General features: G+C 39.8%; 2 protein-coding genes across 5 annotated transcripts; both read right to left on the reverse strand.

Annotated features, from left to right (window-relative positions):
- Positions 1-1,756: 1,756 nt before the first annotated feature.
- On the reverse strand, positions 1,757-40,349 carry TMEM181 (transmembrane protein 181). The gene is made up of 17 exons (XM_065631145.1): positions 40,219-40,349; positions 26,587-26,690; positions 21,842-21,897; positions 20,479-20,569; positions 19,724-19,842; positions 18,608-18,727; positions 16,613-16,693; positions 15,496-15,595; positions 12,286-12,416; positions 11,608-11,699; positions 10,714-10,771; positions 9,953-10,055; positions 9,804-9,855; positions 9,048-9,130; positions 7,837-7,926; positions 6,355-6,421; positions 1,757-5,527 (listed from the first exon to the last, which is right to left on the reverse strand). The coding sequence occupies exons 1-17, from the start codon at positions 40,347-40,349 to the stop codon at positions 5,449-5,451; spliced, it is 1,557 nt and encodes a 518-aa protein (XP_065487217.1). The 3' UTR covers positions 1,757-5,448.
- Positions 40,350-55,512: 15,163 nt separating this feature from the next.
- On the reverse strand, positions 55,513-214,871 carry TULP4 (TUB like protein 4). Of its 4 annotated transcripts, XR_010605915.1 has the most exons (16): positions 214,798-214,871; positions 182,631-184,923; positions 114,637-114,765; positions 114,162-114,323; positions 95,629-95,809; positions 93,077-93,211; positions 89,030-89,196; positions 79,298-79,522; positions 76,978-77,212; positions 76,338-76,482; positions 74,925-75,069; positions 73,641-73,734; positions 71,855-71,998; positions 65,259-67,852; positions 61,487-63,626; positions 55,513-58,556 (listed from the first exon to the last, which is right to left on the reverse strand). XR_010605915.1 is itself a non-coding variant. In XM_065630907.1 (15 exons), exons 2-15 carry the CDS (start codon positions 182,880-182,882, stop codon positions 61,591-61,593), a joined length of 4,674 nt encoding a protein of 1,557 aa, XP_065486979.1. In that variant the 5' UTR covers positions 182,883-184,923; positions 214,798-214,871; the 3' UTR covers positions 59,864-61,590. The 4 variants fall into 4 exon arrangements, 3 of the variants coding, with proteins under 3 accessions (XP_065486979.1, XP_065486977.1, XP_065486978.1); XM_065630907.1 differs by lacking the exon at positions 55,513-58,556 and having other exon boundaries at positions 59,864-61,656; XM_065630905.1 differs by lacking the exon at positions 55,513-58,556 and having other exon boundaries at positions 59,864-63,626.
- Between the last annotated feature and the right edge of the window lie 1,161 nt (positions 214,872-216,032).

Below are 216,032 nucleotides of genomic sequence, written 5' to 3' on the forward strand. Positions count from 1 at the left end.
TCTGAATTGCTAAGGAAACTTTTACTCTGGATGGCTGGATGCTTTATCTTCTTTACATCAGCATGCCAGAATGATGCTGGTAGTGTAGTACCTACTCAGCTAATTATTTACATGTAAAAGAAATAGTTTCCTGCACTTCGAGTATTTACTTTTAGAAACATTTAGCTTCTTGCTCAAGCCATTCAAACATTCCTTGTCCTTTGTTCATATTAATGCTTGCACATCCCTTGGCGGTTTTTTTTGCTGTCTGTTGATTCATGCATGTGCTGAACTGCAGAAAGAATGTTTGAGCCGCTTGTCAGTGTTAAAGCTGTAAGGGAGGAGAAGACCCTGTTGCATTAAAATAGAAGTTGTGCTGCAGAAAGGTGGATATACTTTTATGGATTGTTTTTCATGTTGAGCAATAACCAATGCTTCTGATGTAACAGTTTCAGAAAGGGGTTTAGGAGTTGCAAGGTTTTGGGGGGGTTGTTTTTCTGGGTGTTGGTCTTCCCTCCCCTGAATTAATGTAGGGCTTTTCTGTAAAATGCTATAACCATTGCATATTACAGTGTTGATGTTGTGCAGTTATGAGTTTTACATTTTAATTCTCTTCAAACACCTTAGTTTTAATCACCTTTTTCAAATACTGCTGGCCAGCTCAGTGCCAAATAAAGCATTAGGGTGACAGGGTTTCAGAGTCCTTGTTCTAGGTAATTAGCTGGCTGTGGAAAAAAAATAGCATAAGCGATGGGCTGGAGTATTCAGGAAGGTAATTATGAAATCAGCCTCTGTTTCCTGTCTGTAGCTTACAGCCACAGCTCTTCATATGACCACAGCTATAGAGAGCAGGGGCATGTCAGCCCTGATCCAGATGGGAGGGGTGAGGCTCATCATTCACAGTAACTGCAACAAATGAGTATGACCTATCTTCCACCGTTAACTATTTTAATTGTAACCTAAGGAAATGGCTTGAGAATTAACAGCTGCTGGTCAATGAGCACTGCCATCTCCAATATTAAAGCAGGAGGAAGTTGTGCATCCATTTGTGCAGAGATGTTTACAGCTGCTTTATTCAGCACACGAGATCGGTCTCGAGTTTATACAAGGAATGGCATCACCCTAAGTAGAGGGTGACATGCTGGTGACTTTTGGAAGATACAGCACTATAAGGTGACAAATGACATCAGCATCTCCACCATCCATAAACCAATTTTTTCATTACTGGCCACTGGGTTGAAGGTGGGGCAGCCCTTCCTGGGGGTGCTGAGAGGCTGCATCATTGCAGGGTAAGTAGGAAAACTTGCAGCCCTGCCGACAGAGGCATCTGACAGCAGCTACCATGAAGCATGCATGTTTGGCAGAAAGGTAGCAAGCACTAACATTCACCAGAGGAGTTTTACTGCCAGTATAACCACAGCAGCCTTGGCAAAGCCACTGTTAAACCATTTGAGAATGCCAGTTCCCCTTTGTAAATTGGCTAGCGTATTTCTTAGGAAGATTAGAAACCTGTCCTTCTACCTTCAAGCTCAGGCAGGGTAATAAAAAACAAAACATCATTCCCCGGTTAATCTGTGCTGACACAGTCTCTTGGATCCCATCCTTATGCAATTAACCAAGTTTGAATATGGATAAGAAAATCCATGTAAACTGAAAATATGTGTAAGTTATGAAAATAGTACAGTTAGTCATTCACTAGAAGGAAAATAAAACCAAGAAACAATATAAAGGTATAAAACTTTATTATGAACATATTTAACAATGATTATGCACATGAAGTCTTCCAAGAAACTCAATACCCAATTTTGGTTGAAGTAAAATATTTTTTCCTTCATATTCCATATTCGCATGAAGTTTTCCAACATAAATGGATAATTTGCTGTCATTAACACAACTTCTAGACACATAGAATATTTAACATGTCCTCATGCACACTTTCTCAAAGCAGCATTTAATTACAGCTTCTCATTAAACAGAGCATTTATCTTACACATTTTTATACCATTTTGGTACACAATTTTTCCGTATTTTCACTTTACATATTTACAAGCTTCTAAAAAAATTTTACAGTAATGCACAGTTTATTACTGGCATAAGCAAAAGGAAATGGAGGCAAAATTAGGTGACTATGGAGACAAAGTTGTCTTTTGGCTCAGATCCTCACATTTTGCCCAGTATTAGTGCCCTGGGTCTGTTGCACTAGCTGGTCCTTACTGGTGTTAAGCCTTATGCTTCCTTTTCTTTGCCAGTCCTAGGAAAGCTTCCAACCAATTCCAACACCAACTGTATTTTTAAAGGACATACTCCAGAAAATGGTTGCCATGAATTGCTCACACTCAATGACTATTGATTTCTTGAAAGTCCCTCTTGATCATTGTGTGCATGGAAGTCTTGCAGTTATTTAATAGGCGGTGTCTCCTGAGCAGGGACACTGCGCTGTGGGGCTTTTTTGCATACTCGTCTCATTTTATACAGTTCCACTAGTGATGGAAATACTTAATTACTTCAGCAGTAATGAAAAGAAAGCCAGGCTAGTTTCTTATCCAGATCTCTTCTGTTTCACCCTTAGGTTACAATACCATACACTCAGAGGTGAATTTATGCCACCTACTCCCGAGCTGTTTACAATCCATATTGTAATATTCCTCAAATACTGTCTCTGTTTGCCAGTTGTGGAAATAGGAGGAGCAAAACTGAGATTTCTTGCTAGCAAAACTATTTCCTCATCTGCTTGACTGCTTCTGCCTTTTTACTGTATATTGAATTTGATGCGACAATGCTTCAACCAAGCTACCATTATACTCTAGCACTTCTGAAATACAAAGCTTTTTTGCATGGCAAACATTGCATAAATACAATCTCTAAAAATTAACACGGAAACTATTTTTGCACTATTTTCATAGTGAGATGCTTAAAGTTTAAGTACACATTTCCCATTCTCAGCTTTTCTGTTTCCACTAGGAATGTAGTGATGTTGAAAATTAAATGCAAACAAAATGGCAAGCGAAATGGGCTGAGAACAGCTTAGAAGAAAATCTTCATCTTAAAGTTAGATTAAAAATATTTTCATTAGTTAACAAAATCCCAAAGCATGACACTGTATTTCAGGGTTAACTGTAACAATCAGTTCAGACTGTGATAAGAAACATTAGTATACTTTGCACATTGGTCAAATCAAACATTTTATCTCTTCAGAACAATTTAGAACAGAATTAAAGAATATCAGAGCCAAAAAGGTCTGAATATTTAAGGATCATGTAAATACCAATTTCTGAATACTTAATTCCTGTGCCCACTGTTACTCCAATAAAAGTCAAAAGGATTTGGGGTATGCAAAGGATGCCTAGTTGGCTCCCAAGTCTGACTCTGCAATTTCAAACAGCTGTAAGCCTCAGAAGAGTCATCTGGGGAATAGCAAAAATGAGAATGAGCTCTTCTCTTTTAGGATACAAAGATCATCTCCCGTACTTGTTAAAAACAAAAACCAAAACAAAAAACAAACAACTGTGAAAGGGAGTGCTGAAGGTACAACTTACTACAGTTATCTGAGGGGAAAAACAAAAACACCCACAGATCACTAACTTGAAATGCTTCTTTAGTGTTTTCCTATATGTTCTTCTAAACTGACACCAATTAATTAAGAAAAGGAAAAAACCTTTGCCTCCTCCCCAGCAGTTTCCTTGCTGTAACTGTATCATAGTGCTTTGGCTTCTAACAAATAAATGATCCCTGGTACCGAAAGTTTTAAATTTCAAATACTTTCAAAAAGTTTCAAAGCTCTACATAATTTTATAAAGTTTTCTCTCACACACACAGTATCTTACCACACTTGTCTTTAGCAGAGCACTGATTTAATCTGAACTGCTCTATGACAGCAAGGATGCAACCACATGAAGCAGTTCCTTTGGTCCTCTCTGAGCAAACTGCTACCCTGTGAAGTCTCCCTTTCGTGCTCTTGAACAGTTACCAGGAGGTTATTGTAAAGGGAATGGTCTAGAACAGTTTTTGCATCAAAGCAGAACAAATCTTTTTCCCCAATACAATTCAGTAAGTCTAATAGGACTTCATTGCACTCTTCTGCTTAAAGTATTTCAAAGATGAGCATGATTCCCTAGCATATGCCAGCACCATTTCCTGTCTAACATATTAACAGTGCTTTTGAGAGTCTCCTACAGCAGCAGGGCAGAAAAATTTTACAAGAGTAAATCACAGTTAGGAATCCATGGGGAAAAAAAAAAAGATACTTGCAGGCAGGTCAAGTACCTGAAAACAAAAGTAGTTGGAAACAAACAGTATCCACTTAAATAAAGAACTGAACAATGTTGTACCAGGGATACTGAATTCCCATATAACTTTGTTCCAGCACAGACTGGAATACAGATAATCACAAAATGCGCTAGTAAAAGTTTCAATCAGTACACGTGGTGAGTGTTGTATGACAAAGGAGTTGAACTACACACAGGACATGCTCAAAAACTAACTCTCATGGCACGTTCAATACATCAGCAACCACGACTGTTCCTAGGGTGTAGATCAACTATCTATTAATACAACTTAAGGAAAAATTCTGAAGTAGAAAAAGCCCCCAAAAATGAAAAGTTTGGAAATTTGAAATTGTAATTCTCTATGAAACTTTCATACTGTATTCCCTGTAAGTGTAACAATCTCCTCCAGCATACAAAAAACCCAGAAAGAAGAGTACTAGCTTCCTTCTGATATTTCTTGCTGCCTAAATATTTCCATTTGAAAGGGCTGTTTAAAAAAAAAAAAAAAGCAAAACACACTTCTATTCTGGCAGTAAAGCATGTTATGAAACATATTCGACAAATAATTTTGCAACACTGAGGCTATTTTGGCTTACTAGAATTTGACTATTTGCACATATCTCTCACAAATCTGGTAAGCTCGTTTAAATGAATTATAAAAATTGTCTTAATTCTATATCACTTCTTCAAAGGAAGACCGGACAGCTGTGAAAAGCGTAAACCACTTCATTTCCCGTCTCCAGCTCAAAAGACCAAGGTAGAAAATTGAAAGAGAAATGAGGCACTTCATACAGCAGTGGGCAACATACAAAAAAGCTAACACAAATGCAACAGATGAATGACAGTATGCTGTACATAATTCTCAAAAACAAACAAAAAAGCAGCAAGGAAGCAATTTTAAAATCAGCACATAATCAGTGACACTTCTAAATTGAAATAGACCTAAAGATTTTAGTCCACAGACAGCCCGCTATCAGGAATTTTATAAGACGTAAAAATTTGGGTTTCTTAAGTTTTCACCACACCCTTTTCAAGCATTCCTTTTTTTTCAGTTTTAACTTTGTAAACAGAAACAGGATGTCCTTCCTGGGGGTCGGTGTTCAGGTGACAGCAGACTGTAAGGACGCCAAGGAAGTTATCCATCTAGGAAAACTTCAAAATTGGTTTAATTCCAGTGGAACAAGTCTGTCTACATAAAAAGCAATCAATCACTGTCTGATTCCTCTTTATACTTGGCTCTAATAGCTTGGCCGTTCTGAAGTGGCATTTCTTCATAGTCACTCCTGTGAAACAGATACTTGTTAAAACTTCTGATAGGATGTCCAAAATAAACAGGAAACTTCTAAACTAAACTGAGGCATCAAATTGTTATTTGGGTGAGAAATTGGTATGTGTTTGCCTTCCTTGTTGGAGATACAAGCAATATATATGACACCTCTCCAGGGGGCATAATAAAAGTTATTCCACTAACTACAAGCCACTTTTCTCAAGGATTGGCACAGAAGCAAGCTGGTACTACCACTACACATCTACCAAAACAAAGGCAAGCCATCTCAGACAATGCATATAGCGTGTCTAGCGCAAACTTGCTCAGGTTACTGCGGTATTAACTCCATCCTCACTATTCCAGCTGCTTCAGTGTCTTCAGTAAGAAGTGAAACTATCAAGGGCAGATACTGAGTTTGTTTATTCTTATTTCAGCAAGTGATGGACACTTAAAAAGAGTCATTCTCGTTCTCTGAAGCATTTACATATGAACTGCCTCTTTACCAACTCCACCTGACTCCTGCAATCCTACCCGGTTTAACAGGAAGTCGTTCCCTTTCACAGCTCTTGCTGCCTGCACTCCATGACCTACCAGCATCCTGATACTTTCTTACCTGTTTGTATCAGTGCCATGGCAATCCCTTTTAGAAACCAAAGAAAGGAAAAACAAAAACATGCATTCTTATTGCATTTCTGCTTCAGAATAAGGCTATGTTTCTGTTCTTTAGGCAGAATACTTTCACTAACAACTTACAAATCCTTCACTTATTTAATGACTATGGAAAAGAACATTACAAAAATAACACACAGAAAGTAACTCTCCATAGGTGTTTTATAATCTTACCCATAAATCACATCATCATCTGAATCATTCAGCATAGAAAAAGCAGGATTGTCTTTCAGCTGTGATTCTGGAAAATACAAACAATGGCTAATTTAGTGCATTAAATATAGAAATGTGGTTGTACTTCCAACCCAACACTGTAGCAACGGACTCAACAACTTCCAAGGCAGCTACAACTACAATTCAACAAAACTATATCCAAACAGGAACTCTCTCCTTTAAATTCCTTACCCTTCAGCCACATCATGGTATTTATTCTTAAAAGTTAAGGAGATGACATAACTATCTCATCGTATTTTTAGATAGATATTCTCCATGTTGTATAAGTGAATTTCCTCCCTTATGCAGTTTCCCATGTCATATTATTTCAACCTGCACATATGGGTAATTAGGTTCTTAATCATTATTCAAAAGTACAGGCTTCTTTAATGTCTTGGTTATTTCTAAGCTACAAACATAGTAGACCGAAGTTGTAATCCTTTGTATGCAAGTCAATGATTAGCCAGTTATTTTTCAATCCTGTAATGCATGAAGGACAGACTTGTACCTTTATGGTGAGATGAAAGGAAACAAATACTTTCCGTTGGCTATTTATGACAATTCCCTCTACCTTGTTTTAAGGCCTTCATTTCTTCTGTATTCTCTGCTGCTTAGCTGCAGTTCATAATTATATGCAAGTAAAATATGATCCAGCAATTTGCCATAAACATTTTTTTCCTGGCAGTCTCTTAATTTCTGCCTTCTATAAACTAATACTTCTTGCAGCACAACAGCAAGTTTCTAACTTTATCCTCACACAGCCATTTCTCTTGTCTTTCTTAATGGAAAAATACCATTCTTCTGTAACAGTTCCATCCATCTCAACTCTAAAAAGTTTACAGAAAGGACTAGCTCCACTACTTAGTGCCTTCCCCCTGAATACTTCTCAGCATGCAAGATGTGATTGGACAGGGTGCTACACAATGTCATGTAGGCTCCCTTTCCCATGAAAGGCTGGACCAGATGATCTTTGCAGGCTCCTGTGCAGCCCTCTCCCCATGGCAAGTTCCCCGAAGTTCCTCCCATGTTAGAGATCAGCTTCACTCCCACTTTTTCAATAGCATGTTACCTATTTCAGAGTCCAGTTTACCAGCATGCCAATGTTAACCTTTGTTAGAACAAAGTACAAATGAAGTATTGTTGCTCCTTAAGGATTGCCTGTGAGTCAGTGCAAAACTTAGTGCATTATATGCAGATATCGTATTGATGACAAGCTTAATCTAAGTGCATAAGAATTCAAGTCTAGCTAATCACTTGTATGCATTTTATCTGTTCCTTCATATTTCAATACTAATTTGCTCAGGAGCAGTGCAGCTTCTGCTTATGTTAACTCAAAGCAAACTAAAACAGTAACAAGAAAAACAAAATATAAAGATATTACGCAGTATGTGTTAATATGCCAGGTCTTGTCATCCAGTTTGCCAGACAACTGCTTACACTTACCATATAGTGCATTCTTTGAAGGGGAATACACGAAGGCTAATGTGTAGAGATAAAAGTTCAATAAACCATAAAATGATAAGAATTCTGCTGGTATTAAGTGTCAAGGATATTGCTCAATATAGCTCCATATATATTAACTTTGGAAACAAGACCTAAACCATACATAAGCAGTTTCAATGGAAAGGATGTTTACCTCACTAAAGTTTGAGATCATAAATTGCTAAACCAAACTGTGTGTTTTAAATTCAATGACAACTAATGTACTCAAGTTATTTCAAGGTAAAGCTCCCACTGAAGACAAAGCTTTAACACAAGTAACATTTGCTGAGATGAGGTCTACTCTTGAGTGGTGGAGTGCACGGTAAATTGAATAGTTCTGCCTTCAATGGCAAAAGAAAGCCAAGTAAGTGGTGGGTGTTCAGGTGGGTTTTTTATATTGTTGTTGTTTTACTTATAAAAAAATTTCTTCCTTGGCACGGTGATTGAGAAGGAAAGAGAAAGGACTATCTGTAGATAGAACTCTGAACGTGGCTTCTTGCCATCACTTTGCAAAAATACTAAAGGTTTTACACACAGTTTTCTACTAACTCCCAACACATATTTAAGTTTATCAGTAATCCGAGCAGTTGCAGTCACACAGGCACTTTCAGAAATTAAAATGAACTAGGATCTCATGGTTCAGGTCCAGAAATACAGTTTGTAATCCTGTTGCCAATAGACATCAGAAATAGTCTCTCTCAAATCACTGAAATTCTCTGCTATGACTTCTTCCATGTGTAGACTTGGACCAATACAGAAAGAAACACGTTTTCAGTCACTTCTAAACTATTCATTTCTCAATGATTTTGGTACACTCCATGCCAACTGATAGGTATACAGCGAACTGAATTCATGCAGCAAATACAGCCAAATTTGTCAAAATAACTTGTTAAAATTACTTGAATGCACACATATCTAGGCCTTCATTCCTTCTGAAGAGCATCGGATGAAGTTGTGATTTATGTGATGTAAACAAATTAGACTGAAACTGTCTCAGCTCACAAAGAGCCATTACAAAATGCTGACATGGAGCTTCAATCAAAATGGACTGAAGTTCAAAAGCCCACCTATAAGTCAAATGTCTCAGTCTTTAGGTACATGATTTTCAAATACCTTCTGCACAAAAACAGATTAACATTCCTAACTTGAGCTGTATCACCACACAAGGATATAATTCTGATAATGAGTTGACAGCTCAGCAACGAAGTTGTCCTGTAGAACTTGTGCTCCAAAGCGTAGGTAGAGAATAACAATGCTGTGGAGGAGAAAAAAAAAAAAAAAGATAAACCTTATAGGTATACTGGCTCTTTAAACCACAAAATTGAAATGGTAGCTTGATACTAGAGTGTATGAGAAAATAATTGTTAACATGCTCACCATTTATTTCAAGACACATTTGCTTTCATAGTTCTAAATTAAGAATAATTCTTTTGCGACTAAAAGTCAGCAGTCAGCTCAGTAAAGCAGAAATAAAACCCCATCATGGTCTGTTTCCCTCAGATTTCATCCACTACAGACAATCCAAGAGTCAACAGTAATTTGGAATAACTGCTTGGAGCAGGGGAGACAGATATTAACAATAATCTAAGAAACTAATTCTAGACTTCTGCTTTGACTAAGTGAAGCTTACAAAGCACCAAAAGAGGTGAACGGTGCACTGTAGGCCACTCAGCAGTACAGAAAAGATCTCTGCTAAGTGAAACTCTAAGTCTTGCAGTGTATTACTCTGGTAACAGAAATAATATAAAGTTAGCTCTAAAAGCCTCCAGAAGGGTTAAAAATTAAGAAATGCTTGCCATAACAATATATCAAAAGACATTCCTCAGTTTCATTGACAATTTTACTATTATAAAGAAAATGTATTCAAAGCCCTGAAAAAAAACTTATAAAAGTTACAGTACTGAGAAATGTACTTTGAAAAGCCTTACCTAATGACAAGCACTACAAAGGTTAATGCAGTCAAGAATTTTAACCTGAGATCTGAAAAAAATTGAGAAAAGTTGTTATTAGCGAATTTGCACCTACATCTAGGAGAAGCAAGCCTCTTTGGGGAAGAATCAAAAGAAATATTCCTTACCAACGTAAGGCATGTTACGAAGTTCCGAGCATGCCCTCACTATCAGGAACAAAAGGTAGAGAATATATGTGGTTGCCACCACAAGGAAGAAGATTTTCATTCCCTGTAAGAAGAGTGTAAGTTTTTATTATTTAACAAGATCTGGTCTATTTCTTCTTCCCTCAATAGAAATCATCATTTCCCAAAGCACAACATAGAATGGTCAATTTATTAAAGGAAAATAGGCTTATGAAAGGAAGTACAAAACAAGGATGGCTATACATCATGGTAGATTTTGGGGGAATGTAGAGAATGGACGTTTACCAGAAGTAATCATTTTGTTTACTGAGTTCACAGGGAAACGAATATCAATTATTTTCTAAAAACACAGCTCCTTAGAACAATACAAGGACCCCTACAAATCAGATCTTCCTTTACTAGAAGAGAGGATTTGGCAGGAGTAAAGATGTACAAAACTAACTTCATAAGAGGCTTAAAAAACTTACTTTCAATCCCAACAGTCATGAGCCCATGATTAAACTTGTGGTGTTGTCTCTAGATTTGCAAGATAATTTACTTTTCTCATTGGGATGAAGCTCGGTATGGCCTGTGCGTGATCTAAAGCAAAACTAAAAGTACCCCAGTCGGAGCAAGACCCTCTGACCAGCTTTCAATATTTTCTAAATTGTTTTATAGATTTTTAATAGAAGAACAAATGCCACTTACTTTTATTGCTTAACTCCACCTGACAGTTTAATAGCAAGAAAACATTTCTGACTTACCTGGAAATTACCTGTATCAACCCTGTATTGATATGTAGGATCATGCACTTCATTAACACTAGAAAAGATTCAAAATGAAAAAATGGCACTTACACCATTACACAAGGCAAGGTCAAAAAGCCGTAGTGACTGAGAAACCCACTAACAAAGAAAAGGTTTAAAGTTACTGTACAGAGTTTATAGCTACAGGTTTTGGCTCTATAACTTGGTGCAATGCCATTGATTCCAATAGAATCATGACAGTTTACAGTACATAACATCATCCTTCTTCCCAAACTCAGCTTTGAGGGAATTTGGAGGATTTCAGTGGTAAGCATGTCTGATCTCCCCACTTATTTTTTAGAAAACATATAATCTTGTAAATTTCCTTCAGGATTTAGTGTTTAACTTTTATCCTTAGTGATAAGAATGATGCTTAAGAAATAACTGCAGTATAAGCCCTTCCCTCATAGCAATTCTGCTGATAGGGCGTTAGCACGAGCATTTCCTGCAACTGCGCTGCCTTCAGCAATGTACAACACCATGGAGAAGGTTAGAAGGTATCTTCCTTCTGAGAAATAAAATCACAGGCAAACACTCGAGACTAAAATGGTTTAGAAGCTACAAATGTACCAGAACTGAGAGTTTTCTGGGTGGGGAAGCGTGCCACAACAGATTGACAAAGTAGTGATTTCTAGATCTCAATCCAATTTATAAAATTATGTATTACTAGATCATCCATGGGGAATTCTGTTTTCAAATCAGTCACAATTTGCAAAACAGAAAGATGTAAGCATTTGAACTCCATTCCTATACCATAATCAGAGCATTAAGAAACAGATACCACTAATTACAATCTTCTCATTCTTGAACACTCTCGGCTTGTTATTTTGCACTAAATTTTAAATTACTTACGTTTGCCAAATTCCCAGTGTAACTGAGGCCAGCCACAATAGTCCAACAATAAAGAATTTGGGCAGATAGAAAGTTAAGCACTTCCTTTCCCCCTGTTGAGAAAACAATAGAGTGGTGAAGGAGTGAACCCACATTTGAGATTTCATTCATTCTTGACAGAATAAAATAACTATCATCTTTGTTTCATTCAGCATGAACTAGATTAAGAGACTTGCTGTCTGCATTTTTAACCTGCCCAAGTCATTACAGAAGACATAAAATTGTATCATAATTTGTGTTAATTAGATGCAGTAAATTTGGAGCATCCTGTTTATAATGTCCCACATATTTCACTGACACTGCGAATACAGAATACTGCTCTAGAATTCATATTTATCTTATGCAGTGGTTTAAAAAACTATCAACCACCATATACAACAACAAAACCCTGCATAATTCTGAACAATGTCTTGCAATAGTTTAGAGTGGACTGTCCCATCTATCTCATTTAGGCAGGGTAGCCTCAAGACAATCTACTTCACAAACTGTTTTTACACCAAAGCTTCAGTGTCACATTGCACTTTAAAAATAAAATAAATGTGTCTTTTAAAAAACTCTGGTTTCATTTTTGTCACCTTTTGAGGGAACTGAAAAAACAAGTACTGTCTTCTCAGTTAGTAGATAATGCTGCACCCTTACCTGTACTCTTATACCATGGTAGACGCAAAGCCAGAACAACAACAGTGCACACAGAAACAGTGACTGGAATAGATCATCCAGCATTCCAGGAAACCAGCTGTTCACCAGAAAAGAAAGGGGGAAAAACGGATCTGTAACAAAATAAGGAAAAAAAAAAAAATTAAACAGAGTGGAAAAGCAGAGTCTTTTCCATCAGTCTTTTTCATAAAAAAGTAAAGCAGAATGTGTCTTCAGAGGAACAAAGAACCATAGATTTTTCAAATTACACCAGTAAATGAAATTGAAGTTTGCTTTATCTTAAAGTTATTGACAAAGAAAAGGGTGCCTCTAGCAGCAATCCCTCGTGCTGTACAAATAATTTGAAATGGTTGCCAACATTTCTAGAAGATTTCAGGTTTTATTAGACTTTCTACTAAACCACTGGTTTTGGTGATGACCTAAAAAAATTATCATAGGCTGACTGAAAGGCAAATATTATTTTGGTACTGCTAGAGAGTGCTAGAATTTGATGTCGTTTACCAGACTAAACGTAGTGTCCATTTTTAACTAAAGCACGAGTATCTGAAAAATGAAGAAGTAAGACTTAGCAGACAAACACAGAAATTGCATTTACATGTCACTATATGAAAGGTTCAGTATGGGGTTGCAGACACCTCTTCCAATCAGAGCCTTAAACAAATGGAGTTGACATTCATGTGACTGAAAAGAATTAAATCCACCTACTTATTATACCCTTGAATTTGATACACTTGAAAAGGGTTGTGGGGTTTTTTGTTTGGCTCACAGGATCACAGAATATTAGGGATTGGAAGGGACCTCGAAAGATCATCTAGTCCAATCCCCCTGCCAGAGCAGGAACACCTGGATGAGGTTACACAGGAAGGCGTCCATGTGGGTTTTGAATGTCTCCAGAGAAGGAGACTCCACAACCTCCCTGGGCAGCCTGTTCCAGTGCTCTGGCACCCTCACTGTGAAGAAGTTTCTTCTCATATTTAAGTGGGACCTCCTGTGTTCCAGTTTGTACCCATTGCCCCTTGTCCTATCATTGGTTGTCACCGAGAAGAGCCTGGCTCCATCCTCATGACACTCACTCTTTACATATTTATAAACATTAATGAGGTCATGCCTCAGTCTCCTCTCCTCCAAGCTAAAGAGACCCAGCTCCCTCAGCCTTTCCTCATAAGGGAGATGCTCCACTCCCTTCATCATCTTTGTTGCCCTGCGCTGGACTCTCTCCAGCAGTTCCCTGTCCTTCTTGAACTGAGGGGCCCAGAACTGGACACAATATTCCAGATGAGGTCTCACCAGGGCAGAGTAGAGGGGAAGGAGAACCTCTCTCGACCTACTAACCACCCCCCTTCTAATACACCCCAGGATGCCATTGGCCACAAGGGCACAGTGCTGGCTCATGGTCATCCTGCTGTCCACCAAGACCCCCAAGTCCCTTTCCCCTACACTGCTCTCTAACAGGTCGTTCCCCAACTTATACTGGAACCTGGGGTTGCTCCTGCCCAGATGCAAGACTGCACTTTCCCTTGTTATATTTCATTAAATTTTTCCCTGCCCAACTCTCCAGCCTGTCCAGGTCTCTCTGGATGGCAGCACAGCCTTCTGGTGTGTCAGCCACTCCTCCCAGTTTGGTGTCATCAGCAAGCTTGCTGACAGTACACTCTAGTCCCTCATCCAAGTCACTGATGAATATATTGAATAGTACTGGTCCCAGAACTGACCCCTGAGGCACTCCTCTAATTACAGGCCTGCAACTAGACTCTGCTCCATTGACCACAACTGTCTGGCTTCTTTCCTTCAGCCAGTTCACAGTCCACCTCACTACCCGATCATCCAGACCACAGTTCCTCAGTTTAGCAGCAAGGATGCTGTGGGAGGCTGTGTCAAATGCTTTACTGAAATCAAGATAGACCACATCCACTGCTTTGCCATCATCTATCCACCTGGTTCTGTCCTCATAAAAAGCTATGAGGTTGGTTAAGCACGACTTCCCCTTGGTGAAGCCATGTTGACTGCCCCTAATGACCTTCTTATCCTTGATATGCCTTGAGATGGTGCCAAGGATAAGTTGTTCCATCACCTTTCCAGGGATGGAGGTGAGACTGACCGGTCTATAGTGACCTGGGTCCTCCTTCCTGCCCTTTTTGAAGACTGCAGTGACATTTGCTTTGGTCCAGTCCTCAGGTATCTCTCCCATTTCCCACGACTTAGCAGAGATGATAGAGAGTGGTCCAGCAATGACTTCAGCCAACTCCCTCAGCACCCACGGGTGCATCCCATCTGGACCCATGGATTTATGGACGTCCAGATTGCTTAATTGCTCCCTAACCCAGTCCTCATCAGCTGAGGCAAACTCCTCCATTGTCCTGCCTTCCTCCGGGGTCTCATGGGTACGAGGCTCCTCAGGACAGCCTCTTGCAGAGTAGACAGAGACAAAGGCAGCATTCAGTAACTCTGCCTTCTCTGTATCTTCTGTCACCAGGGCACCCACCCCATTCATCAGTGGGCCTACATTGCCTCTAGTGTTAGTTTTATTTGCCATGTATTTGAAGAAGCTCTTTCTGTTGTCCTCGACCCCTCTCGCCAGGTTTAATTTTAAAGAGGCCTTAGCTTTCTTAGTTGCCTCTCTACATCCTCAGACAACAGCCTTATATTCTTCCCAAGTGGCCAGCCCCTCCTTCCATGATCTGTAAACTCTTCTCTTCCACTTGAGCTTGCTCACCAGTTCCCTATTTAACCAAGCAGGTCTCCTGGCTCCCTTCCTTGACTTCCTACATGTTGGGATGCTCTGATCTTGAGCTTGGTAGAAGCAGTCCCTGAGTGCCAACCAACTATCCTGGGGCCCTTTACCTTCAAGTGCCCTTGCTCACAGGATTTCCCCTAGCAATTGCTTGAGAAGGCCAAAGTTGGCCCTACTGAAGTCCAGGGTTGTGATTCTGCTTGGTATTCTGTTCCTGCCACATGAGATCCTGAACTCCACCATCTCATGGTCTCTGCAACCAAGGCAGCCCTCATCCTTTACCGGTTGATTGGGGGATTTTTGGTTGGTTGTTGGTTTTTGTTTTGTTTTTAATTAGTTTTCTGAAGCCCTATAAACAGCTGCTTATATGTTCAAGGCCAAATTCCATTCCGCCTTCTCTCTCTCTCTTTTTAATTTTTTTTTTTTAAGGATCTTTTCTAAAAATTCCAGGATACAATTACCATTGTAAAGTAGCAGGAGAGGAAGGAGGATGGACATCCATTTCTGTTCAATACCCCAGTCTCTCATGGAGAATTTCCGCAGGGAATGTGCAAACAGACACTATAAAACAACAACAGTTTATAAGGAAGGAATACAGCCTTGATGGTTTTACCAGAGCAAAGAGGTAACACAGCACATTGCAAATGCTACTTCATGAGGTCTTTGCCACTGAGAACATTGTACAACAGAAGCCACATTTCCTAGCTTCTACTTCTGCTTCAAGTTTGCTGGTTTACCCCTATGCAAATTACTTAATCTCTCAAGCAAACTGAGAAGGAAAGCAGCTAGTATTGCACAAATCAACAATGTATGAAAAAAACGTTGCCTAATTACCGGTGACACACTGTCAACAACTTCCATTTAAACACACTTTTTAAAAAAACAGATTCCATATCACAATCACAGTTATCTGCTGAGTGTCATCATCTTTGTGATAAAAATGCTATGCAAGTGTTTAGTGCTTTAGTGTCCTTACTCTGAAAATTCTGCATTTTAGATTTTATGTTGGGTTTTTTCCAAACATTTTTTTCCCAAACATTTTTTTTTCCCAGGGGCCAAATGGGATTGGAAGGCAGAGAAAAATCTAAATCATAGCATAATTTAGCTTGTAAGGGACCCTCTGGAGGTCATCTGGCCTATCCTCACACTCAAGGAAGCGACCACTTTAAAGTTAGGTCAAGATCAGATTCAACTGAGTTTTGCTCATTTTCAGAGATGTTAAGCCCAGCTTTGGGCATCCTATTCCAATGTCTGAGCCTACCTGCACTGCAAAAAAAAAAATTTTCCAGCATCTAATCACAATTTCCTTTGTTTAAGCAAAATTCTTTCTGTTCAATTCAAAATTGGAGTTTAGAAAAACAAGTTTTCCCATTTATCCTATTTTCTGAATGTTCCTTCAATATCACTTGTAAAAACATAAAAGCAGCAACTACGTAAGTATTTTAGAAACATTTTTACACCTATTCCGTGATATGTCAGCTCTACTGCCTGTGCTTAAGTTACTAAACACAGCAGTACAGAGCAGTGTTATCAGCTGCCTATGTAATATACTCCAGTAAAACCGAAACAAAATCTTACCGTGACCATAAAAGTAAGAACTACGAAGACAAATCGGAACCATATTTCCACTTGTGAAAAAGTTGGATTGTAGGTTTTCCACTACAACAAAACAGAAGAAAAACAGCCCAATGAGCAATGTTTTGACAGGGTACATATGAGATCAATAACTAGTAGTTTTTGCAGACACTGGAAAGTTCTCTGGCTTTTCAAAATTTAAAGGTATAACTGAATTCCAACATGTCACCATGGAAAGACAAAGATAAATTCATACCCATGGGACTATCTGATGAAAAGGTAACCCAAGCAGCCTAATATCCTTGCTTCTCTTTTACCCTGCCACTTTGTAACATACTCAGTGTGTTCTCATACATTATAGCACTCCGCAGGACAAAAAAGATGTTCTTCATTGTTTTCAATTGAATGTCAATTATTGAGTCAATTCAGTATGTTCTTCTTTATTACCAAGGTCAGATGTATAAATTGATTATGAAGAGGTCGATAAGGTCTGGTTATGCTTCCTGTAATATGTTTGTTTTCTTAAAGTTTATTCTCTTGTTTCAGAAGTGGAAGAAAGAAAATCAAGTAAGGGAAGGATAAATGACCTAACCAGAAATATAGAACTTTTTTCATAGGTTAAGGAGGAAAAGCTCCCTCTTCTCCTCTAATTATTAGAAGGGCACAAATATTAATTATAACATGTCAGTTTGCATGAACTCTGCTCTGTTGACAATTTGTCTCATACTAGGTAAGCTTCTCTTTTGAAGCCACTTCTGAAACATAAACTCCCTGGTAGAACACGGAGCTTTACCTTTCAATGTTTTAAATCTGTCAACCTCTGTCTTGTCTTTTTAAACCATAAACATAGAATGAAAATTATATCTAAAGAAACCCATTATACAACAGGCAATCTATGATTTCAACTGAGGCCACCATAAACCACTGTAATAATGAAATAAATTGGCAATCTTAGTCGCTGTGGGAAAGCAGGGCTTTGGGTTTGGGTTTTGTGTGCCTTGGGTTAAGTGTGCCTTAAAGGAAGCCTGCAAAGCAAGATAATAAATGGTACAGCTATAAATGCTCCAACACTTTGTCCTTTTTGAAATCTGGAACTAAGCAAAGGGTTTGTGAGTTTGGGTTTTTTTCCCCCTTAGAGCTTATTTTTAGTGATGTGCTTTATGCACTAGAATATTACAAATATTAATATTCAGGAAATGCATTTAGTATGTAAAAACCACTTGCTTTACACTAAGATTTTTGCTTGCTACTTGCTCTGACATACTGAATGTTGCATATAGGTAGAATACACCATAGTAACCTATATTATAAATTGGGTTTAGCTCCGTATGCTCCAAATGCAGACGTTTCTAAATTTCCTTCTGGAGCCAATCAGCACACACTGATGATGTAACTGTTTTATAAGCAATCTTTAGCACTATGAACTGAGCTAGTTGTTTCACTAGGGATTATTTTAGTGAATTATTTTATTAGCCTGCTTATTTTAGCTGAAAAAGCTTTTTTCTCTTCTGCATAAGCACAGTAAAATAAAAAAAATAAAATAAAAATCTTCATTTTTCTTTCTAGTCCATGCTTTTTGTAAAGCCTGGAGAAATCTTGCTAATTCAGATACACTTCCTGGAAAGTCTGAAAAAGATATCATGCTTTAGACAGGCAACATGTCTACAAGCAAATGCAGAAAACTGGATGTTCTAGTCTAGCTTGCATACTGTTAAAAATATCTGCCGGGAATTAGACTAAATTTATCTCTTCCAGAAAACAGCATTAGTAGTTCTGAAGGAAAAATCTTGACTTATGAGTTTAAAAAAATGGTCTAGACCCTTAACAACAGCAAATGCTATAATAATTCTGACATTAGTAGTGACAGAAAAATTAATTGTGCTGCATCTTTATGTTTATCTTCAAAAATGGGACAACTTTTTTTATTTCTGCTAAAGGAGACTTCTACAGCATTAGCAATTAGAGATTTCTTTTGCTAGTATAAAATCTTATACTTACTGTGAAAGTAATATTGTGGATGTTGTACGTTAACTTATTTAGATCTTCAAAGCTAACAAATATGTTGTACTGAGTGTAGTTCAGGTACCCAAGGTGAGCAACAATGATTTCGCTGCATTTCTGTGAACACATACAGTGAAAAACAGTATGTAAATCCTTCAATTTATCGCAGAACATGCACTGTTAGTATAGGTTGGAGAATTCGTTTCTAAATGACCAGATATTGATAATATTTATTACAGGCCTTACCAATCTGACTGAACTGATAAACAAGGCTAGCTTTTCACTTAACCTGCTGAAAACAACTGCTTGCAGCACCAGGAAGGATCTGAATAACTCTGTCAGTCAAGCTCTAGGTCATCCGATTGTGAGATGGGACTATTTTGTACTAACTCATCTGTAAAAGTTAACAGGAAGAAAGAGAAAACCCAAGCATATTACTCTTGGCTGTGTGTAATTAAATCTAATGGAACACTGTTCATTAATTTCTGCAGATTTCATATATTTCTGTATATATAAAAAGAAAACGCTATATGCTTATCGCAAAAAACTTCGGCTATGCCCTTCCTTCGGGGCTTACATCCGAGGAAGCTGTTTTGGATGTCTCTAAGCCTAAAAATTTCAGTTAAAATTATACTAGAAACTCAAACCTTAAACATTTCTTCACAGGTGACAAGAAATTTGGCTTTTTCAGAACACAGATGCCAGCTGATTTCAACCAGACTCTCTGCTAGGTGTTGGAGGAGAATTTTTCTCTCCTCTAGAGCACTATATACAGCCTTCTACTACAATATTCCATTCTTCAGTACTGCTAAATCTGTTTAGGTGACTAAGCAGGACACACTGCTTTGCTGGCAAAGACCTCTAACAAGAAAGAGGGATCTTTAAGGAGTAATAGGCACAAGTCATAGAAGTAAGCAGAAAAAAATGGATAGGTAGGTATCTTGCTCAGCATTACTAGCTGGCTTGCAATTATAAATAAGACTATGCTCCAGAGTCTTTCCTGAGACGTGCTTAACAGATATATGCTTCTCATTTGCAATGTAATGTAACATGCACACAAACAGATTGAAAGAAAATGTACTGCGTCAGAGTTTCATTTAAGTAAGCACATACTTGTGCACAACTGAGTAATCTTGTCCGATTGTGAACTTGATTATTAACATATGGTGTGCTTCCATCCTTTACCACTCCAAGTACTTTGACTGTCATAGTAACATTCTTTTTGAGAGATACTGTAATTAAAAAAGAAAACATTAAGCTATTGCTACATGCAAAAATGAAATGTCAAATAGAGTTTCAAATACAGTTTAAAACACATATGATATCCAATAATTACCCAAAGTTTTTCAGTTATACTTTACTGGAGTAGAGGTCTAGTACATGAACAAAAAAACCCAAAAAACAAAAAACACCAAGGCAAAACAAACAAACCACAACCACTTTTTATTTATATACCTTGGCAGTAAGTCACAAATGCCCTGTACTGAATCTTAGCAAATCAACAATTACTAATACAGTATTTCTTACATATTTACAGGGAAGTTTTCTTGAAAAATTAGTATCATTACAATCTACACATATAATTCCCCCCTTCCCCAAATGAAGGGAGACAAAGATTCTCTAAATACTAATACTTTCACAGAAATAACACACAACTTATCCCATATACCTGTTGCTTTCAGTTCTCAAGATTAGTGCTGTCCATGTCTTTACTGGGGGGAGGGTATGGAGAGAGAGAAACTGTTTCAGAGAAAAAACCCACCAAACAGAGCCAGAAAGCCACAGGATCGTGTATGTGACAGATGAAATTAAAGACACAATATATAGGTTGCTACAGCAGTTTCCTGAGAATTAGGTAAGATTCTTACCATCCTGTTGATCCAACTCAACTACGCAGGTCAGCCACAGCTGTTGATTGTAAGTAGACAGTGGTGGCGAACTCAAATTAAAAGGCTTCAGCTGTAAAAAACCCCACAAGGTTAGCTGCTATTCTGTTACATGATATATCAGTAGCTACAATGATAAAAGGCATGTTAGTTATATTTGTGACAATATTTTGGGGAGTAGATTTAACATGTGCTGCTCTGTGAACAGTATGATAAGCAGCTCAAATATAAGTCTTCCAGGGAAGTAGCTTAAAGAGCACACGTATTTTGCACAGCACTGAAGTAAGGAAGGATATGACTACTTAGAGCACATAAAAGCAGCAGCAATAAAACAAAAAAGGTTCCAATATGAAAAACAAAATCCTGAGACCTAGCCTGAAAATAAAGTAATTTCTAGCACTTTACATCAAAAGTCAGTTTTGTGACTCCTTATCTGCTACACAGTTTTAAACCTGTTCAACTACAATTATGAAAACAACTATTTTTCCACTAGGTTTTCTAAAAATCCCACATTCACTACAAAAGCATGGAAGATATCATTAACAGATAAAACCTACATGCAGGAAATACTTTAGTTATTTGATATAAAAATAAGCTTTACATAATACAGTACCAATCCAAACATATATAGGTGACTAACAGACCAAAAAAAGAAACATTTCAATGTATCTAAAGAAAATTTACTTAAAAAATCAAAACAAACCAACAAAATCCTTTTACCGCTTTTGCAAAAATTACTTTAGATATTAGCTTGACAGTGAAGAGCTAGACAGAAATAAAAATACAAGAACTGAGAACCAAAATATGAAAACTTTCAAGAAAATGAATGTGAAGGTTCATGTTAGGAAGCCAGATCCCATGGCTTGGTCACATGGCAGTGAACAATTACTATGAAAAGAAATATTCCTTCCCAGCTGATAGAAAGGAAGATCACAAGAGGGATATCATTAATTGCCACTGAGATCATTGGTTTTCAGTTTGTGTTCTCAATTTTTATTTCTGGGTCCCCTATAAGAATCTCCAACATGAACTCACCAGGAAATCCTATCAACACTCTAGTGTTACTTTATCAGAAATTACTGTGCAGAAACACACAGAATTCCCTGCCTTACCTGCTCACAAAAGTAGGAGGCTAGAAATTGCTGCTGAGCAACTCATGAAATAACACAGTGGTAGTTCAATATCGCACGTTCAATTTCAAAATGGAAAGCACCATGTGGCCAAGATGTTTTCCAGTAGAAATCTAAATACTTTAACTCATTCGGGGGAAGCAGGGGAATGCTTTAACATTACCTATATCAAATAGAGCCATTCATGTAATCCAGCTATATTAATTAACTCTTACCTTTAGGCTGTTATTTATGTCAGTTCTTGCTACAGAAGTTTCAATTACATTAGGACCTACACAATATACCAGAAGGAAGAAAGAAAACAATATCGAAGTATGTGTATTAGTGATAAGTAACAACATAAATACAGGATTTCAAAAAACTGTACAAAATACTTCCCTGTAAAGCAGGTAAATACTATCCCACTTTTCGGATGTTTAAGCTGAAGGATAAATCACTTAGATATTTCAATAAAATTAATAAACTTGGCCTGAAGCCAAGTTGTTCCTTTAAGCCTCTCTGCCATAGTATTTCTAGGCATGATTAAATAGGAAGTAAATTATAAATCAAGAACTCCGTGTCAGAAGTCCTGCATGTGTACTCTAAACTAGTACAACGAACCACACAGTATTTTTCCCAAGCTAAGCTGTACACTGCAGCCACGAAAGTACTCAGCTACAGAAAAAGTTAGCTAAGCACCAGTGGCACTGTTGTTACAGCAACTTGAAACTCAGCAAGGGCTGCAAAAACCACTTGAAAAAACCAGCATATTTAATTGCACTGTAAAGTTTCTATAGCCAAAGTGCTACTATTACCTGATTTACACGGCATCCATAATACCTGCTCTCAAGGCTCAGATATCAGAGCAAATACAAAAGTTGTATTTGAGTGCATGATGCTAATACTTTTTTATGTACATGTAGTGTACCTGCTTGTACAGTCATAATAACAGTACTTTCTGGCTAGTGCTGGAATTTCAGCACAGTGTTCTATTCAAACCAAGATATCCACATGTTTGTTTAGGAACAGTTCTCAGTCTACTCAGATTGGGCCCCTCCTTTTCTGCAGAAATCTGGGGTTATAATATATTGTGTATATCATCACATAAATAAACATAATTACATAAAAGTTCTATAAACAATTTCTCCTAAAACAGACAATCAATTTAATCAATGGAGTTTCATGTCCGATTGTAGTAGGAAATGTTCAGCTTGCTACCAGACTTTTCAGGCAACCATTCCTCCAATCATTCTGGATACAGACACACACACTTAACATGTACTGATCAATGGCATCCATCCACTCACACCCTACCTCTAGTTCTGTATGCAATAAATGGGAAGCAATAAAATCATAATTTCTGTTAAAAGAGACCTCCAGAGGCCATCTAGTCTACCCTCTTGTTTAATTCAGGTTGCTCAGGGCTGTGTCAATTCAAGTCTTGAACACTTCCAAGGACAGAGACTCCCACAACCTCCCTGGGCAGCCTGTTCAGGTATTTAACCACTCTTATGATAAGAAAACAAATCCTAATATCTAACTGGAATTTCTTGTGTTCCAGCTTGTGCCTGTTGCCTCTGACCCCATCACCATGCACCTCTGAGAAGAGTCTAGCCCCATCTTCTGCGTATCCCCAGATAAAGTAGTTGTAGACAGCAGTAAGTTTCCCCTTGGCCGCCTTAGGTATGCAAGAGCACGTGATACTGGGGAAAAGAGGAATGCATGCATGTATGTACATACACAAAAGTATGGACTCATGCATGCATATGTACATACACAGAGGGACTAAACCATAAAAATGAAAGGGAAAAGCAGGAAAAGGTTTATATCCATACACTGGGGTGTGAACAAACACAGAGGTGATGTACAGCAGGTATGGACATAGGACATATACGTGGGTATTTGGGTCACTCTAGAGGCTTCCCAGTCACAGTAAGATTTTTCTGTCCAAATGGTCTCTCCTTTTACATATTCGGTCTAACAAATTGAGGTAATTTATTAATCCTCAAAACATGCTGTTTCAGTATTCAAAAATTTATGCAAGAAAAGCAGTTTTTTCACAGACCATGGACTTCAAAGTTACTACAGAGAAACAATGGAAAAGAAGGAAGTTTATAAAGGAGCAATATGGGATCATTCTGTGCAAGAAGCACTTTACATTAGCTGTCATGACAGATCTAAACATGCAGCATTGCTTGGGTTTCTGTAATCACTCTAATTACAATATTAACCATCTCACAGACCTTAAGTGTAAAAATGAAGAATTTCACGCATCACACTGAAAGCTTCATATTAGAATTACAGTTCAACTTCACTAACGGCCACCCACTATAAAGTCAGTTCTGCATTGTTGAACATATAAAGAAGGCAGATTTTTGGAAGGCATTTTCATTTTGAAAAGCATAATTCAATTTCAGTAAGAGCTCACAGTTGGTAAGTCATCATATTTCAGTAATTAAGTCTTAACAAAAACAATAGAATGAGACCCTTTGAAAAGTTGTGAAGTTGTGTTTGTTTTGGTTTTGGTTTGTTTTTTACTAGAAGATACGAACCAATATAGATGCAGAGAGATCAGAGTCCCAGTTTTTAAAAACCGCAACCAAAAAAATGAGGTTCTACTGCTATAACTACTACTCCTCCAGCAGGCAGTATATTAAAGCTTTTTAAAGCAACTGACCAAAACAAAGCTGTGTTCATATTATTTTTAAATGGTGATTAAATTACATTGTTATTGTTTTTCTTCTAGTCTTGCTCAGTTAACAGAATCATATCTGAGAGCAAAGAACCACCCTGAGGTGGTGAACAAGAAAACTGCACAGGTACAGAAATGAGCTCTGCATCTTGTATTTCCCTTGCCCTTGTCTCACCCCAAAGACAACATAGACCCATTGGGAAAAGGGAAAGAAAGTGAGTGTAACTTGGGAAAAAAAAAGTCTGCATCTGTCTTGAGTTACAAGAACTGAAGAGAGCAAAAGCCACCTCAGATAAAACTGCCTTGTTTTCTCTGATGAGAAGCAAGACTTCTTCTAGGCTTGCCAAACTGCACATAGAGATGTTGAGTATGGGCAATGGCATATTCAAGTAGCACAGAAAATATGGATGTATCTTTTACTTTTTATTTACTTAGTGGGTTTGGTGAGTTTTGCTCAGGCTGCACCCTCTAATGAGTGAGTACCCTGTTGTTAGTGCCCCTCCCTCTATTCACAGGAAGCAAGGAGCTGTCAACAAAAGCCATGAAAAACATCACAGTGAGTGTTCAGTGAGTCTCCTCCCAAGGTAAACAAGCATTCTTTTACAAATAATTAAGTTATAATAATGAATTATGTTCAGGGTTTGTCAACAAAACTATCCAGCAAACCAATCTTACAAGGACAAGAATTCCACAGCTGTACCAGTTCTGAAGGGCATCACAGGCAAGTCCTGAGACCCCAGCAGGGTACAGAGGACCAAGTGTTTCTTACCAGCAGCCAAGTCTCCTGGGCCCAAGGCAACCACATCATCAGACCACTTTGCATGCAGACACAATACAAAACACAAACACAGCTCTCTCTCAGATTCAGCTACTGATTAAGAATGAAATGCTCAGTTTTCTCTTCCAGGAACACTGCTTTTTGCCTAGTCTTATGTAAAACGACTTTCTTGAACTTCCTGCAACTGGGCAGTATAAATACAGAACTACAGATAAAGTTCACTTTTTAAGCCGAATAGCCAAATGACACTAAATTACGTAATACCATGGTAAGTGTATTTACGTGGTATTTTAGTGGCCAAATAATGCCCTTCAGCACCCTTAGGCAAGTCACAGGAATAACAGTGGTTAACCTTTGTGAACTGAAAGTCTGTTTGGACGTTAGGCTGCTGTAATAAATCAAACAGCAGGAAAGAAGGTTTTGTTTCACAGACAGATCATATTATTTAATGCTATTATGAAGAATCTACTGCCTACAGGGCACAGATGGGCACAAAAAGCCCAAACAGCTGCCTTCAATTAATCCCCTCTTCTTTCCAAGGCAGGCAGGAGTGAATAAGTCTCAGGCCTGAGCAGCCTGTCTTGTTCTAAAGGAAGTGAAGGACAGGGCAGAGGTAGAGACAGCCCTACAGACAGGTCAGGAGGTGTGAGAGAGTGGCACAGGAGAACATGCTGAGTGACATGGAAATAAGCACTAAAGTGGGGAGAAGTGGTAACATCCATAAATAATTCTTACATGAGAGGCAGGTTGCTTATTAAGTAAAAGTCCCTCTCTCTCCCTGTCTGTCACTTCTGTGTTGACAAAGCTATCCTGACAACAGAGTATTAGCTTATTAACACTGCAGTGATAGCACACTGACTTCTTTTACAATTACGTTTTTAGACCTGGAAAAGTTCTCTGTCATGAAAAAGAGAGGTCCCACACTTTCCATCTGCCTCACGCCACTCTGCATCTTTGTCACCCAGGCTTCTACAAATCTCTCTGATCTCCAGGATAAGTATCAAGGCAATAAGTGCTTAGCCTCCCAGATCACGTCATGGCTCCCACAAAGGTCTTTGAAACCGGAAACCTAAGCTCATATATGTTCGACAACAGAAATTCATATTTTTACATTACTAAAATATTTTATATATCTGTGACACTTATCATGCAAGAAGGCTTTACAAACAGTTACCAACTTCCTCACAGGAAATCACGTATTAGCACCACCATTTTACAGACTCAAATACAAAGAAAATTAATGTGCCAGTCTGCTGAAAAATGACGTTACAATGAAACTGATTTTGGTTTGGTTTACTGACTCTTCCCTGCAGAGCAGCTGCAAATACCAAATCTGTCTATGTAGTACTCCTATGAAAAAATGAGATGGAACAAACATTCCCCCTCCCTGTCAAAAGTAATGCTTGCTCAGACATCTCAGGGGCAGTAAGCTCATTAGCACCTAAATACATCTGTAAATTCCAACACATTTAGACAAAGCATAGAAAAACTTTTAAAGACAGCATCCTTACCTGCTATTCCTATGAAGACTGTCAGACCAAAACAAACAAAGAACACTACAAAGACCAGGACAAAATGCCGTTTGGACAGTGTATATAATCGCATCGGTGCCAGCCTGCAGGAAGCAAAAGAGAGCACAGAATCAGCTGTCAGTCATATTTCTAAAGGAGAGAAATAAACAGATCCCATTCATTCCTCCACAAAGATAAAATTAAATCAAACTCATGGTAACGTGTAACACTAAGGAAAAAAAAACTAATGCTGCTTTATAGAGCAAGGATAACTAATAGGAATTACTAGACATATGCATGTGCACGCACACCCACACCCCAAAACTGAATTTTGCCCATTCTTTTTATGCTAGGATTTTCTATTGTCCTAAGACTTGAGTGAGAGAAAGCATTTCTTAACTCAGAGGGAGAAAAAGTTAATTTTTTTAGTTCATAAGCTAATAATTTAAACCTCTGAGATACCATGTCTGCTGCAATAACAGCTTAACCTAAAAGGACTGACGTCACTAACAACTCAGTTACCTGCACAGGATCTCAATAAGTGTTCTACCCTCTATATATATATTTCACCCCTGCAGGATCACCCCTAACAAGCAGCAAGGCAGAATTCCAGATCTGCTAGATGTGCATGCTCAGGCTCTGCATTCTTGTCTGAGCTCCACCAAAGCTTGGGAGAAACCTGAACTTAAGTTTATTATTAGCCACTTAAATACAAATACACATAAAAGCAATGACATCTCTTCCACAACTGGTTGGTAGTTATAATCAGATTAAAGACAAAATAGAGAGGAAAAAAGTACTGAAAGGACTAATAGCATTCTCTTGGAAACAGGTGATTTCCAGTTCTGTTAGCTTAAGGGAAATATGACCAAAGAATTAACCCTGCATAACATATCCCTCCTCTACCTTCCTTCTTCTTAAATGCATAGTTCAGAAAAGAACAAATCCACTGTTTCAGAATACATCCAACATTTATTTCTGAGTTATGCCAGAACTGAGCCACCATATAGTTGATTTTCTACGGCTATACCATTAGGCATGATCACAGAAAGCTGCACTGTTTATACAGGAAAGCTGTAGGACTGTGGGGACAGAGGGAGGTTTGTTTTCTGATAAAATTGTAGGAGCACCATAATGGAAAGAAATGAAAGCATAAGACTTCGATGACAGTGTTCCCTTTCAGCTTGAAATAAAACTCCTACATTCTCTCCAAATGAGACACTACAAAAATAATTACATTATTTCTTTACTGTTAAGTTTTAAAGATCCAAATGTTAATTTAACTCACAAAGGTTGTAGGGAGAGGGAGAAAAACCCAAGAAGTAATGAGAATTCCAAACAAGTAACTGTAAATGCTACAAGTTTGCACAAACTGGCTCTACAGGACTCCAGGGACAAGCACCTGCAAACACAGTGTAACTTCCCTTGCTACATGCCATATCCTGAGCAAAAACCCCACACCAGTCTAGAATAGCTGATTGTACAGGCAAAAATAAAATGTACACAAAATTATCATGGTCATAAATAGCAACAGATCAGATCTCAGCCACAGAGATCATCTTAAAGAAGCATAAGTCTCACAGACAAGTAAGATTTTAAGTTGACTTTGAAAAATGCCGATTAATATAAACATTTCAAACTAGGACACGTCTGTAGAACTTTTGCAGGGATATAACTACAGTATTTTCCCTAAGTCAGTGCCTTAACACCTCAGCCTTCATGCACTTAAATCACTTGAAAGCTACTACATCTGTACTAGTACTAAAATAACTAAGGTGCATTTTCCTTACTGTTCCAAGGGCTCCTTCAGTTCCACAGATGACCTGGTATTCCTTCTCTGCCTAAGAACACCATGCATAGGATATTATCTTGAGATACCAAAATACTAACCTTAACAAGATAATTCTTGATATGTAAAAATGGTACATAAAATGTTGATATGCCTAAATTATCTATAAGGGTTCAAGTGGATACCAAATTCTTCATGGAAGAGCATCCACTAAGGATGACTCAATACATAGAAACCAGATCTGGATGGGAAAGTCCATGGATCAAGAATAGCTGGAGACTGGAAGAGTATTGGATATACATAGAAAAGTATCACATATGCTCGTGCTGTTCTTAAGAGCTTACACCTGGGCATCCACCTTACAGCTACTGTCTGATGCAGGATACTTCTGACTTGCCATGCGTATTCTTGGTTCTTTTGATAAGCTTCCTGTTTTCCAAGTTTTCATAGACATTATAAAGTGCATCATGTGAACATGAAAAGCAGCTTCGTCTCCACAGTCCTTACAGAAAAGTCACTGGAATTCACCCAGCCAACACTGACAGCATTACAGCTATTGGCAATTATCACCTTGGTTTACTCACACACCAGAGCAAATACGCTCTTGGCAAGCTTTCGAAGAAACACGTTCCAGATATTGGTTCATTCTTTATTCCAACTCCTCTCCAGGTGGTACAACACCTAGTAGTCAAAATGGGTAGGTATACACCTACCTAAGAACAGTCATGCTGCATTTAACAAAGAGAGGAGCCCCGAGAGAGGAGGGACACACCATGTGTTTTCCCTTCTTTCATACTGGTGCTCCTGAAGTCACATTTAAGCCACTTACTGGATGTGCTACTTCACAGGTCAATGAGGCAACTTCCACATTTTTTGTAAGAGCAAATATAAGAACTCAGGCAAATCTTAACTACATTTATCCTGACAGCAAACAATTTATAGCATTACTATCGGATGATGTATTCTTCATTGCTCCTCGCCGCAATAACAGAATTTCCTTGTGTGGTTTAAGTGTCGAATTTCAACCTATTACCAACTGACTTACAAAGCAGATAAAATGGTCTTCCCATCTGTTCATTGTTTAACATCTGCCTTTTGGAAAGAGATTATATAAAATTTATGAATATACATAACTGCAAGTTGATGATCTCCCACTAGCAGCTTCTTTCTTACATCTGAAAGGTCTCATAAAGAATGAAATGTTTGAAAGGCATTTACGGGAAAAGCAAAAAAGGTTCCTCACTCTGGAAGCACTTATTCAAACGAGTAAAGAGCTGTGCCTTGCTTTACCAATGGAAGATGCTTTAACCAGCCCAGCCATGGCAGTCAGAAGCCAAAGACCAGCCATCCAAGCATCTGCAGATTTCTCAGGCAGCTTTTACCACCTGTACTGTGTTTTATCCTCAGAGAGAAACTAAATATTTCATAATTAAATTGGATATGTCTGAAACTAACTGCAAAGGAGCAGAAAGCACTGAGATACAGAGAAATATTATACTTAGACACCTCAAATAGTAGTAAAAACTAAACTGCACTAATGTAATCTGTACTAGAGTGAACTATGGAAATACACAGCTGTAACAACTGCAGTCTTTCACTAGCCATTCATATGTGGGATGTAAAGGTAGGTTAAACTTGCTCTTTGAGTAAAATTGTGGCTCAAATGGTTAAGCAAAATATTCCTCAGGCTATTCCTCATCTTCAAATTACTTCTCATGCCTGCACAACAGAGTCTTTACTAGAGGTAAAGACTATCATGAAAAACAGAGCCTTTCATACAACAGTCTTCACTTAAGACCCTCACTTTACAGATGGGAAGGCTGTGACAAAAGCAAGACTAAGCAGTAGGTAGCACAGAGCTGATATTAAAATCAGAAATAACTCACTTTTATGCACAGCAGTTTCCCCGGCATACTAGCTTCAACATTTCTGCCTCCAACTATTCTACTTCAGGCTCACTCCCAAATAAAACCATCGAAATCACTTTGATTTAAATGATTATATATGCTACCTACATTCATAGTACTGGGTCTATCTGTACATACTGCGCTTTCTCACAGTTTGAAGACATTATTTGTTTCGGTGTCCCTCAGGAGACCTTGAATTCCTTCTTGCAGTTGTACTCCACCATGGTTAATAACTAATGAGGCAGCACATGACTACATAACAAGATGCATACAACTAATATTAACAGTACTACCTAGCACTGTTACATGACAACTGACAGTTTACTGTGACTCTGCTAAACAGCTCACATGCACTGGGTGGGTTTGGGCTTTTTTTTAGTGTCTTGTTGGTTGTGTTCACTGAAGTCTGAATTATGAGTCATGACTGTGGTTGTGTCCATGCAGAGACATATCCAGGAAAACAAGTTTTTCTTTTTCCTTAACAGACAAGATCTGAGAGTAGAGACACAGGGAAGTTTATTCAACACGTAAGAGAAAAAAATCACAGCGTTCCTCTAAAGAAATGGGTAGTTACTGTCAGGTTTCTGACTGGCGAACTGTAGCCTCAGAGACACTAACTCAGCCCTCGCTGATCTTATTTCCTTAATGAGAATTAACGCGTATAAGCTGAATTAAAAGATGCAGGGCTTAACCGTGGAAAAGCTCCGATCACCGCGCCCGGCCAGGGAAGGCACTTGTCCTCCCCGCCCTGGACCCGGCCCCGGCCACACAAGCCCGTCCCGCTCCCAGCAGCCTCGGGGTGTTGCGCGGCCCCCCGAGAGCTAGCGGCCGGCGCCGGCGGCCGGGGCGGCGGCAGCTGCCGGTTCCTCCCCGCGGGCACGGCCCCCGCCGGCCGTTTAACGGTCGCTCCCGCCGCCGGTGCCCGAGCCCGAGGGCAGAGCCGCGAGCCGCCACCACCGCCACCCGACACGCGCAAGGGTCCCCGCCATCGACCGAGCCCCGACCACCCCGCTCCTCCCCCGCCCACCACTCACGGCTCCATCCCGGCGCCGCATGCGCACTGCAGGCACCTCCCGCCCCCGCCCCCGCCCTCCCCCCGCAGCCGCCGCCGCCGCCGCCGCCGTGGCACAACCGCCAGCGGGGCCTCCCGGCGGCTTCCGCGTGCGTCACCCGGCCGCCACGCGACTCCGCAGACGTCACGGCAGCCCCCGCTGCTCCTCCGCCGCGGGGCCGAAGGGCGACGCTGCTGGCAGGGGGCGGCGGCGCTACGGCGAGCCGGAGAGGACACGGGCCTGCGCTCTGCGGCGCCGTGCCCAGAGGGGCGGCTGGCGGCCCCGGCTTTGAGCAGTGCCGGCGGTCGAGGCCTGGCCCGCAGCCCGAGCGGCAAACCGCCGTCTCCTGCGCGGTACCGCGAGCTGCAGCCGCCGCTCTTTCACAGCGAGAGCCGCCGGGACGGGCAAGGGGCGCAGGCACGGGCCGCGGGAGGGGAGGCTCCGCGGGAAGGCGGCTCAGATCGGGCGGTGAGCTTCGGCGCTTTGAAGCGGCACCTTCGCTTTGGTGAGCAGGCGTACGCCTTGTCCTCTTCCGCTGGGCACTGGGGCGCCAAAATACATCATTCTGTCGGGGCGACAGCAGTGTTTCCCACGGTCCCGGCGTCCTTTTTCGGCTTGTATTGTAGTGGTAGCAACCACGCTCATCAGAGAGAAATGTAACCGTATAAGCAGAGAATACGTAAGACAGAGAAGTGGTTCTGAACACATTACAGGTGTAAGAACTGACGTGGCTTATCCATGCTGAAGGTATGCATGTTTACTGCCCCTTAGAGACGGCCTTCCGGTCTGCAAATCTGATTTTTTCCGGCCTGATCAAATGGCAGTGGCTTTATCAATGGAATGAAAATGCCATTGCTGCAGCCATGTGCATGTAGCTTTGTGGTGTTCAAGAGATGCAATTAATGCGTCATCTTTACAGATGATTTAGTCAGCTCACGAGCGCTGGAAATTAAATCCTAGGAGTAAGCTACTGCTTTAAACACACTACATAATAAAAATCTCCAGATCAGACCACCTAACTCTGTTTTATTCTTGCACAAATGTTGAGATAAAGTGGGAGTTTTTCTGCCTTCCTATTACATATCCTGCAACTGGGCAACAAAGATTGTCAGCAAACACATTGGGTAGAGATTATGAGAATTAGGCAAGCTTAGGGGTTTTGACAAGTTATTTTTTGTATTCATTTTTGATGGCTCTAATATTTGTTTATAAAAAGCCAGCACAGCAGTTACTTAAGCATCTGGAGATACTTGGTGTCTAGTCTAGGATGAAATTCAGAGTCAGTTCCCAGCTTTGGTGTTTGTCATATAGATATAGGAGAGCCATCACAGGATGACCCCAGAAATATTTAGATAGATCAGTCAGCATATAATTTAAAAATTATCTCTTCAGCAATCAAATACTTCCATTAAAAGCTTACTTAGATGGTAAGATGGTTTTATTGCAGTGACTTTTCAAAGGTACTTATCATTAATAATATTATTCATTTCATTCAGTTGCCCTAGGGGGTAATTCATGTCATTACTGGTGACCTGTGTAACTCCACTAAATCCAAAGGAAACATGCCAGGAATTAGTTCAGTCAATAATACTGGTATTTATCCCATCAGTTAGATCTGTGATTTACAGCACTGCTGATCATTTAGTAATCTCATAAAGAGGCTGTCTTGAGAAATGCGTAGTACCAAATGATGAAGGAAAGGTATTTATAAATTTTAAATCAAGAAGAATCACTACTGTAGGGCAGAAGATAAAGTTTTGAGTGATCAGGACAACCTGACAAACTGTATCTGCTCAGAACAGGATAGCACTGCTGAGCCACAGCTGGAAGTCATTCGGTCACAGGTGACTATCACATACAGTGTGTAGCTTTCACCACACTTCAGGCTTCTCCAACAAGTTCTCCCTGGCCAGAAAATGACAAAATGGGCCTTACAGCATCTGTGACCATTTCCAGTGTTCTGGGAAATGCAGTTGCAGAGTTACGATTGCTGCTGTTTATGTGCGCACATCTGAGCAACTGCTCCAATTCCTCTGGCACTCTAATGTCTCACAACATGGTTGAATTTATTCTCCTCATACTCCACCAAAACAAAAATACATTCTTCTCGTTGAACAGGTAGGAAACTGAAGCACAGAGAGACTGAGCCTTGCCAAAAGTCACTTGGCAACCAGTGTGGGTGGCAGAGCTTGAAATCCAGCTCATTTATAGCTATGGGACCACATTTCTCTTTGCCATCTACCAACTTTCAAAAGGTTGTGAATACATTGTAAACACATAGGTTGCACCCTCTAAGTCTTGTGAAAATAATAGCATTGAGTCTACAAACATCTGGAGAAGAGGCACTGTGAAACCCCTCTCCATCCACAAACACAGTCACAGTCTCACTCTGCTCCTCACAACAACTCTCCTCCTCAGTGCCTTGTCTGACCTGCTCAGGGGTGAAATAGTGCAGGAAGCTGCTGTCTGCCTCATCTATTGTAGAAACTGGACAGTGTATGGTGAATGAGGCTGGCAAGGAGAGGCAGGCTGATCTATGAAAAAACAGGCTGCATACTAGCTCAGCCGGGATTCTACTTACAAGGAACTCCTTAACACTAACACTATAGTTTTATGACCAGTTTATATTCATATCTACAGCATTAGTGACAAAAGAAGAAACCCAGCCCCTCTGTAGCGCTTTGATTTTCTGCCAGCACAAATGTTAGTTCAGTTGAGTGGTGAACAAGATAATGGCAATAGTCTGATTTAAAAGTCACTCAGAAAAAAAAAAAAAAAAAAGGTGTTCAGCTGGATCAGTTGCTCAAGTCACTGTGCAGCTACATGAATATTTGTTGGCAGAGGAGGAAGAGAACAGAAACGTTTAACTAGGGAAAGGAGAGGTAGGTGGCTTCTTCTAGCTGCACAGCATGCTTATGGCAGCTTAAAGCAATCACAAAGCTACAGTGTTAGTCTCCTCCTCCTGCTGCTGTTTCAAGCCTTCTAGCCCTGGCTGTGTAGGCTGTCATTCAGGTTTTTCCCCCAGTTGTCAGGACCCAGCAGTGAGCCCTGGAACAAGAAAAGAGAGGTAGCTGTGGTTTGAAGAGGCCATTGAAGGTCCTGCTTGGATCTAGGCTGGAAGCAGGATGAACCTTCAGGGAATTTGACTGCAATTCTCCAGCAAGGTCCTGCTGACCCCTTGGCTTCTCACAGACTTGCACTTTGAGCACTTGGGAAAGATTTTAAGAAGGTGGGAAGAAGTGTACGATTATCACAACAGCCCCCTCTGGCAAACTTCAAGTTTCTTCTCTGAAGCACACAGGCAATAGAGTTTCTCTAAGAAAAAATAAACAGCTTCTCTTCATTGCTGAGTCAAATAATGTGTTATTCTCCGGTCTTTTTGCCAAAGCAGTAGAAGCACTGTGAATGGACTTTTCCCACATGTTTTGAAGACTAGTTATGTTTTAAGGAACTCGAAACACAATAGGAGATATTGATAAATTAAGAATACCTCTTCTGTTACCTGTATAAGCAACATCAAGCATTAATTAAAGCTGTAAGTTAAATAATATGTTTCATGATATCCTGTGTATAGTCTTTTCTTTTTGAGGTACAAAATGTCGTATTATTGCATGATAGGAGTTTAAAACGTATCCCTTGTTTAAAGCAGGTTGGATTATAGGTCAATTATCTTAATCTCTGGGTATTATTACTAAATTCAGTGTCAACACATGCTTCCCTGTATAAGCTGATTGCTCAGCGGGATATGTTCATTAACCTAGAAATTGATTTTTCAAGAATACCTAGTTGTTACTTATAGTTCTGCAGGTCTGATGTCAGATCACAATTTGGCCACCCTCCTGCCCTCTACTCTCTATTAATCAGGTAGGCACTTTAATTGCTTGCTTTCCTATCAAAATGTTTTCAGCATGCTGAACTCTTTGATGTGAGCTAGGCGATAGACTTATGAAACCTCCACTGAAATAACTGTCATCTGATTGTGAGGCCTGGTGTCTTCTGGTAAGCTTTGTGTATCACACTGACAACATGTTGAAGAGAGAAAAATTCAGGTGTTTTATTAACATTGGTACTAAGACCTTTTAGTACCAATAGTTTACTTTAAATTGCCTAGTGCACTGGAGGGAGCCGTCAGCTGCCAGCCCCCCATCAGCTCTCCCTGCCCTGCCATCCCAGCCAGGAGCTGTGCTGGGGAGGAGGGAACATATTGGAGTGGGAGGGATAGACACCAGAGAACAAATTGTTCATTCAAGTGGCTTGTTTGGAGCAGTTTTTTCAGGGATATAGATTAGAATAATAATCCAGGCTGGAGGACTGTGCAGAGAAGAACCTGATGACATTTAACAATGGCAAGTGTAGGGTCCTGCATCTGGGGAGGTGTAACCCCAGGCACCAGTACAGGTTAGGGGTTGACCTGCTGGAAAGCAGCGATGCAGAGAGGGACCTTCGAGTCCTGGTGGACAACAGGTTGACTATGAGCCAGCAATGTGCCCTTGTGGCCAAGAAGGCCAACAGCATCCTGGGGTGCATTAAGAAAAGTGTGACCAGCAGGTCGAAAGAGGTTCTCCTCCCCCTCTACTCTGTCCTGGTGAGGCCGCATCTGGAGTACTGCATCCAGTTCTGGGCTCCTCAGTTTAAGAAAGATGTGGAGCTACTGGAGGGAGTCCAGCAGTGGGCTACAAAGATGATTAGGGGTCTGGAGCATCTTTCTTGAGAGACTGAGAGAGCTGGGTCTGTTCAGCCTGGAGAAGAGAAGGCTGAGAGGGGATCTCATCAATGCTTATGAATATCTCAAGAGTGGGTTTCAAAAGGATGGGACCAGACTCCTTTCAGTGGAGGATGAGGGACAACAGGCACGGACTGAAGCGTAGAAGGTTCCATCTAAACATGAGGGGAAACTTCTTTACTTTGAGGGTGCCAGAGCACTGGAACAGGCTGCCCAGAGAGGTTGTGGGGTCTCCTCTGAAGACATTCAAAACCTGCCTGGATGCATTCCTGTGCAATCTGCTCTGGGTGAACTTGCTTTAGCAGGTGGGTTGGACTAGATAATCTCCAGAGGTCCCTGCCAACCCCAGCCATTCTGTGATTCTGTAAAGTTGTTGTGATAATACAATGGCTGATACAGTTTGTGGCAGTCTCCAGGACTGATGGGAGAGCGTAACACTTTTCTCTTCTGCCTTCCCTGAGCTTACCTACTGCACTAAGAATCTTGAGGTGTACCACGGAGTGATCTTAGGTGTACTAAGTCCAGACCAACTTTGTATTGGTGTTACCAATGAGGTTATTTAATATCGTGCTCATTGGTCTGTAAATATAAGTCTCTTTTGCAAGCACACCATAAAGTGCCATGTCTGCCTAAGGAGACCGCTAGCCTTGACAGATAGAGTTAATCGATGTGCTGAGCCATGTCTCTCCCTGCCCTCACCATCTTCTCCCAGATGATGGGGTAAAGTAGCACTTGCTTATGGGAAATGCACCAGGAGGAACAATTTAGAGACTATTCGAGGCTGTTAGGCAGAAACAAACTTACTAACATGGACACCCTTTCATTTCTACAGTGTGGATGAGTGCCCTGGGGCTCTGTGGAGTGAGGATGGTGTAGCTTGAGATGGCTGAGAAGCCTGCCACCCTTAGTTGCCACCCCTAGCCAAAGAGCAGGCTGCTCACAGACAGCTGAACCACAGGTTCAAGAGCACTGTGATTTAAAGGAAACCATCACCAAAAGATGTCACTAAACTGGGACAGCCTCAGAGTGGAAATGACTCAGCCATCCATGCAGCAAGAGCACATCAGCCATCTCTGAGCTACGTCATCCCCTCGCACTGCATTCTCTGTCACTGAGAATGAGCACATACCGGCACAGCATACCATAAGCATCCCTGAGTCAAGACAAGCTATTCCCCTGCCAGTCACAAAGAGACTTGGTGTTTTTCCATTTCTGTATCAGTTCTGCTCCAAAGCTTTCCAGTTTTGAGTTTACCTGTTGGCACTCCAAGAAAGATGTCCTTATAGAAATCAGGAGTGACACTGCAGCAGCCTTTTTTTTTCCTAGCAAATATTGATTACTTGCAAACTCATCCACCCTCTCCCTACCACTTAACGGACCAGACTGCACCATTTCTGAAGAGGTGATGGAAACCACCAGCTGATGGCCAAATGGCTTTGCTCCACCAGCAGGAGGGGAGAGTTAAGGCTGGCAGTGGTTGACGGCTGCACATTTGTGAACACAGTGTGATAAAGGAAAAAAACATGCCTTTTTTGGTTTACTATTGCTTAATTTTGTTAGTCTGGTACATTACTTGCATTTAGTAACCAGATTATTTTAGAGAATCTCCCTGAAGACACACCATGCTGCATTTCCTTGGTATCAAATTTCCAAAATTCCTTCTGCCATCACAGCAGTATCTCTATTACATCCCTGAGTGTGCTCATTTATAACCTGACCAAATGTACTGAATAAAATAGAGAAAGAAGAGGATGAAATACATAATTCTCCTTCCCATAACTAAGAGTTGGTAGTAAAAAGAATGCATGATAGCATCAAGAAATGATGACTAGACACTCTGCTCCTTGCCAGGAATCTGAAAAGCAGGTGCCATTACTACATCCGTCAGTGACACTAAAGGGAAACACCAGAATAGCAGATATGAAGGGACAGTAACAGTAAACTTATTCTATGCTAGGTCACTTAGGTTAAGATCTTGGGAAGGGAGAGAAGTACTAGCATGATTTCTAAGTCACGAAACCTTATTTCCTTGCCAAGAGCCTAATATTACTCCATTTCATTCCAGACAGGCTGCGGCTAACACCTCTTGGGGATACTCTCACTGAAGAAAGGGCACTCTAGCACTCACTCAAGCTCATTTGATTTAGTGAAGTAGCATCTTTTCAATACAGAAAGTCTCTCCATACACACTTTTAGTCATAAAAATGAGATAATGACAATTTACCATGGAGAGCTTAAGTTTCTTCTGGAAAAAAAAAGCTGAACAAATGCCTCTCCCAGAATCTCTTATTTGTTAATCCAAAGCTTATCTCTCCACTCTTTTGCCGTTTTAGTGCCAATATTCATAATCGTGCTGCCAGTGCACACAGGTACACTTCCATCGCCCCTTTTCACCTCCTATGGCTTCTCACACAATGCTCAGGTACAAGGAGCCACTGTTTAATGAGCAGGATGGTGGTTATGTTAAACTCTGCCAAGCTGTCAGGCAGTGTTTCCAAACTCCGTGCCTCTGTAGTCTTTGCTACAGTGAACAATGAGACAAATTCAGTCTAATGGACCACATGCCCCATCATTGGGGAAGACAGACCCAGGGTAATGAAGTAAAATGACCTAAGCAGGAAAATTGGGGCACTGCAGAAACCAACAGAAGTACATATGCTCAGATTCATAGTAAAATAAAGCTGGAAGAGACCTCACAAGATACCTAATCCTTCTGTCTCAGGAGAGTATCTGGCAGGTCTGTGTCTTTCTTGGCATACGTTTGTCAAAAGTTTTTAAAGACCTCCAATGATGGAGATGCTACAGTCTCCCTAGATAATCCTTTCTATAGTGTTTTACCATCCTTCCCACTCAAATATCTTTTTCTTAATGTCTAGTGTGAACTTTTCTTGCTCAAATTAATATTATTCAGTAATCTCTTGTCCAAGATGAACATGAAGTTTATCTTTACAGAAACTCCTATTCCTCCACCTTGGCTGTTTCTTCTTCTGGGTGAACAGCCCCAAATTTTTCTCACAGTTGTATTCTAGGCCTTTGATTGTCTATCCCTTTGTCCTTAGGCTCTCTTCCACTGGCAGACCTTGAAGTGTGGTGCCCAGAACACAACATAGCTCCAGCTAAGGTCTGGAGTGGTGACTAAGGTACATAGTTTTCTCACATCTTGTGAACTGTGCTCCTGTTTTACACCCCGAATTACATTTGTGTTTTTCATATGACACGTATAAAACATAATGACATGTATAAAACATTTGCCTTTATACAATGACATGTATAAAATGTCATTGTTGAAATAGGTTATTTTATAAAGCATTCTAATTTCCATACCCTTTATTTACAGAAACGTTACATAACTGTTCATTCCCCAACCTGTATTTGTGTGGCTGCATATTATTTTCTGTGTAGTTTCTGGCATTTGTTCTCCTGATTTTCATTCTACTTTTCAGACCCTTTCTTCAACAATAATTTTTAAAAAACCCCTTTAATTTATAACCCAGTCCTCCAACACCTTTAGAGTCCTTCCTAGCCTTGTGTAATCTCAAAACATTAACACTCTCCAGCCATCACTGGTCACTCATGGAAACAGAAATCAAGGCCAGACACAGAAGAAACACGGGTGTAGTCTGTTCAGTATATCTGTCCATTTTGACCTCAGCCATTGCCACCCTCTCTGGTTTCCTAGCCAGTTTTGTAACTATTCCAGGATTGTTTCACGGCTGCCACAGCCCACGTTCCCCTGGCTTGCTATGCCAGTGGAAAAGGCACAGCACAGAGGAATGCAAGCAGAATCGCTTTTATCGCCTGTATAAGAATATTACTACGTGAGGCAGGAACAAGGTGCTGGACCTCCTGCCCAGGGGCGCTGCCAGAGCTCGTCTCCCCGGGCAGAGCCGCGGCGGGGCCTCCGCCGCCCGGGACTGCGGGGCCCAGGCGCCCACGGCGCCGCCCGCCTGCGGACAGGCCCGAGGCTGGGGCGGCCGCTCCCCAGTGCACGGCCGGGGGTCGCCGCATGCAGCCCGGCCCCAGGCTTCCTTGTGCCGATCCCCGCCCAACCTCCCCGCTGCGGAGCCCCGGCCGAGCGCCGCGGAGGCCACCCCGCAGGAAGCCGGGCGGAGCCGCGGCGGGCGGGCAGGGCCCCCGGTAGAGCCGCGCCCGCGCCCGTACCGGTAGTAACGGTCATCCTTGTAGGGGGTGAGGTCCTCCTTGATCTCCCGGTACGTCTCCCGCACCCGCCTGCAGAAGCGCTTGACCTCGCCGCACAGCGGGCTCCCGAAGGCGGCGAAATCCGCCTCCATGCCGCCCCGCGCCGCCTCAGGCCCCGCGCTCCGCCATGGCGCCCGCCAGAGCCCGCCCGGCGCTGCGGGGCCGCGGGGCGGGGGCGGCGCAGGAGCCGCAGCGGCGGCAGCGGCGGCGGCGGCGGCGGCGGCGGCGGCGGCGGCGGCAGGGGCGGGCCCTCGGCGCGCGGCCCGCGCTCGCGGGGGCGGCGGGAGCCGCTTCAGCACCACGGAGAGGGGCGGCCGGTGCCGCGGGCCGGGGGAGCTCGCAGCCCCCGCCGCGGGAAAGGGTGCGAGGGCGGGTTTGGGCTGCGGGAGGGCCGGGGGCTCTGGCTGCGGCGCCGGGCGCCTCCCGCCCCCACGGCAGCCGGTGCCGGGCAGCCGGGTCTCCCCGGCCCAGGCTCCCGCCCGGCAGGGCGCTGCCTTCTCCTCTCCCACTCGCAGCTCCCCACGGAAGTAAGCAAAGACCTCGGGTTACCGCTGCTTAAAACACCTGATTTTTAAAAACAAAACTGTTTTGTTCTTAAAAACATACCAGCTCTACTTAAAAATAATGTCCTGATTTTTATTGTCGCATTTACCCAACCTAATTGAGACCACTTTGCACCACCAAAGAAAGCCTAATGATGCATAAAAGAAATCCTATGCTAAGTCCACTTTTCACGGTCATAATGCCATAAATGGTCCAACATTAAAAATGAAGCTGTTTTTCAGAGTGGCTTCTACTGAGCTCCAGTCAATTTGCAGAATGCCATGTTAGCTTCATTTGTATTAAACTTTTCTTCATAAACAATTTCCAATTAACTCTGTTTTAAATTATTCCATCAATTCATACTTAATAATTTCCATGAATTAATGGCAGTTATGGTATCCATATTAAATACGAGAATAGATTACTATTGATATGTCATAATTGTTTCTAGAGAGTATAAATACAGAGGTCTGCTATACTGCCCCTCCCATGTAAACATCTTCCCCATTCACATTCAGGAACTTGGGCTGGGTTATTTCCCATTCTTGCCCTTAGTCTGTATTTTATCACAAGACTAGAACATGCACTTTTACTTAAAAGCCCACATTGAGATCTCACCAATATGTGGCGACAAGAGGTTATTCCGGGTGGTGCAGTGGGAGAGGGACAACGTGTCTCCCTCAGCAGGTGGGAGAGAGAGAGAGGAAGGGTCCCCTTCAACTGGGAATTTCTATTTCCTAACTCTGAATATTTCTAAGCCTGAGAAGACGTAGTAACAGGATAAAAGGCACATGTACATTTAGGCTGGAGACCAGAAGGTTCCTGACAATCACAGGACTTTTGCTCTGGAGCAGCCTCCAAAGAGCAGCAAACAGCCCGGCCAGCACTAGGGCAGAGCTTGACCAGCCTCTGAACAGCCACTTTGAAATCTCAGGACAGGCTCAGCAGGTCTCTTGTGCTTCTGTGACTGTCTGTATGTTATAACTTGCCAGCACTCTGCTCGTTACGGTACATGCGGCTGATGTAGTCACATAGGATTTTCCTGGAAGTGTTTATTTCAGCATAAGTGTTTCATTTGTGATTAAGGTTCAGCCATGTTTTCCCTCAAAGCAAGAATTAAAATTCATTGTTATGTGTGATGAATGTGCTGCCTCCAGCTCTCAGGCTCAGAGGTAGGAATTATCAATGGCATCTTTAAATATTTATGAAAAGGAGGAAATAAAACATTTAAGGCTTTAGCTGAATAAGAACAGATTCTCTGCTGGTACTTAAGCAATTAGTGTAGCAAAAGTAATAAGAAACCGGCTCATAGATTAAAAACTGATTACTATTTAACTACTTACAACTAAGTGACCTCTATTGCATTTATTTCTCAAAACAAACAAACAAAACCCAAAACACGCTCTCCCCCAAAAAACAAAGCCAGGTTTACTTGAGGGCTCAAAGCAGCACCAGTCCAGAGATGCAATCTAGTTTCCTCCCTGTTGTGCTGATCATTATCCAGACAGGCTTCAGACTGTGCCTGTCCCCTATACCTCAAATCACATCTGCTGTGGAAGACTGACTGTCAGGCCTGCAGGTTACTCACAAGAGAAGGTGTTAGCACTGACTATATCTTAACCCACCAACTTCTGCTATTAAAAAAAATCCAAACCAAACCAAACCAACAACAACAAAAAACCACACACAGACACAGAAAACCACCACCACAACAAGGAAACCACAACACAAACAGACGGTGTTTCAACTAACAACTACCAGACTTTACAGGATTAAAATTACTAGGTTCATGAACAGTCAAGTTTGTGTGAAGACAACAAGCTAATTACATATTCCCCTTGTGGTCTGTATTAAACGTTCAAAGACTCTAAGAGGGTCAAGAATTCATCCTGAGTCTCCAAAACACTTCATCATGTCAACAGAACACGCAATACATGGAGTTGTATGCATGCACCAGTGTGCAAATCAAATGTTTTCTGTGCGTACCCACCCCGGCCTGGGAAATGCCCGGACACTGATAGCACATGGAGCTGCAGGGCCTTGTGCAGCCCAGCAAACACCCACGGGCTCAGCACAGTGGGGGCTGTGAAGCTCAGCCACCTCAAACTGACTTTGAGAAAATAACACTGTGGTTCTGACTCTGGCCTGCTGCTTTTTTTAAAAAGTGCAGCCCTTGCTACACAGTAGCAATTCCTAGGTAACACTTTTAAGGAAAAAACATTAGCTTCCATCCAGAGGTTTTCTTCAAAGAAATTTCAAGTTCTCTATTTTTTTCTTGTTTCTTTTTTTTTTTTTTTATTGAATGAGAAAAATATTAAAACAGACTTAGAATATTAAACAGGCACTTCTCTTAAAACTGCCAATCTATTTTCTTTTATCACAACCTTTTTTTATCAAAACCATTTCAATCAGCTGTTCACTTACCCTGAGCTCTGCAGACACTAACAGGTCATGGCTACTACCTCTATCAGTTGTCTGTCTTTCCTGTCTGGCGCAGTCACGGCACAGATAAGGCTGGCACTGAAAAGCGTTCGGAAGGAAGCATGACTTCAGTCAAAGCAAAGGGAGGTCAAGGTTTCACAGACAGCTTTGCAAATAAGGTGCAAAAGTAACAAACAAATCACCTCCACTGAGGTACAACTTGTCCCATTCATTTCAGGGCACCCTAACTCATCAGTCCAATCACAGCACCTTCTATGTCAGCCTTGCTCTGCTGCTTTTCACAGCACATAATAAAAGAGAGACAGCATCAAATGGCATCTAAGAATACACCAGTCTGAAGTAATACTGAGAGTCCTATAGATCTCAGAATTTAAGCATCTGGAACTCGATTAATCCCTCGAGCGTTTCCGGACTTCACAAGGGAGAGAAAAGCCCCAAGATTCTAAGACTAAGAAGTGATCACACTCAACATCTGTTCAATGCATGCATCATATCACACCACATGGACAGAGTTTATTTTGAGGGTGGATCTTAACAGAAGTTCCCCACATAATTTTTCTTCCCAATTCTCCCCCTGTGTATAGTTAGCCTTTTACAGCATCAGCCACATGTACTAAAATGTGATAATAGCTAAATACAAAGCTTGGCAATCTGCGTAAAAGCACCAGAATTATTACTCTGAGCTCTTTCAGAAGCAATAGCAGCTGGTGCTGAGAAGTTAAGGGAATGAATGCTGCCAGTTCAAGTGCCTCCTTGGTTTTTTCTTCTCTTTTCTTTCTTTTTTCTTTTTTTTGTGTGTCTTTTTGCTTATCTGTTTGTTTTTTGTTTTCAGCAAAGGAGCAAAACCCACAAACAAGCAGAAGCCCAGCTGCTTAGCAAATAACCTTCTCCTTCAAAATTGTTTTGATTTGGAGGAAGGCAGCAGTGCCAGCTGCTGGCTAAAAAGATCTGCTGACTTTTTCCTTCCGAGTGGAGCTAAGGACTGGCACATCAGATGGCACAGAAAAAAGCATACGTACATACTGGCTCTCCCAAGATGAGAGAATTTTTGCTGCTGTTATACAGCTGCAAATCAGCCCCTAAGTCGTGACACATACAGGAGTTGTCACTGAGCACCCCCCAAATCGCAGGAGTAGAAACTGTGCTGAGCCCCACAGAAACTGTAGGACTTTGGTCCACCCTGCCATCTTCTTCACTGCTGCCTTGATTCTGGAAAAGAATAACCCATGCCTCACCCCAGGCCATTATGGCTTGACTGTCTCCTCCTGTCAGAAAATGACTTTGTCACAGCTAACCAGTTTTGTGAGGACAACTGTTGCTGTGCAGCCCTTGCAGTACGTGCAGAGGTTCGCGACAGCCAGCTGGGGACAGAAAGGTCAGGGGAGCCCAGCAGGAGCACGGCGCAGGCCATGAAGCAAGCCTTCTTGTTTATTTGAAGAGATGGCACAGAGACATCAGCTGGGACAGCCCCTGACAGATCATCCATAACAAATCATCTCCGAGCTGACAGAGGCTTTGGAGCCACAGCTGCTCTTGTTATCACTGGGAGGAATAAAGCTCTACACAGCTGGCTGCAGCTGGCAGTCCCGACCCTCACAGCTGCAGCAAGAAAGACTCATCACTCTCTTCATCTTTGGAGATGAATGTTCCCTGAATCTATCCTGCTTTGAAGAGATGTGAAGATAAGCAAATAAGAGTTATACTATCTTTTGATCAAAATATAAGAAGAATCTCTTGCAAGGTGATTTAAAGGAAGAAAAAAAGAAGCAGCTCTAATCACACCTGATTCACACTCTTGTGCATCACAGCATGGCTGGGTTGCTGTTTTCTCTACTGTCACACAGAAAGCAATGAGAAAACTGAAATGGCATAACTGGGATCCTGACTAGGTTGCCTACCCTATATATAAATTAACATTTTAGTATGGTGTTCCAGTGAGATTACTGGCTTTCAGATGTCAGCTATACTTGGAATAATAATTACCAGCGGTATGTATTAGCTTAAATATCCCACTTGTATTAAAAGGCATACTTGTAGGAGAAATAAAATCTCAACAACTCGTGATGTCTAGACAACAACTAGAGAAGACTTAAGAGTAACTGCATACTTTTAATTGCTGCTTACCTTTTGTATTTTGATCAATGAAACAGATCACCATCTCTACTTTTCAGTTCTCACACAGCATATTGCTGCAAGTGTACTTTAGAGAAAATTTTAAACCCAACCTTGTGGTGGGTTGGCCCTGGGTCTCTGCAAGTCCTCCTCACACTCTTCCCCTGTTCCACCGTGGGGTCCCTCTCACAGGACACAGTTTTGTTGTATCTATTTCAAGCAAAACACCTCTCTTTTGATTTTAAGATGCCTATTACCTTTCCTTTGAAAATCAGGTCTCTTTTGACAGATAATATTTCAAGAATATTTAGAATTGACTTATAATCATGCAAATTATATCACCTCAGACTAAAAATATGTGGTGGGTTGACCCTGGATGGGCAGCCAAACTCTCATCCGAGCACTTGCTCACTCCTCCACCCTGCTCTGCATCCAGCTGGACAGGGAAAAAAATAAGAACAGGAGCAAACAAGCTCGTGGATAAAGAGAGTTACTGTTGGGGGCAGACCAGACTTGGGGAATTTAACTGAGTTTATTGTCAATTGACATAAATGAGTACTGATTTGGATACTGGGAAACAAAAGCAAAAAACCCCAAACATTTACACACTGAAGGCAACCACCTTTTCTCCACCTTTCCCAGGCTCATCTTCGTCCAAGCACCTCTCCTTCCCAAAACCTCAGCCCAATTTATCACTGCAAGTTACACCCAGTCCCTTCAGTGAGGCAATGGCTGGTGGGGGGGTGCAATTGGGACACCAAGGTTTCTCTCTGCTGCTCCCTCCTTCTCACTCTTTTCCTGCACTCTGGTGTGGGTCCTCCACAGGCTGCTGTCTGTTTTGGGGTGTACCTTCTCCAGCAGGGACTTATCCATAGGCCTCAGTCCCTCCAAGGGGCTGTACATGCTGCAGGGTGTGTGTGCAGGCAGGTGTGTGTCCTCCATGGGATATGGTCCCTTGGTGGTGATGGGGTACCTGCCTCAACATGGAGCACCTCCTCCTCCTCTCACCTTGCTGTTCCCCAGCTGTTTCTCACTCTTTTTGTTCCCTCATCCTGTTTCTGCCCTTTCTTAAATATGTTTCCACAGAGGTGCCACCAGCTTTGCTGATGGGCTCAGCTGTGTCCTGTGCTGGTCCATTTTTGAGCTGGCTGAAACCATCTGTGTCTGACATGGGGCAGCCTTGGCCTCTTCCCACAGAGGCCACCCCTGCAGCCCCCCACTGCCAGAACTTGGGCACCTGCGCTCCACGCAGTATGTCAATTATTCAGATAGAAGACTTAATAATACTTCTCCATTATTTATAATGCTTCTGTTTCTGAACTGTTTTCTGTACATCTCAAGGGAAGCAATTAAAACTGACACAGAAATAGTGAAAAGCATCAGACATTTTGGAAAACTTCTCCTCTTGTTTTAGAAGCAGCTTATAGCCTACATACACAATCACACACAACGCTAAGGACCTTTAGGTATTGCTAGATCTAACTAGAAACACACAGCATCACCAGGGTCTTATTCTGTGCTTGGGAATCTCCTTTCTCCAGCCAGTCATTTCTGATCTGAACCACAAAGCTGAATACCCAGTTATAAATAGCACATTACATTTTTTTCCAAGTAGTAGAAAAACAGATAATATAGCATTTAACTAGAGCAGCCTTGATTGGAACACTTCACAGGATAGAGAATCCACAAATTCTTTGAGTTCGTTCCTGTGTTAATAATTCTGATCATTAAATGTGCTTTGCTTCTCTTTGTACTTGGCTTCAGCCCCCAGTCATTAGTGCTTGTTGTGCCTTTCCCTGCTAAATTAAGGTGCCTTTTGATATCAGTATTTTAGTTCGGTTAAGTTTTTTAAGACAGTGAAAATTATTTAATTATGTTCTTCTCTGAAATAAGCTAAATAGACAAATCTTTTGCTGGGAGGCATTTTCTGCAGTTTCAAACTTCACAGTTTGTCAATGCTCTCCCTTCTTTTAAGACAATTTAAAAACCTGGACAGCAGAAGCAGAGCCAGTATTTTATCAGGCGAAATCACTCCTCTCCTTCCACTGCCCTACTTACCAATCTGAGGATTCTATTCCTTCTTTTTGCAAGATCTCTGGAGATGCTCTGACCTGTGCCTCCAAATCAGACCTGCAGCTTTCAGAGCTAGATTTACTGATTCTGGAACTATGTCCACATTCCTCGCTCCTAAATGCATAACTTCAAATTTGTCTATATTAAACCCCACATTTTGCCTACAATGTTTTGCTGCCCTGCCTTTAGTGCTATTTGCCATTCTGGCAGTTTTGTGCCATGTCCAGATTTGATCAAACAGTTGTGTATTTGCTTTTGAGTCCTGCTTACTCTCAGATACAGTATCTGTCTCTGCAAAATCCTGTCAGAAACTCTCCACTCAGCAATGAGTCCACATCGCAGGCTACTTTGTGAGATCTAGCAGTTCACTTGTAATCTATTTAAAGCACACCTCATTCACACTAGTTATTGCTAATTTCTTTATTGGAACCCCAGGCAGTATTTCATCAAATGCCCTGTGAATGAAATTTTATCTACAAATTGAGGTAATAACCTCAAATAATGGTGTCAAAGGACACAGCAGGATAAGTTCTTTTTTTCCTCTATAATAATGTATCACCTAAAATTACTTTCTTATGGTTTACACCTTCATATTCCAGTTTTTAACTGGCTCTTATTTCATTGTTTTTATTATTTTGCTTGCTGCTGGGGTCAACATGGCTGGCCTACTACCTATATCCCTTTTTCAAATATTGTTAGCTAAGCATTTTCTCAGGCTTCTGAAATTTCTCAGACTATATAAAAATTCATTACAAATGCACACCAGTTGGCTGGAATTCTCTTCAGCCTGCTCTGTGCCATTCTTGATGACAAACTAGCCAAGTCTCAATCTTTTGAAAAAAGAGTGAAACAGGACAAACTGACACAGGTCAATCCTAGTTACTACTGCAAATCATTAACTATACAGTCTGAGGAATGGGTTTGGCAGGACATTTAATTTTGTACTTAATTTCAAACACAAGTGCAAACCCATCTATTTTAGCAGAAAAGGAAGGAAGGTGTTAAGCGTGCTCAAGTCTAGTAATATGTTCTCCAACAGTAATATGTGATACCACCTTGCATTGCTTGGGGTGACAAAGTACAGCTACTAGACTTCCATATGTTTTCTTCAAGTTAGCTCATATACCTTGTAGGTCACGTACTTTACAGAGAGATATTTTCTTATAGAGCTAGAATTGCAGAGCTGGCTCTGAAGCTTGGCATCTCTTGACACGCTACTCAATGCCTTCATGTACCTTTTGCCTCCTTGTGTGAGAAAGGAATTTCTTTAGAAGCATTTTATTTGGGGGCAATACAGTAAGTTTCAAACTACAGTAGGATTCCATACAGTTATTGCTGTCCATAAGAAAGAGCTGATAATTATTAAAATTACAGATCTTGGGATCAGTCACAGTTTAAACTAAGTCCACCTCCTGGGTACTGCTCATTGCATCTGTACTATGAGCAACTGGAGTAAACACAGCTTGCTTTTTCACGTGTCTGCATTGCTCTCAAGACTCAAATTTTTCAATGATTCAAGCTGTGTCTTCTGGCTGCCTATGGGTGTACTGGCTGATCCCTCAGGGAATTACAATGAATATGCCTCCTGCTAGTTTGCTCATATCCACTGCTTTGCAGTCCCAGGTGATTTCTGTTGCAGCGAGGATCTGTGTTCCACATTTACTTAATTTTTGTGACATACCATAAGGCACTGCTACAGTGTGCAGTTCCCTGATCTCCTCTGGCTTTCCAAAGATTCTGTTTGGTCCCTACAGCTGCTGGCTGTTCATTCATCACCTGCTCCGCAGGGAAGGCGTCCTCTCGGTGAATTCACACAGGCATGACGAAAGAGGGCGAGCTGTCCCGTGTTCCTATTCCTACCGCAGATGCACCTCAGGAATTGGTGTTTGCTTTGTGGATGCTTCCTCTTCATTCTTGATGTGCTGTTACGAAAAGCCCCTACCACCCCACCACACCGTTACCATCACCAATAGATCGGGTTCCTCTGAGGCTTTCTGGTATGTTGTGCGTATCACGCGTGAGAAGCCAGAGAGTTGTACTGAAGTTGGTTTTATTTTTATTTTCTTTTCAATTGGCTTGATGATCACATCAAGGGAAATAAAGAACAGGACAATGAAAGGGAAGCTATTAGAATGCAACACATGCTGAAACAATGGCTTATTCAACCACCCTGAGTCAAGCACAGATAACCAGTTACAGGGCTTCTCTATGTCACTGCTTTAGAAAAGTCATTGTCAGGAAACACCTGGGAGGAAAATCCGGTTAATTTGGTGAGCTTGCTGTGTGTAAAGCTCCTGGGAGTAGCATTCAGCTCACAGAACAAATGAACCCGTGTCAGAAAATCCACCTACTGGTGCCACTTGAAGTAGCAAATTTTAATACTGCTTTTTGAAAGCATCAGTTCTGCCAGATGTTGTTCAGATCCTACAGCCTTTGGTAGCTTCCAAGTGATGATTAAGCATTTAAAAGTGATGCCTTGCCTGTCAGTGATGTATTTTTGCACCACAACATTTAAGCTTTGCATATTTATCAGTCAAAAATATTAATTATTAATACAATATGCATGATACACATTCATAGTTTAAAAGCACCTTAAACAGACAGCATATTTTCTCTTAACGTGTCAGTATACTATAAAACACTCATAAGATTCTATTTTAAATAAGCTGATTCACCTCCAAGTCTTACAAATCTTCAGTGAAGTGATCTTACCCAGTATTTCTTTTCATCTTTAATCTTCTGGTAGGTAGAGAGTTGCAGATTGCAGTTCTTTGTTTAAGCCAAAGACATTACTGATTTGGACATGCGCATTGACAGAGGAGGACACACTCAATAATAAACACGAAAAGCAGCTGTGGTGGTGATGATCCAAACATCCACTTTGTGTCCATGATCTTCTGTGTACCAGTTGTTCAGCCACAGCTTGCAGGACTGAGTAGGAGAGATTTGCGCTGCAGCAACTGCCTCTGAATTCCAGCAGGATTGCACACAGTGCAAAATGACACAGCTTGTGCCCAAAGACAGCTGGGATCTACTTCATTAATTTTGGAAGAAAGGCAAATCAAATAAACTTACTGACACCAAGTACTGCCCTTCACAGGATTTAGTGTCACCTGTGTTTCAAAGAAATCTGACGAAATCGCCAGTGCTTGAAGCTACACCAGCATGAGTTTTCTATCTCCCAACTCCCCCTCACCTACAAAAGCACTACCAGCGTTACATCCCAAAAAAGACACAGTGGTGTCTAACCTCAGCCTCAGGGGAGCATCTGACTTCACGAATGCCTGTGAATCATGTCCAGGCTTGTGTTCCAATCAGCTGATATTCTGGGCAAGATATAAAATTTCTGCATCCAAGAAAAGCCCTGAGCAAGGCTAAACTCAAGAACAGTTATGTTTTCAGGGGTAATTGTGGCTGATTTATATCCATCAGACTGCATGCAAAAAAAGTCCATCAGCTTTTCGTAAAAGAATTTAGGAAGTCTGAGGTTTTTTTAAGTCACCGGTTAGCTCAGGGACTCATTTATGTCATGGAGAATTCATCACATAAACTTACTCTCTTCTGCCACAAATTCAATGAGGCTTGAGCTGCTGATTAGATTAAAAACCTTTCTCCATTGCTACATAGTTGTGTTCTTGAAATGAATACATACTTTGGACCCTTTATTGACCCTCTCTGCACTTTTTTTGTTACCTTTTGGAAACATCAAACATCACATAAAATTTGCAGCTTCTGTATCATTTGGTAGTGCTAATGACCTGGTGAAGACAATGCCTAGTTAACACTGTTTATTCTTTGGATTAAATTCATTCTGTAGTAACAGACAATGGTGATGTCAGTAGGAGTCACACTGGTAACCCATCCAATGTTGCCCATGCCCAGAGAATACACAGCAACTCCTTTGGCTCTCTGTGTTGCATAACAATTTCTATTTTTCCTGACAAATTCCTCCAACAACCCTTCCTGAGCACTTTCCAGCCCCATTCTTTCTGTTGCTACTTGAAAACATTTGAAATTTCTACTTGGACATCTAGTCATAATGTTTCTATGAAGGTGAATCACTTAAAAAAAAATTCCTCCTGATATCATTATGTGCGTCTTCCCTAACTTTACATACTTCTATAGGTTATCAACCTCAGAGAGGAAATGGGCCAAGCAGTTAACGAACTGACAGCATCTGCCTCATTAGCACTGACTGCATTTATCTTGTGCTCTCAAACTTTTCAAACAAAGCTTCACCACCCACTCAATGTTTTAAAGTAATAGGTACTTACAGGTTTTCATGAGTTATCTTGAAATTAATCAGTTAAATCATGGCTGTCAGTTGTTTCATATGATTACTAACTCATTCATGTAATTACCATCTAACTTGACTATTTTGAGAGTAAATTTCACATCCTGTTCCTTGAATCTCTTCAGCTGATTACCTCTCAGTTACCTGCTACACTAAGATTCTTCCAAAAGAACAGAGAGATTCAGTTTAAAGACACTTGACATCACCAGTTGTCTGTAAAACTCTACTCAAAACCATTCTAAACATCTGTTCTTTTGATTAAATTGTTTTCAACTTTGTCTCTTGCACTGAGTAATCTACATGCAACAACTTTGGGAACATGATAAACACCACTTTATCTTCATGAATTCCATGTTTTGTTCTTTCCAACTTGGCCTCCAGCTCAGGACAGTTGCACTTCTGGGATCTTTTCTTCATTGGCTTGATCGTAATTTCACAGATGCAAACAATCTTGCTATGAGATTATTCACTGTTGTTATCTTTAGATAAATAAATATATTTTCCTAATGGATGCATATGGCTCTTAGTATGCAACACTTTCTACTACAGAATATTTAATTTTAGATCATAATTCTCGCCATCTTCTAAAATGTTAGTTTGATTCTCTTCATATTTAATATTCACACAGTAACAATTTCTGCAAAAAAAAGTTTCTGCAGCTGCCATTTTTTTAGTGATATGGTGATGATGGCACAGATGATAATCATTGTAGATTTTGCATTGATACATCTGAACATAAGTGATTTGCACTAAATGCATCAGCTCATGAGTTTTGTCCGGACTTTTCCTGAAGTAAGGTACATTCTGTCTCACAGACTGCTGATCCATCCCAAAAAGCTTCACTGACTTTGCAGAAGCCTCTCCTTTCTCAACTGCTACTGCCTTGCTCTTTGGACAGCTTTTTCATCATGAAGATACTGCAGTACTTCTGGTGGTACTCAGTGTGTCGCATTTTACTCTCACTCAAGTTTTCCGTGATCTCCAGAAGTCAAATCTAATTGTGGATTCTGGCAGCTCTCCGAAGGATGCTGTCTCAGTTTATGGCCTGAGGGGCCACACTTCATCAGCATCTGGAACTTCTAAAATTCATAAAAGTACTTCCAGTGTGAATTATACATATGCCACGGTTTTTGGAAAGATGTCCACTCTTCTTTTTCACACTCACTGATATATTCTGTTGATCAGACACACTTCAAATCTGCTAAAATCTGTGTATTTTATAAACTGCAGATAAAATTTCTAGTATAATGTAAACAGAAATACTAGCAGTGGATTTATGAACGGAATTGGAATCTTGGGTTTAGTAACTATATGGACAGGTCAAAAAATACTCTCTAAGACATACAAATAAAGCCTGTCAAAATGAACATTTGCCACTTCAGATTCTACTAGCTAACACACCAGCTCAAAGATAAAAATCTTAAGGTGTGTTTCTCTCATTAGAAAGTACCATAAAACGAGATTAAAAAGTTACTTAGAAGTCACATCACAGCTACATGACTTCTGAAGATGAGACTCTGCATTTGGCTGCCTCTGCATGAGGCAATTAGAAAGCTCTGTGATGTTTAAATCATCTTTACTATCTCGCCTTCACTATAACTGCCTCATATAGACTCTCCTCTAAAATAAACACCCTTTCAGATTACAACAAGTTAAAAAAGACCTAAATGGCTTTGAAAGGAAAAGGAAGAAATTAATCTTACAAAAAATGTGCAACAAAGGGAACAAAGATACTCTTTAAGAGAGAGAACTATCACCGCAGAGTGCAGTGAGAAGGGAGGAGAACAAAGAAATGTTACTAACTGCAGCTCAAATCTAACTTTCTTCCTTATCCATGGGGAAGTGAGGAATGGAAGTAATAGTGAAACAGTTCGAAAGGCTGAAAATACCAGGAGATGCAACAAAGCAAAACATTCCCCCAGATGAATAGGTTTCCCTTTAATCAAACAAACAAACAAAAATTTGAAATGTGTCTGTTCTAAACAGAACAGAAAATGAGAATGTGCAATACACAGCTATAATGGATGAGGAGCGAGATGAAAGGGACAGGTCTGAGAGGAATCTCAATCGGTATGAAGTGCTCAATTTTTTTTTTCCTAAGCTTGTACAACGCCTTCACAACTAGGTAATTAGTTAGCTCCTGAGTGTATCTCATTAAGATTGTATATTGAAAGCTGGACCGCTGTTGAAAAAATTAGCAATAAGACTGTTATTTTACTATTGATAATGATTTGGTAGTTATGCCAATAAAAAATGCAATTTGCCATTGACCAGAGAACATCAACAACAATAACCTATCTTGGTGAAAAAGTTTGTGATCTAGCTAGCTGTTATTAAATCATATATACAAGCTCAAGTATATGTATAGCTGCTGTATTCTCAGTTTCTCTTTAAAAAGCCCCTGCTTAAACATTGTTCCCTCACTGTCTGCACATGTCTTTCTGACTACTACACCAGGCAGCATTAATAGAGGGCACTGAGCACAAATAGCCCTTGTAATAATCTAAATCATAAAAACATGATAGCGCTATTATCAACAACCATAATCATATATAAAAAAGAACAAGTAAATGCTATTAATGTCTCTAAGAGGCGAGAAAATGACCACAGGAATATTTCTAGAATATTTTCCCAAAGGGTCATGTTTTTATTTCTTTACTGCAGCCCGTTAATTGATTTTGCACCCACTGCCATTCCAGGCAGGCATGTCTCTGCAGTCATTTCTCCCACACAAGCCACCCCCCCAGACCTGTTTGCTTCCTTTCAAGCCTCCTCTCTCCCAAGAGTGCATTACAGGTCCAGTGTTCTCATTTATTCACATTTCTGTACCAATATGTTCCTTGAAGAACCACGTCCTTCTGCTTGATTCCCTGCCTCAGTATTATTTCGCTTTCTTTCCATTTCATACTTCCTAGTTTTTCTGCAGGAAGAGACAATCAACATACAATCCCCAATGCACCTTTCCACACAACTCCTGTTTTGGTGGCTCTCTAGCAATCCCTTTAAGGTCTCTCTTCTCCAGGGTGAGGGGTCTCAGCCTTCACTGTCATTCCTCATGTAAAGTTGATCTGTGCCTTCTCTTGCCCCTTTGTGCATCTTCTCTAGATCTCTACCTTTTCTGAGACAAGGGGACCAGCACTGCACAGTATTGAAGTGTGGTGAATTGCAATTTTATACAGATCTCTGTATTTTCTGCTTTGCTGTCAGTTCTTTTCCTAATCATTACCAATACTTTATTTTCCTTTTTTGACTGCTGGTGAGCAACAACTTGATGTTTTCAGAGAGTTAGCTATCAAACTCTCAAGAGGTCTCTCCTGAGTAGTAGAGATTACTACAGAGACCATGACTGCAAACGTGCAGTGAGAATTGGGTTTTTTTCCCCATGTGTATCACTTTATATTTGCCTACACTGAGTTTCACCTGCCATTTTATTGCCAAGTTTCACAAAGACTTTCTTAGATTCTTGACAATCGGCCACTGCCTTTACTATTTTCAATAACTTCACATCATCAGTAAATTTTGTAGCTAAATGTTCAGATTATTTTCAATGCCGCCCATGAACATGGTGAACAGGTGAGGATCCAGGACAGACCTCTGCAAAAATCCACTGGTAACCTGGGTCTGTTATGAGGATCCACACCAGGATTCTCTCATTTGTGTCACAGGTGGGACGTTTATTATGCAAGATAAGCTACTTTACTACCTTTTTTATTTCCTCAGCCCCAAGAATGCTTATTTTAGTTAAAAACCAGAGAATGAACACTGGCCATCACAGCATTTTATTCTGTTATTAAAGATGACAGGACAGAGGAATCCCTCATGGTAAAGTTTCCAGTATATCAATGACAAAATGAGAATTACCACAAACCCCAAAGGTAATTTCCTTTAAAAAGAAAGCAAGCAGAGGAGAAATAGCACAAGGATCGGCTGACACCCAGGCAAATTTGAACATTATTACCACAAAATCTTTGCCATCCATCCACCCATATGAATGGCACAAAGTATGAAGGGCTGGTACACGCATCAGGTTCAGTGGAACTTGCGGATACAGCTATTGAAAAGAGAAAACGTAATGGCATCTGGCTATTTATTTTTCAGGTCGTTCCAGCACGGATTTGTCATCTGCTTTAAAGTATTAAAGGTGCTTGACAAGATGCAGAATGTAACAAAAACAAGTCAGGAATTTTCTAGTCTGCAAAAGTTTATTAAGCAACAGCTGGACAACTCTTACAACTCCAAATCATCAAGGAAAAATAGGGCAATCAGTCCATCTCTCAGTCATGTAGACAGTAAAGAATTCGGACAAACCACATTTTTTTAGGGAAACCAACAATGCTTTCTAGGCACCTCCTGCAAAACCTATTACACAAGATACATAAAAGGAGAGGCAGATCAGGGTAGTTTTTACGTACAATGGAAGCCAGGTATACCATGGCATACTGAGGAGGAAAAAAACCAAAACAAACTTGAGATTCAAAAAAATGTATTTAAAAAATAGTAAAGGTACGTAAAAGTTCACAAATTGTGTACCAAATTTTCAAAAACCTTAAGAAAAACATGCTGGGCTTGCTAGCTTAAGAACGCATGCACCTGCATGACTATATGCTCATTAAATAAGAAAAAAAAAGAGAAAAAAAGAAAAAATCCCAAATCATGTTCAAAGTTATAGTACCAAAATAATGCATTTATAAACAAATGTAACTCCCCTTCTTTTTCAGGAAACACTACAGTGCCTTTTCAATCAAATGCATCCCCATGCTAATCCACAACACCATATATTTTATCTACAATAAACAACGAGATCTTGAAGAGACATACCCTTCCCCCAACGCACAACACACAAAAAGAAAAAGCAGCAGTGAATGCAGAAATAGTGAAAAGAAAGGAAACCAAAGACAAAACATGTATCAAACAAACAAACAAAAAGGGAAAATTAGGAAAGTTCTGAACAAATAGCTTGAAACAACATAGGTAGAATTACAAGCTGAGCATTATTCCAAAATACTTGAAACTCAGATGTCTGCACACAGTTCAAAAATGTTTCTCTTTTATTATTACTTTAATCTTAATCCATATCTACTTGACCATCTACTTGACCTGTAAGATAAACATTTCACAAATAGACATTTGTCAGGATTCAGAATTGCTGAATTAGATAATATTTTTAGATTTTTAAAAATGTAAATTGGAGGGCAACAATTAAGAATAAACTGACAGGCTTTAACATCATACCATCTAATTTTTTCATTGAATGCTGTGGATAGGTAAGTATCTGGTGTTTTCATTATTTAAGTCCCACAAAATCACATTGTTTTGATCCTGCAGCCAGCTCTGGTTCAGCAAACCTGTGCACTTGCATAGTGCTGCACAACGATCAATTTGCCTTGAAGCACAAATTTCTCATTGCAGATCCATTTGCAAAATCAAAAGGTGATGGGTGAAGTTGTAAATTTTCTCAGCAAGAATTGCTTCACTGAATCCTATTTCATTCTTTTATTTGGTTAATTGCTTTTGCCTTAAAAATCTAATTTTCTAGATGCAAAGAAATGATCTCCTGATATCAGGCAACACACAAAGCTGAGTCTTTTAATCTTAAAACTTCCCTGCAGGATTTTTTTAGATGAAAATTAAATAAATACAAAGATAAAATTATTCACATAGCCCATTGCTCACAAGCAGTAAGTAATCTTCCTTGGAGAATGGTGTGTGTAAATTCCCATTCTGCAAAGAGGACCTGTGGTGCCTACCTGCAGACTACTCCTGAGGGTAGCAGGACTCTGAATTGGTATTTGCTGATGGAGGACTGTGCTTGCCTTGAAAGTGAAAGGACTTGAAAATGAAAAAATTTATCTACCAGCATTTTTCCATTTTTGTCAGCGGTATGCTGACACTTGCTCTCTTATACTGGGAAAGCGATTATGCTGATCTCTAAATAACATAAGCAGCTTGATCTCCTGTGATGGAATCCTAGAAATGGGAATAAAAGGCAAAAATCTGAACAACTACTCCATGGCCAGGATTTTACTTCTAACATTCTTCCAGGGGACTATACAGAACTGTCAGTATAGTTGCTGGCTAATGCTCTATCATTTTATTGTGGATATATGGGTCATATAAGTCATTGTTACTGTATAAACACACAGAAATGGGAAAGTACATTTTGGGTTGGATTCTACTCTCTTGTGTACCTTGCTGAAACCATGTAGTGAGGCTAGAAGTTGGCCCTCTGTCAGTACAGCATGTATGTGACTCATCTGTAGTAATCTCCAAGATGGATTTACTGGTCTGGAGTGGTTTGGGCTCTGCAGAAATGCACGATTTCCAAACAGTTGCTCTGGGAAACACGTTCTTGAAAGCTAGTGAAAACTTACTCTGTCTTCTCTCCCCTTTCTCTCAATCAAAGCAGTTTTTGCACATGTTGCTCTCTTCGTAGGAGGATTTAAACTGTTTCTGACAGATAACAGGGCACCAAGATAACTTAGGATCACACACATCAGGCTGCAAAAAGCAAATGCACAGAAATTGTCTGAGGCGACAATCAGGCAAGCTCCCAAATCTGTCTGGAATTTCTGAGAGAACACTAAAAAGACCCATCAAGGAAAGTCTTGGCCTACAGAAAGTCTTGGCTCAAGGCTTCAGCGAAGTCAGATATCTTTGTCTGACACCAGTACACCTTCATGCATCTTCATAAAAACAATGGAACAAAACTGGAGAGAGAAACGTGAAATTGTTTTACCTGTGGTTGCACCACAGAAGGTTTCTCTAACTGAGATGAATCTGTGTGCATATTCACTGATATTCAGGCAGCCCATGCATGTTACTGCTACCTCTGGAACTGAGGGCAGAATTATTAACATGATACATCCTTTTTTTCCTCTTTCTCCCTCTCCTTCTCATAGTTTCTTAGAGTGTTGCAGAAATACGATATTGCAGAAACACGATATTCTCACTGTCTCAAGCTAAAATTTGCCACTCCATGCATGCTGCACTTCATACCAGATGTGAAATATCAATCTTTAGACTCTGTTAGCAGCAGCTATATTTTGAGGATATCAGCCATATTTTTTCAAAAGAATCAGGTTCTCTTGCTGCATCCCTTCGCAACTCCAGTGGTGCAGATTCTGACTTCAACTGGCCACCACAGCCACCAGCTGGCATCGGGGCTTTCTCTGCCCAAAGCTGCTGCAGCCAACCCCACGGCAGCTTCACGCTGCTCTTGGAGCAGACCTAGGAGGACGAGGGGTGGAACATCTGCTCCATCAGGTCTCCAGTGGAGCATCTTGAAGAGGCCAAGCTGCTGCAGGCAGCATCAGGGCTCAGCTCCACCAGCCCTGTGCAGCACTAGCTCATGTATCAGGAGCAGGACAGCTGTGCTGGAGTCAGCTGAGACCAGCTGAAGGAGGAGCGTTATTAGTCTGAGAAGGGTAAAATGCATCCGCTGCTACACTATTTCTCATGCCTCCGCGAGCTTATTCCAAGTGACTTTGCTTGTATCTCTGCACAGCACTGAAATATGCCATTGCCAAACCCTACTAAGCTATGCAATAAACTTCTTACAAACTGAGCCTCCTACTCACGTAACCCACCTTATTTTATATCTCAGGAAAAAGCACTGTACTAAGAAGACGGAAAACAAAACGAGCCTTGTATTTTTAAAAGCACTCCCAACTGAAATATATAGTTAGAAACACAGGAGAAAAACAGTGGAGAAGGACAGATTTCTGCAGGTCCCAAAGAAGTAATCTACACTCTTTGTAGTCTACACAGTCCTCCAGAGAAAACTCACTGTGTTCAGCTGCCAAAAACATATTTTTGCCTGCCTGCATTATGAAATTTTGCATACTATCCAGCAAAACCAGGCCTTCCTATATGCATTTTTAACTTCTTGCAGCAAAACATACTGCTAGCAAATAACTACTTACAAAGAAGCTCTTTAAATATAAATAAGAAAGTGTGTATAACTCAGTGATCCATAGTAATAAAATAATACCTAAATCACTTATTACATTACACAAGATAAATAATTTGTCTTTCGGACATTAACAGGAAATCTGCATTAAATTATTTTAAAAAACAAAACAAAACTCTCAAAACTCCCCCCCCCCCAAAAAAAAAAAAAAAAAGAAAAAAACCCAAACCAAAACAAACCCCAAACAAACAAAAAACCCCAAAATACCAAAACCCCAAAAAACCCCATAAAACCCCTAGACTGTCACAATTATTGCACAACAAAAAAAAGCTTTGGAAAAACCATACTTAACTCCTGGAAAGTACTGGATGTATAAAAGAACTAGATACTTTGGAACACTTTGCTACATTCTTCCTAGAAGAACTTAGTTACCTAGATACAACCTGGGTTTTCCTAAAGAAATATAAAATGTAACATCTGTCTTTTGTCTGAATGCAATACTGATCTTCAGGATTTAAGAGATTATTTTGGGGGGCTTTTAGTTTTCTTTCCTGTATTGTATCTCAATGAAAAATTTAAAAAAATCCAACCTGTCTCTTTCACTTGTCCTTTGTATAATTTAGGATCCAGTTGCACACACAAATATTTACATAATTCCGATTCCTTTTACTAAAATTCTAAATATTTGAGAGTATTTTCTCTCTCTAATACTGGGTATTCTCTGCACCATTAAAATCCTTGTTTAAAGAGGCTGTGAAATTATTTTCAAAAAGATAAAATATTACCTTGCCCTGTAGCATTTTCTAACAAGTAAATAGAAAGGATGTTGGAAATTGCATTTATTTTCCTAATTTATGATAATTATTCCTTGTGCTTTGCTGGGGCAGAAACCAGGTCTCTTCTATGCCATATCTCTTCGTAAATGCCATCAGGACGCAATCATGACCTGGGCCAGTGAAACCAAATCGCTAACTCTGATACTTAGTGTATCGGGTTTCATTTCTTGATTCTTCACTACCATAAAACTGCTGATAATTGAAAAAATTTGGCAATGAACCAAGTGAAGCGGAATACTGTTCCCTAGGAGGTTAAAGAAACTGCATGCAGAAGTCCTTCTATTTACATTAGATTTTGTTCAGAAAAAAAACATTCATGTTGTTTCCACGTAATAAGAATTCTGGCTTAAAACTACAGGTGATGTTCCTCCCAGCAGAAGACTTCTAACATGAGTGGCCCTTCCCTCAGCAAGAGAGCCAGCAAGCCATGGTACGCTGATTCTCTTATGGTGTTCAGTGTGTGCCTGTTATACCCTAATCAGGGTACGACCCCTTAGCACAGACCTTAGGGCAGGTGAGGCCTCTCATCAGACAACTTTCCTCCTCGTGTGTTGGATTCAGTAGACTGAGAATTCCATCTACTGTTTGTACAGAGTATAACTTAATATAGACAAAGGGCTTAATAGTGCTTCCTCCACAAAAACCCAAAGGAAACACTGCCATTGATTTTAAAGGGACCAGAACCAAACCCATTTCGGTTCCTCTGTTCCGCACACATTATACATACAGGCACTCAAACTGTTGAATAAATCATGCACATGAAAAAGAATACAAATGGGCCCAGACAACTGAAGGAAGGTCAACAAAATTAATTAGTTAAAGCAAAAAACAATCTGCTAGATGCCAAGGGGAATGTTGTGCCTGACCACTCCCACACACAGGAAGAAGCTGCTGAGCTTTGGGATAATGCAGGCATGGTACCATCTCCTTTCCCCCTCCTTCCTTCCTGCCTCTGCTTCCTCTCTCCGAGGAAACCACCTCGCAGGTGGTTTTTCCTGGACTCACCCTGTGGGACATTACCTGTGGATGACCTGCCTTGCCATCTCCCTTGGCGGCTGTGAAACTCCTGACTGGCATCACTCCTTCTGTGCTGTACAGGTCTACAAGCCTCCACAGAGCAGAAGTTACAGGCTCACTGAACGCTGGTATCTTCTACTATAGCAGGGTCTTGTCTTATGCGGTATGCTCCTCTAGAAAGAATCAAATGCAACGCACATCTGTCCTACCATCAGGATTTAAGAAAAGCAAAGAGAAAATCACGCCCTTTCATCTTAAGTTATACCAGGTTTTTCAAGTAAGAAGTTCAACTGTGGATTAAGGACAAAGACAAAACAGCCATTGACACCTCAACCAATGTATCTGCTTCAGTGTGCCTTTCACTTCAAAAGAGTAATTTCTGAAGGAAATCTGCAGTTACATTTTGCGATCTAATGTCCAAATAATTATGAGTAGTTTTGTGTATTACTGGGGAAACTACTTCCATATCAAAACATACTCTGTAGCAAAATCCAGGCAAGGGGTAAAGAGAGAAAGCAAATAAATATGTGCACAACACATGGACAACATAGAAACTCTTCTGTGCAAGCAGCCCTTCTGAAATGCTCAACAGGCCTCCATGGCCACCAGAAAGAACTGCAGAGAGACATGCTACTGTTATTAAGCCTTCCTCTGTTACACTCCATGTAAACTTTGGCTTCCCACTCTTATCTGGAGCATTATATTCTCAAACCACAATCACAAAGGCTACTCAAGTAGCAAGGTGATAAAAGGGAAGATTCTGTCCAATTTTTCCTTCCTCTTTCAACTCATTTGTTCTCCAGAGAGCCATGATGTTGTTTCCTGTAACGAAATTGCTTTCCTGATTAAATAGCTTCCTGTAATGACTTGCTATACTTCTGTTTCCTTCCTAATTCAAGCACTGCTACACTGCTGTAGAACTTGATTCCTACTGATTGCTAAGAAGACTGAATACACTGGGCCTTCTCATTCCCTTGAAAGACTTTGTTCATAAAGTGTAAACACATTTAAATGAGAAGCATGTACAGGCGTGGCCTCAGAGGTCCATCTGGTCACACTGTACCTCTCCCAACTATGGGCCAAATCGGAGAATACTGTTGATCAATATGAGCAAAGAAGCAACGCTTGTGATTAGTTCCTCCCCTATTTTCTGGCACCCACTGAAAGATGTTTATCCCCAATAATAAAAGAAGCAATGCTCATAATTATTTCTTCCTCTATTTTCTGTCACCTACTGAAAGATGTTTATCCCCAATAACAGCACACAAAACAAGCAGACATCAACTTCTTTGATACAGTGAGCTTTTAAAACACCCATCAGTAACAACTATTTCTCTTCTGAATAATACACCATTGTTTATAAATAAAACATTGACCTATGTAAGCCTCCTTGGAACTTGTGGTGCTCAGTTATTATCAGAGATCAGAGAAGAAACACGTGTCTTCAAGTATTATAGCTTCTTTTGTTTTTCTTTTTTTTGCTGCTATCACTGATGCAGTAGATGTAGTAGAGTAGTAGTAATAGTAGTACAAACTGGACCAGAAAAAAAAGTTATGTTTCCTGGTTTAAAAAGAACGGCATGATATAAGGCAGTCTATCAAAAAGAGCAGTCTTCTTTAATCCTGCTATGAACTTACATCAGCTACTGTAGCAAACACGGCAGAACCACCACAAGCCAAAAGCCACACTTCTCCACATAACACTGAATGGCTCTCAACCCTTCGCTCTTTCTGAGACCCAGCACAACGCTTAAAAAGGAAAAAAAAAACCAAAACCAAACGAAAAACAAAAAAACAACACCCAAAACCAACCAAACGAACAAACAAAACAGAAAACAGCCCCCCACCCTCCACCCCGTGACTGATCAGAGTTAATGCCCTTCTGTTGGGCATCAAAAGACTTTTCCAGTTTTACTGTCTTCTTCGCTCCCAGGCACCTCTGCACACCTAACGCAGGCTGCCCTGACATTTTCCGGTTTGGACTTTATGAGAAGGTCAACATTTTCCTCTCTCCAGTCCCTCCTTATCATTTGAGGCGTTGAGTCACATTAGCCAGAGCAACGGCAAAGGCTTGCACTGCAGAAAATGGATATTGAAAGTCCAAAATGTAAGCATTGCCATCAATCCTTCCAAACTGCATCACCTGGGAAGCAGGAGAGGAGGAGAAGGGGATGAAAAAGAGAATAAGGTAAAAAAAGTGAATGACGGAAAAGGAACCAGAGAAGAATAAAAGCAAAATGTTTTTGCTCTTTGTACGAACATCTCACCCCCTGAGCTGATATGAAGAGGGCTACTCACAGGATGCCACAGAAGAGTAAAAGCATTGTGCTACTGTCTATAGAGAGTATTTGACAGCAATATTTGACTCTATAGAGTAAACTGAGCTTTAAAACATGCTAGGCTGTACACAGCATTGCTGTAAGTAGATTGTCATCAATTACTTCAGCAGATGTGGGTCACACCGGCATCATGCTTCCTGCAGGAAAATACAGTTCTCTCCCTTGGAGAGATCATCAGCCCATTAGGAAAAAACAGTTTGTTTTCAAAGAAAGCTTTCAGGGAAGGAGAATGACCAATCTCCTGACTCTAGCACTTCATAGCCAGTGAGCTATATGCTCCTGTCAGTTCTGTTTGCCTTTGCATAAATTTCTCTTGCACATAATTACACCGAGAATGATTAGCAAAGGGGCAGTGAGAGCTGTTTGAAATGTAAAGCAAGGCTAGTCAGGTTGTTCAGTGTTGTCCACAGGGAATTATCTGAAGTCAGCTTTATCCAAGCCAGGTTTTATCTCCCCACCAACAAAACCAGGGGCACATATCCACAAGCATTTAACTGAAGAAGAAAGGAATATAAATGGCTTTGATCACTGCCTTTTGAATGAGCTGTTACAGACAAACAAAACCAGGAGACTACCACTGGTCACGCATGTTGGATATTTGAGACTTCTACTCCGAAGTTAAATCAGGGAGAGCTGAGAGCCTTGATGTCTTTAACAAATCAAAAGTGACTTACAGAGATGGGACAGCTGGACAAGGAGATAAATATGTGTCTCCTCTGAGTCCAGTGTCCTGCTGATTGGTACCATTTAATAGCCTGGGTTTGGTGTAGAAACATCCCACTCAGGCCAAGGTGAGAGAGCCTAAAATTGAATGTTGCAGTTTTTTGAACTATCCACAGACCCCTATACCCATGGGTCGTTCAGAAACAGCTCACGAGCGCTGTGTTGTGGGGAGGGTCAGTGCCTCCCTCCTCTAGCAATAAGAACCAGCCCCAGTGGCCTGTTAACCCACAAGGGGAAATGCTGGCATGGAGGGAACACAACTGCCTGCCCATCATCTCTGCCTGAGCTATCTACTGCCTGGCTGACCTTTGTGAGCATCACAGCAAGGGAGCAGTGTTCATTCAGCTGGCTGCCATCCACAACCACCGACAGCAAATGCAGCTACCCTTGGGGAGATCTGTTGTGTTTATTACAAAACTCACCTACCTTCAGCAGTGAGAGCCAGTGAGACTAAAGGAGACCCTTATTCCCACGTCCAGTTGGAGTAAAGCCAAACATATTTTGTAAATTTACTTTACAACTGAACCTCACCCTGCATTCTGAATCTATACCTTTGACAGCCGTTTTTTACCAAACACGTAGCAAACCTTTTTTCTCATGGAGCATCTAATACAAGCTGGAAGCACTCGGCCGCATGAGAGGCAGAGCTCATTACTGGCACAGCTTTCCCAGCCCGTCCCCCACCCCAGCCCATGTGTGCCACCCTCTCCTACCTGTCGTCCTTCCAGCTCAATCTGGAAGTTTTTTGCTGACTCCTGGGTCACCCGTCCTCCAAAGTCCAGCTGGTAGACTTGCGTTGCCTCATTCCACAGTGGCTGTTTGTTGGCCATCACATACACAAAGCCCTGGCTCCCCAGCCTCCCATCCTCTTTCTCGCTGGCCTTCCGGCACTTGAATTCGTCCAGCTCGCTGGCTGTCCTCAAACTCCTTTTGGTTTTCCAACCCTTTTTGCTGCCCTGGCTCTGGTTCATCAGTTCATCCCCGCTGATAAAAAGCTCTGGCTCGCTCTCCGAACTGTCCTGAAACTCATTTGTCTTGTTTAGCTTCTTGGACTTCAGTTGGTCTTTCTGGCTCTTGACTTTCTTCTTTTCCCGCCCCAGCCGAGGGCTGGATATTAGCGAATTGAAGTCAGTTAGCGTCCTTGCCTCCTTTTTGACCTTGCCCTCGGTGATCGCCTGCACGTTTCCTTCCTCAGCTCGACTGTCCAGGCGCTTCCGGCTCTTCTTGCTGAATTTGTCCGTCCTTTGAGGAACAGGGCTTTCCGTCAAGGAGAGCACCTCCTGGAAGGTGTCCGCTGTCTCCACCATTACCTCTGTGCCCACGTGGCCCTGCAGCTCTGCCGGTGGGGGAGACATCACTGGCTTTTCCACCACGAGGAGTGGCTTGGAGGGCAATGTGCCCTGGGGGTTCTGTACAGGTGGGCAGGTGCTATAGGAGCTCCACGGGTGCAAGGCGATCGGTGGCAGCTGTAAACTAGAGCAGGTGCTACTTCCCGGGTACATGGGTGGCAAGGGGCAATAGGAGAGGTTGGACGGATAACCTGGCTGAAGCACAACTGTGGGCTCCTGCTGTGCAAACTGTGTGGGGGGCAGAGCTTCTTTGGGGGAACAAGGGGGCTGCATTCCCTGAAGGGGAGGGGCACTGTAGCTTCCTGGGTAAGGTACTCCAACCCCATAACTTGCCTGGAAAGTGCCAGTTGGACTTGTTGGAGACTTGGGGGAAACAAATGGTACTCGAGACATATCCAGATGTTGAGCTTGGCCGATGATGAGAGGAGTAGGTTTTAGAGGGTTTGGCACTGAGCTCTGAGATGTCCTTTCCTGAGGAACCCATATCTCTTCACTCACTATAGGGTCCCACTGGTAAGGCGGTGGCCGTTTTACACCGAGGGCAGCTTCCGCCAAGGACACAGGTATGTGCCGTATGGATTTCTCCACCGGGCAGTGCTGAGAAAGGGCCTCATCCTCCGTGAAGGCAGAGTTGATATAATCTGCTCGGTCACGGGAATTGTCAGGCGGGCTCAGCAAGCTGTAGGAGGACTGGGAGACCAGAGGTGAAGTACTGACAGAGTGAGCGATGACGGAGCTGTGCTGGGAGCCACCCCCGGTGCTCAGATCAGGTCTCATGCCACCAATACCGGAAGTGCTGCTACTAGCGTTGGCACCAGTGATGTTGCCCACACCACCAGTGCTTGTGTTGCTGCTGCTGCCACTGCCACTGCTGCTGCATTGGCTGCAGGTGTACAAGGCAGTAGGTACTCTCTGCTGGTACTGCGCCGTCACAACATTATTCTTGGCTTTTGGGGGAAGTTGCAAGGTGGCTCTCTGACCATCCACCAGCTGAGCCATTTTCAGGGCAGCCTCTCTGCTGTTCCTCCGCAGAGTTGCATGAATGATGCTGCTGTCCAGCCTCTGCGCAATGCTCCTGCCCTGGGACAGCTGGCTGGCGATGTCAGGGTAAGGTGGTGGGTCCCCAGTTGGGATGGAGTAACGGGGGACCGTGAGCCGGTTCAAGGTGGCACTGGTGCAGGGCTGCTGCATCTTCTTCTCAGCGGCAGTGATGCGCAAGGTGGCAGAGCTGCCGGGGCCCGGCAGGGTGTAGGTGCTCTGGGCGCAGAGCATCCTGGTGCGTGGCCGGCACACCTCCTCCACATTCCCACTGCTGTCGAATGTTGTTATCCGCTCGTACCCCAGGGGTGTCTGGTAGTGCCCCGCTGGGAAGAGGGAGAAGTCCCCCTTTTTCAGGCAGAGATCAAGGGGTGGCTGTGGAGGGCCAGGCGGGGGCGGTGGGGCGGTGGTCGGGGCGGCGGGGATGGTGCCGGGGTAGGGCGGCGGGGGGTTCATCTTGTTCAGCTGCAGCTCTTGAGCGGCCCCGAAGACGACGGTGTCCCCTTCCGCCAGCTGTGGCCCTGGCCGCGGGGCCTTGGCCTTGGGTGGGGGCTCATGCTCGCGGTTGCCGTGGTCCCGCAGGTCGGCCAAGGCAATGGCGGGGGGCACGGGGGGCGGTGGTGGGGCCAGGGCTGGGGGCATGGGAGCAGCACGGCCCAGCTCCCCGCCAGCCAGCGCCCCCACCCCAGGGCCAGGGAAGCGGCCTGGTGCCCCCGGGAAGGGCCCCGCCCCCTCAGCCCCTGATTCTGCTGGCGGATTGGCCAGCACATCCAGCTGCACGTTCTGATTGGCCAGCAGTGACTGGACCAGGCCGATGCTCTGGGTGGGCGACATGGCCTGGGCCGAGCTGTGGATAGGCGCGATGGGGATGTTGACAGTGCACGGCGGGCTGCTGGCGGGGGCCCCGGGGGCGCCGGGCACTGCAATGGAGAACACAACGTGTTACCTGCCACCCCAGCTGTCCCTGCCCCAGAGGCCCCTTGCACGCGATGGCGAGGCCTGTGCTGTGGGGCTGCCCCAGTCCCGGGCCTGGAGGCGCGAGGGGCCGCAAGCCTTTGCTGGCGGCAGCAGTTGGGCAAGCAGCTGGGTAGCAGGCACTGAAATAGGGAATTTTCCTGAACCGGTATTTCACATATTTGTGGGTTTTCTTCAGCACTTGCAGAAAACATGCAGCTTGCTAAAAAACTTTACCTTTGACTTTTTAAACTACTATCTTCCCATACTTGCTTAAGCACTCTACTGCATTTGGATGGACTGCTATCGGGTCCCCAAATCAACGGATCAGACCTTAGTTTGAACAAGTAAGCCAGCCTATCTCCACTGATCCCCATTGCACAACTTTAAAGTAACTTCTTGGGGATCAATGCTTCAGAGGTCAAGTTCAGAGCTCATTTTCAGTCTACACGATGATTTCCATGGACTTTCACAATCTGAATTACCACTCACTCATCACCCAATTTTAACTACTTCTACTCAAATCAATGGAAGTTTTGCTGAATCAGGACTCACTAGTTTTCAGGGAGGATTTTTTTTTTTTATATAGTAAACACATCAACAAACAATAGAAAGGATAATCCACTCAGAAACTCATAGCTGCCCCTGGTCCTAGCCCCCTCTTCTCAACTCCTAGTCCTAGGACCAGAAATGTGGCTTCCTGACTTCTTTTAATGCTGTTGTTACCTTGTGGTGAGGCACAAAAAAAAGTCCCCACTGGCCCAAGGTGACTCTCTCTGGAGGCAGTCAGGTGTCACTGTGCCATGCTGGACAGAGCTTCAGATCAAATGATGCTCCTCAAGCATGCCCTGATCTGACAGCAGTTACGAGTTTTGACTTGGGCGTTAGTTGCCATTAAAAAAAAAAAAAAAGGGGGAGGAAAAGAGAAAGTGGAAGACCTGCACTGAAGGCACTGTATAATATCTAGCATAATGTCCCTAGACTCAATGAGCTTAGGAAAACTGGAGAATACAGACAGCAGTTGGGAAAAGGGAAGAAAACGTAAATATTGTTATCTCTTGAGTATAGTAGGTGACAAAGCAAACAGTAATGCAAAAAAGAAGATGAAACAAAGAGAGAAAGGAACTTGAATGGAATTAAATACAGATGATACTTTTACATAAAGTTATTGAAAGAAGATTTGTAAGGAAAGATGTGAAGAAATAGATGGGAAGCCAAAATATTCAAGAAGTGGGTACTCTAGTCAGGACAACTTCAACATCAACATTTGGACAGGTTGTGACCAGAAATGTGAAAAGAAACAAATGTATATAGGAAAAGTTTCCCATGTGGTGGTGGTCAACAAGGGACATGAGGCAAGAAACAATTCTGATGATTTTAAGCAGAAATACAGAGCTTGCTCTGTTGCTTGCAATTCCTTTTGCAAAACGTGGCGAGGGTGTTGCCAACAGGAGCTACCGCTGAAAAGCTGGAGCATGGCAGGGAAATGAGGACACTGGAAACACGTATAGGCACAGAAGTCAAGATAAGAAGGAACAAAATATAATAATGAGGGGAAACAGTAGATACTATATTAAAACTCCTAAGAATATTGTGGATTCTTCATTAGTTTTCCTGTATAAAACCCACGGAAAATGATGACCAAGTAGCATCAGCAGGCTTATGGGAGAAAAAGGGACTAGAGTAATATCCAGGATCCTAGCGTTGTATCCAAGATCATTTAAGTGTGCCAAATTCTGTGGAGAGCTCTGATTTGCAAGATCAGATCAGGCAAGAGTTCCATTATTCAGGACTCCTCCAGCTGCTGCCCAGTTCCTAATTAATTTCTAATTAAAATTCTAGTCATCTACATATGCCCAATAATTATATTTTCAATAGCATTAGGCTGTTATCAGCAACAGTAACGAACATCATAGGTGTATAGACAGGTCTGTGGCTATGTTGGCAAAATTTTTTGGTAGTTCTGCTCATTCCTTTAGAAGACCAACAGCTAAACTTAACTGATCCTAAGGCAGCACGGTTCTGTGCTTGGCTGGCCAGGCTTTCAGCCTGCTGCCTGCAGGGCAGCAATTTATCCACCAGAACTTGAGGTTTAATTTTTAGCTCGGCTTGAGCAACACAGAACGTTGCTGTCATGGGTATTACGTGCCTTATCAAACAAAAACTCATTCATTGCAGTGTTGCTTAATATCCCAAAGTGTTTAGATCCATTTTTTTTTTAATTTCTCCAATGGTTTTTAATTGATTTGTTTGCATAATTTGCAAGTTAAATCAATTCACTGTCCATTTGCCTTGTCAAATCTTTACTGACTACAATAAAAAGCACTTTTCCCAAGAGTACCTCACTATGAACATTCCACTGCCCAAGATCAGCTTTCTACTACATTTTATTTTAAGCTATCATGTAATAATTATTAACATTGCAATATTTTTCCCATTAGTATATAGCACTTTTTTCCTTTATATGCAGGCTTTAAGAAGGCTATCCCCAAAAATCATCTTGAACATTTAAGTAGCCTCCCTTTGCTAAGTCAGAAGTGAATTATCTGAAGAAACTAGAAAGAAAAAAGTGGAAAAGAAGAGGAAGCCTTTTATGAAGGACAGGGTTGTATGATTCTTTTATGAGTCTTCTCAAGGAGCTGTAACAAAACTCTAACAACTTTCCCTATATTTACGTGGTGTTCGCCAACCTGTAATTCTGAGTACCATTTCAGCTCTTTTAATAATATAAAAGGAATTGATATTGCAGATCTAATCCAATTTTCAGGAAGGGACGTGAATACTTTATGTTAACGGGTTTTTTTTAATTTAATGTTTTTATTACTTTCTGTTTGCTTGGACCTTGTTTCATAAGAGGAAATGCCGAGTGCTTCCTATGCATAATATATATACAATTATCAATGTCTCTATTCTTTTCTTCAGATCCTACAGGAGAATATCATGTAGACATAAACTAGGCAAGCCAAGCCCCAAATCATGAAAGAATGGGCTTCATTTTAAGCACATGAGTATTTCTTCAGAAGTCCAGAGGACTACTCTGATGCTTGGGTCAGACACAATCTTTGCTGCTTTCAGCAGTCAGAACCTTGGTCTGAAATAATGGGAGTATTTCCATTTATTTCAGTAGACTCTAGTACAAGCCTTTAACTGCTTTGCAGTGCTCAAACTCATTCCTCCTTAAAGGGTACTGGCAGGATGCTACTCCTGTAGCACCAAAAACCTGTGATCTGGCAACAGGAATCCCTCACTGATATGAAAATTATGAAAATGTATTAATTTATCTTCTTGTCTATTACTTTTTAATTTTATTGGCGTGATTTTTTTTTTTAATTGGAGGAGGTCCTGAGCACTTCTGGTCCTTTTACCTGCCACATTCACATCACCTGCACCCAAGCCTTCCCTGCACTGCTTGAATCTTCTGCGACCTTACACCTCAGTGAAATGAGAAATTCTTCCTGATCTCCCTTACTTATAGACTACCTTACCATTTTAGCCTCTCTGTAAGACTTGGTATTGATAAAAATCCAGAGGGGCATCTATCACTTCTCAAAGGGTGGCTCAGTTTTACGGGAACTTGCCCTCTAACCCAAGCTCCTATCAGCAGGTTGTGCTTTGCAGCCATCAGGTCACAAGAACAATCCTTTTGGACTTCCAACACATTACAGTTCTGTCCTACAAAGACGCAGAATGCAATGTTTCGGTCTACAGAGAATTCCTAGTGAACTAAATAGAAGATTCATTTTCCAACAAAATCAAAACTTAGCAGCTCTATACAGATTATATTTTCCACATATTTTAGAAAAGAACATCTGTAATACATATTAGCCTTATTCTAATTCAGTTCTACAGGACCCCATCAGACCAAGTGATTTTGATTTGTGTGTTTACCAGAGGAGGCCGGTAACACAAGTGACCTGTCCTCCATCTAGCTTAACCCATAACACGAGAGGCCTCCAGCTCCTCCTTACCTGGTAAATCATCTTCGTCTTCACTGAAAACATTTGGATTAAAGACAGGCAGGTTAATGTAGTCCACTGAAATCTTCCGCACTTCTGGGAGATATATTGTCATCTGCCTGGGCTGAAGATGCAGCAAACTGGTTTTATATATTACTGGAGAAAGAGTATAACAACAAATTAAAAAAAATCTGTTACACAAAGAGCATCTAACGCTAAGAAAGAATCAATTTAGAGCAGACAGAAGGGCTATGGCTATTTTTATTTAATGTATTAATGAACAAATGCATGTATGGGCCATTCTTAGCCAAATCACTATGTAACACTTTGCATAAACAGGATAAAAGAGATTGTTACTTTCAGCTATTTCTCTTCAAATAGAAGCAGCATCTCTGGAATCAAATAATCTGTAGAAATAATGAATTACTTCACCTTGTATTCACATCTATTTTCATGGAAGGAAAACAATTTTTCTATTCTACTTCTGGAACTCTTCACCACAGGATACTACCCACTTATATGAGTTTAGGGGAAGACTGGAAAGCTCTCAGGAAGGAAATCTGTTGAGGGTTACTACACACAAAGAACCCCCTCCTGGCTCAGGAAGTCCCTGGGACCCAAACGGTTGGAGAGTGGGAGAATATTTGAAGGAAGTATCACTATACACTTACTCTGCACTTACGCCCTTCCCTACTTATCTATCACTGATAATGAGAGAATTAGAATGATCTCTGGTCTGACCCTGTAGGGTTATTCTTACACTATATTTGACAATCGTTGCAAATGCAGATGCCATAAATTTGCAAATTAACTGAAAAAGAAGTGGATGGAACAAACCTGAGAGTTTACATAAGACTCCATTAAGTAGAAGGTGCCACTGTCCTTTAGTAGTAGCACTGGTTGTCCCCAGGGTGCCAGTATCCTGAGAGGACAACCTTTGTGCATCAGCTGGGCCAGAGAAGGTCCTCTCCCCAGTAGCTGGGACTCCATCTCCTGTCTGACAGTAGTCAATATAGCCACAAAAGATACCTATTTAACTAACTCTACATCCAATGCATCATTATGTAGTTCTGACCTAACTATATAATCCAACACAATAAAAAAAAAGTTTTCCGAATTGCTCATGAAACTCCAATACTTGGATTCATATTTCAATTCCAAGCTCCGTTCTGCTAGGTGGCACCCTGTTCTTTATTTAGCCCTCTTCCTTTCAACAGGACTATTTGGGGAGAAATGGCATACACAGAAGGTCAGGAGCCAGAACACCTGCAACTTTTAATGAAGACCACCAATTTACTGGTGCTCCAGCAAGAGAACCATATGATAAGGCTACGCACTGACTTGAAGAATCTTGAGTATGATGCTGTAAGAGCTTTCTTAACATTATCTTGGTATAATTAGTAGCTAAATGACTATAAAAATATGAATTTTAAGAATATTTCTATTACAGTAACTTAAACCTTGTGATTTTTATAGTCTTCTTGGAAAAATTTTCTTCATTCATTTGGGTTTTGTTCAAATAAACTGTAAAACTAAAGGTCTGGGCTTGACTGTTAATTAATCTTTTTATTACAGCTGAGACTTTTAACATTTTATTGATCATCTTGTTATTGTATTTATAGATTTTAATCTCTTTCAGTTACAGTGAATTCTGTAAAATCTAATTCCTATTGTCTACAGAAAATAAGTGCTCCATTATAGAAGCCTTTTGATCACTTAAAAAGAATCACATGGCATAAATTTGTTGTTTGTTAGAAAAGAGGTTGACATGCAAAAAATCAATAGGGTTTACTTTTACCTGCACCAAGATTAGTTGGTAGGAAAGCAGCCAAACCCACAATTTTAAATTTCGTTCCCCAGATATTAGATGTGACCTGAGCAAGGTAGTTGTGCTGCAAAGCAAAAACAAGATCATTTTCACCTAATAAAATCTGTATCAAGCTCTAATAAAAATCTGCAGAGCAATCAAACTATTGTGAGTAATAATACAATTCCAGCTTCTCTTGCTTTTATTTTATTGAAATAGCCTAATGTGCCTATGTAGCAACTGTTATACCCAGCCATTAAGAAGTCTCATTTTGATGTCTGAGCACCATCAGAAATGATGTATACAACAACCACATAGGCTGATTAAAGCTGTTGAAGAACTGAACAACATGATGGCTGCTTAGTGAAAATAGGTCTGTTTTCAGACACTTGCTGCTTCTGCATCAGTGCAGCTATTCTCTATTTCAGAAAGTAATACACTCTGCCCTTTGGTTCTATGCTTAAGAATTGCTTTATAGGACAATAAATAAGACAGAAATGAGTTATTCATAATGATAAACATATTTTTCCTGGAGCTTCCAAAGCACCTTCCCAAACCATTGCTTCCATTGTGATCAAATTATGGGTCTGAAAGACCAAGAGATTTTCTCAAAGGCCAAGAGTTATGCTGTCAGCGTCAGGAGCAGGATCTAAGCTTCTGATCTGCCCTATGTACTGCTGCTATGTAACTCACCTAGAATGTTTCACTATAAAGGAAAAAGTGAAACAGCAGAGCAGGAAAGAAAAACAACTGAAACAAAACACAATGCAGGTTGGTATAATAAAATATGTAACCCAGACAGTTCTACAGCTTGCTAGGTTTCACCGACCCACAGGACATGAACACCACAAAGAGCACGAAGTGTTAATTCCTTGCCTTCCTTCCAATTGAGGCTGTTCCACATAATTATGAAATAAAGAACATATGGTCCTCTGAAGCAAGCATTTCCTTGTCTCTGCAGATTCCTAACAAAGCAGAGAACTATGGTGGCATTAGGACAGCTCTGAGAAACTGAATCAGGAACATTTTCACATATGCTTTCAAACAGCCAACAACAGCACCTAGAATAAAACCTCTCACGTGGATTCACACTGACAGTCGTTAGTGGTGCCAGGATTAATATTGAACTGGAAGATGCAATTCTCTAGCTGTTTCATCTAGTAGCTGTAATTACATGAAAAATTTTTATTGGTGATCAACTGGGTCTATATCACAACTTGCTGCCTCTGGAGGGAGATGCATTTGGACTCAGGTCTGGCACAACATGCCCAGTACCTGAGTGATATCTTCTAAAGGAAACTCTCTTCGAGTTAAGCTTGGCGAACCAATAGAAGGTTTCCTTATTGGTAACCTTGGCGATCTTGATATCTCCTGTGCAGCTCGAGACATCTTTGGAGATTTGCGAGCTTCTATATTGATTCTGCACATAAAGCAATAATTAGAATCATCAATGGGTATGTAAAAATGCACAAAATTAACATCTTTGAACATAAAGAGGTAATGAAGATAACTGGTATGCTGCCCTTTAAGTGACTAATGAAGACTGTAAAGTCTATAGGATGGTGAGTTACGGGTCAAACGTAAAGATATATAAGGCCTGACATGCAGTAAATCAGAAAGGATGCCTTCTGATTCATTTAACAAAGCTTACAGCAGTTCTACTGGGTACAATATATCTTCCACTAATTCATAAAAAGGTGTAAGGCTGAGCTATTCAGCTATGCGGATGTTGAGCAAAGCCTCAAGAAATGGAAATATGACACCTCAGCTGGCAGATCTCTACACTGGTACAGCAAACCAAGGTGCCACAAACTTCGTCAGTCCTCTTGCTCTAAGCCAAAAGTTACTCCTACCTCCCATTATACAAAGGGGGTCATGAATAGGAGATCTAGCACCTGAAAAAGCTCACTGGTAGAAAAATAATGAAAAAACATTTCAAAATTAAGCTCTTAGAAACCAGAAAGATACGTTTGTGTTGTTTTGGTTGTGTTTGTTTTTTGTGTTTGGTGTGGGGTTTCTTGTTTTTATTTTCTTTTTTGTGTGTTTGGTTGGTTTGTTTTTTGTTTGTTTTTTGTTTTTCCTAAGCCACCTTAGTTTTAGGCTCAGGAACTGATGGTTCTTTGGTCAAGTACTAGTAAACTAACACTTAGGTATTTCACGTATTGTGTTCCCATATAAAGGGATGCATTTGCTTTGCCTTATACTAGGATGAGCTCATAACATAATGTCTTTGGAAAAGTGTCAGCTGCAGCTAGAAGGCATCAGGGCCTCAATCCCATCCCATCACATGAAGCTGGCAGACAGATGCCCAGTGAGGCTCTGTGCAGGTGGAGGGTTCTGTCTATGCACATAATTAATATAATGAAGACTTACAGGAAAGCAACCAAACTGATAGCTTAGAAGCTTGTTTTGCATATCATTACAGAACCTTGTTAACCCAGTGTTTAAGATGATCTGTTTGTTGAGACTCCCTTGCAATGTCACCACAGCAGCAGTGCTACCTATGCCAGGATTTGTGCCACCTATGCCTGGACTTAAGAATTTGAAAATACCCCGGAGGAAATAAGGCTTTAACTGCACCAGCAACCTTAAACACAGAGGAGGTAAAAACAAAGACTGTCTGAAGGATGAAAAAGAAAAAAAAAAAAACTGGGGAAAAAGAGGAAGAAATACCCAAGAAATAGTTACCGAGGGAGTTTGGGTGATTTGCTGGCTCGACTGATTTTGGGAGATTTCTTTGCTGCCCAGTCATCACTCAGTTCGATATCGCTGGAGTCCGAGCAGTTGCAGCTGTCAATCACAGTGGAAATCAAGCTGTTTCCATAGATTTCATCTATCAAGACAGGTCCCAAAAAATGTAAGTGCTGCTTCAGAAAACTGATATCAGTTAGACTTATCAGTCATCAGAAACATAAATCAAATCCACAAGCAGCAGTTGAGATAAAACTATGCAGAGATAATTTAATGTTCTCCACCCTGCCTAGTACAAACTCCAAATTTCCAATGATTCGGACTCAAGGGAACATAATTCAGAGGGGTGAACAGTATCCAGTCGACTCAAGTTGAGACTAATGAATATTTTCTGCTAATTAGCGATCCATTCCCCACTATTCAAAATACAAAAAGTTCCCTTTTGTGAAACAGAAGACAGCATGGTATAATTTCAGAGGCTTGAGCCTAGGTCACACTGAAGATTTTTCTTCACATCAGAAAAAAAATCAGATGCCACTTTCCATTTTGCATACATATATTTTCTTTAACTCTTGAGGATTTAATATCTAAAGTCTTTCTAAACAGTTTTTTATACAGAGCAACAGTTCGGTTCTACCTGCTTTTCCATCTGTTTTAGGATCCATGATGACAAACTCTGGCCGCAACTTGCTGATACGACGTCCTTTCAGGATAGGCACCAGTCCCCCAAGGTATTCCAGGTACAGAGTATAACATGGACCACCGACCTCTGGGTCATCTTCTGTCCGCTTCATTGTGCAGTGCAGCCGTTCATTACCAGCTGTTGGGTAGCTGACAAAATCTCTCATATTGTTTGGGTCTGGGATAGGAGGCTTAATTAAATGAAGGAAGGAAAGAGAAAGTTTCCTATAGGTTATTGTTATTTTTCTTTTTCTGTGGTGACTTAATCCCAACACAACTAACTGAATTTGAACGCAACTCTAACTTTGCAGGTCAAGATTAGTACAGGCTACTGTGTGAGTTACGCAGGACCCCCACACTAGACAGCATGCTGTATACTATTTATTTCGGTCAAAAGCAATTGTATACAGAAAACTAAAACTAGTTACATCAAAGAGGAAGGTTGGACCTGTGGTTAGAGCACTGAATTAGACAACAAACCTGTGTTCAACTCCCAGCTTTATCACTCTGGAAGAAGCTCATACCTCCTATATCACTTCCAAGGACATGACCCATCTTTGCTCAGGGCCTATTAACGTCTAATGTGGAGAAATATGAGCACAAAGCTCAGGGTGGGTTACTTTGCACTGCTTCCCAGCACACTGTATCATCCATCCATAAAGAGCTCAGTTCTAACTGAGCTGGACTGGACTGCTTTTGTCCAGGACAATATAGCCTGTATGACACAAATACTACTAATGTGTATAAGTCAACACAGTTTCTTTCAAAATGAAAATACAAGAAAAAAAAGTAGCCGAAAAAAGGAACCTCCTTAATCTGGCGAGATGGATACGGGCTGAGGAGTGATCTATAATGTGGTCCTCAAGCTGGAGAGGGAAGGGGAATGTTTGCAGGGAAAAGGGTGTCTTGCAAGGCACTGGCGTGGCAGACAAGATAGGTGGGAGTGTGTGGCTGGGGGAGAGCCAGGGTAAAGTACAAAGCAGTGCTGAGGAGGCTCCAGAAACGCCCATGAAACAGCAGAGGCACAAGGCTTCCAAGACCCCTGCCTCAGCCCCATGACTGCTCCCCACCCCAGCATCCCCTCTAGATGACAGAAGGGTTGTTGGCTATGATGGACCCCTGTACTGCCTCTGCCTCTCTGATCCACATCATGCTTTCCAGCCCTGCTACAGTCAGCTGCTGCCTTCATCTCATCCCAATCCATCCCATCCTTCCCTAAGAGCCAAGTAAGCATCACTGACACTCAAGAGAGCTGCAGGGATGGTTCTGGGACAACATGGAAAGCATGCTAGGGAGAAGTAGGGATGCTAGAAAGAACTGAGAACCACTGGTCTGTTAAATCCTCTGAGTCTTTGGAGATGGAGGAGTTATGGTCACAGCAAGGCATTTATTCTTCGCTGGCAAATGAATTGTTTCACAGTCACACAAATTGCCCTGACTAGCAGTACCCAAATGGAACTGTGCTGAATCATTATTTTATGGATATAATTTGTTCTTGTTTAAGATGGGCCAACTCTACTGATCTTAAATTAGTTATTCTAGCTCTGCATTGTTTTAACAAGGATCTGAAACTGGCTCGAATTAATGCTATAACACGTACACAAAAAACACGCAACACAAAAACATATGTTTGAATGTAGGGAATTTACCAGCTAATGCTCTGGTTTATAGGCTGTGATACAGAGTTTGGAAATCCTAAGATGTAATTGAGGGCAAAACCATGAAATAAAGGGGCTGAGCAGTTGGCTCTGCTTGCGGTTCAGGAAAAGCTATAATATCTGGTTCATTCTCCCACAGCACTGTTGGAGCAGTAAGGTCAGCAGAACTCACTGTCAGCAGAAACATCTGGGCAGCCACAGGTCTTAAGTATCACTTTCCTGGCAATATAAGGACTCATGTAACAAGTAGGGAGGCAACAGTTGAACCACTGTGAATCTCTCCTATAACTGTGACACCGTATTATCATCAGCATGAGCTTCTTCAGAAGTCTTTGTGACTCACCAGCATATTTTACCCTTGGAAAGGCCATTCCCATGGAATAACACAGATCAGCGTGTGTGAGCCCTCTTTGCAGATTGTAATAGGCACCAAATGGATCAGTGGGCTCTTGAAAAAGACAGGAATGACCCTTAATTAAGCTTTTAAAATGATAATTATGATACTCAGAATATCTCATCATTTATTCATTGTCACTTAGGAGCAGCATGGAGAGTGGAAATCAAGCAACCCTTTCCTCTTCCTCACACACACACACACACACATTTACTTTCTTTTACCTTGATTGTTGGTATAAAGGCAGTGGTAAGGTATGAGCAGAGCCGAGGGGGCAGGGTCAGTTTGCTGATGTCCTTGTCGTCCCGCAGACAGCTGGCGATGGTTTGTTGGCACAGCAGCTGCAGGCTGGACACCCTGTGCTCGACTCTGACAACGTACAACGCAGGTCCGGAAGCCATCAGCAGGCGCGAATCCCTGTGACCCCAACAAATGGAGATGATGGGTCGCTGCATGGAGAGGAAAAGGATACAATTTTAAAAGAGCATATACTTTCTCCAAGATACTTGCACAGCAAATGATCACATGAATTCAGCACCGATCATGTTACCCTAAGTCTTCAGAAACTTAAAAGTGTGTTCTGTTGCCCACAAAAAGGGAGAAGAATGTGAACATCTGAAATTATCGATAACAATGGTTGATATTTATACAGTACTTTTTACTCACAAGGCTTAAAGCTCTTCACGCAACCCAGATAGGAAAAGTGACTTTAAAATCACACAGTGTTAAAAAGCAGGATCTTTTGATGCCCTAACCAGATGATTTCTTCAGTCATCTAATCAATCCTCATCCACTAGTAATAGCTCACATTTTACAACTGAAATGTTGAACTATATGCACAGAGACACTCAGTAAACTACTGGACAAAACCCAGTTGGCTTTCTTGTCTTGCACGGGGTCTTCTGCTGCACAGTGTCTCTTCTGAACTATTCCCAGAGGAAGTGAACTGTGAAAGAGCACCAGGAACAAAACGGATTATGACCTTTTGTCTTCTGCTTGTCTACACTCAGAAATATCTAAATTCATGACAGTAAAACCAGAAAGAGTCAGGGGTGACTGGTACTACATGTCAGAACATGGAGCAGAATAACAATAAACAACTCAAAAGCTGCTTTGGACATTATTCCCTGCCGCATGAACATTAAGAGTTCATGTGAGAATACTGAGTTGTGCTTGCAAGGAGCTCTCTAAACTGTCTTCCTAAACCCCATGTTTTTCACACAAAGCACCAGTCTTTTGTGACCTCTTACAGTTGTGACCTCTCACTATTACTTTTGCTCTTCATTAGTCTTAGCTGCATCCACCTGTCATCTCTTGCTTTCTGTGTTACAAAGCACCTGCATTTGCACATGTACACATATTGTATGGAATTTCAATCCCATAGCTGCTATCTCTATACAAATAAACAACACAGAGTAAAGAAAAAAACTACCACTCCATGAGAAATATTTTGCAGCTTCTTTTCATAATCCGTGATACTCAAAAGTTTAAGCAAACGTGTTTCATTTAAATTATGAACTGTGTTTACTGAAAGGTCAGGATCTCTTTGGAATATAAAGATATTTATATAAAGGCTCTTTACAAGATTCACCAAACAAGAATTAACTATACAGAAGAAAAGAGTCAAGGCACCATCAGTAGTAACTTTTACCCAATCCTCTAGTCATATGACACCCAGCTACTTGGGCTAGATCAGCCCAGAGGTTAGCAATCTAGTCTGGGGAAAAACTTCCCCTTCGGTTACAAATTCAAGATGCTTGAAGGTGAGGAACTGGGACAAGATGTTTGTATGTGAATGACATAATGCAAAATGCAGCTGCACAGCACTATATCAATGTCTATCATCAAGACAGAAACAACTTTTTCAGATGAAAGATCTCCCCTGCTAAGTCACCTTATCCTGGATTTAAATTTCAAGGAAAATTCTGGTTTTAAAGTGGGAGGAATGAAGAAGCTTCATTTTCATTACATGTAGGCACACCACACACACACACACACTTCCATGGAGGCACAAATCTTCAGGCTGACTAATAAGCAAATGGGGCAGTGACATCACAGAATCACAGAATGTTGGGGATTGGAAGGGACCTCGAAAGATCATCTAGTCCAATCCCCCTGCCGGAGCAGGAACACCTAGATGAAGTTACACAGGAAGGTGTCCAGGTGGGTTTGGAATGTCTCCAGAGAAGGAGACTCCACAACCTCCCTGGGCAGCCTGTTCCAGTGCTCTGCTACCCTCATGTGAACCTTGTGATTTTCATAGTAATCGCTAAAGGCACTTTGTAGTGGAGAACTTCAAAAGAATTGAGAAATTCTTTGTGTACCATCAATAATTATTACATGGCTTGTAATAACCATAATCTGTGGGACAGAGCCTTAAATTTGATGAGAAGTCACATAATGTATTCCTTACTGACTGGTATTTTCATGATTTGAGAGTATGGCTCAGCCCTCACACTGTCTGGGAGTAATGAGAGAGTTCAAGCTGCTTGTAAAACAAACGCAATTGAAAAGGCACTGGCACAAGCCAGGTACCTGCCACATCTACTATATGACAGCCTGAGAAAGGCACCAGTAGAAGTCATCCTGATTTCCTCAAGGGCTGAAACCCAGCATGGGTAGAACTATCAACCTGAGCCTTATCGTGGGATCCAAACCCCATCCTTCTGTTCACCTTGCACCAACTAAAGCTTACCAATAAATATGGTGAAAGAACAAACAAGTATGTGACTTAGTACACAAATGTTTATTTATTGGATAGAGTTTAATGGCAGAAGAGAAGTCTAACATCCCAGATATCATAATCCAATACAGCACACCCAGATAGCTCTACCATTATGTCTTGTATTGCAGCATTTATAATCCAATATATCATACCCAGACAGGCCTCTGCTCATCCAAATAGAGTCAAAATAAACCTCTTTTCTCCTCAGGTTACTGCTGCATGCAGAAAACAGCAGAGACACAGGTAGCATCAGTCCAAAAACCTTTGCAATCTTAAACATATTCCCCAGGAACAGGTTTTTCATAAGCTTTGAAATGGCGGGTGGGACTTCTGGCAACACAGCACTGTGGAGCTGGGGAAGAGCAGAAAGTCCAAAATGAAAGGGACTGCCTCACTGAGGGATTTCACCACAGTTTCCTGACAGGCAACCATAGTTCAGCTGTCTTTTAAACTTCTGAATGTCTGACTGCCTTATACTCTATGTATTTTTAGGTAAACAATGTGACTGGGTGCATGTTTAAATGCATGCACATGCACACACACTACCTACAAATGTCCTGTTTGTCTATCACAACACTTCCACTCTTCCATTTGTACATTCAGTCTCCCCACATACATCACGGGTTTTAATCTTAATATTTTCAATCTCATCAAAGAGTGCTTGTACCATACTGGTTTGTCTTTGCTTGCTGATTCCCCAGATATGCCTTGCCTTCCTTTTCTATGGAATACTCAGTCCCCTGGTGCTCCTCCAGCCTAATATCCAGCAACACTTCATTTACAGTGAAGGGCTAAGATTTAAGATGAAGTTCAGGCAAAATTAGCCTGTCATTACAGAGTTGGAGAAATAAAAGATCACCCAAATGCCAGATCTGACCTGACCTTTAAATGTACTGCTCCAATAATATTTTTCAATAACTACGCTTCCCACTCTTTTACTTGAAGGACAAGGGTATAAGTCAATTACTGCAGCAAGTCAGTTATGAACTGGCCACAGCCTTCCTTCCAAACTCTGCTGAGAAAAAAATTGAACTGCAATGTCCAATGCAAATTGTCACTCCTCATAAAGCTGCCACTTATTTGCACTGTGATAGCAAGAAAAAAAAAAAAGGAAGAAAAAAAGTTGTTGATACCTATATTGCACTTGTTAGAAAACGGACAAGCAGATTCTAGTACAGAAGAGCTTTGTTTTCCATGTTTGCACACTTGTTTTTTTCTGCCAGGAACAAGGAAATGCAGCTACAAATATAACATCTAATGATAACTTCTAATCTCACTTTGCATATAAAAATCTCATCAGGTTTTGAAAAATCTCAGCACAAACTGTAAATATCTGAATGAATTCCAGGGTTTAAATACAAACATGTAGGAAAAAAAAAATCTTGGAAAAACCCTTGAACTTCTGCACACAGATAGGATTCAGCTCTATGACAATTATATATTAGAAATACTTGGCTAAAGGACAAGAAAACAAGATGTTTTATCAGAAGAAACATTGACTGAAAACACATCTCAAAAAGTGGTCAACAAGGAGCTCTTTTGCCATGTTTTTTAGAGTGGCTGAAAGTCATCTACATCTACTCAAATCTCTACCCCCAGCTGGGATGTTGACTCCCCTTAGAAAAGCACATGGGAACGGATATTGCTGCTCAAGCTCTGTGGTTGCTTCTGTAAGTTACTCATCTGTCTCTCTCACAGGAAAGAACATAACTTATGTATCTTTTATCACGTGTATGAAGTTCAGTCAATGAAAACACTTGTTCAAGCTGATTCTCACTGTCTGCCTTGAGCTCAGAAATCCTGAGCCATGGGGCTGCCTAATGCTTGCACTAATCCCCTGTCTGCTGGCACTGGGAGTCTCACTGGTAATGAAGTAAAAATGGTATTCCAGGGCAGAAAGCCCGGCAACAAGCGAGATTTTTCTTAGGAGAAATAATCCAACTGCAAAATAGTATCTAGTGAATGGTATGCTGTAAGTAAAACTCTGATGTATGTAGTCTACTTGCTCTCACTGCTGATGTGGAGACACACATTCTTCCCTCTTCTTTTCTCAGAGAGAAGCTGGAAGGTGCAACAGCTGCAGTGCCCACTCGGCTCTTGTGAATTCTGTGTGCACATCTCTGCATCGCCATAGCATGAGTGGATGGCTGCTGGAAAGTAATGTACCTTCTTCAATCTCCTGTCTCCCATATTTACAGTGGGAATAATATTAACTAGTAAGAACTGGTGGTGATAAAAGCAAAAAAGACTACAATGTGGTCAGAAATTACCCTGCTGTGGCCTTACATGATTTTTTCACTCAGAAAACTCTTACTTGATTTGTAGATGTTCCTTATATCCTGTTTCTACTTTGCTTAGACAAGTGTTTCCATTTTCCAGTCCTGATCATGACCAATTTCTGCAGCAGTCAGAGAAGATTTTATGGCCTATATGTAAAACATCAAGGTCCTTATTGACATCCCAAAGAATGTTTCACTAGCTAGTTCTAAACTGTTGCTCTTGTTTCACTTTCTGTAAGAAAATTAACCCTTGTTGAAGCTTTATTGTCATCCAATAACAACTAAATAGGATGAATTTCAGGTGATATAAATGAAAGACAATGTTAATTCAGAAGCAACGAACCTGAACACTCTACATGAATAAATGAACACAAAGTAAGCAAGGTCAGCTCAGCTGGGTAACATAAAAGGCAGCCTCTTCTCTCAAAGCCTTTTGATCTGAATTTAACCTAAAATTGCACCCTCCTTCTCAGGTCTTAGTAAAATAGCTTTTACACAACAACCAGGTTTCTGCAAGATTATATAATCTTAAATCTATCCATTCAGATGCTGGGATGTTTCCAGTAGAGAAGCAGCCTGTGAAATGCTGTGAAGGCTACAGTTCACAGCAGCAGGTTTAGAGCAAGTGGGTCTTCTTCTCAAAGCCTCCTGGAAACCTCTCCCATAAAGATTTAACCTTTGGTACACCACTGTGAATTAGGTTTTAAAAATATTACACTGATAAAAATGTGATTGCAGTTTTTCTGCATCTAATCTTTTTGCCTATACAGCTGATTCTGGACCATACAGGGTTCAGTTCACATTTATCCTCCTTCTTCATTGCACTTGAGGTTTAATCTGTTCTTACAGCAGTTACAGAGTGGTATAAAATCATAAGATAATGTAAGTTTACTCTCGGATTATGGATGTATAAAAGAGATCAGCATCAGGGTTTCTAAATTCACGTTCTTGTTCCCCGGTCCCTTCTGGGATATATAGGAAAGAAAATTATAAAAAGTGAAGAACGAACCAAAATATAAGTCACAACTTTAAACCATCAGGATAATTTCACAGGTTTGATAAATCAGCAGTTAGGTAAATTTTGAAGTGATCCTGCAGGAGACTCCTCTGTTCAAAGTTCAGATGAGAAGTTATGAAGCAGCTGTATCCACTCAGAAGAGAGCTTTAAGAAGCATGTATGGTTAGTTGATATAATAAACACCTGTTTGCACATCAGATGAGAAATTCTGAAGTGACAGAACTGGCTCGCAGCATTTCCGGTAAAGAATTTTAGCAAGACTGTAAAACTGTCTCGAATGAGTTGATTATTCTCATCCCTGCTTGATGCCAAGGGAGGGCTATGAAGATTTAACAAATAATGTGAGAAATGAACATTCTTCCAATAAAAAATTATGAGCACCAGGGCAGCCTGCTGTTGCAATCCCATTTTTAAATGTTGAAAAAGCAAGACCATGAAAACCTGCCAGCTAAAAGAACAGGGCATGTTTTTGGTTCATCAGGTTGGTGTTCATGTACGTAAGAACAAGCATAGTAAGAGCTATGTGTTACAGAAATTGATAGTGCATTTTTTATTAGTTATCAGCTGATTGACAGCCTTTAAGATATGCTGTTTATTTATAAAATAAATAAGATATGTTCTCCATTTATAAAACCAAGTCTTTGGAGTCACAGTATAGACCCAGTTTTCATTAATTGCTTCCAATAAGACAAAGATCTGGTGTGACTTCCTGAAGTCCCTTCTGAAATGTTTTCATCATCCTTTCAAGGTTTGAAACAGTTTGATTCTGTGTATTGCCCAACCCTTACACAGCTTTTTCAGCTCTTTCCACTATATGCTGCAAATATATTCTTGCAGCATGTCAGGGTGGTAGGCTGAAGCCCAGAGCAGGCACAAGAGACACTGTTACACTCTGCTAACTCTGCCACTCTGTTTATGAGCATTATTTTTCATGCAAAGCCACTGCATTCATTTGGATACTTCTGAACAAGTTTGATCTCCCTATCTAGGGTTTTTATAGTCAGCAAACTAGGTTTATGAACCATCAAATCCTACTCCAAAGGTGAGAGCTTAAGTGAGTTAATCAAATGAGACAGTGTGCCAAAACCACACTAACGCTGGAGAAGATGGCACATAAAACACCTTGAAGGGATCCATGACAACCGTCATCATCAAGATGAGTAACCTGTAGTACCCAAATCTATTCTGCCTTGGGGTTTGCTAAGACTTTATGTTAGGTAACATTCCAGCCAAGTTGTGTTTTAGACTGAGTTTTGTTATAAATGATAAAATCTTATGTTTCCTGAATATCCCACCAAAGACAGGACAGACAAACAGCAGAAACAAAACCAGCTCAGTATATTTTACTGAGTAAATTTTCAGTGTCTGCTTTATCAAAGAATTGGGACAGAGTACCACATGGAAAATGATTTTTGCACCAGTAATCCACTATTTTCTATGCTTATTGTCGCTTTATTTTTTTACCTTTATATTCAGAAAAATGCTCATTTAGAAAAAAAAGTGCTTTCCCAGTTATGCATTTGCTTGCTTTAGAAGAAACAGTTCTAGCAGAAGAGTTTGAGACGAGGAAATTATTTTCTTTTCTTTTCTTCAATTATTTTCTTCAATAACCAGTGATGAATTTTATAAAATCCCATTACAAGGCTGACAGTCATGGTACAGAAAATGAATTAATTTACTCTGATGAATTTGTCATCAGACAAATTAGCAGGACCACTGACTCACTCTGTCACCTTTGCATATACATTTTTGGAGCAGAGGCATGGAATAACAAAAGTTACTAGCAATTTTTTTGCAACAGCAGTTTTTATCTGATTTCGTTAGTAAACCAAATACTTTGCAATGTTCTCGCATACCTGTTACTTAGCTGGTAATACCGCTAGACCAGCATTCAAATACCTAGAAGCATAAAGTCCACATGAGCAGATACAGGCATCCTTCTGAAAGACCCCTCACTTCCTCCTGTAGCTGAGTAAATATGAATTTAAATGCACTAAATAAGGAGAATAAACACTAACTAATAAGAGAAGAGGAGTGGCTCTGATTTTAGGCAGGTTTATGCACACAGTTTTTTAATAAACATACCGGTTTAAATGTTATTCTTATCCTGGTTTCTCAAAGAAATTAGACTCTATGATTGTGCTATTAAGTGGTGGTTGCCACCTCCTGCCTCCTCCATCCTTCACTTCCAGCCTGGCTTAAAACTTCCCAAGCTGTTGGCTTTTCATCTGAAGTTGACAATGGGGGAAGAAATCTCGATGATATTAAAATGCTGCAGTTTCAGTGAAAATTAGCAGCTGGAAAGAGCAGAGAGGCTCATGTTAGTATTTTCACTATGAGAAATGCTGCAGTATGAGCTTGACAGTTACCTGTTCTGTGTGGCCTGTCATTGCCCTATAAGTACTCATATAATGGCAGAATAATTAACCCTCACGTCAGCCACAACACGTGCTTTCTCCCCGCTGATTAAGTAGAGGAGAAAGGAGAAGAGCTGAAAATATGGAAAGAAGTTGAAGGGATACAGGAAGAACTAGAGGAGATTAAGGTATTTAAATGAAGGAGAATTTGAGGTTACTGGGAACAAAGCAGTAAGAGAAGAGCCTGCACACACGCACACCTTAAGGCAACCTGACCCCATCAGTTTTGATGCTCAAATCACAATTTGATTTCACAGCTTGACCCCAGAGCGCTACACTGGTTTAAGGGCTAATGTGGACATACTGTATTCTGGTACTGAAGCAACAGAATGAGGTTTGCTTTTTACCTGGTCTGGCAATACGCAACACGGGTATAAATATGTCTTCTCCATAATCAATCCAGAGAGGCAAGGGCTATGCTACTTTGCTGAAAGGGCTGTGTTTAAGACAATAAAGCAGTGGGTATTGATAAGTCCTCTAGGTACCTAAATCAGCACTACATATCACTGTATGTATTTAGGTTGGCTTTAGAGACCATTATTTTATACATTACAAAATTAAAGAATTCTATCTAAATTAGAGTGCTAATGTTAATAAGCAGAGGTTAATGCTAAATATAGGCAAACACAAAAGCTTAGCAGCTGGTTTACTATGTCATCCTTTTGTATCCATCCCAGATCAGGGTACTGAAAAAGAAATGATAATAAATGGTATCATCATTAAACATAAAGTAAACATATCTGTAGCATTTTCCTTCACTTTTAGATTTCAAAGCTATTATAAATTGATTAAGTTTCAATAGTACAGTCAGAAATCGGAAGGGAGTCATCTCTGTTCTGCGGAAAATGAAATAAACTGTGGAGTGACATTCCGTTGGGTTCTGAAGTATCAGCAAGACCTATGAGGCATGTTGTGCTACCAAGCAGCACACAGACCATGTGTTGACATTTACTTGTCAAGTAACAGGACTGAGGTTACACTGAAAGTCTGTACAGAAGGTGGGAACAGAAACAAGACTTTTTGATTCATTCTCCTCCATTTGATGCTATAAAAAGTAAAATATTGCACTCAGCTTAACTGATTGTACGTTAGAAAATTACAGCAATAACAAAGAGAGAATAACCTTGTAGTTATGATACTGGACTTTGAATATTTTTGTCTAGCACTTGTCTCTGCTACAACATCAAGCAAGTTACCTAGTTTTTTCTCCTCAGTCACTTATCCATAAAACAACAGAATTTCCTTTTTCTATCTTGGCCATTCCTGGCCCAGTGGTTTTGGGAAACAGATTGTTTCTCCTTATATATTTGCCCAATACCTAGCACAATGGGCCACAGAATCAGATGCACTCTTGGATGTCTACCTTAATGCAAACAGTATTTTTATCTATATCATATTTTAGAGTGTGTTAAGGATGTTTTGCAACCCTTTTCACATTGCAGGTCTACACCAACAAGCTGATGTGGGAAAAGCACGTCAGCAAAGCATTGAGAACTGACTTTAAAAATACCTCCTACCTGCACAGGTGTCTCCAGAGTGTAGATATGTTCCCCACGCACATTGTAGAACTTGACGAGTGCGCTTTTTAACAGGGAACCGTTGCTGAGGTCAAGCAGCTGGCTTTGCTTCTCCATGCCTGCTACTGCAAGTAGGTCTCCCTGTGTGCACCACTGTACCACCACATCTGAAATCACAAAGATGGTTTGCAGTAATCACTGATTCAAATCACTAAGAACAGCATTCCCAGATGCTGCAAAATGACTTGAACAGCTAAATCATGCTCTCAGAAGTTACTTAAGTACTTAGAAACCTAAATCCTTTCATTAAGATAGTAAAAAATATGCTGCATATGCACTTCCAAGCATGACGTTATTTTGTAAATTGCAAAAAATGTGTAAAAACCTTCCTCTGTGGTGAGTCTAGAATGTAATCGGGGGTTGTTCCTAAGTACCTAAGGATAAGAATTTATTAGGGATGTTAAAAATTATGTGGAAGATCCTACACAGATCTCTGGGGTAAAGAAGTGGAATCAAGTTCATAGGCAGATAAATAATCTCACTAAGAGAGCAGCAAAGAATATTTGTCTGGAAAACCCTACAGTGCAAAAAAAGCAGCATATTTAGTGAGGCCTCATGTTCTCACTGGCTGTGAATATAACTTTTAGTATGACTCAAACTAAAGTTATGGTTTAGTATAACATCAAACTAGAACGACTTTCAGATTTTTGTTCATAAATACATATGGCCTCCATGTCATAGGTTTTCTTTTGACACCTGACTTGTGAAAATCTACTCATCTGTCTAGCAGGAGTTTGCCAGAAGCACACAGGGATTGCTTACTCTCTCATATACATGGATATGAATATATATATCAGTTACTTTTCCTACAGGCACCTCATGATGAGGAACGCCCACAGCGAAATTTGAGGATACTAATTTCAAACCCTTCTATCCTCCAGTGACTTGTCACACTGCAACAAGAGCACTAAAACAGTATTTTGTGTTCCTGCTTGTGCTTCAGAGGCAGATTTGCATGTGCAAGGAATACTGAGCTACTCTTTAAATCTTTTTACTCTAAAATCAGAGGTGAAAGGCAGCGATTTTATGCTGAGACAAAGTGGAGGTAAAGACAAAACTTTTGTGCTCTAGGATGCTCAATCTGCCAAGAACCTTTTGAAGACATTTGTGGGCGAGAAGCTGTCTTCAAATGAAGAAGCAGAAGAGAAATGAGAGTTGCCAGGAAGGATCTCAAAATTGTTTCAAGTTGTCAACTTGTCATTTTCAGGGACTTTTATGTGAAATTTAAAATAGTTTTGTATTATTTCAACTTTCTGATATTTCTCACGGGAATTGTCCTTCTGTACCTATCAGAGGCAAGATGCATGTTCCTCAAGATAATTTTTTCACAGCTAGGCATTGTATGCCTCTTTTTCTTCCTCTTAGTCCTCAGGCCTCTAAATAATCTACAGTGGAATTTAATTCATCTTTCTCAGAGAGTATAACAACAGGCGGGTTAGAAATCTACACATGCTGATCAACTCCACTTGTGTTCACTGGCTTAACTACATAATTACCAAAGTGAAAAAACAATCTCCTTTGGATACATGTCTTCGGGTAAAACTTTCAGTCAATCCCCATTCCAAGAGGAATAGGAGCAATTACTGCATCCAGCAGTTTTCTTTCTCTCTCTCAAATCTCCTAGATTTAGGTGCTGCAAAGGCAGCGAAGGGCTGGATGTGGGCTGCAGCATCCCCCTGGGACAGCGTGGCTCTATGCTAACGGCATCTCCAACGACTATCAAACCTTGATGTGAAATAGCTCAACGGATAACTAGGTCTCAGCACAAGCACAGAGATTGAAAACCAGATGGAGGTTTCATCTAGGGTAACGGTCTGCAAGTGAATCAGTGGATCAGTCACCCCACAAAACTACTTGCCAGCCACTACAGGCATGTGTATCAGCGAACTTCGAATAGACTCTGAATGTGCAATAGCTCTGCAGGTAGTTGTTGCAGCTAACTAGTACAACTAGGAGATGTAGTTCAGCAGTCCTGCAGGTAGCAGTGCCCTGAAAATCACTGAGTTAAAAAGCTTAAAAAAGAAAGGATACAACTGAACAGTTCAGGACCTCCACTAGAACTGACAAAACTTCCAGAAGCATTCAAGCTGGATAAAAAGAACTTGTATTTGGATAATGAAATTCTCGTCCAACGGCAAAAGTTTTTCTGTGTCAGTTTAATATAAATATTCCCAGTAAAATGACAGCTATTCAAAGCTAGTAGAATGACAAAAATATATTGTAATTGCTTGAAATAGTTTTATAGCTGCCTGCTTCAAAAACACGTGGAATAGACTACAGCAACCATAAAGACAAGGACATCTGCTGCAGAGACCACAAAGCAATACTTTGAGATTTCAAACAAAACCACATGAATTAAGACTTGCAAACAATATGGAAAACAATCCATTCTCAGAATACGAAGTGGCTGGAGAGGATGAAGATCCTGAGCTGGTGGTTTTGCACATTCTTGCATGTTACAAAAGGCAGTGAAATTACGGTCACTTGAAAAAAATGTTGATAAGAAGATACAGAAAATGTGTACCTCTATATAAAATTATATGTAAAATACTTTCCACTGTACAGTGCTTCAAAACAACAGACAGTGATATCCCAAGCACAATTCTCTGTCTTGCACATACTCCCAATCCAGCAGTATGTTGCACAGTTTTCATCTACTGATGAAAACTATGTAGTCCAGTTTACAATTCATAAAAATATTTCTACTCTAGCTTGCACATTAATATTTTGCTAGAGGAGGGTGATGTAATTAAGAGATCTTTTTTCCATTAGCAAAAGTCAACAGGGAAAGAGAAAGAGAACCAGGACAGACAACCTCAGCAAGACAGAGCCCTGCAAGCCTAAACAGAGAATAAGACGGGGTTCGTTTCTCCTACTGTTTCCAGCTGAAAGCTGGACTAGATGACAACTCAAGACTACTCCCCATTCTATTTACTATAATTCTGTAGAGATGCTGGGCAGACCCTTTGGTGGATATCACAAGAGCTTCTCCAAACTGGCTGCAGTTTCCCAGATTTCAGGCATCCTTTTGGCTGAAGAAGTTTTCTGGATCATAGGGCTGCCTCATGATGCTACATTTTGCCAGCCATGCACTTCTTGTGTTGGCACAGATGGAAGCAGGAGTGGAAAAGAAACCTCAACAGTGATTTTTCTACCTCCTAAGACTACCCTACATAGCGGATCATCCAAAAACTATTGTGCTGGTGTTAGGGCAACTTTTCACACAAAATATCCCACTGTTACAGAACAGCGAAGAGTCTGCTCCAATAGCTTTTTTTTTTCATCCAATATATGACTAATTTACCTGTGGAGATGAAAAAGAATCAATGGAACTTATTTTTAAATACGTGCTTATGTGATGTAGTTAACTAAAACTTCTCTCCAGGCAAAGCACTGTAAATTGTACCGAGAGTGCTGGCAAAGTAAGGGATGTTTTTGATAGGTAAGAAGAGTAAAAATTTCAAGGTGAATTAAAGATTCTACATGGAATACTCATCTTACAAACATTCATCCACATCACTTAGCAAGACATGTAGTAATTAATCAGTGGAATTTTCCTTCTCTCACAATAACTTGCCTCTTGATAATTAATAATTCTAGCAAGTTTCCCAAATCTGTGGGAATCAAAGCAGCATTGTGATTCACACCTGGTTACCAAAACCATGGGAGGAGACCTTGTGAATTAGAAAATGGAAAGGAAGTGTTACATAGCAGGGGCATTCACACAAACCATAAACATACTAGCACATTCAGCTGAAAAACAGCATACAGATCAATTTGTTCTACAAAACTGCCAGAAAAACACGATCTCAAAAATTTAAACACTTTTTCAAACACACGCCAGCAGGTGTCACTGCCAGAAATGGCAATAACGGTGGTCAAATTCTGGGTTAGGAGACAACCACAATAACATAACCCATACACACATCATCAAAAATACAAGAAAAACAGAGCATAGGAAGGGGCTGAAATGGCTTCTTTTTGTACCTTTCAACCCTGAGCGGATGATAGTAGGAGATAAGTCGTCATAATTGTTCATTAAACTGATGTCTCCTGACGTGAAGCTGACAGTAAGTAGTGGCTTGGTGTTCTGCACTGGGACTGGATATGCAGCTGGTCCATCTGCAAAAACAAGGCTCTGGAGTGAGCAAAAAGCAAACAACCACAAGTAATTACACCCACGCTGAAACACACTGTACTGCAGCCTACCGACATCAGGAGTGGTTCCAAGACTCAAACCCTGACTATTTATTTCTGCAATGCTTATGGACAAAAGCAAGGCAGGTTTAGGTAGCTGGTTTGTCTGCTTCCATGAAACCCCAATGTTTTTACTTCATGAATTTTTTACTGCAGTATATCCAGAGTGATTTATACATATACTATTATGTTACACAGTGGTGGTTTTCAATCTTTCTCCACTGTCAACTCCCCAAAGTCTCCACAAATTGAAAACCAATGTTTTGGAAGGCTTCCTTGGGACTCAAGTTGAAAACCAGTGTAATAAAGAATATAATCACATTAAAAGCTATTGGTTAGATACACTTTCTGCTTGGGTAAGTGCTAGGGACTCCTCCTGAAGACACGTAGAGACCTTATAAGAACTTCAAGGGAACACACTGACCTTTCACAAATTACTGTATTCTAAATGTTAAGAGCTAGGCAGCAGCATGAAAAGTTACGTGCCATTTTGCATACCAGGAGTGCACTGGTGCACTCAAAGATACAGATGAGCCCAAACGGAAACATGGCTCTAAAACCATTTCTACAAAATCTCTGCCTCTCTGGGCGTTTTTCAGTATTCACTGAAATTCCCTTGTTCAATTACTTAATGACCAATATCACCATCCGTAGCACCCGCTGTTTAACTCTTCTTGTTTACAAGTTCTGACAGGAGATGCCGCTGGCCCCTGATAAAGTGCCTCTCAAGGCCCAGCCAGCAACCTTACAGTCAACAAAAATGGCACAGCCAGTTCAGAGTGGTATTGCTTCCTGAACTTGTAAAAAAGCTGATCGAAAAGCACTTTGGAGAAAGAAGTCTAGTAATTACCATCTCCGTGTGTATATAATTTGATAAGAAAAACTCGTCAAACTTCCAAGCCTTCCTACACATCTGTGTGAGTCAAAGGTTTGTCACCTTTGAGAGGTTTATGCTGCATCTGCTCTAAAGAAAACATATCATGTTTGGGTAATCATTAAATTAGGCTTGTAGGCTTGTAATGAGTCCACCCACCCCCCCGCCTGACTCAGAAAAAGCCAGCACATTTGGATCATTTAAGTTCTTATCTGTGTACTTTGCAGCTTCACCATCCTCCAACTGGAATCTCAGTATTTTTAAAAAGCAATGAAAAAACACTATTTAATGTTGTTCCTGTCTTGCTTTAGAAACTTGCTAGGAAATTTGAATTTACTCTAAGGCAAGAAATCTCACCCAGTACCAAAAGTGAGGCATGAAAGCCAAAACAAAACTCTCTTTAGAAAGATGCAAACATTTTAATAGATGATCACATTATCTTCTATCATTATTTTTTAAATACATATGCTTATTAAATTGACACATACACACATGATTTTGAAAAAAGCATATTTTTTGACTGAGTCCAAACTAGAGCTAAAACTGCAAGAGTCCTCAGTTCTGTGGTTCAGATCTGAGATGCAGATTCATAATATTTCTAGCTATTATGTATTTAAATTTGTCACTGTACAATCACTGTTATCTTAGTCCTTAATTTAGGCCCCCCTACGTCTTTGCTATTGATTTCCAAAGAGATTAAAACAAAAACATTTCACTCATTGAGTTATATTTATACTTAAGGGGAGAGAAGGATTTCTTCCTGACCCTCAAACTGGCAATGTGCACTGAAACATGGGAATTATTAACTCCAGACAGCTTCAGTCACCCTTCTTCTACCCTGTGTAATTGCAAGAAAAATTTTCATTTCCAATCCTTCTGTGAAATTTATTGAGCTCTTTATGTCAGGACTATCAAGGAATGGGACTACGATGATAAGCATTATCTCTGCTTCATAGGTTTTCTTTAAAACTAAAGATGTAGTACTTTCTGCTATGTCTAGTACTGATGTCTTTTCACACGAATCTATGTAATAACGCATTAACTTCAGTGGCTGCCCTCTGGCTGCCTCCACACATATGGACCACTGCAATTTGTCACATCTGCTTATCAGTGAAACCTGATATGCCCCTATCTAGTGTTTTTCACCCTCACTAAAAACTTTGTGCTTTGTGTTGTTATCTCATTTGTGCAAAAAGAGGCAGAGCAGCACAGATGAGGTGTGACCTGCAGCAAGCCACACAGCGAGGCTGGCCTGGTGGCAGAGCCGGGAATGAACCCACTCCCCCATAGCAGCCCTTTGCTGCATCCCCCACACTATCTGCACAGGAACCCACCATCTTTTAGCTTCTACCAGCTTGAAAACATGGACATCCTACTGCTTCAGTACAGCATGACCACTCCCTGGCGTTTGAGATACCTTCATGAGGGCCTGTGAACCTGCGGCAGAAGGACATGCACACACTACTACCTTGTGGTGGGGAATAGTCGTCAGAGTCCGTGTCACTCTCACTGCTGTCCTCCACCAGGAAGCTGGGGTAGTTCCAGGACATGCTGAGGATCCCATCTGACTCATGAAGGAGCACGTGGGCCAGCATTCGGCCATGGCAGTCCATGACGATAACCTGTCCATCAGCAGTGCCAAACAGTACCTGAAAATAACAGAACAGCCTTCAGTCCCACCAAACCTCAGCCACTGTACCCTCCTTCAAATGCATCTTGTAACTAACCTAGCTACACTGGAAATTAATTGAAAGCAAAGCAGTCAGGGGTGTGAAACGGTGCCACAATAGGACATCACAATCACAGATGTATATAAAGAATGAAGTCAAAGCACCGGGGTCTACGAGGTAAGTTCCTGAAATCTGTGAGCAAGTCACGTTTCACAGTGTGGTGCATTTTATTCCATTTAATATGAGCCATTACACTTTATTTTAACTTGGCCATTACTATCACCAAAGTGAGCTGGCAGAAGGGCTACCACAGATTCTGCAGTACTCTTGGATTATACAGAAACTTCTAGAATTGGTGGCAGAAACCAAGGTATGTATCAGTCATACCAATATCAAAAGGCACAGCTGATAAAAATGAGGTCTTAGCATTTTCAAACAGCTTGTGAGAAATAGAAAGTTGAACAGAGAAGGACAGGTTATTCAGTTGATGAGCTGAGAGAAGGTAGGAGAACGTCTCCCAAAATCAGAGGCAAAAAGCAACATGATCAGTCAACTGGGAGTACATTATTATAGCCCAAGAGGAAGGCAGTGTGTTACACATTCAGGAAGAGATGAAGAGCTTCTACCCACCATTTCAAACACAAAATGGATAACACAATTATTTTTTCTTGCCCCTAAACTACTCTGTAGCCAATGTATGCTGACTGAAGTCAGACTGACGGGAACCTACAATTTTTTTTTTATAAGCATTTTCAGTCTTCAGGCTTTAAGCAAGTTAAGATCCTGTATATGTGATTAATTTTAGAAAAACACCAGGAAATAAGGATTAGTAAATCCATAAAACAATAAATGCATTAGCCAAGGCTGCTGCTTCTATCATGTAATTCTATATGAGGCAAATAATGTTTTAAAGCAAGTTTAAAGGCACTCATAAACTTGAAAACTAGCCAGCATTAATACTGGTGCATGTAAATTTAAGATTCTAATAATTATATGCTAAGATCAAAAATTAATCTAGCCTTATACCTTATCTGTAACAGTGGTCAAGTGTTTGGGGAAGAGTAAGAGATTAGGATGCACTAAACAGGCACCTCCTCTGCATACTCATGTAGCTTCCAGCAAAAAATACTGCCTCTTCTTTGATAATTGATCACAGAATCACAAAATGTTAGGGGTTGGAAGGGACCTCAAAAGATCATCTAGTCCAATCCCCCTGCCGGAGCAGGAACACCTAGATGAGGTTACACAGGAATGTGTCTAGGCGGGTTTTGAATGTCTCCAGAGAAGGAGAATCCACAACCTCCCTGGGCAGCCTGTTCCAGTGTTCTGTCACCCTCACTGAGAAGAAGTTTCTTCTCATATTTAAGTGGAACCTCTTGTGTTCCAGTTTGAACCCAGTACCCCTTGTCTTGCTGTTGGTTGTCACCGAGAAGAGCCTGGCTCCATCCTCGTGACACCCACCCTTTATATATTTATAACCATTAATGAGGTCTCCCCTCAGTCTCCTCTTCTCCAAGCTAAAGAGACCCAGCTCCCTCAGCCTCTCCTCATAAGGGAGATGCTCCACTCCATCATCTTTCACTTGGTAACCTTTATCTCTTAACACTGGAAATAAATACAGAATAATTGTTCCCTATTTACATTCTTAACATTGGTCACAATTTTATAGACTTCTATTACTTAATTCCTTTGTCTTCTCTTTTCCAAGCTGATTAGTTGTGGACTACTTAGGATCTCCCTGTACAGTTGTTGTTCAAAGCATTTGTTGACCTCTGCTGTGAGAGGCCTTCATTTCTGTCTTCCTTCTGAGATGTTGTGCCAGACTTGCAGCATTCAAACTGCATTATATCAGACTTAGACAACAGCACTCACCTAGGAAGCAATTGTCATGGTTGCAGTTTTGACAGTTTCAGAAAGAAAGTGTGGCTTCAAAAGTCTTGGTCAAAAATAAGAAGGACTAAATTATTTTCTGTGATCAAGGTGATGATGGGGAAACACAGAAGGCTGTAAACTAGAACAATAGTTTAACAGAGAAACTCCAATGAAGTCATTAAAATCTTAAGGAAATCCATGGAATTGTTTCACATTATCAGAAGGAATAAAAAACCAGTATCTGGCTGCCTTAACTGTCATCATTACATATTACAAATATTTTTGTGTTAAATGCCTGCTGGGTTAAAACAGCAGCTAAAGTTTGCTACAAGCCTCAGATTACTATTCTTAGATTTAAAAATGCAGAATTGACCTTTGTTCATCTCACAGTCCCATTGTGGCCCTTTATTCTGCTCTTCTACCACTTGTATTATCCCATCTCCTTTCAAACTGTTTATGATTTGAACTGGTTTTACATGCATAATCAGTGCATGGCCACTTTCACTATCTGCTTTCAGAACATAACCACTCTTAGATCTCTACAAAACAAACTTGTTCTACAAAGCCAAAATCTTACTGGTTGTCATTGCTAACTTCTCATGCCACTTTCAGCCTACTCTGTAGATTAGTTTTTTACCAGTCTTTCAGGAATTTTATAACTGCAAAATATCTAGACAGAGGAGGTGAAACTATTGTTTCTGAAAATAGCAGTATAAGAGTTCTGCCTCTTAAAATCCTGTAGAAACACTTTATGGGGCTCATCACCCACAGTTCGGTCTCATCTCAACCTAAAGCTAACTCTTTTGAGTAGCAATGCCCCCAACTCATTTAAAATTGCAAAGTCCTACAGTAATTTCCAATTCAGATCAGAACAGCTGCATGTGAGCATCTTAATTCTTGCACTGGAACCCGAGAGAGCTCTTTAGCAACCCAGAAATATCAAAGGGCACTCTTCATCCCTTTAGCCAGGCGGTAGGTTTCAAGAAGCAGCTTTAAGTTTGGGGGTTATTGTAGCAATACAAGCTTTAAGATGAAAGCATTTATCAGGCTGATAGTCCTGCTGGCTGAATTCCTGCTGAAGCTGTAAAAATGTCTAATGGTGTTATCATCCATAACATTACTCAAGTTATAAATGCCACACTCAAGCCACTTATGTCAGATGAATAGAACTCTCTTGACCTTCAGAAAAAAGGTTGAGCCACAGGGTATGTTGGAAGAAATTAAAAGGCTGTGTTTTAGCTGCCTAAATTCATATTTTTCAGGTATTTGCAGATCTAGGAGGTCTGCAGGGATGCTGGAAAAAGGTAATGAATAAGTTATTTTGGCTTGTTAACCCTTGAATACAGAAGCTAAATGATAACATAGTAATTCAAAAAAACCCCACCAAGTACTTATTTTGAAGTGGTTCTTTGGCCCCTTGTTCTACTCTTCTTTTGTTTCATCTCCTCTCCTTTCATACTGTTCATTAATTCAACTGATTTTACATGCATTGCCACTTGTAGAATTGCATTTGTAGAATTACACATTTTCTGATAATAAAATACCTAAAATCACCCAGTACATTCCAAGTGTGAGTCAGTTACACAACAAAAATACATTATTTCTTTACAAAACATACCAAAGATAATGAATCCTGCACTACCGTGAAGCTGTAGCTGATTAAAGGTCATACAAATGCAGAGCAGTCTCCAACAGTGCCCTGATGCTGTACGCTTTGAAGGGAAAACTCTGATAAACAGCACTGGGATAATTCACACACAGTTTTCTAAGCATACCAAGAACTGAAAGCTGGGTTCAGTCCTGAAATACAAGGGTCTGGGTTCTCCACGAAACCCAAGCTTGGGATGATTCCTACTTAACTTTACAAATCTTAAGACCTGAAAAACACCCTTCTCTGACATCAGCTGACCTCTTAGCCTCTGTGGTAACTTGTGATGAGTTTCACAAGCTAGTTTTGGTAAATAAAAAGGTTTTTCTTCAGCTTTTAAACCAATATCTACGAAATTATCATTCAAGATTGCAATCCCTTTAAACGCCAAAGATTTCAGATAGTCTTCAGTTTTCAGTCTGAAACGTACCAATTCCTGAAAGACAGGTGGTAATCAAAAGATGGAGTATTTTGCTCTGAAGTTATTTTTTCACGAAGAGATGAATACTAGAACAGGCAAGAAGCTAAAAAACTCAGTCCAAGAGGAACAACTTGGACCTGTTTGGTGATTTTGCCATATGTGGGTCTGTTGTGCTGAACTGTCGCTATTCCCGTAAGATCCGTTGTGATGCTGTAATGCATCTGGACCAGGCACAGCATTAGCAGAAAATGGGTTGGCAGCTCTGAGATCAACAGACCTACAACAGAGCAACCACAGAGCTGGTGCACTGGAGGTCCAGCTCAGGAGGCCCACTACTTCGTAAGAGAACTATAATTTACTAACAGTGATGTTATTTTTGCACAAAATATATTTTGTTGCTATTTAATTTGGTTTAATGTATGCAAATTGAACTAACCGACAGTAAGAATGCTCAAACTTTACGTTAATTTGAACATACTAGCCCAGTAGGAAAGGGGGAAATCCTGCAATTTCAGCACTTCTGATTACATGCAGTAGCTGAGAAAAGTCTATAAATGGTAACAAGTTCACTAGGTCAATGAAGCTGTGCTGCCTTATATCCACAGGGAACCTACCCACTGTCCACTCCTACATCTTAGCCTGTCATTCTCAAAGCAGTTTTCCAGAGGTACAGTAATTTTGACTTCTATACTAACTGAGGACAATCCAATCCCAGCAATAATGTATTTGATGACTTGATGTATATATGAAGGGCGAAAGAGAGAATTATTTCCAGTCTCAGGTTTCTGCTGTGCAAATCGAATAGTCAATACTGTTGCAGAAAGATACAGATGAAATAAGATGTTCCATTCCTGACATTTAGTACTAACACTGAAGGTTTCTAATGCTGCTAGTTAAACAAAACTCCTAGGAAGTCTGACCAAGACATTTTTGGACCAGGGGCTGCCATTCTGTTTCAGGGCAACGGCCGAGCATTTGATTGAAGCTCAAGTTGAAGTATTAGAAGCTGGACTTGCTATAGCTACTGGAAGAACTATAAAGGCGCTGGAAGTTACTTCAGGAGAGCGCTTTTAAAGTCAGAGATTCCAGTATTGCGACACTAGGAGGTTGGAAAAGGAACATCTGCTTTACTCATGTTGGTCCAGGATTTTTAAAAGCAGCTTTTTGACTTTTTACAAAGAATGTACATCTGACAACCAAGGGAAGCAAAACAACTCACAGACTCAACTAATTAAAACAGCATTGAAAATGGATCCAGTAAACTCCATCTCGGTATAATCTGATTATTTTAAAACCAAAATTTTCGCAGAAAGACAGAACTTGCTTTGTTGGACTATGCAAGGTGCATTAGCAGTTTGCATTTAAATTCCTTAATACACTGAAATGTTCTGAAAATGTATGTCATCTTTCATGAAAACTCGGGTGGTCTTATCTTCCCTCAGCTGTGGCTAAGTTGCCAGCTTTATGGTAACTCCACTGAGCAATTTCTTGAGTTATATCTCTTCCTTCTCCCACAGGATAGGTGGAAGGTGGAAGGACAAAGTGACCACACTAAGTTTTTCCAGGAAGTGACTGATGACATTAGAAAAAGGCAAAAGGTTGTATGTGGCCTAGAAGTTGCTTACTGGAGCAGTCCAGCAAACTGAGGTCTATTGGACTTGAAATTTTCAAGCCTTCTACAGTCCTAAGTAATGCAAATAACTGTATGCAATCTATAAATCTTGCTGTCTCACAAGAGTTAATATTGTAAAAAACAGTAAGTATTTTAAATAAAAAATAATGTAAAATACATAGTGTGACATTAAGGCAAACCTGCTGTTCCCGTTTTGATAATGCAAATTGACTACTTAGTCTTCCTCTTTGCAGACTGATTCCTGGCCAGTACTTCTCTTCATACTGCTAAGTCATCCAAACACAATAAGTAAAATATGTGGTGGTGTAATTTGCTGGGGTTTCTACACCTGCCAAATAATTCATGCAAAGGATATATCCTATGTCAAAGCAGAAACGCGGGTATTTCTGTCAGGAAATAAAGGGGGCTTGTTTGCATTGGAATTGTTGACTTTTTCAGAACGAAATACACAATTTCAGCTATTTTTTTTTCTAACCATCATTTTTAATGACACATGCATAAACTTCCGAGAGATGTGATCTCTCTCTGGAAGAAATGCCCTACCTGGGTCCTTTCAGATCAGTTTACAGGTGTTTTGTGATTCTGTGTTCAATTTTTTCTTTACCCAGTTGCAAGGTGCAGATGTAAACATTACTTGCATATTTCTTGGATGTGCTTAAAACCTTTTCTAAACGTATTGCAGGAAAATAGTGCTGCCCCTCAAGACTTATAACAGAGATGTGACTATTTCTGCTAGCAGCTAAGTTAGTTCATAGTGAAGATCCTTCATAATCTTTGGATGTACCAGTCGGACAGAGGGACTTGCTGCATTTCTAAGTAACCTGTTCCAGGACCCCTCAGGCTCAGTGAGGAGTCTCTCAACAGTGAAGCAGTAGCCCAGGGCAGAAATCTCACCAGCATCTTGTGACCAAGTAAACCACGAATGATCTCACAAAAACTTATGCTTTTGTATTTTAACATTCTCCGGGGCTGTGTTTCCAAAGCCTGGAGGATTCCTCTTCCACCTACCCACTTTGCAAACCTTGCCCTTTCAGCATTTTCTTTTACTGTTCGCTTTTCTGGTTCCTTTTCTATTTGGGGCACACGTCTTCCTGTATGAATGACACCACTAACAGCTCACCCTGCATACCTCTGCATTTGCAGCTGCCTCATCCAATGCTGTTTCCCTGACATTCCCCTTTTCAAAGTTGCTTTTTCCTTCAGTCTTCTCTCCTCATACCGCTCCAAAGAAAAATGTCAGCACTGTACTTTAGAAATTCTGTTCTACAAAACACTAATAAGGCCATTGCATTTGCATTGTCAGAAAATGCTGAGCGGTTTAAGGAATCTGAATCAGTTCTGTTTGCTCTGATTTAGACTTCTGGACAAACATTAGTATTCATGATAGGAACAGCCTTCACAGTCGCCACCATGATGGCACCATACTAATAGAGACAAATCTATTTTCCTGATCCAAAATTAACTGAACTATAAATGGATTAATACAGGATGTTTCAAAAAGATGAACCAAATTTCAGAGATATAGTGATTTCAAATTGGGTCCATCTTTTTGAAACACCCTGTATACAAAACAACAGATCAAACTTCTGTTTATGCGGGTAGGCTTAGTAACATAGGAAATACTTGGAAAATTATTGCCTTTAAACATTTTTATCCATTAGCCTAACAAAAAAATGCTGGTCTTGCAAAGGCCAAATTACAACCTTTTGCAGTACATTTAGTTGTGGTATTAGCATTTTGTATTCCTTGTGCTCTTCCTGTTTACTGTTTCTCCATCACAAAGCAGGAGACAGTGCAGCAGCCGCCTCTTAGGATACATTAAAAAGTGAAAGTTTGCTTTTTCTCCATGTTGTAATTCTGGCTTTCCTTCTTTTTTACCTCAAAATGCAGAGAGAAAGAGAGAGAACCAGAGAGGGAGACAGCTGCTCTCCTGCTGAATACTTTTTATTTCCATTAAAAATTCAACCACTGTAAAATTATTTCTTGAACTGACACAAAAAGAGACATCACCACAATTCACACACAAGCCTGGGAGAAATCACTAGGTTTTCACTGACTGCCTTTATGCCTGAGAAAACAGATAAGATTTTTTGTTTCCTTTGGACATGAGGAGCTACCAGCCCCACACATGGGTGATACACCAAGAGATCATCTAGCTAACTGCATATATATACAGCAGTGAAATTCTCATTTGAGATCATTAATGTTTTCAAAAGCTGCACTGGTTTAGTTACCTACTTTCAGGCTTGTTTCTTCTCTCTCTTATAAAGTCCATAGGGTCTAGATATCTGTTACAAAGCCCTCAAATGAGAAGACAAAGTAAATACACAAGAGATCTTGGTGAAAAATCCATTTAATGAAAATTGAAATACTAAGACCCAGAGATTCAAACTGCACTGGCTTTATTTCTCTCTAAAATAGTATAACACAGATGAATGACTGTAAGTGAGATACAGGCCTTGCATACAGTTTCAGGAGTCAAAAACGTACATGGTCTCAAACCCAGGATCCCAAGCTATACAGTTACTCTGGACATGTGAGGACAGAAGCAATTGTCCAGCTGAAGATAATGTTATTTGAAAGCATTCTGGCAAATCACAGAAAAATTCATCATTATATGCCCCTGTAATTATACCTGGACTAATTCTGACTTGGTATTTCCAGGCACACACATTTCTATATTCTTTCTTGAGTCTTGAGATATTTTTCAAGAAAGCATTCTATAACAATTAGATTTTTAAGTGAAAAGAATTGCCCTTCTATATAATGTTTACTGAATTAACAACATACTTCAGTTTACCTTAGATTAAAAAAAAAGTTGTGTTTTTTTTTAACTTGTGTCAGATTTCAAACCCCATTCAAAGTAGTATGCAAAATGAACGAAAAGCCAGCAGCTGGAACACCTTCTACAGAACATCTTCTGCAACTTTTAATACAGACAGAACTCTGAGCCTGGATCACTGAGCTCCCACAGCAGAAGTCCTCTGGAACACTCTTTAAGCAGCATAGTTTTCTGTTTTCTCACTAAACTCTGCCAGGAAAGTGCACACATGTCCATGAAAACACATATTCTTCACATATATCCAATTATATATAGCAACAAAATCAACTATTTGGTACTATTAGGTAAGAAAACACAATTAGTTTTACCAACAACCACTCAATCAAACAGAGAAGTCAACGGATACATTTGGCAGCCTCCTGCATTGTTGCCAAGCCAGGTTTTAGTTATTTCCTGAAAGATATGTTGACTGCTGAAGCTAAAATTTCCTTCAGAGCTTTAGAAGTCTGAGAGTTTCTGCTATTTGTTTTTTTTGTTCAGTTGGTTTGTTGTGTTTTGGGGTTTTTTTTTAAATTATTATTATTTTTTAAAAATTTATTTTATTTTTATTTTTAATTAATATAATTGAAAATGGTATTGCTTCACAACAACCAGTGAAAACGCATTATGAAGTAGCTTAGAAGTAAGATCCTTGCTGTTTTGAATTTCATAATACAAAATCAAGAAGCCCCTGGGTTAAGCTATATGCTAATGGAAGCCAGCCCCTCAACTTCTGCATTCTCCTTTTAGGTCTTGGGTGCTGGCAGAGAGGAATAACTCAGCATGGTCAGAAAATATGTAGACTAGGTGAGGTTAAGTATAACTGAGTGAATATGGAGATAGGCTGAGTAATAAACTGTTACCACTGAAGAAAAATGACTATACTTCTAAAAGGAAGGAAAGCAAGGCAGGATTAATCCATTTTCAGCTGATGCAGTCACCGACAATCCCTCAATATCTGAACACTGACAAGAAACTGGCTTCTGGACAAAGAGAGTAGAGAGCTCAAGTTGAATCCATGCAGGATGAAACACTCATGGGAAAGGTTTTGGAGAATAAAGAGACACCGCTCGCACTTGCCATTGGCATACTATCTCTTTTTGTCAAATCAATGGAAAGACTATGCGATATCACTTGCCAAAAATATCAGCTTTCACCTCCAATTTACTATGAAACTTGGCCTTGCTCTCCCAGACAAGACCTAGTGGAGAAATCCACAAATCTCCTCCTCCAGATTCAATCACTTTAATCCTCTTTCCCTGCACCAAGATTTCAGACTATTCACAGGCTTGAAGACATCTGACCCAAGTTCAAGACCTCATTTGGCTCCTGGTCTTCTTAGTAACTTCCAAAATATTGACAGATCTAGTCCCAGTGATAATAAAGTTTAAAGTACAACTCTGGCAGCTACATTTCTTTTGAACTGAAAAGACCACAAAGCTCTGGATGAACCAAAGGGATCCTGGGGCCAAAGTGTTGTCAGCCACATGGCTCTGGCAATGGAGTACCACAGACTGTTTCTGAAAAACCCCTCACAATTTGGAGAGCACCTCCTTTGTAAGAATTACAGTTCCACTCATGTGGCCTCTCCTGACCAACTCAAAATCGGAACGAAGAAATTAAAGCAATTTTCCTACCTTACATATGACTTCTCCTTAGGAAGAGAGCAGCTTCCTGCAGGAGGTGCCCTTTTTTTCCCTGAACTGGCTAAAAAGTAGTGTAAGTACATGCTGCTACTTTGCACATGGCTGCAAATCCTCGTTCTTACTATTTGCCCCTACAGCTGAAGCCTAACACAGCACTTTTCAGAAACACAGTTTTAAATAAGTACTCCTTGTCCCAAGGAACTTAAGACCTCAGGCTATCTGAGCAAATCTTTCTGCACAAGTGTCAGCAAAGTGAGAGGAGAAGCAAATGACTTCTTGCTTCCTGACACTTCCCACACAAAGACCGGCTGTATTTCTGTTTGTGCTCAACTTTACTTTGCTGGCTCAAACACTGATTCTCCAAAAATGTAAAACAGTACTGGGTATAACACTGCTAAGTGGACACATTCACTGAATAGCACAATGAGTCTTCAGCTCTCTCTCCATTTTGGGTTTGTCACTGCCATTGACCTCCTTCCTTTCCTGAGGGTGGGGAAGACATGGTAGAGCGCACAGAGCTTAACAAACCCCCGATTCTGGTTAACTAAAATAAGAATATCGTGTCCTATCTGAGTGTCATGTCAGATCAAGGTAAAGAGTTACAAATACACTGTTGAAGGTCATCTGTACGTCCTAGCACACTGTGTATCCAAGAGGATGCAGAAATCCATTCAGCCATTTGCTTTTTGCAGTATCAAACATCAAATACCCTGTCTGCAAGGATGAGCAAAACACTAAACCAGTTGTATCCTCCTCTCAGACAGAGTCGTTAAGGGAAAAAATTATTTGCAAGACTCATCTGAAATACTGTTGACATGAAACATTGCAGGAGCTACTGAGAGAACATGAGCCACGATGCTGTCAGCACATAAACATCCCCCACGTTACAGCCCTCATGACAAGAACAAATGGCACCATCTCACCAGCTCTCTCAGTGTCTTGCCACTACAGGCTAGATGAAGAGCATCAAGGGAAAGATTAGGCAAGGCACAGACGAAGAGAGTGGGAAGACAAAAGCAAATTGAAACATCACCTTGTTGCTCTCCTCCTTCAATTATGCACTCAATAACTGTGCAGTATTGACTAGGGTTTCTGGCAGGAAAAACCTTGCTTGGAATAAACCCACAGAGAAATGCCATGGCTCCTGAAGATGCAGATGAACCTTAAAGGCTCCAGGGAGAATATCTTTGTTCTCTACCCTCCCCAAAACTCAAGGCAAAGCCCATAAAGTCTTCAGCTGAGTACTGAATCTGTGGTGGAGCTGCTCAATACTAGGGAGAAAAGGAGAGCACAGCTAAAAAAAGGCACAATGCACCAAGCTATTTAACTCTTTTTCTTTCTTCTTTTTGGAAGCTATATTCTCAGCAGAATGATGCATGAAAACCTACTTGAGACAAAAAGGCAAAGAGGAAAAGACAATTCTAAAAAAAAAGGAAAGACAATGCTAATAAAACTATGCATAGACACTGGGAGAAAAAAAAAAGAAATCTATTATTTCAGAAATAGCTGCATAATGCAGCTTTAAAACAACATAATAAAAGGAGATGGGAGAAAGAAAGGCTAACTAGCACTTAAAAGTCACATTACTTTTTCCACACAAAATCTGTCTCACACTATTACGTGGCATCATAAAAATCAAGTCACCGAGCAAAGAACAAAAACAAAGTGATACTGTCTTTGAGCATGTATAAATATATAAAACAAGAATACAAAGTCTCTGCAAAAAACATTTAAACATTTAAAGTATATATAAACCCCCCACATATTTTGCCTATAAAAGGATGCAATAGGATAGTAAACACTCACAGAACTCTTAGCACAAGCAAGCAGAAAACATTAATTTTAATAGCATGTCTGCCACAAAGGTTTGAAACGCTTCTAAAAATAGTCCAAAATATTAAAGACAATTAAGCCGTGGCGCATTTTGTTTACCTGTGTGTTTTATATAACAAGCAGATTTATCCTGAAAGACAACTGAAGTCTCCTTCTCCTGTCCTCTTTTTGCATTTTAGTGGTACTGCTCAATTATGCAGCATGCAATGTTAAAATTCTTATATGTGATTTAACTATTATCTGCAGTCCTTGTGGCTTGAATAAACTGTCTAGCTAATCAATGACACTTTTTCAATGCTATAAAAAGCCTTTAGCCATTTTCCCCAGTAATTTGAGTAATTCATCCACAAATGAAAATAAGTCTTTCAGTTCTTCCTCAAAGACTGTGTCTTACCATGCAATTCTGAGTGGTCCTGGTTAATTTAAACATATATGTAAGTTCATTTGATAGTCTCTACATCCAGAATTGATGGGGGATAGGATGTATTTTTATATGTTAGGACACAAAAATGTAGATATTCCCTGGTATTTTAAAGGCTTCTTTACATGAACCTGCAAAGATCCTTAACAGAGACAAGAAGTATTCTAATAAAGACCAAAATCATGGCTTATACTTTCAAATTTTACAGACTGTAATTTTTTTCATTTTGTCCTTTCTTCCTTCCCTTCATTCATAATAATTAAGGTAAATATTTGCCTTCCCTATTCTGCCCCAGTTGCCTGTTTGTAGCTCCCTTTCATTATTCCATCAACTCATTAGAAGCCTGCCTTCAAGATTTTTTTTCCACACAGCTAGATGTCTGAGCATAAGTGCGACTCTTGCAATAGCAAGGACTGCATGAATCAGACGTGCGCCACAGCACCTAATTAAAACCAAAAAGGTAGGGTGAAAGGAAGCCCAAACTCTTTATTCCAGAGCAGCAGACAAAAGAAGATGTAGTTGAGAAGATGACATCATGGCCCAAACAGATGCTACATTTTCAAACACTTAAAAATTCCTTATTTTTAACACATGCTCTGGAAGTTAGGTAAGGCTACTATCCCTACTTTCAGCTTAGAAGTTGTTCAGAACAACAATTTCCCTGCAAAGGTGGTAGCAACTGCAAATCATAGCCCACAGATGAAAACGGGACGATCCAAAAGCAGACTGTACTGTAATGGATTTATTAGTTAAAACTACTGCCAGGGACTAAAGTCACACCAAAACCAAGGAGCCTGAGAGGCAAGTTCATGAAACGCCTGGTGTCACCAGTAACCATTTGGCAGCGCTTCTTGTTATTAACAATTAGCTCCTACCTCCTGGTGAGAACCCTGCCGTAGCTCCTACGGCATGGCAGCTGCTGGGCACAGCACGGTGCTGGGCCTGCCAGGGGCATGTGAGACACCAAGTGCTGTATTAGCACGGAGATCCCACCCGACTACACTGCTGCACCGAGAAAGTTGCGTGCATCCCCTCCTTCACATAGAGCTCCTTTCTGCATCCCAGGCTCCACCCTGAAGCTCTGCAGGCGGGCAGGGTGCTGCAGGCAGGGTGAAGGAGCTGGAGCCTGCCCATCAGAGAAAAAGATGCTGAAGCGTCTGTGGTTGCCATGGGAGTAGGGATGTCAAGTGCTGGGTACAAGAGTGACTAACAGAGCAGAAACTGCCTTCTTGCACAGCTACTGCAAATGACAAAAAAACCCCAAACAACAACCCAACATACAGACCTCCCGCATCCTGACTTTTGAGACATGGCGCTTTCATCTGCTACTGGTCTCACAGGTTTTCTTTCATCTTGTAAAACTCTGCAGTGCACTAGTATCTGTTCCTAATGCTGTGCTGCTTTTCTCCTCTACAGAGAGCAGAATTTGATATAAGTAGACGCAGAACAGGCTGAAACTCAGGCCTGTTTTTACACATTGTTAATACTAATGCATGTTGTGTTGCAACAGGACCATGAGCCAGCACTGTGCCCTTGTGGCCAAGAAGGCCAATGGTACCTGGGGTGTATTAGAAGGGGGGTGGTTAGTAGGTTGAGAGAGGTTCTCCTTCCCCTCTACTCTGCCCTGGTGAGACCTCATCTGGAATATTGTGTCCAGTTCTGGGCCCCTCAGTTCAAGAAGGACAGGGAACTGCTGGAGAGAGTCCAGCGCAGGGCCACAAAGATGATGAAGGGAGTGGAGCATCTCCCTTATGAGGAAAGGCTGAGGGAGCTGGGTCTCTTTAGCTTGGAGAAGAGGAGACTGAGGGGTGACCTCATCAATGTTTATAAATATATAAAGGGTGGGTGTCACAAGGATGGAGCCAGGCTCTTCTTGGTGACAACCAACGGCAAGACAAGGGGTAATGGGTTCAAGCTGGAACACAAGAGGTTCCACTTAAATTTGAGAAGAAACTTCTTCTCAGTGAGGGTGATGGAACACTGGAACAGGCTGCCCAGGGAGGTTGTGGATCCTCCTTCTCTGGAGACATTCAAAACCCGCCTGGATGCCTTCCTGTGTAACCTCACCTAGGTGTTCCTGCCCTGGCAGGGGGATTGGACTAGATGATCTTTCGAGGTCCCTTCCAACCCCTAACATTCTGTGATTCTGTGATTCTGTGAATAGTTAAGGCTGTACCCCACAGGATGCTAATCAAACTAGCTAACTGCTTGTATATCTATTTTCAAAGCAAGCAGAAGAAAATGCACTGGCCAAGTTCACACATGCCCGTCATCTGTCATGTCCAGGCCAAAGAAAATCCTGGCCAGTCCCTGAACTTCCACAAGTAAAAGCTTGCAACATGAAAAAGCAGGTAAAAGATAGAAACAATCCCAGTGAAGTTCATGGGGTTACACTATATTGCTATAAACAAGAGGTTAATCAGACTCTTCTACAGTTCTCAGTGTGCCTGTCACTGTGAACAGAGATAATAAGCCTCTTTAATTGGTAAAATCTGGGAGAAGGAAAGGATGGCCCAAGGGCAGCAGAAGTTGACAGAAAAATGTCACCAGGGGCTGAGCAAGCACACAGGAAAGGAGATGAAGCACTGGAAGGATCTTTTATATGACTTGTCAGCTCAGGAAAAATCCTCAATTACTTATTGACATGCTTCTATAATTATAAATAAACCCTTTGGCTAGACAAAACTCAAGTTCTTCGCACTTGGGAAGTCATTCAGTCTACTTGGTATGTAAACTCCCGCTTTGCAGACAAGTGTGGTACAACACCACAGAACTGTCACAAGACAGGGTACAGCATTCTCTGATATTTCAAATTTACTTTTCACCCCTACATGATCCCAGGTGAGCCTTCTCGCCAGAAAAATACTCCACATGACCCTGATGAAGTAGACTTAACTGCAGCCTCTTGCATTGCTGAAAGAAAAAAAACAACGACATTTCAAACCAGTGAAAGGAAGGTCACACTCCTGAGTGATCCCATCCATCCGAGTTTAACCCAAGTGTGGCACTCTGCTGGAGATACAGAGGACCCAGTCCTGTAAAGTCTTCCTATTCTGGTTACAGTGTACACGAGCAGGAAGCACCTAAAGCCCTCCACAGGAGCAGGACTACAGAAATGAGAATGAGAAAATTAACTTCTAGTGCTCTACAATAAGCATGCAGAATCACAGTCAAAAGGCCTATCTACTGAATTAGCTAAAGAAGCCCATAGCTCAAAGACCAGACTCAAGACCTGGGCGCGAACCACAGTAAAAATCTGCTGATGACCTCAACAAGATGATCATCTGACAACATACGATGCTGAGAAAGAAAGCTTTGCAGTCAGACCGTATCAACTGTCCTATGACTCACATAGGCCCCCACAGACAAGGATAGCTCAAGAAATCCTGGAAAACTACAGAGCCACAGAAGAATGATACCACTCTCTCCCTAAAAGAAAACACAGAACAGTTGCACCAATATTAATAAAATCAGCCAATAACTTCCTCAGGGCAAAGTATGTACCAAATCAGTTAAAAGAAACAACCATATACTCAGTTTCAGCAGGACTGGCCATCTCTCTAGCTCTCATCCCATGTCTAGGGTCTCAAAAGACTTGAGGAATCATTAACCACAGAATTTCAACCACAGGTGGCATCAGCCACTACCTCAGGTGCTTTCCTTACAAGCCTGTGTCAAAGCACAGCAAGGACACAAACCCAGTGGCCACACAGGCTCTGTCAAGCAAGAAGGTGGTTGGCAATACTGGAGCTCCAACGTTTTCTTGCTTCCAACAGAAAGACAGTGGTAGGAAATAACCCTCCCCTTGCAGGGCTGCCACAGAGCTGTGGCGAGGAGCGACAGAGGTAACGAGGTCACTGGTGTTGAATAGACAGATGGGAAAAAAGATGGAAAATGAGACTTGAAGAGGAGGATGCATGCAGCAGAGGGCTGAAGCAGAAAGACAACTGAAGAGTGAGGTGAACAGACAGGCTATACTGAGCAAATTTTTATCAGGACCATAGAAAACTGATGCTGAACAATACATTCCCCTTGGAAATTTAACTTTCCAAGTTAATTGGGTTAAAGGTCATGGGACCATAGAGTGTAACGTTTTCCAGGAATATTTTCACCAGCAATGCTCATAGTGCCACAGGGGTGACAAAGAGAATAGTATGAAAATACAAATTTAAATTTTGACATTTATCTTTCACTCACTGCATTGACAGATTACATTAGGCAATAGGGAAGATGCTGAAGCTACTCTCGACTAAATAATATTCTGTTCTCATTTGCATAAATATAAATCAGGAGATAAATTAGATGAGATAAGCTAGTAGAGGTATCCATTTCTGTATGTGCTTATTCATGTGTAATATATGCAATGTCCTTCCCCTCAATTTGCTATTTTTAGTTTGAACTGAGCATAGTCGCTTGCCCAGAACATCAGTGAATCATACTTTCTTGTGGCTCCAGAGACAAATACATCTAAATACATGTTAGAACATCGCTTCTTCCCACCAACTCCAGAGAACAGTACAAAGATCCACCATCAATTAACATGCAAATCCCATAGTTTTGAGAACTGTGCGGAGCAACATCAAACCCCTGACTGATTCTGGTCTGTATTTTGGTGAATTTGTCAGCAGCAGAGTCTCATAACTCAAGCAAGTGATTTTCACCTAACTGGAATTGGCCATCATGTTTGAATGTGCTTATCTGGTCACCAAACAAGTGTTTGTTTTCTGAAATAACCAATTATGGAGTATCCAGATTAGAAAGTACAAACATATTGGCTAAATTGAATTAAAGGCAGTCAGTCACCCCAAATTAAACACTCAAGTGATGATATTTCCAAATACAGCAGGAACAACTGAGTATCAGTCAAATGGGATAGCCTTATGTTTAAAACATAAGACCGAGAGTTATTAGATCTTAGTTTTCCCTCCTACCTCTGCTGCTTGTCTTTTCCTCTTGATCTTGAGTAAATTATTTATTACCCCAGATTCAAAAAGAGGCAATTAGACTCCCTGGCTTTAAAGAGCAGTGTTGCAATAATTAATTCATTATTCTTTGCAGAGCACTCTAAAATTATTAGATGCTGCTGCAGAAATGCATATTATTAGTAGTATCATATTCCACTAGCAATTCCCAAAATAACTCTATCTGGTATAGATTTACAGTATTCTCAATTAAAGTCAGTGGTACATTGAGTCTTGAACCTGTACTTTTTCATGGCAGTGTAAAATGAAGGAAGGAAAATAATCCAGTTGTGATCATAACACAGTGTCTATTTGCACTGTTCTACTCTCATCAGTTATTTCAGTACTATATTATAGGTGCATTAACCGTAATGACAGCAAGCATGTGGAAAGAAAGATCATTCCAGTAAGCTCAACAGTGAATGGCAAAGAGCAACTGTAAATTCTACAAATAAAATGTACGGGCTAGTTCAAGCCCTGCTATAAATGGTGATGATACCAATATCATATGCTTCATTAGAAAACCAGCAAAGAATAATTTTTAACTGACTTTTTAAAAGCTCAGCAAGTTTTGGACTCAAGCATTGGAAAAATGGCCTTTTAAATTATGTTGTTTGCATAAGGCTGAGAGTCACTCAGTCAGTTGGATCCATTTGGTCATGTGAAGGCAAACATAACCATATCTGTCACTGGAACTGTTTTTGTAGCAAGTGCAGACTGGACAGGTGTATACAGAAATGAACAGTCAGATGTTTACTAGTCTAGGCTGTGTCTCTGCTCGAATGCATTTTCAAGATAGTTGTATCAACAAATTAGGGGTACAAATTCCTGTCTCAAACAACTAACTTTGAATAAGACTGCGTGTGAATCAGGGTGAAACCTTATGAGAATAGGTAACTTGGTACATTTTCATATTTGCCTAATGAGAATGACAGAACAAATTAAATTCTCATTATCTGTGGGAGCACCAGTTTCGAGGTTCTTACAAAGTGACCATTTTATTTAACAACTTTTTAGAGGTGTATTCTATAGCATATTGAAGCAATGTAATTAATACCTCTAAAAGCCCCATTACCTGTTGGTCATCTGGAGTCCATATGCCACAGGTGATCTGACTCTCCAAGTTTATTTCTGAAGACCAGTGTCTTTGTCCACTGACTGAACCAACCAGCACAAATCCATCTCTGTAGGAGATAAGTGCTTGAGTCCCATCATGGCTCCATGTAAAGTCGCTTACCTTAACATATCAAAGACAAGAAAATAGATATATGGGCCATGTGCGAATTTTTCATTGTTTTAATAAAAGGTAGCACTGCACAGAACTAGACAGGGCTACGATTAGTCTAGTAGCTCTGATGTCACTGCTATTGGATAAAGCAACTGTCCTTGCAAAGTGTCTTTGTGACAATTCTTGCATATTCCTTTCAATAAAGAAATGTTTCATTTTCTACTGTGCTTTTTGGAAGGTATAAAGCACCATTCATTGTCCTCTTCATTTTGCCTCTCGGGGCTTGATCACTCTCGACTGCAGAGAAAACAAGCATACCAACCTGTGCCCCCCGATCGTTCACAAGCTCCACAGACCATCTGCCTTCGTATTGTATCCAAACAAATATTCCTCCATCTGCATCGCAGGTTGCTAATTTCTGGAATGGTTCGTTCCATCTCACCAGCACAACCTTAAAACATTACAAACAAAAACAGCATTACAAAAACTGCATGTTGTGCTAACAACTGTTTAACAAGAACCAGTTAAACAATACTGCAAAATAAACATCACCGCATTTAAATCCCAAAGATGTACAAACCAGCAATTTTCAGCACAGCATCAGGAGCCTCTCAAGAACAGCTGGAATCGTTTTGTCATGGCTGTCAGCAAATGCACAATTTCTCACCGTCAGGGCTTTTTGGAAGGCATCTCATGCTTTCAGTAAAATCCAACTGTACGCTGGAATGCAGGACTTCATTACAGAAGCAGCAAACAGGAGGCCCCGCACAGACCATCCAACACTCCTCACAATGACTTCCCGCATCGTCAGCTCAGACAGTGTCAGACTGTACGTCAAATCATCACCTCTTGCTCACTTCAAATGAAGTTGCGTGCACTGGTATCAGACTGAATTTGAATACTCATATCAATAGGGACATGAAAAAGAATTGGAGTCCCGAATTATTAAAAAATAAAAAATTCATAGAAAAGTTGCTTTGCTACCGATTGCAGAAGGAACACAAAGCAGTTTTAGGGTCTTCTCTCTGTGTTAGAGCTATCTGGGCTTTTCTGAAGAATTTAATCAAGCCTAAACCTACCAAATTGCTCTCCCATTCCTAATTAATATCAGTTTAACAAATGCAATATCTCCTGAGACCTCAGAATAAAACTGAAAAAAGCATGTCATCCTAGTGCTTGAAGCAGAAATTCACAGTAAAACCATTTAGCTTCTGTTGGTGACTTTTTCTTGGAAACTTTTTTTTCCAAATTAGTTTTGTTTCAAAAACATGTAGATATATATGGGTCGCTTACTTTCATACACAAGGAGATTCCCCCCAGTTATTTTACAGAGACACAGCATATGCAAAGAAAACATCTATTAAATAGTCAATGAGTAGAGTGTTATTTTAACTACTTAATGGACATCCAGCTCTAATGATGCTTCTTCATAAATCTAAATAGATAATTAAATATGTAAAAGAGACAGAAGATTTTCTGAAATATATTTTGCTGTTTACAGAGAAGGACTGATCCTCCTAAAGATTCTAGTCCTAAGATGAGCTCTGAGTAGACAGACCCTTCATGCTTCACAACAAAATCAGCAATCATTTTCAGAATTAGGATATAAATATGCATACCTTAAACCTAAACTTGACAACTGAAGAAGGATGATCTTACACTTATTTAGCGAGTGCTAGGCTTATTGACAGAGTGCCAGGGGTCAGAACTTCAGAACCAGTACCGCCAGCCTGAAGTATCAACCCTTGAACGACTAAACAACCACAAGAAAACTGTTTCTTCGTGCATACGTAAAGATCATACAGATATATGACAAACCACTTCTCTGTTGTTAAGCAGCTAAGAAGAATCCCATTGAGATTTTGCAGAAAAACACCTGCTTGTACTTAATTATAACCCTTGCAGCTGCACTCCATGTCGCTAGTCCTGTCTCCAGTCAGGTTGGTTTTATCATGCCACTAGATGGATTACATCACACACTGCCCTTCTTTTTTTTTTAGTTTTTATTGGAAGAGCAGCAAATAAAATATTCCATCATAGTAAAACAAGCAGACATACTTGGTAGAGGGTTTGCTCTGTCCCTTCCATCTAAACAAGAACAGCACAGATTTGTCATAATTTTGTTTTCTCTTTGGTGTATCTCCCATGCACAGAGCCATCGTTTCATCCACCCTGAGGCAAACACAACAACGACCTAACTGTACTTGCCAGTAATGCCTAATAGTATTACAAAAGAAGTGAAGAAAACCCCCAGGATAACACTGAAAAATCTTCCCCTTTAAATGCTGGGAGCTGCTAAGGCTAACGATGACTATTAATAGAGTGGAAGGTACTTATCAGCACCAAAACCCAGACCTTTAATACTTAGACACTGCCCATGTTGGACATTTCATAGATCACAAAGAATAAATTGCCAGGGAAAATTTAGGAACAGAAGATAAAAGTAATTCTTCAAATAACATGTTTTTTAGCTAGAACCAACAAAGGTGCTACTACCAGCCTTAAAATTTCCCTGTTCTGTCTGGCAAAGATTTGAGAGAAGCATATGATTTTATAGATTAGACATACCAGTTGACTTAATGACAGGAATTATGGGCAAAGTGACAACAGCTACCTTGATGTGGTTTGTCTCTTTTCTATTTTAAATAGGAATCTTGTTAAAACTTGAAGATAACTTTCGATTAAAATTCTGTACAACCTGTCTTTCTTTGGATGCGCTAAAACATTCAGGGTATATTTGAATGTAAACAAGATTAACTAGAACATCCCTCCCTCCATCCCAATTAGATACAAATTAGTAACTTCCAAAATAAACTTACTGCTTTATAGTCACAAATGAAAGCGAGACAATGATTAGATATGCCTTCTGATAAAATCCCCATGAGGAAGCCAATTTGTAATTTGAAAATTCAATTTCTTTAAACACAGAGCAAATGTTATCATTTGATGAGGTCATTTTAAAGATGCTTACACCATTTACATTTAACATCTGACTACAGGTGCCAAGTCCACAGCTGCTTCAAGTATTTCTGATTTGATTTTAGACACTTAACATACTGAAACAGAGATAAGGCAACAATGATTGCCCTAAGTATTAAGATGACTTTTGGCTTTACGTTGGCTGAAATGTAAAGCATATGAAAACATGCCCCATTGATAGTGCACTTAAATAACGCATAAGCTTGAATTACCCCTCTGCAAAGAGGAATTTTATTGCTAACCCATAAATGCAAAGATACCATTACTTTCTTTCACTAACAGCTTCAACTCACAGAGGACCCATTTTTACTTCTGCCTTTATGGTTCTCTGCTTCCTCCTTAGCAACTTCACATAGGTACTGAAGGGCTAAACTGTTTTATGTTGTACTGAAAGAGCAAAAATGTTGGTGTGCCTAAGAAAGTTGTCTATGGACCGTTTGTGGTCCACACAGCCTTTGTATATGGCCTCATTATTTTGGTTTGTTTGTTGTTTGTGGCTTTTAAAAATACTATAAAAATTGCAAATTGTGTTTGTTCTGCTCTAGAAAAAAATTGTATTACAGACATGAATCAGCTTCTAAACTGCTATCTCATACAGGAAATTATCTCCCATTAATAAAACTTCGAGGCACTCCTGCCCTAATATATTAAGTACAATGTAAAGGACAATGCTTTCCGTGAAGATCAATGAGGTTTTGAAACAGGGTCTTATGCTTTCTTTGAGTTCCTTTTTATAAAATGCATAGTAGTGAAATATTTGTTTTTAAAGTGCAACATCCAGCATCTTCAATAGCTCTGTTTTAATTCTCAACTTGATTTTCAGGAATTAAATTTAATTAATCCTAAAGGTGCTAGAAACTTTCCCCAAGAATTGACTGCATATTATAATGCTGCAAACAGCAGAATCAGAAAAAAAATTAAAACCTTTAGAAATTATTTTCCTCACAAATTAAGGATATGTGAGGATTTGTTATCCTTAATGTTAAAAAACTTGTTCAAGTATAAAATGAAAAAGGGTAATATTGTTAACTTACACTTGGGAGATGAACCTGTGCATTTACTTCCAGTACTGTGGAGTAATCAAGAATGAAAGAATTGATAACATTTCTCCATTAAAAATGTTGTGCAAACATAAATTATACTTTAGGAACCTCAGTTACTTCCCTGTACTTCTCATCTTCACAGATGCTCTATTTGGGAAAGGCCTTGTCTTATGGCAAAGGAAACATCTGTGTTATTCTAATTGAAAAAACACCAAACAATACTTTTTCTTTTTTTTTTTGAGATCACTTAATTATGCTTTAAAATTTCCATTCTCATTCACTCTAGTGCTTTTTGGTCCACTACTGCAAAGCCTAACCAGTCTCTGGCCCAGAAGGTCACCAAGTTTCTTAGAAAGACATTGCCACGGAAAGACCATCATGCAGCTAGCAATGTTATTTATGAAAATCTTAGACAAGACATTTTGAGTAACTGCAATTTTTGGAGTAGCAAATATGTGATTTATAGTAAAGGTGACCTCTTCCCAACAGAAGCCAGGTTTGGTCATTCGTTATGTGCTATGACACTTCTTTTTTTTTTTTTTCACATTTTTTTAGCCAATAAAAGATTGCTAAAATCCAAAGCATTCTGAGAGATTTTGTTATTTCTAATTTCATTACAGTTTTTGAAGGAGGTGACTGAAAATATTATACCAATCAATCTTTCAAGAGCAGAAGTCCTTAATCTAGAATGTCATACAACAGTCATTACTATAACCTTGTATCTGTAGTTCCTAAAATATGCAGTACACAATTGCTATAGAGGCAAGGGACAAACATCTAGAAAAAAAAATTAGTAAATAACTAAGGCAATTAGTTCCTAGAGTTCCTTAACAAATTTAGATAGATTTAATTACTGATACACTGCACTGAGTCACAGTGAGTCATTTTTTTTTAATCGTTGATCTTCTATCCATTTTACTGGAGAGCAACCATATGCTCTAAAGATAGAGGTCTTCTCCAGCATTCATTTTCACATATGCAATGGAGATGTGCTTGCAGATGGACTATTGCAGCAACAGAGAGTAGAGGATGCTTGATGGCAAACTTCGATTGCAGCACAATTTGCTACACCTTGAGAGCCACATTCTGGCATGAGCATTTCTGAAACTACAAGCAAACCAGGCGTCTTTGCAGGGTGCACAGAATGTGATGCACTATAACTCCTTTGAGCATATACAATACTAAACATTCTATGGAATTGCTGGCCTTTTTTCCCCTCTAAAAAAGGACTCTACTCAAAAGCTTCTTCCAATCCTGTGCTTTTAGGAAAGTACTAAGCTTTTAAAGGAATGTATAAGGGTTGAAACAAAGCATTGGAAAAGGCGACTGTACAATGTACCTCGGATCACTGAGCATCACCCATTTTTTGTACCAAGCAATTCTATTATGCAATCCCCTAATAAGTAGATTGACCTTCACTCATGGTTACAAGTATAGAGAAATATGTGCATATGGTACATATGGTACATGCAACACGCTGGCACACGTTATGGCTTATTAAAGGCAACAAAGATTAAGAGATCCATAAGTATATCTATCAAAGAAAAAAGATGAGTGTGCAGTGGTGAACAGAAATGTAACATAAAAATAAAGTGACCAGAGAAACCAATAACCACCTTTACTCGCTAATTTAGTTCAGTGTCTCCCTACATAATATATATATACGTATAATGTATGTATACATTATATAAATATAATGTGGATGTGTACGTGAACACACATCTCTATTAAATCCTTGAGGAAACTGTGCCAACTTTGTACATTTGTTGACTTGAAGTTCGTTAACTAAAGTGGATTTTTATAACTGAAATGTAATTTGAAAGTGACAACAGATGCCCAGAATAAGCAGCAGGGTTGCAGGTAACAAGTTGCTGCTTCTCACTATACCTATAAGCAATGCTTGGTCCTAAATGGTTCTGCGTATGTTTAGTTCAACAAAATGTAAAGTTTAAGTATTTTTTAAATATTAGTATTTTTAAAAAACAGGCTATTCAAGTTTTGCTCTCATAATTTATCATGCTGCAAACAGATTGTTTTCAATTTTTCTTACTTTCATCTTCACTTATGACCTTCATGTCTTTCCATGACAAAAATCAGCAGACATAGTAAACAGCTAGTTTGCACCTCCTGAGGTGGCACACCCATCTTCCTACCCTACTTGTCTCACATGGCATTCTCTAATGATACACTCCCTGCCTCTCCCACACCTGCGGAGCTGTGACTTTTTGTTTCCAGCGACATTACACCCAGGTGGAAGTGCTTTGTTTGCATATGGAGCTGTCAGCTTCCAAGGTAGGATATCCATCAAGGGTTTATTTTTAAGAAGAAACTACTACTATTAATAACATTCTGCTGCAGCTAAAGCATGACAAATTTGTAATAGTATCTACATTTCTTGGGAAAAACTGCCAACTCACAATAGGGGCTGCATGTTACACAGTGGGTAAATGAACGGCAAATGAGTTCTTGGAGACAGAAAACACCATTAAAATTCTTTGTGTTTCTTTAGTCTAAATAATAAGAAAATGAACTCTCTACCTGGAAGGAGTGGAGTTGCCTCCAGCTATCTCAGGGATGGATGTCCTTTAATAACCCTGACCCCTGGCATGGGAGAAGCTGTGGCCACTGGTGAGATGTGCTGATGGCACCTGCCCACCACCCCTGGGCTTCGGCAGCTGCCCCTGGCAGCACTTTCCACTGCCACTCACACGTTAGTGGTCTGCCCCTTCATCCCAGGACCCTACTTTTTCCTTGAAAAAAGTGTTATCGCTCTGCCAGGAGCTGTTGTCTTGCTTTTTCTGCTCTTTGAAAAGGAGCTTCAATTTCTATATATACTATTTAAACAAATATAACAGCATTGTTGTGAGAGATGACGTAAAAGCTATTAATTATGGGATTTTAAAAATACAAAAAAAGTCCATGCAAGGACCCAATTTCAATAGCCTTTTTTTTTTTCCTTTAAACCGCATATCTGATTTCATGGTGTATAACATTATCAATAAGCTAAGTGTGACATCTGTGTCAGCGGAGGACCTAACCTTGTGAAGGCTGAAACCAGAGATAAGGCTGGACCAGTGATAAGGCGCTGACCTTAACGGACCTGAAAGGTCCGTGTCCAACTCTGTACCTTCTTCTGACCACAGACTTCTCTGTGGCCCTCACATGAAAACCTACCCCAAAGGAACTACATTCCTAACTCAAACACCTCAGGTAAGGTGCTAAAGGTAAGTACAATATAAGGATACATTAGAAGCTCTGTGCCATTTTGTGCAATATGCTTGCTCTCATTTTTTTCCCCTTTCTCTTTGGTGTTTGTAAGGCTCAGAGCACACATGGGGCTGACAAAGACTCAGTTCATCTGCTCAGCTACAGAAAGAAGCAAAAAAGGCCAGGTAGGAGCAGTGCAGTTTACCAGCAATATCTTTCTGAGCAAGCACAGAGGAAGGAACCATTCACCCAGTGCTCACCCACTCTCTGTGGGAGCAGCTCTGCAAGTAACAGTCTGGTGGCTCACTCACTGGGAAGAGTATTGATGCCCCCCAGCAAGTTTTGTCTATTTGCTTTGCAGACGAATGCCACACATGCCTATTTTTAAAATGTATCTTGGGGATGGCATCCAAACCACTACATATACCTATTTTCGAAAGGTATCATACAGTTGGCAGTCAACCCCCAATGGAAGGCAGTCTGACCTTTAGAAACTCTAGGGGATGATTTTGGCAAATAGGCAACTGCAAGAAAATCTTGTTTTGATAGCTCCTTTGAGGAGGGAATGTACTTAGCGTGAGCAAGATGTCTTCTTAAAAATACCTAGACTGTCAACATCTCACTGAATACATTTAGGAGCCTTGATAGTAAACTGACGAGGACTCAGAAAGGCTCTAAAGTTTTACAAATCTCCTTATGTTAAGTCACACGCTTCATTTTAAGAAATACACCCCTAAGTCTATTAACCCCAAGGACTTGCCATGTAACCATTTTATACATTTACAGAACACAAAACATGCCATCTGATCCCCTACCTCAGAGGAAAGCATCCCCAATACCCTCAACAGGTAAGAGGAAGAAGTGTTATCCACTTATGAATGAAGTGGCTCAAGGGGCCAGTCCCAAGGAATTACTATTTTCACTTTGGAATCACCACGTTTAATCATGGCTTCAAAGAACTACACTTGTGGGAGACATTTACCAAAAGAGAAAAAAAAAAAAAAAAAAAAAAAAAAAAAAAAAAAAAAAAAAAAAAATCCAAACCCAGAAATTAGCTGTATCTAAGGCGTATCCAATAAATGTGTTTGAGCAGCTGGGGATCTCTGACAGGTCGCTTGTCAGAACTGGAAGTTGCATGCGAGAAATGGAAATAACACGCGATATGAACCTAACATGGATGACAAGATGTTGGTATACGGCTACCAGTTCTCATTTGAATAAGTTTCTTAACTATTCTTTCACAGGCTACTAAAAAAATAAATGGTTATAATCTGAAGGAAAAGGATCAAGGTATGAAAGAAGTGAGGGCCTGAAGTGATTCGCCCATATGCACGAGGTACCTGTGCACTATGTTTTTGGAAGGGAAAAGGTTGGAGATCTGCTCATCTCCCAAGGATGCTCAAGTCCAAAAAGCTCCTTCATAGAAAAGATACCTGATTCCACAGAAAAATCTTTTTTAGAGCTATGTCATGCTCACTTCAGTGGGGGAAACTCCTTTATAGCATGTACTCTACTACCACTTCTCCTGTTAAGGGTCTTCCTGCCGTTTAGCACTCCTGTGAGATACTTCTGTTTAACTGCCTGTACATACTCTCTAGAAGCACAGAGGCAATAGCAAGTTCACTAAAACCAAATCGAAACTGAATGTTGACAAGGATTAGCAAAAGATAAAATAGTTCTATAATCTCCTTCCTTTATAAGAAGAAAGATCTCACTTGGTTCTTGTTTCCGTACAGATAAAAACACCACAATAAAGAGAGACAACTATTCTAGCTAAAGATTAACAACCATTTTGACTTACAATCAAAATAGAATCATAGAATAGTTTGGATTGGAAGGCACCTTCAAAGGTCATCTAGTCCAACCCTCCTGCCATGAGCAGGGACATCTTCAACTGGATCAGGTTGCTCAGAGCATAATGGTTCTCATCCTTTCTAGCAAATCACTGATGCATACCATTAGGAAAGATCCATTGCTGTTATTAATAAAAATAAGACACACGCAATAATTGCACAGAGCTGGCGGTTCCTTGGGTTTGGGCATCTACACTCAAATATTTTCCCACAAGAAAAAAAGCACCAGATTCAAAATTCTCTAGTATCTAGCCTACATTAAATTAAGAAGTGCATGAGTCTAGTGATCATTTCACTGAGGTCTGACAAAATTACATTACAGATGGTATAAATCAGAACCATTTTACAACCTCCACAGTTACATTCACTTTTAGGCTGTGTAAAAGAAGATCAGTGTAAATGAATCTCAAGCTTTGAAAACAAAAATAACACTCACTGACATCCACCTTTGCATCATCACCACATATGAATTTGGAGACCATGCACACCTTTGTTAGAAGTTCCAAGGAGTGGGGAGAAAAAAAACAACCACAACACTCCCCATAAGACAGATTTAAAACTCTTTCTGTTGTATTTCTCTGGCTAAAAACACAAAAAAATATTGGATGCAGACATACATCCTGTAGCAGAGTCTATGGATTTTATTCTGTCTCTTCTTTTTAAAAATATGTAATCAAGGACAAAATACTGCTTGGAACCATGTATTATATCCAAAATGATGGCTAACCAAATTACAACAAACAAACAAAACCTAGAGGAGACAGGATAACAATAAACATTTATGATAACCATTCCTATTCCAAATGAACTAGCTCTACTCTGCTCTCTCAACAGTAGCTACTTAGGAATTCCTATAATATCTTTCTACCTTGTAAATGCTATCTTTGTGAATACTCCAGGGTAATGAATTGCTGGAAAAAGTCAGTGAAGTGACTATGACAGAGACACTCTCCCTTATACTAGATCTTCCCAGTTTGGTGGTTAAAAATTCCTGATGAACTGTTCATATAATAGTGAAATATAATTTTATAACTTTACATGTATACCTGCATGCAAAAGAACATTATTCAAAGGAAAAAAAAAACCACTTGCACTTCTAGGAAACTTCAAATGAATCTCATTAATAAACATTATTTTCTAGAATTGTGCCAGTTAACACAAAGAAAAGAGGTAATACAAGTTCTTCACCTTCGGGAGTCTATTCTGAGAAGTGTCAGAAAAATAATGGTGTCTCATGACCACATACTGCGGATCTATCTGTATCAAATATACTAAGTCTGTCTATATCAAACATACTGAGACAAAAGCTAATTTTCCACTCATTGGATATTCAAATTCATACAGTCTGGCAATTAAGTAACATTATTCCAGGTTTCTGAACCTCATCATTAGCATTTGTGGTAGATTTTAGCCATTGGCCAGCTTCTGGTTATATCTTGATGATTTTACAGGGTAGACTACAACTTAGCTTGTACCTGCTTAGCTGAAATCACTCTAACACTCCTCCAAACTAGTCTTAAATGAAACCTGACTGCAGCAAAAGCTTCATGCAAGGCCTCTCCATGAATAGTAACTTCACCCTTCAAGAACTGCAGAAAAAACCTTGATTTTTGTCAGCAATGTAAACAGAAAAGACCTTAAAATTCAGAGGGAAGCATCAAAAAGTGTTGTCCAAGCGTGATTATTTTTCTGACAGCTACAGTACTCAACCTGAATTTTTTTTTCAAGCACAAGGAAGTAAAAATAATCCAAACTTCAGTAAAAGCACAGATCAACACTTCAGATTATTAACATTTCCCAGGTGATAAAAGCTGTGCACTAATCCAATTTAAGGTGAGTTATGAGGCAAACTGGAGACAAATGGTATAGCTGGGCATTTCACTGCCAAACTGGGACTCTCTCACTATCCCAAATTCTCAAAGAAATACTCAACTATCATTACCCTGATCATCAAGTCCAGCCGTAAGACCTCTGTGTGAGTTACACGCAATTGTAGAACATTTCTGGCCATCTGAGGAATATCAGTGACCATAAATCAGTCACAGAAACTGAGAAAAGAAAGCATTTGTATGATCTTCATTGGACTGCCTGGGCTGTCTTTGCACAATCCACAGAGACTGTGCATCCCTAATTCTTTTGTGAGAAGGATGGAATTCCACCACATTACCTCGTCAAGGTAGGACACCTACTTTAGCTTCCACTACCAGGCCACCACCTGAACCCCTTGCCTGCCGGCTGCCCCTGAGTGGGTTTGTTTAGACAACGTTCAGGTAGTGGCATTTAAAGCAGCTATTGAGGCAACTGTGTAATTACTGAGACAGACATAGAAAGCAAAGTGGAAAATGAAATAGCATTTATTTCCAAGGCTAACGATGCCAGGGAGAGAGTGGGCTGTAAAACAGGGAATGCAGAAGGGGCAGCACAGCCACTCAGCACCTGCGCCTCTCAGGACAGAAAGGTACAAACAGGAAAATCTAAATTAACCACACAAATGACTAAAAGTCACAATATTTGCATGCAAAACATTCAGTTTGGTGTATTACAGTAAATAAGACAACAGATACTTACCAAGAATTACTTTGTTAATACATATTGCCCCCACGGAGGCTCTGATTCAGGCTTGAGATATACTAGTCCACCTAATTTGCAACTGATATGATACAAACTTCTGACAATGTTAACACGAGCTAAAGTAGTGCCATACTCTAAGAAATGCCAAATAGCTGATTTTGAAAATGCCATCATGCTTTGGCTGGCCTGCAGTTCTGCATAGACTGTATTCAAAACAAACTCCTGCATGCAGTTTTATCTCCATTTCTTATTTCTTCATGAAATAAAATTTTACTGTGACACAGCTGGACAAGTGATCAATAATTTTTCTTGTTTGACTTTTCAGAGAACACAAGGGAGCTATAAGTAAAGAGTTCAATCAGACACTCTGACAGGAGGATCGCAACAGGCAAAGTGGAGAACCTCAGAAAGCACAAATCACTGCTATTCCTTTTTACTGCTATGGCATAAGGAAGCCTCAACCAGAAGAGACCCTGGGTTGTTGGAACTGCACTGTTTATGGACAAGAACAGACCTTGAAGTTTTTAGCCTTGAAGACAAAGCAAAAAGCAGGCTAGGGAAGCCCTGCAGAGAAGGCTAGCTCTAGAGAACTGTAAAATGCCTGTATTTGCTCAATGCACTCAAAAGGGCTGAACTATCAGTTGGGAATGTGGTCCTTGGGCACCCTAATGGGATAAAGGGTCAATGTGAGGCTACCAGATCATTGGCCATAAGTGTGACAGGAAACACACATCTGACTTTCTAGGACAACAGCTGACCCCATCTAATGCAAATATTAACAAAGACATTGACTATTTGTGGTGCAGAAAGCAGTTTTCAAGGAACTGAGCTAAAACCGACATACTTCTCAGAAACTAAAGAGCAACAATATTCAACCTTTAACAACCCAGCCAGTAGATGAACCACAGACTAGAGATGAAAGTTGCTTGATCTACATCCAAGAGCCTGAGCCAGCTAGCTTATAAGCACTGCACGACTGTAAAGTAATTTTTATCGTTTAGACAGTTTATCCTTCAGTTCACCCAAAAAACCAGAAAGAAAAAGCAATAAGAAATATACACATTTCTGTTCTTTTCTCCAGTAAAATCCTTAAGAAAGCTTCACGAGGCAAAATAAGCAGACGTTTTCTATCCCAAGTCACTTGCTTGTTGACGAGCATCTGGAATACAACCGAGACAAAAACCTGGTGAAGGAACAAACTATATTTAGGCAGGCAAGTCTGTCTGTGCACTACTTCTACATTATCCAGATACCCTTTTCTTCCTTCCTGTCATATGAAAGTCTCAATGCAAACGGTTCTCCTTTCAGATTTTCAATAAAATGAGAACTAACCTGGCTAAATACAGCAAAGAAGCAGAGGCAGGTGGCTACCAAATTTCTCCAAAAGTGAAAAATCTCCTAAATCAAAAAGGAAACTTTGTTTCAAAGCAAAAGTATTAGTATTTAAACAACAAACTTGACAATTTCTGTATCTCTGTCAAACACCCTTATAGAGTTAGAGGAGTTACCAATTTGAAAACACCTTTTTCAAACAGCAACCTGGTGCTACCCCACCTAAGAGCCTGCCCCTGTCTGTGCTACCAAGCCTTCTACACCAAGTCATTGCAGCTTTCCTCCCACCACAGAGCCTTCTTCCTACTCTTCAGGCTGGGGCACTCTCTATGTTTAAGTCTTCTGTCCCTCTGTTTTAGATAGTTCCAGAGAAGGACTCTAGAACACATACACAACTAGCAGTGTACATTCATTCCCCCTGCCCTCAATTCAGCATTTTCCTTACAAACCCTGGGATGTTGTGGGTTTTTTGTTGTTTGTTTGTTTTACTATTTATTGATCTGCATAATTTCTGATGCCTTTGAGGGAAAAAACCAAGCCCCACATGTTCATATTAACCAGAAAAATCAGGCAATAATAAAAGATTCTGCAAGAAATTGTGGAGCAAACATCACTAAAGTATTTAAAACTGTAAATATACAACATGGATTTAACATGGGTATTGTTAAATAAATGCTGCCATAATGTAAGAGGTTGCCCACAAGTGCTACTGGCCATGCCTTCTGACTGCCATGATTCTATGATGTTCAATCTCAAAAGCAGAAACCACTGCCACTGGACATCCCTTTATCAAGCAGCAATGGCATTACTTCAGACTGGGCTGAAGAAAATACTTGTCTTCCCTCTATGCACAATTTTGGTTTCTTTTCTTTATGATAATTTAGAGATTTTAAAGTAATGTGGTTTTTTAACATTCTTAAAAGAGTTTAAAAAGCAATAAAAGTAACTGAAGTTTTGAGATATTTAATTAAAGGCAAATAATAATTAAAAAAAGCATACTGGCAAAGTGGAGTCATGCGAAGAGTCAGCAAGTACTGGAATGACATGAAAAACCAAGGAAGGTAAGACATTATTAAATGTCACTGTAAGTAACAGAATGATATTCAGGAAACTGTATTTTAGGTTAAATATCAAGTAAAGCTTCAAGCAATGAAAGAAATGGTTGAACAGTCTTCTAAAAGAACAGGTGGAATGAAGCCAACCTTTGGAAACACTTCACACAAATTTTCACATAGCATTAGACGGTATATCACAGGGACTTACTTTTTTGTGTGTGTTAACTGCCTACATGTGGTTATTGCAGTTCAGTGGTTCTGTTATTAAAACATTATTTTCCTATTCATTAACTGAGGTTTTAGAAAAGGAATTGGTTTTATTAATAAATACATCTATAAATTATTTTCAATTTCTATTTTTTATAGAAGAGTATCAATTAAAACTCACTTGTGTGCTGAAGTGTTGCACATATATGGAATAAAGACATTATTTCAGTACGATACGTATGTGATAAAAAGAAAGATATGGTGCTATTCTATGCATGAGGGTGAAAGGAAATTATCTGTATCTTTATGCTATGATTAAATCACAATTTTTGTGCCTACCTATAGGCTGGTGGTATAGGTGATGGCTGCCTAAATTGTCTATGGGGCCTACAAGAAAGATGGGGGAAGACTTTTTAGCAGGGCTTGTTGTGGTAGGACAAAGGGTAATGGTTTTAAACTGGAAGGTAGATTCAGGCTAGACATGAGGAAGAATTTTTTTACAATGAGGGTGGTGAAACACTGGAAGTTTGCCCAGAGAGGTGGCAGATACCCCATCCCTGGAGACTTTCAAGGCCAGGCTGGACGGAGTTCTGAGCAACCTGGCCTAGTTGAAGATGTTCCTGCCCATTGCAGGGGGTTGGACTAGATGACCTTCGAAAGTCCCTTCTGACCTAAACCATTCTATGATTCCATGATTCTTTTCATGTCTGCCTGCAGATCTGCAATCAGTCATTCCAGTAAGTTTTGTTCTGTGTGCGCTGTTGTTACACTTTGAAATGTTAGTCTGCTCGCATTTTCAGAGTACAACATCTTCCTAGAGAACAACACACATATTGAAACAGTCTGAGAGTCATTCCCTTTTCCAGAAACCTTTAGTAACAAAGTGGTGGCATTACTAGCATGATAATCAAACAGCTTCATTTGGGAATTGTTCATACTACTAAGCATCCATTGATCTTGGTGGTGGGGTAGGGGAGGTTGCTCATCGTATAAGGTGGTTCTGGGTGGACCATTTCATAATACAGAAATCAGAGTGTTTCTCTCTCTCCAAAAAAAAGGGAGATGAAAGGTTAGAGCAACGGATCAAAAGCACAGAGTCAGGAATGGGACCCAAGATCCAACAAAGAGTGATTTTGACCAAGCTGTCCTCTATGCAGTACCAAAAAGTACTCTGTGGAAGACTCAAAGATACTACATGGACCATCAAATACCACAATGTTTGGATGCAAGAGTGAAGGAGCTCCAGTAAGCTGAGTTGTAACCAAGCTCAGCTAGCACAGGGCAGGAGATGAAGCCGGGCTGAGAAGGCTCCAGCTAAGCATCTCCCAACAGGGATCCCACAGCTGCAGCTCTCAGCCACCAGCTTCTTCCACCATCCCTTATCCCAGAGCCTCAGCAGGAAGGTGGGCATGTGGCTCATGGCAGTCATTGCCTCCTCCTGCTCTGTGGTCCGTCTGTGCAGCCCACCAGCCAGAAGTTTTTCAGCAAACCTCAATGTCAGTGCCAACCACATCCTTGCAGTTGTATCCCACTTTGCTACCATTACTATATGGTAATTCCGTCCAAGTATGTTTCTGTAGAAAATACCAACAAAAATGCTTTTGTACCCTAATATGCCTGTGGTATCTGTGATGCCAATGCCCTCCCACTGCTTTGCATGAGCCATAGCAGAGACACTCTGCCTGGCCCACAACCGCGCTCCCAACCCTCCTGGCACCATGTGCATCGCTGAGTCTCAAATCCACTCTCTGAAGAGCAATTTTGCTCTTAACGCACCATTTTGACAGCTTTGTTGAGGGAAATGAGCATAAGCCCTGGACAGTGTCTCTCAGCAGAGAGCAAGAGAGTGCAGAAGAGGTTGCTCCTGAGCAATCCCCGGTGCCCAACCTGACTACTGGTCTCACATGATCTCGACATATTAGATGTATCAGGACTAAAAAAACCATGTGATGAAGACTCAAGCACCATTGAGTCTGTTGTCATGCTGTGAAACCACAATAGCTGAGATACTGTAATGATGAGCCAGTCATCTAGATGTAATAGATTTATTTGCATTTATGATCCAGTTAGTTAACACTATTTTAACAGAAATCATGCTAGCCTTTATTTTTTTCTAAAATTGTTATTATTACTGCAGGCATACACACAATTTATTATCCATTGATTTCCTAAAACTCTTGAGTAGGTTGGGTTTTTTTCCATACCATTTTACTGATTCCACTCAGCAGCTTTGTGTTATGCTTGCCATTTGAAGGCCAAATATCAACAGTTTCCATTAACATTTTGGAATTACTTTATCGTCTGGCAATTAAGCAGAAATTAGTTTTTTTCCTATATAGCTTTCCTTTCTCAAGTGAGTTTGATTTCAAAAGCCCTTTCAGATATCTAACACCTTTAACATATGCAGACAACAGCATTATTGGTTTTTTTTAAAATTATCCTAAAATATGTCACCCAAAATGAGGCACAACTCAGAGAATAAGTGTACACCAGCATTGAGATGAACAAGCTTGTAAGACTGCAAGTACAGTTCCTGAGGTGGTTACTATCAGGTAAAATGGCACGACTACGTGAACTGACTGACTGATGTCTGGCAAGTGTCAAATTCATTTAGGAACAAATATAATTTAATACAGCTGAAATCTTAACAAAAATGATGAACTGCTCATCATCATGTACTCGTGCATATCACATCTGTATCTACTCACACGCATATCCATGCAAGCGATGCATACTGGAACTGCACTAAGGAACTGTACTTTTGTAGGCAAACGAAAAAAGTTTTCCTTAATTTAGGCTTGCCTATTTACTTTAACAGTTTAACTGAAGACATCACATAAAGACAATAGTTGTCTACATCATGCTTTTGAGTCACTGTGAGTGCAATGAACTCCAGAAAACAAGTGTAGAAAGTGTTCTTGCTTTAAGGGCATTTTTAAGAGATGAAGATATTTTACTCATACATGTAATGCACACATGTCCCAAAAAAGCCAATTCAACACCTTCTACCTGAATTTACAATCACATCAGTTCCTGACCTTATTACATTTCTGGAATCCCATATCTGCATGCTTCCATTTAGCCACAGACCTTGGTAATTTTGAGAGCTGTTGGGAACCGCCCCCACCATCCTGCGGCTGCTCTCTTCAGCCAGTGCCTGAAAATGGAACGTACTGCTCCGAATTCAGGCATCGCCCACAGAACGCTCTTTAGGATGCTACTGAGAATCAAAACTAATTTCACACCTTTTAGACAAATTTTACATGAGTTAGACCACCAAAGTCCTACCTAACACTTTAGGTTAGGAAGGAAGAACAACCAGCAAAAGAACTGAAAGATATTCCTAGTAGGTAGAGATTGTCTTAAAATCTCAAGTGTGAGGCTTAATATCTGCTTCAAAATTTGTCAGCATGGATTATAACAGCTGTAAATATTTCTGATAAACATTAAACCAACATTTTAAAATTCTTTTTTGTTAAATTCTTCAGCCTAACAACTAATTGCCATAGTGACTTTCATAAGCTAATCACAGATCTGAACAAGAATTTCCTTTTATCCATCTCAGAATTTGCAACCTTCCGATTCCTTTAAGTATCCATTTATTTTAGTGGAAAAGAAAATAGAAACTACTCCAATCTGCCTTCTCTATTATATTTTACTGGCCTGTAGCACATTTCTTCTCTGACTCACAATTTTCTTCAGCCTCTCTCCACAACTACGATTTCCCCGATCCTTTTCCAGCTTCATCTTGTGTTCCCAGAACTCCCACTAACTCTCAAATCCTATTTTGAGGTGAGACGAGGGCATTCTTGAGGGCTTTTACTTTTGGTAACATTCTCTGTGCTATTCTTTATTACTTTTCCTATTCTTAATGGTATGTTTTAAAAATTACTGGGATTTTTTTCTTTTAGTAGTGTATTTTTCAAGTCGGCTGCACATCAAGAAAGAGCTCACTATTCTCAGGTCCAGGTCTTTCCATGGAGGGGTGTAGGTCTGACAGCCTCATAGCTCTCCACACTCAGGGATCAGACACCACTTAGACACTTCCCAATTCTGCCTTTCAGCAGGGCTAGACGGGCAAGCACATCCCACACCAGTGCTGCTTGATGCCTGTAAGAACAGAAGAGTCCCCACCAGTTCAATGTGGGAATTTATCAATGTACCGCTGTTAGTTAACATGCCTTTTGCTTCTGTCTCCAATACAGGTTTTGAGTCGTGCCAGCAAATTGATTCCCATCTTTCTAGTGCTGTGTTTCTTAATAACCACCTGTGAAGGGCAACAAAACTTTCAAAAGCTTTCATCGGTTGAATTATTTTCCATCTACCAAAACACGTTCCTCCCCTACAGTTCAGTACGACACCATTTTCTTCTGTACAGTATTGAAGGACGCAGTCTATGAATTGTGACCCATCGGTGATTATTATTTCAGCTAATTTATTGACTACCAGCATAAGCTTACTAGGCCGTGCTTTCTAGAGCCTTCTAACACATTTCATTTCACATTCTTATCATGTTATTTCTAATAAAACTGGATATATTTTGTATAACACCTCAGCCACTTCATTCTTGTGCTCTCTCAACAAATCTGGATGCACATTTGCATTGAGGACTGGCACTAATAAATAATTTAACATCTCTGCAATATTCTGTTTTCCTGAATTGCTCCCTTTGTGCATGACAATCCACCAGTTGTCTCACCAACTTCCAGTTTCTGATCCACTGAAAGCACTCTCTCTTCTTTGTTCCTGTTCCTTCAGCTGTGTGTTCCCCTGCCAGCATTTCAGTCTTTTGAGGTCCATTTTTACCTGTTGTAGGATTACCTTATGGCCTTACTTTTCTTTAAGAGTCCTACAGCTGAGCACCTTCTGAAAACAGTGGGTTTTTTCTCTCCAGGCAAGGTGCACATGAAAGACCGTCTGGTTACTGCATCCCAGCTACAGGATCCCAGAGCAGAGGCACTGCCTGGGACCTGCTGTGGATGGGGGAACTGCCAAGCCCCTTCCCTGCTTTTCTCACCTGCAGGATTACAGGGGGAAAATGCTCTTGGTGCATAGGCTTGAGTAAGGATTCACTTCTACCATAACTTTGTTCCTGTTTGTTAGATCTCAAAGCACACCGGAAGCTGACAAAGTAATCTCGTTTACAATTTAACACATGTATTTTTCTGCTGTCATCAAGAGTAGAATCACAAATATGAACAGTTCGAAAGACAAAAAGCTGGAAAGCGCCAATACTTTTAAGTTAAATTCATACAGTTTGGGTCTGAGACGTGACTTTTGAATGCCTGTGAAGAGGAACACTACAGACCTTAACTACGAAATGCAAGACAATTAATGAGATGATCCCCTATGGACCCTTAGTCTCTTACCTTTTCCTACAAGATAAGGATAGTTAATAGCTCCACAACTGAATCACTGTCTCTTACTCTTCACACTGCTCATCACATTTATATAGTGTTTATATGTTCAACACTCCAGAAATGAAATGTGTCCCCTCTGGCCTCTAGCAGCCACAGATGAAGAACAAGTAGGGTATGTTAAAACGTACAACATGTACACACACACACACAAAAGGTGCATGTTGTTTGATCCTTTCATTATCAATAAACATAATATGCCTTTTACGTTCTGTGTTACCTAGGCTGAACAAGCATTTATTAGGCTATTCTGTAACCAGGCTCTAAATAAATGACATTTGACTCGCTTTAACAATCCAGGGCATTGCCTTCCCTTAAAAGTAACCTGACTTGGCAGTTGCACAGTGCAATACTCCCATTTCCTAACAACAAGGTCATGACTCTTCAAGCAATTCTTACCATAGCACTAAACAGAATGAATGTGGTTCAGTTCTAAGTGAAACAAGGCATACTTGCAATATGAATTGAAGCACACTTTCACAAAAAGTTAGGCCTGTTGAACAGTGCCAGTGCGGTGTTTAGGATCTACACAAACACTCCTAGGTTGGTTGAGTCAGATCTGCCAAGCGCCGTGCTATGTAGGAAACTCAGGAATTGCTGCTGTATCAATTTTCTTCAGTGGGCAAAGTTCCCATCTCAGCTGCTTGTTCCTACGCCTGGTTCCCATCTTACCATTCCTTCTTTTTTGCCAACACAATTGTGTGAGTGGATGCACGGTAAATCAGATCACAGAAATAATCTCTGGCGACGATCAAGTGCTGCTGAACTATGGTGCAGGAAAATAAACTTCTTGAATGAGTTTGCATGCCCCTTTGGTACCCCAGCAGCGATGGAGACACACAGGGGAGCACGTTTGTCCGATGGCGATGGCCTCACATGCCCAACACAGCTCAACTCCTACACATGTTTCATCTGACTTGCTAAACTCCAGAGCTGAAGAAAGGCTACAGTTCTGCAGAGCTCCACAACCTGGTTGCTTTCTGGGGTGGCTTTTGGCACACCTCAAGCCCGGCCGAGAGGAAGGCTGTTGCTGATGTACGACCCACAGCATGGAGCACCCAGCACCGTGAAACACAAAACCCAAGATGGTTGCTGGTTTGTTTTTACAGCGCAGTAACCTTGCCAACATCTAAAAACCAGGGTCATCTCTGGTCATTAAAGCCTATTCAAAGCAGCAGGAAGACACTTATGAGTTACAAGAGGATGACCTGCTCTTCTCATCATGAGGCTGACACATGCCTCAAGACTCTGTGCTTTACTTCCTAACTATAACTTGAGGAAATGTTCAGAACATGAGTGACACTGGTGAATTTTGGGGGATTTTAACTCTTCTGTTTTGGATGTGAAATTATTGGCATCTTGCCCTAAACTGGCATCACAGTCAAAAACAGAATTCATGATTGAAAGGTTTCTTTTTCTCTCTTCCACAGCACTCTTTCCATCTCCCACACTCACTATAAATAATGCACAACTCTCACGTGAAGTGAATTAAAAAAGGCTGAAGGACAGAAATAAATACTCCACAAGCAGATCCTAAAAAAAACCCACTTTCTTTTCAGGCAGCTAAGTGTTCCAGGTTAACTTACCCACCCACTCAGCATGTACCCAAATCTAGAGATATGATAATTCATCCACAGTAAAGAGATTTTCTCCCAAATTGGTTTTCTGTGATCTAAATCCACACTGCTCTAAAACTCAAGCTGTGCATACTCTCACTATTCAATGATGCTCTCATTTGAGACTCATCCCTGCTTACCAGCTCAAGCATTTGAAGTCTGCATAATACTTTTGACCATTGCTGCTGAAGCTCAGAGTCAGGAACCCGACTCTCATCATGTGGGATATAAGTAATCCCCATTTTTCACAGGAAGTTATCACTATCCAGCAAAATGAGAACAGAGCTCCAGATATAAGAGTAAAATTGACAAAAAATATTTTAGTCATAAAGAGCTGCTATTCAATGTATAATCACTAAGCTAAGGGGAGAGCAGTGCTATTCCTAAGAAGAGAAAGGAAGATTAAATGGCTTCCATAGATCACAGACTAAGATTACTTCATTAGCCTTCTTTATTTTTTTTTCCTCTTCTTGCTAAAACAAATCCATAGCAGTTAATTATTTTCAACTACACCCTTTATTCCTGAAGCATATACTGTCCATACTTCAGTGTCCACTTTATATCACCATTGCATAATATTATCCACAATTTACAGCACTGTATTTTTTCACTACTCAAGGTATCTCATGACTGATAACGCAGTTACAGACAACGTAGCACTCCTGTGATTGTGCACTGTGTCACTGGAAGCACTTATTCCAGGACAGAAATTCTCAACTTGGGAGTCATGAATAGCATTCAGGAATTACAACCGCCTGCTCTTTTCTCAAAATAGATGAGAGGAGGTGATCCAAAGAAAATGTTTTTGTAATGGTCAGTGCACAAAGAAGACCATTCTATAGTACCGGACTGAACAATCTAGAGTGGCTTAGGGACTATTTTCAACCTGCAGTGCATCGAGGCAAGTATTATGACCACAGATAAATATGACAAAAGCAAGAACATCAACTTGCCAGGGAAATTTTAGACTCCTCAGCATAACTGCTGGCACGTTGTAAGAAATGTGGTTGGCCACAGAGTCAGGCTTATAAGGAAGAACTGCATCATACAGCACATAGACAACATCTCTCTCAAAGTAATGCAACACTACACGGAAATGCAACATAAAATGTGATTTACATAATATATTTCCAACATGCTTTGTGGAACTTTCTTTTCCCTGAAAAAATTCAGCATCTGTACCTTTTAAACCCAGATTCGAGACAAAAGAATGCCAAAATACTTTTATCCAACTGTTGGCAGGTGTTACCTTACAAGGACAGGTTATAGAAGAGGAGCTAGGACAGAAACCACCAAAGAAAGAAGCTGAAAGGAATACTGCAGTCAAGGAAGATGTTAGCCTCTAAAGTTCACAAGCATCTGGCTCTTCAAAACCAGCTGAATTGGGCTTGTTCCTGAAAAGAACATCTAAGTGCTTTAATATGTTCTCATATTGATGGCCAAGCAGAGTTGGGGGGTTTGGTTGAGGACCAAACTTGCAACAGCTGCTGGAAGCGAAGTAGCAGCGCAGATACCGGGCTGCAGAGCCACCCTATAGCCTGCTGGCTTCCAGCTAGGCTCACACTCACAAGCATTAAACCTCAAGAACAAAAACAACAATAAAAAAAGCAGGAAAGAAGGAAATGTCTTAATCTAATGGTGATGGTGGTGTTACAGCAAGAGCTTGAAAGAATTAACTCTGCAGTTTCCTCAGCCAACTTGCACAGACTCCTGGGGATGAGGCAACACACTGATTTCAACTTCAAAAACCAGTAGTAAATGAGACATTTTCTTGATCTCTATACCACATATGATAGCATCTTCTCCTCTAACAATAAGAGATACCAAAGGCTTTCTGACCTGAGTGTGTTCCTCAATTATGATCTTGACAGAATGGCAAGAGGTGGAGATATTAATAACAATTGTACTAAATGTAACACACAAACCACTGAGATGCAATTGCTTCTCAGTGTTAGATACCTACAACATTGAAACAGATTCTCATTTGAATTCATGTCCAAATTCTTAGATACAGATATACGCTGTAAACCAGCATCTAACCCATCTTCAGCACAGCACTGAGGTGCCTCTCTGCTCAAAGAGAGCTGTGAATAGTAAGAAGTGCAAGAATAAACATGAAATTAAAAGCTACCTAGTTCAAATGAAGAATGGCTGTATGAAGTTCTTAAAACATTAATGTAACAATGTGCTAAATGTGCTATTATGCAGTTTTTCCATTCCTAGCCCTGTCTCTCACCCTGCTGTGTTCCTGTGGTGCTGCCTGACCCTGCAGCCCACGAGATCACAGCACAAGCAGAGTTATCACATCAGCTACACAACAAGCACTCAGCGCCAGGCTCCAAGTCACTCAGATTACTTTATAAAGCCAGATTCTTCAAAATGACTTCATATAAACTGAGTGTCATTAGGGAGGCCTGTAGGTGTTTGAAATGATTCTCTACCAATTATGAGTCAGTCCAGCTACAGACACAAATGCATCCAGTGTTGGCTGAGCAGCAGGTCTGGAAAAGAGAGGGAAAGCTGTCCCTGTCACACTGTACCTATCATCCCCAGCAGTTCCTTTATTTCTTCTCAATTTCTGTCTTACCACGGTCACACAATGATACAAAGAGAAAAAAAGAAACAGTTACCAGTCAGATAAAAACTGCCATTAATAACACAACCAGCATCTCTCAGCTCTCGCATGAACTGTGGCATTCAGAGGCCTCAATGGCCTCTACAGAGAGTGATTAGAAATCACTATCCCCAAATTATTGATTGGGAAAATAAAGCACATTAAGGTGAATTAACTAGTCCAAGAACATATAGGCTGTGAGTCACAGACTTGGGGTTAAAACTTGTGCATCTGGAGTCCCAAACCACTAGTATCTCCAACAGGGTGGTGGGTTCCTACATTAACTGTACAGGGAGAATAAGGAACATCTGACGCTGTTGACCACCAACAGAGAGCAAACACTGACGTTTAAATGGCATCAAGTGGATAACGTGGTGGTAACTCTGCTTTGGTCCTTTCAGGTTCTCGTGTTACATGGGGTCAAGAGAACCCGTTTTTATAACCTTGAACGCCTGATCTTCCTACCTTAACGACACTTCTATGTCAATCTCCCATATCTCTGCCATATGAACTCACAGATGGACGTTATGTTAGCAGCCTGCTGTCCCACTCACCCCCACCTCTACACAGTGCTGGGAGACGTTACTGGTGGGCTTTGCAGGTATTTGCTGACAAGACACTCATGAATGCAGGGTTTATCATAGCTATGGCAGGCCATGGTGTTTAGTACTGCTATCTTTTGCCTTTTCACACCGTGGTTAAACTTCTTTAGTCCCTTTTTTAACCACAGCGTCCTTGGTCCCATCCTCTTTCTTACCTACTCCCAGATCCTTGTCCAACCTCGTTCTAATCTGCCTTCTTCCACTTCTCTATATCCTTGTGAAGAACCATCCGTCAACCATTTATTTGATTTTCCCCCTTGCCAGCTCCCACTCTCAGACTCTCTGATGGGCTTTCCATTTCGGACTGCCCTCCAGCTATGCCTTGCCTCATCATTCAATTTCTTGTTCCAGACAAATTCACTTCTCTCCCCTCACCACAGCTCTTTCTCATGAGTGGCTCCTCTGCTCTCCCCACCCACCCATTCCTGCTTTCACTTTGTCCACATCACTTCCATCTTGCCTGTGCTCCTTCTTTTCCCTGTTCCCATCCTGTGAGCTCAGTTTTCTCAACACAGAAGCAGCCCAAGCAGAAACAGTCCAACCTCATCCCTGTAGCATCAGCCACCATTGCACTAAGCCACGCTGTGGGACGGATTCATGTGCAATTGGACCAGCATGAAGAGAGATGGAAAGATACTCAATAAGGAAGAAGTCTTCAAAGATCTAATGACTAAAACTTAAAATGCCTCTCAGATTTCCAGGAGTTATAAATTGTTCAAATAACAGACTTAGAGAATATAGAGATAGAAATCCCTGTTCCGCAATTCAGAGACAAGAGAAGTATTCAAAGAAAAAAACCCTCTCATCCTGAGCTAGATAAACAATTTACAAAAATTTCAGCCTAAGCGGTTCCAGCTGACAAATCTATAGGCACTGTAAAACACAGCCTCCTAACGAGAGGTGTCACACAACCTCAGTAACAGGCAAGGCTTTTACCTAAGAGAGCACCTCACTGCTTTAGCTGAGACACTAAGATACAATTTTCCTCCCAGCAGAATCTACTCTGCTAACCCTACCTGTACTTACTCCAAAGAGCAGCAGAGGACGTGTTTGTTGTGCCCTCTCCTCCCCATGATTCACAGAGTACCTAACAACTTCATGGATGCCTTGCTCCTGAAATACGTCCTCTGCACAGAAAACTCATGATACGGATTTTCCAAGCTAAACACAACTGTACCAAACCAGATCTCTCTGTATTATATTCAGTGAAGTTTCTACAGCAGTACCAGCATCTGGTTTACACACTACTACTGTACAATTGTTTGTCTTTAGACATATTAATTTTAAAACTGTCTAACAGTAAAACCTTCTGAAATTAAAATTATTTAGCTTTGCCTTCCAGATCTTGAGAAGAAGAGATGAAAGAAGAGGCAAAGACCTCTTTCTTTGCTGGCAAAAGTCTCGTGGAGAGGAAGAAACGCTTTTGAAAAATCAGTAAATGATCCCAATGCAGGTTAAGTATTTCATGCAGTTACATCATCTACTGAATCTGACAAGTTCTTTTTCTAGGCTGTGTTCCTGCTGAGCGCTAAGAAATCAGCAGCTTTGAATACTGCTGACATTCTTCCCCAGCAGTTTCTCTCTAGTAAGCAGTCCAAGTAAAAATACCATATACCAAAATAATTCAAGAAAATGTTGTTCTCAAGTAAGAACTCAGTAACTACATGCATGACAAATACGACCTTGTGAGCAGTCATAGCTTTCACTTATGGCCTGTCACACACATTTAAGTATCCAGTCCATTTACTCTACATGCATTATTTTCAGACAAAAGCATTTCAGCTGATTACAACCATTTGAAACAGAGAGAAAGCCTTCAATAAACAGAACTTCTGTGACAACCTACACTAAATCCATAGCATGATCTGTGTGTGCAAAGCCCACTTGGCCAATTATTTCAGATAATTTGAAAACAGTGAAATCACAGATTTTCAGGAAGATGTATGGTTTAATTATAATTTTTATTAGACCAACTGAAATCTCCAATCAGCAAGTGTAGCTTCAGTAACAGAAGTGTATCAGAGACAACTCCTCAACTGGTGAACACTGTCATATTTCTGTTGTAAATCAGCTAAAATACACAAGCTTTACTAAAAAAAAAGTCTTGGATTTGTCCACACATATACAAAGATGTTTGCTTTCACTTCAATTAAACTTTTTTCCAACCATGAATCATCCATTTAAGTAATCAACATCTGAATTACTCTAAGGAACACTTCATTCAATGTAAAATTAAATACAAAAAGAGAGCAAAAAGTAATTAAAGGAGGACATTATCAAGCTGTTGATTCATTCTTTGCCTTTTGCTAGTATAAGTATTAAGTAACTTCCAGCTGGTTGTAGATCAAAAATAAAAGCTATGCCAAATAACATAAAGAGTTCTCAATTTACCAGCTCAGTGCAAGTGAATTCCTTCTAAAAACATTATTTCAGAAGAGTCTTTCTACTACGAAATTATAGGCTGTGTTTTGCTCTCAGAAAGAAAGAAAAACTATGTACACAGACACACCAATGAAGTTTGTAGTGGGGCTTGGGATTTACACCATGTAAATAAAAATGACGCTGGATTCTTCCTTTCTGAAACGAAGCGAATAACCATATGGGTGCTTTTTTTTGATGAGCTATTTACTGAGGCACTGGCAGTCATTTATTCAAGAGTGTGCCTAAAAAATAAACAAACAAATCCAGAAAGCATTCAAATGAGGAGATTTTTTTTCCAGATATCAAAAATACACACTCAGCAATACTGCCCTGTCACTATAGGACAGCCCACAATCCAGTTCACAGAGAGGAAAACTTGCTGACCTGGAGAAGTCCTGCTTGACTTCCAGCATTACCAGTAATCACATAATACCTGCCGAGGGAACAGCAAGAACAGCAGCTGCTTTCCCTCAGTGACATCCACCCCTCACCACTCTTGTTTTAAGCAAAAGAGCAAAGACCCATTCAGCAAAGGTCTTTAACTACAAGGCATGCAGGTATTTTCTTTCAAACTAGCAGCAAATGAGATAAAGATGGGGAGCATATCAAAACACAACCACGTAATGCAGCCATCAAAACATCTAAGAAACATCAGGAGATGGAACTTTACTAAAAGTTGCTACAGATAGTAAATAAGTGTTGAAAATAAATCTGATATTATGAATTCAGCGTTTCAGTCAGAATGGTTACTACAAATACTATTCTATTCTATTTTAAAGACCTGTCCACACTGCAGTTTCACTGAATGGTAGCATCAAAGGCTAATCCTACCCCTGAAGGATTACAGATCTATGCATGACACACTTCAAATCTCCATAGCGTATTTATAGCTCAGGATGGCAATACACTTCGCAGTCTCTTTTTTTTTTTTTTTTTTTTAATTATTATAATGGTTCCTTGCAAAGAAGGAATTATAATTAGCTCTACTTTACAAAAGTTAAGGTAATGGCAAATCAAAAGATTTGTACAAGATTAAAAATAACAATATGAGAATTATTCCATTCAAAGTGCAAAGGGCAAACTTACTGAATTCAATCACATAGCTAAGCAGAGACACATTTTTCAGGTAATGTCTCCTACAAAGCCCAGGGAAACCATGGTGTTCTAACAGTCTTCAGTCCATAAGACAAAACCTGGTATCCTTAATTACAAAAGCTTAGTATATAAAAATGCATCACCCACTGCTCTAGCCGTATGTTAATACAGTCAGAAATGACTCATCATTATATCAGAAAAGCTTTGACATCACAGACTGAGAAGCTAAGCCTACAACTGGGATCATGGCTTCTCATTGCCATTTCATGTGAAACAACAGACTCACATCTGTGACTTTCAGGAAAATAAACAAGGAAAAAATGGTAAACAGTGTCTCTAAAGAAAGAACGAGTTGTGGACAGTCATCCCAAATCCTTTTTCATCCCAAACTGGCCTATAGAAAGTCACATCTAGATTCATTCAAGAGCCAGTAATACATACATTAATCTTGGTTTTGCACCTGAATAAAGCTGCTGAGCTGAAGGCTTACAAGGTCCAGGGCACAAAAAGGCTTTAACCTGAGATTTTTATATCTCCTTACCAGTTTTCCTCTTTGATAAATTAGTATTTTAGTAATAGTTTAATCAAGTACAGAAGATCACCTACCAAAATGGTAGCCTACTACCTTATGGGAATCTAGCCAGAGGGATCCTGGTATTTCCAAAGTGAGACAACTTACTGATCAGCAGGCATCTAAAACTGACCACCGCTTAAGCTACAGTTCAGTAATTCTTACATAAGAGTAGGAATGAGGGAGAAGGAAAAGGAGAATTAACTAAGAATTAAACCTAAGCAAACAGCAAAAAAATGGTTGGGTTGTAACAGCTTTTATTTTCCCTTAACTTTTTTCCACTGCTACAATCTCAGAGCAGAGACTTCCTTGTGAAATGGCACCTCAGCCACAGGGATGTCAACTTCTAGCAACTTGTGAGCTGCTCCACACAGGCTAGAAGGAATATCCTGATTTAACATAACAGGCAGATAGTTGTGTGGGTTTTTTTCTTTTACACAACTCACATTTTTGAGCTGTATTGTATAACATTAATTTTATAAACAAAAACACATTTGCTTTTACCTTAACCTGACTTAGGGAGAATTTCAAGTCAATTTAAAGGAACAGCTGGGAGGGGAGGTAGCAGACAGCATCTCAACATGTTTTCCAGGGGTGTGGTTCACAGCATGAGCTGGTGCAAACCTCCTCAGTGGCAACCATGATTAGGGAAGCCCAATGGTATTCAAAATACTTGGGAAAACACCTGCATTTCCAAAGAGTACAACAGGCAACACATTCTTGTATTAACAATAACAACATATACATTCAGAGGAGGAGTGAGTCATTCCTCCATCCATTACTTACAGACCAAAGAGATTAGTCTGAATTTATGACAAGAGTTCTTGCTCCAGCTATAAAGTACACCCCTCACATTACAAAATAAACTGACAGTAATTTAAAATTCTAGTTTCTACAGCATGTGTATTTTCCTTACCTTTGTTCATCTGCTTAACATCCATGATGCTTCATCTATCAGTGTTTATCTCTCCCAATTCTGTACTCCTGCCTCTCCTCCCTGAATACTGTGTTTCTTGCAATCATCTCAGTCATTTATTCGTTTTTCAGCACCATATCATTAACCAGAAAAGAATTTATTTTTGTTATCTGTGTCCACTTGAAAGCTCCAAAATAACAACCGCAGTCAGAACTGATGAATGGACCAGACGGATGGCAGTCCCTCCACCAGGCTCTGGCCAGGTGACCGACGGGGTGTGAACCACACACTGGGATGCAGACATGGGGTCTCTGCCGAGCACAGCCCAGGAGCCCAACTTCAGAGACATAAAGATCTCCACAATTACCCTCTTACAAACACACTTCCAGGAAGTTTAAAACAAAAATTAAAACTGCAGTCCTTTTGTTTTCACTGAAGTATTTTATTCCATTACTCAGAAGTAATCACCCTTAGGCTCCAGCCCCATGTCTACAAGTTGTCAGTCACTGTACTTTTCTGTGTCTTCTACATACACGACACAGGGTACTGTTCATACTGGCTTTCTGGGTCTGTAAGCAAAGAAGAACAATACACGAGAGAGAACAACAGCTCTTACAGACTAGGAAAGGGATGAACAAAGCGAGCTTACGTCTAGCTAAGGGGCAGGCTTTTCACTCTGCAGTTGGTCTCTTTCAGTTTTTAAATGAAATCCTGAACATGAGATCCTAGAAATGCTGCTTGTAATACCATTGGAAAAGTAAGTAGAGTTTGAGGGCTGAGGACAAGCAGAAGAGCAGTGTTTTGCAGTTGACAGATGTGCTCTACCATTCCCCATTCTTCACTCTCCATTCTCTTTTTTTGTTTCCTTCTTGAAACCAAGGCCATTTCTCCCTTTGGTTGCTAAAGGCTAGGAAGCTTGTGTTCAAACCCAACTTAGCGCAAAACTGTATCAAATTTAAAAGGTAAATCTTGCTGGCATTAAAAGCAAACAAAATCTCTGCATCTCAAATAAGTTTTTTTTCTGTAAGATCAATTGCCCATGGCAAATAATAAAGATCAGTTTGCTACATACTCCTTTCTTCCAACAACTGTTGAAACACTTGGGTCAATGAGAAGCTCAATTCAGCATCCAGATTTTGCAAATTCACACACCTCTAAAAATTTTTTTTCTCAGCATTTGAGAAAGGTGAATTTAAAATAATAACCACTACTTCAACAGTAAAGATGGTGAAGTTCGGTCATTTTCTTTGACAGGCTCATTACAATCAGGTACATGTTGATGGAAGGCGCTCTCCCAAGTTTGGTTGCAAGTCCAAGTCAACTGTTTTTATCAACTAGCCCTTTAAAATTAACATTATCTAAATGGCCAAGTACTAAAAATCAGAAGGAGGTAAAAAGAAACAGGTGGAAAATCAATGGTGACATTGAGAAAATGCATAACGAAATGCATCCAGGGGAAAAGCCTTCTTGCATGGGAAATCAGCTTAAAGGCATACAGGCAGGTGTACAGTGGAAGAGTGACAGACAATAAGCACACAAGATAGAATATAACATTTACAGAGCTGTAAAATTACTCAGTTTGAGAGGTTTTTTATTATTATTAAGCCATGCAGCCATATTACAGACCTAATTGAACTCGAAAGAATTAAATTATAATAGAAGCCAATTAGAAGAACAAACTCTTCAAGCAGAGAATTCAATCAAGTTATTAATACTACAGTTAGAAGAGACAAATTTAGACCCTTCCATCTAAGATAAAAGTACAGTTAATAAGGTAACTAGATGATGACTTTTCACACACTAATTACACAGGTTTGAATTTCGTGCATCGCCTGACTCTATCAAAGAACACTGATGTATCCTCCGCACCTCCTCCAGCTAACGGCCTAGGGGCAATCCTAGGAGTCTTTCTATGGCAAAGCATTGTATATACTCATTAAGTACAATGTACCCACACCAGCATGTGTGTGAACACATCTATACACGTGGGCATTACACAGACATGGACAGGTAAAGTATACTTTCTGTTTAGAGCTTTGTCCAAGAGAAACCACCACCAGCAGGTGTTTGTGCCCCTTCCAGCATATCATATGCTGAAACTGACTGCAGAGTTAGAAACAAGTCTCAGGTTTATCCTCCAAATTCAGTAAGTGCAACAGAATTTCAACTTATTTCTTTTAAAAAGAATTGTCCTTTCATCTCAATAAAAAAAAAATTACATCCAGTCACATGTTTCTGCTCAGGAAGGAACACTGGGAATCCTAAATACTACATGCTGGTTACTCTGGTGCCCCAGTTCTGACATTCACTGCCACATGGGGTGTACCTTTTTTTTTTTTGGTTGAACCTTCCAGGTACAAGTGAATCACCTCTATGTAAACAAGGTGCAATAAATTCTTTCCATTTCAGAGGGAATTTTTCCACACAATATTGAAAAGGTAACCAGCAGCAGAATACAGCACCATTTGTTACCCTTTTTAACCTATTTAGGGGTTCTCAATAAACTGCTCTTTTTAACTGAAGTCCTGACCACGAGGCTGTTTGATTTCATCAGGAATAAATGGAATGCTAAATATAAATCACTTCATCTGTTTTTCTAAAGAGGTCTGCCTGTGGCTGCCCTGGAAGTGGACATAGCGAATGCCATCAGCAAAACAGATGAAAATATCCCACATGACAGCTTGAGAAGCAGGGCTTCGGAGAAATAATTTAAGGATGACAAGATTATTGCACAAGCCTGCTGCAGCCTTATCGCTCTTTCAAAGGCTTTATGTAAAGGGTTTATGGCATGAAAAAAATAGAACCACACACATTATAAATAAATGACACCTCCTCATATGCAAACATTATAAATGCCTACATATCTATGTAGCATTGTAGCAATCAAAATGAAAACGTACCCCTAGTAACTAGTAATAAAATTGACCCAAGCCCATAGGGATACACAGTTGTACCTGGATCCCAAAGGTAGCCCTTTCCACTAACATTAGGAAAATGAATGGGCATGCAATAAGACAGCAGAATTGACAACTGTCCATCTGATTGCCATGACTGAATACTAGGTTTAATATCTATAAGGAATACCAATGGCACCATTACATGAAAATAAACATCACTAATGACTCTAGCTCAGTACTGAACTTAAACCTAATCATAAACTGACTTTGCTGTAGTAAGACTGAAACATGTGCTTAAATGCTTCCATGGAGTCTGGACCACAAAACTTGGTTGTTCATCTCAATTCCTGTCCCATATTCCACATTTTATATCACATACTATGCTATTTGGACTCAGAGAAGTTGTGGAGTCGCAATTCTTGGAGTTGGTCAAAACCCAACTGGACACAGTCCTAGTCTGCTGCAGGTAACATTGCTTTGCGCACAGGAGTTGAACTACACAATCTCCAGACGTGCCTTTAAAATTCAATTGTTCTGTGATTCTGTATAGTTATAGATTTGGGCAAACTCAGGAGAATGAGGCTTTATCCCATTCAAATATTAGTGTTAGAGTGGAGAGGTTTTCTTCAGAAATATAAAGGGACACAAAGAAAACCGCTATGGCCACCCTGCCCCATTACAAGCATATACATAATTACACATTTCATGTTCATGCACACAAATATGAAGTGGTTTGATTTTGGCATGGTTAGCATTATTTGGTAGGGTTTTTTTTCATCGATAAAATATCTCATGCATTTTTATATCAGAACTGCCAAGTCTTCTATACCACTAGAATAGATATACCAATATATGAGCACCAGACACACTTTTTTCAGTGTATGAAACTCTTCATTATTTATTTCAGATAAGCTGCAGTCAAATACAAGCTAGGCAATATTCCAGGCAAAATCCTTCTTTGTTAATGTTTCAGGCAATTTCTACTTTTTATGAAAGTTTGAAAGAGTGCCAATTACACAATTCTCTAATGCAATCAATAAGTAAAGGGAGGACAAGCGGGATTATGTATCTCTAAAAACATTCTTAAACACATCTTTTGCAATGGGGTACTTCAGAATATATATGTGAAAAAAAATAGTGATACTCTGCTCTCTTCTCTCTTACATTACCTTCAAAATTGAGGTCAAGCTCAGGTAAATAGCTTGCTCAGTAAAAGCCTCATTACAGAACAGCCTTTAACACGACTGCGTTACCAAAACCCCTAATGCAGATGCGTCTGTAGAAATATATCATAGTTTTAACCAAATACTTTGTGGCACAAGATGACAAAGCTCACTTCAGACATACACAACATTAAGGTGTTAACGTGACCCAAAGTGCACCATAGCACTTTTCTTTCTCTTTCTTCCAATTCCTGATGTGTAATATCAGGAAGCTAAAGAGGCAGAAGGGCATTTCAGACCTTGTGCTGCTCTTACCACTTCTCCTCTCATCACGTACACGTCAGTCACACAACACCACTGCACCAACTACCTATACCCATCATATGTATTTTTCAGGGGGTGTTGCCAACTCGTGCATTCCAGTGTCACACCTGTAAGTTCAGTGGCTGTGCATGGTCTATGTTAGCAAGATATTCCTGCAGCAATGTCCTAATACAGTGATTCTACATTTAATATTATAAAGCCAAAACATCTAAACCTTAACAGAAATCTCAGAAAACATGGATTTTTCAAACCTCTGCTGCAGGATGAAATTTTTAACAATATTGTTCCTAGTCAGACCCTTAGCTCCCATGCTCTATGATGTACCTTCTGATCTGAAGGACACTGCTGAATCAATCTAACTGTGGGCTACTCCTGAAAGGAACAGTTACTGTCCAACCTCTCCTCCTAGCACGCACATAACCTTTGCTTCAGGGGCTAAGCTGGCAGGAAACCATGAAAAATTAAAAAAAAAAAAAAAATCAATTAAAAAAAAAAAAAGAGAGAGAAAGAAAACAACTGAGGGATGGAGAGTCTGCTTTTTTAGCAGTAACCGGTCACTAGATTGGCATCACTCTACTGTAAACCACATCTTGTCTTATAGTCATGATGTCATCATCACTCTTGCCTATATCTGTTCAATCAGGCTTTGGAATTACATGGCTGTGAACATAAATACTAAAGGATTATAGAATTATGTATCTACCTCTTATTTTAAAATGAGTTTTCCTGAAAGCATTTTCTAACCAATTACTTAATTCTGGATGTATATTTTATTTTGTTATACTTTGACCTCAAGCTTTTTATTTCAACACCCACATACACTAGTGAAGATCCATCACAGGTTAAATTCAGGCAAGAAAATCAGTAGGAGGAGAAGTGCAATAATGATGATAACTATGAGCTAAACTACTATCAGGCTCCTAATAACAGATAATCCATGTCTGAGGTCATTAATAAAATAATTGAAAGATGCCCCAAAGCCTAGAGTATAGAAGACATGACCGCATGTTTACAGTGGTTCTTTCTAACCTCAAATGCCTGTGCACTTCTGGCCAAGAAACAGACAGAGAAAATTTAATACAACCTCAAATTCACAGTTCCTGCCTGGTGACTTCATGACCCTAAAGGGGGAGAAGGGAAGCTGTGTTGGACACAGAACAGTCACAGTCCACCAGTCCACCAATACAACCATTTCCATCTTTGCCATCAGCAAGCCTTAACCACTGGCTGTCACGCTGCTGCCTAGAGAGCGCTGTCAGGGGAATATAAGGTGCCAGCTGAAAGGTACCACTTCTGCTGCCACCCTGCCTGTCAGGCTTTCCAGAAGGGAAAAGGAAAAATAATAATTAAAAAAACCCCTCAACCTTTGGTCACTAAGGCAATGCTAAAACAACTATTGCACTCACCTTTCACTTGGGTGAAACCACTGATTGGTATGTGGAAAATTCTAGCCGTGGACAATCTGGCACCAAGTCTTCATTTTCAAAACATCTAAGCAGCTGCTAACTTACTTGACCAACTCCTCTACTACATTTGGTTTGTACTACACCTAGGCTGATTATTTTTATTATCGATAACATGCTTGTCACATCCATGCCTAGTTAGTTTTCATTCCCCCTTATGATTACTTACTAACAGTACTATTTCTACAATTGCTCTGGAGACATTTTGCAAAATCATCTATGGCCACCACCTGGCAACATTTTCTAAGCTGCACTCAGACAAGCCGAGCCACGCTTTCAGTCACAGTTGATGTCCCAACACTTTTAGCACTTTCTGTTAAAAGCTATCCCTCTTTGCGGTCACAACCACAGAATGGCTGAGGTGGGAAGGGACCTATGGAGATTGTCTAAGTCCAACCTCCTGCTCAGATCAGGGTCAGGTGAAGCAGGGAGTCCAGAGCTATATCCAGTTGGGTTTTGAGTATCTGCAAAGATGGAGACTCCACAGTCTCTCCGGGAAACATCTTCCCGCGTTTGACCACCCAAGCGACAATGGAAACACAAAATTGTGCTGCAGTATCCAGAGGGCTAACTTCATAGTGAGGAGGAACGGTATGCATTGATGGCAGAATTATTAAACAGCAGTAGGTGGATATGTTCATTAAAAATGTTATTCCAACTCTTGATGGACTCCAAATACTCTGCATGCACTGTGTTGCTTTTTGTGTGCCATGCATTTCATCCTGCAAAAAGTACAGCATATTTTAGCTTTATGCCTCTGAAGTCTCACTGAAATAAAAGCTATACATGAAGTGTTTCCAGGAGCTAATTCTCTTCCTGTTTATCTTTGTCTTGTCAGCATCATTCCTAAATAATTTTTCTTTACATACTACAGAAAAGCGTAATACAGAAAAATGGAGAAGTATACCCAGCCTTTTTACCCAAACCATGTTTTTTTTGTCATCCTTACAAACAGTAGATATTAACTAGTTCGTATTTTCAGTTCTAAATTTGGAAGGCTGGAAAGAATATAAATATATTTGTTTTTACCTTTGCTGCTGCTCATCATTATGCTGAGGCATATTGCTATTTGCCAGGAGGTAAAAGGAAAGATGAAATTAAGCGGGAGATAAGTCACACAAATGGAAGATATAACAGACTGTGAAGTGCACTAGCCAGAAAAACCCCCAAAACCAAAAAAAATCCACCAACTATATACATAGCACGCTTTCTTCCTCTGAGACCTTTTTTTGCAGATGACCTTTCTCAATTTTATACTGAGTTCTACAGATCAATAGCCACTTTCAACATAAAGCAATCTGCAAAACATGGGGGCTGTACAGAAAGCATAATTTATAGAGATTGACTTTATAGAGATTGACTATTGAAAGTATTGCATGGGAAATTATAAAAAATTCTACTCATTAAACAGATTTAGAGTGGTTAAAAGCAAAAATGGTTGACTACAACTCTAAGTTAATGTATAATAATGCAAGTATTAGGAAACTGCAACCTCTTAAAAGTGCTCACCTTATCATTTCCCTAATTACATATTCTTAGCATTCTGTGCCATAAGACAAAATAGTACTGTTCAATGCAGCCAGAAAATATTGCAAATAATCTCCCTCTCAAAGTTTCATTTCAGAACATCAGATTCATCTTATAAAAGTTACAGAAGTTCAAAAAGAAATCCCCAGCCTAAAAGAGAGTTACATTTCCCAGCTGTGGAGCATGTGCCTTTGGAACAGCAGGACTGATCGAGCCCATCACCTTCTCCTGGCTGCTCTGCACATGGGCACTGCAGCCATCATGCAGCATGGCACAAAGCATCTGGAGACGCTGCTGGACCACTCAAAGTCAACCTAAAGTCATAAATGGAGCAAATTTTCACTCTTATCCTCTACTACTCAAAACACGTCCTGTGCAACGCAAAGGATCCAAAGAACAAAACTTATGAAATGTCATTCCTCTGTAATCAGATAGCCATAACAAACATGAAGAAGAAAATTTGAGGACAGACTAATAGCTTTAATTCTAACATTAATTCTCAACTTCTTGATTTCATACCCTTGCTTCATTTTCAAATAAGTAGTTTGGTGTTCCTTCATTTTTGTTTCCTCATTTTTTCTTGCTACTGAAAACCACAGACCTGTTCTTCCATGACACAATAGATACTCATGACAGCAGACAAACCACAGCAAATTTAAAAACCCTGAGTCTATCTAATTTTAGGTGTGGACAGAACGCAATGTAAAGACCACACAACCAGGTGCATAGACATACTTGGGTATATTTCAAAATTGCAAACTCCACTGTAGACTGAAAGTGTATGGCACTGGAACTCAGTCGACAGAGCCCACACTTCAGATAACAGCATAAAGCAGTACAGCTCCTACAAGATTCAAATATGCAAAGAATGGTTTGCAGCTTTGGCTGAAATCTTAGCCCCTAAGGCCTAGTACTTTTTTTTTTTTTTTCCCTGTTCCTCCTTTCCCTCAGTTTTCTGCAGAAAAAAATCTGTATCCAAGTCATTAAATAAAAAAATTCTTCCACCAAAATATTTCCATTCATTTGGGTAATGTTTATTCGCAGATAATCACCAATGTTTAGTAGCAAAAATGCAGGCATTTTCCACTTGATTTTCTAGGCACTTAATTTTTCTAGCAAATTAAGGTCTTTATATTATTAAAGTCATATAGGACCATTAGCCTCAGTCATGCTAGATGCAGCACTTCGCTCTCGCAAGGCAGTCCTTGGCTTTTTCAAATACAGAATTTTTATTTTTATTTTATTTTCCTCCCCAGATAATCCCCAAGATGTACATCATGTTTAGCCACACAGCACTAACCTGTGTGTATCTGTCTGGATCAATTCCAAGAATGTTTTTCATCCCTTACTCTTCCATATTAACAGATCTAAAGGATGAAATTCAGGAAAAAAGAGAGTACATTTGCATATAAATGAGCAGTATAATAATCCAGTAGCTTCATTCTCTGTCTCCTCTGGATAACTCAGATGCTATTTTTATTTCTGCAGCAGATTATCTCTGTCTTTCAAATAAGCAAATATGTTGAAGGTCTTCCCAGGTCCTCATCTAACTGATTCTATCTGCTGGACAACTGATATTTTAGTTCAGCTCAAGACTGTGTCTTTAAAAGTAAGAAATTAGGCTGGTAATGAAGTGAGACAAAATCTGAATTCCAAATTTATGAATTGTAAATTATAAGAAAGGGCTAACAATCAGAAACTGAAATGTTAAGTAACATGTTTTGTCTCAGCAGGAGCTAACCATAGTCAGTATTTCAAGATTTGTCTATAACACCACAATTATGGGATGGGGAGAAGAGTATTTATATATATCTATGAGTACAAATTTCAAGTTCTGATCTTTCTGGTGCTGCAGAAATGCCAACTACCATAATTTTATGTTGCAAGGCTTTCAAAGCAAACCAAATATTCAACCATAGTTACATATGAATAATACCGCATATACCAACATCAGCAGGTGCAATATTTGCACAAAATGCAGAACTCAGAGGTAAACCTAGATATAAATTAAGAGAAGGTCACTAAAATGCTGAAAACCTGGCTTAAAATCATTCCCATGTCCCAAGTGATTTCAGTGCAAGACTCTCTCTCAACGCACTGTAAAAGCTCCCTGAAATCTCATGCATCATTTAAAAATTCTGCCTATTTACCTGTTTAAGGATTAATGGCCATGTCATCTTCCCCCACTCTTTCTAAATTAACAGGGACTGACAACTTTTGCTCTGTAGCAGAAAATTCCATTAAGAATCATACCGCAAAGGGACAGCCACATCCCAGTGCACCTGAAGGACCAGTGGTGCAATCTGGCCTCAGGAAGATGAAAGCCCCTCTGTTTCAGAGCAACCACCATCCTCCATAAGGGAAAAAAAAATGCCACATGGAACAGCTTTGCTAATCAACCTATAAGGTTTTCTTTTTATTCTCTGGTTATAAACCAGAGGGAAAAAAATGGAAAGAAAAAACAGTTTGATGGTTTGTAATTAATTGGCCTGGTCTGAACTGGAACGCAATACTATTATTCACAGTCACAACTTTCTGATCACTAAAGAGCATCACAGAAGACTAGTAGTTCACGTATTTTAGCTCTGTGTTTCTGAGCACAAGAAATTTAACATTAACTCCAAAATATTCAGTGTTTGCGAGTTTCTCCCTTTAATGTCAGGCTGTATTGTTCCCAATCTTTACGTTTTTATAAATTCACCTAAATGGATTCTGTACATTCTAACATGAATTCCATCTCAATGAGGGCTTATATTGGGAATACATGGTTGAAAAATTAACTCCCTCATAAATTTCACTTTTGTTCTGGTGAGTTCATATGATAAGTTTCCTGATTAAAGCCTTCAGCAGTTTGCAGGGTCTTTGCAGGTCGCTAAGTAACAACCTCAAGAGCTCTCTTACTTGTCTCAAGGTTTGGGATAATAGGGAATGAAGCTTCTTATTTCTGCCACTACTTACGATAGTGGTCTGAGGCTTCAGCTAAGATGAGGATCCCATGGTGCTATATTTAGTGCAAATATAATACAACCTCAAATTCACAGTTCCTGCCTGGTGACTTCATGACCCTAGAGAGGGAGGACGGAAGTTGTGTTGGACACAGAGGTGTCACGGCTTATGCTACCAGTCTGCCAATGCAATCACCTTCCATGAAAATGAAGAGTCCCAAAAGTTTAAAATCTACAAAACAAAAGGTCCTACAAAACAAAAAGGTCCTAAAAGGGAATTAACATTACTCATATTTTACAAAGGGAAAACAAAACCAGAAAAAGATTAAACGACTAGACAAAACAGTCACAAAAGACTGAACAATTGGAACGGGCACTGGATCACCACCTATTTCTTACTGAAAGACTGTCCTCCTCCTCTCTGAGCTTTTACAGATAAGGCTGAGGAACACCAGAGGTCCAGAAAGCTCATGCTCACCCACTACATGGGGAGAACTTTCTAGGTCGTAAAGGAGCAAGCTGTCAAAGTGATTAAAAAGCCCAAACCTTTTATCCACACAGAAATCTACGTGCAAATTAAAAGAGCAGAAACAATTCACTACAAGGAAATTACTGAGAAAATGTCTCATCACAAAAAGGAAGATTAAGATCAAGAATAAGATCAAGACTGGAGAAAGCAAAGCCTCTCCATTACCTCTAAAAGCCAATCCTGCTCAGCTGAGCTGACACTGAAGATGCAGCTCAGATGAGAGTCTCTAAATCAACAGAAGTTTGATCTGAACCTTATGTTTACCACAGCCATTAAATAACCAACACCTAACATGTCCATTTTTTTTGTTTGCTTTAGAAAAACCTCATCTGCTCAGCCAGCTATTTTCCTGCCACATCTCAGAAACAATGCAAGTGGCCCTAAAACAGCCCTAACAAGAAGTCTGATCTATGCTATGCTTACACAGGCTTAAATTAACAATTTTACTGTCTCCCTTGGCAATTTAGTTTACTGGCTAACTGCTCTTGCATTTTTAATCCATGCACACTTAAAGTTCATTTTTTCAGGCTGCAGCAACATAGCTTCATTACTTCTTTTACCTTGAACAGCCAGAGCAACCAGGACCCCAGCTTCTGTAATACTGCTTTCCACACACAGCCTTCCTTCAGTTGCTTTCCTGCTTCTCTCTAAAGTATGTGATGGTTTTGTGTTTGTCCTTTCCTCTTCAAATACCATTTGGAACTAAACACAGGCTATGTTAAAACCCAACCATTGCCACATAAAACCCTCATGATGAGCTTAGCAGATTAATCTTTACAGTGCACAACTGAAGTGCCCACAAGCTGCCAAGCATGACCCAAAGAGAGGAAGAAGCAATTAATAGCTCATATATACAATAATCTTAATAAGTAAAACTGACAGCAACCTCCAAAAGGGAAGAAATGGCACTAATTACTCTACAGAATTAGTTTTGTGTGGGCTCAATCAGCTCAGCTGACCCTCCCTGGAGCTGCTAAGCACTAGATCTGATGCAGAGGAACTGGTGAGAGCAAAACTGCCTCCTTGCCCCTTAACATCATCTTAGCTTTAATGTCCAAGATGAGCATTAGTAAACAACTTCAGTCATTAAGAGTCAGTTAACGAGCTAACACAAATTATTTAATATTTGCCGTAGGCTAAAAGCATGCACACAGAAAATGACTGTAAATTGGAGTGATGCGCAGCAACTCTTTATCTTCCCTAATCCGCTCCTGTGTCGGAGGCTGTGCAAACGCTCGTCACGTTGCAGCATCTAGCGAACAGAGCCTCAGCCCAGTAACTAGCTCCAGGAAAGAGATCACTGCAAGTATCTTCAAAATGAGGTCAACTGCAGGATTAAAGCCTATTATTGTCTGTTACTGGTGCAATTCTAATCCTTTAACATCTACTCAGATTGATTCTTCATCATTAGCCTGTACTGACTTTTTTAAAATTTCAGTTTCTTTAAATATAATGCAGAGTAGAAAACACAATTGTGTTCTTATTTTTCAGCACCTTCAGTTTGATATGTGAAATGGATGTGGTTCTTTAGAGCTGTAAATCTTTTGACATATATGTCTGTGCTTATGTGCTACAACTCTACTAAACAGCTTTTAAGCCTTCTTAACAAACCCCTTACTGCATGCCAATCAGGGATTTAAACATTAATTTTTAAACAATTTGTCATAATGTGGGTTGCCACCTCTCCTGCCTAGACTTTTTGAGGTCTTTTCACTTTTGACCACCAACTATTATCACAAGTGGTAATTCCAAGCTGGTTTTGGAGGCTCCCACAGTAAATGCAAGCACACCAGGTATTCTGTAGTATGAAAGCAAGGAAATCCCACTATGTGGCTGTGTAATTAAAGACTTTTTCCTGGTGCCTGTGCATAAAGTAGAGAACTCGTGTCACACAGCCAAATTTAATTCAGGAATTTTGTGACATTCGTGCACTCAATATTTCATCTGCCACAATTTTTAAAATATATTGTACCCACTCATTTCAACACTAGAACAGGTGCAACATGCCAAGCAACAGCCTAGTACAATCCCATTTTAGATAAAATGAAAGCATTTCATGAGTGAGAAGATGGCTTACCAGAACAGATGCTTTCAACTTCAATACACCAAACCATTTGGGCATTGGACTCTCCTCTCGGTTAGAATAAAAGGTAACAAGACACAAAAAAGCAGCTCATTCCAGAGCTGGCTCTTCAGCAGTAATAAAATTAGTCACAATTGCCATCTGTCATTAATACGTTGTGTGCAATAAAATATCATATAATAATATAGCAACATTTCTTCTATTACTAGCTCATTTTCCTGAAAGAAACCCCTAAAAGACAACAATTATTACACATAATAATTTTTAAGGATATGCATATTTTCACAAATACATTATTTATTTTGAAGCTAAAACTATGACTGATTCTATTGTAACCAGAAGAGAATTTTCATTGTTTTCAGTGGGCTCAAGATCTGACCCCAAAATTCGTGGTTCACTCTCAAAGCTCCTGGAGAGCTGACAAACTTTGTGTGCTTCTGAGGACAATTCTTGTGCCTTGCTTGGGCGCTGTATGTCAAGAAAGGCAGAAAAAATAACGCAATTCATTTATTCGTGGCAACTGTCACCATACAGACTGTGCAGAAGTGGCCCGTTTGGCACGGCCCAAAAGGAGACATGTGGACAGGTAACCTTATTTACAGAAGTGTTAAGCAGCCTTCAATCCAAGTGGCTTTACAGATACTGCTCCAGTTTTTCTGAGCACAAACTTTGGCTCTCTTTCTCAGAGCCCCCTGCACCAGACTGCAGGATCCGGGTCTGCTTCAGAGCTGCGCTCTCAGCCCGGCACTCAACTCAGTTTTCACTCTTCTGCCTGAATATGAACCAGTGGTGACAGGCTCTGAAGCAAGCCCCATCGCAACGCCAGAGTGAGAAAGAAAAGAGAACCACAACCAATCTGTAAGAGACAGTAACTGCACAGAAATGCTGTCAATTTAACACTCCAAAATTAATAAGTTATTTTACACTATTAGAATGCATTGTAGTACTGTTCCCCTACAGGCAGAATACAAATCAAATTTAAGCAGGATGAGCAAAAACTAAATAGATTTTCACTGAGCTTCTCAGAAATGAGTCTGTTGTTTAGATTTAATTATTTGTTTTCTTCCTTTAGAAAGTGCCCAAAACCCTAAAAATTTCATAGGTGGCAATCTCTGTACCTGTTCCAAGTTCTGAAAAAATAGGCAACGAACAATGTAAACCAACCAATCTTCTTACCCAAGCATATACTTCCAAGAAGAGCCATTATGCAGACAATTGGGGTTTTTTTTTCATAATTCAACCTGAATGCATTATTTTTCCAGGAACGTAGGTTAACCTAAGTGATTTTCATGCTGTATGTTTAAAAGGTATAACTCAGCTGCACTGCACTTGTATTTTCATCTCTCTACAGACCATATACAAGCTGAAAAATAACAGCATGTGTTGAGATGTCATCTCATGTAAAAGACTGATTTGGGGTGCTTTTGATAGCAATCGCATTAAATGCTACTTCAGTTTCCCTTTCCCCAAAGGAAAAGACTGAAATAATTGATTTTGTGGAATTTCTGCGGTCTTTCATTAGAACAATGACAGACACTCAAAAAGATTTCTGACAGTATGAGGCAGACAATACTAGGAGAGGAGTATCTGGTTATCTCAGCACACAGCTCCCAGCAGACTGCCTTCGGGTCCCATTAACTCCTATCAACTAATCTGTCTCAAATAGTCCTCTGCATTTCTCTTGACAGCTACAAGTGAGAGGGTTAGTATTTCAGTAGTACTTCGAAGCAATTTACAGAGTATAAATAATGTTGCCACTGGATATTTACTTAGAGGTAAGAAAAAATATTGCAAGGGCTTCTAAGTTTCATTTTCTTAATGAAACAGAAACTTGCAACATCTGAGACAAAACGAATGTACTTTTTTCAACTTCAAGAGGGGATTTTTATCCAAGTTGTGTGACCAGTTTTCAAGTTACTGAATTCTGCACTGAGCTTGGTATTACAGTTTGTGACATACTGGTGGCCAGACAAGATGATGCACTAGTGCCCTGTTTCCTTGGGCTCTTACAGGTTTGAAGAATTTCATTCTTCTAAGTCACGATGTAGACCCTGACACGAGGATTAAAAAACTTTTCATCATTGTTCGCACTGACACGCAAATACCTGGAAAGAAATACTCGTACCAAATTAAATTTGTTTTGATGTAAATGAAATAATCTGCAAAGAACATCTACATTCTTTCTCTAGGAGATCATATAATTCCATTGACTTCTGTAGCTTTCAATCTTTTATTTTTATTTAAAAATAAGATTGTTCAAGTAATTTCTCTAATGTTTCCAAAAAACAGAGTTGCTGATTTGTTTGTTTCCTACTGGACTCCTCGAAGAGAACGTTTAAAACTAAAGCTCTACAAATAGTGACAGAACTGAACAACACTGGCCATCACAGATCTTTCAAGAAAATTAAAATCAGCTGATGTTAAAATAGCCTATTAACCACCAAATAGCTTGCTCTCCTAACCAGAAGTTATTGCAGCTTCAAGTCATTGACAAAAACCAAAACCCAAACAAAACAAACAACCACCACCACCCACAAAAAAATCCACCAAAAAACGCCAGCACCACCACCACGAAACACCAACCACTTTTGAAACAACTGAGCAGAGGCTTCCAGAGCAATGGAAAACGTGACTACCAAAATACAGCTCAGATGAAAAATGAACTACTTCTCTTCAATGAACTAAAGAAAGTAAAGCATTATAAATAGGCTGTAACAAAACCAGATTCTGTCTAGAAAAAGAAACATCCAGTCCTAGTCATTAGCAGATCTATCTACTCACTGCTGGACATTCCTGGAAGACATCTGTTGAAAAGCAAGGCCATGCCCTGCTCTGGTGGGAACGCTGCTTCTCAGCACCTCACATGGGAGGAGGGACAAAGAGACAGGGGATCTTGCTGAATATTTTCTTTCTCATTATTATGACAGTGAGAGCTTCTGCTTTGATCTCCTTTCTTCCTTTGCTCTGTTCTTCCATCTCATCTCCACCACACTTGAACAGCACTGCACTGCAGGGCAGCCAGAGCCAGCGCCCTGTGTGCTGCCCCATCAAGCCAAAGCATTTAACAACGTGGTGCTTGCTGTCAGACCTCCAAGTGAAATTCCTGCTGTTAGTAGCTTCTGCTAAAGGACATTATTATCATCATCTTTTTTTTTTCTCAAGTAAATATGTTAGATTCCCCAGAAACTTTTATTTTTCCAGTGACTGAAGCACTCTAATCCAAACCGACTAGTTTCACTCCCAGTTAACTTTTAGAATCTTTTCCATTTATGAACCAGTACAGAATCCATAATTAGACGGTTTCACTTTTAAAAACTGTAGGCAGCATCTTTCCCCACAAATGCTAAAATCCAGATAGGCCAACTAAATAGTAAGCAAGTTCTTGCTTAATCCAATGGAAAGCTAAATTTTCTTCCCTTGATTTGTTCAAATATTAAGAACTTCAGCTTCCATAGTACTTTCTTTCAAAGAGACCTACAAGGGTAAAAATCTGGTTTCTTGGACAGCAAAAGCAATCCTATTTTCATAAGATTAAACATTCTTTCTTATGGAAGTATTACTTCAAATGGCTCCACAGAACTCAAATTTATCTTGTTGCATGCAGCAAGGCAGCCCGTCAGCTGAATTGCAGATTGATTTGCACCCATCAGTGACAGGGATATGTGGAAGTAGTATAAGAAGGGAAATCCAGTATCTTGAAAAACAATAATGTCTGTATCAAAGCAAAGATGCAGTCTAAATGTAATTAAGCTTCACCGTCATAGAAGATTCAAGTGTTATATAAATCTCTGATACAGAGAATGAGATACAATATATTTAAATACTGCTGTGTCACACACCAAGGATCTAAGATAGCACTTCATGTTAGGGTTTTTGTTGTTGGGGGGGGGGGAGGTTGCTGATGTTTTGTTTTGTTTGGTTTTTAATTAAGAAAAAGATACCTATCACAATTTGGAAAAAATATTAAAATTTAGATTTAGACTCTAGGAAACAATCTGAAGGCTTGAACACTCTCAGAAAAAAAAAAGTGCATTAGTTTAGGAAATCAGCATCACAAAGAAGTCATTAAGCGATTCTGAGAAAAATGATGAAAAATTCAGCTTTATTCTCAGCTAAACTACCTATCCCAAGCAATACAAGCCCTACAAGATAAAGGGAAATCACAAAGAGACTGGAACTGGAGCACAAATCCATGCAAGCAAACAAATTAAGACTAGCAGTCCAAAGATATAACAACACATCACACTTATGTAGCATTTTTCACATTCAAAACACTGAAAACATCAACTAAAAAGAATTAAAAGATACTATGCCGTCAAAAAAAAAAATTGTCAATCAGCTCAAGCTACATCAATAATTACAAATGCAAGTCATAGGATGAAGTTCAAAGAAATACACATGAAATTTTCTTTGACTGGAAGTTATTTGCCTCCATTTTCAAGCCAAACCTCATGGAAAATTCAGTAAGGTCAGTCAATTAGCTTGTATCTGTCTTGGCTCATACAGCCTATTCTGTCTCTTTGAAAGTAGGATTCTCCTCTACAGTCCTCTCCACAGTGCTTTACCTTGTCTAACTTTGCATGCCTCCAACAATTCTGTCCCTCAGTAAACCTTCAATCAATTTTTTTCATATCCCTTATCAAAAGCAAATACCGTTCTCTCCCTAGCCTGCAGCTCAGACTGAAGGTTTGATTTTAAAATAGTTTTTCTTTCGAAAGTGAGTCATCTTAAATGCCAGTGTTTTACATTTTAGCCATCATCATTTTAGATCAAGCACTGATGCCTATGGATTTACACATGAAGCCCTGTCAAAAAAATCCGATTTGGATGGCAATTAATCTCTCATTAATTTTGCACTTCTACTGTAAGAAAATAATTTATTGGACAAGTCTGTAGATCTCACCCAAGAATACATTAGTAAGCATCCCAGTGAGTCATAAACACCAAATACCTACTCAGTGCTACTAACAAGACTCCATCAAGGTTGTTTCTGAATATTATCCTCCGTAACAAGACAACAATGTTATGCAAAACCTCAATTTTGCAGCTAGAGTAGACAGAGCCCCAAACTCACACTGTCATCTGAAGCTTCCCTTCTGTCCTCTCATAACTGAAACATAACAGTTTTAAACATTTATTTGGTTGAAAAGCTCATTTTAACATCTGAAGGTGAATGTTTCTTTTTACAAATGTCAGCTAAGTTGGCTGAGCTGTTTACATTATGCAAATGAGAATAAACCATTCCTTTTTATAATTAAAAGACTTTTTTTGCAGAATCACAGACTGGCTGAGGTTGGAAGGGACCTCTGGAGGTCATCTGGTTCGACGCCCCACCTAGAACCAGTTGCCCAGGACTGTGCCCAGGCAGCTTTTGACTATTTCCAAGGAAGTGAAATCCACCACCTTTCTGGGCAACACGTCCCAGCGCTCAGTCACCTTCACAGTGAAAAAGTGCTTCCTCACGTTCAGACAAGACCTTCTGCATTTCAGATCATGCCCATTGCCTCTGGTGCTGTCACTGGGCACCACTCATCTCTCATTGAAAAGAAAAAAAATTCAGATTTTACAACACCTAAAGGGACAATGAAAACAAGTGCCTTTTACATTTTAAAGAAAATTTAAGTAACAATTGAGGCTGCAAAGAACCTCATTTATGTTAATCTCTGCATTCCCTTGCTAAATTTCTATTTTTCTGTTTCTCAATACAATTACTCATTTAAAGATTTTAGCCCTTTATCTACTGGGTACCATGGTTTTTTCCATTTTTCACAAATCTGTGTCTTACATGAATTTTATTCCTTTGTACAGTTGCTCTAGTTTGTAGGTGCCTGTGTCCTTCACCTACTCTTTGCATTTTAATATCTTCTCAAGGGAATATGCTCATTAAGCTGCATCATTTCCATATGTTTATTTTACTCCAACAACACAGATATTAGACACTTACTATCTTCCTCACTAAAACTTTAAAAAATGTTCACCATTTTCAAGGTGGACAAATATTACTGAATTAACTGATCTGCTAGCTGAAATCAGAGTAAAGTAGGTTATCATGAAACACTAGTGTGCTGTTCTTACAGCACTGTCTGCAGCATGATCCAAGCCGGGAAGTTGGATACCTCTAATAAGACCCACAAGTCTTCCCCTCAATGCATGAGATCTTTCTGAGAAAGGCAGTCACTAGAAGTAGTTGCCAGAAAACAGGTCAACATTTAGTACATCAGTATTACTCTAGAGCAAGCTTAGCAAAATAATACATACCTATTATGTGGTCAAGACAGACTTATCAAGTACACTGCCTACATAAACACATTTTTAAATGCTTACATTTTAAAACAAGTAAAGATTATCTTATTTCTCATGACAAAAGTCTAAAATAAGGATCACTGATTATATTAAAACTTTAAATACATAAAGGCTGTAGAAGCTAGAAAGAAGAATCTCCCAACACTTCAAACACACTTATTTCCATTAACTTGGTAAGTGAAGAGCTGCTCTGAATTGCCAGCCCTGTAACAAAAAAACTCCATCTTCTAGCTAAAAGGTAAATAACGTCTGTTTAGCTTCAAGGCTTGATAAAATTTAAAAAGATTTCTCCAAACTGTGGTACGGGCTTCCTGTGTGCAGCCTCTGCACCACAAAAATCAGTCAGAGTCAGGTCCCAGGGTGGGCTTATTGTAGAGGAACGAGTGCGACTCAGCCTGCGCCCTGCCTGGTTTTGCGCTCCTCTTCCCTAACTCCCCAACATGGAAAAGCAGCTTCTGTTGCTTTATGAGCTTCCCTGCAGACCCTTCAGAGGATAAGCAAAGGTACAGTGGTGGCAGCAGCTCTCCTGTCTGCTCTGAACCCCCTGTCGCAGTGAGCGGCTCAGGGTGAGTCCAGCTGCCACGGCAGGGCCAGTGCCACCAAGGTGGCTGGTGCCCCACAGAGGACATGAAGGCTCTGCACCTCCATAAGAGAAACACAGCTTGCAGAAACAGGGATTTAGGGCAAGCTTCTCACAAGGCACATGAAGATGCAGTCACAGCCAAGCAAGCCAGCAGCTCTGCGCAGTAATCTTGTCAAACCAAGCTCCCTTTTCTCCCATGAGCAAACAGATCTCATTTTCAGGCCCCAACTGTATGTACAACACTCCAGGTCTGCCAGTGTGATTTTGACAGACTGACTGACACAGCTTTTGAAGCTGTTCAAAGTCTTTTATCCGTATGTGTGCATGTTGAATGCAGTCATTCTTCACACTGAAAAAAAATAAATATGTATCATCATTCATTGCCACTGTTTTGACAGATATGATATGGAACAAAGAAGCAGGAATTGTACTGGGAGTCCACGTCAGGTCCTCTATCCATCACCAGTTCAAATGTCCCCCACTAGGCCTTCTTTCAAAGAAACACATCAGTCCTAACTATAACAAGTGGTAATTGGCATTATTATGTTGGCCACCATTCGCAATGGTAAGGGAGTGAGGGAGACAGGGAGAATAGAAACCAACATTATGTCACTTTATGGGTTTTCATTTCTGGAATGCGTAGTTCTTGTTCCTCTAGACTCAAAATGCATATAAGGCAATTTGAAAACACACAGAGAACAGGAAAAAAAAGATGATTCAAATGTATGGCTAGATTAGATTTTGTATGAGCAACACACTAGCACTATTCAAATCAGGGAAATAAATGACTGTAAAGGGATCTTGTATAGGTCTATTAAATAAGGAGTGGCATAAAGTAATAGCTAACAACTATTACTGCTTTCTCTAACATAGAAAATGAAGGTCAAAGGAAATGAGAAGGATGGATATTCAAACAAACAATGAATATACTTTTTCCACACAACTCATAGGTAAATACTACAATTCACTATACAGGACAGGTCAAAATTTTACACAGATGCAAAAAACATAATAATAATAACAATATATATTTGTACCATTTAAACAAATACCTAAATGGGCCAACTAGAAAAAATAATTATCAATAAGAATGCCATGAAGTGGCAGCTATGCAAAGCAGAAACCAACTGCAGGTTGCCAGAAAGTATAATAAAACAGCAGCATAATGTTTAGCATGTGTTTGTTTTGAAATTTAGAGCTTGGAGCATGGGTGGATCCTACGAAAAAATGCCAAGTCACATGTTAGACTTTTCTCCTGCCCTCAATAATATAACCTGTTCGGGGACAATAATTTGGCATAGATGAAGGTAGCAACACAGATTTCATTTAAATGATCCTGTAACAAGTAGGGTCCATTTGTGGAGAAATGATCTATTAAAAAGATGTTTTAGAGAAGCCCTTGCAGTTGGTCTCTATTTGCCTATAGCATTCTGATGGCTACAAAGGGCTTTTCTTGGGAAAGAAGAAATCACCCAGGCCAGTAAAATCCAAAACCTCAAAAGGATGCATCTTTTTACAACTTCTAGACTTCAACTGGCAAAACATTTCAGCACTTGGATCTTCAGTGCTTAATGGGTAGATATGGGCCCTCACACTATAATTCCAACCAATGAAAGCAAACTTGTATTTTGGAAGAGCAGCTTTCTGACTGGTATCAGCATTGCAGCCTCCTTCCTTGCAGCTGGTCATTCCTGGGCAGGTTGAAATCTCCAGGCAAAACCCAACCAGAGCCTATGGGCTGCATGTCCACGAGGCACCCTGCCTGCTCCAGACCACATCCCGACTCAGGATGCCACATTGCACTGTGACTTCCACCTCTGCATAACAACTCACGTTTTTGTGTAACATTTCAGCACGCGCTTCTTTTCCTGCCCTTTTCTGGCCAGCTTATACTGCAAGACTCGTCTATTTCAACTGAACTATTTTTATCTATTTTGGGTCCACTCCCTTTGCTCTGCTACCCGTGTTTTTCCCATTCCTTTGAGTAGCTGGGAACTAATCCCTTTGTGGGTTGTTTGCAAGAGGTCTGTTGGGCTTGTCCTTGTGCCTGATTATTTATTTATTTATTTTTAATCTTGCCTGGGCAAGAATAGAGTTGCTACAATAAAGCATTTCAGTAGTAAATGCATTAACAGGCCCAGACAAGAGGTAAACATCCAAAGGTGCCATGATCTAATGCCTTTCATCTGAAAGGACCCTGAAGCACTTTATTATATAGCTTTATTTGTAAAAGGGACATCATAAAATAGATTAATATTCTAAAAGACCCAGCATCCTATTTGTACTAGAGTTTGTCATGTACTTTTAACAGCTTTCTGATGTCAGATGATTTGGCATCTTTGTGACTGAGAGATCCTGCCTCAGTCTTTTCTGCTCTGTAGCTTGACTCGGTCTCTTACTGCTGGGACCCTTCACTGATGAAAACCCTGCAAAAGGGGGGAAGCAAAAAAGAGGTTCTGCTACAACACGGCTTCAGGAACAGCCTATCTGCAGCGACAGATCAACTCCAGCCACCTGCAACATAGAACACTACCACTATGGATGTGGCTCTTGCAGCTGCATAAGGCACAACAATTTATCAGTGCTGGTGGTAACAACAAGATGAAGGGCAGCCAAATCTCCTTAGCACAGCCCTGACAAAGCACCTGGGCTCCATATTTGTACCACCTTCAGCAAAGCGTGGTAATGAGCATGTTCTACAGCTGCTGCTCAGGTCACTTCCACCTGAGGGCCAAATACAACTTGCTGGTACACATTACCTATTTATTGCTTCTGGAAAGTACATGACTGCAGTGCTCCACACAAACTCCAGTCACGTGGCAGAGGAGGAGCCAGAGCACACAATTTTCTCTTAACACTTGAATAAGGTATCGGTTCATCTGGGTAGAAAGACTGGACATCACTGGTCTACATACACCGCACTCCTCATCACTACCTGTGAGAAATGCAATATAAAATGGCAGGCTGATTCCTTGGAATGACACCCACTGCTTCAAGTGACAATGACAAGAAGTGACAAGAAATTTCAACACAGCATCCAGAGTTATCAGCTTGCTAATAACCACCCAAAAATGAATACGAATTGGTAAGCAGCCTTCCGTCAAACAATTATGGGAATGTCATGATTAAAGTTGTTCAAAAAATTTTCAGCTGAAAAAATCCTCAAAAGCAAGCCTCTTATTTTCAATGTAGACTACTACTGGCTCACAGAAATGGAAAAATCTGTGTCTTCAATTTTATTTTAAGTATTTTCAAGGTTTCCCCTCCCTACTTATCCCAAGTAGTGAATGAAAAAGACTACTTTCTTTAAGCAGAACTACGAAGATTAACAGGAGTGAGTGAAATGGCTTTTGAAAATTGTATTTTAAGTGAAAAAGTTCAAATACTTTCAATTTGCTAAAAAAAAAAACCCACTACACACCAAAATCAAATAGCAAGTCGTCATTATCACCAGACTAGATTATTATTTTACATAATCTAACATGCTCCACTAAAAACAGTGCCATCCACACAATTTTTTTTTATAATAATAACCTAACTTTTGCTATGGTAACTAAATCTATACTGTAAGAAGTTACCCACAAGTGCAACAGCACAGTATGATGGCATTGTTATTACTAAAGAACACTTGTAAAAATAATTTGGTAAATTAACCATCATCAAATTGGACAGTGAGCCCAAACAAGCACCCTCCAGAACCACCTCGAAGTATAAAGGGCATTTTAAAAGACATTTTACTCCCTTTTTAAAGCCTCCTCTGCAGTTCACACACCTTCTAGATGGCATTTTATGGGTCTCTGCCTCATTCTGGAAATATAAGAGATTTAAATTGCAGTCTTAAGGGTGATTTATTTGACAGCAGCAACTGTTTACTCAATAAATTTACTTCCCATGTGTATTCAACACTCACCTCTGCTAACATTCAAGATAAAAATTAAACACTACAGAGTTAGCATAGTAAAGAAAAAAAGATTACACATTTTGGTTGCTTTCAAACCAAAGAAATATCTTTACTCATAAATACAACAGTTTATTGCATTATACCCACTTAAACCCACTAGATGATAAAGGAGAGCTAACCTACTTTAACCTATAAAACCTTGATTAGTGGTGAGGTTCAAAAGGTCGACCTGATTTTTCAGACTGCAGTGGTTTTGCATTCCTGGTAATGTTACAATAAGTTTGCTGATCAACTGTCTGTATTTCTTGAGCGATTCTGGAGTTAATTGACGATGAGAAAGTTCACTCCATGTACTATCTGATTTTCTTCTAGCTTTCACGCCTACCCAAGGGAGTCACACTGCCATGTTTCAGATCCAATTAAATGCCTGTGATTCTCAGTCTTAATCACTAGAGCACATATCACAGATTTTTTTTTTTTAGAACACTTTCAAAGTCAAGCTCAACAGCACAAGTTAGATCTAACATCTCTAATGTTACCATCAACAACACCAAACTCAATTATTAAAACTTCACATTAATAGGAATCATGTTATACATCCTCTAGGCACAATCCGCATTATTACAATTTTTCTGAAGCTCCAAACAGGTGATTTCTAAGCTGAGAAACAGACTGAATCACAATGAGCTGGATGTGAAACACAACTAAAAACCTTCTTACTCTGCCTACTATACACCTAAACTGTCAAGTTTTGAAGTTAGCTATGCTGTCCATCAGGGAATCCCTCAAGATTAGCTAGACATATATCACAAAAAACACTGCATTGGTGCCCACATGCTGTGGGGCCAAATATTACTCATGATCAAACTCCAAAGATGAGTCATGAAAATTTATTTTAAAATTGGCATGTGACATCAAATCCCCAGAATAATATCAAGACTAGATCACAAAAGCAAATGCTTTGAGATCAATAAATGGTGGCTACCTGTGTAGACTGATAGTATCTGAACATTTAATGAATATCAATTAATTCATCTTCACAGTTCCAAAGACAATAAGATGATTACTACCATTACACAGAAAATGAGAAATACATCCCAGTTACAGTGAAAAGCTCAGTTAAAAAAAACAATCCTCCACAGCACCTCCTGCCTCAACCACAGGACTTCAGTTTTCTTGATGCCATTCACTGCATACTTACTAATTTCCAAAGCAAGTAATACAGAGTTTGTTGGGCATCTTTCCCTCATTCACAGGCACCATCCAGGCACTGAATGGAAGAGAATTCCAAGGAGTAAATTTAAAAAAAAAAAAAAAAGTATGTGTACAGGTAATTGAAAACTGAATCATAATATGTATGCACCAACACATTCAAAGAAATGAACTGACACGGTAAATCAGCCACAGGTAATGCTGACATTTCATAGCTTCTGATAGCTTAATCTTTCTCTCTGATACACAATGGCTGTCTGACAAATTGTTCAAGCTTTACAAAAGAAATAGGAAAAACCTACATGGTGCTCCTGACATCCACCATCAATCCACAAAACGATGAGTAGGACTGATATCTACTATCCACATTTAACTAAGTTGTCAGCTCTGGTTTGGATCACTCACTGCAGAGGATGAAGAAATGTTGACCACATCTGATAGCTGTTTATGAATCAAGGGCAATTCAGGATCTCAGAACCACAGGTTCAACTCCAGGGCCTGGCACAAATCTTGTTAGAGAAGCAGCAGGCAAGGCTGCCTGCCCTTTGCCTTGCCTCCCCTCCCTCCGGCACTCCTACATCTCGCATCCCAACACTGTCAAAACACCTGCCCTGCCCTTCTGGCCACCCTGTTCCCCAGGGCCTGCTCATTCCCACTGCCACCCAAATTCTCAGCTCTTTCCCTGCTCTCATGGACATAGCTACCAGCTAACATGTCATTAATTACATATTAGATCACTACATCAAATTAGTAAAAACTTGAATAAATGCCAGCAAAAATAATGATGGATGCTTATCATTTAAAATGCTCTATTTTTCAGCAGTACAATAATAATATAGGAAACTTTACAACTTCTACAGAGTGGAAATAATGCTAATAATTCAAGTGCTGCTATTATTTGCAACAATAGTTTTAAAATAACATTTTATAGCAAGCTCTTTCTAATACTACTAGTAGTACTAAAAAAACCAAAAACCAAACGTAAGAAGCAAGAGGGTCTTGAGTATTAAAAAGCTTTCAAATTTCTGTACTGGAGATTACAAACATGAAAGATAAACTTAAAAATAACAGCTACTCAAAAGCATCACATTTAAAATCTTTCAAGTCTATGTCTTATTTTCAGATAGGAGATAGACTTGAGACTAAATATCTGTGTGTTTCAGTACAAAAGTGTCATGCTCAGAAACTACCTTGAAAAAATATCTCAGGTAAAGTAATAAAATACCTAGTGCACAGCAATAATTTTCATCTTGGGTACATGTACCAAAAAGGTTTTTCTAGTTGAGTTTCAGCCATTAATACCATCAAGTCTTCACGGCACTAACAATGGGGATCTTGTGGGGCACAAACACTGAAAGCACATGAACAGCCATAGTAAGAGCAGACATAATTTCCATCAAAACAAAATAGCTGAATAGGAACAATATAAGGCCAGAAAGCTTACTCCTTTGCTTAGTATGCGATTCACGCCCATTCACAACAGATTGAAGAATCATTAGGTAACAAATAAAAATATTCAAAGGTCACTATAAAAAAAAAATGCCATGCTCTCATTTAAAATAGTATCATATGTTATGGTATGTCTCATCTATTTGCACATTTATCAAGCGCCATATGAATTTTTAGCTCAGTATAACATGTGTTTTACATTTTTGAAGCTAGCTGAAAGTAAAGCATGAAACATCAGGAGACTGTATGAGGTCCTCAGATCAAATGGTTTCGGTTTCTCATTAGCTTATTCTTCTGTGGAACAGAACCTTTCTATGGCTGCTATTTTTCAACAGCTTTACTTATATATTGTCAGAAAAAATGTATTACAAATCCTTTCATTTTTATATATACATAAAATACAACTTCTTTTATATGATGTTTTCTAGTCATATGAACAAGCTGAAGTCCTTCAAGTCTTACAAACAAGTTTATCGTTACAATCATGCATCAAAGCTGCAGAAAGAGCAACGAGGCATGTATGAAAACATTATACATGTACAGAAACAAAATTACATGTGTTTGCCTCAAATGGTAGTTTAGGCTCATTTCTTTTTAGAGAAGACATCTCTCTCTCTCCCCCATCTCAGCAATAAAGTGGCTCATTTTAGTTGTCAGCAGCAGCTCAGGACCTTCAGGACGGAGAAGCCACTTCCACCTGTAATTACTGACACCCACTGCCAGCTACTAAACACAGCCATCTCCCTGGCCAGTGTGACCACATATCATTCCACTCTGAGGGAACAGAGCAGAGAGGTGGCTGAGGGAGGACAATTTTAACATGTACCCAGTAACCACAGAGACTAGAACCATTACCACAATTAACCCAATGAAACCCCAGCTCCAGGTAGGGCCTTTAACAATACATAAGAACACTGTGCCAAAGCCTAATTTGAATCCATTTAATCAACACAAGGACTTTATGACAGTCGCAAGACATAATAACAAGGTACACTTGATTGCGTAAGTAGTATGTATTAAAATGACAATATTCTAATTTAATTTGCTAACCTCCCTGCTTGATTTATTTCTTCTGGAGAAAGTTCTTAGAGCAGGACAAATTTTATCCTTAACAACTATTCTCGAAACACTGCTTCAAAAGACTTATGAATTCCTCCTAACAAGAACAAAATATACATATGTATAGTCAAATCCATATTTCTCAATAAACAAGTGTTGGTTTACATTTTTATAACTTGCATAAGCATTGCTAATAGTCAAGAGAGCTTATGATACGCAGACTTCTCTCTCAAGTGGAGTGCAGGGTCTGTGTTCCCTAATTAGTAAAAGGACTACTAAATCTGAAGAAACCATTGAGGGTGTTATTCTGGAAACCATAAGAATGCTGGAAATGCAATGAAATTTAAATGAAACATGTAGATGACTGATGGCATTCCATGGGAAAACAGCAATTCCTACTCTAACATCTGTGATCAATGGGGTATCTCATGGGCAAAAGTAGAATTGCGAAGATGACATAAGTAATAAAACATTTATCTTATGTACTGATAAACACAACTTATGCTAACAGCTCACTTTGTACAGTAAAGCAATCTGTGCCTGTAACTGTAATATCAACTGTTCTTCCATTTCACTTTACTCAGTATTGGTCCCACTTAGGTCATGAAATACATGCTTAACTCAAGATATTACCAGAACAAGAAGTGACACGTACTCTCAAACTGCAGCCTTTCTTAACCACTTAGTCCTCTATGTACTTTTAAGACACCTTATTTCAAGGAACCACAATTTTGAGCATCTATTCCCTAAAATAAATATAACTCCTTCCACAGCAGCACCATTTATCTATTAACCAAGCATTTAACATGATCACTTCTGTGCAGCAGCAGAAAGCACAGCTTCATCATATGCTCCCAGAACACTTCTGGATTGAGGAGCAAGACACTTGTATATTAGCAGGCTCAAGAAATACTTCACAGGACCAAATCAGAATTAAGGAAAGAGAAAGAATTGGGAATAGGATCCCTTTTCCTTATGATAATCCTAACATAAAGGTCTGCTTATAACCCTTGCACACGAAGCTCTCTAGTATGCAATCAACACTCCCTTTTACCAACAGCAGAGCATCAGAAAGCTGTCTCATATGCTCAAAACAGCCTTCTGGGATATCTTCATGTGTGCAACCTTTAAATATAAGGTCATTCCTCAAGAAAGGTCCTCATTAGGGTAGCTAGAAATTACAAATATCTCTCTGTTTTTAGTATTTTGTAACTGAATAATCAGGCCTATGAGTCTCCTTCCTACCTTAGTTTTTTTTTCCACGGATGTAATCCTCTGTTGTGTCTCTACCTGAAGAATGACCTTGATTCATTCCTGTTGATGCAATCAGATTTTCTGTTAAACTCAACTTCCTCTAGCTCTTTTCAGGTCAAAGACTTGAGAGCTGTCTCTTCCCTGGGTGAAGAATCCTCTGTCTTTCTTTTTTTTTCCACCTTACTCAGATGATGGACTTCTTCAACAGGCTGAAACGCTCCCTCTTTCTCAACTCCTCCAACACCTCTTACAGGTCCCTGTGCTTGGCCCCCTCTCCAGGACACTACTCAAGACATTAATTTCAGTAAGCCACCATACTGCCAATAATTGGCCTTCAGTTGTGTCTTCCGCTGCTGGCCATTATCCTCTCTGGAAACCACATCTGTAGAACTGACTGTTGCCTTCTGCTGACTGACAGTGAACACCAGGTCCCCCACATGTTTGCTCGGCTTCACAAAAGCCAGTGTCATTCTCAGGTTGAACAACATTTCTGAGACTGGCTCTACTCCAGCTACACCTGTCTCTGCTGCACATTTGCAGGTACATGTACATACCTATCCCTAGGTAGTAATGATCTGCTGCTACAGGTTTCTTCACAGTTCTGCCTTGTCTTTCCTTGGCAAAAGGTTACTTGCCATTTTCTCATTTTACATGCAGATGAACCAACTCAGTAATTAGGGCACGGCTATCTTGTGACATAATTTCATCCAGAAGTCAGATCTTTCACTGTCTACATTTAGCATTTTTTTTATTACTTCGTTTTAAGCTGGGCTGCAGATTTTCTATAGCTTACAACAGACTTGTGCTCTGCAGCTTATTGTAAAACTTCTTTTAAAGGGGCATGACCTGAGCTTTCTGAACAGTATCTTCTCCACTTCATCTTAGTGACAATTTTCCTTCCCAAATTCTGCTTCTCTTGTGAAGTCATGTTCACATCCAACAGTTTTGACTTTCTTCTGTATTTTAATTATCTCTGCCTATAACTCCTCATGAGGATTCTGACTACTCTCCAACTGCTCAACTACTTGGAATATCATCTGGATTCATCCTCAGAAAAAATGCTCTCTGCCTCCTCTGGCGCACTAGTTTGTTCCGTCATCTGAATGGCTTCTCTCCGCACTTTTGCATGTTCAGCACTTCCCACCTGCCTTTGTGTTTTTTGATGTTGCTCCACCAGTTTAGGTGCAAAGGATTGCACCTACATTTACAGACAGACTTCAGAGAATCACAGAACAGTTGGGGTTGGAACAACCTCTGGAAGGTCCAAGCTCTCTGCTCAAGCAGGGACAATGAGTTGGCCATCCAGGACTATGTTCAGATGGCTTTTGAATATTTCCAAGGATGGAGACCTCCTGAGCCCCTGTGGTCAACCTGAGCCAGTTGCCCTCACACTGAAAAAGACTTTCCTGATGTTCACAGGGAGCCTCCTGTGGTTTAGTTTGTGCCTACTGCCTCTTTCACTGGGCAGTACTGAAAAGAGTCTGGCTCCATCTTCTTTGCACCCTCCCTTCAGGTATGTGCATACATTAATAAGATCCTCCTGAGCCTTCTCTTCAGGCTGAACAGCCCCAGCTCTCTCAGCCTGTGAGGTGCTCCAGTCCCTTCATCATCCTTGCGATCCTTCGTTGAACTCTCTCCAATATGTCCATGTCTCTCTTGTACTGGGTAGCCCCCCAGAACTGGACACAGTTCTCCAAGTGTGGCTTCACCCGTGCCGTGCAGAGGGGAAAGATCACCTCAGCCTGCTGGCAATACTCCTAATGGAGCTGAGGACACCATTTGCATTCTTTGCTGCAAGGGCACACTGCTGGCTCATGTTCAGTGTGGCTTCCAACAGAACCTCTAGGCCCTTTTCTGCAAAGATGCTTTCAAGCTAGGTGGCCCCCAGCCTATGCTGGTGCCTAGGGTTGCTCCTCTCCAGGTGCAGGACTTTGCACTTTTTGTTGAAGTTCATGAAGTGCCTGTCAGCCCATTTCTCCAGCCTGTCAAGGTCCCTCTGGATGGCAGCACAACACTCTGGTGTATCAGCCACCCCTCTCAGTTTGGTGTCATATAAAAACTTGCTGAGGGTAAACTCTGCCCCGTCATCCAGATCATTAATGAAGATGTCAAACAGAACTGGACACAGTGTTGACCCCTGGGGTACACCACTAATCACTGGCCTCCAAATAGAGTTTGTGCCACTGATCACCACTCTCTGGGCCCAGACATTCAGTCACTTTTCAGTCCGCCTCACTGTCTGCTTATCAAGTCTGTACATGAATAGCTTGTCTATGAGAATCTTATGGGACACAGTGTTAACTGCAGAGAACGACTGAAAATCAGGCTCCACAAACACACATCTTCCACCAACCTGAGAACCCTGCTGTTAATCAGGGCAAGAGGTGTAAACTCCTTCCTGCCAAAGTGACCCTTTTGAACAGCAGAATAAAACCACTTTACTTTGCAGTTTCATTGCTTTCTGACCAGGCTAAATAAAGCTATATTTTCTTCATTAGTAAAGTCATCTAATTAGGAATGTATAAGATACTATTTTCCAATATACTAATTTGTCAAATAATTCTAGAACTGGAACATCATAATTCTATTTTGAAACTTAAACCCAGCACTTATTTTTGAAGATTCATAAAAATTTCCCCAATTCAACTTCATTTTCATCACTTCCTGTAACATTTTTGTTTTACGAGTGGATTACTTCTCTTTAAAGAAGTTCCTAATGCAAAAAGAATACTGAGAACTTCCTTGGAAGTTCACATGTGTTCATAAAAGATTGCTATCAGAGCAGAGATGCTGGTTGCCCAAGGACAAGTGCCAATAAAATTCCTTTTGTCTGTCCTACTACATTTGAGCTATACTTGACAAGCAATTACTTGGTGCTCTATGTTCAATTACATTGTGAAGTGTTTAGGGTGTGTAATGGGTATCTTATCTGTTCAGACTATCTGTCATTTGATGAATTCCTCTGGGAACTGTTTAAACCAAGGCAGTGTCCTTAATGATTATTATAGCTCAGAAGTGCTAGCATAAAGCCTGATTTCTCTACTATTCAGATGCTCAGATGTATGTATGCATATACAAGGCCTTCAGAATAACATATTGAGTTGTGACCTTCCTTATTTAGAAAGTGCTCATATTCCAAGCTTAGGTATCAACTATCAGCAGTAATCTCACCTATTCACTACATTTATGAGTCCTCACCATTAAAATTTTGTTAAAGAAAATGCATTTCTTTTCCTTGAACACCCAAATTATCATGCTGAACAATTGCTCTGATCCAGAACAATAGAGTATCTTTGCCCTAATTCAAAAGGCAAGAAATGCCCCTTGGGCATATCATTACCTTGAAATATGCATGTTGTTGTTTTTCAGCAATTTAACATGAATAAAAACTTACGGTCCATTTCTGATAAAGGTGAGCTTGATTCCATTTCAAACTTTTTTGAGTAGAATTATCTAACAACAAAACTGTAGCCATGTGTTATAGCACAGTAAAATGTAAAACCACATTGATGACCCACTTACAAATATAATTAGTTTTGTTTAAAAGCTGACAATACAATTCTCATGTCATATTTTCCTTTTTTACACAGCCTTAAGGGATGATTCTCTAGATGCTTATTAAAACAAAACAGGAAAACTGTAATTTAAAATCTTCCTGAGCAGATAACCTGTCCTTTGCAGGAAACACACGGCGTACGCATGACAGACAAAAGCAACTTCCAAGCAGCACATCAGTGCAGCATTACCAATTCTCATTGCTCAACTACAGTTGTAGCAATATTGGATGGTTTGCTTCAAAGCCACACGACTGTGTAAGAACAAATAGTTCTCTTAGTAAGAGGAGAGTGCACTGAGCAGCCACTCTCCCTTAACTTGAAGAGCTCTCAGAGAGGCTGGGGTTCTGAGGCACCTGAGAGAGACGCACAGACAGACAGAAAGGGCGAAATATTTGTGGAAGCAGAAGCCGAGTGTGGCTGGAAAAAACAATATCACAAAGATAAAAGATGCAATGAAAGTGGTCACACTCCTTAGAGTGAACAAACTATACAGAAGGCGTACCAGTACAGGTTAGGACACACTTTGAGGTCTGCAAACTGACACAGGGCACAAAAAAAGGAAGCGGCAGCACTGCTATTTGTCAATTAAGAGAAGAGCATGGATCCCTTCCAGCTTCCAGCTCCATTTATTTTCTCTGCTAACTCTCTTAAGAGAAGACTGTGAAAGACTTTTTGCATGCCACAGAATACATTTAAGCTTCATCAAAAGCTCAAAAGATTGGCAAGAAAAAGGCCAAAAACCAGATTTAAAATGTATTTTGGCTCTTTTAATATCTGTTTTAAGAAATTAAAGCACTCAAGTACCCAGACCAAAGTGCAGAGCAGACAGTTCAACCAGGCAAATAATGAGCCTGCATAAGATCCCAATGTGTTTGTCCTTTCTGAAAATAAGTAGTCAGAAAAGCCTGGCAATACTAGTCACAATACAATTTAACAGAAACAGCCCTGTCAGGTGCAGGACCTCTTCTCCTACACATCACTTCCCACAGAAGCACTAATTCTGCCTCTCTCTGCAGCACTGGCTTTCTGTAGCCATAATAGTCTAAAGACAGAGGAAGGGCATGGTTTGTAGACAGATTTAGCATTGTATCAGCTAGCAGGGTTGTAAAAACTAGGCAAGCATTCAGAAATACAAGTCCTTCTTCAGAACCTTTTATGCCCAAAAGCTTGTCTGTCTTTTCCAATTACATTAGCTTGCTTTAAGAAAAAGATATTTCTGCCGATAAACCTTGTCCTGTCTTCTGTGTGCGGTGACAGAAAAGCAGGAGAGAAAATCTGCAGTACAACTGCAGTTTACATCAGTATATGTCTCATACCACTGAGGCTTCTATAGCCAAAAGGCAATATTATGGTATTGCTTTACCTCAAGATTTCTTAAGTGTTCCCCAGTAACAACTGTTCCAGTCATATCTGAAGGCAACAATTGATACCCATGCTGTCAAGACTCACGTGCTGACTTGTTTTTTCCTGTCCAGAAATTATGATAAAAATCACATTTAAGGTTCAAATACCAGTTACAATTAAAACAGACAAAGTTGCTTGGGTTTGGTTTTTGTTGTTCTGGTTTTTTGGGTTTTGGTTTGGTTTTGTTTGGGCTTTTTTCCTATTTTTTTTTTTCTATATTCTTACCAGTGATGTTCCAAACCAAGAAACACTACTGAAAGGGTTTATTTGTTTGTTTTTTTAAATGTATTTCCCATGCAAGCAATAGACTTCTGGAAGGAATCTGCTCTGCGAGAATTGCTCAGATCTTTCACAATACAAGCTGAAAAAATTTGACAGAATAAAGAAAAGCTTTATTTTTAAAACAGGAAAAATTATTTATAATCTCCTTCCACGCAAACAAAACAAAACCAAGACCGTGCAGAGACCTCCATAACTAACGTGGTATGAAAAGCAAAAGTTATTGAATATTCATTTGACAGTCCAGCTGATATATGTTTATGTCCCTATCTACTTCTAAATCCTCTGCTAAACAGGGTGGTTTTTGCAGCTGTAATAATGTACTTGGGACACTCAAATAACATCAAATGTAAATAAATGAAGAATTTATGTTTACAGTAAAACACACTATGCATACTCAATAAAGTATTCAGCACGTTATTTAATTCACTGATCATATTTGCATATTCTTGCACTACTTTTTAATGTTTCAGTCCAGCAATTAGCATACTGAATCTTATTAAATATATCAAAGACTTCTTTTTAGTTAACACAGTGAAAAGAAATATATACACCTGAAAAACATCTTTTAAACGCTAATAATTTAAGAAACAACAAATGCCATAGAAACTGCTACCACCTTAATACACTAGACACAACAGATCCCATTAAAAGAAATACCTGCAGTGGTACCATCCAACCAATTTGATTTGCAGACATCCTGTAAATCTTTCACTGGAAGTGAAGATCCCTGTAAGGTTAATTGAAGCTCACTGAGGATAAGTTTGGGGTTTTTTTCTAATTATCTTTCACAGATCCCTTGAAAATCTCCCTCCAGAAACCTCAGGATGGACCAGAAGCTGAGAGCCAGCATCTCTGTGGTATTATTAAAAAAAAAAAAAAAAAAAAATCAGCCTGGCATGCTTCAGAGCCTACTAGTCATACTAGTAATTTTCATATAATCCTTCATTTATCACAGAAATAATGAGAGTCATAAAAGGAATGTGCTCAATCACTTTTCTAACACTGTTTCCCAGTGCAGCAAAGGAAAGTCAAGTTAGGTCAAAATCAGAGACTGCTAAATTTCACTCTTTAATTTCTGCACAGCACTGCATTTACACATGCAGTGGAGGGGAAGGTATTTTAGGCCACCACATCTCTGCTCCTTGGCTGCAAGTTTACCACACTGTGGTACAATGGCACACCATTCTACCTTCTAACCTTTCTGCTAGGTTTAAGAAAGAAATCCTTTGAACGCCAGCCTCCACCAGTTTGTTCTCCCAGGCGAAGGGAAATGCTCCAAAGCCAAAGTCAACCATGTGCTTCTGCAGTCATTCACATCTGCTCTGTCCACTGCCTGCCCTCGCAGACATGTCCCATCCCATGGCTGGAGATGCAAGGTGTTCCTACCACAAGTGAAACACATTGTAGCTGCACAAGTGCTGCACATCACACATCTCCCCTTCCTTCTGCATCTAAGTTGCTCCTGCCTTTGACATGTATTCATTTAAATTTTCACTTTTAGAATGCTGAGTCTTAACGTAAATGCTATACCCAAGTTAAAAAAAAAATCTGTCACAAAATGCAGTATTTTTACCTCTTGCCACAGAATAAATGGAATATGCTTATTTTCATTCCTGTAGTTCTCCTTAGAAACTACAAAAAACCCAGAAGTTAATGGAAATAATATGGCAGCCACTTCTTAGTTGCAAACTCTCAAAACCAACCTTGAAGCAATTGTAAAAAGACAAGCACAGCTCACATTACAAGGCATTTCATTCTCAGTTATTGCTCAGTGCGATGACTTATGCAAGCCCACCACTGCAATATGCATGTCAGTAATTCAGTCCTGGGGATTCTTCATTCTTAATTGCTCTGATACGCTACAGGCATGCTATTACAGTCAAAAAAGGAGCTGTGTACCAAAAGAAGTTTTCAGATAATCTCTTCAGCAATCATAAAAACATTGCAAAAATACATCACTAGCATCCACCTTCATGACCCACTTAAAAATAGTCTCACGTTCTTGCCAAAAGCACAGCGCTGCCGCATTACCTCTTCCAGATTGTCACCCTAAAACTGAAATACTATGTACTGTTCTGCCCACAGCATATTGCTAATTATAGCCCAAATGGAAAGGATTTATCTTCCCTATTTTCACCTCTTCTGCTCTGTTCATTACAGCATTTCACACTTTATAATTGAATGCATACTAATATTAAAGCAGCAATCTATGTCAGAAAAGCAATAAACTTGACTTGTCACCCTAGCTTTACCCCAAAGAGAAATATGTAGAGGTATAAATCACCGTTTCTTAGACAAAGATAATACAATACTCTCCAAGAACTGGTCAGTGAAACACACAGGCTCCTGAAGTTTTAAGTCAATTATATCCCTTTGGGCACATTCTGTACAACTAACGTAACTTTAATCAGACACATATATGAGGATATGCTTGCAAAATTAGCATTCCATCATGTAACGTGGTACACAGATGAGACAAGGTTGTTGTTGGCTTGCTTTTTAACATGAGAACAGGAAAGCAAAACATTTACTACTTCTTATGCAAATATTAGCAATAAGTGGTGCTGTTCAACTTTTTCTTTTTTCCTAAAGGATCTTTCAACAGGTAGATTTAGAAGGAAATGTGTTTTCTAAAGAAAAAAGATCTTGTTGTCTATTCAACTATATATCTTGAACACCTAACAAATCCTGTATTACAGTTTCATTCCTACCAAAATGAGTAGGATTCTCCTATAAAATGATAACATTCAGTAAGCCTGGTGAAGAGTGTTATATATCACATCACCTTGTAAGGATGAACTTTAATCTACACTGATGCTCAAAAATATTCCAGCAGGAAAATCTAATAGCAGCCACAGACTCATCACAGAAAACTAGTTGCACTAAAGCCACTTCTCTTCTTCAAGAATGTACAACACATTTTTGAATCCCACCATCTCAATTTTGTAGTGCCATACAGAGAAATGAATTAGTTGTCTCTATTCCAGTCATTAATGTATTTTCTGCTACCAGGAAGATTAGTTACAGAAACACAATTCTTTATTAATGACAAGCTTGATCCAGCACACTTTAAGCATCCAAATTTTAAAAAAAATTAATTTTTTTTTTTTTTTAAAATCAAACAGAACATTTTCCTTTCATTTGAGAGAGTCTCTTATGACAATCCATGTTGGCAAAAGGATGCACAAACAGCACAGTTCAATCCACACAGCAACAATGCAGCGACCCAGAAAGAGAATCTAATGGCCAACTGAGTAAACAAAGTGAAACTAGCCAAAACCAAAGGGCAGCATGCACATCAGCATCTTCTTTACTTAACTGGCACATACTTAACCCTAGTCTCCTATCTCCATGTTCTGCAACAAGCCCTCACATTCCCATAAACAGCATTTCCTCCATTGTCTTCAAGACACATGTTATACAAAAGGAGAAAAACAGCTGCCCAGGTTCATGGAAAAGTTGGAGAACAACATATGGAAAAATGAAAAGTGATCATTGCTTCACACATTTTGAAAATAAAATGCAATTTGTAATTGAAAATGATAATGAGAACTAGAGGTGGCTCAAAACAAAATGCTGGATTCAAACACCACTCTTCCCTTTGGGAAAAGGTGGCTGTCATTTTTTGAATGAACCTGATACAAATGTACACATTAATCCCTCTCATCTAAAAATATAAGTGTCCATATAATTTACAATACACACATGCACCTGCATATAGATAAAGTGTACGGAAGCGATTATTTAAGACTAAATATTTATCCCCTGCTTCCTTTTTTCCTTAAAAAGAGGATTGCTATTAATGTTAACACAAGAACCAAAAACACCTACCTCCAAATCTCTGGTGCAGGTTATGTCAAAAAGAGCAACAAATATCAGAGTCCAATGAGTAAGTAGCACAAAAGACAAGAAAAACCACACTGTACCTTTGGTTTTAATTTCAATACTTACAACATAATTCCATCCACTAACCTAAAAGCAAAGCTTTTATTTGAACAGATTATTTTCAAAGACCACATCCGAACGCAGCCTAACTAAAAAGCAGAAACAAACCAGGTCTTCACACCTGTCCAAGACACTCTGTATGCTACTGGGCATCATCTGCACTTCCCACGAGATGTTATGCAGAGAAGGAGATAGGTGCCAGGAATATGGTAAAGCACAGCTGAAGTATCAGCTTTTACGAACACATTTATCCCTTTCAGAAAAAATAAATGGAAAAGTTTTTGTATCATTGTAGTCAAGACAATGCCTTGCACTCTGAAGTTACAGTATTTTACTGCAGGGCATCTTAACATTTTTCTGAGAAGTCCCATTTGCCCCTTTTTCTAATAAATTAAAACTTGACTTGTCACCCTAGCTTTACCCCAGAGAAAAATATGTAGAGGTATAAATCATCATTTCTGGGACCAAGACAATACGATATGCTCTGAGAACTGGTCACTGAAACACACAGGCTATCCCCTGCCACAGGCCACTCCAGGTTGCAGTTTCAGAAAAACCGGCAGACTTCAAGTGAGCTCTTGTCCTGCTCCCTTTCCTTTCCATTAGTCTGCAAGCCAGACTGTGTAAAAGCAGTCAACCATCAAAACTTTTAACTGCCTTACCACACATTTACAGAACTTGCCTGGAAACTGGGAGGTGCTGTGGAATGAAAGAGAAAATAGGCCAAGGCAAAACCAGACCCATTTCCAAAGAACCTCTCCACCATCAGCCTCATGTATTTGAATTTACTAGAAAGACTCCAATAGATCCCAATCACATTTACATTAGTTCTGAGCCTCCTTCATACCACACAGTCAAATTTCAAGCAGAAATACTACCAAAAAAAAAAAAAAAAAAGCTATTGTTTCCTTTAAAGCATAATACATATTTTGCTTACCTCGCTGTTGTGGCCCCTCAAATTGAAGTTGATTCTCTGAGGGGTGTTCCGGTCCCTCCTGCAATGGCTGGAAGTAAAAGTGACGCCTACAACTCCTCTGCCATTGCCTGTTGCCAACCAGCCTTCCTCATAGTACCGCCTCCTGCACACCGGTTTCTCCTTCTCACTTTTGGGGACTCTCCCTTTCCAGGAGAGGCAGAGGATGTTGGAATCGCTGCAAAGAACAGGCCCAGGTTCCACTGCTGCATACATGCTTTTTAAATATTTTATTTTTTGACATAAGAAAGTAATATGCCTAGTGCACAAAATTTAAATCAATTTTTTTTTTTTTTATTGATAAGACTGACCTGGGATAGATCATTGAAAGGGAAGAGGATGGGGTCAGTGTTTATAAATATCCACCAAATGCATAGTGAAAAATTCCTCTATAAAAGATGATGGCAGTTGGCTAAGAAAAAGTAACACTTAAAAAAAAATTCAGGTTCATTTTTGTTTTTGAGTCTGTAGAGTGAGGGTGCACTTATCCTTTGGAGAAACAGCTACTTCATAAGAGGCGCTCAAGAAATGGTTAAGTCATCTTTTTGCTCAACTTGATATAATCTTTGTACAGCCTGAGATTCCAGTTTAGCGTAATGCAATTCCAGAGAAAGAGTTGCAAATGTGTAGGTTTCAAGTAACTTAAGGCTTTTAAGATTTCCTCCAGTCAGATTTTCTTCAGAAGTTCAGTTGCAGAAATTTAAACACACGTACATACATATATATGTATATATATGACATTCATCTTTTCCAAGCTGCCCTCTGGTATATCCTTTCCATCTGATGTACTTCTGCTGCTAAAGCTTAAAGAGATTGCATAAAGGGAAAAAAAGGCACACAAACCATGCGAAACAACAGACCCGAACTTGTGCAGGCACTGGTGTGCCAGGCCAGTTGGGAAATCACTCTTGGTACTGAACTGCTCGTTGGACTCAGAAGTTTTTGCAATCCAAAACCAATCCAATTTTCATTGCAGCACTTTTTTTCCACCAGAGACCCAAAAGAGCCTGAACTGTTTATCACGCTATCTTGCCTGCTTTCCCACTTTTGGCTGCCACACACGAATGAAAAAGAAACTCCCTCTTCATTTATAGCAGAATCAAAAATGCTCTAAAGCCTTTAGCTTTCAAAGCAGATAAGTTTGCCTCAGGTGAACCATGAAGTTCTCTCTCTTCCGAAACAGGCTAAAATGTCAAGCTGTTTTTCCTTTACTTCTCCCTTTTTTCTGCTACAAGGAATCACAGACTTTTCATCCTACTGTAAAAAACAAATGCCAGAATTAAAGAACATCAAGTAAGCACTCTTTCAAAATCTTCTAAAATTCAAAGAAGGAAGAAATATAATCATCTAAAAAAGAAAGAGAAGCAGCATTAAAAATCTGACTTCCTGGGTTCACTATTTCTCTAGGTATTTTCCTTGCTTGTTTGATCGGATCTTTCCTTCTTGATGCTTGTCTACAGCACAGATTCATAGTTCCAGACACAACATTTGCAGTTGTACAAGAAGGAAACATATGAAGTATTCCAATTGTTTTATTTGAATAACATTTATGAGCTCAATCAATTAGTATTTATACCACACTAAGTGAAAAGAGGAAAAAGGAGAGGGAGAAAGAATATAGAAGTTTGATGACCTGGTTAACTCAAGAAGGATGATGAGGTTTGCTCAGTTCAATGCCCAGACTTGTCCCATAGTTCCTCAACTTATTTACTTCTAGTCATCGTTACTCAATATATGGTCGCGATTTATTAGTCCATTCACAATCTACTGAGCCCAAAGCACAATGTGCCAAAGATCATACATTATTCCTCTGCAATAACAAAGTCTGTTTCCTCCATCCTCTGTATTCCTCTGTTTCCCTCGCAGCTATTGATTTAGATTGCAAAGGTATTTATTAGGCTTTTTCTGTGGAGAGGGTATTTTTTCTTCCTCTTCTTGCAAACTTTTTTCACTCGTGAAGACCATGTGGAAAGTTGAACATTATTGGCAGGTGTCTTTCCATGGGTTACTGATTCCTGTACTGTAAAGGTGCTCCATCTGGTTCTCAAATTAATTTTCATGAATTGCAAAGCTCTTAGGAATATGCAAGAGTAAGTCTATGTGATGACAAAAACATGTGCATTTTCATGTACATGCAGTGCACACACCAGCTCACTCAATCCGGTACTCAGAGCTGCATCTGCCTTTTCAGTTTAGCTGTGGTTATTTTGTAAGACGCCCGTCATTCAAACTTTGAAATCCCTGGATGCTTCGAACTCTGCAAGACAAAGCACACACGCATATAAAAAAAAAAAAAAAAAAAAAAAAAAAAAAGAGAAAGAAAAGTGAATAAAACAAGCCACGAAACAACTAAAATATACAAGGACTATTGTTACAGTAATCAAAGCATTATGATTAAGGATTTTATATTGGACTCCTGTAAAATATCTATATTATATATAGATACGTGCAATATTCAGACACACACATATGTATTTGATACACACACAAATATGAACTACAAAATATTCTTTTTCACTTCCCAAATTCCCAAAACTTTTCACATTTGACACGTATAATTAATTAAACATATCCAGGAAAAATATATTAGGAGAAAAAAAAAGGACCTTTCTTTTGGCCACGGTCACTAAGGCAAACTCTTAAACAAAGATTCCACAACTATGGAGTGAGTGTAGGGAAGAGAGATCTCAGTGACAGAGCAGACACAGAGTTAGACGCTGAGGCACATAAACAGAATCTCAGAATGGTTGGAAGGCACCTCTGGCCATGGAAGGCACCTCTAGCCATTATCTGGTCCAATCACCCTGTTGAAGCAGGGTCACGTAGGGCCATTTGCACAGGACCGTATCCAGGCAGCTTTTGTATATTTCCAAGGATGGAGACTCCACAACCTCTCTGGACAACCTGTGCCAGTGCTCGGTCATCCTCACAGTGAAGATGAGTTTCCTGATGTTCAGAGGGAATCTCCTGTTTATCCGTTTGTGCCTATTGCCTCTGGTCCTGTCACTGGGCAGCACTGTAAAAAAAGCCTGGCTTCCCCATCTTCATTCCCTCTGATCAAGTGTTTATACACATTGACAAGATCCCCCTGAGCCTTCTCTCTTCTCCATGCTGAACGGTCCCAGCTTTCTCAGACTTTACTCATGAGAGATGCTCCAAAGTGGCAAAGTACAGTGCTAAACTTACCAGTCTCAAAGGAGACCAAAATGATTCCTCCAGGGCCTGAATTACTGCTTTAAAGAGATCTAAGGTACTCCAAATTTAAAGCTTAGAAGTTTGAATCAATACAGATGAATTTTAACTACTCAAATCCTCCATTTGAAAAAGGGGGAAAAAATGCCCACATTCAGTTATATACAGAGGGTATAAATAGAGTAGAAGAGACCAAGCAAAAGGCTGTCCAGGATATTCCAGGACCTGTATCTGACATACACAGTTATTGGATTTATACAATTACTGCTAAAGAGCGCTCATTTAAATTAAGAATTGCATTCATGCCATTTATTGGGTCTGTAAAAATAGTCTTGTCTATATCACATACAGCACTGTACTAACCTCACATTTCAAGTAATTAACCACTTTTTTTCAGTCTAGAAGAGATGTACTAATAAGAATTTTTTAAAATGAGAAAAAGAAAACAAATTTACAGACACAAAACAAGGTCATAAAGTAGTTTGCAACACTATTCACTACCACACTTATCAGTAACACTGTCTGTGAGGTTTGGCTGAGTCACTAGCAGAAATTTTCAGCATTACAACTAACCAAAGATTTAAAAATAACACTTGCTACCAATTTTTTTCATCATGGCATGATGAGGATATGAGAAATGTCACCTAGACTTTGCACATTTATGGTGCATCTCAATTACAGTCCAAAGAAAGTTGATATAAAGAAAAATTCAGAAAAACTTTCAGAACACAATGGTTTGAAGAGCATTTCAGCACTTATCCCATAAGCAAACTTGAAAGCAAACTGGATCCTGTCAAGGATCAGCACTATTATTTCCATGCCCACTGGGGTCTTCCTAACAAACATCTGCATTCAAGAGTCAACATTTTATATTAGCAGCACGTGTGTTATTATGCAAACCTTTACTAATCCTACAGAGAAACAAAAAAAAAAAAAAATGGTTTACTGAGAAAACAGAAAGCCGCTGAAACATCAGTTAGATTAGTGTGAGTTAAGCATTAAATAGAATTGTTAGAACTGTGCAAGGACCATGACTTTACAAGTGGATTTTAGACAACCATAGATACAGTGGCTTTGCACAAAATTTGCATGCAAATTCTGTTCTTTTTCACTGTATATAAAAGTAAGAAGTTTGAGAAAAGGGATGTTCTGCATCTTGGCCAATAACCTTCTCTCACCTGAGTCCCATTTACCATCACTTTCAAGATTAGACAAACCAAAGGCTTATCCTCTTAAAAATATCTTAACTGCATTAGAAATGCTGGACAGGGAGAGGTGAAAATGTAAAATAATTACAGAAGGAATAAAGTCAGTCATTATTGAAACACATCTCTCTCAATATAATACCCCCTATGAGAATAGTTTACCTTTAAATCACTGAGGGCCAACATTTCCCTTATGTTGTACTTATATTCAGTAGACAAGATTAAAAAAATACTTCTAAGACTGCAGTGTCAAGCACTCAAAAATCAGCTAATTAAGATTACATATATTATATACTAAGATTTAATTCTTTCCATTCCCCTCTCCTTCATTTCCACCCACTTGTTAGCTCCAAAGAAATAACCTAATTAAAAGATTCAGATGCAAGTCTTCCCTCAAGAACATCAGTAACTAATTTAGACACCGCCCCCTTCTTCTACCATTACAGCAGTCCCACATTTCTGCTCTTTTTCACGTTTAAACCAAGCTTTTTGCCTTCTTTTTCCCAACATGAAACATAAGGGTAATGGTTACTACCTCTATTGTAAAGCATGTGTAAGAGCTGAGGATAAAAAGTATTATAGAAGAGCAAGGTGTTACTTGCATGATCTTACCACTAGTCTGAATTCAGTTTGGACTCCCCATATAAAGAGAACTCATCCAAACTAAATTTTTAACTGCAGATTTTTTATCATCAAATTTAAGCATATTTTATTTTAGAACAGGGCAAGGACTAATCACAGAAGTACATTGGATTCTGAAAAAATATTTATTTTTCCTGGTAGATTAATTCTAGCCTTACTAGGACACTAAATATCAACAAACTGCAGTTACCTACTTTTAGTGTCACTTAAAGGGTAGCTAAAAATTATCTTTGCTCTGCATTTTCCCTTTAACAAAAGGAAACGCTGCTTGAACTCATCATCTAACACTGTTTTGAGTCTAAGTCCAGTGATGTAAAATATTTCTTAAGTACAGATACCTAATGAGATTAAAAGATATTAGACCCGTAACACAGGAAAGAAGGGTGCACAAGTATGTTATTTGATTTTGCTTTGAAAGCATAGCTCTTCTTGAATGCAAGACCATTAACAAGATATGTTCCCACATTATAGAAATAAATTCAGGTGTTCATTTTTAAAAATGAGCTCATTAACAGTGGCTCTCATATTTTAGTGTAAATATTTAAATCATCATTTTTGTCTCCTGATTCTGTTAACTTTAAGTCTTAAGCCACAGTTGGACAATAAGAAAAATATTTGCTTGTTCTCATGCATCTTTCATTGAGGTGTCTCTTTTGTTGACAGAAAGAAGTCACGCACAGCCAAGTGTACCAATACTGCAGCAAGCTCTTCAGCATTTTATGTTTATTCAAAACCCCACTCTTCAAGACTCCAGAGCAGAGTATCTGAAGGTGAGGGTAAAAGGAGACTGGGAGGGGAAGGAAAGCAGAGAATGAAAATCAAGGTGAGTACACACCATTTCTAAATTATCATCTTAAAAAAAAAAAAAAAAAAAAAAAAAAGGACTTGCAGCCTGCATTTTGAAGATTCTGACTCCTCAAACATCTCATGGAAAGAAACGGAAGCTACAGAGTCTTTGGAAAGTCAGGCTACCAGATTCAGGATTTTTCAGCGTAATCAGATTTCCTTCCTGCCAAACTTGCATGAAGTCAAAGGAAACGGCAGTTTTCCCTCCCTTTACAGTCTAATAAGGAACAAATATACACCAGTATCCATGAAGACAGCAAAATACTTTTAAAAAAAGTGTGAGACCGCAAACTTGCATTTGTTCTGAAGGATCAAACCACAACTGGTGAGGCACAAGCTGATGTCAGATGATCCCAGCAGCTACCAAATGGTAACTGTGGGAGTAACTTTCAAGGTTACTGCTGAACACTGTACTACAAAATTGGCACATTCTGTAATACAGCCTCTGTATTGCAGGCTAAATACAATAGAGTTAGAAGCTGGTAAGAGGAAATATTTTGTTGTTTATGGAGTCCAACTTAACATAAATAATCCTATCCAAAAGGAAAGAAAATTATATAACAAAATTAACTACTCAGTTCCTAAAAGGCTGAAATACATATAAGAAAAGATAACTCATTTGGACATAAAAGGATTTTTTTTTTTCCATTAAAAAGAGCCAATTCCATAGGGAGAAAATGCAGTTTTGACCTGAATAAGTACTGGTCTTCCTCTTCTTTCACTAATCTCTTCTAATTATCTTTGCTTTATTCATCTTCCATTGTGGTATAAATCATTGAGGCTAACATCATTCTTTCATATTACACAACAATACCAAATTGATTTGGAGGACATGATTCTAAACAAATACCAATAAGCTAACTAGTGGTTGTAAAAATATTCTTCACGCCTAGGAAATGAAGGAAGAGCAGAGAGGAAAAAAAAAAGTTAGAAGATGCTTGATTTTTTTTTTCTGTTTATTCTTAAATGGTTTTCTCTTGACAACGTTTGCCCTTAAGTAATTCTAGAAGCTCTTCCCCTACTCTGGGACAGCTGCATGGCCCGCGCAAGACAGTCGGTTGTGCTAATGAGAGGTGTAAAGCAATCTGTAACCCCAGCATAGCTGCACAGGAACAGAGATGTAGCAAAGGTGTAATGCCGGGCACTGTGATAATAACTGCTGGCCCATTAATACAGACACTGTAATGTTAGTTATATGCACCTACATATGGTTAAGCAAATAAAACTGACAGAAAATGTATTTGTTGGCATATTGAGAAGTGAAGCCTGTATTAGTGGCTGTTCAGCAGACATTCATTGTGAATATTGATGAAGTTTATTTCAGTGCAATACTCCAAACAACTTACAATGATCTCCTTCATCAAATTACACTGTCAGAGAAGTGAAAATGAAAAATAAGGGTAGCTAATCGGCATTTCTGATCGGCTGAATTATCCTCCTGGATTCTTGTAATAGGGGGGAAAGCGATATGTGTGTTGTATACATTTTTTTAAAGTGCAAGATTTTTTTTTATGTACAGCTGTCTTATATGAAAAATAAGGGAAACATTTGTATTCTTTCTAGAACTGCTATATATCCCCCACTTTCAAAACCTGATGCTACATCATCAGATTAAATGGGAGTTAAATTGGAAAATCCAGTTAGGAAGAACAGGCAAGAAACAAATTTTAAGATGCCTTCGGGAAAAATATTTTCAAGAAAAACATCAAGGATCCTTACACAAACTGTTAGAAGCTATTAATTGTGAGTTGCCAAATTCATACACATTCTCCAAAAGGTGGAGGTCTGATGGCACGAAATACAATAAATTGGTAAAAACCCTGTCCATGGAGGAAGTGAGGTAAACAATTATGCTGTTCACAGGGAAGAGAAGTTAGAAAAGACAAAAGCACTGCAGAACAGACTCAGCCCCAGAACTAAGGATATTTGAGCTAAAAACATGCAAGAAAGAAAATACATAACTTAGGTGTGAGGTTTTGTTTGTTTGTTTGTTTAAACACTTTATTTGGCAACTATATACTTTAGGTGAATAAATACTATATCAACTTGCCAAAAAACTGCTGCAAGTCCATTTAATCAGTTACTGGTCAAACATGCTCATGGGAGATTTCTGAGTCAAATAACACTAGATCTGTTATGCTTATGTGGGAGGGAAGCAAACCAGAATAATAACTGAAGGGTAGACTTCACAATACAAAGCATTTGGCTGCAAGACAAACAGAAGATGTTTCTGCTCCTGCAGCTCTGATCACTCATTTCTCAACCCCTAGCATGGTACACCATGTCTAGCACTTCAGCCAGGATGATCATTCAAGGTGCTACACTCTTGAGAAGTTTCTCATCAGAGAAATGATCCAAGTAAAAATTTCAGAAATGAAGATCCACAAAAGCTCAACCAATATAAATCAGGTTTGCTAGATTCAGCTGCACTCTCAGTTTCCCTTGTGACATGCCCAACCCCTCCTGCCTCTCCTAATATAAGCACCAGCACTCCTCCAGTCACGCAGTTCAGGACGCTGATCTTGCCGAAAACCTCCCCTCCAAAATCAGCAATCAATTTTAAGGGACCTTCCCTTAGTGACCTCACCATGCACATGCAGCAGCACTATTGCCAATGTAAGAGAGGGGGTGGGAGGTATGGCAGCACAGCAGCCTAGATTTCTATCAGTTTGAACTGTGCTCAGGAGCTTTTCCTTTTGTTTTAAGTTGAATCTATCCCCATCACAGTCCCAGTGTGGTCCCACATTCAGATGCACTGGCCAAATGGGGAAGGTGAAATTATACAGCACAAGTGAGAAACAGAAGGGAGGAGTACTTGCAAGTAGTACTACCACTTGAAGTCTTATGATGACAACTTTGGGACACAGTATTTCTGAACTAAAGGATTTGCTCTCAGAGGGTAAGGAAGCAAAGTTTGTTTCTTGAGGATGAATTTAAGATGGCTATCACAATGTCCTGGAGCCAAGGCTACCCACCAGCCATAAAAATATACCTCATTTTCAAATAAATCGAAGTGGGCTGAAATGCTTCAGAGAGATGTTAAAAGGTCTGTTTCAGAAAATAAAAATGTACAAATAACATGTATTAGCCTTTTAAACAAGTTGGAGATTTAGATCACTGAAACATGCATTCAAAATCTTTAGAGATTAAAAGAAATGTGAAACGTGACTAAGAAATTCCCTTTACTTACAAGAGTGAATCTTCTCTCTCAAGAAAGGGCTATAATCCTCACAGCAAAGAACACTTACATGATATGTACTTCAGGGGACATTTATTTAAAAAGTGGTAACAACTGTGTCTCATTAATGTCATCCAATGATCTTCAAGGGAGGAAGCCCCAGCTCCTACCATCTCTTTTCCATTGAACTGACTGCACTGACCTTGCCTGTAATTACAGAGCAATTTCTTTTCCGTAGGAATGTTCTGCAGCCTGCAAACATCCCTTGAGCCTGCAGCAGTTCCAGCTGGTTCCTAATTATCTCCAATATCTGCCCACAGGCTCTTTAATACTTTCTTACAAATGTACACTGAAGTTCTGATATCTTCCTCCAAAATCCCAATATACCTTTGTATGTGACACATGCACTGCAACACTGGAAACAAAAAATAAAATTAAAAAAGAAGGGGGAGATGAAAGGTGAAAGTAACAGAAGCCACCAGTTTTTAAAATACAGAAGAGCCTCATAAACAAGAATTATTTCTTGTGTGCATTTCAGTCAGAAATCTGACAATCTCTGTGGTGTGTTGCAGCTGGGAAGGATGCTGCATAAGCTTGTGGGGAGGGAGTTCTTGGTGAAGCCTGTGAGATGCATCCCAGGTGTGAAGTGGATGGTGGGCAGGAGCTTCCCACCGCACAGCTGTTTGCTCACCACAGGCTGCACAGTTAGAGCTGGGAAGCAAGGCGCTTCTCACACCAGAGACCTTCAGTGAGTTGGAGAGTTATTTATTTAATACAAAAAGAATTGCAGTTTTCAAAGAATTCCAGTTGCTCAGTCTTTGGCTTTAGGATCAAGAACCTAACTCTAGTCCTGACTGTCCCTCAAATGTGCCATAACTGAAGATTTTAGTCTGTGTTGGAGGACTTGCACCCACCCCACAACCACTGCTCAGAGGTCTAGATGGAGAGGAGGGATACTCCTGCCCTCACATAAGAGACATGTAAAGCTGAGGAACAGCTTTACCTCCTAACCACACCTGTCCCCTTTTGCTTCAAGTTCCATGTTTGGTCCTTGAGGTTCTAGAAGGCTGTGCCAAGGTTTCTGGATTAAAAGTGTATAATATTACAAAGACAGACAGACTCAAAGAGTGGTTGCCTCAGGGCAACCTTGACAAGCAATAGTCACTGAAGAGGCCTTTATAAGAGTCGGGAGCTTTAAATGAATGCTTGCAGCAAAGACTTCTGTACAGAAATGAGCTGTTTCACTAGCAATACTCCAAGGGCATGAGATCAGTTGCATATGTATGTGCCCAGTTAAGCGAATGATGGTTTTGAGCTGCTCTGTCTGCATTAATATGCCAAATATTGACTGGCCACCAGTACAGAAAAGAGGCAAGAAGGCCAGCAAGAACCAGCATCCTCTACAGTCATATACTGGTAGGTAACCTGAAGCCAGGAAGGCAGATCTGCACCTGGGTAAATTAGCACAGCAATCTTTTGTCAAATTATTTCTACTTTGTAGAGGTCTTCACAATCATGATTCTCTCTTCATCCTGGCCAGATGCTCCTAGTAGACTTAGGAAAGATTTAGGTACATAAAATGTAAAATTTTGAAGTGCGGATAAGAAACAGCATTACGCTGTAGTCACTCTTATCATTCTTCTTGCACGATGGCGTGACACTACAGTCTTTCTAGTAAGAAGTCCATAACAGGTAAAAATTGCTGATTACACAAGTATTCCATGGAAGGACAGCTATCAAGGACTGTGTTTTATTTTTATAAAATATGATACAAAATATATATGTTAAAACGATCGCAGATTAAAATGAATGAACAGAAAAAGATTTTCAGAAACTCTGGAAAAGTATAATAAAATAACTCATGTTGCTCTTTGAATATATTTTAATATAACAAATATAAATATATATAACAAATTATTAATAATAACTGCTTTAATAAAATATATTTACTAATAATTAATTATAAATATTTAATATCGTTTAAGTACAAATTCTGAACATTTCACTTTAAGGCTATCAATGTAAAAGAAGAGACTACTTAAATTTTCTTCATAAAATTCATTTCCATAATTAACTAAAAAATTAGTTGAGATGCCAGTTCTTCTCATTCAGCTTTGTAAATCTGCACAGAACAAGGCTTTGAAAGGTATAATTTTTAATATAAAATTCATTAATTTTATCTTTTATTGATATACCTATTTCTTAACATGCTGACATCCCAAGATAGCCAGACTTCGTATAATTCATTTAAATCTGTACAACTACCAGATTGTGCTTCCTTCTAACTATAATCTCTACAAAGATATGGAAAATACTCTCCTGTTGAACACACATTCATTTTTCACCAAGAAGATAAACAAATGTTGTAAATTTGCGGGGTCTTTTTCAGTAATATTCTCACCACTTCCCAGCTAGTCCTGCAATTAATTTTCTTCCCATCCCCCCACCCCCCCACCAGAAGTTCTGCAAATGCAGAACTGTCAAACTTTTTGGACCCAATTATTTATCTACCTCGACACAAAACTCTGAATGCATTTCAGCATCTTCACCTAAACTATGCTTATGAGATTTTTTGGATAAAGCTCAGTTTCAGAATCTACAAAGCTTAAAAATCAAAAGGGAAGATTCATCATGGCAGCTAAATCTATACCTTTTAGATAAACATTCACATAGAGCTAATACGTTCATATACACAAAAAACTAAAGCTTTCCATGCCATTAAAAAAAAAAAAAGGCACTGGCTTTCTTTATTTGGATTTTCTTCTTTCCCATTGCCAAGTTTCACCTTACTGCCTTTCCCAAGGAGAACAAGGATCTTCAGATGAAGTCAGTAGACTTTTCAAAACAGTCAGAAAAAAGACTGACTCAACTGAAGAATGTCAGCTTCATACATTTTCTACTTCATTTTGAAAACCTGGATTTGGGAAAATAATATGGTTGCATTTAGTAGATGATGTGCTACTTAGCAGGCTTCTGCTAAATCTGACAAATGTGAGTTATATTCCTGCACTCATGCTTTGCTCATGCAAAAGTTCCCTTTTTTTTTTACATTACTGTAAATTTCTTAGGATTCCATCATGCTTGAAGATTCTAACCAAAAGTAACAATAAGAAGATAAAAGCAATCTGATGTAATTTCATAAATAATTTTGACCTGAAATTTTAAAGCTATTTTACATAGTTGCTTTTTCCTTTCTATGCCTATATATACATTATGTATTTAGACAAATTTGTTTTAGATCAATCATTTTTATTAAGTACTTCACAAAGTACCTCCAGAGCTGTGTAAAAGCCTAATATTTACTATATTAAGTGCTATTTCTGTGTGTCTATATGAAGGGATGAGAAAGCAGAACAACCAGAGAAAAATAAAAACTGGTAACATGTAATCCACCTTGATCATTCCCTCTATAAAACTCAACATATGTACTGAAGGTTCCTTTTCTGTATTGAAAAAGTCTGCTTGCAAACTGCTCAAGGAAAATTCTGCAGCTTGGCAAGGTAACATCATAATCTTGCAGTGTCAGTGGTCCCCTTGAGCTTACAAAGTCTATTAAAACAAATTACACGAAAACATCTTTTCAGGATTTCAATTCTATAGCTTAAGAGGATCAGTATATTCCAGTTTCTTTTCAGAACATGAGATAGTATACTACTTCAGTATCTAATGCTGTCATGACACCTCAATACTATCTCCATTAACTGTGCATTTTGCACAGACCACAAAATAACAGGTTACTAGGAGAAAACTATATGCTTTCTTCTTATATATACTAGCTAGATTGTAATGAAATCAACACTTCAGCATCTGCTTGAAATGGCTATTACATTTGATCTGTAGTGGATGGATGCACAAAAAAACCCCATTACTTAGACAAAAAGGTAAAATATGCAGTATTTCACAAAGCCGATAGAAAGCTTTTGAAATTAAGTAACTCAATAATAACATTTTAAGAAAATTCTACCCCAATAACTAAAATGATATCTTACTTTTCACTTACTGTCCTACTTAATGACAGCATGAAACAGCCAATGAACAAATTACAGTGTCAGAATACAAAAATTCTATTCCTAATTATTAAAAGAATGAAAAACCTAAATTAAATATGAGAAAATCTAGTTAGTGATTCTAAAACCTCAAATAATACCTGATACATATGCTGACTTCCCTGGATTGTCAACCTACCAACTCTCTATTTGGCTGGTTGATTACAATTATGTAGGATATAAACTGAAAAAAGAAAAATCTGTTCTACTTTGTATATAATCCAAAGACTATATATGTTTGTCTGAAATCATTATATTTCTTTCTAAAAAGATACATAACAAGACATTACAGATAAATATCCTGTCTTGCTTATAACTGTAGAACATCAGAGCAACAGCTGTATTACTGCCACTGCTACTTCTTCTGTCCATAGTGTATTTCTCTCACACAAGCGGCTGTGTAATGTTTGTCCCACTGCTTAAAGCAGAATATAGAAAAGCTGCTAGGATCATCTGGGAGAAGAAGGATGAGTAAACAACTCATCATGTTCCCAGGATGAGCATTTCAGCGCATTAATACAACTGCAAAGCCATAAGAGAGAATAAGGAAATGGCATACACTGTCCAAACATATTCGATATACCTTTAAATAACTGTAACACGGACAGTGAATAGATAAATGTTCCACCATAATCTTGAAAAAAAACCCCAACCCCCCCAAGATTATTATCATATAGGAAAAAATAATTTTACAAATAACACACCTGAGATATTTGTAATTTGACAGAGCTATATCTTCCAAATATTTTGCACATCATTACTCCTACAGTAATCTATCCAAAATCTATCACTAAGAATGGGAGTACACAACATTTTACCGATGGATTAGCACAAAAACCATAAACCAAATATTCCGTCCTTTCCTGTCCACCCCTACTGGACACAAAGTCCTTAAGCATGTAAAACCCTGAAGATTGCCCACACGCATAGCATTTAAGAGGCCTGCTAACAAACCCAAATTTTCCTCCCCTTGTTCTCAAGAATGATCAAAATACTGAACTAGGATTAGGACCTCTCTAAAACTTCTTTCTCGTTTCCATCCACATAGAGAGAGACATTCTACCTTTGGGTATTCCAAGACAGCTATGAATTGTGTGCAATGCCTATATAGTCCATTTCATTATCTCTTCCCCCCTTTAAGGGCAAAATATCAATAAAATGCTAATAACATCCAATCTACCAGATTTCTTTTTAGCTGCTTAACTACAATTAGCATTTAAAGCAAAGTACTTTCTGAAGTCTTGCAGCAGACGCAAGCAAAAAGGCTGGAGAGCTCACACTATCACCTCATGTCTTATGTTGATTAAAACTTGAGCAGCTAAAGCTCACATCCAGAAAATATGAAACCAGTAACTTGCCTTTTTATAAATGTAACTCAAAAGCTCTAGTTTGTACTTGTACATTTACAAATTTTCATTTCAGATGAAGAAATCCGTCTCAGAGAGAGAAATTTGAACGGTAAAATAAAGCGAGACGCTGCCAGATTCTAAACAGACATACTAGAGCAATGCAGAACTGCAGGGACCTGATTACAGACTGATCTTCTGCTGGGCAGCCAGTCTCCCACTGGGATGGGGAGCACATACACTGGGACGTTCTACAATAAAAGTGTTTCTTATACAGAGCCTTACAGATGTCACAGGATTATTCGCTCTCAACGCTCCAACATTTCTATTTATCAAATTTTTAAGCAGAGCATAGTAAGGCACTTACAGTTTCATAACATTCCCCCATGCAATGTGTTCTGTGATTCTTGGATCTGTTGCTCTCCTTGCAAGAGCCAAAAGCCAAGAACAAAGCAACTGTTATGGGTTGACAGTGAACACCCTTTATTGTTCCTTCTCAGAACTCTACCCAGATCAGCCAGAGCTCTAACAAACTACAAGCAAACCCAAACCTATCTTCTGGAAGGCCACATGCAGTTGCAAAGAAAATCAGGATACATGCAAGTCACCCATTCTGTTCAACATTTGTTATTGTTTTATTTGCTCTGAAGCAGAGCTACAAATAACTGATGGCTTATCAATTTTCAAAAGAAGCTTCTATAATTACACTGGTATACCCTATGGAAACATTGCTGGGTTTCTCATAGCAACCTTCAGTGATTCAAACAGCTAGCCCTGCTCTTCCCACAAAATTATTAACACTAAGAGAGCTTCATCATTCTTCAACGAAAGAGCTGATAAGTGACTGGTAGAATTACCACTAACAATGGTAATCCAATAGCTTTATGACATCTCCTAAGAAACAAAGTTTTATGGCAAAAGCAGTAAGTACATTCAGGATACAGTAAGGCAGAATTGCTTCTAGAAGATCTTTCTCACTACTTAAGATGCCTTGAACACACATATTACAAAGCCTTTTTAACAACCCTGTAAGATAAAGGTACAGGCCTGCAAGACAAACAAATTGTTTATAGCAGCCTATGCCATAGAAAGACTTCTTAATCTCCACCACCTCTATGACCTACTCCAATTTGCTTTCCTAGATATGGTTGGCCCTTGTCCCTCTGTTTACTACTGGGTACCTCTCTGACATCTCCTTGCAGACTCAGTTTCCTAAAACATCAGAAAATAAATATTTTAAAAAGTGAGGAGTATTCTGTGGCCTTAGGGAAGTGGATCAACTCACTGAAAGGTCAGAGGAGCATTGGAGCTGAAGCTAAGGAGCAGGCAGTACGCACAAGACTTAGGTGCAGGGAGAGCTTTCAGAAACAGAAAGATGTTAGATCAGCTCAGCTGCACCATGGCACTTCCCCATGGGAGAGAGCTGGAGCACCCTTCTTAATACTGAAGAGAAAGATAGCATTGAAATAAGAAATTTACCATTACTGGCTTCCAGCCTGTGCTACAATCCTGTCACTCATTGAGTGTGGCTCCTCTGATGTTTTCCTGTTCACTTCTAACTTGCTTCAAAACTTATCTGGTTTGGATCCACAGGAAAATCTATAACCAGCACTCTGCTTTTTGTTCTCATATTTGAAAATATCCATCCACACTTGGTGAAATGTATCGTGTCAAAACATTTCTCCTGCAGTTCACTGCAGAAGGACAGATACTCAGCCCAAGTTAATTCAAAATTATCTACAGTAACCAAGAATAGTTACGACTTCAATCATCAAGCAAGGAAACTTGATTTAAATATAGACTTTTAATTTGATTTTGCATTTCTACTCCCTTCCTGAAAGAAAGACTGTTACTAGGTAGTAATGTTAAGCTGATGTTGACTTACAAGTAAACATAGCTTATGCCTCACACTTTATATTTCTTTTTTCTAACTGTAATGCTATAATATAATATGTTCACATTTAAGTAATTACATAATTTAAACACACATTTATTCAGATTGATGATTTTCATATTTGATGTTAAAGGCTGGTAAACTTCCTTCTCATTTGCTAGACCAGATGTTCTTCGAACTGCATATATTGACCACTGACACACAATATATGCATAGGTAACACTGCAAGTACACCAGGTACTCTGAAGTGTTGTAAGACGCAGCCTAGAACACAAAGTTACCACTGCCAACAGTCAAATTCAATGTTGCCAATGTTGCTGGGGATAGCAAAAAATAAGATGTTGCAATATATTAAAGGATTCCATTTTAGGATTATCTTCCAAACTCACAACTGTATCAAGTTAGTTTCAAAGGAAACTAGAATTCCATTCACACAAATTCAAGTTTTACAAGATTTAGAGAATGTTACTAATAAAATAAAATTACACTAGATGTTTTGGATTCATATGCCTCTATTAAAAATGTTTTAATTTTTTTTTTTAATTTTTTTTTAAATCACAGGAAGCATTATCTTTAGCAAGTCAACTGAGGTGACTTTCTGGATACTACATCACTACACCACTAGAACCAGTTGATCTCAACATTACATTTCATTTTTATTACATTCTGCAAGAGTAAAACAATCGTTTTCAGTTTCTCCTGAAAAAAAAAAAATTGACATAAACTACACTGAAATAAACACACAATTTTCAATCTACGCCTACTGAAGAAAATCTGTTGCAAGCTGATGTGACCCTTCAGCAAAATGAATCCAATTATTTACCCAGCAATTTCCCTCATTTCAGTGATCTGACATACTTTAAAACTTCAGCAGAAAATATTTAAGCAATACATACTTATTTATTAGCAAAGCTATTTTATTTAAATTTGACAGCTTACAGTAAAGGCTAAATTCACTACAAAAGACTTAGACAAAAAGTTCCACTTAGAAATAGTATCTTTTTTATATCCATTTTTTAGCTACCCTATATATGCTCTCTAAAATATCGTAGTACAAAAAGACTTCTGGCTATGGTATTGTCAGAAGGGCTTCTCCTCCATTAGGAACCCAAGTCTGCCCTCTAATAACAAAACAAAAAGGTCCTTAATCTCAGTTTAGAAGATGACAATGAAGATAAGACCAAGTTAAAAAGCCAAACTCTAAAGTAAATTGCATGAGCTACAAGCACACATTCTCTCCTAATCATTCAGCAGTGGACTACTGATAGTCTCTACCAGGTACAGCAGAACACATATCAAAGTGTTACATCCAGACTTCCACACATTTTGTCTCCTAAAGCCCTTTAGACATACTAGTTTTACTTCTTTAAAACTTCAGGAAAAGTGTTCATACCTTGAATCTCAACATACACAAGGTTTCAGATGGATGAATATGGCACCGACAATGCATATGTCAGGTTCATTACAGGGGAACTATGCGGAAATTAGTATTTCTACATCCCTCCCCATTGAAAGCCATCTACGTATACACACACGACAAGAAAAATTGTAATGGTTTTTTGCCAAACCCTGCAGTGTCATATGGCAGCACTTGGTCAATCTTTAGAAGAAGGCTCCAACCTGACCAGTGACTGATCTGCTCCCTTCCAGCTGAGACGTCAGGTCATGACAAGCATTATCCTGGTCATGCAGCTAATAACAGAACCGGAGGGAATTCCTCTAAGAGAAAAGCAGAGACACCAGGAGCACGTTTCCTTCTGGGAAAATCAGGTGAATTAAGGTGATACTGAGAACAGGCAGGTGGTTCACAGGGTAAAAAGAGCACTAGATTAACACGTGGAATTCATGCAGTTTTATTTTGAAGCTGTGATTCTAAAGCTCTTGGGCAAAAGGCCCAAATCAGACCTCAGGCATGGTATCAATTTCCTGGTCTGAGTAAACAGCCCAACAGCTTGTACATATATACTACAGAGTGTCATCTGCCATCTACTGCAAGCTTAGTAGGGATACAGGGTTTAGGGGGAGGCGAGTGGGAGAATCTGTGTCCTTCAGTCCAGCAATGGCATTTGTAAGACACTTTCACACTCAAAAAACCCCCCCAAAACAAACAAACAAAAAAAACCCCACAACACAAAAAAACCCCAAACCAAAACAAAACAAAAACCAAACAAAAAACCACCAACAAAACAAAGTTATTGAAACATTTTTTTAATTAGCACACCAATGAAAAGCTAAATCATTTGACACGAGAAATGACATGTTCATAAAATCCACCAAGCCAGGCAATCCTGTCTCAATAAACTAGACATCTTAGGTTCACACAGTGAGACAGGAGTGTGTTGTTAGAAAAACAATGTACAATCAGCAATTAAGCAAAATAGAAATAAAATGCTGATGAAAAAAATTAAGATGGCAGTGATTCCTTTATTATTATTATTCCTGTAAAGGCCCAACTGATAGAAGAGTCAAATAGGTGTTTGCCTGAAAAAATGAATACAGATTGTAAACTCCTGAGAGGAGAGTGTGTCATTCTCATGCTAGATTCTTGCCAGACACATTTTTGGCTATTAATGTAATCACATACCATGAATGGGGTTGGGGGAACAGGACACAACAAATGAAAATACCTCTTTGACAACAAAGATGCCTGTCTCAACCCAAAACCTATGTATAACACCAATACCTTAGTTTCATTTTTGTTTCTGTACAACACAAACATGCACCAAAAACTAGCAGTGGAAAGCAGGAACCAACCTTTCCAGGTGACCAAGGCCTGGGTTCAGCAAAACACACCTCCATATGCTCAAGCTGTGAACATACTGTGATACTCTGCTGATTTGGGGTATAACCACAAAGAGGCAGGGCATTTCATTGAAGGATGTTATGACTATACTACATAAAATCAATTTCTATGATATTAAGGACCTAACAAGCCACTGACAAACATTTATTTTCTAGCTGAGAAAGCAAGCTGCCATGTGGCAGGATTTTCAGGATTTCCACTGAGATCATGCTAAGAGGTAATTGTCCCAAGGCAGATTTAGACTACTGGTAAGGATTTCAGTTTGGGTGGGTGGGGAGGGCGCAGAATCAAACACAGACTAAACAAATGTACTCTAGGAAAAATCTAAGATTTTGCCCATTTTGTTTTTAAATACCAGAAAAATTCTGCAGGAAATACTCCATGTGAATGGGTGCTGGGGCAAATAACTCACAATTTGAAGTATCATGCTTTTTAAGCCTTTGATCCCTTCAAACAGTAGAGTATGGGACATCTCTGCTTTAAGTGTGAAAACCTTAATATAAGAAGATTATGGCTTTCAGAGCAGTGGCTATATATCATTTCTTTGTCTGAATAGTGTTTTGACCAGAGTTCTAGGCCTGAAACTTTTCAAAACACTGAACAAAAGGTCTTTGGCTGTCAGTTCACAGCAAGTCAGCTGCAAAGTGCACTAGACATCCTAACACTGCCAAACAAGCTGTGCACTTCTGAGAGTTTCATTTGGTGTGGAAACCAGCATCTCCCACAATTTTTCCCTCCCTATTATCACTTATTCATACTTTAAAACACTCAGCTTTGAAACATCCTGCAAGAAAAGCTTGAAAGAGAAGGCTTGAGTACTATACTATGGTACAGGCCACCTAACAAACAGCAGAGTTGAGAGAGCAAAAACCTTAACAGTCTCACTTTGAGGAACTACGCACAGTATCAACCACACAGCCACAGGAGTTTGTCCTGAAAGAAAAACTCAAAAATGCAGAGGGACAAGGCAAGAAACTTAACAGCGTTATCATCTTTTGATGAATTTAACCCCCTGAGAGATCCCTGAATTTACTCAGTTACTCAAAGAAGGTAAGTAAACCTCTGAAGGCAGAGAATAAGTCTCTCAAAAAATAAAAAGGAAAAAGACAAGTAAACAAGACAGAGGTGGCAAGCAGATCAAGGTGAGACACCCAGGAAGCCTCACACTACAACTTGAGAAACCTAGAGAAGAAAATTATCATGAAAGCATGCAACCTGGTTCATTGCATTTTTCATGCCATGTTTTCTTTGTTCAGTTAAATTTCTGAGGTAACATATGCACTGGAACACTAATATTCCTCAAAATAAGAAGGAAAGACCTTTTTGGCTTTTTCTCATCCCTCCGTGTGACCTAAGGAATTTTATCTTTGCCTCTTTGCCTTGAAGTACTATTCTCCTCTTCACAAGGTCACCGCTTATACCTAGATGCAAGAAAATAACAGACCTATTAACAGTTGACTACATGAGAGAACCAGCTTCATACCTTCATCATGAATTTAAGTCTAATGATACTAGAAAATCTCATAATTACTTTATCGGAAAAGAACACTGCTTTAGTTTAACATAGGCACCCAACTTCACATAAAATGCAAAGACAGTGCTGTGCAGAAGTTTAGGCTACATAACCTTAATGTTTAAGTCTTGTCTTAACAAATCTATGACATGGATAAATTGTATTGTGCGTATCATATACTACACTGTTGAAACATAAATCTGAGGCATAATAGCCAAGTAAGTATTAAAGACAATTATTATAAGAATTAGGAGTCTGTTCTCCAGAAACAATCCTGAACAGGTAGGATGAGACTTTTCAACAAAAGAACATCCCTGCTTTATTCATACTGCTTCAGTAAACACAGACATTGCTAAAGGATTGTGAAAATTAAAACTCCCACAACCTTACTCAAAAAATCTGTGGCCAAAAAGCATCTCTATGGATAAAGCTGGATAATCTATAGGTGCATTTTCTATTACATAGGAAAGAAAGAAATGTACTAACCTGCTGAATCAGCCTTTGTCACAAATGCACCCTTGCCAATTAATGAGTGATACAGACTTGCCATTGCTAAGTCCCCAAACTCCCAACACACCATATTCTAATTCAGCAACACTATGGACCCTTTCTGTGATTCACTGTCTGCTACAAACAGGTACAGAAGTCTTTCAACTCCGAGAGTGCTTTAGTGGATATGTCTGAATATGTGCCCTACACATGCCTCATACAGGCATGCACGTCTGCCGATGTTATTATTTTTAAGTATCATTACTTTAGCATCATTGCCGCATCTCATGGTCTACAGATCGTAAGTGATAGACCAAGAGATCACAGCCTCAAGAATCAACAAGAAAACAAGGAAATGAGTCATATAACGGTATTAATAGCTTAGCCTGCCCTATTTCACTCCCCTCTCTTTCTGCATTTTTTTGGTTTAACCTTTACCAAGCCTACTCATCTTCAGCTGAATGAACATTTGATTCATTTCCAACTGTACAATGATTTGTTTTAACATGATCTTGAACTTCGAACCTTTTACCCAGCATCCTGGAAGGACTCTACTAGCCTCAGCAATCCTAGGAGAAGGAGGAAAATAGCATTATTCCAACTGTACTGCTGGATAAAAGATAATTAGGCATCTCAAGGCAATACAGAAGCTCATGACAGAATTGAGACAGAAGTACAGCAGTTCTGACTCCCAGTCTGCTGCTGTAATCATCAACTAATACACACACACAAAAAAAAATCCAAATGTAACTGTTAACTTAGACTGACACGGGTTCATCTAAAAAACAGCATTTCATCAGAACACTCATCTACATGGGCTTGCACTTGCTTTTTAATATGTTGTATTTATATGGCAGCAACCTCCTACAGCCTACATCACCTCCCAATCACAAGACCCTGCTAGAGTAAACAACAAACAAGCAGAGGCAGAACTTCAAATATACTAGGAATTATTAGAATACCTGAGGTTATCTGACAGATAAGCAGGGATTCCCTTACACAAATGATTCTGAGATCTGATCCAGAGGATGTATGTATTTATCTATTAGGAAGGACTGGAAAAGATGTCAAAATTAATTAGGATTTCTTAAATGAAGGCAAAATTCCAGACCATTAAAATTAAGTGAAAACAGGACAGAACCCTTTTCTGCTGCGTGGCCAAGTATGCCTGAGCGCAATTGTTATTTATTTTTAAGTTGAGGCAATTTTCCCAATAGATTTTTAGATCAGCTAACATAATGAGGTGCTTTAAAATAAAACCAAAAAACCCACAAGATTTCTTTCCTAACTAAATCTGCTATAAAGATGTAGAGGAAACAAGGAAGCAATAACAAAACACGGTCTTGCCTAGCATACCACAAAATTGCAAAATTGTAAATTTCAATGAAGGCAAAGACAACAATGATATCAGCATCCAGGAAACAGGGTCAAACTCTTAACTAGAAAGACCAGAAGAAATGGTCCTAGCCATTGAAAAAAACAAAAAAGACACATACAAAAAAACATACACTACCTCACCCCCCCCAGAAAAACCCAGCCTAATCAAGGACACAAACTCAAAGAAGTCCTATATTCTTTAGTATGTTCTCTAGTGCTTTCTCCATTCAACGTGCATCACCTCAAGCCTATTCTTATCAATAGTGTTATCAGCCCACACAGAGAAGTACATTCAAAAATGTCATTTGGGGCAATCAAAACAGAAACAGAAGTGAGCATTGTCAGTATTCAAAGGTCTTTCATTCAATGCTTCCACACTAGTCCTGCCAGCAAAGAAGGCAACAAACCAAACCTCTTAAGATACTCCAAGGAAGAAAAATTATTCCAAGAGCCTGAGCAAGTGTTAGGCTAAGAAAGCAATGAGATCTTAGTCTACACAGCAACAAAACAAAGCAGAAGGAGACATAAGTGAAAACAGACAGAAAGTTACACATCAGTATGGACACTCAGTCATCAGCCATGATATCTGTCAAAACTGTGGCAATGCAGCTGGAGGCAAATCAATATGATCCAAATTCTCATAACACATTATATCTTCCTTAACCAAAAACAGACTAGTAGCAGATCTACTCCTGGAGACACTATCAACATCATATTATCATCTCCCATGCAAAGGTCATTTGATTGGTTTAGGAGAGTTTTCATTCTCTGCCCAATATAAAGTAAATGCCAGTCATTTTTTGGTTTTCGCATTCATCCTTGGATGACAAGGACACAAATTCAAATCCTCCAAACCAAACAGAAGTTTCCTCACACCAGAAGTATTTAAACCAAACTCCAAAGAGGGAAGGGGACGACTGAACTGGCTATCCAATGTTTGGAATATAACCTCCCTATGACAATGACAAAAGACTTTACTGTTGCATCTCGTGAAAATAGGACACTATCTTTTATGAAATCTTTCAGCATTACTGGACACTTTTAGCCCGGAACAACCAGTATTCAGCTCCTCTGCTCTCTGTATTAATAATGACAATTGCAAAACCCACCAACACAGTACTGAAAATGAAATTGTATTATGAGAATTTTCCACATAATCTTCTTCCTCCTCTCCCAAGCTACACCATTCTCTAATCAGCGGTCTCTCATTTAAATCCTTGGAAGAAAGAGCAATTTCCAATTCCTTTATTAATAAAAAGAAGTACTTAACTTTCTGGAAATACAAGGGAGAGACTAATACTGTACAAGTATCTCCTAGGCACACGTACTGAGCTGAATTTATACTTTTTTATATAGCATACTTTCCTCAATCTCATTACAGGGCCAGTGAACAGACTTTCAAATTCAAAAATTCTCTTGCAACACTGGGAAATAATGTATATCGGATTTAATACATGTTCCACAGGGTTATTCTACTGGTATATAGGAAGAGAGAATGTCTCCTCAGCAGGCTGGCAAAACCTGGAAGGAATCCACCTCTGGAAAGTCTGAAACTCCAAGAAAGAGGACTTAATCACTTAATCTTATGGTTTGTATTTGCTTTTAGTAGAACTCTGTTGCTGCACTGAAGTTTTTGTTGTTGAGGGAAATAGACTAATTCTTTGTCATGGTGGTCTATTGCAATTCATAATAGGGCTTGCTACAGGTATCTTTAGAAGAACCATGTCTCTTCCCCCATCTCTTTAATCTTTTTTTTTTTTCCCCTCCTTTTTCAGTATCTTCATCTCTGCTTTGGAAAAATGGCAAATGGTTCCAAATCACATATCTATAAGATGCACTGGTTTAATTTTATCCCTTGATCATTCATGCAAGATAGCAGACTTTCACTGCGTAGCTTGCCAGGTCTTTATAAGATTCAAATGCATTTATTTAAATCTCTCTCCTAGATTGAACCGTTTTCATTGCTTTATCTAATTTGACTTGTAAAGACCTACCAGACAACGGGAGCTGTAGCCCCATTTTCTGCTCTAAAAAATTTTTTAAAAAGAAAAAAGAAAAAAAAAAAAAAAAATGCTACCATAAAGGATCCTTTGCCTTAGGCATCAAACATCTTCAAAGATCTGCTAACAAACCCTAACACACAAGAGGAGGAAAGAGGAATCCAAATCAGGAATAAGTCCATATCAAGCTGTAAAAGTCCTCAGAAGTCTCTAGAGCAATCCAAGTCTGGAAAGACAAATCAAACCCATTTGATTTATATTGCTGTTAACAGATTAAGCAAAAGTTCAAGCACTGGCCATAGGTAAGAGCCATTTCATTTACACACTGTTCCATTTCCAAGTTATTCAGGAATTTCTTTTTTTTTTATGACTATTTGACAAATATTGGCATAATACCTGTCCTCTGCTACTCAACTACAGAAACTTCACACCAAAATCTGAATTAAAACTTCCTTCATTCTTATAAACTATCACAAACTTGGCAATTATTTTTCAAAACCAAGCTTTTTATGCTTGCAATGGTTCTACAGATACAATTCATATACAGATATGAAAACCGTAGTTTTTACAAAGAGAGAGATTGCTAAGAGCAAAACTAGCTATAAGCACTTCACAGAATCACAGAATGTTAGGGATTGGAAGGGACCTCGAAAGATCGTCTAGTCCAATCCCCCTGCCAGAGCAGGAACACCTAGGTGAGGTTACACAGGAAGGCGTCCAGGCAGGTTTTGAATGTCTCCAGAGAAGGAGACTCCACAACCGCCCTGGGCAGCCTGTTCCGGTGTTCTGTTACCCTCACTGAGAAGAAGTTTCTTCTCAAATTTAAGTGGAACCTCTTGTGTGCCAGTTTGAACCCATTACCCCTTGTCTTATCATTGGTTGTCACTGAGAAGAGCCTGGCTCCATCCTCATGACACTCACCCTTTATATATTTATAAACATTAATGAGGTCACTTCTCAGGTTCCATTTTAAGAGAAATGCAAAGTGTAAATAAACTGCACATGACTGAAACTGAGATTTTATGAAGAGTTCTTTTTTATATTTCTCAGTAAATAAAAGAGCCTGCACAGACATTCCATATGCACACATCAAGCACTCAACTTTATCCATGCAAGTTTGATATCAAGTTTTACAAATTAAAATAACAAGGTCTTACACCATGCAGAATGAAAGGAGTGGAGGACTGCAACTCCTAAGCTGGCAACAGCCTAACTAAAAATGGACACTCATACTTCCGTCATTCTTGTGTCATAAATTATGTCAAATTATTAAATATCAAATCATCTGTCCAGACACCCTTAAACTGCACCCTGCTAGAAGCCAGTGATACTTCCTTCAGATACTCACCTATTTGCACATCCTACGATACTCTTCCTTAGGCATCTGCTATCATCCACTGTTAAAAACAAGATATTGATGTAGAAACACCTTTGGTCTGCGCTGATATATCATTCTAGGTCTGCATTTTTGTGCCCGGGAAAAAAGAAGGTAAAATATCTAAAGCTGGTTCAACACCTACACTGTTCAATTCCCTCATTTCCAAACACTATGTAGGGCACTTGTATGGCTGCCAAGTTATTTATACATTAATAGTAACAGTTCTTAATATATTTACATCAATCATGAGAGTTGGGAAAGATACCACAAATATATAACTCCTCCTCCTTCTCCCTTAGCTGAATTCACTCCCCCTTTCAAGTTTTACTTAATACTTAGAATAGCTTTATGAGTAACATTTTTCGTATTTTTATATTATTCACAGTCCATATTATCTGCAAGAGAGAACTTGTGTTAGTCAATCTCCCTTTTGTGTATTTTACTCAGATTTTAGACAGGCAGATCTTTGGAGTTGTGTTTTATTTTTTAGTTATTTACAACTAAATGGATTTCCTAGAAGTCATTCCACCGTGCCATTAGAATAGGGACATCTGTTCTTCATCAAGCACAGGCAACAATAATATTGCTAGTAATGCCTGGATGCCCAAGGGACCAGCGTTACCACTGTACTAGATACTGCACCAAAACTCTCCCTCCCACAACTTAAGAATTTTGTCTTTCTCCAACTAAAGAGCCTCCTGTGGACTGTGATCCATCACAATCACAGCAGGCAGCCAACCTTTGCTTTTGGCAATAACTTTATTTGCTACTTATCTTCAAAAACACTGCTCTTCTAAAGTATTCTTATTAATAGTATATATGCAGAAAGACTATTTTCTTTCATATTGTGTCCCACATTTATGGCTCCTTTCTGTTTTTCGTCTGCTTAAATGGTACCAGGTAACATTGGTAAAGTATTTGCGGTATTTTTTTTTCAATGGCTATGTGAATGGGTCTGGCCTTCTTCCAAATTTTACTTTGCAATTATTATTCAAACTCATGAAATAAGAAATTCATGAAGATTTTATTTAGAAACCAGTTTAGCTGCAAGATATTTGCTTCAACAAATATTTAATGACAAGAGTGTCATCAAAGGAGAAGAATCTATTCCATTGCACGTACAAAGCAAAGAACTGATAGGATGGATTGATATTAGTACTGAGAAGAGCTAGATATTTATATTCTAATGGGAGAGTTTATCTTCAAGTACACACTTCATGAAGAGTACTTTGCCCTAGACAAGGAAGATGTTTGAGTCTATTCAAACTCAGGGTACCAGGAAAGTATATGATTACCAGCTGGGTCTGCTAGCTCTGAAACTACGGAGAAAGCAACAATCACAAATGAATCAGGACCTCCACGCTACACAAACAGCCCAGCTTTCAAGTCAGAGGTTCTCCAGACCGGCTTTGCTACTTTATAGCTGTCAAGGATATGATGTGCAGCTGAGCAATACTAAGGTCTTTCATGAGTATAAGCACAAAGTGAAAACTATTATCATACACCATTTAAAAGATATTAAAGTTTTAAGTACTGTAAAATGATGTAAACAAAGGCATTAGTTAAAAATAACACAACACAGATCAAAACAAGAGTCACACAAAAACAATGAATACAGAAACCGGCAGAAAAACAACTTCTTGGAACTGGACCTCTCAGATAATTTCCTCTTGAACCTTTTTTCCAAATAATCTGAACCCACACAGATCTGACTGGACTCTAGATGCCAGCCTGCCAACAAGCAGGCATTGTTTAACAGAGAGCCAACTGAAATTACTGACTACACCTGTAAGATTGCTGGCAAATATTTCATTACAGTAGGGCAGCCTTCGGCCCCTTTAATAAAGCTTACAGGTTTACAGCTTCGATTTAAGTTATACAAGCTCATGTTTCTGGACAGCATTATGCTATCTGGGAATACAGTTTGCATACTATTTAGTATATAGTATATCATATAGTTCCCAAACTATAATCCTTCCATTACCAATTATTTCATACATTTCCTAATTTGTGTGTTGTCCCTAAATGACAATGCTTTAATGTATTGTCTTGAATTAAAATTAAAAAAATAAATGGCTTTCTGACCTATTTTGGAAAATATCAACCCAGCGGAAGACCTCGAGTGCAAAACTAAATTATTAAAATGCATCAATAATATAATTACTGATCATGATTGCACATCCTAAATGATAGAGGTAGTTGGAAAACAATAATCTAAGGCTGTGTACTTCACACCTCTAGCATCAGAAGTTTGTACTCCTACCAGATGCATTACAAAAATGGGATACTGAAGATGACTGGAACTGGTGGTTCCAGTAAAACAAACTGTCCTGGTTTTGTTAAAAACAAGTTTCTCTTCTAGTGAATTTTTCTGTCAGCCAAAGTCTTCTTACTAACTGCAGTTTTTCTGAAGGCTAGATACGTATTTTGGTAGACATAGCAATGGAATGCAAGGTCATTGATAATGATGCATCTCAGGAAATGTGCAAGCAGGAGGCGAACTGAAACTGACCAACTAAGTATTCCATCCCATTCACGTCATACTCCATATAAAAGTGGGAGATCACGAGGATCTCCTCCTTTTTCCTTATGGCCGACATTGGGAAAGGACCTTGCGAGTTGTCCCTGCGAACTGAGGCCTAGTGACAGACTGAATCCAGTTCCAGTTGGCTGCAGAGTCCAGTCCAGGACTTTGGGTGCCAGCCCTACATCTGCCAGAGAAGTTGCCGGGACTTTCAAGATTGGTTTTGTATATTTTGTATTATTTTCTCTATTTTTATTAGTAGCATTAGTAAAACATTTTTAATTTTTCCAACTCTCTTCTCTTGGTCCTTCTTTCCCTCCCAATCACCTGCCCTTAGTGGGAAGGGAGGAGAAGGAGGGGCTAAAGGAGGAGCTGGGGGAGAGTGGGCTAACAGTACATCTGCCATGGTTTTATTGTCACCCCACAATCAAACCTCAACACAAACAAACAAACAAATGCAAGATTCTGTACCATTTCTAACAGTTCTGCAAAGTGGAAATGAAGGAAAACCAAGAAGATATAAGGATGTTAGCCATATAACTCACTCATTCACACACACACATCTTTTTTCCTGATAGATACTAAGAGACATCTGTACAAACTCTCTTAGCAGCCAGGCTCCCTGGAAAATGAACTAGAGACATGCACCATTACTACTTCGATCACCTTAACAGAAACTGTCCTGAATTATTCTAACCCATCAACTAATTCAGTTAAGTCTTCAGCAGGGTCTCTTCTGACACTCAGAAGCCCGTTCTACTTAAAGCACAAGCTTAGCTTCCAACCTTAGTATAGAAGGTAAATTATGAAATTACCTCCGGCATCGTTAAACGACATAAAAATGCTACAACAGAAAGCTGTACAAAACAAGTGAGTTTGTGGGTTTTTACTGTAAAACAATTCAAACTTTAAAAATCTGATTTTATTGTTAGACCTTCTTACAGAGTTTCTTAAGCGACCACAGGCAGACAATGATCTCTTTATGAGCACTAGATGAGAATAATTACCCTTAGATAAGAAGAGAATAATTACACTGAATTCTTTTGCAAGGCACTTTGAGACCTAGTAATGAAAAGTACTATTAAAAGCTGTGTATTATAAGTATGCTTAATAATCACATAAAACAAGTACAACTTTTTCTAGAGGCTAGTTATAAAAAAAAAAATTTGAAACTTCAGCTGAACTAATTTTTTTTTTATGATAAAAATGATTCAGTAAGCTAAGAAAAGTTGTGCTGCAACAGTTTTCTGGGTGTAAGCTTACAATAGAACCATTTAAATCTATTCATCAGCTTACTGACGAAAACATATTGAATACTTTAAACTGTCCATCAGGAGCTGAGCAGAGTTCAAAGCCAGTAAGGTTTTTATAGAATAGTGAAATATGTTAAGCGCTCTAGAATAAACATCTGTTGACTAGGTGAGAACAAATTCCACAGTCTGTTGTTAGAAGCAGTGGTGCATTGTACAAAAAAACCCCAAAAAACCCCCAACAAACAAACCCCCCCCCCACAAAAAAAAACCAAAACCAAAACCCCAAACATATTTCCATGAAAGTCATTCACATCAGTTATAGCTGTCAGTTTTCTAAGCTATTCTTAATCTTTTAAATATCTATCTTTACATACACACCCCAACCCACTACCTCCTTTCAGCCCCCAAGAAACTGACAACAACCTTCTTATAAAGTTCCACTAGGAATGTGGGGGGATATGCAGGTTTTTGAAATAGCTCTGCTTTACTTGACATTCACATTGCCTGTGAATGTACAAGGCCCACTCGTACAAATGTTCCTTATAAGAGCAATCAGGTTAGGAGCTCCTGGCATTAAACTGGTTCTTGAATTAGGATTGCAGGATCAAGTTGATAGCTAGCATCCCTAGAGATCACCAGGATTTCACTGTTACAGAAAAATCTATTATGGTATTATTGAAATAATTTTACCAGAAATCTTGATATAATGAGAAATCTGTTCCATAATAAACCTCCTCTTTTTATATAAGGTAACTCTTTAAGCTTAAATAGTTAATAGTTAAATGTTAGTGGATCATATTCAAATAATCATATTCAAAGTTGTCAATGTTGTATTACAATAAAACACTTGTATTTTGAGCAAATTCTTACTATATTGTATTTTATTAAACAGATATTTTAGGTTTTAAGACTTAAATTTCACAAATTATTTGTAAAAGCAGACATTAAAAAACAAATTTATTATTTACAGCTCCCATATGTGTAGAAAATGTCCACTGCAAATACCTCTTACCTATTGAAAACACAATATGTTGCTCATGAATCAGTAATCCCTGGACAGGCAAATTTCATCCTGGCAAAATGAAATTGCCTACAACAATAACGCGCGCATTTTTTTTTAAAAGGCAAGGAAAAACCTTTTCCATTAACAGGCCTTTGTCTTGTTCTTTTTTGAAAACATGTATGACTAAGTCATGGAAGAAAAAGGGCTCTTAAATACTGAAACATCACATTTGACTTAGGAAGTCCCTTAACCTCAAATTGCTAGAGGCCTGGCTGGTTTCCCAAAGCTTCACAGAATGCTCACACTGTTGTTATGGTGTTTCCTAAGCATCTGCTCTGTGCCACTTGCAGAAATGCAGAAACTGGAATCTAAACTAGATGGACCTTTGACCTGACCCCATACAGCTGGTTTAATTGTATGTTTTACTGTTTGAGTCAAATTTAAGTACTGAATTGGTAAGCGATTCCTTCACTTCTCAGGAACCTTTTGGAAGCCAGGGTGCTCGAACATGTTCGCACGCAAACATTTACTAAAAGGCATGATGTGAAGACACAAAAGAATGCAAAGGAGTTGCACTCGCTAGGCGAATTTTAACGTATCGCAGGGCAAATTTCGTCACCATTTACCCCGCCCCGCCCTCCGAGAAAAGCGGGACGTGGGAGAGAGTTGAAAAAAAGAAAGGAAAAAAAAATGTCAGCGCTACAGGCAGTGCGCGGAGGGTCACAGGTGATGCCGGCGGCAGCGCCACCGCTCCCCGCTTCGCTGCCGCCCGCAGCTCCCGGAGCGCTGGCCGCAGCCAGACCCCGGCCGCTGGGCCAGGCGGAGCGGCAGCCTCCAGAAGAGGGCGAGGACCTCCCCACCGCCCGGCTTTCGGAGCGTCTGGAGCCGCAGGTACGAGTGAAGGGTCGGGGTTTCCAGCCCGTCCCCCGCTCCCGAGGCTGCCGGGGGAGGCAGGATCGGCGCCAGCCGGCGGCCGCGGCTCAGCGCGGCCGGTGGCCGTTGGGCGCGCGGGGGAACCGCCACAGAAAGGGCGCAGCGCGCGGCACACTACGGATGCGCGCGTGCCGCGGCCGCTCCGGGACCCCTCACCCCCCAAAAAACGGACCGCTCTGCCGGCCGCTGGCCCGCGCGCTCGGAGCTACGCCGGTGCCCACCGGAACAAAAGGGAAACGGCCCCGCAGCCGCCCGCGGCCCCGCACAGCCCCCGGCTCGGCTCGGCCCACCCCGCCCCCGGCGGCGCCCCCGCCCTGCGGCCCTGCCCCGCGCATCGCGTCCCCCACCACCCGCACTCACCTCGGCGGGGCGCGACGCGACGGCGGACCGGGCGGCGGCCACTCGCACCCGCGGGCTCGCACCCCCGGGCTCCCTCCCCGTGCCCGCCCCGGCCCCGCGCACCTCCCCCTCCCTCCCTCCCTGCCCGCCCTCCCGGCTCCGTCTCTCACCGCTACCGGAGCGGCGGCGGCTGGGCCCGACTCCCCCGCCACGTGACCCCGCCACGTGACCACCACACTTCCCCGGCCCGGCTCCGGCTCCGCCCCCGCCGTCTCTCCCGCAGCGCCGGGCGCCGCCGGGGCCGCTCTCGGTGCCCCAAGCCCTCCCCCCCGGAGCCGCGGGCAGCCCCGCAAGGCCACGACCCGCTAGTGGGGTCCGGACAGCTCCGTGGCGGCGTGACACTGTAACGCGACGTGATAACAGCTCGTTTGACAAGGGGAAACAGCCGGGGGGGGGGAGCAAGGCTGCCGCCCCCACGTCCCCGTCCCCCCTCAGCCCCTTACCTTCCTCTGGAAAATAAATCACAGTATGCGTTACAGAAAGCCAAGGCTGTATGTGGTACTGGGGGTTATTTGATAACTTTTTTCTTCTACCTGCAGAGCTAACAAAGAGAAAAGGAAAAAAGGCATCAGAACTCCTCCCAGCAAAAGTCATGGGCACTGGCACCACTATCTTCCTGCATTTTGACTTACACCAAAAGCCTCAGTGAGTGAAAATTACCCGTGTTGAGCAACATCCCACGCTAAGTGTAACCTTCACTCCCAGAAAATAATGCTTACAATAATGAGTCAAGGGGGTGTCTTATGGGAGGGTATGCCTTTATCCTCAAACTTCGCGATTCCAGATTCAGTCCAGAGATAAACACTACAAGAGCTGGAGGAGCTTCAGTAAAAAGGGATTTGTATTGCAAACAAGCTCTGAAGTTGTATTCAGGTACCCCATTCAGTGCACATTCTCTTCAGAAAGGAGCAACGAAATGCCTAAACATAAAAAGTGCAAGCACTTAGTACTTTAGATCTGATATTTACAGTTTGTTCCTGGTTTCATGAACAAACCTTCTAAAGAATAGCACATGGGGAGCACGAAGTGAAAAGGCCCAATGCCCTGCTTGCTTCAGTAATTACAACTTACTGACCATTTCAGAAACTAAAGAGGCAAATATTTTTCACGCTATTCCCTGTAAGGATTTTGTCTTACAAGCTATATGTGAAGGGGTCAGATTTTGTGCCATAGACCATCCAGGTCTGTGAAAACCTGAAGCCTGAGAATGTGTTAGACCTAGGTATAGATTTCTGTCAACATAATTTTCATTTGGAAACAAGTTGCTTTTTTTTTCCCTGGAGGCTTTCATTTGCACTACACAGGCTAAATCCTTGGGCATCTCTAAAGGTGAAGTAACAGTCCC

Source organism: Caloenas nicobarica, chromosome 3 (genome assembly GCF_036013445.1).
Source record: "Caloenas nicobarica isolate bCalNic1 chromosome 3, bCalNic1.hap1, whole genome shotgun sequence".
NCBI classification, from domain to species: domain Eukaryota; kingdom Metazoa; phylum Chordata; class Aves; order Columbiformes; family Columbidae; genus Caloenas; species Caloenas nicobarica.

Coding starts and splice junctions, on each gene's coding strand:
- TMEM181 (XM_065631145.1), bottom strand. CDS start 40,349: ATGGAGGCGGATTTCGCCGCCTTCGGGAGCCCGCTGTGCGGCGAGGTC. Junction 12,417..15,495: donor TCTCCTGCTACTTTACAATG/GTAATTGTATCC, acceptor ATTTTGTTACAG/ATCCGTTTTTCCCCCTTTCT. Junction 9,856..9,952: donor TCGTAACATGCCTTACGTTG/GTAAGGAATATT, acceptor AATTTTTTTCAG/ATCTCAGGTTAAAATTCTTG.
- TULP4 (XM_065630905.1), bottom strand. CDS start 182,882: ATGTATGCAGCAGTGGAACCTGGGCCTGTTCTTTGCAGCGATTCCAAC. Junction 95,810..114,161: donor GGACTCCAGATGACCAACAG/GTAATGGGGCTT, acceptor TGTTATTTTCAG/GTACTGTTTGGCACTGCTGA. Junction 71,999..73,640: donor ACCAACTAATCTTGGTGCAG/GTAAAAGTAAAC, acceptor CTCTTTCTCCAG/TAATATATAAAACCAGTTTG.